General features: G+C 47.4%; 5 protein-coding genes across 8 annotated transcripts; 2 read left to right on the forward strand and 3 right to left on the reverse strand.

Moving 5' to 3' along the window:
- Positions 1-1,295: 1,295 nt before the first annotated feature.
- Positions 1,296-77,104, reverse strand: USP42 (ubiquitin specific peptidase 42). Of its 4 annotated transcripts, none has more exons than XM_040439801.1 (16): positions 76,974-77,104; positions 69,202-69,430; positions 60,896-61,105; positions 57,536-57,646; positions 54,755-54,857; positions 40,700-40,767; positions 40,510-40,580; positions 22,522-22,604; positions 21,785-21,896; positions 19,695-19,835; positions 19,015-19,115; positions 18,790-18,922; positions 17,102-17,653; positions 6,516-6,601; positions 5,612-6,421; positions 1,296-3,278 (listed from the first exon to the last, which is right to left on the reverse strand). In XM_040439801.1, the coding sequence occupies exons 2-16, from the start codon at positions 69,419-69,421 to the stop codon at positions 3,263-3,265; spliced, it is 2,817 nt and encodes a 938-aa protein (XP_040295735.1). In that variant the 5' UTR covers positions 69,422-69,430; positions 76,974-77,104; the 3' UTR covers positions 1,296-3,262. The 4 variants fall into 4 exon arrangements, with proteins under 4 accessions (XP_040295735.1, XP_040295737.1, XP_040295739.1 ...); XM_040439803.1 differs by lacking the exons at positions 69,202-69,430; positions 76,974-77,104 and adding exons at positions 59,314-59,466; positions 59,850-60,113 and having other exon boundaries at positions 60,896-61,029; XM_040439805.1 differs by lacking the exons at positions 69,202-69,430; positions 76,974-77,104 and adding an exon at positions 59,314-59,466 and having other exon boundaries at positions 60,896-61,029.
- Positions 77,105-82,958: 5,854 nt separating this feature from the next.
- PMS2 (PMS1 homolog 2, mismatch repair system component) lies at positions 82,959-139,065 on the reverse strand. The gene is made up of 15 exons (XM_040440047.1): positions 138,927-139,065; positions 136,373-136,512; positions 135,574-135,660; positions 126,796-126,898; positions 116,314-116,497; positions 115,471-115,641; positions 113,726-113,823; positions 110,357-110,456; positions 103,069-103,153; positions 101,385-101,537; positions 98,661-99,456; positions 95,801-95,968; positions 88,936-89,036; positions 84,951-85,120; positions 82,959-83,238 (listed from the first exon to the last, which is right to left on the reverse strand). Exons 1-15 carry the CDS (start codon positions 138,938-138,940, stop codon positions 83,098-83,100), a joined length of 2,511 nt encoding a protein of 836 aa, XP_040295981.1. The 5' UTR covers positions 138,941-139,065; the 3' UTR covers positions 82,959-83,097.
- Positions 139,066-139,234: 169 nt separating this feature from the next.
- AIMP2 (aminoacyl tRNA synthetase complex interacting multifunctional protein 2) lies at positions 139,235-146,802 on the forward strand. The gene is made up of 4 exons (XM_040440048.1): positions 139,235-139,465; positions 144,185-144,391; positions 144,586-144,817; positions 146,242-146,802. Exons 1-4 carry the CDS (start codon positions 139,352-139,354, stop codon positions 146,625-146,627), a joined length of 939 nt encoding a protein of 312 aa, XP_040295982.1. The 5' UTR covers positions 139,235-139,351; the 3' UTR covers positions 146,628-146,802.
- A 7,736-nt stretch (positions 146,803-154,538) lies between these two features.
- EIF2AK1 (eukaryotic translation initiation factor 2 alpha kinase 1) lies at positions 154,539-194,953 on the reverse strand. The gene is made up of 15 exons (XM_040440673.1): positions 194,739-194,953; positions 182,609-182,773; positions 173,411-173,547; positions 173,211-173,248; positions 173,032-173,131; positions 172,832-172,912; positions 171,332-171,431; positions 170,164-170,221; positions 164,618-164,933; positions 164,225-164,333; positions 163,733-163,839; positions 161,702-161,819; positions 158,307-158,386; positions 156,584-156,817; positions 154,539-154,700 (listed from the first exon to the last, which is right to left on the reverse strand). Exons 1-15 carry the CDS (start codon positions 194,842-194,844, stop codon positions 154,581-154,583), a joined length of 1,869 nt encoding a protein of 622 aa, XP_040296607.1. The 5' UTR covers positions 194,845-194,953; the 3' UTR covers positions 154,539-154,580.
- Positions 194,954-195,188: 235 nt separating this feature from the next.
- On the forward strand, positions 195,189-238,822 carry RSPH10B (radial spoke head 10 homolog B). Its single transcript, XM_040440241.1, has 19 exons — positions 195,189-195,335; positions 199,765-200,008; positions 201,241-201,316; positions 201,403-201,471; positions 202,931-203,104; positions 203,183-203,268; positions 205,398-205,518; positions 207,668-207,844; positions 211,847-211,988; positions 213,852-213,967; positions 214,718-214,907; positions 223,189-223,297; positions 228,422-228,501; positions 228,581-228,729; positions 230,106-230,213; positions 231,797-231,964; positions 232,080-232,173; positions 238,318-238,498; positions 238,589-238,822. The coding sequence occupies exons 2-19, from the start codon at positions 199,776-199,778 to the stop codon at positions 238,800-238,802; spliced, it is 2,487 nt and encodes an 828-aa protein (XP_040296175.1). The 5' UTR covers positions 195,189-195,335; positions 199,765-199,775; the 3' UTR covers positions 238,803-238,822.
- The last annotated feature ends 35,699 nt before the right edge of the window (positions 238,823-274,521 follow it).

Below are 274,521 nucleotides of genomic sequence, written 5' to 3' on the forward strand. Positions count from 1 at the left end.
TAATAAGGGGTTAATAAGTGACGGGGGAGGGGGGGGGGGTGTAGTGTAGTGTAGTGGTGCTTGGTGCTACTTTACTGAGCTACCTGTGTCCTCTGGTGGTCGATCCAAACAAAGGGGACCACCAGAGGACCGGGTAGCAGGTATATTAGACGCTGTTATCAAAACAGCGTCTAATATACCTGTTAGGGGTTAAAAAAAACACATCTCCAGCCTGCCAGCGAACGATCGCCGCTGGCAGGCTGGAGATCAACTCTCTTACCTTCCGTTCCTGTGAGCGTTCACAGGAAATCTCGCGTCTCGCGAGAGGACGCGCCGGCGTCAAACCCTTCCTCCCTGCACCAGCTTCTGAGCCGCTTAAAGGTGTTGTCTCACCTCAGACATTGGAGTCATAGCTCTAGCACCGAAAATTGCTGAGCGGTGTTTTCAGCTATTTCAGCAGTCCCATTGAAATGAATAGGAAGCTCACTGAGCAAGCGATGCCACCGCTGCATTCAGTTCTATGGGGCTCGGCTATTATCAGTGCTCCCATAGAAATGAATAAAGGGCAGCCCTTCACTTTGTGGGCTCCATTCTAAAGATAGGTGGGACCCGCCCCTAATAGACATTGGGAGCATATCCTAGCGATATGACTCCAATGTCTGAGGTGAGACAACCCTTTTAACTCCCCAAGCTCCCACCGTCTTTCTAGTGACACTGCTAGTATTTCTGAAAACACTACCTTGGAAGTCCTGGACTTGAAGTTCTCCTAGTTCCCTTAAAATCATTTTAAGGACCTTCTATTACCACCCGTCTTTGGTACCAATGGGTACCATGACAGTCAGGTCTTCCCCAGCAGCACCTAGCAATCTGTCTATGCGATCCGCAATATGCCAAACCCGAGCACCCAGAAGGCAACTCTGTTTGCCATTCACGGTTTCTGCGACAGATGACCCTGCCTGTCCGCCTAATAGCAGATTCCCCTACCACTAGCACCTGCCTGACCAGTATGTGCTGCTGCAGCCAATGACTGGTCTCAGTGGTGATGTGTCCCCAAGCAAAATATGACCCAGCATTAATGTGGTGTTTGGAGACACTTCACCACTGTAGCCAGTCGATGGCTTCAGTAGCACACATGACCCCACCCGTGCAGGAGCTTGAAGGACGGCGAGTGGAAGGTCAGTGAAGACAGCATGGGACCAAGAGGCACAGGAGACGCTTGCTAGGGGTAATTAAAGGGGTGATCCAGAGATGGGAGAAAAAAATTATAATAGTTAGGAGCCCAAAACAGACATTGTAGAACCACATTGTGGGAGCGTCCCATCACATTGTTTATAGTGGGAAAATGATGCAAGTGTATACAAATTATAAAGTATTTAAATAGATCATAGATTGAGCATTTCACAGCAAGGATACAAATAACGATACTCCTGATAATGTATGGGCAAGAGGATAAATACCTAGTATACTGATCTGTAAATGGCCATATAGTCTACGTGAACGAATGCCATTAATTTACTGGTCACTTTTTGATCAGTCACCTTCCCCTTCCTAAGGGTTCCGCTTTCCAATTCGTGCCAAGATTGATATGAATGAACACACTGTAGCTCTGAGTTCCTCAGGTCCATGGGAATAAATAATAAAAAGTTTCTATAGTAGAACATACATAAACATGGAGGATGATTTATACAATTAGTATCTAAAATACAGTACGTGATTATCATACATACAAGAGCATCTCAAGTGAGACAAAATGCAAGGTCTTTTGCTGTAGATTTTCTTTTTCTTTTAATCATATATTTACATGAAAGACTCCTTAATTCCTCAAGCTTCGGTCTCGGTGTCACATGTGGGAAATAAACATGCTGAGAAAAACACATAATCCTGAGTCTTTAAGAAAAGCAGCATTTGAGAGCACATGTTCCAGGGCATTTCCCGTTTCCGCTTGAGATCAGACGCCGCGTAATGATCAGCAGTTGAAAAGTTCAGTAGGATGAAACGTGTATAAAAACAAAAACAAAAACAAAAATTAAAAACCATTGAAAAATACTTGTGTGGTAAAGTTCTGTACAGTATTGTCAAACAGCACCAACTCTGTTCGGTTTTTACACAACAGGTAGAACGGGCGAGTGAACTGGTCTTTATCGATTCGGCCAGGAGAGTCTGGTAGCGCATGGACAGAAGACAAAAAGCATGGACTCCAATAGCGAATGCTGCATCTAAACTAGTGCCAATGATAAAAAGGGCAATTCAAATTAAAATAAGGAAGATGTACATGGCTCATAACCAGCATGAATACCATCAGCAGACTTGGGTTCACTAAACCATCAGCATGTCCTAATACAGATGGGATACATCCTGTCAGGATGTTCTTGTACAATTGATCTATTACTATCTAAAGTTGAGCAAAAATTATTTTCTACAACAGTTTGTGTGTCATCTGCTCCCATGGCTGAGCTGCCTAACAGGAACGGAGAACAGGATGAATTCCTCCTCCCCATTACTGTCAGGCTGCTCAGCCCACAGCATATCGCATTGCAGCCTACTGCAGAGCAGAGTTCTTACAGTAGATAGTAAAGGAGCAATCGTACATTAGATATGCTGTCAGGCTGCTCAGCCTACAGCATATCGCATTGCAGCCTACTGCAGAGCAGAGTTCTTACAGTAGATAGTAAAGGAGCAATCGTACATTAGATATGCTGTCAGGCTGCTCAGCCTACAGCATATCGCATTGCAGCCTACTGCAGAGCAGAGTTCTTACAGTAGATAGTAAAGGAGCAATCGTACATTAGATATGCTGTCAAGCTGCTCAGCCTACAGCATATTGCATTGCAGCCTACTGCAGAGCAGAGTTCTTACAGTAGAAAGTAAAGGAGCAATCGTACATTAGATATGCTGTCAAGCTGCTTAGCGGTGTGAAGTGAATGCAGCGCAGGCGTGCAGTCTAACAAGGATCCCACACTCCCCCCCTAAGCAGCTGTATAAGTGGAGGCAACCTGTTTTAGTCACATTATAGGATGGGATGCTGGACATGTTTATACAGTTCCCAAAAATAACTATAAGCACACTATGGTCTTCCAGATATGGTTATGTAACTCTGATTAGAAGTGAAAGATTTGGAGAACTTGTCCAAAACAAAACAAATTTGCAGAAAATTCCTTAAAAACAAAAACTAAGAAAAACCCTGGTAGTCAAAAATGTGAAATAAAAAAAAGGAGGATGTCTGCGGTAGTTTAAATGCAGCATTTCAAGGTGTTTCAGTGGAGTCTATTCCATGCAGGAGATGCTACGTCTTTACAGTTCTAAAGAGAGAAAAAAAAAAGGAAAAATTATGTTACAAAGAAAGTAAAATAACGGTCATTCACATTATATACATGGTGTACAAAGTTATCGGCGAGGCAAAGAGGGCACCTGGGGTTCAGGAACAAAAACAAAATGTGGCATGGCTAGGCAGCTGTATTACTACCACAGAATCCAGTTATGTCTCACAGTAAAACAGGCCGGGACTTTTCCAAGACCTCCTCCAGCAAACAAATGAAATGATTGCAAGTAAGGGCTCTTTCACACTTGCGTTCTTGTCTTCCGGCATAGAGTTCCGTCGTCGGGACTCTATGCCGGAAGAATACTGATCAGGATTATCCTAATGCATTCTGAATGGAGAGTAATCCGTTCAGGATGCATCAGGATGTCTTCAGTTCCGGTACGGAACGTTTTTTGGCCGGAGAAAATACCGCAGCATGCTGCGCTTTTTGCTCCGGCCAAAAATCCTGAAGACTTGCCGCAAGGCCGGATCCGGGATCAATGCCCATTGAAAGGCATTGATCCGGATCCGGCCTTAAGCTAAACGTCGTTTCGGCGCATTGCCGGACCCGACGTTTAGCTTTTTCTGAATAGTTACCATGGCTACCGGGACGCTAAAGTCCTGACAGCCATGGTAAGTGTAGCGGGGAGCAGGGGAGCAGCATACTTACCGTCCGTGCGGCTCCCCGGGCGCTCCAGAGTGACGTCAGGGCGCCCCAAGCGCATGGATCACGTCATCCATGCGCATGGGGCGCTCTGACGTCATTCTGGAGCGCCCGGGGAGCCGCACGGACTGTAAGTATACCGCTCCCCCGCTCCTACTATGGCAACCAGGACTTTAATAGCGTCCTGGGTGCCATAGTAACACTGAAAGCATTTGGAAGACGGTTCCGTCTTCAAATGCTTTCAGTACACTTGCGTTGTTACGGATCCGGCAGGCACCTCCGGCAACGGAAGTGCATGCCGGATCCCAACAACGCAAGTGTGAAAGAGGCCTAAGAGTGTAAGAAGAAACAGGGACTAGTCCCCAAGTACAGAAACGGAGGACCAGGATTATTTTATGCCGGTTTAGGAAATCTCCGTTCTGCGTGATGTGGACAAACTATGGAGTAAGACAATGCCTGCAGTCACACCATTATTGTGACAAGGACATCATTACTTAATTTCTTTTAAATAGGGTGTAAACAGCACATGTAAAGATGCCACATGCAATGGCCCAGAACTTCCTTTGGGCTTCACATGCAGTCCATACAAAAGGCAAGTTCTCCAGCAGCCAAAAAACAATGTATCCTATATGAACAGAGATAAATCATGCCTCAGCCCATAATGGGGCCTTTTTTTTTTTTTATGCGCTTGAAACAGACCCTTCTGTGGGTCAGTATGGGGTGTGCAACATGCATCAGTGTCAGCTTAGGATACATAGTTTTTTTAAGTGGGAAAACCTTCCATTTGTATGACCATCATTATTTTACTTCTTCACATTATCCGGGTCAAGTTGTCATAAATTGATAATAAACATCTACCTACCATAAAATTGATGCTGGGGGTCCGACCGTCAGTCACAAGAACAGAGGTCTTAGAGTCCCCCATGTGTTTAAAGCAGTGGTGCACATGCACAACACCACTCCATAGACTTCTATGAAACTGCAAAGTACTGCACTCAGCTGTATCAGTCAGTCCAAATGCACTGGTGAACTTGCTACCACTCAAGATATACAGGTTCATGCGAGTGGTGGGGGTACCAGTGGTCATACCCCTAGTGATCGTAAATTTGTCACCTATGGCTATTGACCACCGTGAGAACAAATTTAGAGAACTTTGCAATAGTTCGCACTGAAAACTTCTTAACAGTTTTTTCCTACAACTCTAATACAGGCCTGTCTCCATGGTAACAGACAACAAACAAATCCTGTGTAGTCTGATCCTGCAGTCACGTTCTCTTCCTTTTGGCTTTTACTTTATGCTAGTGTACGTTTGGAATGGACACGGAAGAAAACAGCAATGACTACAGGACAGGACTGTGCAGGGATCAGCAATCTTTGGCACTCCAGCTGCTGTGAAACTACAACTCCCAGCATGCAAACATCTAATTCCCACAGAAGTGAACGGAGCACTCTGGGAGTTGTAGTTTCAGAACAGCTGGAGTGCTGGCGGTTGCTGATCCCTGGCATAGGAGCTTTATACACAAAACGATAGGAAATATTTAATGAATGGCAAAGTTGTTGAATTTTTCTTATTTTAGAGGCACTGAGACAGAAAAAAATATATATATATTCAAAGGTAGATACATAACCATTAAATATTCAGACAGCAGATCTGACCGGGTGAAACTTACACTTTCCTTTCTTCCATAGAGTTCACTCTTTTCTTGCAGTCAGGCTCGTAATAATCCTCCCCCGTGCTGCTACTGTACTCTGGTTTTCGTTTCTTACTGTTATCATAATGTTGGTGGTTAAACTTTCCATGGTGATGATGAGAGTCAGAGTGCCTTGAGAAAGAAGAGTAGTGAGAGTGCTTGCTGCTGTAGCCATGATCACGCCTGTCTCTAGAGTGATAGTACCAGTCATTCCTATGGTACTTGGAATCCCTGTAGTGATCGTCTCGGTTCTCGTATGAGACTCTGTCCCGATCATCTCTATAAGAGGAATGAAAATGATCCCATCGCTGATGTCTGCTGTAATGGTTCCTCTCGCGGCTGTGTGAACGATCCCGTCTGGACAGATAACGATACGGATCGTCCATTCTCCCCCTGCTCTTTGACCGATGTCTCCCATGGCTCCTGTGACTTTCACTTTCTCGAGAGAAATTATTCCTGTGTCTGTATTCATCACTGTGATAGTATTTATGGCGATCATACTTGCAGCTGTCTCTGCTCCGCGAATACAGTTCTCTCTTCCGGGAGTCTCTCTCGTGCACAGATCGAGATCTCTCGCTGCGGACATGTTTCCTGTCACTATGTCCATTGTGGCATGTATAATCATTTCCATTCTTCACATCTTGAGGTGTAGTGCTAGCTTCCCTTTGGTGCTCCACAGGTACAGAAGATGGTGACGATCCATTCTGATGCTCCTCATAGTCACCTGCGTTGTGTTCTGGAAGACCTCCTGGATCAACGGCCAGGTTTAGGTTTTCTGTATTCTGCAAACTAACAAAGGAAAAAAAAAAAAAATGACAATTATACTACTTATAAAGGGAAAGCTTTACGTGTAGTAAAATTCCTCTTGATGCAATCTACTTACAGTTCTTCTACTTCTGATCTTTCACTCTCCGGATGATAAGATATGGCTGCTGCTGTTTCTTCCTTTGTCACAGTTTGGAGGTCAACCTAAAAACAGAAATATAATAAAACTACAGCAAATCCTTATTATATAAAATAAATGCTATACCACATAAAGCAAGTCAGCTAAAAAGGCCGCTGCGCATTAGTGCCCTACAAACAGCTAATCAGTGGCGTTATAGGAGTCAGACCCCACCAATCAGATATTGTCATCATGAGGATAGGTCTTCAATATCATGACATGGCTCCTTCAAAGGGTTCTGTCAACTAACAACACAGAATAGATGATAAATGTATGATTGCTGGGGGAACTGTGGGGACCAGGGGTGTGTGAATGGACAGGTTCACATATCAATTTCCAACATTGATGGTTTATAAGGCAAATTTTAAAATGTGCTGTACAGTTACAAAAAAATTATAATAATACATTGGGGGAGTCAAGAAATCATCAAAGCTGTAATGTGTAAAAGCTGACCATACAGCTTAGGGCTCTTTCACACTTGCGTTGTCCGGATCCGTCGTGCACTCCATTTGCCGGAGGTGCCCGCCGGATCCGGAAAAACGTAAGTGAAATGAAAGCATTTGAAGACGGATCCGTCTTCAAAATGCGTTCAGTGTTACTATGGCACCCATAGTAGTAGTGGGGAGCGGGGGAGCAGTATACTTACCGTCCGTGCGGCTCCCCGGGCGCTCCAGAATGACGTCAGAGCGCCCCATGCACATGGATGACGTGATCCATGTGATCACGTCACCCATGCGCGTGGGGCGCCCTGACGTCACTCTGGAGCGCCCGGGGAGCCGCACGGACGGTAAGTATACTGCTCCCCCACTCCCCTTTACCATGGCTGCCAGGACTTTAGTGTCCTTGCAGCCATGGTAACCATTCAGAAAAAGCTAAACGTCGGATCCGGCAATGCGCCGAAACAACGTTTAGCTTAAGGCCGGATCCGGATTAATGCCTTTCAATGGGCGGCAAGTGTTCAGGATTTTTGGCCGGAGCAAAAAGCGCAGCATGCTGCGGTATTTTCTCCGGCCAAAAAACGTTCCGGTCCGGAACTGAAGACATCCTGATGCATCCTGAACGGATTTCACTCCATTCAGAATGCATTAGGAAAAAACTGATCAGGATTCTTCCGGCATAAAGCCCCGACGACGGAACTCTATGCCGGAAGAAAAGAACGCAGGTGTGAAAGAGCCCTAAGATAGCAGCAGTGGTGGCAATAATGCCTGGACAAGTAGATGCCCATGCAGTCAATTTTACTCCCTGAGAAAAAGCAGCATCTTGGCTGTTAGGAGAGGACTCCCTGTCACCATTGGCCTCCTATGAACACAATTGTAGGGTGCCATGGTAGCTGGGGCCTAACAAAGGCCCCCAGACCTGACACAGGTATACATCTATTAGACTGTGCCACAGACACAGCCTGACACAGATACAGAGACCTAGGCGTGCGCACAGGGTGTCCCTGGGCACACCCTAATCAAGCCTGCTGGTCGGCGAATACTAATGAGCGCTTCCATTTTGGAAGTGCTCATTAGTACCGGAGGACCAGGAAGCGGTGAACGCTATGTACTTACCGCTTCCTGGTCCTCGGCTGTGCAGGGCTGCGCACAGTGTGAGGCACTTTGTGACGTCACGCTGTGCGTGACAGTAGGAGGAAGAGGATCGCGGGCGGCGTCCAGGAGCAAAGAGGTAAGTGGTTTTTTATTTTATAAAAAATGAGTTTGCTGGGGGCTGATAATGGGGACTAATGGCATAAAGGCTATATATATATACAGTACAGACCAAAAGTTTGGACACACCTTCTCATTCAAAGAGTTTTCTTTATTTTCATGACTATGAAAATTGTAGATTCCCACTGAAGGCATCAAAACTATGAATTAACACATGTGGAATTATATACATAACAAACAAGTGTGAAACAACTGAAAATATGTCATATTCTAGGTTCTTCAAAGTAGCCACCTTTTGCTTTGATTACTGCTTTGCACACTCTTGGCATTCTCTTGATGAGCTTCAAGAGGTAGTCCCCTGAAATGGTTTTCACTTCACAGGTGTGCCCTGTCAGGTTTAATAAGTGGGATTTCTTGCCTTATAAATGGGGTTGGGACCATCAGTTGCGTTGAGGAGAAGTCAGGTGGATACACAGCTGATAGTCCTACTGAATAGACTGTTAGAATTTGTATTATGGCAAGAAAAAAGCAGCTAAGTAAAGAAAAACGAGTGGCCATCATTACTTTAAGAAATGAAGGTCAGCCAGTCAGCCGAAAAATTGGGAAAACTTTGAAAGTAAGGGCTATTTGACCATGAAGAAGAGTGATGGGGTGCTACGCCAGATGACCTGGCCTCCACAGTCACCGGACCTGAACCCAATCGAGATGGTTTGGGGTGAGCTGGACCGCAGAGTGAAGGCAAAAGGGCCAACAAGTGCTAAGCATCTCTGGGAACTCTTTCAAGACTGTTGGAAGACCATTTCAGGGGACTACCTCTTGAAGCTCATCAAGAGAATGCCAAGAGTGTGCAAAGCAGTAATCAAAGCAAAAGGTGGCTCCTTTGAAGAACCTAGAATATGACATATTTTCAGTTGTTTCACACTTGTTTGTTATGTATATAATTCCACATGTGTTAATTCCTAGTTTTGATGCCTTCATAGTCATGAAAATAAAGAAAACTCTTTGAATGAGAAGGTGTGTCCAAACTTTTGGTCTGTACTGTGTATATATATATATATATATGTGTTTGTTCTTTAGGGTGCACACCCTAAAATAGGCTGCGCATGCCTATGTACAGAGATAGGCTATAATGTATTTATATAAAAGGTATACCAGTACATTATAGTGAGAGTAAAAAAAAGAAAAGTTAATAAATATTTAAAGTTAATAAAGTTTGTTTAAAAAACGTTATCACACCCAGCTTGCCGCAACGTGTATATCAAAACATGTTAATTATACCGCCCCATGAACAATATAAAAAAGCAAAAAGTACAAAATTGTGTTTTCCTATTGAAACCACCCCAAAAAAAGGAGACTTTTGTATTACTTACCAGTAAAGTCTCTTTCTCGCTCTTCCTTGGGGGACACAGGAAACCATGGGTATAGCTCTGCTCCCTAGGAGGCGTGACACTAAGTGAAAGCTGTAAGCCCCTCCTCCATCAGCTATACCCTTCAGCCTGGAGAGAGAGGCTACCAGTTGCGTGTCCAAGTAGTGAAAGATAACCACCAACCGGAAAAAAAGGAACTGTCAAGCCCCAACAGGGGCAACCAAGCCGGAACCACAACTGTAAACCCAAATGAAGGGTGGGTGCTGTGTCCCCCAAGGAAGAGCGAGAAAGAGACTTTACTGGTAAGTAATACAAAAGTCTTCTTTTCTCGCCCATATTCCTTGGGGGGCACAGGAAACCATGGGACGTTCCAGAGCAGTCCCAGAAGGGAGGGACCAGAACAACTAGACCAACACCAGAGGCATCAATCAACTGCCGCCTGCAACACCAGACGGCCTAAAGCAGCGTCAGCCGACGCATGAGTATGCACCCTGTAGAACTTGGTGAAAGTGTGCAAGGAGGACCACGTGGCCGCCTTGCAAATCTGCTCCGTAGAAGCCCGATTCCTCTGAGCCCAGGAAGCTCCGATCGCTCTAGTGGAGTGAGCGGTAACACCAAGGGGCGGAACCTTGCCCTGTTACTGAGGCGAGATAAGCCTCAGTAACAGCCATCTTGACCAAACGGGCGATAGAAACTTTGGACGCCGCCATCCCTCTGTGCGACCCCTCCGGAACCACAAAGAGCGAGTCAGTACGCCTGAAAGAGCTGGTCACCTCCAGGTAAACCTTGAGCGCCCTGACAACGTCCAGGCGATGAAGCTCCCTCTCCCGGGGGTGGGAAGGGGAAGGACACAAAGAGGGGAGAACGATGTCCTCGTTCAGATGAAAGGCGGAGACCACCTTAGGAAGGAAGGAAGGGACCGGACGAAGGACCACCTTGTCCTGGTGGAACACTAGGAAAGGTTCCAGACAGGAGAGTGCAGCCAATTCGGACACCCTCCGAAAAGAGGTGACGGCCACAAGGTTAAATAACCTTGCAGGACAGAAGTCGCAAGGAAACCGTCCGCAGAGGCTCGAAAGGAGAAGCCTGGAGCGCTGAGAGAACCAGGTTCAGGTCCCAGGGCGGTACCGGAGGGCGGTACGGGGGAACCGCGTGAGCCACGCCCTGAAGGAAGGTCTTGACAGGACCAAGGGGGGCCAGTGGGCGCTGAAACAAAATGGACAGCGCAGACACCTGACCCTTCAAAGAACTAAGACCCAGACCTTGGGCGAGTCCGCTCTGCAGGAAGGACAAAACAGTGGGGAGAAAAAAGCGGAGCGGAGGAATCCCCAGATCGGCACAGAACCCCAAATAGGTCCTCCAGGTCCTATAATAGATCCTAGAAGAGGACGGCTTGCGGGCACGGATCATGGTGCGGACGACGTCCGCAGAAAAACCCCTACGTGTCAAGACGGTGGTCTCAACAACCACGCCGTCAAACGTAGGGACCTTAAACGCGGGTGGAAGATCGGTCCCTGAGAGAGAAGATCTTCCCTGGCGGGCAGCGGCCAGGGCGCGTCTGCCAGGAGCAGCATGAGGTCGGCATACCAAGACCGGCGGGGCCAGTCCGGAGCGACCAGAATCACCGAGACGCCCTCCGCCGCGATCTTCCGAAGGACTTTGGGCAGGAGTGGGATGGGAGGGAATATGTACGGACGCGCGAAGCCTCGCCAAGGACGAACGAGGGCGTCGGCTCCGCAAGCTCCCGGATCCCTGGCCCTGGACAGATAGGCGGGGACCTTGTGATTGAACTTGGAGGCCATGAGGTCCACGTCCGGCATGCCCCAACGAAGGCAAATGGCCTCGAATACCTCCGGGTGAAGAGACCACTCGCCGGGGTCGACAGTGGTGCGACTGAGGAAGTCCGCCGCCCAATTGTCCACCCCTGGAATAAAAATTGCCGATAGAGCCGGGACGTGGGCTTCCGCCCAACGGAGAATGCTGGTGACCTCCCGCATCGCTGCAGCGCTGCGAGTGCCCCCCTGGTGGTTTATGTATGCCACGGCCGTGGCGTTGTCCGATTGCACACGAACTGGATGACCCTTCAGCAGATGAGTCCAGTGTCGCAGAGACAGAAGGGCCGCTCTCAGCTCCAGGACATTGATCGAGAGTTTGGACTCCGATGGAGACCAAATGCCCTGGACGGATCGGGGAGGAAACACGCCTCCCCAGCCCAAGAGACTGGCATCGGTTGTAACCACCAACCAGTTGAGCGGCAGAAAGGACCTGCCCAGAAGAGGGGACTGTAACCACCAGCGGAGAGATGACCGCACCGGAGGCGATAGATGGAAGGGATGATCCAGAGACTGCGGCGATTTGTCCCAGGAGGAGAGGATCGCCCGTTGGAGAGGGCGGGAGTGAAACTGCGCAAATGGGATCGCCTCGAAGCAGGCAACCATCTGCCCCAAGACCCGCATGCAGAAGCGGAAGGACGGTCGACGGTGGAGAAGGAGACCCCGAATCGCCCGGCGGAGGGTCAATCGTTTTTCCGAGGGAAGACGTACTTCCGCCGCTCCCGTGTCTAAAAGCATTCCCAGGAAGACCAGTTGTCTGGAGGGGGGAAGGGAGGACTTGGGGAAGTTGATGACCCAACCGAACCTCGCCAGAGTCTCTAGAGTGAGATCCACGCTGGCAACCGCTTGAGAAAGGGACGGAGCCTTGATGAGGATATCGTCCAAGTACGGTAGCAGAAAAACACCCCTGGAACGGAGTAAGGCCAAAACCGGGGCCAGGACCTTGGTGAACACCCGGGGGGCTGTTGCCAGCCCAAAGGGAAGGGCGACAAATTGGAAGTGGAGGTCCCCCACGGCGAATCGGAGGAAGCGATGGTGACACCGGGCTACCGGAACATGGAGGTAGGCATCCTGTATATCGATGGAAGACATGAAGTCTCCCCGCTCCAGGGAAGCCACCGCGGAACGGAGGGACTCCATCCGAAACCGTCGAAGGAGGAGAAAACGGTTGAGCTTTTTGAGGTCCAAAATGGGCCGCACCGAACCTCCCTTCTTGGGAACTACAAAGAGGTTCGAATAGAACCCTTGGAACCTTTCCTCTAGAGGAACGGGGGTAAACACCCCTCTGTCCAGTAAGGCTTGAACAGCCGCGGAGAACGCAGCCGCGCTTTTCGGGTCCCGCGGCGGGCGGGAGCGAAAGAACCGATCTGGAGGGAAGGACGCGAATTCGATTTTGTATCCGGAGGACACAATTTCGAGAGCCCAGGCGTCGGAGACGTGAGCCATCCAGACCTCCCTGAAAAGGAGGAGCCGGCCCCCCACCCGGGTGGGTGGGGGCGCGCCTTCAGGCAGAGGACTGCTTTGCTGCGGGTGTGCGGGCAGCCTGCGGCCTGCGCCCGAAAAAACGGCTTCCTACGCTTATCCTGGGGAGGGGCCGAAGCGGCAGCTGCGGGGGGAGCCCCAGAGTTCCTGCGGGAGGACCGAAAACGAGACGCACCGGGGCGTCCGCGGGGGGCGCCCCTGGCTTGGGGTTGAGGAAGATGGGTGCTTTTACCACCCGTGGCCTCCGAAATAAGCTCGTCTAGGCGGACCCCGAAAAGGCGGGAACCCGCAAACGGTAGCCCCGCCAAGGAACGTTTGGAGGCAGCGTCCGCTTTCCAAACCTTCAGCCAGAGCTCCCTCCTGACGGAAACCGCCAGGGCGGAGGAGCGTGCAATAAGGGCTCCCGCATCAAGGGAGGCCTCACAAACAAAATTCCCGGCCCGAATAATAAGCTGGGCCAAGGAACGTAGGTCCTGGATGGGGACGTCCGAGTCCAACTCCTGCTCCAGCTGCGCACCCCAAGCAGAAATTGCTTTACCTGCCCAAGCAGAGGCAAAAACCGGTCTGAGGGCAGAACCGGAGGCAGCAAAAATGCCCTTGGAAAGGGTCTCCATGCGACGGTCCTCCGCTGACTGAAGAGAGGACCCGTCGGGAACAGGGATGGCCGTGTTCTTTGACAAACGGGCCACAGGGGGGTCCACCTTGGGTGGGGACGACCAGGTGGCCACGACATCGGCCGGAAAAGGATAGCAAATGTCCAGCTTCTTGGGGTTGACAAAACGGGCGGCCGGGCGAGCCCAAGCCTTAGACACCACGGAGGAGAAATCAGAGTGGATTGGAAAAACTTTTGAGGCCTGCCTGGGTCTGATAAAGGAGACGCTAGCTGCGTCAGAGCTAGGGGGGTCATCTTGCACCTTAAAGGTGTCACGAATATCAGAGATGAGTTGACCCATCGCTGAGGCTAGCTTGGACGGCAGGGCCGAGTCCATTTCCAAATCTGAAACCGCCAATTCACCTTCAGAGAGCGAATCCTTTGGAGAGGAGAGGCCCGTCTGAGTGCGCACACGTGGCGGGGAGAGGGAGGCATCCGAGGAGGAGGCTCGCTCTACTCTAAAACGCTTCTGAGAGTGCCTAGCTCGGGAAGGGTCACTAAGAGAGGGTGAACCCGCCGCAGCGGCAGAAGCGATGGACCCGGAGGGCGCGACAGTAAGAGTGGCGTCCTGCGGGGTAGGCGGCCTGTCTATTAGGCGGCCCACGACATGAGTGAGGCTTTCCACGGCCTGGGACAGGGATCTAGCCCAGTCAGGCGGGTCAGAGGAAGCAGGGAGCGACACAGCGGGCGACTGAGGCTGCGGTGGAGCTCGGCATGCAGGACAGTGCGGATCAGACTGCCCCCGGGGAAAGGCTTCCCTACAAGCGGTACAGGCATGGTACCAAGGCTTGGCAGCTGCAGAAGGGTCTGACATGGTGGAAAAAAAGTTGCACTTAAAGTGGGAGACCCGAGGTGAAAAAAACGGGGATCACACCCAAGTAACAGTACTGGTGGCACGGAGGGGGTTAACAGTCCTACCAGACCCAGATGATGCAAGCGGCAGACAGCAAGGGCAGCAGACTGAAGGGAGGCTGTGGAGGAGAGGCGGCAGGCACGGAGGTGAATAGCTTCAGGATCGGACGGCAGAGAGAGTTCCACGCAGCACCTGAGATGTGGAGCCCGACGAACCAGGAAGTAGCGGAGCGCATGTAGGAAGCTCCCCCCCCCCCCCTTGCCGCGCTGAAGGAGAAGCAGAGCCGCGCGCGCGCGGCAAAATGATTTAACCCCCTAGGTAGATGAAGTGCCGGCCATGAAAAAGGTGCCGTTCGCGCCAAGCAAGCGGCCCCCCGCCTGAATGTGACGACTCCTCATACAGCCGTCCCCCTGACTGCCCTGCCGTTGAAGTGGTAGTCACCCCCCTAAGAACCACCTTGTCCTGGGTCTGCAACACCAGAACGAAGTCCCCCCCAAATGATGGCCGGTAAAGTTGCCGGCCCCGATATGCCCATGGGGGGGGGGGGGGGGGGGGGGGGTTGATGGACACCACGGAGAGATGTAGCAGCGGTGGGAGGGAGGGAAGGGGAGGCTGGAGCAGCCACTCTCACCATACGCTGTCTTCGCCCTCAATCCATCCAGCAGGGTCGCCCCTTCAGCCACTGGCACCGCAGTGGCAGGAAGCCGGGGGAGGGACTTGGCGTGCGGGCGACCCTTGAGCTGGTGGGACGCAGGGGAGCGAGGCTGCCCTGGTCCACCTTGTCTTCTGTGGGGGAGGCGGCAGTGCGGTATTACCGGCACTGGCGCGACTCAACCCCGGGAGAAAACAGAGGGGTCTAGTGCGCCTCTGTTGTCCCTGTAAGTAGAAAAAAACCGAATTAAAAACAACAAATAACGCAAAAATAAAAAATTATAGGAAAACAACCCTGCCTAAGCAGGGAGTGTCTTGCCTCCTTGGACACTAAGCAAAAACTGGTAGTCTCTCTCTCCAGGCTGAAGGGTATAGCTGATGGAGGAGGGGCTTACAGCTTTCACTTAGTGTCACGCCTCCTAGGGAGCAGAGCTATACCCATGGTTTCCTGTGTCCCCCAAGGAATATGGGCGAGAAATAAATGTTAGTAAGTCCCACGTACCCCCAAAAAAATTGTACCAATGAAAGATACAACAATCAACTACTTTATGTGTCTACCCCAATTCCTAATAGATTGTAAGCTCTTGCGAGCAGGGCCCTGACTCCTAGTGTTTCAGTTGCATATTATCCAGTTATTTTTGTTTTGTATATGAACCCTATGAACTGGTAAAGCACTGCGAAATATTGTGGCGCTATATAAATACATTTTATTATTTATTATTATAAGATACATCTCGACCTACAAAAAAAAAAAAAGCCCTCTACAACAGAGTAAAAAAGAATGAGTTCTGGCTCTTGGAATGCAGGGATGTAACGTGATGAACTGTTAGAATCCAAAAAGTTGTTAAAAAACAAAACAAAAAAACCCATAAATTGATGCATATTTGGTATCATGGTAATTGTACTGACCCATAGAATAACAGTAACACGCTAGTTATACCACACAGTGAGCACCGTAAATATAAAGTGCAAAAAGCAATGGTGGAACTGCTCTCCCCCACAATTATCACCCCCAAAAAAGTTTATAAAAGTTAATAAGGTATACATACCCCAAAATGGTGTCACTGAAAATACAATATGCCCCACAAAGAACAAGACCGAAAATGGAAATATTGTCAGAAAAATAATAAAAGTCTAGAATTTTATTTCATACTACACTTGGTTTAAAATACTGCTCAAAAATACTAAGAGTATTTTTAGTCTTCCGGGGGAGAGAAAAAAAAAACCAAAAAGGAGTGCGACCTTGGATAGCAGTTAGCCAAACTATCCCTTCTGACCCTCCCATACACGTGCAGTTTGGTTGAGTATACATGTCTCAATAGGAAATGAGGAATAAACAGATGCCAGACCCCCTCCTGTGAGAACAAAAGATCGGTAGAAATCCAACACGCCCAATCCTAGTTGGGATACCCCTTCATGGTCAGTACATGACAAAAGAAAGACCTTACAAAATGTGTGAAAATCTGCTCAAATGGATGTTTTCCTTAACATTTCACCCTAATTCAGCCCTGAATCTGATTACTCACATAGGTAGGTCTAAACTGCAATTCGGTCTCATGTGAAGGCGCACTATTTTAGGGCAGGTAAAAATCCAGGGGGTCATTTATCAAACTGGTTGCTATGGGCAACTAAGCCAGTTCTACTTTACACCAATCAGATTCCACCTTTCATTTTCCAAAAGAGCTGTCCAAAATGAAAGGTGGAATCTGATTGGTTGCTATGGGCAACTAAGCCAGTTCTACTTTACACCAGTTTGATAGATGACACCCCCCCCTCCCCCCCACACGCCATTTATTACTAAGGTTTACATGGAAATATCCCCCAGGAACACAACATACATCTATTCATGGAATTCTCCCCCATAAAAACGTTGGGCAGTCAAATACCAGATGTAGGTTAGGCAAGGCTGAAATATCAGGCTTTTTCATCTTTCAGAAAACTGGAGCAATAGAAAAGTGGAATAGTTGCCCATGGCATCAGATTGCAGCTCTCACTTTCCAAAGCTTCTGTATAGAAAGAGGAGTAACACACAAAACTTACTTCCACAGAGCCGTTGTGTTTAACGGGACCGGCAGCGTCGGTGGACTCATGCACTTCTTGGTCAGTTTGATTAGATTTAGACGCCGGCTCTTCTTCTGTCAGAACAGAGTTACCATTCAAGTCAATGGTAGCATGTCCATTAGTGATGACAGATGTGTTCACCAAGTCAGCACTAAATCTTCCTTTCCGTACGCCTTTACTCTCCTCTTCAGATTCCTCCTCAGATTCTGCCCCATAAGGAACCAGCACGGTGGAAGATACTGCAGGACTGGCACTGGCCAGAGGTCCACGTTTCAACTTATATGGGAGATCACTGGTGGATGGGGGTGCAGAGGTAGACTGGGATGGGCCGTTCTGTTTAGCGTCAGAGGAGATTTCTTGGGCAGGAAGGGGTTTATTAATGTTAACTATGATTTTTTGTTTTTTGCCGTTCACAGTCATTTGTCTGTTCATGGGCAAAGGGCCGATGCATCTTTTAAGAATGTTGCCATTTATTCCGTTACCATTTAGAGAGGTTTTTGGTGATCTATTACCATTCATGTTCTTTGCGTTCTACAAAAAAATAAAAAAATATTGTAGTTGTAACTGACACACTGTTCTGTTCATATAATCTACACGTTTTATGCTTTCAATAAGGAGAAGAGAATTGCCTCTCTGGGCAACAAAGGATTGGGGATGTTGAAATCCAGCCAGCTGGATGACACCACTGCCATTGGGGGGGTGACAGTCAGCAGGCCCCCAAACGCATGAACCGGTCCCAGATCCCACAGATAGTGGCACGTCTGACCTACATTTCTCCTATGTGTATGATCAGCTTAATAGTAAGATTGAGCTAATATTTCTAACTTTACAGAAAAAAGTAGAAGGGCAGTTTACCATTGATTTTAAAGGGTTGGCCGATTTCCTATATTGATGACCTACATCAGATCGTCAGGGGTCTGACTCCCGGCTCACACCACCGCGATCAGCTGTTCGAAGAGAACAAGCGCTGAATTCTCTTCAACGTTTACCCACTCGCTGTCGAGGGGTAATTGCAGCTCCTCCGTCCCATTCACTTCAATGGGAAAGAGCAGACTGAGTGTAACTGTAGCTGTGGTCTCTTCAAGCAGCTGATGACCGGGGCCGCCGGCAGTTGGACCCGTCAATCTGATACTGATGACCTTTCCTGTGCAGAGGTCATCAATATAAGAAACCTGACAACCCCTTTAAAGGACTTGTCCAGGATTAGAAGAACATTCCTGCTGTCTTCCTAAAACAGCATCATACTTGTCCATGGGTTGTGTCTACTTTTGCAGTTCAGCCTGAGATGGGAGTGTAATGCTGTTTTTGGAAGAAAGCAGACATGACTTTCCTAATCCTGGAGAAAGCCTTCAACATGCCCATTGACTTGAATGAGTTTGTCCAGGCATACATTCCCACCCGATCTAAAATTGGGTTAGGGAAGATGCATGCGTCCCATTTTAATTAACGGGACCTGTGCATAATACTCGCTGGGCATCAGATAGTTCCATCACCAACAGTCTATCTAGCGCGTAGTTGGGTCTCTCCACACCTGATGTTAGATTAGGAGAGTATATGTGCATACCCTCTTTAAATGTTATTTATCGGACCATAAACAACAAGTCGCCCTCTCAGAAAACACAAGAAAACAAAATACTGTTCAAATATAGGACACAGTGCAGTCTTACTTTGATCATCTGCTGGGGTCCTATGAAATCGGACTTTGTGCCTCCAACTTGATGGCTGCTGCTGGGCTGAGGAGAGTTGGGGCTGGCAGACTGATGGGAGTAAGGCGAGTCTCCACACTGTACATTCTGCGATCTTGGGGAAAGAAAGAGAAATTAAACCTCTGAAGAAAATACAAGAGAGCTTTTTTGTTTTAAGATGAGCAAAGCCAAGTGTGAAATATATACCGGATATAAAACAGAAGGTATGCCTGCTGGTTGAGCACAGTCCGAATATCTGCACTGGACACGATTGAGTCGTTCATCAAGTACCATTGGTCATTACTGGCCTGAAATAGATCAGAATTTACAGTAATGATTACTGAACAAGAAGTTATAGTAAACAGTATGAATTTGTACCGATTGCTGGTTGTACTTCTTATGCTATTGGCATGATCTGAACTTGACACCCGAAAGGTTATCACTGCTCACACGTGATAAGGCTACTTTCACACTCGCGTTTGGTGGGGATCCATCACGGATCTGCACAGACGGATCCGTTCAGATAATACAAACGTCTGCATCCGTTCAGAACGGATCCGTTTGTATTACCTTTAACATAGCCAAGACGGATCCGTCTTGAACACCATTGAAAGTCAATGGAGGACGGATCCGTTTTCTATTGTGCCAGATTGTGTCATAGAAAACGGATCCGTCCCCATTGATTTACATTAAGTGTCAGAACGGATCTCCCAAACAGAAAGCCAAAATGCTAGTGTGAAAGTAGCCTAACTTTTAATGGAAACAACGTTAAGGACTATTATTGAGTAGCTCTGGAGACAACCTTGTTTTTATAGGACGAGAAACCAGAGGACTCTGCTTACTGGACTTTGTAGTAATATATAATACGTTTCCTAGAATTCGCTCACCTTTACATAGCAGAAGTAGTGCCCGGTGTGACAACTTAGGCCTGTATGCACAAGAACAGCATATAAAGAGTACATGATTGGTTCTCCATGGGGGTTGGATGTGAATGGACGGATGTTAAGGTATTCTGGGTACTTTATTTCCTGAATACAACAAGGGAGGAATGAGAAACAAAAAAAAAGAAAAGATAAGATTAAGGAGCCCATAAGAACACCTGTCTGTCAATCTTACATAACTGAGCTGAGATTTACAAAGTATAAAACTGCTGGTGGTGCTTGGTCAATGATCATACAACTTTTTATTTTGGGTTCTGCAGCAGGGTATGTTGGGACAGGGTCACATTAATACTGGGTGGCATCTCCCCCTTGCTGTGATACAGCCTGCCACTCTGGCATGGTAGCGGTCATACAGATGCTGGATAGCCTCCTGTGGTAGGGTTGAGCTGTAAACCGGTGTCAAGATATACCGCGATATTAAGAAACAGCGATATGGCGATATTGCTGTTTCCAAATAACCGCTGTATGTTGTGGCGTCATTGGAGCGATCATATGTGCGCTGACCGCTCCTAAATCTGTGTCAGCCCGCCCCTACATACCATATTAGTTACTGCAGCGGCCGCCTCAGTCTCTTCCTCGCTCCCTTATTCACTGGCCGAGCACAGGAGCGAGACGCGCAAAGTCAGTCAGCAGTCCGTGTCCAAGCCAAGGTGGGGGAAGAGGAGTGAGAGACCCTAACGGCCCGGGTGTCAGAAATAAAGGTTGTACTGTCTATGTCTCCTGCGGCCCTGGCCCTGCCTGCAAGCTGCACTGCACATGGTGGTGGCACTTGATCTCTCATAGCAGGCATTAGGGAATAATATACAGGTCATCATGAGTCCCATCAGTATAATAGCCCCATACAGTATAATGTCTCCTTGTGGCCCCCATACAGTATAATGTCTCCTTGTGGCCCCCATACAGTATAATGTCTCCTTGTGGCCCCCATACAGTATTATGTCTCCTTGTGGCCCCCATACAGTATAATGTCTCCTTGTGGCCCCCATACAGTATAATGTCTCCTTGTGGCCCCCATACAGTATAATGTCTCCTTGTGGCCCCCATACAGTATAATGTCTCCTTGTGGCCCCCATACAGTATAATGTCTCCTTGTGGCCCCCATACAGTATAATGTCTCCTTGTGGCCCCCATACAGTATAATGTCTCCTTGTGGCCCCCATACAGTATAATGTCTCCTTGTGGCCCCCATACAGTATAATGTCTCCTTGTGGCCCCCATACAGTATAATGTCTCCTTGTGGCCCCCATACAGTATAATGTCTCCTTGTGGCCCCCATACAGTATAATCTCTCCTTGTGGCCCCCATACAGTATAATGTCTCCTTGTGGCCCCCATACAGTATAATGTCTCCTTGTGGCCCCCATACAGTATAATCTCTCCTTGTGGCCCCAAGTTTTTTCTAAATGGGTATTTATCGCGATATATATATCGTTATCACGATAAATTTCTTAATATAGTGGGAATATTTTTGATATCGCCCAACCCTATCCTGTGGTACATAATTCCAAGCTCTTTTAACTTTGACCCATAGTTCAGCAAAGGTGGGTGCTGGGAGCTCTGTCACCCTATCCAGGGCCAGACTTTCTTGATGGAGGAGAGATCTGGTGATGGACCTGGCCAGGGGATACCCTGATTAGCACTTTGTGTAAAGCAAGCAATGCGTGGGCAAGCGTCATCTTGCTGGAACATCACATTTAACCAAGTTTAAAATACAAAAAAAAAAAGCAGTAGCACTGGTTCCATGATGTCCTGGACACAGCAAAGGCTGGTCCATGTTCCCTCCACAAATACCAGATGGGAATCGCCAAACTATGCATCTCTGAAGCAAACCTGGTGGTTAAACCACAATCAGAGAACCCCCACTTGGTCGTCAAACCATCAGTTTTAAGACGATCGGCAGTAATAGGACGGGTAAGGACTCTTTGCAATGAGTGAAATAAAGAGCAGTCGACATGCAGGGAGATTGATGGATTTCAAGTCACAACATCACATGTGCCAGAACAGAAAAGTGACAAAGGGATAAAGAAGAAGATTTACCTTTGAAAGTTTCCCACCACTGAAGCTTGCAAACCTCTTCAAGGACAAAGTCAGCACATTGGATATTCGATGTACTGTGAATCTTTTTGTTGCGGTAACCAATTGTTTACACCTAATAAAACATCAGAAGGGAGATATGGGCAAATTAATGTCAGAAGGGGCGGCACTTTATGCTAACTTTTACAAATGTTGTAGGCTGTAATGATAGCATGATCTGCATTGCCACCCCCTGCTGTGCAGCAACAGCCCATTGTGCCGACAGCCAGCTCTCATTTATACATAAATCCTCACACTAATTCCATAGTAATTCTGCTACATGTAAAATGGCCCTATTCAAAGGGCCATTTTACAGACATATTAATAGGAGATTCAATTAAATTAAAACTAGAGACCTGAAAGTCACAGCAGATTTCAGCCCGTTTCAACTACAGACCTCTATGTCATAGACTAGAACTTAGAAAAGGATAACACCGTGTTCAGCGTGTAACTACAAGCTGTGAAATTACAGGAACCCTGTAAGAAAATTCAGACTATAAATATATTAATACATTGACAACTGGGCGTTACCGTTCACCTTGCACTGACAGCACTCAAAGTGGACAGTCCCAGGCAGGCAAGTAGAATACTGACACCCAGTTGTGTTTGGAAGTAAACTAATTTAAGTAGGGTGCCAACATGCAGAATGCCATCAAATTCACACACACACCTAAAAAATAATAATATGTAGTCTTACTCACTTGCTGCAATTATATGCGTTATCCCCATCAAGCTGTTCTGCTTTCACAAACTGTTCCAAGGCTTTAGTTACACTATGGGAAGTCTAATCAAAAAAAATTAAAGGATTTTCATTACCAAAGAGAAACCTATTGATCAATGCAAATAATTTACACATTTACTATGAAATCTGTGCCGATTCAAGAAATGAAACTTAGGATGTTCTGCAATGTCACACATTTATGACGTGTCATAGCGACACATCAGAAGTGTGAATGAGGGGTCTAGGTGATCAGATTGCTGAAGAGAAAGGCAGTAGAGCGGAGTCTCTTACGCTGTAGCAGGCTTTGGGATTGAACGTGTACAAGTTGGGCTCAAATATATGAAGGAAACTTACCATGCCCCCTAAAAAAATAAAAAATAAAAGGACCAATTTCTGCAAAAGCATTTCGGCCATGTGAATTTTTTAATTTTTTAATTTTAAACATGAGATGAGCAGTAGAAAAAAAAAAAAATAGCACAAAATAAGCCGGGCTCAGCTAAAGAGAAGTGGGCCCTCGGTATTTTGACAGAATTTTCACCAGAAAACTGGTTCATAGCTCAGTTTCTGACACAAAGACAGCCCCAAGATGCCCCAAATTTACGAAGAAAGGCTACATCACTTTATAAATTTGTCATATCTTAATCCAGCTGATTTTTTCCCCCTCAATAGGTGAATAAAGACATCATGTTTTTCAAGTCTTGGAGTGCTGTCCCATTTCATGCGCATATTAAGGGTGAGAAGCTTATTCCCTTGGACGTTGCACCTGAGACAGTTTACTGGTGCCGTCGAATTATATATATATATATATTTATATATATTTATTTATATTACAATGTTATATTTCATATGTTTGTATACCATTTGATAAACAGAACATTTATATCAGTTTCTTCGTATTGTCTTCATTTGTTAAACAGAGCGATTGAATTATACAATGTTAGTGAGTGTAAAAAATTGTTAATCATTGTGACAGTTTTTAAGTTATGGATAGAATATATATATATAATAAAAAAAACAACTCGTGTATATGTGTACTTATACACACATACATCTGTGAATGTCTCACTTATATATCTGTATATTAACAATCACAAATTATCACTCACTCATGTGATATTAAAGTTAATAAAAGAAATAGGTGTAGGTTGGACATGTTGATATGAGTTAATAAGTAGTTAATACTATAGACTTTAAATATAGATCTAAACATCTGCACAGGCATTAAATAATGTATCTAAATAATAATAAACATTTTGAATATTTGCGTTAGTGTGTAGAAACGTAAGACTACAATTGTACACAGGCATCCACACATTTTCATTTATCTATACTATATATCTATATATATATATATATATATATATATATATATATATATATCTATATATATATATATCCATATTTTATCTATATCTATATATATCTATATCTATATATATCTATATCTCTATCTATCTATCTATATATAGAAGAATAAACACACCGCAGCACATCCGTCTGGTGAAAAAATGGTGGGATCCTTTATTCACCCAAGCAGCGACGTTTTGGTCCGCTTGCTGGGACCATTATCTACTATATATGTATGTACCCATGTTACACATACACAATTTCTCAACATATTTATTAGGGTTGTCCCGATACCACTTTTTTAGGACCGAGTACAAGTACCGATACTTTTTTTCAAGTAGTCACCGATACCGAATACCGATACTTTTTTTAAATGTCATGTGACCGTTTTGGGGGATCTGTGGATGACGCACTGTCATGTGGGGGATCTGTGGATGGCACTGTTATGGGGGACCTGTGGATGGCACTGTTATGGGGGATCTGTGGATGGCACTGTTATGGGGGATCTGTGGATGGCACTGTTATGGGGGATCTGTGGATGGCGCTGTTATGGGGATCTGTGGATGGTGCTGTTATGGGGGATCTGTGGATGGCACTGTTATGGGGATCTGTGGATGGCACTGTTATGGGGATCTGTGGATGGCACTGTTATGGGGGATCTGTGGATGGCACTGTTATGGGGGATCTGTGGATGGCACTGTTATGGGGGATCTGTGGATGGCACTGTTATGGGGGATCTGTGGATGGCACTGTTATGGGGATCTGTGGATGGCACTGTTATGGGGATCTGTGGATGGCACTGTTATGGGGATCTGTGGATGGCACTGTTATGGGGGATCTGTGGATGGCACTGTTATGGGGGATCTGTGGATGGTGCTGTTATGGGGGATCTGTGGATGGCACTGTTATGGGGATCTGTGGATGGCACTGTTATGGGGGATCTGTGGATGGCACTGTTATGGGGGATCTGTGGATGGCACTGTTATGGGGGATCTGTGGATGGCACTGTTATGGGGGATCTGTGGATGGCACTGTTATGGGGATCTGTGGATGGTACTGCTATGGGGTGGGATATCTGTGGATGGCATTGTTATGGGGTGGGGGGATCTGAGGATGGCATTGTTATTTGGTGGGGGATCTGTGGATGGTGCTGTTATAGGGGATCTGTGGATGGAACTGTTATGGGGGGGGATCTGTGGATGACACTGCTATATGTCATCCACAGATCCCCCTCATAACAGTGTCCCCCAATACACCGGGCCCCGCCGCTCACCGAAGTATTTATAAACGTGAATCCTTATCCTGTTGTTAAGTTGAACTAACGCTGCGCTCTCCCATGTTCCCCTGTATCCCCACAGCACTTACGATTCACACGCTTCCATAGCAGGCAGAGCGGACGGCACCAGTAACGTCACTCACTGACGTCGCGCGTCTGCTCCGCCTGCTTCACTCATAAAGTGGGCGGAGCAGGCGCTCTACGTCAGTGAGTGACGTTACTGCTGCCGTCTGCTCTGCCTGCTATGGAAGCTTAAGTAAGTGCTGTGGAGATACAGGGGGATACAGGGGAACATGGGAGAGGGCAGCGTTAGTTCAACTTAACAACAGGATAAGGATTCACGTTTATAAATACTTCGGTGAGCGGCGGGGCCCGGTGTAAGAGTACAGTGACTGCACCGGGCCCCGCCCATAGTTACGCCCATAGTATTCTATTTATGTATCGGGGCGGGGTATCGGCGGCTGAGTACCGCCGAGAAAACTCGGAATCGGTCCCGATACCGATACTAGTATCGGTATCGGGACAACCCTAATATTTATGCATATATGATACGCATAATATATTTGTAAGGACAGTAGTGTACATATATACAATATATACACACATATATGCATTTATCTTAAAGGGAACCTGTCACCTGGATTTTGTGTATAGAGCTGAGGACATGGGTTGCTAGATGGCCGCTAGCACATCCGCAATACCCAGTCCCCATAGCTCTGTGTGCTTTTATTGTGTAAAGAAAACGATTTGATACATATGCAAATTAACCTGAGATGAGTCAGAGCTTGAAAATATGACTCTTCTCTGGTCACACAAATAAGATATGACTCTTACGTTAATTCGCATAAAAGACGGGAAGTACAAAAATGCATAATGCTTACTGAATTCGTCTGCAAATGAAATTAAAAGTGTAATTTATATGTTTAGGGTAACACAATGAACATTTAGAAACGCTCAGTGAGGGTAGCATAGTAGAGGTGACAGGTTCCCTTTAACCTCTTCACGACCGCAATCTGTATATATACGTGATAGCTGCACATACCCCGTGCAGCTATCACGTGTATAGACGTCAAGCCAGCTCTTTAATCCAAGCGCTGCAAAGCGCTTGGATTAAAGCTTCTGCCCGAGCCCTGCTGCTGTCACGGACAGCATACAGTCTAGTAATGCCAGCAAGGGGCCAATCAGAGTGGCCCCTTGCCGGCAATCGATCCGATTGGTTAGTCTGTGCAGACTAACCAATCGGATCGCGGCAGTGTTAAAATGCCGGTTTCAGGCTCTGATCTGCGCTCTGCAGATCACAGCCTGAAATCGGTAATGTGTCCTGAAGCCCCCGATCTGTGCCCCCTTCTTGTCCTTCTTCTTACCCTGCCCCCGATGCGGTCCGCCCCCTCCTGCCCCGATCTGTAATAAATAAAATGCTGCGCCCTGCCCCCGATGCGTCCGCCCCCTCCTGCCGCCATCTGTAATAAGTAAAATGCTGCCCCCTGCCCCCGATGCGTCCGCCCCCTCCTGCCCCGATCTGTTATAAGTAAAATGCTGCCCCCGATGCGGTCCCCCTTCTGTGAGTGATGGCGGCGTCTCCATTCCTGAGCCGCCGCCATCAGCAGCGTGTGTCAGCTCTATGCTGACACTGCTGTAACCGCATAGATGCCGCAGTAGCGGCATCCATGGGGTTAATAGAGGGAGGGGGCTCCCTCTCTCTCAACCATCAGGGCTGCTGCGATCGCAGCGCCCGGTGGTTGCCATGGCAACCGGACGCTTTGCAAAGGCGTCCGGTTGCCATGGCATAGGCGTCCGATGCTGCCACCTACAGGCATCTGATTGTATTATACTTTGCAATGCAAAAGCATTGCAAAGTATAGTACAACCATCAGCCCCACTGGATCTTCAAGATCCAAGAGGGAACTGATAAAAAAAAAGTGAAAATAATAAAAGTAAAAATAAATAAATATGTAAAAAAAAAAATCCTTTTCCTATAAAAAAAAAACAAAAAAACTAACAAAAACCACACATATTAGGTGTCACCGCGTCCGTAGCGACCATCTCTATAAATATATCACATCATCAACCCCGTCCAATAAACACCATAAAAAATAAAAAACGGTGTAAAAAAATAAGCCATTTTTGTCACCTTACATCACAAAAAGTGCAACAGCAAGCGATCAAAAAAGGCGTATATACCCCAAAATAGTACCAATCAAACCGTTACCTCATCCCGCAAAAAAAGCCCATATTTAAGACAATCGCCCAAAAAATAAAAAAGCTATGGCTCTCAGACTATAGAGACACTAAAACATCATTTTTTTGGTTTCAGAAATGCTATTATTGTGTAAAACTTAAATAAATAAGAAAAAGTATACATATTAGGTATTGCCACGTCCGTAACGATCTGCTCTATAAAACTGTCACATGACCTAACCCCTCAGATGAAGGCTGTAAAAAAAAAAAAAAAAAAAAAAAGGTTCCAAAACAGCCAATTTTTTGGCCACCTTGTCCCATAAAGTGTAATAATGAATGATCAAAAAATCCTATGTACCCAAAAATGGTACCAATAAAAACCTCAACTCTTTCTTCAAAAAATGAGCCCCTGCACAAGACGATCGGTAGAAAAATAAAAAACATATGGCGTTCAGAAAACCAATCCAGCAAAATCTGCCTTCCAAAAACCATACTGTGTTCCTTTTCTTCTGCGCCCTGCCGTGTGCCCTTACATCAGTTTACGACCACATGTTGGGTGTTTCTGTAAACCGCAGAATCAGAGTAATAAATATTGAGTTTTGTTTGGCTGTTAATTCTTAATGTGTTAAAGAAAAAAAATGTAATAAAATAGAAAATCTGCTAAAAAAAGTGAAATTTAGAAATTTCCTCTCCATTTTCCTTTAATTCTTGTGGAACACCTAAAGGGTTAATAACGTTTGTAAAATTGGTTTTAAGTAACTTGAGGAGTCTAGTTTCTACAATGGGGTCATTTATGGGGGTATCTACTATATAGGCCCCACAAAGTGACTTCAGACCTGAACTAGTCCTTAAAAAGTGGGTTTTGGAAATTTTCTTAAAAATTTTAAGAATTGCTTCTAAACTTCTAAGCCTTGTAACGTCCTAAAAAAATAAAATAACATTTCCAAAATGATGCCAACATAAAGTAGACATATGGGGAATGTTATGTAATAAATATTTTATGAGGTATCACTTTCTGTTTTAGAAGCAGAGAAATTGAAATTTAGAAAATTGCTAATTTTTATTTATTTTTGGTAAATTTGGGATTTTTTCATAAATAAAGGTGATATATATTGACTCAAATTTATGACTGTCATGAAGTACAATGTGTCACGAGAAAACAATCTCAGAATGGCGTGGATAAGTAAAAGTGTTCCAAAGCTATTACCACTTAAAGTGACGCATGTCAGATTTGTAAATTTTGACCTGGACACTGGGGCATCAATGACCTTTGGTCATGAAAGGGTTAAGTATTAATGAATTGGTTATTATATATTTTTATAAAATAAATAGGACAGGTAAATAATATCAACGTCAGTCTAGAAAATCATCTATAGTTAAGGGAAAATCAGTTTGGTATGGCGTTTAGGTAGTTCGGGTTCCATAGAGTCCAGTATTATTATTTTTTTTCCCTAAAGATAGATAGTGAATAAGATGCATATTTAATTTCCATACTGTGTGCGTATGAGACCGATGTCCAAATTTCTGTGATGGTAGGGATTTCTGGGCTTTTCCATTTTTGAGGCTTCCTGCGGCTCGTATTATATGGCATCCCACTGTTTTGGTATGTTGTGGAATAAGTTGATTTTGTAGGAAAAATAAGGCAAAGTCTGGAGATGGTTGGATATTTATATGGAGCATCTTGTTTAGTTTTTCGACTACAGTTTTCCAAAAAATTTGAATTTTTAGACATGTCCACCATAGATGTAGATAGGTTCCTTGGGCTCCACAATTTTTCCAGCATAGATCAGAGTAGTTGGGATCCATATGGTTTATTTTTACCGATGTTAGGTGCCATCTCAGAAGTATTTTTCGAGAGAGTTCACAGTGGTGCATTCCTTTGGATATTTCATTAGTCCAGTTGAACGCAGATCTCCAATTTTCGGGAGAATAGGTTGTTCCTAGGTCTCTTTCCCATTGTAGTATATATTTTTTTTTACTTATCTTCACTATTGTTAATATCAGCATAGAAGTTAGAAATACCTTTCGTTATAAGATTTTGAGTACAAAAACGAGATTTTTGTGAACTCGCCTGTAAAATCTCTCTCTCACTTTATCCATTGGGGGACACAGGACCATGGGTATAGCTTGCTGCTGCCACTAGGAGGAGACACTAAGCTGAAATCTGTTAGCTCCTCCCCTGCAGGCTATACCCCCTCCAGCCTGGAGAAAGCATATCAGTTTGTGCTCCAGCAGTAGGAGAAGCAGAATTAAACTAAAAACTGGTCCCAACTGAAAAAACTTGAACCCCACTTGCCGTAGAAAGAACATTGGGCGGGTGCTGTGTCCCCCAATGAATAAAGTGAGAAAGATTTTACAGGTGAGTTCACAAAAATCTTGTTTTCTCGCTCATATCATTGGGGTACACAGGACCGTGGGACGTCCTAAAGCAGTCCCCGGGGCGGGAAAAACAACCCCCAGAAACTAACTCCCTCATGGAAGTCACTACACTGCGGCCTGCAAGACTCTGCAGCTGAGAGCAGCATCTGCTGAGGCTAAAGAATGCACTCGATAAAATTTTGTGAAGGTGTGTAAGGAGGACCAAGTCGCCGCCTTACACAATTGAGACGCAGAAGTTTGGTGGAGGTGCGCCCAAAAAGGCCCGACCACTCTGGTAGAGTAAGCCGTGATCCCAGGAGGAGGAGCCTTGTCCCTAGAGCAATAGGCCTCGGCAATGGCCGACCTAATCCACTGGGCAATAGTTACCTTGGAAGCCGCCAAACCTTTACGAGGACCTTTCGAGATTACGAACAGAGCGTCCGTGCGCCGAAAGACAGCCACGACGGACAGGTATATCTTCAAAGCCTGCACCAGACCGTCCAGACGATGGAGAGAAACCTCCTGTGGATGAGAAGGCTTAGGGCAAAACGAAGGCAGAACAATGTCCTCGTTAACGTGAAATGCAGATACAACCTTTGGTAGAAAAGACGACACTGGGCGGAGCAACACCTTATCTTGATGGAAAACCAAGAAGTGCTCCCTGCAGAAAAGAGCCGCCAGTTCCGAAACACTTCCAATAGATGTAATAGCCACCAAAAACGCCACTTTCCAGGAAAGAAAACAAAGGGAGACCTCTCTCAGAGGTTCGAAAAGAGCGGCCTGGAGCGAACCCAGAACTAGGTTCAGGTCCCAAGAGTGCAACGGCGGCTGATAGGGAGGCACGGTGTGAGCCACCCCTTGCATAAAGGTTTTGTCCGATAGTAAATCTTGGAAGAGGAGGGCTTCCTAGCCCTAATCATAGTCCGAATGACCGCATCAGAAAAAACCCTCTGTTTAAACAACCACGCCGTTAAACGTAGCGTATCTAAATTCTGATGGAAGACTTGGCCCTGGGAGAGCAGGTCAGCCCTGAGTGGAAGGGGCCACGGTGCATCCCCCAGAAGAAAAATGAGCTATGAGTACCAAGCTAGTCGAGGCCAGTCTGGGGCGATCAGGATTGTCTGGATGCCCTCCATCCTGATTCTGCGCAGGATCTGAGGTAGGAGTGGGAAGGGTGGGAACACGTAAAGGAACCAGAAGCTGTTCCATGGTGCCACGAGAGCGTCCACGTCGTACGCCACCAGGTCTCTTGCACGAGACAAGAAGCATGGGAGCTTGTGATTGAGCCTGGATGCCATAAAGTCCACTTCCGGACGTCCCCACCAGAGACCGAGAGTCTCGAACACCTCCTGATGGAGAGACCACTCCACCGTCGTCCGGCTGAGAAAGTCTGCCTTCCAATTGTCCACTCCCGGAATGTAGACTGCCGAAATCACAGGAACATAGGCTTCCGCCCACTGCAGAATCTTCGCAGACTCCTGCATCACCGCACAGCTGCGAGTCCCTCCTTGGTGGTTGATATGGCCTACCGCCGTGGCATTGTCCGACTGTACTCTGACCGGACGACCCTGCAAGAGGGTAGTCCAATGGCGAAGGGAGAGGTAGATGGCCCGGAGTTCCAGGATGTTGATGGGCAGTTTGGACTCCGATGGAGACCAAACGCCCTGGATCGTCCAGGTGGCGAAGACCCCGCCCAGGCCGTGGAGGCTGGCGTCTGTTGTAATGACAGTCAATGTCACTGGGAGAAAGGATTTCCCTGAAGACAGGTGCGCAGTCACGATCCACCAACTGAGTGCCGAGCGCACTTGCCGAGATCCAGAGAGTCCAGGGATTTGTCCCAGGATGACAAAATGGCCTGATGAAAGTACCTGGGGTGGAATTGGGCAAAGGGATTGCCTCGAAGGAGGCCACTATAAAGCCTAGCGCATTCGCATACAATTGCGGATAGACTGCGGCGGTGGAGTAGCAGACGCACTGACCTCTGAATGTCCAGTCTCTTGTCTAGTGGCAGGCGTAACACGGCTGAACCTGAATCTAACGTAATGCCCAGGAACCTGACCTGAGTGGCCGGAGACAGGAAGGACTTCCGCAAATTGACTAACCACCCGAAGCGGGATAGTGTGCTCAACGTGATCTGAAGACTTTCCTCGCATTGAGACGCTGTAGGAGCCTTGATCAAGATGCCGTCCAAATACGGGAGTAGAGTAATGCCCCTGGATCGCAGAAGGCCCATAAGAGGGGCGAGTACCTTTGTGAATATTTACAGAGCTGTCGCCAGGCCAAATAGTAGGGCGATAAATTGGTAATTGCACGAGTGAATGGCAAACCGAAGAAAACTTTGGTGAACGGTTGCAATGGGAACGTGTAGGTAGGCATCCTGGATGTCTATGGACCCATAAATTCCCCTTGTACCAATGAAGCAACCACGGAACGAAGGGACTCCATCCTGAATCGCTGGATACGGAGGAAGCGGTTCACCATCTTGAGGTCCAGTACTGGGCGGACATCACCCTCTTTTTTGGGAACCACGAACAGGTTAGAATAAAAACCCGTAAACCTTTCCTCTAAGGGCACCAGCGTTATCACCCCCCGTGAGAGAAGGGATTGAACTGTGTGAAAGAATGCCGAAGCTCGAACTGGATCCCTGGGAGGCTGAGAGAGGAAAAACGGTTGGGCAAGATAGACTTGAACTCTATCTTGTAACCCGAGGTGACAACCTCAAGTGCCCACGCGTCTGAAATATGGGTCTGCCAAATCTCTTAAAAAAGGAGACGCACCCCCACCCGTGAAAGCAGGGACACACCTTCATGTTGAAGGCCGTTTTCCGGGAGCGGAACGAGGTTGCTGAGCCTGCGGACACAAGGCCTGCTGGGGTTTAAAGGACGGACCCTTTTGTCGGTCCTGAGTGGACGGCGCAGCGGTTGAGGTGGCTGCTGGACGGGTGCCCAAGAACCGGCGAAAGGACTGGTAACAGGAGGAGGAAACTCTAGGACGAAAGGAACGGTTCGCCTTGGGTTGGGGCAGATGGGTGCTTTTCCCACCTGTTGCTTCCGAAATAATCTCGTCCAGCCGGGCACCAAAGAGTCGAGACCCGGCAAAGGGAAGTCTCAAAAGAGAGCGTTTAGAGGATGAATCTGCCGCCCAAACCTTGAGCCAAAACTCTCGGCGGATAGATATTGCAAGAGCCGAGGAACGGGCGACCATCGTCCCAGCGTCCAGAGCCGCTTTGCAGAGAAATTTTCCTGCCTGAGATATTTGGACTGCTAAGGACTGGAGCTCAGCAGGGGAAAATAATTGGCTGCTAGGTCTTTGTTTAACCCCTTAAGGACACAGCCTTTTTACACCTTAGGACCAGGCCATTTTTTTAAAATCTGACCAGAGTCCCTTTAAGTGCTGATAACTTTAAAACGGTTTGACTTATCCAGGCCGTTCTGAGATTGTTTTTTCGTCACATATTGTACTTCATGACACTGGTAAAATGGAGTCAAAAAAAAATATTTTTTTTGCACCAAAAAATACCTAATTTAACAAAAATTTGAAAAAAATTTGCAAATTTCAAAGTTTCAGTTTCTCTACTTCTGTAATACATAGTAATACCCCCAAAAATTGTGATGACTTTACATTCCCCATATGTCTACTTCATGTTTGAATTGTTTTGGGAATGATATTTTATTTTTTGGGGATGTCATAAGGCTTAGAAGTTTAGAAGCAATCTTGAAATTTTTCCGAAATTTACAAAAACTCAATTTCTAGGGACCAGTTCAGGTCTCAAGTCACTTTGCGAGGCTTACATTATAGGAACCACCCAAAAATGACCCCATCTAAGAAACTACACCCCTCAAGGTATTCAAACTGATTTTGCATACGTTGTTAACCCTTTAGGTGTTGCACAAGAGTTATTGGCAAATAGGGAGGAAATTTGAGAATTTCATTTTTTTGTCTAATTTTTCATTTTAACCCATTTTTTCCACTAACAAACCAAGGGTTAACAGCCAAACAAGACTGTATCTTTATTGCCCTGACTCTGCCGTTTACAGAAACACCCAATATGTGGCCGTAAACTACTGTACGGCCACACAGCGGGGCGTAGAGTGAAAGGTGCGCCGTTTGGTTTTTGGAAGGCTGATTTTTATGGACTGGTTTATTTACACCATGTCCCATTTGAAGCCCCCTGATGCACCCCTAGAGGAGAAACTCCCTAAAAGTGACCCCATCTAAGAAACTACACCCCTCAAGGTATTCAAAACGGATTTTACATACGTCGTTAACCCTTTAGGTGTTGCACAAGAGTTATTGGCAAATGGCGATGAAATTTGAGAATTTAATTTTTTTGCCTAATTTTCCATTTTAACCCATTTTTTCCACTAACAAAGCAAGGGTTAACAGCCAAACAAGACTGTATCTTTATTGCCCTGACTCTGCTGTTTACAGAAACACCCCATATGTGGCCGTAAACTACTGTACGGGCACACAGCGGGGCGTAGAGTGAAAGGTGCGCCGTTTGGTTTTTGGAGGGCTGATTTTGCTGGACTGTTTTTTTGGCACCATGTCCCATTTGAAGCCCCCCTGATGCACCCCTAGATTATAAACTCCATAAAAGTGACCCCATCTAAGAAACTACACCCCTCAAGGTATTCAAAACTGATTTTACAAACTTTGTTAACCCTTTAGGTGTTGCACAAGATTTAATGGAAAATAGAGATACAATTTCAAAATTTCACTTTTTTGGCAGATTTTCCATTTTAATATTTTTTTTCCAGTTACAAAGCAAGGGTTAACAGCCAAACAAAACTCATTATTTATGGCCCTAATTCTGTAGTTTACAGAAACACCCCATATGTGGTCGTAAACAGCTGTACGGGCACACGGCAGGGCGCAAAAGGAAAGGAACACCATATGGTTTTTGGAAGGCATATTTTGCTGGACTGGTTTTTTTGACACCATGTCCCATTTAAAGCCCCCCTGATGCACCCCTAGAGTAGAAACTCCAAAAAAGTGACCCCATTTTAGAAACTACGGGATAGGGTGGCAGTTTTGTTGGTACTAGTTTAGGGTACATATGATTTTTGGTTGCTCTATATTACACTTTTTGTGCGGCAAGGTAACAAGAAATAGCTTTTTTGGCACCGTTTTTTTTTTTGTTATTTACAACATTCATCTGACAGGTTAGATCATGTGGTAATTTTATAGAGCAGGTTGTCACGGACGCGGAGATACCTAATTTGTATACAATTTTTTTTTATTTATGTAAGTTTTACACAATGATTTCATTTTTAAAACCAAAAAAATGTTTTAGTGTCTCCATAGTCTAAGAGCCATAGTTTTTTCAGTTTTTGGGCGATTATCTTAAGTAGGGTCTCATTTTTTGCGGGATGAGATGACGTTTGATTGGCATCTATTTTGGGGTGCATATGACTTTTTGATTGCTTGCTATTACACTTTTTGTGACGTAAGATGACAAAAAATGGCTTTTTTTTTACACCGTTTTTATTTTTTTACGGTGGTCATCTGAGGGGTTAGATCATGTGATATTTTTATAGAGCCGGGCGATACGGACGCGGCGATACCTAATATGTATACTTTTTTTTTTATTTATGTAAGTTTTACACAATGATTTCATTTTTGAAACAAAAAAAATCATGTTTTAGTGTTTCCATAGTCTAAGAGCCATAGTTTTTTCAGTTTTTGGGCGATTATCTTGGGTAGGGTATGATTTTTGCGGGATGAGATGACGGTTTGATTGTTACAATTTTGGCGTACATGCGACTTTTTTGATCACTTTTATTACCTTTTTTGGGAAGTAAGGTGGGCAAAATTTCAATTTCATCATAGTTTTTTATTTTTTATTTTTATGGTGTTCACCGTTCGGGTAAAGTAACATGACCGTTTTATAGATCAGGTTGTTACGGACGCAGCGGTACCAAACATGTGTAGGGAATTTTATTTTTTTCATTTTTTATCAGTGATAAATGTGTTTTTTGATTTTTACTTTTTTTTCACTTTTATTCACTTTTTTTTGACCCAGACCCACTTGGTTCTTGAAGATCCAGTGGGTCTGATGTCTGTATAATACAGTACAGTACAATATATATTGTTCTGTACTGTATTTTACTTACACTGAACAGATCTATGCCTTTCAGCACAGATCTGTTCAGCACCATGGACAGCAGGACGCCTGAGAGGCGTCCTGTTGCCATGGGAACCTTCCCCGTCTGCTCAGTACTGCTCAGAACTTCGCAGATAGGGAAGGGTAAGGAGGGGATCTCTCGGGGGGCTCTCTCCCTCCCCATCGGGGGGCTGCAAAGGCACAGCAGCCCCCCGATGGGAGAGGGAGGGAGCTCCCTGCGCTGTTAACCGTACGGACCGCTGTATGGAAAGGGTTAAACGGCTGACATCGCATCGCAGATGTCAGCCGTTTATACCAGGGTGCCAGCAATGTGCTGGCACCCTGGTATCCCCACTAGACACCAACAATTATACAAGGGGAGGCGGGCGGGGGATCGCGATCCCGCCTGCCGCACCGCCCGCCTCCCGAACCGCCCGCAACCCTCCCCCTGCACCTCCCGCCACCATAAAAATCATTCGGGGGTGCAGGGGGGGTGAATAAAACTTTTTTTTTAGGCATATAAAGTTTCTGATCCCCGACCAGAAACTTCAGCAATCGCAGCAAACCGCAGGTTGCCGCGATCGCTTTTAGCCTAGGTGCCTGCTCAATGATTTGAGCAGGCACCGGGTTCCGATCACTGCCAGCCGCACGGCAGTGATCGAAAATACACAGGGCGTACATGTACGCCCTGTGTCCTTAAGTACCAGGGCACAAGGGCGTACCTGTACGCCCTATGTCCTTAAGAGGTTAAACGGCGGAGGGCCCACTCCGAGACCACCTTGGCTACCCATGCCGAGGCAAAAATTGGTCGTAAGGCCAAACCACTAGCTGCAAAGATGGACTAGGAGAGCGACTCTATGCGACAGTCTACAGGGTCCTGGAGAGAGGAGCCATCTGCCCCTGGGATAGTCGTGTTCTTAGCAAGGCGAGTGACTGGTGGGTCCACCCTTGGAGGAGAAGCTAATTTTTCCACGCAATCACCTGGAAAAAAATATTGTAGGTCCAATCGCTTAGGAACAATGAAGCGTAGACCTGGCTGGTCCAAAGCTTTTACGACAACTACAAAAAAGTCATTGTGTAATGGGAAAGACTTAGGGGTCTGCCTTGAACGCAGACATGACACCCCCTGGTGGCTGGTGGAGGGGAGTTCCTCCTGAACCTGGAAGGTGCCACGTATAGCAGATATCAGGCTATCCACCATGGATGCAATCTGAGAAGAGTGCTCCGGGTCCATTTCCTTATCCGAATCAACAATCTCACCCTCCGACAGCGCGTCACCTAAGAGGGAGGACACCTGTGATCGGGAGCCAGGAGGGGGAGGGGATGTTGACTAGTCAGAGGAGGAACAGTGGCCTGCTCTGGGACACTTACTAGGAAGTCTGGATTGTACGCCTTACGACGGTGTGGATTGCACCGGTGGTGATTTCTCAACCAAACAAACCAGCAAAGAAAGGGTGGAATGGGAGATTTTAGAGAGGTCGTCCACTGCCCGAGACAGGGACCTTGCCTAGTCAGGTTCCCCACAGCCAGGATGGTGGGCTGCTGTAGAATGGAGGGAAGGCTCTGTGCAGGCGCATGGCATGCAGAGCATAGTGAAAATGACCACGAGGGAACTTTACCGTGCCCGAAATGCAGGCATAGTAGGTGGCCCATCAGGGTGCCTGAGGGGAGGTATTGGCCGGATGAGACATTGTGATGCTCTATGTTGGAGGGGGTAGCGATCTCCTACCAGAAAATCCTGCAGCCGACAGGAAGGAGGAAGAAGCATTGCCGCAGCGGGAGAATAAGCTACGCCCCCTCCAACTCCGAGAGGGACGGAAGAGTCGGCCGATGTAGAGCAAGCCACGCCCCCGCTCCTGCGTTCTCACTGTGCGGCGCATGGGGCCGCCATTAGCCGGGAATGTAGGTAAAATTAATGGCGGCCGAATGTGGGAAGTAGCCGCTGAAAGAGTGCCGCCTGCTGCTATATGAGCCCTGAGGCTATATGAGCCAGTACTAAAAGAGTGCCGCATGCGGTGATATAAGTCGCGTCCCATGGAACCTGAGGGGATGAGGGTGGTGCGCTTGTTAGCAAGAGATGCCGGCGGCGGCATTAACCCCTACCGTACCGAATGTGGAGAGGCCAAGATGGGTCACAGGTGGATGGGATACATCGCTACCCCCTACAGCCAGGGATGGGAGACAGGAAAACCTGTCTTCATCTGTGGTCTTCGCCCTTTAATCTTGTACCAGCAGGGCCACCACCACGACCGCTGGCACAAGGCTGCAGGGGTCCAGGCAGAGCAGAGCTGGAGAGTAGGTGGCCCTCTTACGGGTGGGACGCAGGGGAGAGAGGCTGTCCTGGTCCGCTTTGTCTTCTTGGGAGAGGCAGGGTGGTGAAACAAGCGACACCAGCCAGCCTCCCAGGGTGACAGACGCCATGCGAATCTGTGCCCCATCCAGGAACCTATAAAAATATATATTTTTAAAAAAAAATCAAAAAGAGCCAAAAGGGAGGTCTGACACTAAGCTAAAAACTGATATGCTCTCTCCAGGCTGGAGGGGGTATAGCCTGCACCGGAGGAGCTAACAGATTTCAGCCTAGTGTCTCCTGCTAGTGGCAGCAGCAAGCTATACCCACGGTCCTGTGTCCCCCAATGGTATGAGCGAGAAAGAATGTAAATGCAGATTTAGGAAAAATTGGGTCGTTGATCTGGATTTGGGAAAAGGAGTGTCTGATTCTTAAATATTTGTAGAAGTCTGTTTTAGGTAACTGATATTGGGAAGCTAAATGGGTGAATGAGTTGATTAAGTCTTTAATTCTTTTTATTCCGTTTTTTTCCCCAGTTAGAAAGGTTGATATCTGGACAAATTGTTTTGATATATTTAATTGGTAATTGTTGTAATGTTAATTTTATTAGATATGGGGTATTTTTTTTATATAATTTTCCCAAGTAGTTTGTGTGGCCTTTATACTTAAAGTGGATTTGTGTTGTTCTTTTCTTTGGGGTATAATTGTTTTGAGTATAATAACAGGGTCTGATTTTAAAAATTTTCTTCTATTTGAACCCAATGTCTTTTTTCAGTTTCAGTGTTTGTCCACCAGTGTTTTGTTTGGTCTAGTAGCGTTGCTTTAGTAGTTCTTTATATTCGGTAGTCCCATGCCTCCCATTTTCCAATGTTGTGTCATAGTTTCTAAGTTAAAGGGGTTGTCCGGGCTCAGAGCTGAACCCGGACATACCTTCATTTTCACCCCGGCAGCCCCCCTGACTTGAGCATCGGAGCAGTTCATGCTCCGATGCTCTCATTTGCCCTGCGCCAAATCACGCAGGGCAAAGGCATTTTTTCTGAGATCCGGTAACATACCGGTGCTCTCCATGGGGCTGCCAGGAACCCCGGTGAAGTCACCAGCACTGATGGGCGGGATTTAGCGCTGCCCTAGCCAGTAAAATGGCTAGGGCAGCGCTAAAGCCCGCCCATCAGAGCCAGTGACGTCACCGAACACACTGCCGGGCGGAAGTTTCCGTCCGGCAGTGTGCTACTGAAAACAAGAGACCTTGCCCTGCGCAATTTAGCGCAGGGCAAGGGAGCGCATCGGAGCAGGAGATGCTCCAATGCTAGCCTCAGGGGGGCTGTCTGGGTGAAAATAAGGGTATGAAGCTGAACCCGGACAACCCCTTTAATTCTGGGGTTTTTATTTGTCCAGATAAACTACAAAATGAAATTTCCAAATTTAATAAAAAAGGAATTTTTGATTGGAATGGCAATTGTGCGGAATGTATATAGAATAGGAGGAAGGATGAACATTTTGACTAAGGCTATTCTGCCAGCCCAAGATAGTGGTATTTTTGTATATGAGAGTAATTTTTGAAGTATAGAAGATAGTAAGGGTTTATAATTTTCTTTATATAGATTTTGACTGGTGGATGTTATATATATTCCTAAATATTAAATTTTTTTGTTGTTCCATTGATATAGGAATGATGCGGTTAATTCTAATTGTATTTTTGTGGAGCTTTTGTCACTGTGACAAACTCAGCAATATGACGCGGTGCCCGCTCGTTCCTCTTCCCCTTTGACATCGCAGGAGACCCGGAGTCGCCAAGTATAATAAAATACTTGTTTTATGTCTATCTGTTTTTTTTTTCCATTTTGTGCCGTTGTAGTGGTGCTGATCCACGGAGCTGACGGGTCAAGCGGCCAAGTTCCGCCACCAATCCAGCTGAATTTTATTAAGACTGGTGTATGAAACGCCCATCTTAGTAGTAGTAGTAGTAGTAGGGGATATGATAGAAACTTTTAAATACATAAAGGGAATCAACTCGGTAAAGGAAGAGAGCATATTTAAAAGAAGAAAAACTACCACAAGAGGACACAGTTTTAAATTAGAGGGGCAAAGGTTTAAAAGTAATATAAGGAAGTATTACTTTACTGAGAGAGTAGTGGATGCATGGAATAGCCTTCCTGCAGAAGTGGTAGCTGCAAATACAGTGAAGGGGTTTAAGCATGCATGGGATAGGCATAAGGCCATCCTTCATATAAGATAGGGCCGGGGGCTATCCATAGTATTCAGTATATTGGGCAGACTAGATGGGCCAAATGGTTCTTATCTGCCGACACATTCTATGTTTCTATGTTTCTAGTAGTAATAATATATATATATATATATATATATATATATATATATATATATATATATATATATATTTTTTTTTTTTTCTTACCTTTATCTCCAGAGGGATATCGAGATATTCATCGTAGGTGTCAGAAACGGATTTACAATTTAGACATTTCACTGTAACAAACAAATATAAAAATAAAGAATGTGATTTCAGTTATAGTTTTCTTTTTATACAAGTAGGAGGAAGGACTCTGAACTCCATGCATATAAATGTTCTGAACACCACATCTTACCTCGAGAACGTAGACAACCACCAAATATCTGATGTACAAAAGTTGTTGTTTGTGTGTGCCTGTCCAAACTGAAAGAGAAAGAAATGCAGCGACTGAGCATCCGAGAATAAAATCTGCATTAATGTGTACAGTGAAACTAAATAACACAGTCCCATCTTAGCATACAGGCAGCGAGTGAAATATAGCCAGTAGGTAACTGCGTGCTGAGAATTCCCCTCTCATAACTCATTGTACTCCATTTTCAGGAGGAATACCAGGCATGTAAAGTATAACAAGTTCTAAATGAAAAATCCTATACTCCAGTAATTGCTACAATCTTTAAAGGGCCAGCAAATAAAAAACAATTATCCACAGGTTATATGAAAAAAATATAGCACTGCTGGGACCCTACCGGTGACAAACACAGTGCCCCCGAGCCTCTATTTGACTGGAGTGGTAGATGCATGCACACTTCAGACTATGAGACTGACAGAGATAGCTGAGCACTGTACTTGGCTATCTCTGTCAATGCAAAGAACCACTGCTTCATGCAAATGGGGAACATTGGATTCTCGTTCTTGTAATTGGTGGGGGTACCAGCAGTTGGACCCCCAGCAACCATAAATTATCATCTGTCCTGTGGATAGGTGAGAAATGCTAATGTGCTGTGGAGCTCAGGAAGAGAAAGAAGCAGGCGAACTACTGTACACTGCAAAGTTACAGCTCACTGTACTGGAAGCTCATGTATCATATGATGCTTCTCATATAACTGCCAGTTACACAAAACTGCGGAAAGGATGAGGACTCATTCATACGGTCGTGTGAATGAGCCTTTATAGTCAAGCAGGCAGCAGTGCTGTTGAATGAAACTGCCTTTCCCAACAAAAATGGCATGGAAATATGCAGCTATTTCACTGAAAGTATAGTGTTAATAAAGTTTTATTGTATGTCCGTCCAAAGCACTTAAACAAGATTAGCCGGTTTGCTAGAGCAATTTAATTCAATCACTGCCCATAGTAATAGGGAAATGGCTATAAAAAATAATAAATATATACACTGAGTTAATTAAATATTCTTCTGAAATACTTTGTTCTTTACATAGTTGAATGTGCCGACAACAAAATCACACAAAAATTAAAAAATGAGCAGTGGGGGCCAGAGGGGGCCACGGACCCCCCTACATCATGCTGTGCCCCCCCAACTAAAATGCCCGTGCCCCCCCAAGTTAGCCGCCGCAGTCGGGCACAGCCAGGGAGATGAGCGCTTCCATTGCGCTCATCTCCATATTCATCTGCCGGCCTGTGTGCTGAGGCAGGGGAGGGAGAGGCGTGTCCCTTCCCCTTTCTCTGATAGGCTGCAGGCACTAGGCCGGCAGCCTATCAGAGGCCGCAGGCGGAGCCATACAGCGCGGGACACAGGCCGGAAGAAGAGGCCTGCATCGCATCGCTGACATAGAGGTAAGTATGATTTTTTTTTTTTTTTTTTTTACAACAGTGTTATTGGCACATTGGGGGGGGGGGGGGGGGGGGGGGGGGGGGGGGGCAGCTTATTCTTGGCACATTGGGGGGGGGCAGCTTATTCTTGGCACATTGGGGGGGCAGCTTATTCTTGGCACATTGGGGGGGGCGCAGCTTATTCTTGGCACATTGGGGGGGGGCAGCTTATTCTTGGCACATTGGGGGGGGGGCAGCTTATTCTTGGCACATTGGGGGGGGGGGGCGCAGCTTATTCTTGGCACATTGGGGGGGGGGGGGGCGCAGCTTATTCTTGGCACATTGGGGGGGGGCGCAGCTTATTCTTGGCACATTGGGGGGCAGCTTATTCTTGGCACATTGGGGGGGGCAGCGTATTCTTGGCACATTGGGGCGGCAGCGTATTCTTGGCACATTGGGGCGGCAGCGTATTCTTGGCACATTGGGGGCGGCAGCTTATTACTGGCACATTGGGGGGGCAGCTTATTACTGGCACATTGGGGGGGCAGCTTATTACTGGCACATTGGGGGGGCAGCTTATTACTGGCACATCACATTAGGGGGGCAGCTTATTCTTGGCACATTGGGAGGGGCAGCTTATTCTTGGCACATTGGGGGGGCGCAGCTTATTCTTGGCACATGGGGGGGGGGCGCAGCTTATTCTTGGCACATGGGGGGGGGCAGCTTATTCTTGGCACATGGGGGGGCAGCTTATTCTTGGCACATGGGGGGGCAGCTTATTCTTGGCACATGGGGGGGCAGCTTATTCTTGGCACATAGGGGGGGGGCAGCATGCTTGGCACATGGGGGGGCAGCTTATGCTTGGCACATGGGGGGGGCAGCTTATGCTTGGCACATGGGGGGGGCAGCTTATGCTTGGCACATGGGGGGGGCAGCTTATGCTTGGCACATTGGGGGGGGCAGCTTATTACTGGCACATTGGGGGGGGCAGCTTATTACTGGCAAATTGGGGGGGGGGGGCAGCTTATTACTGGCACATTGGGGGGGGCAGCTTATTACTGGCACATCACATTGGGGGGGGCAGCTTATTACTGGCACATTGGGGGGGCAGCTTATTACTGGCACATTGGGGGGGGGGCAGCTTATTACTGGCACATTGGGGGGGGGGCAGCTTATTACTGGCACGTGATGGAGGGGTCTTGTTACTGGCACGTGATGGAGGGGTCTTGTTATTGGCACGTGATGGGGGCACTCGTTACTGGCACGTTATTGGTGGGCACTATAGGGGCATCTACTGAGGCCACAAAGAAGGGGTATTTTATATGGGGGGCTCTGTACAGTAGCATTTTATACTGGGACAAATTATGGTGGGTACTATGGGGAAGGGGGGAGAGGAGTACTATGGAGTCATCTACGGGGGCACTAAGAAGGGGTATTTTATACTTGCAAATTATGGGGGACACTGAGGGCATCTACTGGGGCACTATATATGGGGCATTTTATACTGGTACATTATGGGGGGCACTAGGAGGGAAGGGGGAGAGGAGCACTATGGGGGCATTTACTGGGGGCACTATATAGGGGTATTTTACACTGGCCCATTATGGGGACATTAGCTCAACTTGGGGCATTACAAGGGGGTATTTTTTGCACTGTCACATTATAAGGAGAATTATTTCTACTGGGGGGGCATTATGGTGGGCTTTATTATTCCCCCACGGTATGAACCCCTAGTAGCAGCACCAGCCTCTCCCTGCTCTGCTATCCCTCTGCCCCTTCTCCAAATCCTTATTATGAAATCTTTCTCATTAGGATGAAACAGAACATCAGCTCCGCCGAGCCCCCGGTCAATGTGGTGAAGTGGCGTCCGGGATCCCCAAGGGCCAAGCCAAGTAATTGTAAGTTTTCATGTGAAATATGTTTGTTATACACATATAGCCTACACTATGCCCCACAATGTACAGTATACCGCTACACTGTGCCACACAATATACAGTATACCTCTACACTGTGGAGTCTGTTCTATAAGCACCCTTGTTCTGTGGCGGTGGACAGAAAATAATCTGGAAGTGCTGCTCCCGAGACCAGGCTCTGGATCCGCCACTGGACCGCTCACAGGAGTGTACATTTCTTCTAAACTGTAATCCGTATCCTCTGACCTGCAGAAATCAGCACTCGCTCGGTAACAACTAACAGGCAGTACCTGAAGGCTGTAGCCTGGCCCTGTTACCGAAGCTAGCCGAGTGGTGTAAGGTTAAGGTACTAGTAGAGATGAGCGGCCCTTGAATCCGGATTTAAAGTTAGTTACTGCAGGATATGGATTACAGTTTAGAAATGTCAAATGTACACTCCTGTGAGCGGCGGGGAGGGAGATCTGTGGATGACACTGTTATAGAGAGGGGGATCTGTGGATGACACTGTTATATAGAGGGAAATGGGGATGACCCTGTCATGGGGTGGATCTGTGGATGACACATATAGCATAAGATGCTATATACGGTATGTGTCATCCACAGATCCCCCCCCCCCCCCCCATAGCAGTGTCATCCACAGATCCCCCTCCCTATAAAAGTGTCATCCACAGGCAGCTAGGACATGTTGAAATCTGAGTGATTTTTTTATTTTTTTTTTAACCACAGACAGCAGGACTTTTCTTCCCTGTTGCGGTTTTAGGTATTGGGTAAAGTATCGCAGCATTTCTAAGCGTACTTGTGTAAATGTATCGTTATAGCTGCCCCCCCTACTTTTGTCCTGGCCCCCAGTGTGCCCCCCCAAAATTTGAAAGCTAGAGACGCCACTGCTAAGCCTTAATCCCCCACAACAGACATTGGACTTGAGACAGTGGGTGTACTGTGCTCTGTACAGCCAGGAGACTGTGGGAAAGTCGCATCGGATCACAGGGTGTGAACTGTACCTAATAGGCGAGTCAGGGACGTTATGTATTAGTTAGAGCCTGGACGGTCGAGTGTTTATTGTTTTGTTGGTTTTGCTTGTGTGCCACAATAAATGCACTGTTTGGACCTTAAAGGGAACCTGTGACCGGGATTTTGTGTATAGAGCTGAGGACATGGGTTGCTAGATGGCTGCTAGCACATCTGCAATATCCAGACCCCATAGCTCTGTGTGCTATTATTGTGTAAAAAAAACGATTTGATACATATTCAAATTAACCTGAGACACCTTGGGGACTGCTTCTAAAATATCTTCCCACATATCCTTAGACATATCCCCCACGTCAGCCTCCCACTTTTTCATTCTTGAAAGCGGATATCCCTCTAAGAATTTTTCCATTAGAAGAGCGTACACCTGTGATATTAACCCTCTTTTTCCCCCTCCCGACGGAAGAACAAGCTTATGGACCACCTCCATTTGAGCTATCACACATCCCTTCCGCATCGTGACCCCAAGGGCATGTCTTATTTGAAGATATTTATAAAACCACTCCTTGGGGATATTAAATTCCTGCTGCAGGCTTTGAAATGACTTACATGTCTTGTCCTTAATTAATTGTCCAATTCTCGTCACTCCATAAGTTTCCCAGTTCCTAAGTCCTGGTATGGCCAATAGTTCTGGCAACAAGTGGTTCTTTCCAATAGGTGAAAGTTCACTAATACCTCCCACTCCTCTTAGCAGCTTCACTTTTGCCCAAACTTTTTTCATGAGTTCAATCAGGGGAAGTTTTTCCCTCCTGCATGCATTCCTAAACCTTCCAGAATGCCCATGAGGTCACGACTGCCCAGCCAATGCTGCAATATCTGCCCAGTCATATCCGGTGCTTGTAGATCAATCCATCCCTTAAAATGCTGACATTGGGAAGCCAAAAAATAAATCCATGCGTTAGGGACAGCTAAGCCCCTTCCGACTTAGAATACTGCAATGTCTCCAGTTTGATCCTAGCCTGTCCATACTTCCAAGTAAGATCTCTAAATATAGAGTGAATTTTCTTAAATCTATCCAGAGGGATCCAAACTGGAGCATTATTCAGTATATATAACAGTTGGGGCATCATAACCATTTTTTAAAAGGTTAACTCTACCTACCACCGAAAGAAAGAGCCTACACCATGACCTCACTTTAAGCCTAAAAGTAGCTAGCAAAGGGGATAGATTTAGTTCTTCAAAATCCGCTAGTCTCGGTGTTATATGTAATCCCAGATATTTAAATTTATCCACCCAGGGCACCAAACTATCTACTTGTCTGCCTACCAGGGCCTGCCCGTCAATTGGCATCAAAGAGGATTTCTGCCAGTTTATCCGTAGTCCGGAAAAGCTACCAAATCTGTCAATCAATGCCATGGCCGCATCCAGGGACGCACCAGTATCGCCAAGAAAAGTAGGGTATCATCAGCGTACATAGCCACTTTATTATGCAGTTCACCATATCTAAACCCCTCTATACTTGTAGATAAGCGAATATGCGCCGCCAACGGCTCTATTGCAAGAGCAAACAATAAGGGCGACAGTGGGCATCCTGTCTGGAAACCCCTGGCGAGGGGAAAACAGTCTGATAATCCTCCATTAGCTCTAATTCTCGCCTTAGGGCTAGAATACAGAACCTGTACCCACTGAATGAACCGTTCACCAAAGCCCATAATTTCTCAGGACCCCCACAAATACCTCCATTCCACACTATCAAACGCCTTAGCGGCGTCAAGCGCAAGCAAGGCCCTGTCACCACCATTATCCGCCGGAATATTTAAGCTAGTGTACAGCCTACGAAGGTTAATAGCCGTTGATTTTCCTGGCATAAATCCCGTCTGATCCGGATGTACTATGGTCAGAATTACCTTGGACAGCCTGTTCGCCAACACAGCAATGTTGTTAATGGATATGGAAACTCACAATAACGAGATTTTTGTATAACTTACCAGTAAAATCTCTTTCTCGCTCTTTCCTTGGGGGACACAGAAGACCTTGGGTATAGCTCATCTCCATAGGAGGCGTGACACTAAGTGAAAGCTGTTAAGCCCCTCCTCCAGCAGCTATACCCTCAGCCTGGAGAGAGAGACTGCCAGTTGCGTGTCCAAGCAGTGAGAAAAGGCAAAGTCCAACAAGGAACCAACAAGCCAACTACCCAACGGGTAACACAAACTCGGAAACCGTGTAGAGAAAAACAATGAATGGGTGGGTGCTGTGTCCCCCAAGGAAAGAGCGAGAAAGAGATTTTACTGGTAAGTTATACAAAAATCTCGTTTTCTCGCCCAGTTTCCTTGGGGGACACAGAAGACCTTGGGACGTTCAAAAGCAGTCCAAAAGGGGAGGGACCACAGCTCCAAGGCGAAGCACCCGAAGGCATCAAGGAACCGCCGCCTGCAGACCCAGGCGGACCAAGGCAGCATACGCCGAAGCCAGAGTATGCACCCTGTAGAACTCTGTAAAGCGTGCAAGGAAGACCTGTGGCCGCCTTGCTCAAATGCATGGCCGAAGCCCAATGCCTCCGGCCCAGGAGGCACCGACCGCTCTGGTGAAATGAACGGTGACAGCAAAGGCAGAAACCTGCCCTCGGTGCGGTAACCTCAGTAATAGCCAATCTGATAAAGCAGAGGAAAACCACCCTGGAGTCCGTCAACTCTAAGCGCGGACCTCCAGGAAACCCAAGAGACCGAATGTCGACAAGAGTCGGAGATCTCCAAGTAAAACCAGCAAGGCCCAAACAACGTCCAAATCGGTGAAGTGTTGAAGCGAAAGGCAACACCACCTTCAGAAGGAAGGAACGGGATGTAGAAACAGCCCTGTCCTGGGAAAAGACAGAAGGCTCAGAACAAAAAGGGGCCATTCAGGCACCCGTCAGAGACACGACTGATACGGAAACACAACCGTACAGGACAGGCGGGGTAGAGAGAACTTCTGTAACGGCTCCAAGGAAAAGATTGGAGCGCCGAGAGCTCAGTATGTAGTTCCCAGGGCGGTACCGAAGGACAGTACAGAGGAACCAAAGAGCCATTTCGAGTAAGAAGGTCTTGACAGGCCCAGAGGGCCGGGGAACGCTGGAAGAGGAAGAACAGCGCTGACACTTGACACCTCAAGTAAAGGAATCCCAGTCCCAGGCCGGACTGGAAAAAAGACAGAACCATGGGGAGAGAAAAAGTCAGAGTGGGGAATGCACAGCTTCCCACAGAACCCCAGACAAAAAAACCATAAGTCTTACGACAGATCCTGGACGAAATACAGCCAGGAGCGGACAGTAGCGAACCCGCTGGAGTCGCCTGGCAAGCGGGCGAAAACCCAATGTGATCAGGCGCAGACCAGTAACACGGGCAGAAGTCGACAAAACTGGTCCCGTCGGCCCCCGAGCAACGTTGTCCCGTATCCACCCGAGTGGGGGAGCAGAAGGACAGACGGAACGGAACCAAAGGGTCCGCCCAGTATCCGCCAGATGCCAGGACAAGACAGGCTAAAGTCCATGCTGATGTAGCCATGTTCTACAGTCCCGGTGTGGGAGATCAAAGGACAATCTGGACCGAAAGGTAGTCCCCCCAAGTTACCGAGAAGGTAAGTCTACAGCAGGACCATTGTCTTAGAATGGACCACGCAATCTGCACTCAGCGGGAGGACAGAACGCGGTAGACTCGGTAAATAGGCACAGCTAATACAGCCAGTGTGAACAAGGGAGACAGTACGAGGCCAAAAGGAACACCGGAACCATCCACATGAACAACCATGCTCTCCCCAGAGGGGAGGACAGTGAAGGAACAGCCTCTGAAGTCTGGCGGGACAGAAGCCACATCGGAGTGATCTGTACCGAGCGGGAGCCAAACAGAGCCGGCGAGATAAGGTAGTCGAGACAGAGGCCGGCATAACCCCCTCCAACCGAACGGAGGAGCGGGCAACAGGGAAGCCATAGGACAGCTCAAAAGCAGAACCCTGCTACACTGTGAGATGCCCAGTTCACCGCCTCGCAGAAGGCGAATACCCTGAAGAACCCAAGGTGGAGGTCCTCCGACCTGGGTAATCGAGCACCCAAGCGAATTTGGGTGACCTTCCCGAGAAAAGCGGCCCGCACCTGGTAGCAGATCAGACTGAAGCGTAGAGGCGCCAAGAGGAAGGACTCATACCACACTACATCCGAAGAGGAGGAAATTGCAGCAGGCAAGGGAACCGCAGTCCTGCCAGAGCCAACGAAGAATTCGAGGGGCGCTCCAGACAACAGCACTCTCGACCATGTGACCACTAGCGCAGGGAAGCAATACCGCGGAAGGACGAATGGGCACGCATCTAGGAACCACGAACACTCCCTGGGATGAAGGGCCAACTAAATGAATGAGTACCACCCAGCTCCGTGCAGCAGGGAGCAAGTAGAGCCCGTCCGGGTCAGGTGGACAGAATGAACTCCTTAGAGACGAGTGCAAGGCTTGCGGCAAGCATCGTATCCCAAGAAAACAAAAGTATGCCGCAGGAAGCAGATGAGGCATACGTACGAGCAGCCCGTAAGCAGTGAGAAGGCCAACCCACCTACAGGAGGAGAAGGCATACACGGCCCAAACAACGCACAAGAACGTCCGCTCACTGCAAAAAGGTTAATTCAGCGAAAAAGGGGGCTCGCCACAGAGTGCCACAGCATGTACGTAATTGCAAAGTGCAACCTGCAAGGGAGTTATGCACAAGCCTAGTATAGCATGCGATGGAACGCAAGCAGTCCGCCCCGAAAGGGGGGAAATTGTATCTGGCAAACTGCAGTCGGCAAGAGTGCAAAGGCCGGTCCCAAAAGGGAGTGATGCCTAAGGCCGTACCTACTTCAGAGAAGCAGGACATACCCTATAATCCAGCAGGAACGCAGGAGGTCCACCTAGTGAAAGGGGAACATGCACAGGGTTATCCTAGCATTAAGTGAGTGTGCAATAATACACCCAACACTGACTTAGCGAGAGTGCAACTACTCTGCCAATGAAGGGGGACATGTACAAGTCCAGCACAGCCATACAAGGACAGCCGTGAATCTCATGAGCATGCCAAATTCTGCCCATGGAATGAGGGGTGGTCACGCACAAGGCCAGCACCGTATCCAATGGGAGTGCAAGCGTTCCACCCATGTTAGAGGGCCATGCTCATGGCCAGCAAGGTATCCGGTGAGAGTGTAGCATTTCGCCCAGAAAAAAAGGGGGGGTAATGCACATGGCCAGCATCTCATCCAGGGAGAGTGCGTGCACCCGCCATGTATGGGAGTCATACACATGGCCAGCAACGTACTGGTGAGAGACAAACACAGTCAGTGAGAATGTGTGTATGTCACCTGAGGAAGGAAGGCATGCCCATGGCAGGCAGCGAATCCAGCGAGAGTGCGTACACCGCCCACGGAAGAGGGGTCATGCATATGGCCGACAGCGGATCCAGCGAGAGTGCAAGCACCCCGCCATGTATGGGGTACATGCACATGGCCAGTAACGTACCTGCGAGAAAACAACCACAGACAGAGGGATGAATGTATGCTGCCTGAGTCATGCCTATGGCCGGCAGCGAAACCAGTGAGAGTGCAGCATAGTAACATAGTACATAACATAGTACATAAGTACATCATAGCCCATCAGAGAGAGTGCAGCGTTCCGCCTATGGAGGGGGGTCGTGCACATAGCCAGTACCGTATCCGGTGAGAGTGCAGTATTCCGCCTAAAAAGGGGGGTCATGCACATGATCGGCAACTAATCCAGTGAGAGCGCTGCGTTCCGCCCATGGAAGGGGGTCACGCACATGGCCGGCAGTGAATCCAGTGAGAGTGCAGCGTTCCGCCTAGAGAAGGGGGTCGTGCACATGGCCGGCAGCAAATCCATAGAGAGTGCAGCATTCCGCCTATGGAAGGGGGTCGTGCACATGGCCGACAGCGAATCCAGTGAGAACGCTGCGTTCCGCCCATGGAAGGGGGTCACGCACATGGCCGGCAGCAAATCCATAGAGAGTGCAGCATTCCGCCTAGGAGGGGGGGATGCACATGGCAGGCACCATAACTGGAGAGATGATGAATGCTGCCTACGGAAGGGCCGCATGCACTTGGCCAGCGCCGTATCCTGGAAGAGGGCAGGAAAACCGCCTAAAAGGGGAAATGCCCTAGCAGCGACGCAGGTTGGGAGCGCAACACTATGCCGCCTGTGGAAAGAGGGCATGCAGACATGCAGCACTACTGATGAGGCTGCAGCGTCCTGCGCAGTCCAAAAGAAATCTATTTTAAATTATATATATATATATATATATATATATATATATATATATATATTATTTCTTTTTTTTTTTTTTTAAACACAGCCTCTCTGAGGCTAAAGGGGGCCATCATATAGGGGCACAGTAGTCAGGAAAAAGGGGGGCCAGCCATACAGGCCCATTGGGATCCGGCCTGTACCCAAAGGGTTAACATGGATCCGGCCTGGAGGGCGGCGCTGCGATCCCCTGGTGGCGGAGGAACCTCCCGGCGGGACGAATTCGCGCCTGGAGAAGTTCCCGCCGCCTCCACCAGAGGCCGGAATTTTGCAGCCTAGTAGGCCGTGAAGCCGGGGTCTGAATTTTGCGGCGCCCGGTATGTACCGCCGGGACCTGAGGCGGAGCGGTGCATCAAACCAGCCGTGGGTGCCCACCCCGCGAGGCGGTCGGAATTGCGGCCCAGCAGGCCGCGAAGCCTGGGCCAAAATTTGCGGAGCCCCACCGACCGGCACCGACGGTCGGCCGGGGCCTGCTGGGCCTAGAAGTCAAGCCCAAAGCCGGCCGCGGGAGCCCACACCGCCGGAAGAGTCAGGGGCCCAGAATGGCGGCTTGCTGGCCGCGGGAGCCCACCCCGCCGGCCGGAAGAGTCAGGGGCCCAGAATGGCGGCTTGCCGGCCGCGGGAGCCCACCCCGCCGGCCGGAAGAGTCAGGGGCTCGGAATAGCGGCTTGCCGGCCGCGGGAGCCCACCCCGCCGGCCGGAAAAGTCAGGGACCCGGAATGGCGGCCTAGCAGGCCGCGGAGCCTGGGCTAAGATTTTTGAGGCGCCCGGCCGCACCGGAATACCAATGTCGGCCGGAGGCGAGGCCTTACTCCACAGCCGTCAGGAGCCTCAGGCCTGGAGCAACACTCCGGTAGGAGATGTAGGGGGGGACCCAGAGACCGGGTGCCTGTGCTGATAGAGAAATAAACTATGTTGCCGCTTCTGTAGCTGGCTGTGGAGACAGCCACTGGCTGCATGTCTATGGGAGCCAGGCAGGGGGGGCAGAAGGAGATTGCCGCTCTGCGGCACCCCAGGGGCCAGCATAGATCCAGCAGGGGACTAGAGGCCCAGTATGGGGGTCAGGCACGCAGGAGACCAGGGTGGGGGGGTGGGGGACGTAGGGCTGGAGAAGCCTCTCTCTTACCACAGCCGTCTTCACCCTCGGTCCATTCCAGCAGGGTCGCCCCTTCAGCTACTGGCACCGTAGTGGCAGGACGCTGGAAGAGGGACTTGGCGTGCGGGCGACCCTTGCGCTGGCGGGATGTAGGGGAGCTGGGCTGCCCTGATCCACCTTGTCTTCTGTGGGGGAGGCAGCAGTGCGGGTGACCGGCACTGGCGCAGCTCAACCCCGGGAGAACAGAGAGGTCTAGTGCGTCTCTGTTATCCCTGATGATCTGGAACAAAAAGAAAAGAGTAAAAATCTAAAATTTAAACAAGGAGAAACCAGCCCTGCAGAGCAGGGAGTGTCTTGCCTCCTTGGACACTAAGCAAAAAACTGGCAGTCTCTCTCTCCAGGCTGAGGGTATAGCTGTGGAGGAGGGGCTTAACAGCTTTCACTTAGTGTCACGCCTCCTATGGAGATGAGCTATGAGGTCTTCTGTGTCCCCCAAGGAAACTGGGCGAGAAATCACATTTGCCGTGGACCCTAAGCCTAAGGCCTCATGCACACAAACTTATTTTGTTTCTGTGTCCGTTCCGTTTATTTTGCGAATAGGATGCGGACCCATTCATTTTAATTGGTCCGCAAAAAAATGCGGACAGCACACCATGTGCTATCCGCATCCGTATGTCCGTTCCTTGGCCCCGCAAAAAAAATAGAACATGACCTATTCTTGTCCGTTTTAGGCATAGTTACAATGGATCAGCAAAAAAAAAAAAAAATCGAGTGGCATACGGATGTCATCCGCTTTTGTTTTGCGGACTGCAAAACACATACGGTCGTGTGCATGTAGCCTAAGGATGAAACATTTAATAATATATTAGTCTGGACTAGGGTTGTCCCGATACCGATACTAGTATCGGTATCGGGACCGATTCCGAGTTTTCTCGGCGGTACTCAGCCGCCGATACCCCGCCCCGATACATAAATAGAATACTATGGGCGTAACTATGGGCGGGGCCCGGTGCAGTCACTGTACTCTTACACCGGGCCCCGCCGCTCACCGAAGTATTTATAAACGTGAATCCTTATCCTGTTGTTAAGTTGAACTAACGCTGCCCTCTCCCATGTCCCCCCTGTATCCCCACAGCACTTACTTAAGCTTCCATAGCAGGCAGAGCAGACGGCAGCAGTAACGTCACTCACTGACGTAGAGCGCCTGCTCCGCCCACTTTATGAGTGAAGCAGGCGGAGCAGGCGCGCGACGTCAGTGAGTGACGTTACTGGTGCCGTCCGCTCTGCCTGCTATGGAAGCTTAAGTAAGTGCTGTGGAGATACAGGGGGATACAGGGGAACATGGGAGAGGGCAGCGTTAGTTCAACTTAACAACAGGATAAGGATTCACGTTTATAAATACTTCGGTGAGCGGCGGGGCCCGGTGTATTGGGGGACACTGTTATGAGGGGGATCTGTGGATGACATATAGCAGTGTCATCCACAGATCCCCCCCCATAACAGTTCCATCCACAGATCCCCTATAACAGCACCATCCACAGATCCCCCCACCCCATAACAATGCCATCCACAGATATCCCACCCCATAGCAGTACCATCCACAGATCCCCATAACAGTGCCATCCACAGATCCCCCATAACAGTGTAATCCACAGATCCCCCATAACAGTGCCATCCACAGATCCCCATAACAGTGCCATCCACAGATCCCCCATAACAGCACCATCCACAGATCCCCATAACAGTGCCATCCACAGATCCCCCATAACAGTGCCATCCACAGATCCCCCATAACAGTGCCATCCACAGATCCCCATAACAGTGCCATCCACAGATCCCCATAACAGTGCCATCCACAGATCCCCATAACAGTGCCATCCACAGATCCCCCATAACAGCACCATCCACAGATCCCCATAACAGCGCCATCCACAGATCCCCCATAACAGCGCCATCCACAGATCCCCCATAACAGTGCCATCCACAGATCCCCCATAACAGTGCCATCCACAGATCCCCCATAACAGTGCCATCCACAGATCCCCCATAACAGTGCCATCCACAGATCCCCCATAACAGTGCCATCCACAGATCCCCATAACAGTGCCATCCACAGATCCCCCATAACAGTGCCATCCACAGGTCCCCCATAACAGTGCCATCCACAGATCCCCCACATGACAGTGCGTCATCCACAGATCCCCCAAAACGGTCACATGACATTTAAAAAAAGTATCGGTATTCGGTATCGGTGACTACTTGAAAAAAAGTATCGGTACTTGTACTCTGTCCTAAAAAAGTGGTATCGGGACAACCCTAGTCTGGACCATAGAACTGTACTGGCACTGGTAAATCTCACTTACTTAGAGCAACCTTTAAGACAGGATTTCTGCATTTCCTCTACCGTATATCTAAGAAACTCATGAGCATCCTCCTGGCTTCCGTAACGAAAGTGCTTTGCAATACCTAAAACAGAAGGATAAATAAGTGATAATTAACGGACTACTGAGCAGCTAAGATTGTAACAAGCACTGGACTGCTATACAACAGAGGAGATATCATACAAAATAGAAATCAGAAGCCTTTTGCAAAGCATGTCAGTTCTTAATTATTACAAAGTGTTTTTGAGCATTGATTTTCAGTACTGGACATGGCTGAGATGTATTCGTGAACCTCCGTTCCCATGGGAAAAATGACTTCTGCTTTTGAAAGCTTCACTGCACCAAAGACATTGAAGCCACAAAAAACCTGAGGTGCACCAAGGGGCTCGACCTCGCTACTCCGTGCACTGAAGCCCTCATTTGCATAAATATATGATATTTTCTTCTCAGGAACACCACAACCAATTTTCACAAGAAATGCATAATTTTTGCATTTTTTCGCCATCATCATCCCCTACCAGGCAGGTTGATCCTGGGACCCATACCTATATCGAGAACGGGCCCCGCAAGTGAAGGAGGGCGCACTTCGCAGCCGCCCTCCATTCATTTCTAGGGGGCCGCCGAAAACAGCCGACCACTGGCTCAGCTTTTTCTGTCGGCCCCATAGAAATAAATGGGAGCCTGGGCCGTGCATGCGCGGCACGCTCCCATTCAATTCAATGGGAGCAGCGTTTGGTGGTGGACAGACCCCGGGAAATCTGTGGTCCTCCAGCCAAGGCTCTCCCAGCTCAGTTCTCGTTATAGGCGCGGGTCCCAAGCAGTGGGAACCGCATCTATCAGAAAATGAGGGCATATCCTAGTGATATGCCCCCATTGTCTGAGATGGGAATAACCCTTTAAGTTGTGCAGCAGCAAAAGGCATATAAAAAAATATACCCTCAGCGGGAGCACTTTATATCCCTACATAATCTATAATATAGCAATCAGAAATCCAGCCTCTTGTTAACAGGCACAACTAGGGGTGGGCGATATGGCCTAAAATCTATATTGCGATATAATTTTAAGCATGTGCGATATGCGATATATATATTGCGATATATTGTTTTCTATATTTGGGGGGGCGTGTTTAAACTTTTTTTTACTTTTTATTTAATAACTATTAGTCTCCTTAAGGGCTAGAACTTAGAACCCTTGTCATATTCACCCTAATAGAGCTCTATTAGGGTGAATAGGACTTTACACTCTCCCTGCTGCCCTGTGCTTTGTGCACACAGCAGCAGGGAGCTGATCCCCCTCGCCTAAATGGTGCCATCCACAGATTTCCCCCCCCTCCCCTAAACGGTGCCATCCACAGATCCCCCCCCCAAACGGTGCCATCCACAGATCCCCCCCCCTCCCCTAAACGGTGCCATCCACAGATCCCCCCCTCCCCTAAACGGTGCCATCCACAGATCCCCCCCTCCCCTAAACGGTGCCATCCACAGATCCCCCCCCTCCCCTAAACGGTGCCATCCACAGATCCCCCCCTCCCCTAAACGGTGCCATCCACAGATCCCCCCCTCCCCTAAACGGTGCCATCCACAGATCCCCCCCCCACTCCCCTAAACGGTGCCATCCACAGATCCCCCCTCCACTCCCCTAAACGGTGCCATCCACAGATCCCCCCTCCCCTAAACGGTGCCATCCACAGATCCCCCCCCCCCCCCCCCTCCCCCCGACGCTCACAGGAATACATTTAAAAACTAATCAGTAACTTTAACTTTACTAATTGATGATCTCTTTACTGTATACCTTACTAGGTCTTAGCTCCGATAACAGCAGGCAGTGCGGGGGGCGGCGCTCACTCACTGACGTCACGCGCCTGCGCCGCCTAGTGGGAGGAGCAGGCGCGTGACGTCAGTGAGTGAGCGCCGCCCGCCCGCACTGCCTGCTGTTACCGGAGCTAAGACCTAGTAAGGTATACAGTAAAGAGATCACCAATTAATAAAGTTAAAGTTACTGATTAGTTTTTAAATGTTCTACTGTCAGCGGCGTGGCCCTGTATATTCTAACCCCCAGGCAAGCGTCCCTGTCACCATGGGAACGCCTGGGGGTTAGAATATTCCGTCGGATTTGAGTTTTCACGCGCTCACTGAGATCGTGAAAACTCAATGATTTACTGCCAGTCCCTCCCCTCCTCCTCTTTTGTCACTGGTGGTCAGCGGCAGCCGCGCACAGTGGGGAGGGAGGGACTCTCCTTCTCCACTGTGCCGGCTCAGGAGAAGATAGACGAAGATAGACGATATGCAATATAAATTTGTGCCACGATATGGATTTTGAGCATATTGCCTATATCGCCGGACCGCGATATGCTCAAAATCCATATCGTGGCACAAATTTATATCGCATATCGCCTATATCGCCCACCCCTAGGCACAACTATACTACTCTTCTGCACTGTCCTACGTTTACAGAGTTTTTTTTAATTTTTTTTTAGCAAAAGCCAAAAGTGGATTAAACTAAAGAAAGTTATATATAAAGGAAGAACTTCTCCACTTTTTGCTTTGGCTCAAAAACTGCAGTTGACTTTCTCCAGAAAATGACACCAGCCTTCCATTTTCTTCTTCTCTAGCTTGCCCGGGTAAGCGCATGTCAGGGGTGTCAAACTTCTAAGATGTGCATATTAGACAGTAGGAGGCCTATGATGCTTTATGTTCAGTTCAGACTGCCTAACTGGACAGCAAGATTTAGTTTTTATAGGTAATGATTTCGATGGAAACTTACGTCTAAGATCATTGATAACACTGGTAGGCTTGATGACTCCTCCGGAGTTACAAAGGGCCTGAGTCACGTGAGCTTGCATCACACACATCATACAGAAGTCTTGTTCACGACCTGAAAGCAAAGGGACGGAGGAAGAGACGTTAACAGGCGGAAAGAAAAGATTGCCAACTATAAAGCCATTTCTGTATTTTACTGTGTGGACGTTATTAGTCACGTTGGGGAAAGTCAGAGTCAGATACTCAGGCTGCCAGGCTTCTTGGGCTGGTAGTTTTACATCAGTTAAGACGCCTTAAGCCTTCTCACCCAGGTAATACTTTGTGGCAAACAATGCCAACGTGGAATCGTCTACTTTCAGTATTCAAAGGTGGACCCAGTCTTGTTTCAAGAGGACGGCTTCTCTCTGCTGACATCCCTATTTTAGTAATCTAATGTTGAAGCTCTAGGGTGTATCAATTCATTGATACAATTCCGGGAGGAATTACAGAGGAACAACACAAGGCAGCATTGATATTTCAACAGTAATTACTAAAACAGACATGCCATAAGAGCTGACAGCTCCTCTAAGCGGGAACACTTTGCAGAGAATACCTTCGGATGTTACAAGCCTGCTGCGATACAATCTGGTTTTGCAAGATGTGCTGTGCAGTTAATCTACACCCATACCAGCTCAACTCTACATGTTAGTGCATTTTAACTATTCTCTGCTCTCCCTTCCTCGGCTGCATATTATATTGGACTGGTTAAAGGGTTTTTCCAGGATTACGATATTGATGGCCTATCGTTAGGAGAGGTCATCAATATAAGATTAGTGGGGGTCCGACTCCAGCACCTATGCTGATTAGTTGCTTGATTCAGCTGCGATCTGTGGGGGGCGAGAGCTGTGGCCTCCACACACCTGCACGTCATACAATTAGTCACCGCAGTGCTGAGTATTGCAGCTTTGTCTCATTCAAGTGAATTGGACAAAACTGCAACGAAAAGTGGGCATGGGTAAGGAATGAAAAGGCCGGACCTCCAGCCTGAGCACTGCGGGCCCATCAAAAAGCTGATCAGCAGAGGTGGCGACTAGTGTTAACCTGAATGCCGAACTTGCAAGTTCGCTCATCTAAGAATTCAATAAGGGATTCCGTTTCCACGAACCATAACGGAATTCTATGACTGAATTCATAAGAGGCATTCCGTATTGCATTCTGCATGCTGGCCATAGACTTCTATTATGACGGAATGCAATACGAAATGCCTGTCATAGGCTTCCGTGATGCATGCCTTAATAGAATTCTGTTCTGGGAGAAGGATGAGACCTGCACACCCTTAGCAGTGGGTGCTCGTAGAGGCCACAGATCCCTTGATAAAGGTAGTCACCCGACCGAAACATTGGGGTTTCTTTATTTTATGGCCTGTTATATTGGCACTTTCTCTGGATGGAACAAAATGATGTAAATCTAAACGTTAGGTATCAAAAGCATTATTTGAAAAAGAACTTTTGGTGTGACGTGGATTTCTCCTTAGAATTCCGTTATGGTCCGTGGTAGCGGAATCCATAACGTGATTCTTAGATAACCCGAACTTGCAAATCAGAAGTATGCTCAAGACTAGTGGCTAGTGTTGGACCACTACTCATCTAAGCCATCAATATTGCAATCATGAAAAATCCCTTTAAGAAGTGCTTTATCTATAATGATCACCATTGCATAGGTCACAGCAAAAAAAATGTAAAAAAAGGAAACACAGAGAGGGGCACGCTTAAAATTTACTATAGTAATATCTATAAACTGCACCTTAAAAGGCAAGAATCAGGTCCGCTGAACGGCATAAAGGGTTCACCGGAAGAGCTGCTGTGTTATCAATGGCTATAAACAACTCATGGAGGTATACAGGTATGGGGTCTCTTAGCCGAGGATAGCTATACAGACGGCTCAGAAAAGCAAAGGCTGAAAAAAAAATAAAAAAATAAAGTGCAAGGAGGGCACCATCAGGGAAACGTATTAAACATAGGAGGAGTGCCTCACAGTAAAGAAAAAAACAAGCATTCATAATCGATCCCATACCTGTATTTCATCTCAGGATTTGGGCTGTATTGGGAATTACATGTGCACAATTTACTAGACTCCAGTAACTAAGCCCAGTATACAGAAGGAGGACATTTATCCTATATTTAGAGAGTATAGGCGGGCACTGGGGGGCATACAGGATTAGAGGGGGGGACTGGGGGCTTGACTTAATTTGAACTATTCCACCATATCGAAACAAACCTATATAGAGGATTCAAATTGAGGTGGATGTCGTTGGACATTGATGTGCAGAAAATATATACCTGCCCAAAATGGTGGCTGTATCATCCAAATCCTGGGCTGCTCCTTGAGTCCAGGGCCAAAAAACTCCAAAAGAGCTTGCAGTTGTTGAAGAGCAAGATAACGTGAGCATTTGCTCTCCTGAGCCTTTGCTCTAGGAAGGACTTAAGTGTCACAGCACAGCGGGGCAAAGTTTGCGGACACTGGCAAGGATTATAGTGGACAAGTTTAGCAATAGGTTGCAATCTTGCTTGAAGCCAGTGCTGCTTAGCATCAAGAACTTACAGCTGGAAACATTAAAGGAAACGGGAGATCAGAGTAGAAATTGAATTGGAAAAAAAAGCAACCCACTTTCCTCCAATTTCCCTCGCTGCAGGTTTTCCGCTTCCCACTGGGGTACATTTAGACTGGATGTATACAGGACTAGTTTCGTCAGGAGATGGGCCTGTAGGACGCCATACCCCATACTATTATTTCCTACACAGGTGCAACCATCTGATCACTGGCTGTTACTGCACTACAACACCCAGCATGCTATCGCTCAAGGTGCTATGAATAACATGCCACGAGTAGTCTTGCAGCAATAAAAGCTGAATAGGAGGTTGCCCTTTAAAGGGGTATTCTGGTTGTTTGAAGTTATCCCCTATCCACAGGACAGGGGATAACTATTAGATCGGTGGGGGTACTAGTGCTGGAACCCCCACCGGTCACGAGAACGGTCACCACATACCAACTGCTGCCCGTCTGAAATGAAGAGAGCGGATGGTCGCACATGCGTGGTCGTTTCATTCATTTCTATGGGAGTTCTGGGAGATATCCGAGTACATCGCTTGGCTATCTTCAGAATTCCCATAGAAGTGAATGGAACGGCTGCACGCATACCCGACAGGCCGCTATGCTCATTTCAGGGGAGGGCTGCGGGGAGTACAGGGCGCCCGTCCTCGTGATCGTGGGGGCCGATCTAATAGTTATCCCCTATCCACAGGAACTTCAAACAACTGGAATACCCCTTTAAGGACCTCACTAACCAACTGAGCAAGCTCAAAAGTATAAGAAAAATCGTACTCACAGGTCTTGGAGTGCTCGCGAGTGAGCATGTAGTTCGCAAGAGGTGCTGTGTATGTTAAACACTGCAGAACAGAGTTCACAAAGCAAGTATTGCCAAGGTTTTGGAGACCAGCGCCAACCTTTTGCATACGTTGCCATTTCAGTCTCAGTTTTTCGGCCGGGAAAAGGATCTTTTGTGGTGGATTGATGCCATCTCCAGGAACGGCCAGTGCTGAAAAATACAAAGATGGTAATATTCATGAGGCTCGTTCCAAAGGAAAATCTCATGTAAAATAAATTACCTATCCGTTGTGTCCAAAAGGTTATGTAAAAGGGACACAAACAGATAAAGTACAACAGCAAGTGCATCATACAAAGCAGGGCAACACTTTACATTAGTACCTTAAAGGGGGTGTCCACAAATGAACACCTCCTCACTGCAATGCATCCATGACCACTCTTCAAGGACCAGTTCAGGAGCTGCTGGTTCTCACAATTACTGTGTGTCCCATCTGAAGAGTCCTCAAATATTTGGACTTTTGTTACGTCGCTATAAAGCTTCATGTATGGAAAAGTATTGAAAAATAAAATTCACTCACAGCCATATCTGATGGGCCTCCAGACTTGTAAGCAAAATGTATACAGTATTGGGATAACGTGGCATCTTAAAAAAAGCACGTTTTTAAGAATACTAATTTGACGGCCACCCCGAAACTCCGCTGGTGGTGGATCCACGTTTCTGCCCTCCATACACCTCAAAGTCTGTGCCACAATTAACTGTAAAACCTGCCATGTGAACGTCCCCTCAGAAATCCAACAGAGAACATGGGGGTTAAGGTCCTGCTGGTCCTCTTACATTTTTGTCTGGGACTGGGGGTGCATCTTAATCTTTTCCTCCTACTGCACACAGTAGGCAGCAAAGACAGCAACTAGATGGCTCGGGAGTGACTCAGTAAGGTCCTGGAAGGTTGCCACAGGTATCTGAAGCCATGCTGACTGCAGGGCATCCCACAGCTGGGGACGATCCATGGAGTGAACACAATGATCGAGGTGGTCCCACAGATGATCAATTGTGTTCAAGTCTGGGGAATTAGTGGACCAGGGTAGTACTTGGAAGTCTTGGTCATGCTCTTCCAACCAATGTGGGACATTTCTGGCTGTCGCCAGTGTCTTGTTGGAAGTTCCCAAACGCCCCAGGAAAGACAATGAGCATGTATGGGTGTACGTGATCTGTAAGGATGGATTCATACCCAAATTGGTTGAGAGTGCCTTCCACTTGGATGAGTGGGCCCAGAGAATGCCACGAGAACATCCTTCACTCACCACCAGCTTGTGTTCTTCCGGCAATGGTTGCAGGGTGTTTGTTCTTGGATGTTTCTCGCCTGACACGCCAACGTCCATCTGTCTGATGGGGCAGAAAACAGGATTCATCGGAGAAGGCAGCCCTTTGCCTATCAGCAGAGGCCCAGTTCCGATACTTCCAGTTTTGAAACCTTTTCTGTCAATGCAATTTTGTTAGCAAAGGTGCAGTGACCATCAGTCTGCTCCGGAGCCCAACACACAGTAGGGTTCGCTGAACGGTTGTATTAGACATACATACGTCTGGTAGCCTCCTGGTTCATTTTGGTGGAGAGCTGCTCCCGTTTGGTGTCGGTCCGCCCTTGAGCGCCTTCATCGCCGCCATTCACCTCTCGCATCAATGGCACGTGGTGCTCCACAGCTTCCACATCGCTTATTCACAATGGTGTGCATTTGTCCACTCACAATAAACTCGCCACAGCAGCACGAGAACAGTTCACACTCCGCAGTTTCAGAAATACTTCCACCCTTAGCCTGAAAGCCAATAATCATTCCTTTCTGCATCTCTGATAAAACACCCCTTTTACCCATGACAGCCACGAGGTCTATGTGTGCAGACAGCCTATCGCACACCTTATATACCCACCATGCCAGGACACCACACGCGACTTTCTTCATGAGCTACACACTGCCGATGACGAAAGCGGTCATAATAATGTGACTTAACTGTGTATTTCTCAATTTTAAATGGGAATCAAGTCAAAATGCTGGGATATTATTAAAAAAAAATTTAAACTTTCTGTTAAGGGGCTGTTCACACAGCGGATTTTGCCCCTGGAATTTGGGCGCGGACATCACACCAAAACTCTGGCGGCGGCTGCGTGTTTTCTGTCTCCCATTTTTTTCAATGAGAGGCAGCACTAAAGTTCCTGGTGGTTAAAGCAGAGACCGCACCCTTCTTGCCATAGTGTGCAGCAATGGACGGCGAGCATGTAGGCGGTGGTTTCTGCTGCGGTATACGCAGGGAATTTTGACAGTAGCAAAATCTGCCGTGTGAAGGCCCCATAGTGTTCTCTTGAATCCTGTACTGGTGTCCCTCTCAGAAATCCCTGCTGTCGCATGGAACTGGGAGGACCAAATATGAAAAACAGCAGTAGAGGACTCTAGAGCAGGGCTCAGCAACCTCAGGCACTCCAGCTGTTGGGAAACTACAACTCCTAGCATGCTCCATTCACTTATATAGGAGTACTGAGAACAGATGAGCAAATGTGCTTGCTGGGAGTTGTAGTTTTACAACAGCTGGAGTGCCGGAGGTTGCTGACCCCTGCTCTAGAGTTTGCCAAGTAGACTCATCACCCTCTTTAGGTACACTAGGCACGTGCTCCTTATCTCAACTCCTATACAGGTAGTAATATACTGTAGTGAGGAGATAATATGGCTGTAATGTAAAGACATCCTTGGGGTCAGCTTAAGTATCTGGGGAGCCATATACAACAGGGCCCAAGAGCCGTGTGAGTTCGGTATCCCGATTATACCCAAACCCTCTGTAACAAGCAGCACTTTGCACTGAGAATTCACATTATGCTCTTGAACATAGATTTGTCATCAGAATAGGGTTGTTTTGGGTATCAAAAATTCGATACTTTTACACCAGTATCGATTCAGTACAGTGATGTTCATTTTTTCAATACTTGACTGCGCAGCCTAGTATCTCCTCTTACAAGAGAACATGGCGTGTGCCGTGCTCGGCGCGCATGTTCTCTCTGGCCAGACAGTGGAGAAGGAGGAAGGGAGGGAATCCCTCCCAATTCCCTCCCTCCTATGACACAGCCGCCGCTGAGCCCAATGAATGGGCAGGTAATTAATGCAGGAGGGGGGACGTGGGCTTTAACTATGCAGTGAGCTGCCTGCCCTGCTGCACTATCATTACCATACACAGTGTATGATGAGGACAGCCCTGACCTGCACTGTGTGCTACAGTCTGTAATACATATCGCAGGCTGCTGACCCCGCTGCGCCATCATTATCATAACAAGAGCACAGCAGGGCTGTCATTACCATACACCGTGTATGATAAGGACAGCGCAGCACTGCAGGGCCGATAGTTCTAGTAGCTTAACTGTGCAAAACAGGTTACTAGAAGCTCCTGTGTTGCAGTGAAAGAGTTAACAGGGACAGCTCTGATCTGGAAAGGAAAGGGTTACCCAGGCGCTTCCACTCGCTGTATTTCTGTGATTCAGGGCAGCAGGAATGAAGGACGAGCAGCTCAGCCAATACCAGAGAGAAGGCGAGTCAGGTCAGCCAATCAGATGATAGACCCTCCCTGTCTGCAGTTTATACCGGAGAGAAAAGACACTTTCTGCCTGGGCTCTTAGGTTTCCTGAGAAGAGGAAGGTGGGGGGACAGTGCATTGTGTGTGTGGGGGGATGGGGAGTGGTGACTACATAGTATATAGTGTGTATATGTGAGCGGTGACTGCATAGTGTATAGTGTGTATATGTGAGCGGTGACTGCATAGTGTATAGTGTGTATATGTGAGCGGTGACTGCATAGTGTATAGTGTGTATATGTGAGCGGTGACTGCATAGTGTATAGTGTGTATATGTGAGCAGTGACTGCTTAGTGTGTATATGTGAGCGGTGACTGCATAGTGTATAGTGTGTATATGTGAGCGGTGACTGCATAGTGTATAGTGTGTATATGTGAGCAGTGACTGCTTAGTGTGTATATGTGAGCAGTGACTGCATAGTGTATAGTGTGTATATGTGAGCGGTGACTGCATAGTGTATAGTGTGTATATGTGAGCGGTGACTGCATAGTGTATAGTGTGTATATGTGAGCAGTGACTGCTTAGTGTGTATATGTGAGCAGTGACACCATCACCCTCTTTGGGTGGGCAGTGACACCATCACCCTCTTTGGGTGGGCAGTGACACCATCACCCTCTTTGGGTGGGCAGTGACACCATCACCCTCTTTGGGTGGGCAGTGACACCATCACCCTCTTTGGGTGGGCAGTGACACCATCACCCTCTTTGGGTGGGCAGTGACACCATCACCCTCTTAGTGTGTATATGTGAGCAGTGACTACATAGTGTATAGTGTGTATATGTGAGCGGTGACTGCATAGTGTGTATATGTGAGCAGTGACTGCATAGTGTATAGTGTGTATATGTGAGCAGTGACTACATAGTGTATATTGTGTATATGTGAGCAGTGACTGCATAGTGTATAGTGTGTATATGTGAGCGGTGACTGCATAGTGTATAGTGTGTATATGTGAGCGGTGACTGCATAGTGTGTATATGTGAGCAGTGACTGCATAGTGTATAGTGTGTATATGTGAGCGGTGACTGCATAGTGTATATATGTGAGCAGTGACTGCATAGTGTGTGTGTGTGTGTGTGTGTGTGTATATGAGCAGTGAAAGAGTATTAGGCTAGGGCTACACCGCGACTTTTTGTAGCGCGACGTATTGATTTTAACTATTGAATGACAGCAGCAGTCCATAAGATTGCATTCAACTGAACGCTGTCATTTGGATGGCTGCTGTCATTCAATAGTTAAAATCAATCAGTCGCACTACAAAAAGTCGCAGTGTAGCCCTAGCCTAAGCCTGTCTCAAAATAAAGGCAGGCAAAAAACATGTATCAGGCATTCAGCAAGATTTGGGGTTAATGTGACTCATTAACCCCAATCTTCCCACTACTATGTTTTAAACATGATGGGGGTCACTTATTATTTACGTTTAAATAATCAAAAGTTTTTTTTGTGTTTTTTTTTTGTATCGAAGATCGCAAAACTTTATGGTTTCGAAACCGAATCAAAATTTTGGTATTGAAACAACCCTACATCAGAATATGCAGCCATCATAAAGGGCAGCATACTATTGGGATAGGCACAAATATATTGTGTGTATATGGCTGTCAGGCCCGTGTTGCGGACCGCAAATCGTGGTCTGCAAAACATGGGCACTGGCCGTGTGAACTCCACATCGCGGACCCACTGACTTGAATGGGTCTGCGATCCGTAAGATATGTCAAAAGATAAGACATGTCCTATATTATGCGGTGGGGAGGCGCGGATTGTAAGCCCACGGAAACACTCAGATGCCCTTCCATGGGCTTTTGGGTCCATGCCTCCGCACTGCAAAAGATAGAACATGTCCTATCTTTTGCTGTATCTTGTGGATCGTGGACCTATTCAAGTCAACGGGAATGAACCGCAGCACAGAGTTCACTGTTTGCAGTCCGTAACACTGGCATGGCGATCATATGGTCATGTGAATGAGCGCTTCGTTGGATGGGGCATAAAAAAAAATAGAGCAGACTATTAGTAATTTGTTTCAGTGCATTCATGAGTAGAGTGCTCGTCCTGCCTGTCCCTGTCCATATGGCAATGATTGAATGGATGCTGTGCATCTGCATGTACATCCATACAAACAGACCACCAATCACTGCTGACTGTCCCTGGGGACGCAATCCTTTCATAAATGCAGTGAGCTCATAACGTAGTGCGTTGCATTGTTGATTGCTCCTAATAACCAAACGGCACAACTCATCTTTATGCCATTTTGGCCAATTAGAGAATAGAGCTGTCACCATACTATACAGAGCTTAAAGGGGTTGTCGCACTTCAGCAAATGGCATTTATCATGTAGAGAAAGTTAATACAAGGCACTTCCTAATGTATTGTGGATTGTCCATATTGATTGCTTTGCTGGATCCATTAATTTCAACATCACATTATACACTGATCGTTTCCAGGGGTTACGACCACCCTGCAATCCAGCAGCGGTGGTCGATCTTGCACATTATAGGAAAAAGTGCTAGCCTGTCTGGGGGCCATGACCATGGGAGCGTGTATAGGCACACATGCGCAGCAGCTCCCGTCCTGACCACCTCGTATCTGCGCTGCAGCAATGGTCCTAACACCTGGAAACGAGCAGTGTATAATGTGATGGAAAATGAATCCAACCAGCAAAGGAGGCAATATGGACAATCACAATACATTAGTAAGTGCCTTGTATTAACTCTCTACATGATAAATGCCATTTGATGAAGTGAGACAGCCCTTTAAAGGGGTTGTCCAGAATTAGAAACACCTGGCTGCCTAATTTCAAAAACAGCGCCATACCCGTCTATAAGCTGCATCTGGTATTGCAGCTCAGCTCCACTGATGTAAATGGAACTACAGCACCACACACAACCTGGGGACAGGCGAGGCACTTTTTCCCCTCAATTAATCAGCCATGTTTCTCTAGTACTGGACAATCCCTTCAAACAGGGCAGCATAGTCCGATGACAGATCTCGGTTATGGATTAAAGTGAGAAAGCGATCATAGTCACAGATACAAATGCATACACCTTATTTAGCATTTGCTGGCCTGTAAAGGAATAGTAATACCCAAAATGTGCCATCAGTTGCCACTCATGCTTACATAGCTCCAGGGGCGTTGCTAGGGTTTTTAGAAGATCTGGGGCCCAAGCCCCAATGCATATGGCCCAATTCTCGGAGTCCCCCCCCGGAAAACACTAGCACTGAACACATTTTGCTGTACTTGTTATACAGCCGCACATACAGTACCTTTCACATCCAGGGCCTCCCAGGTGACGTCTCCTCTGATGTAGATCTGCTCTATCATCATCTTCTCCATTCGGTCCGCACAACTTCTCTCAGCTGCCTCGTCTCTGCAGAGTGTGACACATAGACATCTTAGCTTCTTCAAATTTCTATCATCATCTGAGATCTCCCAACCTGGAGTCCCCACTGTGTTATCTTGCTGCTCGCTGTACCCCTTCCCCCCCCCCCCCAATACTCCCAAATACTATCCTGAAGGAAAAGGAGTGCCCCCATAGTAATAGTGCTCCCCAAGAGTGCCTACATTAGTAGAAAAGCCCTCCAGTATTAATACCCTCCCAGAGCCCCCAGTAGAAATATGGCCCCCTATTGTTCCCCCAGTGGTAATAAAGATCTCTACAGACCCCTCAGTAGTAATAAGGCCCCCACAGCGCTTAATAGAAATAATGTGGATCTATAAGTCCCTCCTATAGAGCCCCCAGTAGTAATAAGAACGCCTAATGTGCCCAGTATTTATAATGCCCCCTACTGTTATAATGCCCTCACAGTGCCCCCAGTATTTATATCGCCCCCCTACTGTTATAATGCTCACCCTGAAGGGCCCCCAGTATTTATAATGCCCCCTGCAGGTCTATTCCTCCTTTACTGTCCTCAGAAATTATCATTCCTCAGCCCCTCCACTATACAGTTCCATGTAAATACCATCACACCATCTCTCCAGCCCCCTCCAATATACAGTCCCAATTAAACATCACCCACTCCCCAGCCACCTCCAACATGCAGTCCCATGTAAATAGCATTACCCCTGAACTTTCAGTCCCATGTAAATAACATCACTCCACCCACTGTCCTACATAAACAAACTTCCCTCCGTTCAGCCCTAACATACAGTCCCAGTTAAATAACTACAACTCCCAACATTGCTCTGCCTCTCACACTGAGGCATCTACCCCTTCACTTACCTCTCCTCATGTACAGACCTCACCACAGCTTCTTCCCAGGACTTCTCTTCACTGCTGAGCCGTCCTCTCCTGCACTGGTCGCATGATGGCGACATCATCCCAGGTCCTCTTCAGCTACTGCATTAAAAACTGATCACATGACCTGTGATGTCACCACAGGTCCTTCTGCTCTTGCAGGGCATTAGATTCAATTGTATTGCCGTCCTGAGGACAGCAATACAGTTGTATCTATCTGGCAGGCAGGACATTCGGGCCTGGGACAAAACCTCAAGGGCCCAGGCCTCGAATGTTTTAACTTAGCAACGCCCCTGCATAGCTCCCTATACTTCTGCTATAAAGCATTGCATAATTATGGTTTTCTTCTATCACCATAGACATTGGATGTGGAAGTGGGCAGGAATCTATATGGTACTAAGCAGCTTTACAGCACGGCTACAAGGTTTGAAGAAAAACGTATGAAAAGAAATCTGGACGTGAGCCAGGTCTTACGTGGATCATTCTGCTCTGAAGCCACAGTCTTTTCAGGAACATATGAGCTGGAATAGACGGCAGCACCAGGTACTGGTCCAAGAGAGGTTTTAGCTGGAGAGGATACCATGCTCCAAATTGGGGAACCTGTGTCTTTGTCTCCAGTTGACGGTGCCATTGGCTTGTAAAGCTGGTTCCGGCATGCTGCAGTCACTGAAGACACTTTATCGATTATGGTCATGGTTCGACACTGGGAAAAAAGAAATAGGATGAAAAGAAGAGATTAGCAAGAAAACAAATGATGGCAAATTTCATTTACACTGCATCATCATGTGAGCACAGTACAATGGACCCATGGCCAGATAGGAACTCACTGCATCATAAATCACCTTCTCTGCTCTGGTTACCCGCTTGCTGCAGCAATTGCAGTGGTAAGTATGTCGGCCCATTCACTTCTATGGGACGGCTCTGTCTGTTCAAGTGAATACTACAGAGCCGTCGCATAGAAGGGAATGGGGACCCATACTTCTAATTACACTGCTCACCATTGCAAATGCTGCATTGAGCAGGTACACAGAGCAGAGAAGGCAGCACTTATACGAGCGCTGCCTTCTCTTCAAACAGCTGATTGGCGAGGGTGCCAGGAGTCGGACCCCCACCGATCTGATATTGATGACCTATCCCAAGTATAGCTCATCAATGCTAAAAAGCGGACAACCCCTTAAGGACCCTCGCCGTACATGTACGGCGCTGGTGGACGTGACTTAAGGACCAACGCTGTACATGTATGGCGGTCTGATCGGGCGGGTGCAGGAGCTGCGGCCATCTAATCAGCGGCACGGACCCGGCAGTCACTGACAGCCGAGCCCCTGCTGCATACGCTGGCATCTGTGAAAACACAGATGCCGGCGTGTTAACCCATTGTATGCCGCGGTCAAAGCTGACAGCAGCATGCAGAGGGTACAGGTGCCCTCTGCTTCCCCATCAGGTCCCCGCGCTGCAGTGGCGGGGACCCGATGGCAGAGAAGGCAAGCCCAATGCCTTCCATAGGCACCGGTGCTTGCCTTCTGCGGAAGCCTGTGAGATCCAGCCCTTATGCTGGGTCTCACAGGCAGTCTGTCAGCAGAAAAGCTGACAGCCAATGCATTACAATACAGGTTGTATTGTAATGCATTGCAGAGGGGATCAGACCCCAGAAGTGGAAGTCCCAGAGAGGGACAAAAATAAAAAAGTAAAAAAAAGTGTTTTTCATAATAATAAAAAAAAAAAATACAGTTTCAAGTAAAAAAAAAAAATAATATAAAAATTTCCCAAAATATAAACACAAAAAAAAACAAAAACAGACATATCGGGTATTGCCGCGTCCGTAACGACTAGCTTTACAAAAATATCACATGATCTACCCCCTCACCTGAACGCCATAGAAAAAATAAAATCAAAACTGCTAAAATCATTTTTTTGTCACCTTACATCACAAAACGTACAAGACCAAGCAATCAAAAAGGCGTTTGCCCCTCAAAATAGTACCAATCAAACCGTCACCTCATCCCACAAAAAATGAGCCCCTACATAAAACAATCGGGCAAAAAATTAAAAAACTATGGCTCTCAGAATATGGAGAAACTAAAACATGATTTTTTTTTGTTTCAAAAATGCTTTTATTGTGTTAAGTGTTTTTTTATTTATTTAAAAGTAGACATTTTAGGCATCGCTGTGTCCGTAACAACCAGGTCTATTAAAATATCACATGACTTAAACCCTCAGGTGAACACCGTAAAAATAAATTATAAATAAAAACTGTGCCAAAAAAGCCATTTTTTGTCACCTTACATCACAAAAAGTGTAAGGCTCAGTTCTCACCTGAGCGTTTTACAGCGCGTTCCTACGCGCTGTAAAACGCTCAACAAGGAGAAACCAATGCTTCCCTATGGGAATGGTTCTCACCTGGGCGTTTTACAGCGCGTACGATCGCGCTGTAAAACGCCCGACGCTCACACAAGTACAGGAGCGTTTTTTTGGGCGCTTGTCGCGCGTTCCCGTACATAGACTTTCGGGAACGCGCGACACTGTGTGCACACTTGTCTCTGTATGCGCGATTGTAAACGCCCGTACAATCGCGCATACAGAGCGCTCCTTTCAGAACGCTCAGGTGTGAACTGAGCCTAATAGCAAGCTATCAAAAAGTCATACCACTCCAAAATCATACAAAAAAAAAAAAAAACATCTCATCATCCCGCAAAAAATTATACCCTACCTAAGACAATCTCCCAAAAAATAAAAATAAAGTATGGCTCTCAGAATATGAAGACACTAAATCATGATTTTTTTTGTTTAAAAAATTCTGTTATTGTGCAAAACTTAAATTAAAAAAAAGTAGACATATTCGGTATTGCCGTGTCCGTAAGAACCTGCTGTATAAAAATACCACATGACCTAACCCCTCAGGTGAACACCGTAAAATAAAAACAGCCATTTTTTATCACCTTACATCACAAAGAGTGTCATACCAAGAGATCAAAGTCATATGCACCCTAAAATAGTACCAATCAAACCATCATCTCATTCCGCAAAAAATGAGCCCCTACATAAGACAGTACCCCAAAAAATAAAAAATAAACTATGACTTTCAGAATATGCAGACACTAAAAAATCTTATTTTTTTCAAAAATGCTTTATTATGTAAAACTGAAAAACAACCAAAAGAAGTAGTCATATTTGGTATGGTCACGTCCGTAACAACCTGCTCTCTAAAAATACCACATGATCTAACCTGTCAGATGAACATTCTAAATAACAAAAAATAAAAACAGTGCCAAAAATCATATGTACCCTAAAATAGTACCAACAAAACTGCCACCTTATCCTGGAGTTTCCAAAATGGGGTCATTTTTTGGAGTTTCTACTCTAGGGGTGCATCAGTGTCTTCAAATGTGACATGGCAACTTAAAATTATCCCAGTGAAATCTGCCTGCCAAAAACCATATCGTGCTCCTTTCCTTCTGCGCCCTGCCGTGTGCCCATACAGCAGTTTACGACCACATGTGGGCCGTTTCTGGAAACTGCAGAATCAGGGCAATAAACATTGAGTTTTGTTTGGCTGTTAACCCTCGCTTTGTTACTGGAAAAAATGGAAAATCTGCCAAAAAAAGTGAAATTCTGAAAGGTTATCTACATTTTCCTTTAATTCTTGTGGAACACCTAAAGGGTTAACAAAGCTTGTAAAATCAGTTTTGAATACCTTGAGGGGTGTAGTTTCTAAAATGGGGCCATTTTGGGGTGGTTTCTATTATGTAAGCCTCACAAAGTGACTTCAGAACTGAACTGGTCCTTACAAAGTGGGTTTTGGAAATTTTCTTAAAAATTTTAAGATCTGCTTCTAAACTTCTAAGCCTTCTAACGTCCCCCCAAAAAAAGAAAATGTAATCTACAAAATGATCCAAACATGAAGTAGACATATGGGAAAAGTAAAGTAATAACTATTTTAGGAGTCATCACTATCTGTTTTAAAAGCAAATTGCAAAAAAATGCTAATTTTTCCAAATTTTTGGTAAATTTGGTATTTTTTTTTATAAATAAAAATGAAATATTTTGACTCAAATTGACCACGAAGTCATGAAGTACAATATGTGACAAGAAAACAATCTCAGAATGGCCTGGATAAGTAAAAGCGTTTCTAAAGTTATCACCACATAGTGACATGTCAGATTTGCAAAAAATGGCCTGGTCCTTAAAGAGGACCTTTCATTGGTCCGAAAATTGTGAACTATCATGCCATATACAGCGGCACCCAGGGATCTCACTGCACTTACTATTATCCCTGGGCGCCGCTCCATTCTCCCGGTATAGCCTCCGGTATGTCCTGGGACTTGGTTATAGTAGGCGGAGACTTAGGGGACTTGGTTATAGTAGGCGGAGACTTAGGGGACTTGGTTATAGTAGGCAGAGTCTGCCCTTGTTCTCCTGGGCGTCTCCTTCTACTATAACCAAGTCCCCGAACGTACCAGAGGGAATAACGGGAGAACGGAGCGGCGCCCAGGGATAATAGTAAGTGCAGTGAGATCCCTGGGCGCCGCTGTATGTGTCATGATACTTCGTTCACAATGTTTGGACCGATGAAAGATCCTCTTTAAGGTGAAAAACGGCAGGGTCCTGAAGGTTCCAATGGTCAGAATCCATCTTTCATAATCTCCTGATTAATAGATTTGCACATTTATGCTGTAAATCACATGCAGCCCCTCAGTTCATATCGCCGGACTGCAGCCACAATTACATTAGCCTTGCTACAAGCAGAAGTGCCCTTCAGGTAAAGCCCAATTCCCGCACAATGATACATACGGCTGTATGCTGGCACACCTGTCCTGTTGTATATAATCTGCCACAAGTACGAAGCTATGCCCCCTGGAGGCAATGTGGTTCTGTAGAGCAGCAGGGACAGAAGAGGACACTAGAATGCCAAAGTGTCCTCAATTATTCATATTAGTCATCACAATCCAGTGCTTTATATGGAATGCCATCTCTGGACTTCTGCTATGTTAAATGCCACACATGAGAAAAGTGGTACTATATATAGTGGCCTACATAAGATGCCAAAGGACAAGTCCACGCAGTACATTGCTGCACAGTTCTGGTACAACTCCACAGTATGGCTAGCTGCATATGGCCGAGCCACACTTACCCACGGCGGCCAATGGCCACAAAATTGTGTGAGCCGAGTTTATCACAAGCGTGTACTAGGCCTGCACAATATATCGCCAAAGCAATCGCAATAAATCGCCATATCGCAATCGCCAATTGGCCGACCAAAAAATGCTGCAATTGTATTACCATATTTTCCGCTTTATAAGACAAACTTTTTTCCCCCCAAAAGTGGGGGGGAAATGGCAGTGCGTCTTATAAAGCGATGGTTGACTTTTTCCGTGGCTGACACGGATGTATCGCCGGCCGGCGATACATCAGTTACAGTGCGGGAAGGGGCTGGAGGCAAGTCGTTATTTTAATGAGCAAATGTTCTTCTATTTGTTCTGTTTATCTGTTCTGTGCAGTGCTATTAAGAAAATGGCAAGTTTAGTATTTTGGACTTTTGCAGTAATGCAAATATGTTATTTAATTTAGTAAAAGATGTTTTATTTGGAAAAACACTGTGCTTTTCAGTTCTTGAGTTAAGCATAACTACATTTCAGCATTATCAGTAATTTCTGTGTGCTTTTGCCTTGAAAATCCAAGCAAATAGACCTCTAGCACAATTCCCTTAAAATATTGCATCGCGTATCGTTATCGCAATTTTTCGGGCCCTAATCGCAATCGCACAGAATTCCCATATCGTGCAGCCCTAGCGTGTACCAACCAGCGCTGGAAGACCCTACTGACGGGGTATACATTTTCTTTTTCACAAAATAGGCCAAAACACATTCAAACCATATTCATCTTCCAGATCTGCTGGCGCTCCAGTCCTCTCTTCTCATCACTTCCTGGTCCAGAGTCATCACACAAAAATGCAAGGAAAGACCCGCTCAGCCGATCACTGGCGATACGCCTTAGCCACTGAGCAGACCTTTCCTGCCATTTATGGTGAGCTGAGCTGCGTCAGGATGGAAGTGGATCAGGGACTGTGAATATAAATCTATTTCAGCAAGTGAGTTCAGTGCGAGATCCCATTCTGAACCTCTGCCAGGATCGCACAGCATTAGGGCTCATTCACATGACCGTTGGTGTGCCATGCAGTGCCCATGCTGTGGACCACAATGCACGGGCACCTTCCGTTGGGCAGGCGCACGGAACGGAACCCCAGAAAGCACTCTCTAGTGCTTCCGTATCTCCGGATTTGAGGACCCATTGAAGTGATGCGGAATGAATTATTAAACCGACCACAGTACCTTACAGTATCCCCCAGTGTGTTGTTAAGCATGTTTTTCTTTCCTCATACTCGTTAAAAACGCTGTTTTAATGTCGGTTGGCGCTGTCTCCGAGTCAGGCTTGAAGTCAAGGGGGCAGCGGCCTCCTTGCTTCAAGTAAAGCTAGGCCCGCCCCTTACCCCTCCTCTACAATTAGATGGACATGCTGCCGGGATCGCGCTCTACTAGCGCATGCGCGGTAAGCTGCTGGTTACAGCGTGACAGCCGGGCGATCGAGCTGTCCGGCGCATTCGCAGTCAGCAAAATGCAGGCGGGTGTGAGTGAGGATCGCGCTGTAACAGGCAGCGTACCGCGCATGTGCTAAAAGAGCGCGATCCCAGCTTCATGTCCATCTAATTGTAGCGAGGAGGGGTAAGGGGAGGGCTTAGCTTTACTTGAAGCAAGGAGGCCACTGCCCCCTTGACTTCAAGCATGACTCGGAGACAGCGCCAACCGACATTAAAACAGCGTTTTTAACAAATATGATGAAACACAGAGAGGAAAGAAAAAAAATGATTAGCAACACACTGGGGGATACTGTAAGGTACTGTGGTCGGTTTAATATGCGTTTTGCAGGTGACAGGTTCCCTTTAAAAAACACCATCCACACACTGCCAAAAAAACTGAGGCATAAAATGACCCGCGGTGCAGGTTTGACATCTGCAGCGTGCCAGTTTAAGCCTTGTTCACATTTCCAATTTTCTCGGACACGCGGTATGCGCATTTCAATGTGTCTGCTCACAGGATTAGTATTTTTTTTTTTAACTGTCCGTGGTTCCGTGAAAAAAAAAAAAAAGGACACGCACACTACTTATGTGGACAGAACATGGCCATTATAGTTTATGCATCAGTGAAAAAACACGGAGACAACGCTGATGGCATCCGTGTTAGGTCAGTGTTTCACGGACCATTGGTAGGAGATACTTTGGAAATTAATTTCCAGCCTAGCAGCGTCAGTGGAATACGGATAACACACCGAGGGCAAAAACGGACCAAACATTACACCTTTTTTGCAGACCGTACGTGGAACCAATCATTTCAAGGGGTCCGCAAAAGAATACAACATGTCCTATCGTTGTCCGCATTACGGACAAGGATAGGACTGTTCCATCATGGGCCAGCTGTTCCGCAAAATACATACGGTCGTGTGCGAGAGGCCTTATCCTGCGGATCTCTACTGTGGATTTCATCTTTCGCAACGACTCTTCCGCTGCATTTTCTGTCACGTGTGAATACGCCCTAACGTACATACTGTAGATTTCAAAATGGAGTTGGCGTTAAAATTTAAAGAAAAACATGCAGGGGGCACGCCGTGATGGAAAAACTCCACTAACTTGCGCTGCAGATCCGCAAGGTGTGAACATGACAATATACTGAGTGCACACACTGCAGATGACAGGGCACTGCGGTCATATAACCTGTACACATGGAGATTATATATATATATATATATCCACCTATATGGCCCAGTTCACACATCAGTTATTGTCAGCCGGAACCAGGAGTGAAGCCTTCAGACACTTGGTTTTGGCTTACAAGTACCTGAAGTGTGAACTAGGCCTTAGAAAGCCATAATAAAAAATAATCAAAATAAATAAATGGGGTAAAAACCGCACGCTCCCTCCGGTAGTCACTGACAGCCGCAGTAGCCGGAGCTGCCAGCAGCACTGTGGAGCGGACACATCGGCACATGCTTCCTGCTGCCCGCGCTCCTCAGACACAAGAGGCTGCTGACAGCTCCGCCGACCTGCAGCGAACAGCCGGCACAATAGGCAGAGCAGCAGGAGGAGGAGGGCCCACAGGCCTCACCATGGAGACCGCCTCAGCGCCGCGCTCCGGCCCCGCTTTTCTCCAGGTGCCGGCCCATCTCCGCCCCCTTTTCACGCTGTATCCACCTCTCACCTCGGTTGCTGTAACGGAATTAAATTCGCCGAACGTCCCCGGCCGCCTCCATGGCCTCCTCTCTCTCCGCCGGGGGATGTGCTCGAACAATGACGTACTTCTCACACCGCCTACATCCGGGTAACCACGGAAACGAGGAGTAACGCTCGATAGGGCGGGGCTAAGGCGGAACGTCAAAAGTCTGCCCAGAGGTCCAATCACAGCCGTTCACTTCCTATTCGCCTGTGTGGGAAAACAAAGGCAGCGCGGACAGCCTATCCTGGAAGGGAACATTGGTGACGTCACAGTCACGTGACCAGGCCTCTCCCTTTTTTTTTATTCTTCCCCCTCAGCGAACCACGTGATTTCCCGTCGGCTAGCATTGTGAGAATAGGCGGGAGAATGCAGCCGTGTGTGACATAGTGTGGTGTCACGTGTGCTGCAGTCTACTATTACAGAAATGATATTCTATTATGCACGTCAATAAATACAGATTAACAAATATATGAGGGGAGGGAGAGCGCCCCCTTCTGGAAATTATGAGATTTCCAGTAGTCACAGACCATATAAAAGAACAAACGCCCCAAATTATTACAATATACTATATTACACTGCTCATACAGATGACTGTGATCGGCCCCGGAATCACTGTCCGTGTGTCCGCTGCGGCTCCCCTACCCCAGACTGACCATCATGGTCATTTATAATACAGTCTCTATCTGATCGCGGGGCTATTGCAGTGTATTCGCATCATGTATACCAGTGATCAGCAACTCCCAGAATCCTTCTATAGGAGTTACAAGAACAGCCGCCTAAGTGTGCATGCTGGGAGTTGTGGTTTTACAGCAGCTGGAGTGCCGAAGGTTGCTGATCCCTGATGTATACAATAGTCCTGTGATCAGATACAAAGTGCCTGAAATTATAAATCACCGTCAGGTATGAGATGCAGCCGAAACACGGACCATGTATCTCATGTACAAGGGGTCCTCCAGAGGTTCAAAGAGGACCTGTAATACATTCCCCATGTAATAACAATTCTGGAGCATCTATTCTTATGGCTCTAGGTTGTGCCGTTCCCTCATTCCTGCTAGAAGTAATGAATGAATTGCTAGCAGCCTTCAATGAAGGTCCAGATGGGCGTTACCAGTTGGGGGAGGGGGGGGGGGTCCGATGCCCTACACAGTCTGACACTATCCAATCAGTGCTACCCATTGTCAGACTGTGCAGGGACACCACCCCCCAGCTGGTAACACCCATCAGTAAACCTCTAGCAGGAATAATACAGGAATGGCACAACATAGAGCCATAAGAATAGATGCCCCAGAATTGGTAGTACACGGGGAATGTAAGTAGTTACTAAAACAGAACTAAATTCTATGTTCTGGAAAGAAGGGAGCTTAGTCAGTACTTACCAACCCGTCATGCTGCCAATCCGCAGTCTCATGAACTGGCTGTGGGGTCTTCATGTGAACCGGATGTACTGTTGTTTCTTCCTGTACATCAAACAGCAGCAGCTCATCTGGTCAAGACCTCAGCGGGAGAACTGACAGCCCGACGGAGAACCCCTTTAAAGAGGACCTGTCTTCTCTCCTGATGTGTCAGTTTTGGTAACTACTTGCATTCCCCTTGTAATAACAATCCTGGAGCATCTACTCTTATGACTCTATGTTGTGCCATTCCTCTATTATTCCTCCTAGTAATTATGAATTAATTACTAACAGTCGAGCTGGGTGTTACCAGTTTGGGGTGGTGTCCCTGCCCAGTTTGACACTGGCAGCACTGATTGGATAATACAGTCCTGATCAAAAGTTTAAAGGGAACCTGTCACCGGGATTTTGTGTATAGAGCTGAGGACATGGGTTGCTAGATGGCCGCTAGCACATCCGCAATACCCAGTCCCCATAGCTCTGTGTGCTTTTATTGTGTAAAAAAAACGATTTGATACATATGCAAATTAACCTGAGACGTGTCCTGTATGTGAGATGAGTCAGGGACAGGACTCATCTCAGGTTAATTTGCATATGTATCAAATAGTTTTTTTTACACAATAAAAGCACACAGAGCTATGGGGACTGGGTATTGCGGATGTGCTAGCGGCCATCTAGCAACCCATGTCCTCAGCTCTATACACAAAATCCCGGTGACAGGTTCCCTTTAAGACCACTTGAAAAATGGCAAAAAATCATATTTTACATTATTGGATCTTAACAAGGTTCCAAGTAGAGCTTCAACATGCAACAAGAAGAAATGAGAGTGAGACAAAACATTTTTTGAGCATTCAATTAATTGAAAACAACGAATAAACTGAAACAGGCTGTTTTTCAGCTGATCACAATTTTAGGACCACATGCCTTTAAAAGGCCAAATCTGTGCAAATATGTGGATTCATTGTCATTTTCTGTCAGGTAGTCACACGTTGTGATGGCAAAGGCAAAAAAACTCTCCCTTTTTGAACGTGGTCGGGTTGTTGAACTGCATAAGCAGGGTCTCTCACAGCGCGCCATCGCTGCTGAGGTGGGACGCAGTAAGACAGTCATTTGGAATTTCTTAAATGATCCTGAGGGTTATGGAACAAAAAAGTCAAGTGGAAGACCCCAAAAAAATGTCATCAGCACTGAGCCGAAGGATCCAATTGGCTGTCCGTCAAGACACTGGACGATCCTCGACCCAAATTGAGGCCCTTACTGGTGCTGACTGCAGCCCCATAACCATCAGACGGCCTCTGAGACTAAAGGGCTTCAAAAACAAAAAACGTCTTCAAAGACCTCGTCTCCTTGAACGCCACAGAACTGCTCGTTTGGACTTTGCAAGAGAGCACCAAACATGGGACATTCAAAGGTGGAAGAAAGTTTTATTTAACCTTGATGGTCCTGATGGTTTCCAACGTTACTGGCATGACAAGCAGATCCCACCTGAGATGTTTTCTACGCGCCACAGTGGAGGGGGTGCCATAATGGTCTGGGGTGCTTTTTCCTTCAGTGGAACAATGGAGCTTCAGGAAGTGCAGGGGCGTCAAACGGCCGCTGGCTATGTCCAGATGTTGCAGAGAGCATTCCTCATGACTGAGGGCCCTCGTCTGTATGGTAACGACTGGGTTTTTCAGCAGGACAACGCTACAGTACACAATGCCCGCAGGACAAGGGACTTCTTCCGGGAGAATAGCATCACTCTTTTGGCCCATCCTATGTGTTCTCCTGATCTAAATCCAATTGAGAACCTTTGGGGAAGGATGGCAAGGGAAGTTTACAAAAATGGACAACAGTTCCAGACAGTAGATGGCCTTCGTGCGGCCGTCTTCACCACTTGGAGAAATGTTCCCACTCACCTCATGGAAACGCTTACATCAAGCATGCCGAAGCAATAACGACGGAGCTACTCATTACTGAGTTCATGTTTGGAAGTTGGATTTCTGTTTTGGGGGGGTTTAGTTCTTTTTTGGAGGTGTGGTCCTAAACTTTTGATCAGCTGAAAAACAGCCTGTTTCAGTTTATTCGTTGTTTTCATTAAATTGAATGCTCAAAAAATGTTTTGTCTCACTCCCATTTTTTCTTGTTGCATGTTGAAGCTCTACTTGGAACCTTGTTAAGATCCAGCCATGCTAAATATGATTTTTTGCCATTTTTCAAGTGGTCTTAAACTTTTGATCAGGACTGTATCATACTGTGCAAAGCCTCCCCCTCTCTTAGGCTAGGTCTACACAACAAAATGTGTCACGCAAAAGATAGGGCACAACTACACTGCAACATTTCGTCGCGCGACAATTTTTATAATGATAGTCTATGGTGTCGCACTGCGACTGCAACGTGACAGTCGCAGAAAAATCCATCTCGAATGGATTTTTTTGCGACTGTCGCGTCACAGCGGGACACCATAGACTATCATTATAAAAGTTGTCGCGCAACATTGGTGCGACAAATGTCGTTGTGTAGACCTAGCCTTAATCCAGTTTGGCATCAACAACCCCCTCACCATGGGTCTAGCTCCTAAAACACCTGCAGACTCAACCAGCTATACATTTCCCTTGCTGGAACAACCCCTTTAATAGCTTACAGCATAGAGAAGTCTGTGGAAAAATACAAATATTCAGTATTGCTTCAGAATACCCTATTGGCTTGCAGCAAATATCTGTCCTCGGCTTTTGGTGCCACAAAAAAAAAGTAAATAAATACTGCAAAAAAAAAAAAAAGTTAAAAAACAATGTTTTACATCTAAAAATATGTTTAAAAAAACAAAAACGCACAGAGGCAGATTTATCACTGGTTTTAAAGAGGACCTTTCATCAGTTTTGCAAAAGTCTAATTAGGGTGTTACCTTATAGGGCGGCCCCCACTGATGCCATGGTTGTTTTTTTTTTCTTCAAAAGTTTGTCCGCTGTGGCCCGCCGTTGATTTTGGCGCCTTGTATTATAATGAGGAGTATCGGAACGATGAGGAGGAGACCGAGTCTTTCTCTGTGGGCGTCTCCTTCTCCCTGGCTGTAGCGCTGTCCAATCGCAGAGGAGAGCGTCACAGCCATGGAGGTTTTTTCTGCGCTGCGATTGGACCGAGCTACAGCCAGGGAGAAGGAGACGCCCATTAAAAAACCCTGGTGTCTCCTCCTCCCTGTTCCGATGCTAGTAATTAGCATACTGAGTGGGGAAAATACCGGAGGGCACAGCGGGCAAACGGAGGGGCGCCCAGTAAGCACTATAGGATCCCTGCTTTATGCCCTACCTAACGTTCTACTTATATTATAAAGTCTGGACCCATGAAAGGTCCTCTTTAAGCCACAAAATGTAGCAAATTATGGTGCGCATATGTATTTGCGTTATCATTTTTGCCTGCAATTTCAAAAATGGGCAGAGCTCCGATCACTGGGGCCCCCACCCATCACGAGAACGGTGGCCCAGTCTCCCCCATTTGAATTGAGTGGCAGTCATACATGCCGGCCGTCGCTTTATTCTGCTCTCTGGGGATGCCATAGATAGCGGAGCGCTTGTACTCATCTATCTTTGCTCAGGAATGGTGTCTGCGGCATTATTCAAATGGGGGGAGCATGGGCCCCCATTCTCGTGATCGGCGGAGGCTCCAGGGGTCAGACCCCTGCTGATCAGACATTTATACCCCAGCCTGCGGTACTGTATTAGTGGGACAAACCCTAACAGCTGTAAACTGTAGTCCAAATCTACTCCAGCTCAGGTGGACTGCTAGAAAATGTGCCAAATGCATTAAATCTAGGACACTGATGGCTTATCGCTAGGGTAGGCCATTAATGTCAGATAGGTGTGGGTCCCACATCAGGGACCTCTTCCTATCTCCACAACAGGACCAGCCTCCCTTCACTGCTATGGGAGTTCCGAAACTAGCAGAGCTCTGGCTTGGTTATGAGTGGTGAATGGAGAGGTGGCCGTGCTTACACGGTGCCTCCTGTATTCTCCGGTATGAGACTTCCAAGGTTTTGGAAAACCCATGGCGAAGAATGGAGAGCATGCCCGCTGTGCTTACCTTCACTTCAGGAGCCCCTTTCTCTAGATAGAAGCAGATCCCAGAGGTGGGACACACACCTATCTGACATTGATGCCATAGCCTAGGGATAAGCCATCAATGTCCCAGAAGGGCCAACCCCTTTAAGAAGCCAGTCACAATATGAAACGCCAGCCTACAGCTCGGTGGAGCAGGGAAGACCAGATTTGTGCCTCCTCTGCTTTTCCCCATGTGACGATTACAGGTGGCAGTGACCTAATGGCAGCTGGGTAGAAGCAGAAATCTGTATGTAATACAGGGGAGGCACATCATTTGTCGCTCTTGCACCCTCCTGCTCCACTGACGCAATCAAATCCTTCACTGTTACAACTTGGACAGCTGCCGACATTTCCCCGTCGGTCCCCTGACACCAAGCTCGGACCCATGCGATGGCGGCAGGCACAAATACATATTCCACTATACACCAGAGATGCAAAGCCAATACACAAAACACAAGAAAGACACGTAACAGATGAAAACCTAGACAGATGTGTATAAAAAGAAAAGATTTATTCCTAGATACAAAATAGAACCTGAACCTCGAACTGCGTAAAATGCTGTCGTGAGATAAAACAAATGGTGTGGCGGTAATGTAAAACCATAAAAGCCACTAACAGAATTATTTCCTATTGTGCCCACACCACTCAGAAGTCAATCATATCCAGGCTGGCGAGGTGCCTCATGGTCGGCCTCCCATGGGGACAGTGCCACGGCTGCTCGATTTCTCCCATGTGTGCCACCAGTTTCCTCATTTCATGACTGTTTAAGGCTGTTCCAATCATCACCTGGCAGTAAAAAGAGACCATGAAATCTTAGCAACAAAGCGACTGGTCGTCAGCTCTAACGCAGCAGCAGCAGGGGAGAAAAAGAATACTTTTAATCCATATGCAAATGAGCAGTTAAGTGCACCGAGGGCGGGAACAAGCCACTCTGTGCACCATTGCTCTTCCCGCTTCCTCTCCCAGATCCTCCATCTCCTTCTTGATTGACAGGACCAGGTTTCTGCAGAATCCTCTCACCTGGCTCTGTCAATCAAGGAGAAAACGAGGCTGGCAGAGGAAGCAAGGATGTCCAGAGCGGCTTAGGCCCGCCCTCAGTGCACTTAACTGCTCATTTGCATATGGATGAAAAGTACTTTTTCTCCAGAATGAAGCAACAGATCACAAAGTGAAAGGTATCATTAAATTCAGCTGAGCTAGTCCTGGCTTAACAATAAATTTCCTGAGGATGAACTCCCTTTAAAGCAGGCATGCTCAACCTGCGGCCCTCCAGCTGTTGCAAAACTACAACTCCCAGCATGCCCGAACAGCCTACAGCTATCAGCCTACAGCAGGGCATTGTGGGAGTTGTAGTTTTACAACAGCTGGAGGGCCGCAGGTTTAGCATGCCTGCTTTAAAGGGAATCTATCATCTCAATCTACGACTATTATTTGCAGTAATACACGAGTCCAAATCACAATTATTATTTTCCTACTGCCAGCACTCAAAACTGCACTGAAATACATCGTCAGGACTGCTGTGCATGCGCACATGACTCCTCTTCATTATGTTAGACAGCACAGCAGTCCTGACAGTGCATTTCAGTGCAGTTTTGAGTGCTGACAGTGCGGTAATGGGGGGGGGGGGCAGTAGGGAAATAAAAAAATAGAGATCTGGACTCCCCTAAAAGTAAGGCTACTTTTACACTCTTGTGTCAGAAGATGTCTATACCGGAAAAAAAACGGTTCCGTTTAGTCCTCATGCATTCTGAATGGAAAGAGATCTGTTCAGGATGCATCAGGATGTCTTTGGTTCTGGCATCATTCCATTTTGTGTCCGGTCATAAAAACGGAAAAAAAAAAAACAGATCCGTCACTGAAAACAAAGTAATGGTGACGGATTTTTTTAAGAGCCTAAAAAACCGGATCCGTCACCCACTGGCTTTCAATGTATTTAGTTACGGATTCGTTTGTTTTTTTTCCCTGTTTTGATTTCACACAACGGCATCCTAACAGAGCTAGTGCATCCTGATGTGCAAAATCAAAACGGATCTGTTTAATTCCGGTATTGAGATCCTCTGCCGGATCTGAATACCAGAATTTACAATGCAAGTGGTAAAGTAGGCTACGGCTAGGTCTACACGACGACATTTGTCGCGCGACAGATAGGGCACAGCTACACTGCAACATTTGTCCCGCGACATTTTGTTGCACCAATGTCGCACGACAATTTTTATAATGGTAGTCTACGGTGTCGCAATGCGGCGACTGCGACGCGACAGTTGCAGAAAAATCCATCTCGAATTGATTTTTTGCGACTGTCGCGTCGCAGTATGACACCATAGACTATAATTATAAAAATTGTTGCGCGACATTGGTGCGACCAAATGTCGCGTGTAGACCTAGCCTAATACTGCACGTAACAGTCCAAGATCCGGGTGATAGAGTCCCTTTAAGAAACGTGCAGGTCATCTCTTGCTGTTTGCACGGCAAAGTAACTGGATACCTGCTTCACTTACAGATTTTCTGCATGCTCTTGAGGCAAACATCTGCCTTACTCGAGACGGTCTGCACATAACTCCTGGAGAGTCACTAAGCATAAAGATTAATTCCTCGATGTCCTGCTGGCCAAAGGTCCAGTTTTTGCTAGTTGGTAAAGAAACTAACTTCACTCTTTCCATGACGGGCGCTGTTATTAAAAAACAAAAAAAATGCTATTAGTGACAATGCTTAGGATAATGACAATGCTTTCTTCACATTTGTTTGCAGTTTATTTTTAGTGCCACATTTTAAACAAGTGTTTTTCTAATATTTTCTCAGCTCCTATGGTGATGGGAAAAAACAGAAAAAATGCGTTGCCTGTAGGGCATTTAAAATAACACCTGGAACAACCTCTTAATAATTTTGGCACATCCTCGGGAGTTCTTTAAGCCAGAAAATTAAACCTATGCCAGCAAGGATCTGGCATAGATTTTAGGTGTAAAATGGATGCACCCGAAATCTGGTGCTATATTTATAAACGTGGATCCTCCCCTCCCTAAATAAAGATATTTGATAAACCAGTTTCACCTTGTTAAAATGGTGAATAGGGTTGTTTCGATGCCAAAATTGTGATTCGGTTTCGATACCATAAAAAAGTATTGTGATACTCGATACCATGGGAAAAAAATAAACCACCAAAAAAGCAGCGTGCATTCCGCATTTTATGGAACGTCCGGCCCACAATCGAACAGTCCGATTCTATTTTTTGGGGGGACAAGGTGACTTAAAAAAATGGCGAATCGCGCATTTTTAATTTTTTCTGTTGCTGCTTTTACCGCATAGGAGCTATTTTTTTTATATTTTAATAGTTCGCACTTTTTTGGGCGTGGCGATATGTAATGTTTATTTATTTATTGTTTATATATTTTATATCTAAAATTGGGAAAGGCGGTGAGTTAAACTTAATATTTTGGTGTTTGTTTTTTTTAAACATTTTTTTGTTACTTTTTATTTAATAACTATTAGCCCCCTCAGGGGCTAGAACCTGGGATCTTTTCATCCCTTGTCCTATTCACCATAATAGAGATATATTAGGGTGACTAGGACTTCACACTGTCCCCGCTGCCCTGTGCTCACAGCAGCAGGGAGATTACCATGGCAGCCATGGATGGCTTCAGTAGCGTCCTGGCTGCCATGGTAACCGATCTGAGCCCCAGCAGTCACTGCCACCAATGAAGAGGAGGGGAGGGGACCCTGTGGCCACTGCCACCTATGATAGTAATACTGGGGGGGGGGGGGCGCACTGCGCCACCAATGAAGATAAGTAACCTTTTAATACAAATACAGAAGGCGGGTGCCGGCTGCAGAATCACATAGCCGACACCCGACCTCTATGACAGGGCACTGCGATCCACGGCGGTTAACCCCTCAGGTGCCGCACCTATGTGATTCTGCCGCCGGCACCTGCCGCCTATATTTGTATTAATGGGCGAGTTATCATCATTGGTGGTGCAGTGGCCACAGCCCCTCCCCTCCTCCGCCCCTCTCTCTTCTTATTGGCGGCAGCAGCGGCACAGGGGGGAGGGAGGGAGTGTTGTGCTTTTTCATAAGTGTAAACAGTTATATCTACTTATTTTAATTAAAATGGATATTCATTGCCTTTAAGAGCAATGTTGATTTATATTCACTATTTTGTATGGATTTTCATGTAGGCCGAAGTAAGTCCATAGGAAGATTACTGCGTCGTTCAAAGAGCTAGTGTTATTGTAACAATATATTATACATTTAGACGATACACGGCACCTGCAGATTTAGAGTCTTCATTGTATTTGTTATCTGGACATGAATTCCACAGTGTGAGAATTGTCTAGATGTTCCTCAAAGTATACATTCATGTATCAAAGTTTGTCCCTTGGCTCTAAGACAAGGCCTCCAGATGTCAGAGGTGTGTAGTATTAAAAATATCAGGCATGTATGAGTTAACCCTTAATGGTACGATGCTTATTGCTTATACAACAGTGCCACCTAGATATGAGCAGTTAATACTACACCAGTAGCAAAAGTGCATTCTGGGTAGTATTATGACGTCACATTCCTTATCAATGGACACGCCCATCCAACAATGATTGGAAAATTCCAAATTAGGAAGGTGTGTTCATCTGATAAGTTTTGGGTTAAGAAACCAGATACCAAAAAAAAAAAGAAAAGAAAGAAAAAAGACGGAAAGAAAAAACAAAGAAAGAAAGGGATATCTCTGGAGAAAGATCTGGATTATCAGAAAAACTCTTGAGAGCTGACTGCACCAAGACTCTGCACATCACTTGACCCTTGGGTAATGTATACTTTTGTTTTATGTAGTATTGATCTAAATTAATTGGCTTGATACTTAGCCAGATACCCGCTCATTTGCGGACGTGTAACGTTAGTTGCTACATCAATATTGTCGCTTGATTTCAGTTACGATGCATATAACTGAATAAAGGGGATAGTATTGGAGAAACTCTCTGTTAGGAATCTTTATATTCCCTAGTTTGATATCAAGCCAATAATTTATAAGTTTTGTTGCAATACTACCCCATATCTGAGATTGGTCATCATTTTGGGCAGAGCAAGGGCTCGTATCTGTCATTTTCTTGATTGAGTTTTTGCGCATAATCCATTGATTTTATATCTCTCACCATTTTAAAGCCGGATTGCATAATATTTTTGTGTTGGTTGAGTAGTGTTTTGTTGGCACCATATAGTGGTGAATTCTGGGTACTGCATATCATTATATATTATTGAAATTTACGTTGATAAATTTTTTATTGTATTTTAAACTATTGTATAATAAACCATTAATATTTTTGCATAGACGCTTGTACCCTGTTTTGCTGATTGCACAAAATAATCAGGTTCTCGATTGAACTCTTTTTGAGATGTTTATGTCCATCTCACGGATCAATATCATTTGAATAATTTTTCTTTTGATCCATTAATTTATTTTTTATTTTTTATAAAGCATTTGCTTTATATACCCAACAGGAGGGAGAGACTCCTTCTAACCTGTGCTGCTGAGGGAACAAGGTGCACGCTGAGAGCAGCGTGCGCCATGTTCTCTGATACTAGGCTGCGCAGTATCAGTAAATGTCAAATCCCGGTATCGAATCAATACCGGTACAAAAGTATTGATTGGGTATCGATAATTCGATACCTGCTCCAACCGTAGTGGGAAAACCGGCAAAAAGTTGCAAATTTTGGAGCACTACAGGACATCAGAAAGCTGGCATAGACATTTGAACTCGACATATCTGAGGCTTCTAAATGGCATTAATTAGTATTAAAGGGATTGTCCAGGCTTTTACTATTGATCAGCTATCCTCAGGACAGGTCATCAATATCAGATCGGCGGGGGTCCAACACTCGGCACCCCCACTGATCAACTGTATGAGGAGATGGCGTGCAGTGCACACGTGCCGTCACCTTTCTCTCTTCCGGTTCACCTCTGCGGTCTATGGCAAAGACCATAGACCGAATACAGCTGAGGATAGGTCATCGATAGTAAAAGTTCAGAGAACCCCTTTAAGTACATGCCTAGATAACATACTAATGCACAAACGTAAATAAAAATCTAAGGAGAATTAGATCCATTTACCATACGCGTAGGGGAAAACTCCGGGTGCATATGTCCAATATACTCATTAGCCCATGGAGGCAAAAAGTGTCCTTTTGGCCCCTATCGGGCTGGTATAGTTCAGCAGACTTTTTTTTTATTTATTTTTTAAACTAGATGAAAGTGCACAGCCTACTGTCTTATTCTATAAAGAGACAGCCCACAAAATGGTATACAGTGCAACTTTTTAACATTGGAGCCTATGGACATTGTATGCAACTGTATTGCTATAAAGTGGTATACGCTAGGAATTCTCTACTGATACATTTTTTTGGCATACACTGCAAATGCACTGAGTAGCCCCCGAGGCATCAAAGAAACCCTGTAAGATGACTCAAGGGACATAGAGAAGAAACGTTTCTGGCACATACCGTCTTCATCAAAGATGAAATCAAAACCATTTTTCTTGAATATTTCTATATTGTCCATCAGAACCGATTCATTCACAGACGTTAAATTTAGTTTCTGTGGCCTGAAAAGAAAGATATAATAATATATAAAAAATATATCATAAGTGATATTATATATAAAATATATAATAAGTGAGAGATGATGTGCTATTGACATTTCACGAGCTGTAAGCATAATGGCTAAACAAAATTCTGCGATTTTACAATAATTGGAGTGCAATTACCGTAATTCTCTGGTGGTTTCTGGTATTGCAGCTCAGTCCCATCCACTTGAAAGGGTCTGAGCTGCAATACTTAGCCACAGTCCATGGACAAGAATGGCGGTTTCTGACTTCTCTAAAGTCAGACAACCCCTTTAGTGTGATTAGCACGTATACACTCATTAACACCCTACAACTAGCTCTTACCCCAATCACTTCCCTCCCCTGTCCAGACTTGGCTGCCAATCATTACAACCAGACCCTCAAAACCACCCTAGATGAAGTTGCTCCAATATCAATCCGTCCCTCTCGACACAGAACACGGTCGACACAGAACACGGTCGCTCCTTTAGTGTATCATTCTCTGGCTCTTCTTCTTCTCCTCTTCCTCTTGATGTTGAAGTTCCTCAGGGCTCAGTACTAGGTCCTCTACTCTTCTTCCTCTATACTGCCCCCATCGGACAGACTATCAGTAGATTTGGCTTTCGATACCATCTCTATGCTGACGACACCCAACTATACACTTCGTCCCCTGACATCACCCCTGCTTTACTCCAAAACACCAGTAATTGTCTGGCAGGTGACTCTAACATCATGTCCTCTCTGTACAGTGCTCCAGATGGCGACCAAAATGGTCACCAATGCGACTTAGAATTTACAAATGGCGACAAGACTTTTTAGTCTTGTTGCCATTTGCGACTAGACCAGCCGCCGCAGCTCTGCAGTTGAATACAGCGGTGGGGCACAGGAGCTGATAGTTCTCTGCCCCGCCGCCGATGTTCTTCTCAGCAGCGCAGTGGAGAATGAGTCTCTCCCTCCCCCTGTGCTGTTGCCGCCGCCGCCAATAAGAAGACAGACTGTAGGAGGAGGGGAGGGGCTGTGGCCACTGCGCCACCAATGAAGATAACTGACCTGTTAATACAAATACAGGAGGCGGGTGCCGGAATCAAATAGCCGGCACCCGACCTCTATGACAGGGAGCTGCGATCAGCGGCAGTTAACCCCTCAGGTGTAGAGGATCACAGCTCCCTGTCACAGAGGTCGGGTGCCGGCTATTTGATTCCACCTCCTGTATTTGTATTAACAGGTCAGTTATCTTCATTGGTGGTGCAGTGGCCACAGCCCCTCCAACACCCCAGTATAATAAACATTAGTGGCGCAGTGCACCCCCCCAACCCCTTAGTATTAAAGTCAATGGTGGCAGTGGCCACAGGGTCCCCTCCACCTCTTCATTGGTGGTTCAGTGGTAGTTCCAATCGGAGCCCCAGCAGTGTAATCCCGGGGCTCCGATCGGTTACCATGGCAGCCAGGACGCTACTGAAGCCATGGCTGCCATGGTAAGCTCCCTGCTGCTGTGTGCACAAAGCACAGGGCAGCAGGGAGAGTGTGAAGTCCTATCCACCCTAATAGAGCTTTATCAGGGTGAATAGGACAAGGGTTTCAGCCCCTAAGGGGGCTAATAGTAAGTTGAAAAAAATTTACATATAAAATACACTGCTCAAAAAAATAAAGGGAACACAAAAATAACTCATCCTAGATCTGAATTAATTAAATATTCTTCTGAAATACTTTGTTCTTTACATAGTTGAATGTGCTGACAACAAAATCACACAAAAATAAAAAAATGGAAATCAAATTTTTAACCCATGGAGGTCTGGATTTGGAGTCACACTCAAAATTAAAGTGGAAAAACACACTACAGGCTGATCCAACTTTGATGTAATGTCCTTAAAACAAGTCAAAATGAGACTCAGTAGTGTGTGTGTGTGTGTGTGTGGCCTCCACGTGCCTGTATGACCTCCCTGTATGATGAGGTGGCGGACGGTCTCCTGAGGGATCTCCTCCCAGACCTGGACTAAAGCATCTGCCAACTCCTGGACAGTCTGTGGTGCAACGTGACGTTGGTGGATAGAGCGAGACATGATGTCCCAGAAGTGCTCAATTGGATTCAGGTCTGGGGAACGGGCGGGCCAGTCCATAGCATCAATGCCTTCGTCTTGCAGGAACTGCTGACACACTCCAGCCACATGAGGTCTAGCATTGTCTTGCATTAGGAGGAACCCAGGGCCAACCGCACCAGCATATGGTCTCACAAGGGGTCTGAGGATCTCATCTCGGTACCTAATGGCAGTCAGGCTACCTCTGGCGAGCACATGAAGGGCTGTGCGGCCCTCCAAAGAAATGCCACCCCACACCATTACTGACCCAATGCCAAACCGGTCATGCTGGAGGATGTTGCAGGCAGCAGAACGTTCTCCAGGGCGTCTCCAGACTATGTCACATCTGTTACATGTGCTCAGTGTGAACCTGCTTTCATCTGTGAAGAGCACAGGGCGCCAGTGGCGAATTTGCCAATCTTGGTGTTCTCTGGCAAATGCCAAACGTCCTGCACGGTGTTGGGCTGTAAGCACAACCCCCACCTGTGGATGTCGGGCCATCATATCACCCTCATGGAGTCTGTTTCTGACCGTTTGAGCAGACACATGCACATTTGTGGCTTGCTGGAGGTCATTTTGCAGGGCTCTGGCAGTGCTCCTCCTGTTCCTCCTTGCACAAAGGCGGAGGTAGCGGTCCTGCTGCTGGGTTGTTGCCCTCCTACGGCCTCCTCCACGTCTCCTGATGTACTGGCCTGTCTTCTGGTAGCGCCTCCATGCTCTGGACACTACGCTGACAGACACAGCAAACCTTTTTGCCACAGCTCGCATTGATGTGCCATCCTGGATAAGCTGCACTACCTGAGCCACTTGTGTGGGTTGTAGACTCCGTCTCATGCTACCACTAGAGTGAAAGCACCGCCAACATTCAAAAGTGACCAAAACATCAGCCAGGAAGCATAGGAACTGAGAAGTGGTCTGTGATCACCACCTGCAGAACCACTCCTTTATTGGGGGTGTCTTGCTAATTGGCTATAATTTCCACCTGTTGTCTATCCCATTTGCACAACAGCATGTGAAATTGATTGTCACTCAGTGTTGCTTCCTAAGTGGACAGTTTGATTTCACAGAAGTGTGATTGACTTGGAGTTACATTGTGTTGTTTAAGTGTTCCCTTTATTTTTTTGAGCAGTGTATATAAACAATAAATAAACATATTACATAGCGCTGTGTCCGAAAAGTCCAAACTATTAAATTATTAAAAAAATATCACCTATGTGGTGAACGCCGTAACAGAAATAAATAAATAAAAACCATGCGATTCGCTATTTTTTAGTCACCTTGTCACCCCAAAAAATAGGATAGGACTGTTCTATTATGGGCCGAACGTTTCATAAAATGCGGAATGCACATGGCTTTTTTTGGTGTTTTTTTTTTTTCCGTGTGGTATTGAGTATCGCAATACTTTTTTAAGGTGTTGAAACCGAATCCAAATTTTGGTATCGAAACAACCCTGCGCCGATCTGATCGACGTAGCGTTGTCACGATGCCAAAATTTTGATTCGGTTTTGATTTGGCGACTAAAAATGTAATTTGGCTCCTAAATTTTTCAGTTCAGGAGCCAATGGCTACTAGGTATTTTTTTTAGTCTGGAGCACTGCTGTATCTAAAATTGAGCCTCTCAAAAACTGAACTTCTTGTCTTTCCCCCATCTACTAACTCACCTAACCTTGATATTTCAATTTCGGTCTGCAGCACTATTATAACTCCTGTGCAACATGCACCGCTGTCTTGGGGCCTCATTTGACTCTGATCTTTCCTTTGTGTCCCCATATTCAATCACTTACACGCTCTTGTCGTCTGCACCTCAAGAATATCGCCAGAATCTGCCCTTTTCTTACGGTGGAAACGGCAAAAACTCTTGTTGTTGCCTTGATTCCTTCTCGTCTTGACTACTGCAACGCATTACTAATCGGTCTCCCTCTCACTAAACTCTCCCTCTTCAGTCTGTCCTAAATGCTGCACCCAGGCTCATCTATCCATCCAACCACTACACTGATGCTACTAGTCTGTGCCAGTCACTTCACTGGTTGCCCGTCCACCACAGAATACAGTTCAAACTTCTCACCCACAAATCTCTCCACAGTGCTGCACCGCCATACATCTCCTCCCTCATCTCCATCTACCACCCTACTCCTGCTCTCCACAGTGCTGCACCGCCATACATCTCCTCCCTCATCTCCATCTACCACCCTACTCGTGCTCTCCGTTCTGTTAGCGACCTAAGATTAATAACCTCCATAATTCGTACCTCTCACTCCCGTTTTCAAGACTTTCCTCGAGCTGCACCTAATCTCTGGAATACTCTGCCCCGGAATACTAGGTCAATCCACAACTTCTCCACCTTCAAACGTGCCTTAAAAACACATCTTTTCAGGCAGGCTTATCAAGCTACCTAAACTGACTATTCCCCGAATAAACCTCCCCCCACCAACATCTCTGGCCTAAACTCGATCCTCTAGTAGTCCCAAACCTGAAGCAGATCGGCCGGCACCACTCCTGTCAGTTCAATAATGGCTCAAATCCTACTTATCACAATCAACTACCTTATGTGTCACCCCCAATTCCTCATAGATTGTAAGCTCTTGCGAGCAGGGCCCAGGCTCCTAGTGTTTCAGTTGCATATTAGCCAGTTATTTTAGTTTGTACAAAATGAACCCTATGAATTTGTAAAGCGCTGCGGAATATGGTGGCGCTATATAAATATATTTTATTATTATACACAAAAACATCACCTCAAGTCTGGTTAAAGCAAAAATGAATTCTGTGTGTTGCCTTATGAAGACAACCACTTTCCAGGTGCCTATGAAGGTCCCCATAGACACTAGTGTATGGTCAGCAGAACGCACCAAGAACAGCGGGTTCGGCTCACAGTCTAAGGCCGAATGCACACGGCCGAGAGCGGTCCGTGGTATCCCGGCCTGGATTCCTGCTGACAGCAGGAGCGCACGGCGTCATTGGTTGCTATGACGCCGTGCGCTTCATGCCGCCGCCGCACTACAGTAATACACTTATATGATCGATACGAGTGTATTACTGTAGTGCAGTGACGGCATGAAGCGCACGGCGTCATAGCAACCAATGACGCCGTGCGCTCCTGCTGTCAGCAGGAATCCAGGCCGGGATACCACGGCCGCATGCATTCAGCCTAAGGCCCCATTTACACGTCCGCAATTTCATTCTGCATTTTGCGGAACGGAATTGCGGACCCAATCATTTCTATGGGGCCGCACATCGTGCGGCCCGGCTCCGGAAATGCGGACCCGCACTTCTGGATCCACATTTCCGTTCCCGAAAAAAATAGAACATGTCCTATTCTTGTCCGCAATTACGGACAAGAACAGGCATATTCTATTAGTGCCGGCGATGTGCGGTCCGCAAAATACGGAACGCACATTGCCGTGTCCGTGTTTTGCGGATCCGCAAAACACGTTACAGACCTGTGAATGGACCCTAATATGAACAGAGGAGTGCTCAGGCGGTCCCCTGGGCATAAGCCCACCGGGGCATTTCCCTGTAGGGACTATGGCCAGTCCGCCCCTGCCTGACCTGAAATGACTGTATTATATGTATCTGGACAGCGGCCACGAGAAAAACTCAGACGGCCTCTCCTGCCAGCAGCTTTCCTTTCTCTTCCTAATGAAAATGGATACACGCATGTATGGGGGAGTTGGGAGAGGAGATATAGCGTTTGATGACACCTATTGAATGTGTAGGCCAGCCTTAGAGCCAGGGCTAGAGAGCAGCTTTTGCTCTGGTAGATCCACTACATCTTGCATGGTCGGCCATTCATTTGAGTACTGATTGGTGGGCTACACCTTCCCTTTGGAATTAAAGGGATTCTCCAGGAATAAAAAAAAATAAATGAAAATACTTAAACATTATTTTATAATAAATATATTCACAAATACCTTTCATTACTTAGAATGGCTTGTTTTTTCTAGGGAGCAATCATTAGGAGAAATAAAATGGCCGCCGTCCTATCAGTACACACAAAACCTGTCCTAATCACACAGGAGGACAAGTTACTTCGCCACAATGAGCCATAGTGCTGCCTCATCCTCCCCTCTTCTCTGCTTGTCAGGAATCATGATCCTGAATACAGGTGAATCTCTGTGGGAATGGAGAAGATGAGGAGACATGAGAGGAGGGTGAGGTGAAGCTAATGAGCAGCAGCACTTGTATGCAGTCACCATTACCACAGCAACACGTTACCACAGCCTGTCCGTCCTCTCTGTACTTCATGTCTCCTCATGAAATAAATTCCCCAGAGATTCAGCTAAAGTTCTTATCACCTGTATTCAGGATCATAATCCCTGACAAGCAGAGCCGAGAGGAGGATGAGGCAGCTCTTTACCTCAGTGCTCTGAAGTAACTTGTCCTCCTATGTGATCAGGACAGGGTTTGTGTGAACTGATGGGACAGCGGCCATTTTTTTTCCCCTGATGATTGCTCCACCGACAAAACCAACCATTATGAATAATGGAAGCTATTTCAGAATATATTTATAATAAAGTAATATTTAAGTATTTTCATTTTCTAAATTCCCAGAGAAGCCCTTTAACAGCTGAATCCTTAGGGTTTCTAAAGCCGTACAGCAGGGGATGAGCTGACTACCAGGCATGCTAGCTTGACGAGACCACCCCTTTAAACTGTCTATTGTCCTATGGCAATGAGTGATCCCATACGTACATGATAAGTCTCTGCCCTTGCAGGACAGTGTTCTGCTGTAACATCTCAAAGTTATACTTCTCATCAGTTGCGTGTTGGTCGATGATGAAGAGGTCGGCGTCTAGTTTGGCGATTATGAATCCCAGATTAAACTGCCCAATGATGTCCATCTTGGAAAACATTTCTTTGCTGTAAATCAAGAACATGATGGCATTGCTTACATTAACGGGCATTCCCATAGAGCGCTATTAATACAATCATTACACATGCCTACATCACAAGGATCCCCTAAACACTTAGAAAGGCACATAGAGGGTCTCCTAGTGATAACTCCGATGCCGGATCTTTATACCTCTGGGGTACGATTCATTTGGCGGGACATTAGCCGTCACCAGTGCAGATGCATTAACGATCAGAATTGAACAGGCTGTCTAATGAAGACAACCCCTATCATTGTAGAGGGGAGGCCCCGGTCGACTCTAGCAGTCCTTGTAATACATGGATGGTCATTGGCCACCATGTAATACTACATTTGCCCTGCAGTGGCCACTGTAGAGGAAAGACCTGACGGGCTGCAGCTTCCCTTGACAAAATCAGATTTTTTCTAAGGGTGCCGAGAGCCACCCTCTCTGATAACCCCTATAATATGCACAGGGATTTGATAAGGAGAAAAAATGAATGAGGCACACGAAATCCATTTGTGCCACCCTCCCATATACCCGAGAACCCATGGGGCACAGATAGGCATCCTCCAGCACTCCAGCTGTGCTGAAACTACTCCTTTCAATTCTATGGGAGTTAACAAGAGCAGCCAAACAAGAGTGCATACTGGGAGTTGTAGTCTTATAGCAGCTGGAGTGCCGAAGGTTGCCGATCGCTGTATTGCTGCTATCTCTATCTAGGTCAGTGATCTCCAACCTGGGGCTTTCCAGGTGTCACGGCTGTTATTGCATGTTGGGAGTTGTAGTTTTGCAACAGCCACAGTTTGGATCCCAGTGCTCTATGCCTTTATAAACTAGCTTGGAAAATAGTTTGCAATATTTTATTCAAACTGGTTCTAGGTGTTGTCTGATGAGTAATCATGTGCGGGCTAACAGGGCCAATAGTTCCATACTGTGAGCCGCCTGCAGCCTTAGTCACTTAATCAGTAAAACATTAACCTTGCGTTTCATCATCATCAGGAAATGGTCCGTCTCCGTCTGTACAAATTATTCTGTACATAACGTTCAGAGAATAAAATAAACCAAAGTGCAATACGGAGAAATGGCAGAAGTACGTTCTTAATGCAAAGTTGCACATTCTTTTCCGGTCCTGGGATACACTGGACCACTCGTAAGGGCCCCAATAAAACTCAAAGGGGTATTCCAGTACTTGGATACTAAAGGCCTAACTTCAGGATAGGTCATCAACATCAGGTCGGTGGGGGGCGGACACCCTGCACCCTTACGGATCAGCTGTTTCAAGCAGCCGCCGTCATAGGAAATGATAAAGTGGACGGAACCTTGTGCACCGACTCCGTCCACTGTATAGTTTCTGAGACAGCTGATCGGTGGTGGTGCGGGGGGCCGGATACCCACCGATCTGATATTGGTGAGTATAAGCCATCAAAATCTACAGTAAGTAACTGAAAAACCCTTTAAAGGTGTATTCTCATCTGAGACATCTATGGCATATTGACAGTATATACCATAAATCATGGGGGCACAACCTGCGTCCCGGGGGCCACATGCGGCCCTCCTTACCATTCTGTGCGGCCCCCAACCATCTGGTGACAGGCATGTATGTCTATGTCTTGTGGCTGCTCTCATGTATCTTTTATGTATTCCCCCAGGGAGTCCTGGAAGTGCAACTAGACATTTATGATATATACTGTACGTTCAATATGCCATACATATAGTATTTCAGTTGGTAATACTGCTTTAAGTTTTATTATTGGCCCTTGGAATTGGTTCAGGCTGACAATGTGGCCCCCAACCAGAAAAGTATGTGCACCCCTGCCATAAATGTTCTATAAGTGGGGATTCTACATCTAGAACTACTAGGAAACAAAGGTCCCCTGCTCCTCCATCACGCTCAAGAGAAGATGCGCAGGCCACACATTCACGCAGCGATCTCTAATATACATCATGGGATAAAAATAAAAAAAAAGCTAGGATCCCCACCGAGCCTCTTCACAGCTTTTCCTTAGGGTAGACCATCAGTATAAAAATCCTGGAACACCCCTTTAAGAGTGTATGGCTTACAGGTATCTCACGTCTATGGCTAGCCTTAGTGAGCAATAATATATATATATATATATATATATATATATATGCACATGCCTTATACTGTACATTCCTATCACTATTCTGCAAGAAGGGCGTGAGATTTGCAGATATGAACATACATGTCATCATGGGCGGACTGGGAACCTAAAGCAGCCCTGGTAAAAAAACCAAAAACTGAAAGTGGCCCATATTGTACGCGGGTCCAATTTGACAGAAGGGGGGGTGCAACAGAAGTAGGCAAGGCCAACAGATGTAGGCAGGGCCTGGAATACTGTAGTGCAGCACAAAATACTGCCCTAGCAGAACCAGATACTACAGAGCAGCACAAAATACTGCCGCCTTCACCACAGTGTTCAACTGTATCACAGTCCTGAGGAGAGTAATACAGTTGAATTCAGGAGGGCACTTGCGGCCGTTGGCCAGGTGAATAAGTACCTGATGCTCCTAGCATCAATTAATGCCTACAGAATCAGATTGGAAAGTACCCGCAGGCGGCAGTGTGGAGGACTCAGGCAGCCCCACGGGCATTGACCCACCGGGAAATTTCCCTGTAGGGTCTATGGCCAGTCCGCCCCTGCAGGTCATTGAGCCACCAATGAAGACACTTCATATACCTGATCTCTTTCCTGAGCTCGGCTTCTGCGGTCTGATTTTCCCCAGGACTGATCTTGGCTCTGAATCTCCGGAACATTTCTAATTCCTCCTTTTGCTGCCTTTGCCTTTTTAGTTTTTCCATCTGGTTGATCAGACGGTGCATTGAGAAATGTAAAGGCACAGTCTTCTTCCTAATGCTAACTGGTGCATCCACCGAATCAGGTTCAACATTTTTAACCAATATCTCCATTTTCAAACGCTTGCAATTTGGAGCAGAAACATCGTCTTCTTCGTCTCTGCTGGGATGCTGGCATAAGATCTCGGCTTCCACATGAGGAGGATCACTTGTGGATGGAGATTCCGCCTCTCTTTTCACAAGGGTATCCGGTGAGTTTGTCAAGCTGTCACTGTTAGTGCGGCAGGGCACGTCAGAGGTGCCGAGACCTAACTCACTGTCAGAAGTGCTGGTGGCACCTTTGCCCGAGTCGCAGTCACTTTCACTCTGAGTAACGTCACTAAATGTTTGCGTGGTTCCTTGAGGCTCCTTGACATCACTCGCCTCAGATGCTGGTATAGAGATCCTGGTCTCAACTTTTGGTGAAAGGTTAAAAAATGACTGCAGTTTTCTTTGTGCAGGAGAGGTGCTCTGCGCCTGCATCGTCCCAGTCTTCGTGCTAGCTGGACCGCCCATGAATCTCTGGCTGAGCGAGAAGGCCTCCCTCAGTTTAGAGACAGCGAATGCTCCTCTCTCGGATAAATTAGACTGTTCTACTTTGAGACAATCAGATTCTTCTGCATTTACTCTTCTCAAATTGCCTGCAAGAAAAAGTTTATGGTTCACACGTTAAAACATCAAACCCACATTTCTCCGCTGTACAGAGAAGTGCACTCAGCGATTCCCTCGTACTCTGACTACTTATATAAAGGATATCGAAATTCCTATTTACAAATGGACTGCTCACGGTCGTCCATTTGGCTAAGTCATAAAATGCTCCGATGCTATTAAACTTTATTTAAGCCACATCAGTAAGATAGGACTTGAGCTATAATTCGTGTTTAGGAGGTCAGAGATAAGGAGCCATCAGCTGAGCTGCCTGAAGGTAAACAGTAAAAATACAGAGCCTGCTACTACAGAATCTCAAGGCTGTACACAGAAAGGGGCTCAATATTTTTAATAAAGACCAATTGAAAAAAAATAATTTTTAGCTCAAAAATGAGTACAATGCAATAACAAAAAAATATTGCCCCCAAAGGTGTCCAAAGCCTTTAAGCGAAGGAAAACGCATGGATCGCACATCCACAAGCTGTGCATTGATCTTTTCCTTCTTAGCAGAATTAATACACCATACACAAGACATTTAGTATACTTTTTGATCAAAATGCATACTGTATGCCCAGTCACGTGTAACGATGGCCTCTTTCGAGTGGGTCCATACACTTTTGCCTAGAAGCAAAAGATCGATGCATATCTTGTGGATGTGCGATTTATGCATTTTCTTTAGTTTTAAATATAAATTAACACCTTATCGGCACTCCTCCTATTCAATACCGTTCCTGGTCTCTGTCTAGTTTCTGACACATTGAAAGGCAAGCTTTTTATTAGATCTGTTCACATGGTGCAGTGCTGCATGGCGGCTGTTGTTCCTGTGCCTGTGGGTAGGTGTAGCCCAGTGCCTGACAGCTGGGGTGTTGTTGGGCTGTGCCGCCTGCACCAGTGCGATGCTGCAAAGGTGGTGGTTGCCATGTGGTGCTGCTCTAACTTATTGTAGGGACCCACTCATAAGAGGCCACTGTGACGTGGCGAGTGGGCTTATGCATTTTGATCAAAAAATGTGGATGTGCGATCCAGCTTTACCACATCTGCCAAGTGCTCCTTTGGCTGACGGTTATTCCTCCAAACCCCACCCCATCATACACATGCACACTGGGCTCAGCTGAGCAATGGGGAGAGGGAGTTTGACAGTAGCTTCTGTGAGAACAAAGGATCAGGCATGTTGAAACGCACCATAGTCGATCCCACCTTCTCCCAGGTGAAGTTCATCTAAGGCCCCATGCACATGACCGTATTTTCGGTCCACATGTTTTGCGGATCAGATGCAGAACTATTTATTGCAATGTGCTCTCCGCATTTGTCTGTCCATTCTGTGACCCTGCAAAAAACAAAGAACATGTCCTATTCTTGTCCGTTTTGCAGACAAGGATAGGACACTCAGGGTGGGGTGTCCTTTCTGCTGCAGCTCTCTCTCTCTCTCTCTGTAACTGTCACAGCTTCTAACAAAAGAAACGGCTGGTGGCAGCTGAAGAGTGGAACTGAGCGTGTGTGACCACCTCTGCAAGGTGGACAGAGAAATGAGGAAAAGTACAAACAGAATGTGGCGTTATACAGATACATTTTATTGAATAACTCAGTGGCTATGCAATTTTTTTTTTAATTACATGCATTTATGAAGGTGTGAAAACTGTAGAATATGTTTCATCGGACAACCTCTTTAATATCTAAAAACTATGCCAAACAGTTTTAAAGGGGTTGTCCACTCCTGTTGTAAGGGCCCCCATAACAGTATGTGGACCACAGGACATCCTTCTGCTGCAACCTCCATCAATCACCTGTAATCTGGGGGGAATCCAACAGCAAACCTTCACGTATCTTGCAGGACCCCCACAAGGGAATGTAGCGATACATAGTTCTCAATGGCTGCCCTTGTATGATGTGAATGCTATATTGTAGGCCACCAGTGACTTACCTGAGACATCCATCAGCTGCTGGTTCACATTTAGTTTATTCACACTGCTGCTGAACATGGCGGTGAGAGAAGTCTTTAGAATAGCCAGTAAAAGTTTCTCCTCCTGGAGTAAAATTTGCCTCTTGTCCGGCGTGACGTTGATATCTACACATTCTGTATGAGAAGACACAAGCATTTCCAGATCTCCATAGTTTTCTCATGGGCTACAGCCAAGTCATGGTGTCTGTGTGCAACTTCACAATTATACACAAGAAGCAACCAGTCAGATTTCAGGTCTCATTTCTCAGAGGCCTGTTGGAAAATAAAAGCAGCCACCTAATTGGCTGTTATAGGCATCTGCTCCGTATTTTCCTAGTACGAGGTTTGATTAATCCCCTCATAGTGTTCTCCAAAACGCCGCGCTTATGATTAATTTATTTTAGGTTTTTTTCGGTTTAAGTCACTGTTACACCAGATACAGCGCCTTGCAGGGCTAACTCAGCTGAATGTAATGATACCTTTCACTTAGCGATCCTGCGCTTTATTCTAAAGAAAAAAGTACTTTTAATCCATGTGCAAATAAGCAGTTAAGTGCACTGAGGGCGGGTCCAAGTCACTCTGTGCACCCTTCCTCCTACTGCTTCCTCTGTCTTCTTGATTGACAGGACCAGGTACCTACATCGATATCTTGCCTGGGCCTGTCAATCAAGGAGAGGGAGGGGCCGGCAGAGGAAGCCAGAGTGCACTTAAAGGGGTATTCTAGTTAAAGGGAACCTGTCACCAGTTTTATGGTGTCCTAACTAAGGGCAACATAAATAAGTTATTGATTTTCTTAGCACAATGCTGGGTCACTTTCTTTAGTTGACCCAGTCAATCTGCCAACATCTTGTATTGAAAAGCTCCAGCTCATAATGATGAGTCCTGAATATTCATGAGCTCCTGACTCTCCCCGCCCACCTGCTGCTGATTGACAGTTATTTTCCATATGAATCAGCAGCAGGTGGGCAGGGGAGTGGCTATAGCTGTTAATTAAATAAACGCTGGACTCAATGACATCACGCTGGACTCAAATCAGCTCATTAGCATGCGGCATGTGGCATCTTTGTGTGTATATTATGAGGTGACCATCTGTCACACCAGTAAGTGAATACATCTAAGGTACTTTTTAGTAGTTAATGATTGTATATAATTAGTTAGATTATAATCAAATATCCACATGACAGGTTCCCTTTAAATAACGTTATCCTGTATCCACTGGTCCCAGCGTTAGGACCCCCACCGATTACGAGAATGGCAGCCCTGTACCCCGTGGAGCCCCTCTGAAACAAACAGAGCGTCTGGTCGGGCACGTGCGTGCCTGCTCCATTTATTTCTATGGGAGTTCCGGCGTTACCAGCTGCTCCATTCACTTAGGTGCCCCTGTTCTCGTGATCGGTGAGGGTCCGTTTTGCGGACAAGAATAGGCATTTCTATTATGGGCGGCCCGTTCCGTTCCACAAACTGCAGAACGCACACGGACGGGATCTGCAAAATACGTCACGGTCGTGTGCATGTAGCTTTGCTTGTACGTGTCATGACCCCGTCCCCACCCATCAAAGATGCTGCGAGTTCAGGTCAGCTAAAACCACCATCAGGCTGTGACACACACACGAGTAATACAGAAGTATAATAGTGTCACAAGTGGAGGTTATGTAATAAAACTCACCTGAATGGACACAGACATTGAGGACAACGAATGGATACTGATGTCTGTTGAATGAATGATACACTTCATTCACAATCTTAATGACCTGAGCAACAGAAAAAAATGTGATTAATAATTTACTGAAAATACAAAAAACTTATAAAAAACGAGATTTTTGTATAACTTACCAGTAAAATCTCTTTCTCGCTCTTTCCTTGGGGGACACAGAAGACCTTGGGTATAGCTCATCTCCATAGGAGGCGTGACACTAAGTGAAAGCTGTTAAGCCCCTCCTCCAGCAGCTATACCCTCAGCCTGGAGAGAGAGACTGCCAGTTGCGTGTCCAAGCAGTGAGAAAAGGCAAAGTCCAACAAGGAACCAACAAGCCAACTACCCAACGGGTAACACAAACTCGGAAACCGTGTAGAGAAAAACAACGAATGGGTGGGTGCTGTGTCCCCCAAGGAAAGAGCGAGAAAGAGATTTTACTGGTAAGTTATACAAAAATCTCGTTTTCTCGCCCAGTTTCCTTGGGGGACACAGAAGACCTTGGGACGTTCAAAAGCAGTCCAAAAGGGGAGGGACCACAGCTCCAAGGCGAAGCACCCGAAGGCATCAAGGAACCACCGCCTGCAGACCCAGGCGGACCAAGGCAGCATACGCCGAAGCCAGAGTATGCACACTGTAGAACTCTGTAAAGCGTGTAAGGAAGACCTGTGGCCGCCTTGCTCAAATGCATGGCCGAAGCCCAATGCCTCCGGCCCAGAAGGCACCGACCGCTCTGGTGAAATGAACGGTGACAGCAAAGGCAGAATCCTGCCCTCGGTGCGGTAACTTCAGCAATAGCCAATCTGATAAAGCGGAGAAAAACCACCCTGGAGTCCGTAACTCTAAACGCGGACCTCCAGGAAACCCAAGAGACCGAACGTCGACAAGAGTCGGAGATCTCCAAGTAAAAACTGCAAGGCCCAAACAACGTCCAAATCGGTGAAGTGTTGAAGCGAAAGGCAAACACCACCTTCAGAAGGAAGGAACGGGATGTAGAACAGCCCTGTCCTGGGAAAAGACAGAAGGCTCAGAACAAAAAGGGGCCATTCAGGCACCCGTCAGAGACACGACTGATACGGAAACACAACCGTACAGGACAGGCGGGGTAGAGAGAACTTCTGTAACGGCTCCAAGGACAAGATTGGAGCGCCGAGAACTCAGTATGTAGTTCCCAGGGCGGTACCGAAGGACAGTACAGAGGAACCAAAGAGCCATTTCGAGTAAGAAGGTCTTGACAGGCCCAGAGGGCCGGGGAATGCTGGAAGAGGAAGAACAGCGCTGACACTTGATACCTCAAGTAAAGGAATCCCAGTCCCAGGTCCAGGCCGGACTGGAAAAAAGACAGAACCATGGGGAGAGAAAGGTCAGAGTGGGGAATGCACAGCTTCCCACAGAACCCCAGATAAAAAAAAAATCATAAGTCTTACGACAGATCCTGGACGAAATACAGCCAGGAGCGGACAGTAGCGAACCCGCTGGAGCCGCCTGGCAAGCGGGCGAAAAACCAAATGTGATCAGGCGCAGACCAGTAACACGGGCAGAAGTCGACAAAACTGGTCCCGTCGGCCCCCGAGCAACGTTGTCCCGTATCCACCCGAGTGGGGGAGCAGAAAGACAGACGGAAAGGAACCAAAGGGTCCGCCCAGCATCCGCCAGATGCCAGGACAAGACAGGCTAAAGTTCATGCTGATGTAGCCATGTTCTACAGTCCCGGTGTAGGAGATCAAAGGACAATCTGGACCGAAAGGTAGTCCCCCCCAAGTTACCGAGAAGGTAAGTCTACAGCAGGACCATTGTCTTAGAATGGACCACGCAATCTGCACTCAGCGGGAGGACAGAATTCGGTAGACTCGGTAAATAGGCACAGCTAATACAGCCAGTGTGAACCAGGGAGACAGTACTAGGCCAAAAGGAACACCGGAACTATCCACATGAACAACCATGCTCTCCCCAGAGGGGAGGACAGTGAAGGAACAACCTCTGAAGTCTGTCGGGACAGAAGCCACATCGGAGTGATCTGTACCGAGCGGGAGCCAAACAGAGCCGGCGAGATAAGGTAGTCGAGACAGAGGCCTGGCATAACACCCTCCAACCGAACGGAGGAGTGGCAACAGGGAAGCCATAGGACAGTTCAAAAGCAGAACCCTGCTACACTGTGAGATGCCCGGTTCACCGCCTCGCAGAAGGCGAATACCCTGAAGAACCCAAGGCGGAGGTCCTCCGGACCTGGGTAATCGAGCACCCAAGAGAATTTGGGTGACCTTCCCGAGAAAGCGGCCCGCACCTGGTAGCAGATCATACTGAAGCGTAGAGGCGCCAAGAGGAAGGACTCATACCACACTACATCCGAAGAGGAGGAAATTGCAGCAGGCAATGGAACCGCAGTCCTGCCAGAGCCAACGAAGAATTCGAGGGGCGCTCCAGACAACCGCACTCTCGACCATGTGACCACTAGCGCAGGAAGGACGAATGGGCACGCATCTAGGACCCATGAACACTCCCTGGGATGAAGGGCCAACTAAATGAATGAGTACCACCCAGCTCCGTGCAGCAGAGAGCAAGTAGAGCCCGTCCGGGTCAGGTGGACAGAATGAACTCCTTAGAGACGAGTGCAAGGTTTGCGGCAAGCATCGTATCCCAAGAAAACAAAAGTATGCCGCAGAAAGTAGATGAGGCATACGTACGAGCAGCCCGTAAGCAGTGAGAAGGCCAACCCACCTACAGGAGGAGAAGGCATACACGGCCCAAACAACGCACAAGAACGTCCGCTCACTGCAAAAAGGTTAATTCAGCGAAAAAGGGGGCTCGCCACAGAGTGCCACAGCATTTACGGAATTGCAAAGTGCAACCTGAAAGGGAGTTATGCACAAGCCTAGTATAGCATGCGATGGAACGCAAGCAGTCCGCCCCGAAAGGGGGGAAATTGTATCAGGCAAACTGCAGTCGGCAAGAGTGCAAAGGCCGGTCCCAAAAGGGAGTGATGCCTAAAGCCGTACCTACTTCGGAGAAGCAGGACATACCCTATAATCCAGCAGGAACGCAGGAGGTCCACCTAGTGAAAGGGGAACATGCACAGGGTTATCCTAGCATTAAGTGAGTGTGCAATAATACACCCAACACTGAACTCAGCGAGAGTGCAACTACTCTGCCAATGAAGGGGGACATGTACAAGTCCAGCACAGCCATAAAAGGACAGCTGTGAATCTCATGAGCGTGCCAAATTCTGCCCATGGAATGAGGGGTGGCCACGCATAAGGCCAGCACCGTATCCAATGGGAGTGCAAGCGTTCCACCCATGTTAGAGGGCAATGCTCATGGCCAGCAAGGTATCCGGTGAGAGTGTAACATGCCGCCCAGAAAAAAAGGGGGGTAATGCACATGGCCAGCATCTCATCCAGGGAGAGTGCGTGCACCCGCCATGTATGGGAGTCATACACATGGCCAGCATCGTACTGGTGAGAGACAAACAGTCAGTGAAAATGTGTGTATGTCGCCTGAGGAAGGAAGGCATGCCCCTGGCTGGCAGCGAATCCAGCGAGAGTGCATACACCGCCCACGGAAGAGGGGTCATGCATATGGCAGACAGCGGATTCAGCGAGAGTGCAAGCACTCCGCCATGTATGGGGTACATGCACATAGCCAGCAACGTACCTGCGAGAAAACAACCACAGACGGAGGGATGTATGTATGCTGCCTGAGTCATGCCTATGGCCGGCAGCGAAAAGTGAGAGTGCAGCATAGTAACATAGTACATAAGTACATCATAGCACATCAGAGAGAGTGCAGCGTTCCGCCTATGGAAGGGGGTCGTGCACATAGCCAGTACCGAATCCGGTGAGAGTGCAGTATTCCGCCTAAAAAGGGGGGTCATGCACATGATCGGCAACAGATCCAGTGAGAGTGTAGCGTTCCGCCTAAGAAGGGGGTCACGCACATGGCCGACAGCGAATCCAGTGAGAGCGCTGCGTTCCGCCCATGGAAGGGGGTCACGCACATGGCCGGCAGTGAAACCAGTGAGAGTGCAGCGTTCCGCCTAGAGAAGGGGGTCACGCACATGGCCGACAGCGAATCCAGTGAGAACGCTGCATTCCGCCCATGGAAGGGGGTCACGCACATGGCCGGCAGTGAATCCAGTGAGAGTGCAGTGTTCCGCCTAGAGAAAGGGGGTCACGCACATGGCCGGCAGCAAATCTATAGAGAGTGCAGCATTCCGCCTATGGAAGGGGGTCATGCACATGGCCAGCACCGTATCCGGTGAAGGTGCAGTATTCCGCCTAAAAGGGGGTCATGCACATGGCCAGCCGGCAGCCAGGGAGAGTGCAGTATCCCGCCTAGGAGAGGGGGGATGCACATGGCAGGCACAATAACTGGAGAGATGATGAATGCTGCCTACAGAAGGGCCGCATGCACTTGGCCAGCGCCGTATCCTGGAAGAGGGCAGGAAAACCGCCTAAAAAGGGAAATGCCCTAGCACCGACGCAGGTTGGGAGCGCAACACTATGCCACCTGTGGAAAGAGGGCATGCAGACATGCAGCACTACTGATGAGGCTGCAGCGTCCTGCGCAGTTCATAGAAATCTGTTATTATTATTATTATTATTATTTATTTTTTTTATTAAAAACACAGCTTCTCTGAGGCTAAAGGGGGGCCACCTATAGGGGCACAGATAGTCAGGAAAAGGGGGGGCCAGCCATACAGGCCCATTGGGAGCCGGCCTGTACCCAAAGGGTTAACATGGATCCGGCCTGGAGGGCGGCGCTGCGATCCCCTGGGGGCGGAGGAACCTCCCGGCGGGAAGAATTCGCGCCTGGAGAAGTTCCCGCCCCCACTACCAGAGGCCGGAATTTTGCGGCCTAGTGGGCCGTGAAGCCGGGGTCTAAATTTGCGGCGCCCGGTATGTACCACCGGGACCTGAGAGGAGTGACGCATCAAAACCGGCCGCGGGTGCCCACCCTGCGGGCCGGTCGGAATTGTGGCCCAGCACGCCGCGAAGCCTGGGCCAAAATTTGCGGAGCCCCACCGACCGGCACCAACGGTCGGCCGGGGCCTGCTGCATAGAAATCAAGCCCAAAGCCGGCCGCGGGAGCCCACCCCGCCGGCCGGAAGAGTCAGGGGCTCGAATGGCGGCTTGCCGGCCGCGGGAGCCCACCCCGCCGGCCGGAAGAGTCAGGGGCTCGAATGGCGGCTTGCCGGCCGCGGGAGTCCACCCCGCCGGCCGGAAGAGTCAGGGACCCGGAATGGCGGCCTAGCAGGCCGCGGAGCCTGGGCTAAGATTTTTGCGGCGACCGGCCGCACCGAATCCAATGTCGGCCGGAGGCGAGGCCTTACTCTACAGCCGTCAGGAGCCTCAGGCCTTGAGCTGTAGCTGGCTGTGGAGACAGCCACTGGCTGCATGTCTATGGGAGCCAGGCAGGGGGGGGGGGGGAGGCAGAAGGAGATTGCCCAGGGGCCAGCATAGATCCAGCAAGGGACTAGAGGCCCAGTATGGGGGTCAGGCACGCAGGAGACCAGGGTGGGGGAGTGGGGGACGTAGGGCTGGAGAAGCCTCTCTCTTACCACAGCCGTCTTCACCCTCGGTCCATTCCAGCAGGGTCGCCCCTTCAGCTACTGGCACCGTAGTGGCAGGACGCTGGAAGAGGGACTTGGCGTGCGGGCGACCCTTGCGCTGGCGGGATGCAGGGGAGCTAGGCTGCCCTGGTCCACCTTGCCTTCTGTGGGGGAGGCAGCAGTGCGGTTGCCGGCACTGGCGCAGCTCAACCCCGGGAGAACAGAGAGGTCTAGTGCGACTCTGTTATCCCTGATGATCTGGAACAAAAAGAAAAAAGTAAAAATCTAAAATTGAAACAAGGAGAAACCAGCCCTGCAGAGCAGGGAGTGTCTTGCCTCCTTGGACACTAAGCAAAAACTGGCAGTCTCTCTCTCCAGGCTGAGGGTATAGCTGTGGAGGAGGGGCTTAACAGTCTTCACTTAGTGTCACGCCTCCTATGGAGATGAGCTATACCCAAGGTCTTCTGTGTCCCCCAAGGAAACTGGGCGAGAAATCACAGATTCTTCTGGTAACCTAAGGGATAATAGCTTTGAACCAGTTCTAAAATTTGCTACTTTTTTCCCTTATTGGCCCTTGTGAAAAGTGACAATAAAAGTAGGTGGCGTTAAGCTGGTCAATTCTAACTAAACACACTGGCGCAATATGCAGCTCAAGGCAAGCATATGCTTCATTTTCTGTCTTTAGGACTGCTTAAAGGGGTTGTACACCTTTGGGGATGTTTTTCGCAAAGTCCTGCTTCCCAGCTCATTCTCTCCCCGGCCTTAGCTGCTGCACTGAGCTCCCAGGATGTACCATTCTGCCTTGTAGCCGCTGCAGCCAATCGCTGGCTGCAGATGATGTTATCCCCTTACGTCTTGTCAAATGGTCACATGACACAAAGGGAGCAGGTCTCGGCGTCAAAGCGGAAGTTTTCGTCCTGGGAGTAAAGCGGAGAAAAGGAGCGCTGAGCCAGAGCCATGAAGCAGGTAAGTATGCATCCCTTCGCAGGTCTACTCATTAGGGGCGTTTGCCAAAAATCTCCCCAAAAGTGCACCTCTTAATAAATTTGGTGCAGTTTCCAAAAACGAACTTATTAGACGCCGGTCTTCATCAATCTTCCCCTACAGGTTTTAAACACCTGGTTCTGTCCTACACTGCCGCAGTGAATGGACGGCATCCGGATCCACGTAATATCTATATGTACTATATGTATATGAAAACTCACAGTATTAGGGCTCAGCGGGTCCGCAATACAAGGGCACCGGCCGTGTGCAGCCCACATCATGGATGCGGACCCATTCACTTGAATGGGTCTGCAATCCGGAAGGTCCAGTGCGGAACGGAGGCACAGAACTTCACGGAAATACTACAGAGTGCATCGGTGGGGTTTCTCAGGACCCATTCAAGTTGAATGGGTTTGGATCAGTCTGCAGAATCCGCGCAGATGTTGCCCATGCATTGGGGACCGAAAATTGCGGTCCCCAATGCACGGAACGGCCTAGCAACAGCCGTGTGCATGAGCCCTTAGAAAAACGTCTGCCTTCCTCCAGAATCAGCACTAGCTCAGCAAAGTTCCACTGTAATGATTGGTGTTCAGCTGCAATACCGCAGACAACCTGCGAACAGGTGTGGTGCTGTTTTTGGAAATAAAATAGACATGTTTTTTTTCCCAAGACTGGACAACCCCTCAAATGTAATCCTCATTTTCAGGACCTAACTGAAACCATTTTTACCTTAGCAGGGTCACAAGGCCGCTGGTTGATAAAATAGAACTGCCTGTCCGTGGCACTTCGTCCTACACCATGGTCACATCGAGATATGTATCCTGAAATACTGATAGCAAGATTATACGTAGGAATGTTTGTGCGTCAACAGTTCTCTCATTCCTAATTAACAATATAATAAAAGCACAATAATAATGAGAACAATCTCTGAGTTAAAGTTATCAGGTCGATGTCTAAATCTGCCGTTAGTATGCAAAAAACTCCAGACACTGTAGTGTCGCCTCTCCCCTCAATCTGCCCCTTCTCCCATGTCTGTAGGTTACCAAAAAGAGAGTAAAGACAGAGGAGTAAGACTGTACGATCAGACTACACAGGGTTTATTTGTAGTCTGTAACCATGGAGACACATTGTTCCTCATAGGAGCTTTACACACAATAAAGGCAGGAAATGTTAAATCAATATTATTCAGAGTTGCTTTTTTATTTTAAATGCAATGAAGCAAAAAAATAGTTTCAGGGGTGGACATTGAGGGGCTCCCCACGAGAACATTCATTGCATAACTACCAGGACATCACCGCTTGATCGTTACCCCTGTACTGTGAAGTCACTCAGCACATTACCCTTGTACTGTGGCATTGCTGTCTGCATTATTCATGTACTGTGACATCACCGTGTGCGACAGGGAGACCAACATAATCATAAACGCTTTCAGAACATGCTTCCAAAGCAGGTATTGCAGCATGGGGCCCCAAGGTTTGCTATGGGACCTCATAGTATGCACAGCCATATTTTAAATGTATATATAAATAGCCAGCAAACGGGGACCCATCCCATTAGAAGGGACTCATAAAAAATAAAAGATACACAGTTCACACAAACTGTCCATTCACATGTCCGCAAAATGAGTCCGTATCCATTCCACAATTTTAAGAAACAGGTGCGGACCCATTCATTTTCAATGGTGCCGGAATGTGCTGTCTGCATCCGCATTTGCGGATCCGCACTTCCGGGTCCGCAAAAAAATAGAACATGTCCTATTCTTGTCCGCAATTGCGGACATGAAAAGGCATTCTCTATGAGAGTGCCGGCGATGTGCGGTCCGCAAAATGCTGAACACATATTGCCGGTGTCCGTGTTCGGCGGATCTGCAAAACACATACGGACGTGTGAATGGACCCTTAATACGGGGTTGTGAATCCAGCCTCATGAACTGCTGCACATAGGCCAATTACAACCATACATTTCAGGTTCCCCCTGTGACTACTCAATGCCATAAAAGGAGAAGCAAAAAGCATTAACTTGTTCGCTACCAGCGCTGTACGGCGATGGTGTGGCCTTTAAACATGGCACCCGCTCGAGTGTGCAGCATAGCTGCGTGGGTCTTTGCTGTTTCAAACAGCAGAGGCCCACAGCTAATGTCCGTGACTGGCAATAAGGCCGGGGATGCCGGTAATTCATTCTAATGGGCTGGGTCTCTCTGAAGAGTCCCAGCCTCTTAGAGCTGGCAGGCCAACATAGGAAATCGTCAATCCACATATTACTATACTCCTTTTTAGAGTATAGTAATATTCTATAAAAAACAAAGTAGTGGACATTGTAGCCTCCTAAAGGGACTACAAAAAAAAGTAAAATATAAATAAAAATCTAAATATTGAAAGAGGGGGGGGGGTCCTTTCCTTAGAATAAAAAAATAAATACATAAATAATAAAAAATATAAACATCATGGGCATCACATCCAAAAAATGCCTATACTATTAAAATCTAAAAAACATACAGTACAGACCAAAAGTTTGGACACACCTTCTCATTCAAAGAGTTTTCTTTATTTTCATGACTATGAAGGCATCAAAACTATGAATTAACACATGTGGAATTATATACATAACAAACAAGTGTGAAACAACTGAAAATATGTCATATTCTAGGTTCTTCAAAGTAGCCACCTTTTGCTTTGATTACTGCTTTGCACACTCTTGGCATTCTCTTGATGAGCTTTAAGAGGTAGTCCCCTGAAATGGTCTTCCAACAGTCTTGAAGGAGTTCCCAGAGATCCTTAGCACTTGTTGGCCCTTTTGCCTTCACTCTGCTGCTCACTCCAAACCATCTTGATTGGGTTCAGGTCCGGTGACTGTGGAGGCCAGGTCATCTGGCGCAGCACCCCATCACTCTCCTTCACGGTCAAATAGCCCTTACTTTCAAAGTTTTCCCAATTTTTCGGCTGACTGACTGACCTTCATTTCGTAAAGTAATGATGGCCACTAGTTTTTCTTTACTTAGCTGCTTTTTTCTTGCCATAATACAAATTCTAACAGTCTATTCAGTAGGACTATCAGCTGTGTATCCACCTGACTTCTCCTCAACGCAACTGATGGTCCCAACCCCATTTATAAGGCAAGAAATCCCACTTATTAAACCCGACAGGGCACACCTGTGAAGTGAAAACCATTTCAGGGGACTACCTCTTGAAGCTCATCAAGAGAATGCCAAGAGTGTGCAAAGCAGTAATCAAAGCAAAAGGTGGCTACTTTGAAGAACCTAGAATATGACATATTTTCAGTTGTTTCACACTTGTTTGTTATGTATATAATTCCACATGTGTTAATTCATAGTTTTGATGCCTTCATAGTCATGAAAATAAAGAAAACTCTTTAAATGAGAAGATGTGTCCAAACTTTTGGTCTGTACTGTATTTCCAATACGGCGAATGGTGTAACGGAAGAAAGTAGTAAATGGCCTATTTACCATTTTTTCATCGCTTCTCTTACCGCGAAAAAAAAAAAATTGAATAAAATGTGATATAAAAGACACACAAACTCCAAAATGGTATCAAGAATAAAAACTACAGGTTATCCCGCAAAAAATTAGCCCCCCCACAGCTCAGTGGATATAACTATAAAAAAAAAGTTAAGGGGGTCAGAATATGGTGATATAAAAAAAAAATCATAAGGAATGCCATAGAGACAAAACCCGTAAAACTGGAGGAATTGCGTTTTTTTATTTTCCAATCCCACCCAATTTGAAATTTTTTCCCCCGCTTTCCACTACATGGTATGCCATATTAAATGGTGGTGCTAGAAAGTACAACTTATCCGGCAAAAAAAACAAGCGAAAAAGTAAAAAAAGAACGAAAAAGTAAAAAAAGTTATGGCTCCAGGAACACAGGAAAGAAAAATGAAAACGAAAAAATGAAAAAAAAAAAAAAAAACATCCAGTATCCTAAGGGTTAACCAGCCAAATCTTTCTCATACAGCATCACCTGGCTTCCTTTATTTTACAGAGTTTATTTGCATGGTAGAGGCAGGTCTGTAGACGCGCATGTGGATAGTGGTGGTATACCATGGTGGTATACATCATGTGCCATCTTCATCGTTACTTACCTATAGAAACCACCTAGGACATCTGCATGGTTCAGCCCATACTCCTCACACACACTTTCACTTGGAGGCAGCTGCTCAAAAGGAATCAGGTTCTGCAACTGACAGGGAGAGAAGAGACAGAATCCAGAATGATTACCTCCTCGCCCAAGCTGCTGGATTATCTGCTGCGTCTGAACTTACCTGTAGGCCAAATCTTCCATCAACATGATGCAGGCACAGGTCTGACCACCCGAACTAACAGCATCATAAAACCCTCCGATGCTGTTAGTCTGCGTGATGAGACCCATGATGGAGTTGGAATTTGTGGCCCTAATACAGGCAAAGAAATTTGCCCAAATTGCACTTGTGAAATTGGCCTTATAGGAGTACCATATATGGATTTTTTAATAACCCATATGGACATTTCTGGCCTATCCACAAGATACACCATAAATGTTTGGCAGGTGTGGGTCTCACCTATGGGACGCGCTCCTATTGTGTGTACGGGGGCCCCATCTTGCGCTGCTGTGAACGGAGGGGTGGCTCTCTCTCTGTTTACTTCTATAGTCGTTCCAAAAATGAGCTAAGTAAGCACGCTCGGCTATTTTTCTGTGGTCCCATTTTCAGATCCGAAGGGGTCCTAGAGGTGAGACCTGCACCTGTAGATATGCCAGAAATGTGCAGATGAGAATACCCCTTTAACCCCGTATGTCACGGTGGTTTAGGTAATGTATGGGGTGGGCTGCTGCAGTGAGCACGCTTAATACACAGCAGGTGCCGGCTGTATCACACAGCAGGCACCCGGCCGGAATGTCGAGAAAAGGTGGTCCCCGCTGAACCACGGCATTTAACCCCTCAGGTGCCGCGATTAACGCTGATTGTGGCACCTGTGAGACAAGGCAGGGAGATGCTGCTCCCTCTGCCTTCCGATCGGAGCCTCTACAGTGAAATTGCGGGGCTCCGATCGGTTACCATGGCAGCCTGGATGCTTGTGAAGCCTTCAAGGCAACCATGGTAAGCTCCCTGCTGCGCTGTGCACAAAGCACAGCGCAGCAGTGACAGTGTAAAAATCCTATTCACCCTAATTGATCTCTATTAGGATGAATAGGACAAGGGATCAAAAGATCCCAGGTTCTAGCCCCTAAGGAGGCTAATAGTTCTTAAATAAATAAAAAATTTAAGGTAAAAAAAAAAACATTAAATCACACCTTTCCCTATTTTACATATAAAAATATATTGACAATAAAAAAATAAAAAAAACATATCATGTATCGCCGCGTCTGGGAATGTCTGAACTATTATAAAAATAAAAATAAACTCCTGTGCAGTGAACGTCGTAACGGAAAAATCAAAAACGATTCGCCATTTTTCTGACACCTTTCCCACCCTATCAAAAATAAATAACAGTGATCAAAAAGTCGTACCACAAAAAGGGTACCAATAAAAACTACAGTTCGTCCCGAAAAAAAAAAGAAAAAAACCACGCCCTCATAAAGCTCTGTGGGCGGAAATATTAATCAGTTATGTCAGAATATGGCAATGCACAAAAAATTTAGATTTTTTTTCAAGGTTTTTATTTCTAAAGTAGTAAAAAACAAAAAACAAAAAAAAACGTATACAAGTTTGGTATCTATGTATTCTTATTGAGCCGCAGAATAAGGACGTCATGTCAGAAAAATCCTTCCTCTTTAAGCATACTTATGACCCGAATGAATGGGGCCCCTTGTCTTGTTCCACCTCCCTTCTATGTTTAATGTGGATTTTACCTGTTTCTGGCCAAACACAGCTCCTATGTTTTCTTTCACACTACTTGAAGTACCACTTGAGCAGACGACGGGGGTTCTCTTCCCTTGGCCCACTTGGTTGGTGCAATTTATACGCACGTCCGTCGAAATGATACAATAAGCTTGTAGAACCTGAACCATTTTTGCAAATTCCTTTAAAGAGAAAAAAAAGGAAATACTTAAAGTGTAACTGTCATGTTTTCATAAAAAAATAAAATCAATTTTAGCATATGTTACTGCTGCGGCCGAATTATGCATAAAGAAATCTTTAGTTTCTTCACATACCACTGTTTTCCTTGAGTTTTTCCCTTAGTTACGGCTGTTAAAAATGTACAATATGAGGACCTTCTCAAGATGGCTCCTCTGCCAGTTCTCTGAGGCCAAAACTGCTTTCCTTCACTTCACTAACACACTTGCTGTAGCCAGCAGCTCCCTGCCAGCCAATCAGATTGGATTACTGAGAGACACGCCTCCTCACTCTGAAGCCTAATGCAGACATGCAGTGTGAAGGATCGCCCCTCCGTCTTCTTAGCTGGTGACAGATGAGCCATAGCAACTGTCTTTTAAGGGAGCAGTGGAAAGGGACAGAGGACATTAATGAAAGCTGTTATTATAAGGTAATTACAGATATTTTGATAATCATTGACAGACAATAAAAAATAAAAATGACAGTTACCCTTTAAAATGTGGCAAGGGAGGAGGGGGGGGGGGGGGTGCTGACTGTGTATATGCCGTTCCAAGCCTACTTAATCAAATACTGTATCAGAAGTTCACAGGATGAACACTACACATCCATATCCATGTATCACACTACTAGTCGCACACCTTTTTAATGTTCCTCAGAAATTCCTTGTGCCGCACCGGCAAGGTGTAGAAGAGCTGCTGAATGCTGACTGTTGTTCCTTGCTGTCGGGGGAGGGGAGATCTTTGATTGATTTTTCCATTTTGATCCAAAACCAAGCGAGTGCCCACTTTAGCGGATTTATGACAGGTGAAAATTGACAGATCACTGTAGGAAAAAAAAACACATAGATAACAGTGAGTAACTTCTTATATAACTAGACATGTCTGTTTTAGTAACTACTTGCATCCCCCATGTAATAACTATTCTGGAGCATCTGTTCGTATAACTCTGTGCCATTCCTTTAATATTCCTGCTATAAGGTCAAGATGGGTGTTACCAGTTGGGGAGGGGGGCTGCACAATCTGAGACAAGCCAATCAGTACTGACAGTGTCAGACTGTGCACATCTGAACCCTTCATCTGGTAACATCCATCTGGACCCTTCATCTGGTAACATCCATCTGGACCCTTCATCTCAAACTGTTGACACTAGATGTTTCAGAATAATTACGTGGGGAATGCAAGTAGTTACTAAAACAGACATTAGATTTACAAATGAAAATGTGCCACAATTCTTAAGTGTTTTAGAGAATTTTTCTGCCATGCTTGAGTAGGAGGCATGACTTCATGGGGAAGATAACATATTGTGCAGCACCAAAATTGGGCCATAGCTGTGGCACAAAGTAAGCCAACTAATAGGTGGTATGAATTTAGGCAAGACAGTCTAAGGCCACCGGCACACGATAAACATGCAGAAAAAAAATGCACGAGTTTCTGTATATGTTTCCTTACCAAATCCACCTGTTAGTTACAGTTTTGGTGCGGATTTGATGTGGTTAGCCACGGATCTCGCCCTTTCATTGAAAAAGGGCGAAATCTGCCCCAAAAATTGCAAACATAATTGACACGCTGCGGATGTCTAAATCCTCACAGCAGGTCAATTTCCACACGTAAGAAAGAAGCAAAGTGTACGTGAGACTTGTGTAATCTCATACATTTTGCTGGTCCTGTATTACGCTGTGGTCTTTCCGCACCAGAATCTGCGCAGAAAAACCACATGTGCAGGAAGCCTAAAGGAGCGCCGGATATTTCATTCAGCATCAGTCACTGTGGCACATTTTTAGACTATCTAGCTGTGTGGCTCGCCATGGGAGTCCAGAGTTATGACCATAAGTACCGGCAATTTACATTATTGCAGACCTATCCTAGATTTACCACCAAACAGCGCCAATTCAGATGGTATAATACCAGTGTTCAATTTCACACCGAAATATAAAATCACCAAATGTTTGCAATTTCACGTTTCTCCACATTCAAAATGTCTCATCTATATACTGTATCTGAATTGCCTGTTGCTCCCGATCATCACTGAAATGTGGCTCAGAACATACAAAAAGTTGGGGACCTCAGGTCTAGTCTAAGGTTACAGGCTCTTAGACAGCATTAGTAGTTTTACCACACTCGCTAACATTGGAACCATCAATATTTTAATGTTTATATTGGCATAATTAATTTATTATTATTATTTTAATATATACCGTATTTTTTGCCCCATAACACGCACTCCCCCCCCCCAAAGTGGGGGGAAAATGTCACTGCGTCTTATGGGGCAAATACTTATGAGCGCTTTTATTATGGAAGCGCTCATTAGAACCAGAGGACCGGAAAGCGGTGAATGCACTCCCCGGGCTCTGTACTCACCGATTCCTGCTAAGAAGACAGAGCGCTGTATTGAGGAGCGGCGGCATCCAGAGCAGGAGAGGTAAGTGGATTTTTTATTTTATGTGATCTAAGGAATGGAGGCTGATTAAATGAGGCTGGGGGCTGATTAAATGAGGCTGGGGGCTGATATGAGGCATGGGGGTCTAATCTCAGGTCTGAATGGAGCTCTTTATATTGGGGCTGTTATCTGAGGTCTGATTGGGGGGTCATTCACATTGGGGTCTGATCTGAGGTCTTATTGGGGTCTGATTAACCTTGGGGGTCTGATCAGATATCTAATAAGAAAATATTTTTTTCTCATTGTCCTCCTCTAAAACCTAGGTGCGTCTTATGTGGCGATGCGTCTTATAGGGCAAAAAGACCAGAAGCAGAACACTAAAGTTAGAAAGGACGTTTATATACTTTTCTACGACCGTTCAGCACGCATCACTTCACATGGTTCGCAGTTCTGTGTCCTTTTGACAACTGTAAAAAGAAAAAACAGTCTGTGTTTCATCGGTGAAGGATCCGTGTTTGGTCTGTTTGTCCGTTTTTAGCCACCTTGTGTTATTTCACAGACATGGCTCAGCTGAAAATTAATTTCAAAAGCATCAGTGGTCAGAGAAAAATGGACCCAACACTGACCAAACACAGATGCCATTTACAGGGCCGGCCTTTGGGGTGTGCGAGCTCTGTGCCGACAGCTAGGAGGCTCCTTGGCCGGTGTAGCGACTGCCACAAAGACCACACACTGTAACGACATAGTCATCTGTATTGCCGTCCTCAGGAGAGATGTGTCTGCTGGGATTTGAACCCACGACCTTCTGTATCTGTCATGGTCTTACCTTCTTGCTGTTCTCCTTCGTTTGACATGTGCTGGCGGCCATCTTGGTTTCTGGGTTTCTTGTAGCCTTCCACCCTGCGGCTCCTCCTTCCCACTGGGAGGAGCTGGATGCCTAGCTCATATATATAGGAGGTCTGTGGCTTCAGTTCCTTGCTTGGTCCTCCTGTGTTCACATGCTTCTAAGACTGCTGCTGCTTCTGGTTCCTGATCCTGGCTTCGTCTGACTACCCTGCTGGTTCCTGATCCTGGCTTCGTCTGACTACCCTGCTGGTTCCTGATCCTGGCTTCGTCTGACTACCCTGCTGGTTCCTGATCCTGGCTTCGTCTGACTACCCTGCTGGTTCCTGACCTCTGGCCTCTCAAAGACTCTGCTTCGGTTTCACCATCCGTTTGGACTTTTGCTTTACAGCTTTATTTTCAATAAAGCCTTCTTATTTTCACTTATCTCTTGTTGTACGTCTGGTTCATGGTTCCGTGACATTAGGACCAAGCCATGAGTTCTGACGGTACAGGGCCATCCTCGCTACCCATGCTGGTTGCCAGACTTGATCAGCAGGATCACCTGTTGGGTCGGTTCGCTGTGGCGTTGCAAACCCTGCTTGAACGCACGGCTCATTTCGCTCCCGTTGCCGATGGGTCGGTTGTCGCTCCTACTGCCGCTCCGGTTGTTGCGCCAGAGTCTACCCCGACACCTGTTGTTGCGCCTGCGGTGTTTCGGGGTATGACCGGTTCTGCCCCTCTTCCACAGCGCTTTGGGGGAGAGCCAACTCAGTGCCGAGGTTTCCTTAACCAGGTGGGCATTTATTTCGAGTTGCTGCCACATGCCTTTCCTACTGAGAGATCAAAGGTGGGCTTCTTGATCTCGCTGCTCTCGGACAAGGCCTTGGCCTGGGCCAGCCCTTTATGGGAGAACAACAATCCGGTGGTTGCCGAGTTTTCCGGTTTTGTTGCTTCTCTTCGGAAGGTATTCGATGTGCCGGCTCGTGCTGCCTCTGCTGCGAAGCTCCTTATGTCCATCAGACAGGGTTCACGATCCGTAGCTGAATACGCCATTGAGTTTCGTACCCTGGCAGCAGAGGTGGGCTGGAATAATGAGGCTCTGGTCGCTGCTTTCTCTCATGGTCTCTCGGATGCCTTGAAGGATGAGGTTGCAGCTAAGGACCTACCAGTGGAGCTCGAGTCTCTTATTTCTTTCCTGATTTTGATTGACACCAGACTCAGGGAGAGACCTTCCTTTAAGGAGAGCCTGCGGAGGTCTTCTAACAGATTGGCGCCTACGTTTGCTGTCCCACCCGTGCCTCCCTCTCCTCCCACGCCTCCTGGGGATGACTTGTCTGGGGGTGAACCCATGCAGCTGGGGTTTGCTCGCCTGTCCGAGGGGGAGAGGGTACTCCGGAGACGCGAGGGCCGATGCATGTACTGTGGTCTCGGTGGGCATTTTCGGTTGGCATGTCCGAACCGTCCGGGAAACGCTCGTACCTGAGATCCTGTCGGGGGCAGATCTTGGGTGGAGTCTCCTCGTCCCCGGTTTCCCGTGTTGACAAACCACTGATCACTGTTGTCCTCTCCTGGGTCGGGGGCTCGGTGACGACCCAGGCGTTGGTGGACTCTGGTGCTGGTGGTTTGTTCATTGATAGTGTGTTCGCTGCCGCCAATTCCATTCCTCTGCAGGCTCGAGGTTCCCCACTGGCTCTTGAGGCGATAGACGGCAGACCCCTTCTGTCGTCACACGTGACTCATGAGACCCTTCCAGTGGGGATAGCCATTGGTGCCGTTCACAGAGAGTCGGTCTGCCTCCAGGTTATTTCGTCTCCACACTACTCGGTGGTCTTGGGGTACCCCTGGCTCCAGAAGCATAATCCGACTTTCGATTGGAGATCGGCCGAGATCCTCTCGTGGTCACCGCAGTGTGGGGCTAGTTGCATCCATGGGTCTGTCAAGTTGCTGTGTACTTCCTCGGACTCTCTGTTGCCTCCTGAATACGAGGAGTACCGGGATGTATTCGACAAGGTGCGCGCGGTTGCCCTACCTCCGCACCGCCCATACGATTGTGCCATAGAGTTACAACCTGGTGCCGTTCCTCCTCGTGGCAAAGTCTATCCACTGTCGGTAGCGGAGAATGAGGCCATGGAGGAGTACGTGAGGGAGGCGCTTTCACGCGGACACATTCGCAAATCCTCGTCCCCGGCAGGGGCTGGATTTTTCTTTGTGAAAAAGAAGGGCGGTGAGTTGAGGCCTTGCATCGATTACAGGGGTCTCAATCGCATCACGATCAAGAACGCTTACCCGATACCCTTGATTTCCGAGCTGTTCGATCGCCTTAAAGGGGCCACGGTCTTTACCAAACTCGACCTGAGGGCGGCATATAACCTGGTAAGGATCAAGGCGGGCGATGAGTGGAAGACCGCGTTTAACACCAGGACCGGTCATTATGAATCCTTGGTTATGCCCTTTGGGTTGTGCAATGCGCCCGCAGTCTTTCAGGAATTCATCAACGATGTTTTCCGTGACCTGTTGCAGCAGTGTGTGGTGGTCTATTTGGATGACATCTTGGTATATTCTGAATCCATGGAGGCCCACATTCTGGATGTCAGACGAGTGTTGCAACGGTTACGAGAGAACAAGCTGTTCGGTAAGCTTGAGAAATGCGAATTTCACCGATCCCAGGTAACCTTCTTAGGTTACATCATTTCCGCTGAGGGGTTCTCCATGGATCCTGAGAAGGTTTCGGCTGTCTTACAGTGGCCCCAGCCCAGTGGTCTTCGTTCCCTGCAGCGCTTTTTGGGCTTCGCCAATTATTATCGGAAGTTCATCAGGGACTTTTCCATGCTGGCCAAGCCTCTCACGGATCTGACCAGGAAGGGCAGTAATTCCCAGGTCTGGCCGCTCGAGGCCATCCGAGCTTTTGTGGCCCTAAAGTCCGCTTTTGTGTCGGCTCCGATTCTGTCCCATCCCAACCCTGGGTTGCCCTTTGTCCTCGAGGTGGACGCGTCTGAGACGGGAGTAGGCGCCCTTCTGTCTCAGCGTAGAACACCAGAGGGTCCTCTGCTTCCTTGTGGGTTTTACTCCCGGAAACTGTCTTCCGCGGAGTGCAACTATCAGATTGGGGACAGGGAGTTATTGGCCATCGTGCAGGCCCTTAAAGAATGGAGGCACTTGCTCGAGGGTTCGGTGGTTCCGGTTCTCATCCTGACGGACCATAAGAATCTGACCTACCTTTCTGAGGCCAAGAGATTGACACCACGTCAGGCCAGATGGGCTCTGTTCTTGTCACGTTTTAATTACGTGGTCTCCTACCTACCCGGTTCCAAGAACATCAGGGCGGATGCCCTATCACGGCAGTACTCCGAGCTGTCCAGGGAGGAGTCGATTCCGACTTCGGTCATACCTCCGAATCAGATCCTGGCCGCCATTCGCACCAGCCTGACCTCTCCCCTGGGTGAGCAGATTTTGGCGGCTCAATCTGGTGCTCCCTCTGGGAGACCCAATGGCAGATGTTTTGTGCCTGAGGAGTTGCACACTCGGTTGTTGCGAACCTACCATAACTCCAAGACCGCGGGGCATCCTGGAAAGAATCAGCTGTCCTGGGCTGTTTCACGTCTGTTCTGGTGGCCTTCCCTACGTTCCGACATCGCCGCATATGTAGCGGCATGCTCCGTTTGTGCCCAGAGTAAGTCCCCTCGGCACCTTCCGTTGGGCCTTCTGCAACCCATAGCCACCGGGGGGCGCCCATGGTCACACCTGGGGATGGATTTCATTGTGGACCTCCCTGCATCCCGAGGCCATACGGTCATTCTCATGATTGTGGATCGGTTTTCCAAAATGTGCCACTGTGTTCCTCTCAAGAAGTTACCCTCTGCACAAGAGTTGGCCACGATTTTTGCCAGGGAGGTCTTCCGGTTGCACGGTTTGCCCAAGGAGATTGTGTCAGATCGGGGGAGTCAGTTTGTGTCCAGGTTCTGGCGCGCCTTTTGCTCCCAGTTGGGGATTCATCTCTCCTTCTCCTCGGCCTACCACCCTCAGTCCAATGGGGCCGCAGAACGATCCAATCAGGCCTTGGAGCAATTCCTTCGTTGCTATGTCTTCGATCACCAAGACAATTGGGTTGACCTCCTGCCTTGGGCTGAGTTTGCCAGGAACACGGCGGTGAACTCTTCCTCTGGGACGTCTCCCTTCATGGCCAATTATGGGTTCCAACCTGCCGTGTTACCGGAGGTATTCTCTCCCCAGGATATTCCGGCTGTGGAGGATCACCTTTCCATCCTACGTGCTTCTTGGGTACAGATCCAGAAGTCCCTTGAGGCCTCTGCGCAGCGCCAGAGACTCCAGGCTGATCGCAGACGAGCGCCTGCTCCTTCCTACCAGGTCGGAGACCGTGTATGGTTGTCCACCCGCAACCTCAACCTTCGAGTGCCCACTCCCAAGCTGGCGCCTCGCTTTGTTGGTCCCTTCCGAGTGCTTCGCAGGGTAAACCCGGTAGCCTATGCCCTTGCGCTTCCTCCTGGCATGCGGATCTCTAACGTGTTTCATGTCTCCCTGTTGAAGCCACTGGTGTGTAATCGTTTCACTTCCTCGGTTCCTCGGCCTCGTCCGGTCCGAGTGGGCAATCATGAGGAGTATGAGGTGAGCAATATCCTGGACTCACGCCTGGTCCGCGGTCGGGTGCAGTTTTTGGTCCATTGGCGTGGTTATGGTCCAGAGGAGCGTTCCTGGGTTCCCTCCGCAGATGTCCATGCTCCTGCCTTGCTCCGAGCCTTCCACGCACGCTTCCCTCAGAAACCGTTTTTTGCTCCGCGGAGGAGGGGCCCTTGAGGGGGAGGTACTGTCATGGTCTTACCTTCTTGCTGTTCTCCTTCGTTTGACATGTGCTGGCGGCCATCTTGGTTTCTGGGTTTCTTGTAGCCTTCCACCCTGCGGCTCCTCCTTCCCACTGGGAGGAGCTGGATGCCTAGCTCATATATATAGGAGGTCTGTGGCTTCAGTTCCTTGCTTGGTCCTCCTGTGTTCACATGCTTCTAAGACTGCTGCTGCTTCTGGTTCCTGATCCTGGCTTCGTCTGACTACCCTGCTGGTTCCTGATCCTGGCTTCGTCTGACTACCCTGCTGGTTCCTGATCCTGGCTTCGTCTGACTACCCTGCTGGTTCCTGATCCTGGCTTCGTCTGACTACCCTTCTGGTTCCTGACCTCTGGCCTCTCAAAGACTCTGCTTCGGTTTCACCATCCGTTTGGACTTTTGCTTTACAGCTTTATTTTCAATAAAGCCTTCTTATTTTCACTTATCTCTTGTTGTACGTCTGGTTCATGGTTCCGTGACAGTATCAGAGGCAAAGCACTTACCCACACAGATATAAGAGCTGCATAGCCACTGACTGAAAAAATATGAGACTTCTAATTGTAGACTCTGTTATAGCTGTTATAGCCAGTGTACATCTATACACATGACAGCTGCCCCAACACACCCAGCACTGCTATATCTCTATGACAGCTGCCCCAGCACACTCAGCACTGCTATATCTCTATATATGATAGCTGCCCCAGCACACCCAGCTCTGCTACATCTAATACACATGACAGCTGCCCCAGCACACTCAGCACTACTATATCTCTATATGACAGCTGCCCCAGCACACCCAGCTGTGCTATATCTATACACATGACAGCTGCCCCTGCACACTCAGCTCTGCTATATCTATATATCTCTAAGTATTACTATACAGTAGATAGATCTATAGAGATATAGCAGAGCTGAGTGTCTTGGGGCAGCTGTCATGTGTATAGATGTAGCAGAGCTGGGTGTGCTGGGGCAGCTATCATATATAGAGATATAGCAGAGATGAGTGCGCTGGGGCAGCTGTCATGTGTATGGATGTACACTAGCTATCAAAGCTTTAAACGAGTCTACAGTAGAAGTCTCATATTTTTTCAGTCAGTGGCTATGCAGCTCTTATAGCTGTGTGATTAGGTGCCTTGCCTCTGATACAGAAGATCGTGGGTTCGAGTCTCAGCAGAAACTTTTCTGAAATACACAAGCACTGACTCCATATATGGACATACAGCGCGGGACACAGGCCAGAAGAGGCTGCATCGCATCGCTGACATGGAGGTAAGTATAAGTGTTTTTTTGTTTTTTTTAAATGCCCGACTGTTACTGCCACATGGGGGGAGCGGGAGGCGCTTGATACTGGCACATGGGGAGGGGGGTTGGCACTATGATACTGGCACATGGGGGGGGGGGAAGGAGAGAGGCACTTGATACTGGCTCATTGGGAGGGGGGGGAGATGGCACTATGGGGGGGTGGGAAGGAGAGAGGCACTTAATACTGGCACATTGGGGGGGAGATGGCACTATGATACTGGCACATGGGGGGAAGGAGAGAGGCACTTGATACTGGCACTTTTGGGGGGGGGAGATGGCACTATGATACTGGGACATGGGGGTGAGAGGTACTTGATACTGGCACTTTTGGGGGGGGGGGGGGGAGATGGCACTATTATACTGGGGCATGGGGGGGGGAGGCACTTGATACTGGCACATGGGGGTGTTTGGCACTTGATACTGGCACATGGGGGGGTTGGCACTATGATACTGGCACATAGGGGGTGGGAAGGAGAGAGACACTTGATACTGGCACTTTTGGGGGGGCGAGATGGCACTATGATACTGGGACATGGGGGGGTTTGGCACTATGATACTGGCACATGGGGGGTGGGAAGGAGAGAGGCACTTGATACTGGCACATTGGGGGGGAGATGGCACGATGATACTGGCACATTGGGGGGAGAGATGGCACTATGATACTGGCACTTTGGGGGGGGGGGGGGCGAGATGGCACTATGATACTGGGACATGTGGGGTGGAGGAGAGAGGCGCTTGATACTGGTACATGATGGGGGCATCTATGGGGACACTTACTGGCACATTATTGAGGGGCATTATGGGGGTCCCTTTTTACTGGCACATTATAAGGCCCTTAAATCATACCCAGTGTCACCCAGAGCCAGTCCCCTGCCCCCCATACTCATACCCTGTCACCTTTACCCAGTCCCCTGCCCTTCTTAATCATACCCAGTGTCACCCTTACCCAGTCCCCTGCCCCCCTTAATCATACCCAGTGTCACCCATAGCCAGTCCCCTGCCCCCCTTAATCATACCTTCACCTTTAGCCAGTCCCCTGACCCTTAATCATACCCAGTGTCACCCTTATCCAGTCCCCTGCCCCCTTAATCATACCCAGTGTCTGTCACCCTTAATTTAAGGGGGGCAGGGTCTAATTGAGGGGGCAGGGGACTGGGTAAGGGTGACACTGGGTATGATTAAGAAGGGCAGGGAACTGGCTCTGGGTGACACTGATACCCAGTGTCACCCAGAGCCAGTTCCCTGCCCTTCTTAATCATACCCAGTGTACTTGTTTGCACTTGCATTTAAATTATCTGTAATTAAAAAAAACTGTTTGTTACAAAGATTGTTTTCCTCTTTGTGTATGTTCAGGTGAACCAGGGGGGCCACAAGATTAGCTCGCACAGGGCGCCTGAACACCTAAGGCCAGCCCTAGTTGTGTCTGTGATTTTCACAGACCCATAGACTTCAATGGGCATGTTTGAAGTTTATGGATGTGTGAACAAACGTGGAAATGTGAACGAGGTCTTATGGATTTAGGCTTTTTTTTTTTAAGTGAAAGAAAAGAGTGTATCCAAAAAGAAGGAAAAGTATGAGTGACTTCTGTTTTATGGCAAAAAAATAAAAAATAAACTGCATCAAAAACTTCACGTATGATTCCAGTTTTTTTGCGCCAAAGTCCATAAGTCCATAATGATGCCACAGCCAGGATCCACGTCTGGCTGTGGCATCAAATATTGCATGTCTGATTCCAGCCTAAAGGGAGATTTCTGTACATTCGTACAATCTGTTCTACTTTACCTTAAAGCACACAATGAACTTAAAGCTTCTCCTCGAAAACCAAAAGTCTCCACCGTCACCAGGTCAGAGAAATCCTGCAGTTTGGACGTGTGATGTTTCAAAGCTAAGGGATTAAAACATAGTCAGTAAGATAAAGCAACACAACACGGCAAATACTGCAGAATATAAAGAAATCTCAAATTGCATTGTAACAATGCCTATTCTTGTCTGAAAAACGGACAAGAATAGGACGCTTAACTTTTTTTGCGGGGCTACGGAACAGACATATGGATGCGGATAGCACACGGTGTGCTGTCCGCATTTTTTGCGGACCCATTGAAATAAATGGGGCCTCATCTAATCCGCCAAAAAAAACTAAACGGACACTGAAACAAACTACCGTACGTTCGTGTGAATGTACCCTTAATGGAAGGGAATCCTCATCTCTTGTCCAGTATTACATAGACAAACCACTGATCTGAATGGGCACTTTGTAATCCTCACGATAGGTCATCAATATCAGATCGGCGGGGGTCCGACACCCCCGCCTATCAGCTAGTTGAAGAGAAGGCAGCACTTTGTGCCAGCGCAGCCTTCCCTTCATTGTTTACCTGCTCGCCGTCGACATCGCAGTGGTGAGCAGGTGTAATTAAATTCTATGGGACGGCTCTGTAGTATTTAAGTGTATAAGAACGAGCCGTCCCATAGAAGTGAATGGGGCAGCTTCTTGTAATTCCACCTGCTCACCGCTGTGATGTCGACGGCAAGCAGGTAAACAATGAAGGGAAGGCTGCGCTGGCATGCTGATCCTGAGGATAGGTCATCAGTACTAAAATCCCCACAGGTCAGAGCTGGCTAACAGGGGGTCTTAGAAGGCGAAGGGGGGCACTATGTGATGATCTTATTGTCAAGGGACCCTTCTTAACAAGTAGAAGTTCTCCAATGCAGAGAACCCATTTCAAGGTGTTTTTCTGATCAGAAATAGTATCTTAAGCCTGTAGAAAAATTTGATTTTTTTGTCCTCACCGTAAAATCCTTTTCTCGTAGTAGGCATTGGGGGACACAGCACCATGGGTATATGTCCAACTACCACTAGGAGGCGACACTAGACATAAAAAGTGTTGGCTCCTCCCAGGTGGGCTATACCCTCTCCACAGGCACTAAGCAGATCAGTTTGTACCAAAAGCAGTAGGAGAGAGAAGAAAAAGGCAAGGAACCAACAACTCCCGTACCGGGAAAGATCAAGAGACCAGCCCGGAGAAGCGGAAGTAAAAAAAAATAGGGTGGGATCTGTGTCCCCCAATGCCTACTACGAGAAAAGGATTTTACAGTGAGTACAAAAAATCTAATTTTCTCGTGCATGGCATTGGGGGGACACAGCACAATGGGACGTCCCAAAGCAGTCCCCGAGGGTGGGAAAAGAACAGCCATGCCACCTGTTGGGCATACAGGTGCAGGAGAATCATGTGACCCAACAGGAGAAAACACGGAATATGCAAGAAGCCTCATAATGTTGTGCCTTTTCATAGGTAATATACCCAATTATTTTCATAGGTAATATATCCAATTATTCTAGTCAAGATGAATGTTCATTGCCTTTAAGAGCCATGCTTGACTATATTTACAATTTTGTATGTCTTGAGTAGGCCAAAGTAAGGTCGCACAAAGGTTTCTGTGTAAAAAGGTTTCTACTCTTCAGTGTTATTCTTCTCATTAATGTACCAGTCTGAGAAGAATCCTCCTTGTCTACTTATAAATTTATGACGGGAGATAAAGATAAGCTCTATGCAGCTGGTGATAATTACCTATACAATTAGGTATTTTTTAATGAAGCAAAATATATAATATGTATGTATTTATTTAATGAGCCTTAGTTAGTCCTTAGCATAAGACGATTAGTAGGACATAAAGATATATATATATATATATATATATATATATATATATATATTACTTTATATTATATTGTTATGAAGACATGTATCCAGTATATTATATATATTTCTCATTAGGAGAATATTTGTCTCTAAAAGAGTGTCTGTGAAGATGTGTGTTTTGTAACAATTATTCACATCTTTGGTATGACAGGAGGTACTGATATCTCTGTGAGAAAACAAGGCCATTCATACTATTATGATCCATAAATCAACAGTGTGAGAAACATTTAGAGAGACGCCTAGAGGTCTGTCTCTAATTGCTACAAGTGTCAGAATTAATCCCTATAGCTTTAAATTAAAGCTTCTAAGGTAAAATGTATAAAATATGTTTTATTCAGACTTACATAAGTTAACCCTTTATACTATGATGCAAATAGCTTACACAGCAGTGCCACCTAGGTATCAGTAGGTGAGATTACAACAGTAGCAAAAGTGCATTCTGGGAAAGGTTATGATGTCACATTTTTTATCAATGGTCACACCCATCCGACAATGATTGGAAAGTTAGAGGGGTCTATCAAGATGAAAGCCATGGTGAGATGCGCTATGATGGACCACCCAGCTTTCCTAGGAGCAGAAGTGAGATTACTACTAGGACTTGGTAAGAGACACAGAAAATTATATTTCATTTTATTAAGACTAATTTGATAGTGTGGGTGAAATTATACCATCTAGATTGACGAATAAATAAATAAATTGATCATCTCCATATTGAGATGTAGTCTTAGGATATTGTGAGACTTCATTCTACCTGCAGAAGAATCTACACTCATAATCTAGCAAAGAATTAAATAAATGCTTGTATATATATATATATATATATATATATATATATATATGTGTAAAAATAGTTCAGGATGGGGCGGAAGGATACAGTTATCTCTGCTAAGTTATATCCTTGGATGGAAGTGCCCAATGAAGTATCCCAATGTAGTATCAGGGAGATGCAGGCCCAGGAAATCTCAGCAGGAACACACTGGACTGAGAGACATGGGAGGAGAAGGAGAGTACTCCCAACAGTCTAAGGAGGAAGGTTCTACAAACAGGAGGAAGTCCCTCCCGAAGGAGACCATAAGGTGGAAATGCAAACCGTAGCACTAAACCACTCAATACCAGGTACTTGACGTGGGAGGATGGGAAGATAGACACGAATCCCAAGAGGTCCACAAGGCTATTGGAACCCACAAGTGGAACAATCAACCCAGGCCCCTCCCAAACAACGAATATCATACAGAATCTGTGTGGTCAAATGAACGGGGACAAGGAATCCAGAAAGGAGTACCCGGTATGGGCTCACAAGGAACCAGGAACTGAACCACCAGAGGACAACAAAAACCAGAATATCCAAGAAAAAAATGAAAAGAACCACCATAGGGGAAGGAATTGACCATGGACAACTAGCCATTCTAAGAATAGTGGCTAGCAATCTGCATACATTGTCCCGGGGAGGGCAAATACAGCGGCTTGGGTTGTACCACTAAAACAACACACCCATATGCATAAGGAATGGCGAAGTCGCTATGAAAGAAACGAGGTGTGACTACACGAAATTTAGAAACCAGCTGCGACCAACATACAGAAGACTCCCAGGGGGAGAAAGTACCTGACAGGTGCAGACAATAGCAAGGTCCAAGGGGACTGCCCTCTGTCATATAGTACAACTAAGCAGAGAATATAAGGTAACACTCGGACCCAGAAGGAACTACGGAACCCTGTCCGATGCCAGAGCAAATCAGCAGAAAATCACCTACCAGGCAGGTGTGTGGCGCTCAGTGGTTCTGTCCCTGACTCATCAGGAAGGACGTCCAGCGAGGATAATGTCGCTGACCCCAGAAGGATTCCGTGTGGCGGAGGACATCCAGTGATGGCCGAAAACTGCTGCATCGGCCGGTGCTCACCAAGCTACGTACCCCAACAAGGAGAAGATCCAGTGGAGATCACTGTACTCCACCATGAATGGTCCGCCCTGTAATAGAAAACAACGCGGGTACTCCTTTATAATATGGGGTAACGCAGAGCGCAGCATACCGTAGTACCTTATAGAGATGGCAAGAGCAACCCTAGCACAAAGGCCAACAACCACCTGGCCATGGTGTAGGGAGCGTGGTTGTATGTGGACCACCCACCAGATCAGAACAGATCAGCCATATACTGGGTACACCAGAAGTAGCACTAGACCGACAAGGTGGAGGTGGGGGTTGGGCTGGCCCACCCCTTCCAGACATAGTTACCATGTACATGCTGAACCAGGATGGCCTGTTGTAGACAGTGCCTTGAGAAAGTACAAGGAGACCATAGAGCACGACAGTAACGGAGTGGCAGATGTATGGAAGAACCAAAAAGGGAAGTAACCAACATCCGCAGCACAGATTAGAGCCCGGGGAAGGAAGCACCCAGTAATACAGAAACTGTATGGGCCACAGATTGCACCATAGGGCCCAGCACGTGGGATACTAAAAATACACACCTAAAACCGAGGTAAAGTGGCTGCATGTTGCACACTAAGGAGAGTGGAAACAAAGCCACAGCATCCGGGAATGCGACCGCATTTGGAGGGTACAGGTACTCAACCTGTAAAGTAGAAATACGGCTGTGTAGTGCAGAGATACGACCAGACAGGTGCAATGGGTACAGCATCTGGAGATGGTAGAGGTACTAGATTTAAGATTAGAGCGATGTGGCCGCATGGTGCACCCTAGGACCAGAGAAGTGCAACAGCTACCGCGTTAGCAATGGTACCTATATTCCGCTCGGGAAGGGGAAAATAGGGCCGCACAGTACCACAAAGAACGACAGGTTCACACCACAATTAAGTAAGTGCAATGGCAACTGAAGGAGGCCCTCTATTTCACCTGAAAAGAAACAGGGCCGCATCAACAGTATCTGGAGATGGTGCAGGAACTTCAGCTATGAAGGAAGTAAGATGGCTGTTTGGTGCACACTATGATGAGGTAGGTACAATGGCCACGGCAATACAAGGTGGCCTCAATATCTCGTCCGGTAAGGGAGAAATAGTGCCGCAAGGTACACCATAAGGCCAGATAGGAGCAACGGCTACAGCCTCTGGAGATAGTGAAGGTACTCTACCTATGAAGGGAGCAAGGTGGCAGCCTGGTGCCCACTAGAACCAAACAGAGGCAATTGCTACAGCAATTGAGAGTGGCCTCTATATCTCGCCCGGAAGGGAGAAATAGTGCTGCACGGAACACAATAGAGCCTGCCAGGGATATTGGATACAGCATCAGGAGATGGTGTAGGTACTCTACCTATGAAGGGAGCAAGGTGGCTGGAAACAGACAGGTGTAATTGCTACGGCAATTGAAGGCGGTCTGTATATCTCGCCCGGTAGGGGGAAATAGTGCTGCATGGAACACCATAGAGCCAGCCAGGAGTAATGGCTACAGAATCTGGAGTAGGTGTAGGTACTCTACCTATGAAAGTAACAAGGCGGCTGGAAACAGACAGATGTAATCGCCACGGCATAGAAGCCGGCCTGTATTCTCTGGTACAGGCACTACAAAAGAACCTTTAGAGGCCGAGAAGGGTTACCAACCCTACAAGAGGCGTTTGCCTGAATTATCAGCTTGCCTAGAACATAGCACCTGGATAGGGGAACCAGGAAGGTCTGTCGTGTACAGCCTACGAGGGTGTACGTACCAGAGACACCGTGTAGGTGTCCCAGTTGCTAAGCACGGTGACGGCTGCCTTACCTGTGCGATAATTACCTGTGCAGGCGGGTGAGCGCCATCTGAAAGTCCACTAGAGGGGCACCAAACCTGGGTAGGAGAGGTTCCTCCGTGCACGTTTGTCTTGACCTCACAGAGGGATTCTGCATGGTGGAAGACCGCCTGATGCTCTGTTCCGAGGGAATCGGTGCAGAGGTGTCCCCAGAGGCAACTGACAGAGAGGGCTTCGTCACCAGCCTCAGGCCTGTCCTGGGGCGACCTGAGGATGCCGAGGAGGGGTGGAAGCTAGTTGAGACCACCCGAGGTTGGTCCGTGGGCTACTCCTTGTGTGACCCTGTATCTGAGCGTGAGCGTGGCCCATCTGCAGGGAGGACCCTGGGGGGGAGAGGAGACCGCAATTTGGGGAGGTAGCGGTCCAGCGACTCCGCCAGGGATTGGGAGAGTCAGGCAAGGTTCCCATGGTTCGACAGGGAGGGAGCCCATTCAGGGGGGACCTACACAAAAGGGTGGGAGGGGGGACAAGCCGACCACATGGAAACCTCCGTAGACAACAGACGCACGTGAAATACGTGGCGATCCGATAGGGAGGCTGGGAGAAGAGGCCCTCATAGAGCAGCAGGGCTGTCCTATCTGTCCCCAGATGCGACGTTCCCAAGAGGTGCTGCAGCAGCTATAGATCAGGTGGCAGGGCTGCAGGAGAATGAGGCAATTGAGAGGTGGGGGGGCGGAAGGAGCCTGCAGAAGCAAATCAGCCAGAGGCTGCCTACCAGGCCCCAGGAGCTGTATCCCAGCGCGCCCCATGCAGGAAAGCAGCAAGATGGCGACCCGGTGAGAGAAGGAGTCGTCAGCAAGAGGAAGAACCGCCCCTCTGAGACAGAGCAGGGAACCTGGAGCTGGATTGGGCAGGCAGGAGAGGCCCCCCCCACGAAGGGGAGGTGACAGAGCAAGCCTGGGAAGCTCAGAAGTGGGTGGGGAGTTGCGGCCTAGTAGGCCCGAAAAGCCGGGGCCTCAATTGGTGGAGGGCGGCTGGGGATGAGCGGCCGCGATCGCGGAAGTGCTCCGGAGCTGCAGTGACGAGCGGGGCCCAGGTGGGGGAGAGAACTGGAGAAGCTCCCCCCAGAGAGGGAAAAACGGAAGGCCAGGGGGCTTCTGGGGCCAGGATACAGGCTAAGAGATGCAGGTATCCGGAAAGGGAGGAGAGGGGGGAACGCGCCCGGGGAGGAGACCCTAAGCTAAGGGAACATACTCTCCCTCAGATGTCTTCAGGCGCAGCAATAACCGCCCCCATGGCGGACTCAACACGAGAACCGTGGGGCTGCCGGATTTGGCGACTGGGTGGCTGCCAGGTACCTGAGTACGCGCCCGCAGGGGGGGCAACTAAAGTGGAACACGATGGAGCCAACCCTACAGCAGGCCGAACCTGCAGAGAAGAGAAAGAAAAAATGATTGAAGAAAAAATAAAATAAAAAAGTAGCAGGATGACCTGCACAAAAAGGGCAGGTCAGGTCTGCCTCCTACGGACACTAGAACAAGACTGATTAGCCTAGTGCCTGTGGAGAGGGTATAGCCCAACGGGGAGGAACCAACACTTTTTATGTCTAGTGTCGCCTCCTAGTGGTAGTTGGACATATACCCATGGTGCTGTGTCCCCCAATGCCATGCACGAGAAACGATTGTAAGGCTCAGTTCTCAACACTTATACTTTGTGAGCCAGACTAGGTCAGGATTCCTGTATGCAAGCTGGAATGCTTTTATTTATTGACAGCAAGCCAAGATCCTAAAAATGGATTAAAAAAAGAAAGAAAACTGGCTTAGGCATCTTGCACACGAACGTTGTGCATCCGTTCCGTGCGGCGTCTGGACCCATTCAACTTGAACAAGTTCTACTTTTTTTGCGGTGAGGAGAAACACCACGGAAGCACTTCCGTTCCACATCTCCGTGATTGCGGACCCATTCAAGTGAATGGGTCGGCATCTGTGATGTGGAGTGCAAACGGGCCAGCGCCCATGTTTTGCGGACCCGCCGTATGCGGGCCGCTATACGGCCACGGGCACACAACGTTCATGTGCAAGAGGCCTTACTGTTGTCCACAGCAACCAATCAGATTCCACCTTTTATTTTTCTGAGCTTCTTTGGAAAACGAAAGGTGGAAGCTGTCCTCTACTTATATAAAACAAATAACTATATTAAAAGAGTTGTCTGGCGGGATGAGATTTTTATATATGGGGCAGATCGGGTTAATAAAAAAAAAAAGAGAAGGCCGATCCCCCGCCCCCGCCTTGCCGATGCTTACCAAGTCCTCACTTCCTCACCCCGAGTCAACGCATGGGAAATTGCAGCAAATGCCTACTTAGCCAATCACTGGTGGAGGAGGGTCACTGCTGTGGAAAGTGATTGGCTGAGCAGTCATCTTCTGCCATTTCCTGTGTCGAGCCATCACCAGGAAGTGGATGGCAGTGAAGTGGCATCGGCGGGGAATCGGTGAGGATGGGGAGGAAGAAGGTTTTGTTTTAACCCATTCTGCCCCATATATAAAAAATGTAATCCCGCCAGACACCCCTTGAAGGGTTGACTCATGATAATATTTTTTATCTATATGTCGCTAACATATTCTGCAGCACTGTACAATGGATATTGTAGGCAACACCTTTAAAGGGGTTCCCCGGGCTTTTCATATTGATGCCCTATCCTCAGGATAGGTTATCAATATCAGATCGTCGGGGGTCCAACACCCGCCAGCCCCACCGATCAGCTGCATGTGCAGTCTCCTTGTCTCTCTTCTTGATGCTGCTGTCCTATAGACATACATTGGAGTGCACTCAACACGCAGTCGCCTCATACAGCTGATCAGCGGGGGTCCCGGGAGTTGGATCCCGGACGATCTGATATTGATGACCTATCCTGAGGAAAAGCCCGGAGAACCCCTTTAACATGGGAGTCGTTGCGATAATCAGGGGATACGTAGTACTTTATACAATTGATGGAAGGCCACCAGGTGGTGCTACTTGTTAGAGGTTCACTGGTCGTGGTCATAGTGGGGGGGTGCCTGAGCAGCGTAGTCCCCAATGGAACAATGGAAGTCCATATATCCAAAAACAGATTTTTATGAATGCACAATGTGCCCCTACAGTGTACCACTGGGTCTCTGATTCCTAGCAAGAAAACCTTCACATACTTAAGCCTTCAAAGTTATGTTCTTCTACCCCGCAGCCATTGTCAGAGACTTCAATGAGTTCTGCTCCATACTCCTTCAGCCTTATGTCTAGGAGATAAGAAGAACATTACAAATGCAATTAATTTACATGAGTGTAAATGAGGATGAAATGTACGGCTGCGGCATCAGTGGGCGGCGAAGACGAAGAGGACGGAATTCCGAGAACAGATTGTGGAGGACAAAGGGTGAACTAATCCGGCATCATGAGTATTGGATGTATATTCCTCCCCACGGCAGCCATCTGTTCTATGAGCAAACCAACGTCAACGCACCTCAAAAATAGTCACATACTAGGAGTAGTACTCCGAAATGGAGCAGCAAAAGACTACTTCAACATTGAATATTTCTCTAGGGGTAAAAAAGTTGCATTAAGACAATAAGTCGTGCGACAGATAGGGCACAACTACACTGCGACATTTTGTCACACCAATGTCGCGTGACAATTTTTATAATGATAGTCTATGGTGTCGCACTAAGACACGACAGTCGCAGAAAAATCTATTTCGAATGTATTTTTGCGACTGTCGCGTCGCAGCATGTCGCAACATTGAAAATTAAAATTCGACATTGGTGCGACAAAATGTTGCGCGACAATGTGTAGACCTAGCCTTAATCTTGCAACCACTGGAGAACTTGTCTAAAAAATGTTTTACATCACAGTAATCTGAATCAATGTGTGACAGACGTCCTCACAAAGGGGTCTTCTTAGAAGGACCATCAGGACCTGGCAGAGAGTGGATACTCCCTTTGAACGCCTTACCAATACTTGTAGCTCCAGCATCTATGCTGTTCTCCAGAAGCTCTTTAACGGCGGTGGCAAGGCTCAGTACAACTTGGCCGGAGCAGATTTGATGGACGGACTTGCGATCGATCGGCTTAATTGCTTTAGCGGGTTCAGTGCTAAAATTCAGGAAAAAATTTAAATTAAATCGAAATATTCCTGGTGATAAAATAAATACGTATATACCTATATTTCTGATAACCCACAGAGATGTGTCAGGTGATCTTCTTGAAGGTTTGCAGAACTTTGCCCTTTTAGTTCCTGCCGGCCTCAACTGATTGACAGTTCCGGATGAGCCTAGGGGTACCTGCACACGGTACAGATTTATTTGCAGAAAATCCGCACCAAAACCCCACTATTTATTGCGGTTTTGGTGAATTTTTTTAAACTTTTTTATTGCAGATTCTTTCCTTTGAAGTCTATGGGGAACACCGCTCTACAGAAGGTGAACAATCACACAAACAATTTTAGCAAAAATCCGCACAGCAGGTCAATTTCCGCACCTAAGGAAAAAAGCTAAGTGTACATGGCATTTGTCAAATCTCATTCACTTTGCTGGTACTGTATTACGCTACAGTTTTTCTGCACGAAAATTTGAATGGAAAAACACCCAGGCTCTCAGACGAGAGAGTTCCACGCATCGGACTCGCAGCAGCTCTCGTCCTGACCTCCCTAGTACTGACGGTGTCGCATAACATTATATTGATTTGTGATGCTATGTAACCCTTAGGCCTTTTTCACATGGGCGTTGCGGGAACATGCGCGATTTTTCCGCGCGAGTGCAAAACATTGTAATGCGTTTTGCACTCGCGTGAGAGAAATCGTGCATGTTTGGTACCCAAACATTGGGATCGGTGTTCTGTAGATTGTATTATTTCCCCTTATAACATGGTTATAAGGGGAAATAATAGCATTCTGAATACAGAATGCATAGTACAATAGGGCTGGAGGGGTTAAAAAAAAATTAAACTCACCTTAATCCACTTGATCGCGGAGCCGGCATCTCTTCTGTCTCCTTCTTTGCTGTGTGCAGGAACAGGACCTGTGGTGACGTCATTACGGTCATCACATGGTCCATCACCATGGTAAAAGATCATGTGATGACCGGAGTGACGTCACCACAGGTCCTTTTCCTGCAATCAGCAAAGAAGGAGACAGAAGAGAAGCCGGGCTGCGCGAGCAAGTGGATTAAGGTGAGTTAAAAAAAAATTTAACCCCTCCAGCCCTATTGTACTATGCATTCTGTATTCAGAATGCTATTATTTTCCCTTATAACCATGTTATAAGGGAAAATAATAATGATCGGGTCCCCATCCCGATCGTCTCCTAGCAACCGTGCGTGGAAATTGCACCGCATAAGCACTTGATTGCGATTTTCACGCAACCCCATTCATTTCTATGGGGCCTGCGTTACGTGAAAAACGCACAAAGAGGAGCATGCTGCGATTTTCACCCAACGCACAAGTGATGCGTGAAAATCACCGCTCGTGTGCACAGCCCCATAGAAATGAATGGGTCGGGATTCAGTGCGGGTGCAATGCGTTCAACTCACGCATCGCATCCGCGCGGAATACTCGCCCGTGTGAAAGGGGCCTTAGAGGTCTGGAATGTATTGGATAACAGTGACATAATGTTGCCAGTGTAAAGGTTACACTGCATCATAAATCAATATAATGCTATGTCACCCTGTCCATGCTGGGAGGTCAGGACGGGAGCTGCCGCATATTCATGCCGCGAGTCCGATGCGTGGAACTCTCTCGTCTGAAAGGGGCCTTAGTCTGCATCATGTGCAGGTAGCTAAACTATGAAGATGAAGACTCTGCTCATTTGGACTCCATTGGGTCTGATAAAATTATGTGACGTGTATAAATTGAAGACTTGTTTGACATGTTTGTGTGAGACCTTGTCTATTTTTGCCCGATAGAATGAACAAAGAAACTTGTCTGAAATATAGGAACAAGGTATTATCCCACTTACTGAGAAGAGTGGCACCCGCAACTTTCGGACATTAATGGCATTTCCTATGTGCCATATGGGACTACCCCTTTAAGGAAACCGTACACGTATTTGTCTTCTCTAAGGGCTCGTGCACACAAACGTATTTTTTTCCGTGTCCGCTTACGATTTTTGCATTCATTTCAATGGGTCCACAGAAAACGGAAGTTACTCCTTGTGCATTCCGTTTCGCAAAAAAATAGAACATGTCCCATTATTGTCCACATTACGGACAAGGATAGTACCGTTCTATAAGGGGCCGGCTGTCCCGTGAAATACAGAATGCACACAGACGTCATCCGTATTTTTCGTGGATCCGTTTTTTTACGGACCACAAAATACATACGGTCGTGTGCATGAGCCCTTAACCGAATAGAACATGAAACAAACCCACAGCGGGGAGAAGTTTTAGGACTGCGCAGATTATCAGCTCTTGGATGTAAACATGAATGCTGCCATTCACTGACAGCAAGCAGAGATCTTGCCATGGTGAGGAAGTGAAGCACAAAGTGGCTGCAAAGGCGCACGAGTGACTTACCAAGCTTGCTCCATTCCTATCAGGCAGACTGAGCTGCACTGAAGGGAAATCTCAAGACCAGTGAAATGTTAGTACATCCCGCAGCAGGTCGGCTGAGCCCAGTCCTCCCGCCTCCTGACAGCCGGGCCGCTCTTTCCACCGCTCACTGCTTCGTCCAATCACGTTGCCAGAATCGCCCCAGCTCACATTCCATTGGCTGATAAAAGGAATGACGAATCATATTAACTAGAGCAAGAAGCGAATCCGCCATCTTTGATGTGGGCAACGGGGATGCGCGTATTAGTATTTCCTACCCAAGCCTTGCCCTTAGTTAAGATGCAGTTCTTGTAGATGGTCGCAGCGAGGTTTGCTGGGAAGTGAGTGACGTCATCAGTTCTCCAGGACCGGGGGATTGAGCAGCGTGGTGCCGGGCGGGTGCTGCAGTCATGCCCATGTATAAAGTACAGCAGTACAACAGCGGGGACGTCAAGGTGGATCTGCCCAGCTGCATGTACACCCTGCCCAACCTGCACCAGGCTCCCTGCGGACACCATGAGCAGGTAATTGCATCATGCCGGCCATCGCCGAGGCCTTGTCCTCCTGTCTGCTGTGTACAGCACTGACCATAGGACCCACTGTTATTATGGTGCCTGCAAGCTTAGATCCATTGACATGTCATTAACATTTGCAATTGACCAAAGTGATGCAGTGAATAGTGTAGTCCTGCCACCCACCCCACCCCAGACAGGTACTACCTGGCATGATGCCACCCCATGCAGCGCCGTTCCTGCTGTCATGCCATGGAAACCTGACAGACTCTGTTATAAGTTAGTGGGCGTATTCACTGATCGAGTGCCCCTTTAAGCCGTGGGCATGGTGGGTCGTAAGGTTTCCCTCTGCAAACCCCCTGATACAGCATATGGCTGTCTGGATGTCTTGTCTTGATGTCTTGGGGGGGTGTTGTTGATACTCAGGCCCCTACACACCAAATCCCGGTGACAGGTTTCCTTTAAAACCCTGTTCACATGCAATGCAACATTTCCCCTTCTGATGCTGCACAAAGAATGAATGGGCAGACGCGGCTTCCCGTGTAGATAGCTGCCCGCCTGGCAACCTTTAGCACTCTAGTGTCATTGACACTACAACTCCCAGCATGCACACTTACTTTGCTGTTCTTAAAACTCCCGTAGAAGTGAAAGAAGGATTCTGGGAGTTGTAGTTTCAGAACAGCTGGTGTGCCGGAGGTTGCTGATCCCTGGCCTGGAGGCACCGAAACTGGACCTGTCGGCTGATCGCCAGGCTTTTAGAAGGGGTTATTCTGAAATGACTGCTTTAAAGGGTTTCTCCCAGAATGAATAAAATGACTGAAAATACCTAAATATTACTTTATTATAAAATTATAGATATATTCCAAAATATCTTTCATTAGTTATAATGGCTCGTTTTGTCTGTGGAGCAATCATTACGAGAAATAAAATGGCCGCCGTCCTATTAGTTCACACAGAACCTGTCCTAATCACACAGCAGGAGAAGTTACTTCAGGACACTGAGGTAAAGAGCTGCCTCATCCTCCTCTGCTCTGCTTGTCAGGGATTATGATCCGGAATACAGCTGATAAGATCTTCAGCTGAATCTCTGTAGGAATGGAGTTCATGAGGAGACATGAAGTACAGAGAGGAGGTGGGGGTAATGAGCAGCAGCACTTGTATGCAGTCTCCATTACCACAGTCTGTCCTGCCCGTCCTCTCTGTACTTCGTCTCCTCATGAATCCCATTCCTACGGAGATTTGGCTGAAGATCCTATCAGCTGTAGTTCAGTTTGGAGATGGCCTCAGCTATACATAAACCTATGTCATACTTGTCAACTCTCCCAGGACTTAGGCTCCTGTAAAAATGGTGGACCTGCAGAACTCCAGGAAGAGTTGGCAGATCTCATGCACAGCTGCCGTAAAGCTGCCAACTGTATGTGGCACCCACATGTGCTCTGAAAGGGTGTCTCACATCACTGAGCCCACGCCGCTGCCATTCTGACGCTGCTCTCCACTTCCTGGTCCAGGAAAAGTCTTGCACGTCCTCCTCAGCCAGTCCAAGCCATTGTGTCGAGCCCGAATCCACTAAGTGGAGAACGGTGAATCAGTGAGTTATGATAAAAAATAAAAACCTATTCCTCCAGAAACCCCTTTATTAGCACAGAGTAAGGGCTCATGCACACGAACGTGTGCCGGCCGGGCCCGTGCTGGTCCGCAATGACTGTAGGGCTGCCGCATGCGGTTTGCGCACCCATTCACTTGAATGGGGTCCACGATACGCATCCGACAGTCCGCACCACAGAAGAGTAGTGCATGCTCTATTTTTTTTTTTTTTTTTGCGGTTCGGAAACACGGATGTATTCTGGGCCTCTGTTTCCGCACCGACTAGGGATCGACCGATTATCGGAGTTGCCGATATTCATGATTTTCAAAGTTATCGGCATCTAACCTTGCCGATAATGTGTCCAGCTCGCTATCACAGTACAGGAGCGCGCTGCTGTCAGCGCGCTCATGTTCCCTCAGCAGCACAGGGGAGAAGTCACTCTCCTCCCCCCCCCCCCCCCCCCCCGTGCCACGCTGCCAATGAGGAGAGACAGGAGGAGGAGGGGCGGGCGCACTGCGCCACCAATAAAAGTTAACGTCTAATACAAATACAGGAGCCGGGGCCCAGCCTATGTGACAGGAAGCTGCGATCAGCGGCAGTTAACCCCCTCAGGTGCCGGCTATGTGATTCTGCGCCGGCACACCCGCCTCCTGTATTAAACGTTAATTATCATTGGTGGCGCAGTGTGCCCTCCCCAGTATTAAAATCAGGGTCTCCTCCCCTTCATTGTTGGCAGTGGCAGCTTCTGATCGGAGCCCCAGCAGTGTAATCCTGGGGCTCCGATCGGTTACCATGGCAGCCAGGACGCTACTGAAGCCCTGGCTGCCATGGTAACCTCCCTGCCGCTGTGTGCACAAAGCACAGGGCAGCAGGGAGAGTGTGAAGTCCTATTCACCCTAATAGAGCTCTATTATGGTGAAAAGGACAAGGGATTAAAAGATCCCAGGTTCTAGCCCCTAAGGGGGGAAATAGTTATTAAATAAAAAGTTAAAAAAACACACCAAAATATTAAGTATAAATCACACCCTTTCCCAATTTTACATATGAAATATATAAACAATAAATAAACATATCACATATTGCCACGTCCGAACTATTAAAATATAAAAAAGAAAAATCTATGTGGTGAATGCCGTAACAGAAACATTTTTTATAAAAAAAAAAAATGAAAATGCACAGAATATTGGTATAAGCTATCGGCCTGAAAGTACACAGGTTATCGGTATCGGTCGATCCCTAGCACCAACCTTCCAGATTGCGGACCCATTCAAGTGAATGCAATACGGGCATGGCTGGCACAGGTTGATGTGCATGAGTAATAGTGCCAGTACTGTGGTGGATAGGGCGCAGTACCATTCGCAGAGTGCTGACAGGGTTTATGGGTGAGCAATGTGGAATAGCAGGACCAGGCGGCGGCTCGCCTCATGCCTCGGAGGAGTGTCTGCAGCAATGCCACATATTTCACCTATTCTCATGAAATCTAAGAGACACATTTGTGTCTTAGGCCTCATTCAGACGGCCGTAGTGTTTTGCGGATCCACAAAACACGGATACTGGCCGTGTGCGTTACGCTACTTTTGACCACCGCTTGTGTTCTGAGCAGTTGCCTTAGTGAAATCTCGCGCAAGCGCAGAGACTTCCCTGTGTGGGCATCGGACTCGTGTCACGGGGCTCAGTGCATGCGCGCTACCTACAGTGTCTCCAAACCCACTGCAGGGAGGTCATGGCGCGGGCAGTCTCCTGCACTTCACTTACGTGAGATTTCACCGAGGCCAGCGACGCAGGCGGAGTTCTAAAGAAGTATGTGACGTCGCAGAGGAGGGGGCGGACTGGAAGGAGCAAGTGTAGGTACTGGGAAGGGGCAGGTTTGGGCTCCTTGAACCGTTGGTGACACCCGCTCTGCACTTTGGACCGTATTTGCATATCAAAGATAATTTTCTGCGTTCTGAAAGATTGATAACCCAGACAAGGGAGTAGTATTGTTCATACAGAGCAGTGCCATCGGGTACATACAGTAGAAATAGGCGACAGATTCCACCGAGGTGTCCATTGGTTTTCAGTTCTCCTTTTCTCCTGTCGGGGATGATGGCATCTGCACCTGAGGCTCCGTGTGAAGGCTCTGGTGCCAATGTGAACAGAGCCCAAATCCATGCGATTTAGGGGGGCATTGAGCCACATTGTATTGTCATCTGCCTCTGTTTTCATATATAGGTTCTTTACTGTTTGGGTTTCATACAAATCTGACAAAGTGGCGTAGTCCATCAGATGACGGAGCTATTCACTGTGCTGCTAGGGCAGAATAATGACACATGGCACCCAGGAGCCTCCATATAAGGGTCCATTCACACGTCCGCAATTTCGTTCCGCAATTTGCAGAACGGAATTGCGGACCCATTCATTTCTATGGGGAAGCACGATGTGCTGCCCGGATTCGCACTTCCGTTCCGGGTCTGCAATTCCATTCCCGGAAAAAATAGAACATATTGCGGACAAGATTAGGCATTTTCTATTAAGTGTCGGCGCTGTGCGGTCCGCAAAATGCGTAACTCACATCGCCGATGTCCGTGTTTTGTGGATCTGCAAAACACACACTGACGTGTGAATGGACCCTTAACCCGCGTGGCACTGTAAAGCCTCCTGCATGCAGCTGTCACAGGGTTTTTTTCGGGTCAGGCTGCAGAAAGAAGCCACAGCATTTCATTGATAACGTAGAGGTTTGACCTCAAACTTGATTTTCAAGCAGATTCCTAGACCTGATTGTGACATTTGTCCAGGCCACACATACAGGTGAAACTCAAATTTTTTTTAATGCAAAATTTGAATATTGTGAAAAGGTTCAATATTCTAGACTCAAAGTGTCACCCTCTAGTCAGCTCATTAATCCATGCCCTCTGAGCAAAGGGGACCAAATCGTCCAATTATATTATGCCTTTTGGAGCATTCTGTTCAGTTTTGTCCCCATTGACAATGAATGGGGACAAAACTGAAGCATGTTTTTTCCCGGTATTGAGATCCGTAACTAAAACGCTTGTGTGAAAGTAGCCTTAATGGTTGGCTGAAAGATCTGTATCATTGTAAAAAAAAAAAAAAAAAAACTTTTGAGAGGTGAACCACATGACGGTATCAGTTTTGCGTGTACTCTTCAGGGGGTATCTGAGCCAGCGCTTCAGGCTCTGGAGTCCAGACAAGAAGACATCCTTAAGAGGTTGTATGAACTGAAGGCGGCGGTTGACGGCCTCTCGAAAATGATCCAGACCCCCGATGCAGATCTCGATGTGACGGACATGATTCAGGCAGATGAGTGTGCAGCTTCAGCCTCCTGCAAAGCCGACCTGGACTCCATACTTGGAAAGGTACGTGATGAGGGATGGTGGGGGTAGACTGAATTGGCAGATCGTTGTGTTTTTTTTTTTTTTTTTATAGATCTGCTCCAAAAAAATATATACAAAATCCAGTATAATAGTCATCAGGCACAGAAATCTTAACAGGCGCTGGGCGGCCATAGGTTCAGACTTGCTTTAACAGAGGGTTTGTTTCTCACTTTCAGGACTACGGCGCGCTAAGAGATATTGTCATCAATGCCAATCCCTCCGTGCCTCCACTTTCCTTGCTGATCCTGCACGGTCTGCTGTGTGAGCGGTACCAGGTTCTGTCGGCAGTGCACACTCACTCGTCGGTCACAGCCATCCCAGAGCCTCTGCTCAAGTGCTTCGGAGACCAGGTCAACAAGAAGTCGCGGCAGGACTATCAGCTTGGCTTCACCCTCATCTGGAAAGATGGTAGGCATTGGCAGAGCAGGGGTTTCTATTGTGGCACCCGCCAGCCTGTAAAATGAGCTCATTCTGATCTGCCACTGATATTTCGGCTCCATTTTGCCGCGTGACTATATAATAACTGCTGCTTTGCCTGCGGGGACCAAGTCGGTGCCACAACCCAGTCTTGGAAATCAGTAACTTTGATTAAAACCAAAAATTGTTGGTTTGGCAATGGTGCATGGGTTGTCCCCGTAGATGCACCTGGATTTATGCTGCTCTACCACATGGAGTAATCCATATGGCTATATGAATCTGGCAAAACCCATGCTGCCCATACAATGCCAGTCGCCAAGATGGCTGCCGATGGAGTAGTAGTGTGTGTGGGTGTCCAGACATCTTAGTGCAGCTGTCACTGCCTAAGGCCTCATGCACACAACTGTTGTGTGTTTTGTGGTCCGCAAATCGTGGATCCACAAAACATGGATGGCGTCCACGTGCGTTCCGCAATTTGCGGAACGGCACGGACAGCCTTTAATATAATTGCCTATTCTTGTCCGCAAAGCGCGGACAAGAATAGGACAGGTTTATACATTTTTTATTTATTTTTTTGCGGACCACGGAACAACCGATGTGGACAGCACACTGAGTGCTGTCTGCATCTTTTGTGGCCCCATTGAAGTGAATGGGTCTGCATCCGAGCCGCCAAAACTGCGCCTCGGATGCGGACCAAAAACAATGGCTGTGTGCATGAGGCCCAAGGCTGCTTGCACACCTGCAGTAAGGTATCCGGCAGACTGTTCTATCGGAATTGACTGTATTCAGCATAGCCAGATAGGGATGTCCGCCGCTCAAGCCCATTATAATGGGATCCGTCCGGTTTCCGGCTTCAGCACTGGGTTTTGGCTGGACAAAAACTGGTGCACGCAGTGGGATGTGGTGGCGAACGCAGCTGTATCCGGCAAGGCCAGATCTGCTAAACTCCATCAAGCTGTGAAACTAGCCCAATGTAGGCCTTATGCACACATCCGTGAAAATCTCCTTGAACAATCCGTGTTTGTCCCATGACACTACATAGCTGAAAATTTAATTTTCAGAGCCTCTCGTATAAATGGTCCATGAAACACGGGTCCACAACCTTCGGCACTCGAGCTGTTGTGTAACTACAATTCCCAGCATGCTCCTTTCATGTCTGAGTGTTCTTAGAAGAGCAGAGCCAGTATGCATGCTGGATCCATAAACACGGACGTGTGAATACACACATTAACATGTGCTGTCCGTGGAGAATACGGACAGCACACGTCTGTAAATCATTGACATTGTGTGAATGCTGTAGGTGGACAGACGACAGACCTGGAGTGCAGCCATTGTGAAAGTCACTTCATTAGCTGTACTAATACCGCCAGCCTAGATTAATACAATTTTTATCTATTTTTTTTTTTAAATCTTAGTGCCCAAACCACAGATGAAATTCAGCATACAAAACATGTGTCCGATCGAAGGAGAAGGCAACATCGCCCGGTTTCTGTTCTCTTTGCTGGGTGACACATTCAGCGCGGTTACCGCCACGCTGATTGACAGCTGGGTCGATACGGCCATTTTTCAGATGAGAGAAGGGAGCAGCAAGGAGAAAGCTGCCGTACTGAGGGCGATGAACTCTGCGCTGGGCAAGACTCCCTGGCTTGTAGGAAATGAACTGACCATTGCAGATATTGTGAGCTGGTGCGCCATTCAGCAGTCCGGAAATATCACTGCTGTCCCAGCAAACGTGCTGAAATGGATGAAATCGTGTGAAAATCTCCCCTCCTTTAATACAGTGCTTAAATTATTAAAGTAAAACAAAATGTGGGCTCTGAGGTTTGGCACTGCTAGGGTAGACCCCTAAAGGCATAACAACCACTGAGGTGTACTTTCCGATCTTCAGTATCTATCCAGCTTTCTTTCCTTTAAGAAGGAGTGGCTTTTTTTGTATTGGTACACCATGAATATAATAAAAGTTTTACAACTCTCTGTACTGTGACTGTTACCTGAGCCAAACGGCACGATTCTTAAAATATTACGTGGGGGTTCTCCACCCACATGCAGGGAGTTAGGTGAAATTCTGGGAGCTGTAACATTACGTCTATTGATCTGGTATTTTATATAATCAAGGGGTTATGAAGGTGCTGGATTACAGGGGTTGCCAGACTATCAGCACTGATGTCCAGTCATTTAATAAGAGTAAGTCATGTTTACAGATCGCCTTGACGCTAGCAGACGGGCACAAATTTTGTACAAACGTTTTTGCCAAGAATCTCACATTTACAACATAGCATTAGTATTTTATATAGTGAGTGTGGCATTATTATATGTACTTATTTTATTGTTTGTGTTTGCAGAGTGCTGTTGCATTTTGTGTATTCTTTACTTTTTGTATTTTCAGCCATGGCGATCAACACCTGACCCCACCCAGTTTTGTTTTTCTTACAGCCAGGTCCCCTAACCTGCATGCTGGCAACATGGCTGCTAATGGAGGGTTTCATCTGTCAGCAGCCACTATTCACTTACACTGGAGACAGACAGGGAAACTAGCGTATGCGCAGTCCATCATCCGTGCGAGTGGAGGCCACTGATGGTCTAGATCAGGCATGCCTAACCTGCAGCCCTCCAAATGTTGCAAAACTACAGCATGCCCAGACAGCCTACTGCTATCCACCTACAGCAGGGCATGGTGGGAGTTGTAGTTTTTACAACAGCTGGAGGGCCACAGATTGAGCATCCCTGGTCTAGATCCTCCATCAGAGGCAGCATCAATTATTCTTATTAAATGACTGGACATCATTACTGATAGATTAATAATGATTACTTGCTGTGCGCATGTGGCCAATCCACTGCTAATCGGGCACGCTAGGCCAGCCAGGATTGCAGAGTAGCAGTGATCACGTAGAAATGAATGGGATAGTAGCATAAGTTGCCAAAAATCCAATACTGCTGCAATCCTGTCCCCAACCAATGTAGCCTTCACAGTGGATTCCTGATTGGTGCACAACTCTGGAGCTGGTAATCTAAGTGGACTACTTTGTAAGTTTCTGATTATTAGTCCTGTGTTTTTTTTTTTGTTTTTTTTTTACATCATAGTATGAAGTTAATTGAAAATGGTTAGCCTATCGCTTCCAAAAAGTGCAGTGAATGGCTTTGTTGTTTAGTGTTAGGCGCCAACAAGACAACCTATTTTCTGTGGCACAATCTTCATGTATGGTGGGAAATTTCCATAAGTGCATAAAAGCAATAAAGTAAAATACCTTCACACTGGCTGTGATGCCTCAGGGTTTGACACCACCCCTATCACGAATGGGCTGATAGTTTAAATATGGTGTGGTTGGGGAGGGGTTAAAGAACAGGCTGATGAACTAGTCCCTTTGGCTGCACCCCATTATTTTACAGTATGTAGCGTGTTTGATGGCCCAGCACGCAGTGCCATCAGCACGATCAGGCTGTCACAGAGCTCATACTATATTCCTGCATTTATTAGGGAACCTGGTGCCATCAGTAATGTTGCCACAGGGATTCCCTGTGCTGAGGGGAGCTGAGAAGCAAAGAAATGATCCATATCTTCTCCTAGTATTTATACACAGGGATGGATCTAGTGATCTGGGGACTGTTACCATAAGGCCCCTTTCAGACGAGAGTTCAATGCTCCGGACTCACAGCATGAGTATGCAGCAGCACCTGTCTTGACCTCCCAGCACCCCGTTGGGTGTCGCATAGCATTATATTGATTTATGATGCTATGTAACCATTAGAGTTCTGGAATGTATTGGATAACACTGACATTCATTTCAATGGGTCTGTCTGTTCCGTAGCCCTGCAAAAAAGAACGTCCTATTCTTGCCCATTTTGCAGATAAGGATGGGCATTGTTACAATGGATCTGCCCAAAAAAAAAATATGCAACACTGTTACTGCAAAATACATAGTCATGTGAATCCATCCTTAGATGACTTAGAGTACTTTCTCACTAGCATTAGAAGAATCTAGCAGGCAGTTCTGTTGCCGGATCCAGAAATCCATATGCAAACTGATATCTTTTTTTCTCGCCCATTTCCTTGGGGGGAACACAGGAGACCTTGGGTATAGCTCAGCTCCCTAGAAGGCGTGACACTAAGTGAAAACTGTTAAGCCCCTCCTCCAGCAGCTCTACCCTCGGCCTGGAGAGAGAGACTGCCAGTTTTTTGCTTGGTGTCCAAGGAGGCAAGACACTCTCTGCACTGCAGGGCTGTATTTTCGTTTTAATTTTTTATATATATTTTTTTCATATTCACAGAGACGCCTGGACCTCTGTTTCTCCCGGGGTTGAGCTGCGCCAGTGCCGGCATCTGCACTGCTGCCTCCCCCACAGAAGACAAGGAGGACCAGGGCAGCCCTGCATCCCACCAGCGTAAGGGTCGCCCACACGTCAAGCCCCTCTCCAGCTTCCTGCCACTGCGGTGCCAGTAGCTGAAGGGGCGACCCTGCTGGAATGGACAGAGGGTGAGCGTGGCTGTTCCAGCCCCTCCCCTCCCAAACTTCGCTTTGGCCACCTGTGTTTACCTCTCCAGGGCCGCCTCCACCTTCTCAGACCACCCCTCCAGGAGGGCATCCAGGCTGGGATCCTGGGACTTCACAGGCGCCCTAGGAGAGAGCGGCTCTTACTACAGGCAAGAGCCTTTACTTCAGGAGGGCAACCAGGTGCCTGCCGCAGCAGCAAGCGCACCTCTTAACTGCCGGCATCGACGCTCTGCGCGCAGGGAGATCGCAGCGGTCGCTCTATTCTCTGTCTTAGGAGAGAGCGGCTCTCCCTTACTCTGCGGCCCTCGGGCATATTCATTGTGCGCTATAGGTGTCGCGGCCTTTTATTTACATTCCTCCCGCCTTCCAAGCCACCGCAAGAGCCTGTTGCCTCTTCTCCCTGTGGCTTGACGTGCTGGATCTGGACGTCCCTCCTGCCACTGTTGCTGCACTGCTGCCGTTACCTTCCTCACTCCCTGAGGTCTCTGGGTCTGGTAGGACTGTTAACCCCTTCCTAGCACCAGCAGCCACCTCTTCCGTGTGCGGACTCAGTCGGGTCACTCCTACTCACAGGACATGCCCTCTGAGGGAGAATTGGTGGATTCAGATTGGGACATGGACTCGGCGTTGCTGTCCAAGCTAGCCTCTGCTGTGGGTCATCTCATCACTAATATTCGTGACACCTTTAAAATTCACGACGACCCTCCCAGCACTGACAAGGCCGGCATGTCCTTTATCCGCCCCAAACAGGCGTTCACGATTTTCCCTCTCCACGCCGACTTCTCTTTGGTGGTCTCTAAGGCTTGGGCTCGCCCTGATGCCCGTTTTACCCCTCCCAAGAAGTTGGATATCTGTTATCCCTTCCCAGCGGATTGCATCTCCACTTGGTCGTCTCCACCTAACGTCGACCCTCCCGTGGCCCGCCTGTCTAAAAGCACGGCCATTCCTGTGGAGGACGGCTCCTCTCTTCAGTCCACTGAAGACCGTCGCATGGAATCCTTTACGAAAGCCATATTTGCCATCTCCGGATCAGCCCTCAGACTGGGTTTTGCTTCCGCCTGGGCCGGGAAGGCGGTTTTGGAACGGGCTCCCCAACTTGACCAGGAACTTGATTCAGGCATCTCTCTTCAGGACCTCCATTCTTTAGCCCAGCTCATTGTTCAGGCAGGGAAATTCATTTGTGAGGCCTCCCTTGATGTGGGTGCCCTCATAGCCCGTTCCTCTGTTTTGGCTGTCTCAATCAGGAGAGAACTTTGGCTGAAAGGTTTGGACGGCGGATGCCGCTTCCAAACGGTCTCTTGCTGGACTCCCCTTTGCAGGTTCCCGTTTATTCGGGACCCGCTTGGACAAGATCATTTCTGAAGCCACAGGTGGAAAGAGCACCCATCTTCCCCAGTCCAGGACCAAGGCCGTCCTGGGTTCCTCCCAGAATAGGCGTAAGAAGCCTTTTTTTCGGACTCAGCCCTCCTGGTGTAAGTCCGAACCTGCTCGCCCTTCCACGTCCAAGCAGACCTCCGCCTGAAGGTGCACCCCCACCCACCCGGCCGGCCTTCTCCGCCTCCTCCTTTTCAGGGACATCTGGCAGGCACACGTCTCAGACGCCTGGGCACTCGAGATTGTGTCATCCGGATACAAAATAGAGTTGGCATCCCTCCCCCCGGATCGTTTCTTTCGGTCCCGTTCTCTGCGGGACCCCGAGTGTGCAGCCGCCTTCTCCGAAAGGACAGATTCAAGGGGTTCTACTCAAACCTCTTTGTGGTTCCCAAAAAAGAAGGCTCGGTGAGACCGATTTTGTACCTCAAACTGTTAAACCGTTTTCGCCGGTTCAGGATGGAGTCCCTCCGATCCGTGGTAGCTTCTCTGGACAAAGGGGAGTTTGTCGTCAATCGACATCCAGGAAGCTTACCTCCACGTCCCGATCGCTCGGTGTCACCAGAGTATCCTTCGCTTTGCAGTGGGGAACGCTATCAATTTGTCGGCCTGGCGACAGTGTTCACCAGGATCCTAGCCCCTGTCCTGGCTTTGCTCCGCTCCGGGGGTGTTTTTTCTGCTTCCTTACTTGGATGACCTCATCAAGGCACCCTCCCTTTCCCAGACGTCCGCCAGCGTGGACCTCGCACTGCAGACCCTGGAGCGGTTCGGTTGGATTATCAACCTTCCCAAGTCTTCCCTTACCCCCTCTAGACAACTCGTCTTCCTGGGGATGCTGCTGGATACAGAAGCGGCGGAGGTTCATCTCCCACCGGAAAAGCATCTGACCCTTCACTGTTCGGACCCTTCTCCACCGTCGTCCGTCCTTCCGGTCCAGCATGCGGGTATTGGGACAGATGGTGTCCTGCTTCAAAGGGATTCCTTTGGCACAATATCACTCCCGCATCCTCCAGACGGCGATCCTGTCTGCCTGGGACAAGTCCCCCGGAGAGTCTGGAGCAGCCCTTCCTCTACCTCCCCATGTTCGGACCTCCCTCCTCTCGTGGTTACGGACCCCTCTCCAAGGAAAATCCTTTCTGCCGATGACCTGGTTGGTGGTCACCACCGACGCCAGTCTGCAGGGTTGGGGAGGGGCGTTTCCTCCTCGGGCCGTCCAGGGCACTTGGTCTCCATCGGAGTCCAAGTTGCCGATAAACATCCTGGAGTTGAGGGAGATCCTCCTATCGCTCCGGCACTAGACTCCCCTGCTTCGGAGCCATCCTGTCTGTGTCCAATCGGACAACGCCACGGCCGTGGCGTACGTAAATCACCAGGGGTGCACTCGCAGTGCAGCTGCTATGCGGGAAGTGTCCCACATCCTCCTCTGGGCGGAAGCTCATGTTCCGGCCCGGTCAGCGATTTACATCCCAAGGGTGGAGAACTGGGCGGCGGACTTCCTCAGCCGGGCCACAATGGACCCGGGCGAGTGGTCTCTACACCCCGACGTGTTCGAGTCCATTTGCCTCCGTTGGGGTCGTCCGGATGTGGATCTCATGGCCTCCAGATTCAACCACAAGCTCCCCACCTTCCTGTCCAGGTCCAAGGACCCGGGGGCATACGGCGCCGACTCTCTCATTCTTCCGTGGACAGAATTTTCCCCTATTGTATGTGTTTTTCCACCCCTTCTGCCTCACGTTCTCCGGAAGATCGCAACAGAAGGCGTTCCTACGATACTGATAGCTCCAGATTGGCCTCGCCGGCCTTGGTACGCCGACCTGATGTTGCTCCTGGGAGACGCACCTTGGCCACTGCCTCTAAGAGAAGACCTTCTCTCTCAAGGGCCGACTTCCACCAGCATTTAAAGGTCGCTACGTTTAACGGTGTGGCCGTTGCGTCAAAACTGCGGTCTCAACAGGGTTTTTGTGGCGGATGTGGTTCGCACCATGATCCGTGCACGGAAGCCGGCCTCGTCCAGGATTTATCGGACTTGGCGGTCTTACCTAGAATTCTTTGAGAATCTGGATATTCATCCTCTTCAGTTTTCCCTCCCCACGGTCCTGTCCTTTTTACAGTCTGACCTGGACCTGAGTTCCTTAAAGGGTCAGGTCTCGGCGCTGTCCATCCTCTTCCAGCGTCCACTGGCTCCTCTCGGGCCTGTCAAAACCTTCATCCAGGGAGTTGTTCACTCGGTTCCTCCGTACGCTCTCCCATTCCGCCCTGGGACCTTAATGTTGTGCTCTCAGTGCTCCAAGCCTCCCCCTTCGAGCCGTTACGAAAGGTCTCTGTTCGCCTTTTGTCATGCAAGGTCTTGTTCCTTGTGGCCATCACGTCTCTCCGACGGGTGTCTGAAATGGCGGCGCTTTCTTGTGCTGAGCCTTCTGGTCTTCCACCAACATAAGGCTGTTCTCCGTCCGGTCCCGTCCTTCTTCCCGAAGGTGGTCTCCGCCTTTCATCTCAACGAGGACATTGTCCTCCCTTCCCTTTGTCAGTCTCCTTCTCACCCTCGAGAACGGAAGCTGCACCACCTGGATGTCGTTAGGGCCCTGGAGATCATCGGCCCCTTTCGGCGCACAGACTCTTTTTGTGGTTCCGGAAGGTCCGCGCAAGGGGTTGGCGGCGTCCAGGGTGTCTATTGCCCGCTTCATCAAGATGGCTATTGCCGAGGCTTACCGCGCCAAGGGCAAGGAGCTGCCTTTTGGTGTTACCGCTTATTCTACCAGAGCGGTCGGTGCCTCTTGGGCCCAGAGGCATCGGGCTTCGACTGAACAGCTGTGCAACGCGGCCACCTGGTCTTCCTTGCACACCTTCACCAAGTTCTACAGGGTGAACACCTATGCATCGGCGGATGCTGCTTTAGGCCGCCTGGTCTTGCAGGCGGCAGTTTCTTGATACCTCCGGTGGTTTCGCCTTGAGCTGTGGTCCCTCCCCTCTTGGACTGCTCTCGAACGTCCCATGGTTTCCTGTGTCCCCCAAGGAAATGGGCGAGAAAATGAGATTTTTGTATAACTTACCAGTAAAATCTTTCTCGCTCTTCCTTGGGGGACACAGCACCCACCCATTGTTCTTGTTCTACAGGTTACGGTTTAGTTGCCCCTGTCGGGTAGTTGACTTGTTGGTTCCACATAGTTGGTCATTGCCTTTTTTCACTACTTGGACACGTAACTGGTAGTCTCTCTCTCCAGGCTGAGGGTATAGCTGCTGGTGGAGGGGCTTAATAGTTTTCACTTAGTGTCACGCCTCCTAGGGAGTTGAGCTATTTCCTGTGTCACCCAAGGAAGAGCAAGAAAGAGATTTTACTGGTAAGTTATACAAAAATCTTTTTTTTTTTCCTGGATCTGGTAGACTTATGCATTGAAATACCGGATCCGTCTTTACGGAATAACGAATCCGGTATTAAATAAATATTTTCAAAGCTAGAAAGAACTGCTTATGCGCAGACCTGAAACCCGGCTCCGGCAAACTTGGTACCGGATCTGGCATTAATACATTTCAATGGAAATTAACGCTGGATCCAGCAAGTGCAGTAGTGTTCCGGTATTTTGTCCGATCTAATACCGTACAAGGGACGACATCCTGATGCATACTGAACAGATTGCTTTCCATTCAGAATGTATTGAGACCCTATACCGGATTTTAATACCGGAAAAGAATAACGCTAGTGTGAAAGTGCCCTTATCGGGGATAGGTATGTGGGGACAGCAAGGAACACACAGAAAAGAGATACAGCATTCCAAAAGTTAAAGGGTTAATGCAGGCCTGCCGACCGATACATTGCATAATGATGACTGTACAACTCCATATATAAATAACATTTAATTTACAATAAAAATGTAATGAACAGACAGCAACATGATCTAAAGCTGGAGGTCAGCGTCTCTGCTCGATATCTGTCCCTGTAATAACTCCAGGCTCCTCTTCAGTCTCTCATTCTCCTCCTCTAAGAAAATAACTTTCTGCTGAAGATCCTGAACCAGCTGCCGAAAGAATAGAAGACAAAGCAGAATTGTCAACACGGCATAATTATTGGATCTGCTGATGAAAAGTTATGATTGGCCAACAGGTTTATATTCCATAGGATATGGATAGACTTTTACCAATGACCCTGTGTGCGCGCCAAAGAGATGTCCATGGGGCTCCTTGCTTGGCCACAACAGCCGGACAGCTCTACTCTTAGGGCTCATTCACACGGCCGTTCAGTGCATTGGGGGCTGCAATTTGCGGTCCCCAACGCACTGAACCATCCGTGCGGCTGCAGCAACAGATTCAGAGCCATTCAACTTGAATGGGTGTGTGATCTGTTCGCACCGCAATTTTTTTTGCGGAGGCACACAGAACTTCGTAGTGATTTTGTGCCTCAGTTCCTCACCAACCTTCCGGATTGCAGACCAATTCAAGTGAATGGGTCCGCATCTGTGATGCAGGGGTGTACATGGCCGGTGCCTGCATATTGCCGTGTGAATGAGCCCCTATCCTGTAAAGCAGGAGCGAAAGTCAGGTTCCCCCACTATCAAAGACCACCAGGGAACCTGGAGAAAAGAGATGCTCATTGGGGGATATTTATCAAACTGGCTTAGTAGCCCCTAGCCACCAATCAAATTCCACCTTTAATTTTTTAGAGCTCCTTTGGAAAATGAAAAGTGGAATCTGATTGGTTGCTAGGGGCAACTAAGCCAGTTTTCCTTTACACCAGTTACTCCAATGAGGTCTGTGTATAGAACAGATGCAGTGTCACTGCTGCTTCTGCGTGTCCCGGTGGTCATGTGACTGGTCACATGATCGCTGGGATTATGGTTCTAGGAGGTTGCTGCTGGGTCTACAGTTTCCCAATGGTCCTTTGGCGGGACAAGGGACTTTATCAGACTATAAGACCAAAAATGAAAAAAATACCATAAACTTGCAATTCAACGTGCATTACTTCTGAAACAATGCTGCAAAAATAAAAGATTAAAGCTGTTAAACTGACCAGTGTGAAAACTGCTACACTTTGCCTGGTCCTGAAGACTAGCATTGCCCTAGTTGTGACCCAGCTAAGGGGTCAGCCACCTTTGGCACTCCAGCTGTTGTGAAACTACAATTTCCAGCATATTCCATTCATTTCTAAGGGAGTTCTAAGAAGAGCAGAGCAAGTATGCCTGCTGGGAGTTGTAGTTTCATGACAGCCGCAGGGTCGGAGGTTGCCTAACCCTAATCTAGAGGTTTAGGGTCGTACCTGCTGTGTTGATGGACACTCCCTGGTGTTACTGCTTGGGCTGAGCCCAATCAGATGTCTCCTCAATACTCGGTGAGCTTCTACTAAATGTCCAGCATGCAGGGGCACAGAGCAATGGGGCCATTGAATAGGTCGCTGCCCCTTTAAACATCTGATCGGCAGGGTTGCTGAAAGTTGGACCCCCACCATTCTGATACTAATGACTAGGCATGAGCGAACTTGGTTTTTGGGTTCTGTGGCAATTCCGTTATGGATTCTGTTACAACGGGCCATAATGAAATGCCCCACGGAAGCCTTTAAGAGGCATTCCGTCATAATAGAAGTCTATGGGCAGCATAACGGATCCGTCTGGTTTCCGCTATACACGAGTTCTGTCCTGCATAACGGAAACCAGACGGAGTCGTTAGGCAGCCCATAGACTTCTATTATGACGGAATGCCTCTTAAAGGCTTCCGTGGGGCATTTCATTATGGCCCGTTGTAACAGAATTATGAATACCTCTTAAAGGCTTCCGTGGGGCATTCAGTCACAGAATTCCGTGATAACGGAATTGCGACCCAAAAACATCAAGTTCGCGCATCCCTACTGATGACCTATTCTAAGGATAGGCCGTCAATCTTGTAATCCCATTTTATACAGCATACTTACATTTTCCCTCTCAAGGAACAGCTCGCCTCTCAGCATTTCGTCAGCAGATGGACGTAGTGAACAGTCAGCGCTGGTCAGTAACTTAACGTATTTACTTTGCACCGGCCAACGAGACACAAATGATTCCGGGATGATCCCGGTGCTGAGAGCCGATAAAACGTTGTTCCTTTCCATCTCCGTCCAGAATGGATGGAAGAGCTCCAGTAATATAACGCCAACACTGTACATATCAGACTGCAAAACACAAGGACAATGGCTTACATTTACTGACCCTTCTCTTGCTCTCTGTCCAGCTGCTGACTAAGGGACAGATCAAGCTTCCCATTTAGCTGGACTGGCTGCGCCACCTCCTTGTCTGGGCTTTGGGTATTCTAGTGTTTGCTAGCCTAGTGAAGGTTTGCTTTTTCTGTGTCAGCCCATGTACGAACCCTGCCTGTTTCTCGACTCTGATTCTTTACCGCTTTCTCGAATACCTATGTACGCCGCCTGCTCTAACCTTGGATTGCTTTCTTGAATACACTTGTATGCTGCCTGCCCTGACCTCGGCATGTCTCCTGACTACTCATATTGCCCGACTCCTTGCACCGATGTTTCTGATCCGACACTACTCCAGGAGGTAGCAGTCTGGTTGGTTCCCTGCTCCAAAGTCCAGATCCAGATATATATAGTACAGAGCAGCCATTTATTTCTAACCCTGGACAATCCCTTTAAAATGGTTGCCCCAGTTTTTTTTTTAAAGAACAAATTAATGTTATACTTACCATGCAAACCCCCCTCCACCACCTTTTCCAGAACTGCTGATCCTATCCTTCCCACACCTGCAGCGATGACATGCTCATGTAGCACAAGTGACTGCTGCAGCCAATCACTGGCCTCAGCGGTATATGGCACACCACCACTGAGACCAGATTGACTGCAGCAGTTACATGCAGTATAGGGGCATAGTCAGGAAAACCAAAGCCCAACAAGGGAATACAGAACAGTGGTGCTGGAATGGAGCAGGTATGGAAAGGATAAGTTTAATATATTTTTTAATTACAACCCACTTAAAATGCAACCTGCCATGTTGTTCATCGAAAGTAATAGTAAAAAAAATGATCTCAGCATGCACCATGAATGCCGCAGGAGACAGTAGAAGTGGACAGTTCAGTCATGTCAGGCTCCTTATGAATCCACATAGTATGAATATGCTGCCCCTTCCCATTACTTTCTATCACCCCAGTAATAGGCTCGTCCCTGTCCCTGCCTGCCTTTGGGGGCTCCAGGAGCGGTGCAGGGAGTGGGGCAAGTATATTACCTGTGAGGATGCCCGGCACATGGGGGGAGGGGCCGTTTGACAACTTGGATAACCCCTTTAGGACAACTTATGCCCTATCCACAGGCTGAGGCCACCACCAATCAGGAGAACAGGGACCCATGCTCCAAATCTGAACGGAGTGCTCCATTCAACTGTATAGAACTGCTGGAGAGTGCCAAGTACAAGCCTTCAGCCATCTCCAGCAGCCCCAAAGAGTTGGGACCAGCAGCGTGCATGCTTGACCACTGCTCCATTTAAACAGGGGAGCTCAGGCCCACATTCACCCGACGACCGCTGAGGCCCCAAACCATCCTGTCGACAGGAGATGAGGGGTTTTAATGGGAAACATCTTTAAATAATGCACAATTATTGCAGGTTTAGTCACAGAAGATGTTGGCACTATATAAATAGAATAAGTCTCCATACCTTAAAATCATAGCGTGAGCCTTTTAACTGTTCCTGTGCGGCATACATACAGGTGCCCACTCCTGACGTGTGTGTTGAATCTGCATTAAGTAGGAGCAGAGAATGCATCATTTATTATATCATCTGATAACGTGCAGGACGTTTATATCAGACCCATCAGCTCTCCTCACGGTCTGCTCTCAAATTCTGGGATTCACAATTCACTAAAACTTTTCTTATAAGGGCTCATTCAGATGGCCGTAGTGTTTTGCGCCTGCAAAACACTGATACCGGCTGTGTGCGTTCCGCATTTTGTGGAGATATGGCCGGCACTATAATAGAAATGTCTATTCTTGCTTATTCTTGTCCGCGGACAAGACTACGCATGTGGACAGCACACAGTGTACTGTCCGCATCTTTTGAAGCCCCTTTGAATGGTCCTACCCCAGATTTCTGGAAAAAAAAAAAAAAAAAAAAAAAAAGTCACAAACTGCTTAGATGCTTTTACACCCACCATCGCTACTTTCCAAAAAGTGGGCATGGTGTGGGCAGGACCATTGGCCCTGGCATATTTACAATCATTTACTGGTGTAAAAGAGAACTGAAATGTACACCAGCTACAAGCTCGAGTACATTTTAAATCTAATAATGAATAAAAAGGGATATGACGCACAAGAGTGACTAGGGACCAACGTGAGGCGCACCCACTAACAGATGGCACCCAATCTGAAAGAGGAGAATAATATAGTAGTGAATAACAATGGGGCACTCTCTATAGCAATGAGCGTATACATTTATTAATATATGACTAAAATATATTGTTCACAGCCAATTAAATAGTAGCAGCATAGGTGATGGTATTGGGCATATTAAAACAGCAATATGGATAAAAAGAGAATAAAGATAAAATGATAGTCTGTCAATAGGATCAAAGTTGGGCTGAAATCTGGCACCAAAAAATATATCTAAAGAGCTCTAGGTATATGCAGTTAGTTTCCAGTTATAGATTGTATCAACTGGGCTCCAATTAAGGTGCAAGTCTGTGCTGATTATATGCAGAGCGGCGTCCCGCTCCTTGTCTGCAATAGTAAGCGATCGCTTTTCGAAAATATACAACGGGACGCCGCTGTCTCAGGTTTAAGCGGGACGCCGCTCTGCATATAAACAGCACAGACTTGCACCCTAAAGGGAACCTGTCACCGGGATTTTGTGTATAGAGCCGAGGACATGGGTTGCTAGATGGCCGCTAGCACATCCGCAATACCCAGTCCCCATAGCTCTGTGTGCTTTTATTGTGTGGAAAAAAAGATTTGATACATATGCAAATTAACCTGAGATGAGTCCTGTATGTGAGAGGAGTCCAGGGACAGGACTAATCTCAGGTTAATTTGCATATGTATCAAATAGGTTTTTTTACACAATAAAAGCACACAGAGCTATGGGGACTGGGTATTGCGGATGTGCTAGCGGCCATCTAGCAGCCCATGTCCTCAGCTCTATACACAAAATCCTGGTGACAGGTTCCCTTTAATTGGAGCCCAGTTGATACAATTTATAACTGGAAACTAACTGCATATACCTAGAGCTCTTAATATATATTTTTTGGTGCCAGATTTCAGCCCAACTTTGATTCTATTGATGGACTACTATTTTATCTTTAGGCTGCATTCACACGTCAGTATTTTTCTATATTCCGAATTTCGGTCCGTTTTTTGCGGATCCGTTGTTCCTGAAAATGTTTCCGTATGTCATCCGTTTTTTGCGGATCCATTGACTTTGTATTGTACCAGGATCCGATTTTTGCGGAAAAGAATAGGACAAGTTTTATATTTAATCGGACATGCGGAACGGAACAACGGAAACGGACAGCACACATTGTGTTGTCAGATTTTTTTCCAGGACCCATTGAAAATTAATGGGTCCAGAACTGGTCCTGATCTGTTCCGCAAAAAACGGAACAGATCAGGAAAGAATAAACGGACGTGTGAATGGACCCTTATTCTCATTTTATCAATATTGCTGTTTTAATATGCCCAATACTATCACCTATGCTGCTACTATTTAATTGCCTGTGAACAATATATTTTAGTCATATATTAATAAATGTATACGTTTTATCATCCACTGTTCTCATTGCTATAGAGAGTGCCCCATTGTTATTCACTACTACATTTTAAATCTAGGCGCAGAGACTGGCGTAGGATGAGCTTAACTTATGACGAGGTCTGTGCAAGGTAATAGAAATGCCGGTCTTGATAAATGACTCCAGTGTTTATTCTCACATATATTCTGTATTTCTGTTGTTTTTTTTCTATTTTGTAAGAAAGTGGCCATCTTGCCAGAGCTGCCGTTAACAGCAATTTAAGATATGTTTCACCGCAGCTACATTGCCAACGTCTATGGGAGAGAGTTTTAGGCATGCTCTGTGACTTGTGTAGAGGTCACTGTGCAGGGAGGGGGAGGTGGTGAGCTGTGTCCAACCTCTATGTCAATTGTAGGCAAAGTACCGGACCAACTTTACCGACGCTCCACCCCCGAGAGCCACTTTAGTGTGCCCGCAAAATTAAATAGTCCCAATCACAGAGTGTCATATATTGTAGTGGTACGCTATCATCAAATAATATCACATAAAATATATAGCTACCTATTAAAAAATAACTTTTAATTAATGATAATAAAAGAGCATCATTCCAAATATTTCTATGATACTGATTTGTAGGCCAGACTAGAATGCAAGCAGACCTACCCTGGACATTAGGGTAAAGGATGTTTTATTGATATAATAGAAAGCAGAGACCCAACACTTACGTTTAGATGATGTTTGATGAATTTGTACGTGTGGAGGGTTCAATATCCTTTATAGATATACGATAGCTAACCCTTTACTTACCCCTCTACGCGTATCATCAGCCTCTGTTACCGCCAGAACGTGTAGCCACCATCCTTCGGCTATGGAATATTAACACAAAGTCCCCTGACGAACCAAGCTTTTGTACTTGGGGAAACGCGTCGGGACATTTCTTTTGGGACATTTCCATCATCGGAATTCACCATCTATAGGACAATCCATCTTGTCCTCTATACAAGCAGCCTACTTGAGAATGCATTAGGGTCATGTAGGGGTAAGTAAAGGGTTAGCTATCGTATATCTATAAAGGATATTGAACCCTCCACACGTACAAATTCATCAAACAACATCTAAACGTAAGTGTTGGGTCTCTGCTTTCTATTATATCAATAAAACATCCTTTACCCTAATGTCCAGGGTAGGTCTGCTTGCATTCTAGTCTGGCCTACAAATCAGTATCATAGAAATATTTGGAATGATGCTCTTTTATTATCATTAATTAAAAGTTACCGCAAAATTAAATAGTCCACTTTTATGTAGACTATAACATTACATGCAGTCCACTCACTATTGGTCCCATCTTTCTTTAGCCAAGAATCCGAGTGCTGTATAATATCTCTGCAAGCGAGACCAAAGTCACCAATACGAACATGAAGATCTGCTCCTTGTAAGAAAATATTTCTCGGCTATGCAAAACAGAGGCACAAGTCAGTTCATGGGTGTGTGGAATGAATAGCGTATATCAGTGGTCAGCAACCTTCTGCACTCCAGATGTGGCGAAACTACAACTCCCAGCATTATCCATTCACTTCTATGGGAGTTCTGAAAACGGCTAAGCAAGTGTGCATGCTGGGAGTTGTAGTTTCACCACAGCTGCCGAAGGTTGCTGATCCATGGTATATTATAATTAGCGACTACAGACAAGCTGCTTTCACATGGTCGTAATATGGGCAGATTGTAGCATACGTAATATACAGTCAATATACCCAGCGCTCCCTTGGTTCTCCAGAATTCAGACTGTCAGAATTGTGGGAGGTCCGGATGTTGTGGACGTCATACAGATGCCAATACATGCCCGTACGACAGTTATGTGAAAGTGGCCTTCTCTCAGCTCACCAAGCACATCACAATACATTGTATAGCGGCTGTGCTTGGTATCACAGCTCAGCCCCTTTCACTTGAATAGGGCTGAGCTGCTCCGAGGCCATGTGACTGATGAACATGACATCACAGGGCCTAGACAAAGCTGCGAGACAGCCAGGAGCGCCGATGCCTTCTCAAACAGCTGATCAGTGGGGGGTCTGACACCCCGAACCCCCACTGATCAGCTGTTTGACCTATCTGGAATATAGGTCATCAGATAAATCCAGGGAAACCCCTTTAACCCCTTAGTGACCGCCTTAAAAAAACGTATCGGTCACTAAGGGGCCTTAGACTGGGCCGCCGCGCAGAAGGCAGCGAGGACCCGACACTCACATGAGAGCCGTGGTCCTGATCTAACAGCCTGGACCGGCAAGAGAGACGATCCGTGCTGTTTAACACTTCACATGCCGCAGGCAATGGCGTTTGCCGCATGTAAAGCGGTGACAGAGGGATCGGACTCCCTCTGTCTCCCATCGGCACCCTGCAAATGCGATCGCGGGGTGGCGCTGTGTGTGAAGGCTGGCTGGGGTCCGATGTAGGCTCCAGACCAGCCTTGAGTAGTTTCTAGCAGGCTGTGCCTCTCTGGAGCAGCCTGCTGGTCAATGTTAGAATAGCATTGCCATTAAAATGCAATGCACTATAGGGATAGTGCATTGCATTTTAAAAGCAATCAAAATACTGTCTGTTATATTCCCCTTGTGGGACTATTAAGTGGTAAAAAAAAACGAAAAAAATAAAATAAAACATTATTAAAATCAAAAAAAATTCTATACATTTTTATTCTATTTTTTTAAATCCATTGAAAAATTGCAAAATAAAAAATCTTCCCCATGTTTGGTATTGCCGCGTCCGTAATGACCCGGACTACATAAATATCACGTAAGTTATACCGTAAGAATTGATAATTTATTCTTAGTTGCCATGAAAAAAAAAAAAAAAAAAACGTAACAAGTGATAAAAAAGCGTCATTTACTCCAAAACTAAACCAATTTGGTATCACTGTAATCATACTGACTTAGAGAATAAAGATATTATGCTATCTATACCGAAAAATGAACACCGTAAAATTTATAACGTAAAAACGCAGTGGCAAGTATTGCTGTTTTTCCCATATCCCTCCCAGAAAAAGTTAATAAAAGTTAATCAGACAGTTATGTGTACCACAAAATGGCGCCATTAAAAAAAAAAAATAATTTTGCCGCAAAAAAACAAGCCCTCATACAGCTATACAGACGGAAAAATAAAAAAAAGTTATAGCTCTTGGAACGCGACAATGAAAAAAGGAAGGAAAAGGGGTTAAACACAGTGGGAATTCTGCTCCGCTGATACATTTTTTAGGTATGCACAGTCAATGCTAAACCCCGCAATCGGCTCACTGTTAGAAAAGCTACCAAGTCACCCTTGTATGCGCATATACAGAAACCAGTATGTGAAATGATTGGCTATTATACAATACCTTCAAGTCTCGATGGAGAACGCCCATGGAATGGATGTATCGTACGCCTTCCAAGAGCTGGCAGAAAATTCTCAGAGCACTCTGGACATCCACAAAGTCAAAGCATCCTGAGGACAGACCGGTTACAAAAAAAATTTAAATAATTTTTTTTCAAAATCAAGCATTCTCACAGGCATTTACCATATAGCACATGTGCTTGTCCACTTATCTCTTTAGACGGCACCAACGTATTCCACAGCGCTGACAATTACTGAGGCAATTAGACGCACTAGGGCTAGACGGAGACACCCTTCGCAGCCAGGATCGCTGAGTAGCGGTGATCCCATAGAAATGAATTGGATTGCCGCGGCAGTCACAAGAAATCCAACACGGCTCAATTTCTTGCGACTGCTGCAGCGATTCCATTAATTTTGATGGGATCACCGCTACTCCTGGCCGCGACCAGTGTCGCCGTGTAGCCCTAGCCTAATACTGGAGTTACATGAAACTTACTAGCGGAATCTCTCCCGTTCCTGTAGTGCTCGTTTCTGTCTTCAATCCAATCCCACAAGGACCTTTCGCAGAGATTCATCTGTATGTGCAACATCAAATGATACTGAATCTGTGAAAACACAAAACCTTTAAGTCTCGACTTGAACTGAATGGACCGCAGACCGCATGCAGGGAGAACAAGGTTGATCGCTGTATCATTGCTTTACTGGCATCCAGTAGTCTAAACCATTTCCCATAAAACTGCCACCTTTTTGCTTCAACCAACAAGGGGTTTTTGGCTTAAGATGCGCCAAAATTCAGACGCGAGATTTTGAAAACGGAGTAAGCCACCTGTACTACAGTAATGATAAAAAGGAACAACACGATATCATGTACACCATAATGTACGCATACCTCAAAGTGTCTGTGCAAGCAGAGCTCTTTTTGGGGGCATTCTTCATCACACGAGGAATCACTCTCGTCATCCATGTCATCTTCAGAATTGAACGGGCATCTGTCCCTTGGGCACAGTTCTGGTGAGGACCGGACGTTGGCATTGGAGTCTTTAAATGCAGATGGGTTCATGTCAGAAATACTGAGGTTCTTGATCTTGCTTTCATACTTGTCTTTACCCACGGAAGCCATGTTCACGGACTGGTTTTCATCAGTTGAGTCAGCAAAGACAATAGATCCCCCGCTGCTCTCTACACTTTGTATTCCCTTATTATTCCTGCAAGGATGATTATAATAATGAGTTCATTCATCATTATGCATACTCCAGGGTAGCAAAGCTAGGATATGACACCAATGTCAGAAAGGTGTGGGTCTCACCTCTGGGACCTGCAACCATCTCTAGAACGAGGCCCCAAAAAGCACCTGCAAGCGTGCTCTCCATTCACTTCTATGGGAGTTCCAAAAGTAGCCGAACAATCACGCTTGGATATTTTTGGAAGTCCCACAGAAATGAATGGAGAGCACACTGCACAAGCTCGAATCATGTCTGTGGGACTGCTGAAAAAAAGCAGAACTGGCGCTCAGCTATTTTCAAAACTCCCACAGAAATAAATGGAGAGCGGCAGTGCATGGGCAGTTGTTCTCCGTTCATTTTGGAGACCCTTTTCTGGAGATAGGAGTGGGTCGCAGAGGTGGGACCTGCACCTGACATTGGTGGCATATCCTAGCCATATGCCACCAATGTCTGAGATGAGAGTACCCCTTTAAATCATACAATTCTGACTGCCTGCAGCCACCACTAGAGGGAGCATAAGAGGTAAAATGAAAAAAAAACTTTTCCAGAGTCCATGACAGCACCAGGAGAGAGAATCCTCCGCCCAGGACAGGAAACTCAGATATTTAATAAGGAGGGGCCTCTCCATTCTTTAGTGGTCTTCAGAGACAAAGAGAGCATCCCCGATAATTATCCTTTTAAATCCATAGCGTTTTTCTCTCTCTTTTTGCTATGCACCCTGTGCACCATAACCATGGCACATAACAGGTAGAATTTAGTGTTAGGAACCAGTCTTACAGAGAACGCCTTGACGTGCGGCAGATGGGCTCAAATAATTTTGTACAAAATGATTTGCCAAGCATCTCTAATTTATAAGTATAGCACTAGCAATCATTATGCATTTTTGTACTTTATTTGGTTTGCAGAGAGCTGTTGCATTGCATGTTTTGTTTTACAGGAAAGGAACACTATGCCGACACTGCGCATGCGCTAACTCGCGCATCACGAGATTACGGCGCTCTAGCTTTGTGACGTCGGAGAACAAGGAGGAGATTTGGAGGCTGCGGGGCGGTGCTGGGCTCCTTCACGCTGGACTCATCTCAGGTTAATTTGCATATCTATCGGGGGGTTTTTTACACAATAAAAGCACACAGAGCTATGGGGACTGGATATTGCGCATGTGCTAGCGGCAATCTAGCAGCCCATGTCCTCAGCTCTATTCACAAAATCCAGGTGACAGGTTTCCTTTAAATTTCTGATGGTTCTGAATTCTCCATTGTTTTTTTGTTTTTACCAGAAAAAGGTTGGAGTAGAACCCCATACCGTCTTCTGATGGAGGACAAGAGAAAAGCGCCCCTTTTAAAATAAGTTTCTCTACCTCTTTCTAGAGCCTCCTGAGCCCTTGGGCCTACCTCTGTTACCAAAAAATTTTCTGGGGGAAGACTCTTGAATTCCAGTCTGAATCCCTCCCGCAAGGACTGAAGAACAACAGCCTCCCTCCCACCCTGGCGTCATTGGGGGTTGTCTTTTTTGGCAGTGATGGAATTACGGCCTCTGAAAAAGAACCCTTTGGATTTGGAAGAAGAGAACTTCCACTTGGAATCTCTCTTATTCGGGCTCTTCTCTGTACCTGAGAATCTTCTATTCTGGCGAAAGGAGGGATTCTGCTTACAAAGGGAAGGGGGAAACCCTTTCTTTCCATCTCCTGCTTTTTCAAGAATATCGTCTAAGGCAGACCCGAACAAGTATTTTCCTTCACATGGAATATTACATAGTCTATTCTTAGACGCCACGTCCCCTGACCAATTCTTAAGCCAAAGGGCTCTGCGAGCCGAATTAGCCAGGGAAGATGAACGAGCAGACAATCTAACCGCATGGGCGGAAGCATCCGCCAGAAAGTCAGCTGCTTTGGCAATAACCTGGATAGATTCTAATAGCTGGTCCCTAGGAGTCTTATCCTTCATCTGGTCCCCTAACTGCTTAACCTATAAGATAAGGGCCCTAGCAGTACAAGTGGCCGCTATGTTTGGTTTAAGGGAAGCCCCTGCTGACTCCCACGTTCGCCTTAGAAAGCTATCTGCTCTCCTGTCCATGGCGTCTTTAAGCTGCCCTAGGTCATCAAAAGGCAAAGATGATCTGTGTGACACTTTAGCAATTGGTATGTCAATTTTCGGTGCGCAGTCCCAGAGTACTGAATTCGCGGCGTCAAAGGGGTAATCGCGTTTAACAACGAGGGAATAAAATTAAGTTTGTCTGGATTTTTCCACTCGTTCGTGATCATGGCTGCCACGTTTTCATGAATAAAAACTCTTTTTTTTCTTCCTTCCAACCCTTCAAACATTATGTCCTGGACTGATCTTCCTTTCTTAGGGTCCTCAATATTCATTGTAGCTCTAACTGCTTTCAGAAGTTGATCAACATCCTGAATGGGAAAGAGGGTCTAGGTCTACCACCTCTATCCTCATCCGAGGATGATTCGGATGAAACCTCCCGACTTTCCACTAACGTATTTTCATCCGAACTAGAGACGTCCGAAAAGCTTTGCCCAGAAGGGGACCTGTCTTTGCTTTTATGGGCTACTTTTTTAGATTATGGGGCGTTACCGACTTCTTCTCTAATCAGTCTTTTCATACCTTTGAACATTGAGGGGGATTCTTCCGTGTTTTCTATGCAGGAGCGACAGAGTAGCTTAACATAGGAAGGGGGCAATTTGGTCTTACAAATTCCGCATTCCTTATGCTTTGTCTTAGCCGACACTTTCCAGGGTTTATTCTAAAAGACAATATGCCATAATAAACCCAATGTAAAGGAAACCCAAAGAAGGGGGATAGAACCCCCCCTGCTGTACATACCCTCCAGCCATACCTAAGGTGCAGGGGTAGACTAGTCCTTCTGGGCCTCTAGCGTCCTCCATGCTGACAGAGGTCCAACACACGCCTTGGATCAGGTCCTTCACGGCAAGGATCCACATGCCGCTCTAGCTGGGCTGAATGCGCTGGAAATTCAAAATCTCCCGCACTTCAGCGCACCAGATACTACGGACGGGAAGTGCTACGTTCGCAATCCCTGCACTCCTGTCTCCTGCTGATGGAGCCCGTACCACAGACAGGGAAGTGCTATGTCTAGGCAGAAAGGAGGGACCTCTGGACTGGAGTTTACTGGTATGCCGCCACAGTCTTCAGGGAGCACGTAGCGGGGAACTCACCCGGCACGCTCCCCAGCCCAGCCGGCAAGGTTAACTTGGAGAGAAAGTACTCCCCAGCAGACGCTTGTAGGAATCCTCTCCTAGGACAGGAAAACCACTGAGGAATGGAGAGGTCCCTCCTTCTTAAATATCTGTGGGTTTCCTGTCCTGGGCAGCGGACCCTCTCTCCTGGTGCCGTCATAGGACGAAGGGAAAAAAAAAAATCTATGTTTACTGGAGGGCTCTGTGCACACAGCGATTCATACATTTGCCTCTGAACCCATTCTAAGAGATGAGGGAAGGCTTTTCTGATCATGTCCTTAGATCTTAATATACATTGATCTCTTAAGTTATAATACTCAGGATAGGTCATCAATATCAGATTGGTGGTCAGACACCCGACAGCCCTCCCTTCCTTGTTTACCTGCTCACAGCCGACAATGCAGCGGCGAGCAGGTGTAATTACAGGTATTAGTTCCATTAATTTCAATGGGATGGCTCTGTAGAATACACTTGTATAGGAAGGAACCATCCCATAGAAGTGAATGGGACGGCTTGTAGTTACACCTGATCACCGCTGCGATGTTGATGGCGAGCAGGTAAACAAGGAAGGGAAGGCAGCACTCGCATGGAGCGCAGCCTTCTGTTCAACCAGCTGATTGGCAGGAAAAACACTTTAATGACACCTCTTTATAGTCTGTATTCGAAGGGTCTTTTCAGCTCCCAATTATTCATGGCAGTTGGCTCAGAGTGGCGTAGGAACATGAAAGAGTCGTTACTCACCTGACCGATCCCCTGCCACTCTTTCTGCTCCCTCACAACACACAGAAAATGCCTATTCGGCCAATCAATGGCTGAGGCGGGTCATTTCTGTGGCCAGTGATTGGCAAAGTGCATCTCCAAGCAATTCTGCTGTGCTAGGATGGTTGCAGGAAGCAGAAGGCACAAGGCAGGGAGTTGTTAAAGGGGTTGTCCAGGTTCAGAGCTGAACCCGGGCACATCTCCTCCTTCCACCACTCAGCTTCTCTGACATGAGCATCCGAGAATTTAATGCTCTGATGCTCCCCCTTGCTCTGCTCTGAATTGCGCAGGGCAAGGGATTTTTCTGGAGATCCGGTGACATACTGGGCTCTCTTTGGGTAAGCTAGGCGGCTAGCAGTGAGCCTGATTATGTCACTAGCACTAATGGGCAGGCTTTAGGCATTTTACAGGCTAGGGCTGCGCTAAAGCCCGACCATCAGTGCTGGTGATGTCACCAGGCTCACTGCTAGGTGGAAGCTTCTGCCTAGCAGTGTAAAAATATAAACGAACAGCCTTTGCCCTGCGCAGGGCAAGAGAGCATCAGAGCATGAAATGCTCCCATGCTCATTTCAGAGGGGCTAAGTAGAATATATGTCCAGGTTCAGCTTTGAACACTGAAAACCCCTTTAAAGAGGACCTTTCACCTTGAAAAACATTGTGAACTAAGTATGCTGCCATGGAGAGCGGCGCCCGGGGATCTCACTGCACTTACTATTACCCCTGGGCGCCGCTCCGTTCTCCCGTTATGCCCTCCGGTATCTTCACTCACTAAGTTATAGTAGGCGGAGTCTGCCCTTGTTCTGTGGACGTCTCCTTCTCCTAGGCTGTAGCGCTGGCCAATCGCAGCGCACAGCTCACAGCCTGTGATTGGCCAGCGCTACAGCCTAGGAGAAGGAGACGCCCACAGAACAAGGGCAGACTCCGCCTACTATAACTTAAGGAGCAAAAGGTACCGGAGGGCATAACGGGAGAACGGAGCGGCGCCCGGGGATAATAGTAAGTGCAGTCAGATCCCCGGGCGCCGCTCTCCATGGCAGCATACTTAGTTCACAATGTTTTTCAAGGTGAAAGGTCCTCTTTAAGAGGCTTTCTTTTTTAATGTTTTTAAACCACTCTGCCAACAATTTTTCAAAGGTTGGAAAATCCCTTAAAAAAAAAAAAAAAGAAAGAAAGAAGGATGCTTATAAAAGGGAGAACAACCCTATAATAGAAAATGTGCATTAGACAAACATCTGGGGCAATACTTACTCCTCAGAGTTGTGGTTGGAAGAACCTTTAATAGCTTGTAATGGATGGATCGGCTTACCTAAAATCATGGCACACACAAAAAAAAATAATCTTTAAGAATATGCAAGTATTGCAGAATTTAACATTTTATTGATCTATGTTCCATCAGGGCTTCATTGCTTCTCATAGACTGCCTACCGCCCTTTAGTACAAGCTTTAACATATTTTAAAGGGATTTTCCCATGAAAAGCCGACAAAGTAAAATTTGTAAAATGCAATAAACTACTGCGCTTTATGCTAAAAACCTGAATCCCACCGCTTTATATCAAGGCTGCCCGCTGGCCATGTCAACACTGGATGCCTGCTCTGTTTCGGCCTTCAGTCCCCATCTCTCCTGAACATTTTTCTAAGCCATTTTTCATTTGATCATAAATTGGCTTAGAAATTTGTTCAGATAGGGAGAGTGAGGGGCTGAAGGCTGAGAAATCAGACAGCTAGTCTGACGGACTGATCACAGAACAATCTTCTGCAGCTGCTATGCACTGTGAAACATAGAAGCTACAGAAGCCAGATGATGCAACACTTAAAGGGAACCTGTCAACTGGATTTTGGGTATAGAGCTGAGGACATGGGTTGCTAGATCGCCGCTAGCACATCCGTAATATCCAGTCCCCATAGCTCTGTGTGCTTTTATTGTGTAAAAAAAACAACAATTTGATACATATGCAAATTAACCTGAGATGAGTCCAGCGTGAAGGAGCCCAGCACCGCCCCGCATCCTCAGAGTCTCCTCCTTGATCCCCGACGTCAGAAAGCTAGCGCATGCGCAGTTCGTTCCCTGAGGCTAATGCCAGCACAGGGAAAGAACACTGAGAACACTGCGCATGCGCTAGCTCGTGCATCGCGAGATTACGGCGCTCTGGCTGTCTGACGTATCAAATTGTTTTTTTTACACAATAAAAGCACACAGAGCTATGGGGACTGGGTATTGCAGATGTGCTAGCGGCCATCTAGCAACCCATGGCCTCAGCTCTATACACAAAATACTGGTAATAGGTTCCCTTTAATTAAAAAATTTAAAAAACTATGGAAAAAAATGCATCTAAATCAACAAAATAGAAAACGGTCTCCTGATGTTGTCCATAGCTAACTTTTTGTGAGAAAGTGTGCATACGGCAAGGGGACATACATTTTGAATTCGGTGGCTGCACATGTTCCATCCAAGCTGTATTGTACCCAACAATATTAGGATGATGTAATCCGGCCAATACCTTAACTTCACGAAGTACCTGTGAATGAGCAAAGCAACATTTACATAAAACCATATATTTCCTATAGAACATTTAATGCACGTTAAAATGTAATAAGTGGACAGAAAGCATAAAAAAGTCAAGGTTTCCTGTTGTATTATGCCATGCACTATATGCTTACAGCTTGTACATGTCTACCCAGAGCTGCCCCATCCGACAACCATTTCTATACATATTAGAAACTACTGTAGAAGCTGTCAAAAATTCCAAGGTGGGTTTCCGAGTTGCAGTTACTTATATGACAATGTGATGGTGAAGGTCAGATCCATATGATATTCTCACTATGTAAAGGTGGCCATACACCTTAGATAGTCACTCATTCAGGCGACACTTATTACCCTCGACCCCCTGATCATACACATGCACATTTGACTGAGCATGCATGTCTTCTCAATGCGGAGAGAAAGACAAGCCACTGGCAGAGGCACATCTCCTGTGAGAACAAAGCATGAGGCATATCGAAATCCAACATGCTCTGTTCTTCTTTGACTGACGGCAGATGTGAAGAGGAAGCTGAGACACCCTCATACACGTAATGTCATTATTAAGGGCACCTTAGGTCCCTTTCACACGGGCGAGTATTCCGCGCGGATGCGATGCGTGAGTTGAACGTATTGCACCCGCACTGAATCCCGACCCATTCATTTCCATGGGGCTGTTCACATGAGCGGTGATTTTCACGCATCAGACCCCCCTCAGATTCCGAGGACAGGTCATCAGTATTAAAATCTTGGAAAACCCTTTTAAAAAGAGCCTCTGTCAGAAGATTCGTACCTATAAAACTGTCTGACCTGTCGTGTGCACTTGGCAGCTGAAGGCGTCTGTGTTGGTCCCATGTTCATATGTGCCCGCGTTGCTGAGAAAAATGATGTTTTAGTATATGCAAATGAGGCTCTATGGAGCAACGGGGGCGTTACCGTTACACCTAGAGGTTCTGCATTCTCTGCAACTGCCGCACCCTCTGCACTTCAACTGACAAGGATAAGCAGTGCAAACGTCCTCATGTCTGGCCCTGTCAGTCAATTTGGAGAGGGCGCGACAGTTGCAGAGAGAGCAGAACCTCTAGGTGTAATGCCAACGCCCCCGTTGCTCCTAGAGGTTCATTTGCATATATTGAAACTTCATTGTTCTCAGCAATGCGGGCACATAGGAACATGGGACCAACAGATGCCTTCAGCTGCCAAGCACACATGTAACAGGTCAGCCAGTGTCATAGGGACAAGTCTGCTGACAGATGCCCTTTAAATTGTACCTACTGCCTGACCTGCACATAAGGCTCCAAATCTGATCATACATAGTGCACAACAGCTACAACCGCACTGACGTCTTGGAAAGACCAGGTGCACCACAGTATAGTGAGGACGTTTTAGACAACTTACCCTCTTACAGTCTCTCCTGGATACTTTTTTTATGAGGATTTTTTTAATGGCGTAGAACTGACCATCTAATTTGTTTCTCACCTACAAAATATGACACACAGAACAATATTACCGTACGACTGCATGGTAATAAAAACACAGGCAAAAACTCCCCCCCCCCCCCCCCCCCCCTTAAATGATATAGAGACCCGGAATTATACCTTATACACCTTCCCGTAGCCTCCTTTTCCAAGCTGAGCAATTTCTTCAAACTCATTCAGGTATCGGGATACCTGGGCATCGGCGAGCACATCCTTCGCTCTGAGAAGACATTTGCGTTATTAGACCGACAGATGATCATAGGTCCGTGTAAATGACATACCTTTTTGCTGGCACTAACCTGTTCAGATGGACGCTCAGGTCACCGCTGGTTATTTCCTGTGTATATGACAATAAGACAGGAGCTTAACAACCAATAATCAGATTTATAGAACTGCGTCATTTCCCAGCATGCATTGCTCCTAATAGAAAGGTATGAAGCATCAGTGCTTCACAGGACGAGAGCGTGACCCTGTATCTACCGTATGGACGTTCACCTACCTCCTTGTACATGTGTCGTTTAGCGGCCCTCAGCAGCTCGGTGATGGCGGTGCTGTGCTGCAGTCTGACTGTGCTCAACTCATCGCTGAAGGCAAACGGGGTGAGAAGGCCCGTTCTGGCGAAGGTCTGGCAGAGCACTGCGAGGAGAGACGACATATTGACCACAGGGCTGGAGGCAAAGGGATTATCCCATTTCATAAAGTGATGGCACATCCATAGAATACTCCATCTCATGCACTGGCTTAGCGTCTTCTTTTTTTTCCTGCAGAGCAGCGCTCCTGGCTACGCAGCGGTGCCGGGAACTGCAGTGCAGTCTCATTTATTTGAATACACCAGTACTATTATGGCACAGTGATGAAGCGGGCTCATGAGCTGTGCCCATGACATCATTTGCTGGTGCCAGCTGTGTTACATTTGGCACTCTAGATGCCACAGCCAGTGGTGACTGCGGCATGTAAGTGATTAGTGAATGGGCTCACTCCCGCACCACCCCACCAACAATGCAACTGCTGGGTGCCAAGTGACTGCCATAGTAGCCCGGGGGGGGGGGCCTAACAATGATCCCTGGGCCTGCCACGTACGGATGTCTATTAGGGCCTTACCTACATAGTCCAACAGCAGAAAGACGCATCCTGTTGATAAGGGACTGGTAACATGGAATGCATTCATACATTTCCAGGAGGATTAACAGAGGGATAGCACAGAGGAATACGCATATTTATGAAAGCAGACAGTGGACCAGTCTATTCATGACAAAGATTTGAACACCTTGACATCTGTTTGTATCAAAGGGGGTTTTCTGACTTTGTTTTTTATACTGATGATGACCTATCATCAGGATAGATCAGAAGTATGTAAAGGGCAGGGGTCCGACACCCAATCAGCTGTTATAGGAGACAGAGGTGTTTCAATGAGAGCCGCTGCCTTCTCACAACTTGCCACGCACAGCGCCGTACATTGTATAGTGGTTGTTCTTGGTACTGCAGCTCGGTCCCCATTCACTTGGATGGGACTGAGCCAGACCTTGATCATGTGACGTCACTGGTCTGCAAGAAGGCTGTGGCACTCAGAGGCTGATTGCAGGGGGTCCTGCGTGTCGGAGGTCAGTATTAAAAGTCAGTTGAGAGGTTTGGTTTTGCATCATGGTGTAGTCCCTCTCTACCTAAAAGTCAGACAGATGTTTAAGGATTCTTGGCCACGGATGCCTCGCCAGGGCCTGCACAAGGTGATGATGTAACTATATGAAATAGCTGTAAGGATGTTACTCATAAAATGTAAATTATTTTCTGTGTGGAAGTTGAGAAATTCATCTTTACGTCACAGCAGCCGACACTGTAAAGACGACTGGACTTTAACCCTGTGATCTGAAATGCAGCCAGATGGAGTCTTCCCCACATGTCTGCAGGTCGTAGGGGCCGATCATGCCCTCACAACAATGGTGGAGGTACACCAACCGTCAGGTGTAATCGCACTCTTCTACTGGAAACATACCTGCCCCCCCCCCCCGGATGCTTCCTCCTCTGATCTAAAGCCGACCATACACATTAGATACCAGTCAGCCAAAACTGCTGATTCGGCAGGACCGGCCAACCATCTACGGCAGGCATGGCCAACCTGCGGCTCTCCAGCTGTTGTAAAACTACAACTCCCACCATGCCCTGCTGTAGGCTGATACCTGTAGGCAGTCTGGGAATGCTGGGAGTTGTAGTTTTGCAACAGCTGGAGAGCCTCAGGTTGGCCATCACCCGACAGCAGATGTTTGGGGGACGGATGAGACTGTTCATGTCCGTTCCTTTTGTTCTCAGGGAGATAAGCGGTGACCAGAGGCTTTCTCCACTGATAGAGTAATAAGTAAAGAAAGGATTAACCACCTCAGCCCCCAGTGCTTAAACCCCCTTAATGACCAGACCACTTTTTACACTTCTGACCTACACTACTTTCACGGTTTATTGCTCGGTCATGCAACTTACCACCCAAATGAATTTTACCTCCTTTTCTTCTCACTAATAGAGCTTTCATTTGGTGGTATTTCATTGCTGCTGACATTTTTACTTTTTTTGTTATTAATCTAAATTTTTGCAAAAAAGAAGACATTTTTCACTTTCAGTTGTAAATTTTTTTTCAAAAAAATACATTTCTATATAAATTTTTCTCTACATTTATTGTTCTACATGTCTTTGATAAAAATAAAAAAAATGGTTTGGGTAAAAGTTATAGCGTTTACAAACTATGGTACAAAAATTTCTGCATTTTGAAGCAGCTCTGACTTTCTGAGCACCTGTCATGTTTCCTGAGGTTCTACAATGCCCAGACAGTACAAACACTTCACAAATGACCCCATTTCGGAAAGTAGACACCCTAAGGTATTCGCTGATGGGCATAGTGAGTTCATAGAAGTTTTTATTTTTTGTCACAAGTTAGCGGAAAATTAGGATTTTTTTTTTCCTTACAAAGTCTCATATTCCACTAACTTGTGACAAAAAATTAAATTTTACATGAACTCGCCATGCCCCTCACAAAATACCTTTGCGGATCCGATCCATGGATCCGTGGATCCGCAAAACACATAAGGTTCCATTCAGAGGTCCGTATAGGGGGGTGATCAGGGAGTCTATATGGGGTGATCACCTCCCTGTAAGGCTCCATTCAGGTCCGTATGTGTTTTGCGGATCCACGGATCGGATCCGCAAAATACATACGGACGTCTGAATGGAGCCTTACAGGGGGGTGATCAATGACAGGGGGGTGATCAGGGAATCTAATATGGGGTATTCAGGGGTTAATAAGTGACAGGGGGGGGGTGTAGTGTAGTGGTGTTTGGTGCTACTTATTACTGAGCTGCCTGTGTCCTCTGGTGGTCGATCCAAGCAAAAGGGACCACCAGAGGACCAGGTATATTAGACGCTGTTATCAAAACAGCGTCTAATATACCTTTTAGGGGTTAAAAAAAAAAAAAAAAAAAAAAAAAAAAAATCGCATCTACAGCCTGCCAGCGAACGATCGCCGCTGGCAGGCTGTAGATCAGCTCGTTTACCTCCGGTTCCTGTGTGCGTGCGTTCACAGGAAATCTCGCATCTCGCGAGAGGACGAGCCGGCGCGTCCACCCAGAATAACAGGGCCGCCGCAAAGACGCAATCCTGCGTACGGCGGTCCTGTAGTGGTTAAAGGAAAGCGTCATCAGAAAATGAACTATTATTTAAATTCCATTTTTACGTTTTTCACATTTTTAGAATTTATGTTATTTTGAATTTTCCATGTCAATATCTATATTTAAACTAAAAACTAAAAAAATCCAGCAGTTTTTACAATGGCCACTAAGGCCTCTTTCACACTTGCGTTGTCCGGATCCGGCGTGTACTCCACTTGCCGGAATTACACGCCGGATCCGGAAAAACGCAAGTGTACTGAAAGCATTTGAAGACGGAACCGTCTTCCAAATGCGTTCAGTGTTACTATGGCACCCAGGACGCTATTAAAGTCCTGGCTGCCATAGTAGGAGCGGGGAGCGGGGGAGCGGTATACTTACAGTCCGTGCGGCTCCCCGGGCGCTCCAGAATGACGTCAGAGCGCCCCATGCGCATGGATGACGTGATCCATGAGATCACATGATCCATGCGCTTGGGGCGCCCTGACGTCACTCTGAAGCGCCCGGGGAGCCGCACGGACTGTAAGTACACTGCTCCCCGCTCCCCGCTACACTTTACCATGGCTGCCAGGACTTTAGCGTCCCGGCAGCCATGGTAACCACTCTGAAAAAGCTAAATGTCGGCTCCGGCAATGCGCCGAAACGACGTTTAGCTTAAGGCCGGATCCGGATCAATGCCTTTCAATGGGCATTAATTCCGGATCCGGCCTTGCGGCAAGTGTTCCGGATTTTTGGCCGGAGCAAAAAGCGCAGCATGCTGCGGTATTTTCTCCGGCCAAAAAACGTTCCGTTCCGGAACTGAAGACATCCTGATGCATCCTGAACGGATTTCTCTCCATTCAGAATGCATTAGGATAATCCTGATCAGGATTCTTCCGGCATAGAGCCCCGACGACGGAACTCTATGCCGGAAGACAAGAACGCAGGTGTGAAAGAGCCCTAAGCCTAATAATAAGCGCCACTTCCTGGTCTGTCACTTTACTGCAGTTATCTTCTTATCTGTCATTCTAATCCTGCCTCTATTGATAATATCACCTCTGTGTATAGATAAGACAGGATCCACCATTCCCAATAGGTGGTTGTCAGAGCTTATCTATTCTTTCCTTGTACAATGTCCTCTGCACAGGTCACAGAACATGCCTAGAAAACTCTCCCATAGAAGTCAATGTGGCTCTCTCCCGACCCATGGGGCTGCCGTAAAGCAATTTTCTTAATGCTTTCTAAATGCTGTTAAAAACAGCTCAGTCAAAATTGCCGCCCCATAATTATGTTCAGGAAATAGAATTTAAAAAAATCTGTAATTAGAAAATAAAAACAGATTTTAGAAAAAAGGAGATGTGTTAATATCTGGTTTTAACTGGTAGATAAAAATGTTGGCGACACATTTCCTTTAAACATAATTTCAAGTATCTTCCTTAAAATCTGCAGAAAGCACGAGTGCCGATGGAGAAGAGCACATCCATCATTGCTCATTTGCACGGCCTGATTACACACGCCGATGCAAGCTGAATGCGAGAGGCATGATTCGTTCCTCCCTTATTCTGTTCTATTCATTATCGGCAGCACATTCCTGACTACACAGGGAGATGTGGTGCCGATAATCGGGCATCTTTCATCCCGGGGAAAGATGTCATCAATGAATGAGCGTTTGTTCGTTCATCAGCTGATAGACTGCTCGATTATACGTGCCAATTCCCGGGAATGAGTGTTACTATGAACACTTGCTCCCAATAATTTGCCTAAGGACTTAAAGGTTATGCACACCGTTGCAGGCAATTTTTTTTATTTTTTATTAGAGGTGGGACGAATCCAATTTTTTTCAAATCCGAATCGGTTCTCGAATATCTCGAATCCTGTACATAATTGTGTGAACGTACGGTGTAAGAAACAAAGTCAGACTGCGTCAGTTTGTCTGAACCTCCACCTCCCAGTCACGGTCGCACCCTCTATGACCGCGATCGTTACGCCCCTGCTCCTATCACTACAGAACATACAGGGTAATACAGCACCACATACCTATTACATCCAGTGACGTCTCCTTTGATGTAGATGTTCTCTTTCCTCATCTTCTCCTTTCAGACCTTCAGACCAGACACCATTTTTCAGCCATTTTTCGTCTCTGCAGTTTGACAACAAAAAATCTTAGTTTACTACTTTTCCATCATCCTTGCATTTTCTGGACAAATCATCCTACCACCCCCAATACTGTGCCGCTATGCTCCCCAATACTATACTGCAGAAACAGATAATACCCCTGATAATACTAGTACCACACAGAGCCCCCATATAAAATACCCCTTCTTTGTGGCCTCAGTAGATGCCCCCATAGTGCCCCCCAATAATGTGCCAATAAGAAGTGGCCCCACAGTGCCACCCAGTAATGTGCCAGTAAAAAGGATCCCCATAGATGCCCCCCTAATCATGTGCCAGTATCAAATGCCTCTCTCCTCCCCCCATGTGCCAGTATCAAGTGCGGAGTGCCTCTCTCCTCCCCCCCCATGTGCCGGTATCATAGTGCCATCTCCCCCCCAATGTGCCAGTATCATAGTGCCATCTCCCCCCCCCCAATGTGCCAGTATTATAGTGCCACCTCCCCCCATAATGTGCCATTATCATAGTGCCATCTCCCCCCCAATGTGCCAGTATTATAGTGCCATCTCCCCCCCCAATGTGCCAGTATTATAGTGCCATCTCCCCCCATAATGTGCCAGTATCATAGTGCCATCTCCCACCCCAATGTGCCAGTATCATAGTGCCATCTCCCCCCCCCCCAATGTGCCAGTATCATAGTGCCATCTCCCCACCCAATGTGCCAGTATCATAGTGCCATCTCCCCACCAATGTGCCAGTATTATAGTGCCATCTCCCCCCATAATGTGCCAGTATCATAGTGCCATCTCCCCCCATAATGTGCCAGTATCATAGTGCCTCCCCTCCTCCCAATGTGCCAGTAGTATCATAGTGCCTCTCACCTCTCCCCCTCGCCAATGTGCCAGTAACAGATTAAAAAAAAAAAAAAAAAAAAAAAACACTTACCTCCGCTGCGATGCAGGCCTCTTCTGGCCTGTGTCCCGCGCTGTACGGCTCAGGCGGCGCGATGACGTCATCGGGCCGCCTGCACTGGCCTCTGATAGGCTGCCGGCACAAGGCCCGCAGCCTATCAGAGGAACAGGGAAAGGAAACGCCTCTCCCTCCCCTGTCGCAGCAGCGAAGCGCTCATCTTCTAGAGTGCCCTGCCGCCGCCACCACCAGTCTGGGCACCACCGGGATTCGTCGGATTCGTATCCGGTAAATTACGTCGGGATTCGTGTCCACGAATCCCACAAGATTCGAGGGATTCGTGGATTCGACGAATCCCCCGTCCCATCTCAATTTTTTATTATTGCATTGTACTCATTTTGAGCTAAAATAATTTTTTCTTCAATTGGTCTTTATTAAAAATTGTTGAACCCCTGTCTCTGTGCAGCCTTGAGTTTCTCTAGTAACAGGACCTGGATTTTCACTCTGTTCTGTCAGACAGCTCAGCTGACGGCTCCTTATCTCTGACCTCCTAAACATTCATTATTGCTCTGTTCCTATATACGGTAAGTGTTTATGACCTTATAGTAATTTAGAGATTAATAAGGGTTATTAGATGACCGGCCCAAAGTGAAAGTACCATTCATACAGCTAGACGAACAGTACCATTTATACAGCTAGACAAAATGAGTAAAATGCAATCATGGAAAAAAAAAAAAAAAAAAAAAAACATTGCCCCCAAAAGGTGTACATAGCCTTTAAAAGGGGTTTTCCAGGAGTTTTGTGGGCGGTGGGGGTCTGATACCCAGACCCCTGCCGACAAGCTGTTTGAGAAAGCAGCACCACCCGTAGTAGTGCCGCGGCCTTCTTTCAGCTTTTCATAGGCCGAATGACGTCACGTTCACATGGCCTAGGAGTAACTCAAACCTTATTCAAGTGAATAGGTCTAAGCTGCGATACCAAGCACAGCCGGTATACAATGTACGGCTCCGTGCTTGGTCAGCTGCGAGACGGCAGTGGCGCTCACAGGAGGGCCACTGCCTTCTCAAAAAAGCTGATCAGCGGGGGTCCCGGGTGTCAGACCCCCACCGATCAGACACTGATTACCTATCCAGAGGACAGGTAGTCAGTAAAAAATCCTGGAAAACCCTTTTAAGACACAGTTTGCTTGGTGAATTATTATCATATATTCTATGAGCATTTTTTGACATGATCTCCCCAGTCACTGCTGTGCAGGGTTGTACGTGTTACATCAGTTCATTGATGACCGAGGTACAGGAAACAAAGGCTGCTCAACTTGTAATTTGTACAAAAGAGCAGCGTGCAGAGATTCGTTTTTTGTGGTCTGAGGGTGTTTCTGGTGTCGACATTTATCGAAGACTTTGTGCACAATATGGAGGATATGTTTTGTCGCAAAGAACTCTGTATGAATGGATAGAGGGGTCATACAAGTGTCAGCCATGAAGAAGGAGATGGACTCCCGTCAACATTGAGCGTGGACCGATTCTGTTGGATAGATGAGCGATAGTAGATTAGGTGTCCCTACGAGGACAAAGAGTGACGTTGGATGAAGAGATGAAGACAGCGGCTCACAGCTCAGCACTAAAACATTTTTTAATGAGTTAATATGAAAGCTTGCTGACAGATGGACAAAGTGGATTGAAAAGGAGGGAGATTATGTCGAAAAATTATGTATTTGTCTTTTCTAAAAGTTGATTAAAATAAATTCTCTTCTTCATAGATTGTAAGGGCCAAGCCCTTCTTATAGGATAAAGACCTTCTGGAAGTTGGTCAGGAGATTGCTCACCAATCACCATGCATGCCGTGTCTGTCTTACTAAGGCCCCTTGTACACGACCGTATGCCCTCCGAGACACACGGTCCGTGATCGGGCCATATGTCCCGAAGCGGGATTGATCGTGCGCACGGGAACACACAGCATCATAGATTACAATGATGCTGTGCACGTGTCCGCAGGACTATTGTCCCGCACTCATATGATCTCATGAGTGTGGGACAATAGTCCCGCGGGCGGCCCGACGTGCACTGCATCATTGTAATCTATGATGCTGTGTGTTCCCGTGCGCACGATCAATGCCACTCCGGGACATATGGCCCGCTCACGGACCGTATGCCTTGAAGGGCATACGGTCGTGTGCAAGGGGCCTAAGGCTGTCATTATCCCTAGGAGGAATTGAGATCAGAACACACGCACACTTGGCTGAGCCAAGCCTGCATGTGTAAGAAGGGATTGGGAGAGACAGCTGTCAGCAAGGCCGGACTGGCATTAAAAAAAAAAAAAAAAACAACTGCCAAGCCAAAAAAACCATACCAGCCTACAATATTGCTTCTATATGTTGCAAAAAACAGCAAATTTTGCTTTACTTGACCACCATTCCTTTAAAGGGGTTGTGCATTTTCCGATATTGATGACCTAACCTCAGGATACGTCGTCAATATTAGATCGGCGGGGGTCTCACTCAAGGCACGCCTGCTGATCATCTGTTTGAAGAGGCTGCAGCACTCCTCTGATCCAGATGCTGGACGCTTACCATCACCCACCAGAACTTCATCCAGCCTCATGTACTTTGTGTGGGACAGATTATCAGTCCAGGCCTGCCCGTCAGCTATCTAATGTCTATGCTCAGCCTAAAAGCCCATTCACACGACCATCGGCCATTTGTGCCCGTATTGCTTACCGCAACCGGCGGTTCCACAATATATGGGCACCGGCTGTGTGAATCCCGTATCACGGATGTGGGACCATTGATTTGAAGGGGTCCCCAATCCTCAAGATACAGCGCGGTGCGGAGTGGATATATGGATCGGAAGCTCTTCAGTGGGCTTTTTGGTCCGTGAATAATGGGACATATCCTATCTTTTGCTGTATATTGCGGATCTATGCTGAAATACGGGATTCACGTGACCGATGCCTGCGCATTGTAGACTGCATTTTGTGGCCCGCAGCACAGGCACCGATGGCCTACGGTCGTGTGAATGGGCCCTAAGAGGCAAGTAGGATAAAATGACACTTACATTTGAACAGATGCTTGGAGCGGTGCGGGTTCTGCTCATGGACATAGCATAGATGTTCCACCAAAGACACAAGTAGCAGCTGGTTGGGGACTTTGGTCACATAGAACAAACTTGGGACTCGACCTCTGTCTTTAACCATTTGGCAGTAAGACGGTGAATCGGACTCTGCAACAAAAAGATAAAAATATATATAATGAATATATTACAACTTATTATTTATTTGAAAGTGCCATTAATTCCATAATATAAATAATATAAATAATATAAAATACAATAAGCAAGAACCAGACTAGTACAGAGGGGGAGAGGACCCTGCCCGCAAGAGCTTACAATCTACAGGAACACATCAATCACCAGTCCTTGTCCCTCAATGGGGCTCACTATCTCAGACAGTAGGACCAATTAACGGACCAATGACTGTTTCTCCCCCTTCCCGCAAGAAACAGCACCACTCTTCTCCACTGGTTGTGTCTGTTATAGCTCCACAGAGCTCCACTCCATTATTGGTTAGTGGAGCCATGACATACTGATGTATTGATGCGACTACGCCATACGGGAAAGCAGATACCGCTAACATATGACGACGCGTTCTTAATGCAGGAAGTTGGGAGAAGCACTCGCATTACCTGCGCACCGAGTGCGGATGTCACAGCTGGGTAAACTGGTTATGATCTTTCACGTGGATGCCCTTAGCCAAACATACGGAACAGGTTCTTCAAATACAGTCCATTAGAGAGAATCCAGCTCACAACCCACAGCCCTGCGCACGCAACGAGCCAAGCAAATCACTCTCGTAGAGAATAGAAAAAATTGTTCCAGCACTTGCATATAACTCACATGGACAAAAACCTTCACCCCAGCAGGGTTGACACGTTTCGAACACCGGTGTGTTCTTAGTCGTAACCTAATGAGACTATCCTTCCTTGGCTCTGAATACACTTCACACCGCCACTCAAGTCAGGGGTGGGGATATACAAATAGAATCCACATATATATATATAGACGGTATTCGCCATGATGGAGGGAGAGAGGAAGAAGCGCGGGCGCGGTTAGGGCAGAGGACAACCCGCCGCTGACAAGCTACCGCTGCAGAGTAGATCTACATCCTCCCCACAACTTACACAAGGAAGCGGTGCAGTCCTCAGTGGTGAGAGAGGTGCGGGCAGAGAGGTCTGTACACGTGGCAGCCATCTTGCAGGGGCACAGAGTGGTGTGTTCGAGAGCCGCCTAAGATTATACATAAGCGGAGGTGGAGAAGTGGTAGTCCTCTTGATTAAAAATCTAAAGGCCAAAGTTATCCGGCGACTGGGAGCCCCTGATTAAGGAGAGCCTGAAGACCTAATATATATATATCTACATTGCGCTGAGCCTGGAATATAGAGATTGCGACATAGAAGGTACTGACCCTGAGGATTTCACTGAGAATCTGATTAAGGCCTCATGCACACGACCGTGTTTTATTTCCGTGTCCGTTCCGTTTTTTTTGCGGATATGATGCGGACCCATTCATTTCAATGGGTCCGCAAAAAATGCGGACGGCACATTGTGTGCTGTCCGCATCAGTATGTCCGTTCCATTGCTCCGCAAAAAAAAAAATAGTGCATGTCCTATTTTTTTCTAGTTTGCGGACAAGGATAGGCATTATTACAATGGATCCGCAAAAAAAACGCATGCCATACGGAACTTCATCCGTTTTTTTTTGCGGACCGCAAAACACAAAGTCGTGTGCATGTAGCCTAAGGCCTCATGCACATGACCATTGTGTGCATCAGTGTCCGTTCCGTCATTTTTCACAGTTTAGCGGAGGTCCCATTCATTTCTATGGAGCTGTGAAAAAAAAAAAAAAAAAACGATAGTCCTCCGTTTTTTCTCCGCGTCCGTGATCCCAGTCCGTCAAAAAAATATAACCTGTCCTATTCTTGTCAGTGGAAAACAGAGGACGGACCCATTCAAGTCAATGGGTCAGTCAGAAAAAACGGATGCACAACTGGTATGTCATCCGTGTCAGTTTTTTTCTTCAAGACCTTGGTGCAATAAAATTACACTTTTCATTAACCTTCCTTTTTTTCCCCCTGACAAAAAAAAAGGAAGACACAAGGAAACACAACTGAAGCAAAATCGGACACGGACCACGGACAGGTTATATTTTTTTGACGGACTGGAATCACGGATCACGGACCCGGAGAAAAAAAACGGAGGACTATCAGTTTTTTTTCACAGCTCCATAGAAATTAATGGGACCTCCGCAAAACTGTGAAAAATGACAGAACGGACGCACACAACGGTCGTGTGCATGAGGCCTTAGTCTCAGATAGTTGAGGTTTCCCTTTTTGAAAGCAGGAGGTAGGACGTTTGAGACAAGTGGCAGGCGAATCCTTCCTGGACGGCACTTCACGTTCATAATTAGAGGGAGCGGTTAGGGGCTAGGGGAGCTGGGTATCCTCCTCTCAGTCAGTGACAGATATGGGCTGGTGACCTAGCCTTAGTTTTGAGTGCCAGGTTAGCATTTAAATTGGGATCAGAGGCCCAGACAGGTCGGGGATGTGTGGGGGCCGAGAGGGGACAGGGGAAGTTATCGCTTAGGCCTAGATTGGTATGAATGGACGTGTGAATGTCGCTGCCGGTTTCTTCATTAAGAGGCATACATTTTTATTTTCATCATGGCAACGCTTAAGATAATCTCATGGAATGTGAGGTCAAAAGAGCATTAGAGTTTAAATATTTAAAATCTCCCAACCCTGATGTGGTTATTTAACAGGAGACGCATCTGAGGGACCGCAAGGTCTTATCTCTGAGACGCCCCTGGGTGGGGCGGACCCATCTCGCGACATATACGAACACAGCGCGGGGAGGATCTGTCCTCGTCAGTAAGAGAACTCCATTCGATGGATCCTCCTGGTAGATTTGTGATCCTACGTAGTAGGGTACGGGGCAGTCCTAGGATAATAGTGGGAATATATGGACCCCCTTCTCTAGATCTGTACCAGATGAGATCATGATAAAGGTTTCACATTTACCCCCAATCCCCCTTTATTATAGTAGGAGACTTTCATGCAGTCATGGATAATCGACTTGATAGACTCAAGCCTCTCCATATAATTCGGCTATAGCACATCATTTAGAAGAGTTGTGGAGATGGAGAAACCCCAGCGGCAGGCGGCTCTCGTGTTATTCGGCCTCTAGCAATACTACGTCACGTATAGACCTGGCGTTTGGTAGCCCTGACTCTCTAACCCATAGTGAGAGAAGTTGGCTATTTACCAAGGGGTATAGCAGATCATGCCCCACTACAGGCGATACTGGACAAACCTTTGGAGGGTCCTGCCAAGGTATGAAGACTTAACGTCATGTGGCTAAGGGTCCATTCACGCGTCCGCAATTGCGGACCCATTTATTTCTATGGGGCAGCACGATGTGCTGCCCGGACACAGAATTGCGGACCCGCACTTCCGGGTCCGCAATTCCGTTCCCGAAAAAAATAGAACATGTCTTATTCTTGTCCGCAATTGCGGACAAGAATAGGCATATTCTATTAGTGCCGGCAATGTACGATCCGCAAAATGCGGAACACACATAACCGCTGTCCGTGTTTTGCGGATGTGTGAATGGACCCTTAAGGTGATCCCGGTGGAAGCTACCTGTAGGAAGGAATTGGAGGAATACTGGTAAGCTAATAAGGGGTCTTCAAATCCTATAACGGAATGGGAAGCGTGTAAGGCGGTGATGAGAGGCGTGACCATTGCAGCCATTGCCACTCACAGGGCGGACTGGCGGACCCCGAGAGGTCGGTTGGAAGCTAGTCTTGCGGAAGCATATATTAGTGATCCTAGTGAGGAGTTGCAGGAGAAAGGGGGATCTATTCAGAGAGATTATAAGCTACATCTTAGGCTACTTTCACACTCGCGTTTGGTACAACGGTCTGCATCCGTTCAGAACGGATGTTTGTATTATCTTCAACATAGCCAAGACGGATCCGTCATGAACTCCACTGAAAGTCAATGGAGGACGGATCCGTTTTCTATTGTAACATATTGTGTCACATTGACTTACATTGTGTGCCAGGACGGATCCGTTTGGCTCAGTTTCGTCAGACGGACACCATAATGCTGCAGACAACGTTTTGGTGTCCGCCTCCAGAGCGGAATGGAGACTGATCGGAGGCAAACTGATGCATTCTGAGTGGATCCTTTTCCATTCAGAATGCATTAGGGCAAAGCTGATCCATTTTGGACCGTTTGTGAGAGCCCTGAACGGATCTCACAAACGGAAAGCCAAAACGCCAGTGTGAAAGTAGCCTGAATTGGAAGCCCCCAAAGGTTCCCTTAGTTCAGCAATGGGTGCAGCTTATTGATGAGGCTTTGCCAATGTACAAACTGACTTATGTTGCAAGGGGAAACCCAGAGAGATTTGAGAAGATCTGGGGCCCGTGGCTGTCTGACGGGACGGAGATGCTCTAAATCAGGATGGGGGGCCTGCAGCGCTGTGGTGTCGAGTGTGAGTGAGCGAATGGTATTCAAAGATATTCTGCAGTTAATATAGCTGCAGCGGCGATTTTATAGGCTTAGGCTCCATTCACACGTCCGCATAACGGGTCCTCATCCGTTCGGATGGGTGCGGACCCATTCATTCTCTATGGGGACAGAATGGATGTGGAGAGCACACTATGTGCTCTCTGCCTCCGCATTTCCGGAGCGCGGCCCCGATCTTCGGCTCCAGAAAAAAACAGAACATGTCCTGTGCCAGTCAATTGCGGACAAGAATAGGCAGTTCTATGGGGGTGCCAGCCGGGTGTACTGTGGATCTGCAATACACTACGGACGTGTGAATGGACCTTACCCAGAGATATACTGTTGGTACACGTGTTGTGTGTGCTGTGCACTATTTTTACATGTTGTTTTCCATTTAAAAACAAGAAATAAAGACCATTAAAAAAAAAAAAATTATAATAATAATAATAATAATAATAATAATAATACAGACAGTATAATACGTGAAGCACCCTCAAAGGCGACTGTTCATGGCGAGAAATGTCATCACAGATAAACCAAAAAAGTCCTGCATGTATCAGTCACCGGTAGGTCATGCGTACACGAGATTCCAGCGGGAGCATGGCCGTAACATGACGCAACTGCTGGGGACCCCCTCACCGAATTTTTTTCTTAAAATATGTTTTTATTGTGTGAAAGTATCAAAACAATACAGATCTGATATCACCGCATTCATACTAAACCTGAAGGACAAGGGTCCACAAAGCGGCCAAGAATAGACCTGTTCTATTTTTTTGGTGGGACAGATATGCGAAGAACGGACACAGAGTCATTTCCATTTTTTCCAAGCCCCAGTGAAGTGAATGGTTCCGATACAGACCTGTAAAAAGACGGAACGAAAAAAAATAAAAGAAATACGCTCATGTGCATGAGCACTACTTGTTTGCGGTGCGGAGGCATGGACAGAAAACCCACGGAAGCACTCCGTAGTGCTTCCGATCCATGTCTCCATTCTGCACCGCATCTCCTGGATTGCAGACCCATTCAAGTGAATGGATCCACATCCGTGTTGTAGGGGGCACACGGCCGATGCCCGTGTATTGGTAACTGGTAGAACTGCTTCTTCCCCCCACTACCATTCCTCCTTTCCAAAAATGAATACAAGTTAATCAACAAATCATATGCAACCCAAAATGATGGCAAAAACAATAACACGGCCTGCAAAAAAAAAGTTTATCTTTTCTGGAGATGGGGGGGGGGGGGAAGAGACAAAACTAGTGACGAGTAAAATAACTAATGAAGCTCCCATTGTGCATTCCAGGATCAGACATCCTGATGGTCAGGGGGTCCGACACCCTGCCCCCCGACGATCAGCTGTTCTGCAGTAGCTCTGTCCACTGTAGTGGATGGAGCTGGTTACGGCAGTGCTGCTACCACTGAAGTGAATGGAAACAGCATTGCAGCACACAATGGATGGAGTTGTGTCATTCTGGCGCTGGACATACTCCGGAACAGCTGATCAGTGGGGGTGCGGGGTGTCGGACACCTGCCGATCAGATATTGATGGCCTATTCTGGAGGACATGCCATAACATTTAAATTCCTGGAATACCTAAGGGGAGTCCATCATCTCTAAATCATATCCTGTATGCAAAACTGAACCCAAATGGTCAAGAGGCCAACATGCCCGATCTTTTTCTTCTCAGGGAAGATAAACCACTATATGGGCTCATGCACATGGTCCATACCGTTTTTCTGGTCTGCAAATTGCAGGTCCGCAAAACGCGGATACCGGCCGTGTGCACTCCGCATTTTGCAGAACTGAAGGGGCGGCCCCTAATAGAACTGCCTATCCATGTCGGTAATACGGACAAGAATAGGATATGTTCTATTTTTTGGGGGGCGGAACTGGCCGTGTGGACATACGGACACGGAATTCACACATTCATTTTTGTTTTTTCAGCCCCACTCAAGTGAATGGTTCCACATACAGGCCGCAAAAACTCAAGACAGGTCATCAATATCAGATCTGTGGTGGTCCGACGCCGGTGGATCGCTCGTGGACCCATTCATCTCCATGGGACCAGAAGAAATACAGTCAGCAAAGGGATGTCGTTCATGTGGCTGTTTGGCAAATTATAGAACATGTCCTATTCTTGTCTGTTTTGCGGACAATAGGCATTTCTACTATGGACCTGCGAAAAATGCTGCATGCTCACGGCCAGAATTCGTATTTTGCATGTGCACATAGCCGTAAACTCTTAAAGTGGACCTGTCGCCGCTCCTGACATGCCTGTTTAATAGCTTCATGCATTCTCTATGTAATTCTGGAGCATCTATTCTTATGTCTCTAGGTTGTGTCGTTCCTTTATTATTTCTCCTAGAAGTTATGAATGAATTGCTAGCAGTCTGCAGTAAGGGTACAGAGGGGCGGTAACCAGTTGGGGGGGTGTACCTGCACAAACTCTATCCAATCAGTGCTGCCATTGTCAGACTGTACAGGTACACCCCCCCTAACTGGTTACCTCCCCTCTGTACCCTTACTGCAGACTGCTAGCAATTCATTCATAACTTCTAGCAGGAATAATAAAGGAACGGCACAACATAGAGACATAAGAATAGATGCTCCAGAATTGTTATTACATGGGGAATGCATGAAGCTATTATAACAGACATGTCAGGAGCGGTGAAAGGTCTTCTTTAAAACTGGTGGAATAGTACGGTCATAACGTTCGGTTTGGTGCGGTAACTATCCACGTCCCTGCCCTCGCAGTTTTTAGCTGCTTTTACTATGCAAATAACATGTCAGCAATGTTTTATACAACCGGGTGTTTTATTGACTTTACGCGCCTTGGCAAGCATATCCTAGACCTAAGGCTACCTTCACATCTGCGTTTTCTATTCCGGCAGAGGGTCTCAAAACTGGAATTAAACTGTTCAGTTTTGTCCCTATTCATGTCAATGGGGACAAACCTAATCAGGATGCGCAAGTATGCATCCGTTCCATTTGGTGCCAGACAAACAAACAAAAAAGCCGCAAGCTGTGGTTTTGTGTCCGGTTTGCAAAACGGAACAAAGCGGCATTAAAATCAATTTAAGTCAATGGTGCCGGATCCATTTTTTTTATTTTGCTAGTGGAAAAAACAGGATCCGGCGCCAATTGGCTTACAATGATTGTTCAGTTTGTTCCGTTTATGATTAAACACAACCGGATTCGGCCGAAACAGATGCACCCGGATGTATCAAATGGCTCGGATCCGTTTAATTCCGGTTTTCAGATCCTCTGCTGGATCTCAAAACCAGAATTAACAATGCAGATGTGAAAGTAGCCTTGGGGTAGGTTAACATCGAGGTTTTTTTTGGAGGAAGAGGTTTTGAGGCAGATTTGAAAAGGAACTGGAAATATAAAGGAAGGGCTACTACTTCTCCTTCCTGCGGGATCCACAGGAAAATCTGCCTCAAAACCTTCTGAGAAATTTTTTATTTTATTTTTCATGTATTTCATATTTTCCTCAGGCTACTTTCACACTTGCGGCAGAGGAATCCGGCAAAACGTATGCCAACTGATTGCATTTTAAGACTGACAGGATCCTTGTCTTACAAATGCATTGCAAGAACGGATCCGTCTGTCCGTTTGTCATACGGACAAACGGATCCATTTTGATTTTTTTTTTTTCACATTTTTACGGATCCGGCACTAATACATTCCTATGGAAAAAAATGGTAATAGGTAAGTCTTCAGTTTTTTTGGCCGGAGATAAAACCGTAGCATGCTGCGGTATTATCTCCGTCCTGAAAAGTAAAAAAGACTGAACTGAAGACGTCCTGATGCATCCTGAACGGATTGCTCTCCTTCGGAATGCATGGGGATAAAACTGATCAGTTATTTTCCGGTATTGAGCCCCTAGGACGGAACTCTAGGCCGGAAAAGAATAACGCTAGTGAGAAAGTAGCCTAAATCTGCCATTTTCCACTGTACTGTAAGATACTGCTCCTGTGCTATATCTATATCCACCAGCACAAGACTGACAATAACAGCATAAAACTGCACAACTGTCACTTGAGGTTATCTATCCGTGGAGGCCTCATGTTCACTTTTTCACCAGATCTCGGGCTACGTGCCAAAGGGCCAGTCAATGCAATGCAGGGCAATCTGTGGGCTATGCCCTGGAGACTGAACTTATCTGCTCGCTGCATGCCTGCGAGGGAAGGGAGGCCGACCCCGTACAGCAGACGGCCCATCTCACATCACTGCTCCTCTAGATTACCCACCACGTGACTGGATATCTGCTCATTACATCAGCCGGGATGTTCCCAAATTGTGCGCCAGCTTCATATTACCCGATGTTACAAGCAGCAGGCATAAGTGTATATAGAGCTGGGGGGCACATGTATACGGATCCTGACAGACAGCCCCCCTGTAAACCAAGCGTGCCCCCAGCAGGTAGAGGGGCCTCGACCAAGCACGAGAACAAAGGAGCCCCCTGATCCTCCCAAGATTACAGCCCCCCTTTGGCTCATAGTTCAGAGATCTCTGCACCTCCGAGCTATGGTGATTGGAGCGCCCATGAGTTCAAAGCGGCCGTATAGAGTATGCAGGACCTCCTGCTCACTGATACACCGATGACATCCAGTGCAGCTCCGATAAAGGGCTTTACCTAAGTTCTGGTAGTAGATGTTGGGTTAATGGTGTTATCCTATCAGAAACAGGGTTGTCCCGGTCAATGGGTCGTGTCTGGAATTGGTTCTTAGCTGCACTGCAATGAATAGATAGAAGCTGCAATACCACACACAACCTGAGAGCAAGAGTGGCGCTGTTCTTAGGAGAGAGCAGACATGTTTTTCTAAACCTGTAGAACCCTTTTTTGTAAACTCAAGAGAACTTGCCATGTTATAGAGCAGGAGGAGCTGAGCGGATTGATTAGTTTTATAGGAAAACATACTGTATAACTTGTCATTTATTCATTTAAATTGCTGCTCATTCTGGGCTTTGATCCGTCCCTAAAAGGCTGCATACAGAGATGGCTGTCAGTCACTGATAGGACCGCCTCCTCAGAGGGAAGGCTGTCACTCACTGATAGGACCGCCTCCTCAGAGGGAAGGCTGTCACTCACTGATAGGACCGCCTCCTCAGAGGGAAGGCTGTCACTCACTGATAGGACCTCCTCCTCATAGAGGGAAGGCTGTCAATCACTGATAGGACCTCCTCCTCATAGAGGGAAGGCTGTCAATCACTGATAGGACCTCCTCCTCATAGAGGGAAGGCTGTCAGTCACTGATAGGACCGCCTCCTCATAGAGGGAAGGCTGTCAATCACTGATAGGACCTCCTCCTTATAGAGGGAAGGCTGTCAGTCACTGATAGGACCGCCTCCTCATAGAGGGAAGGCTGTCAGTCACTGATAGGACCTCCTCCTCATAGAGGGAAGGCTGTCAGTCACTGATACGACCGCCTCCTCAGAGAGGTAAGGCTGTCAGTCACTGATGGGACCGCCTCCTCATAGAGGGAAGGCTGTCAGTCACTGATGGGACCGCCTCCTCATAGAGGGAAGGCTGTCAGTCACTGATGGGACCGCCTCCTCATAGAGGGAAGGCTGTCAGTCACTGATAGGACCTCCTCCTCATAGAGGGAAGGCTGTCAGTCACTGATAGGACCTCCTCCTCATAGAGGGAAGGCTGTCAGTCACTGATAGGACCGCCTCCTCATAGAGGGAAGGCTGTCAGTCACTGATAGGACCGCCTCCTCATAGAGGGAAGGCTGTCAGTCACTGATAGGACCTCCTCCTCATAGAGAGAAGGCTGTCAGTCACTGATAGGACCTCCTCCTCATAGAGGGAAGGCTGTCAGTCACTGATAGGACCTCCTCCTCATAGAGGGAAGGCTGTCAGTCACTGATAGAACCGCCTCCTCATAGAGGTAAGGCTGCCAGTCACTGATAGGACCTCCTCCTCATAGAGGGAAGGCTGTCAGTCACTGATAGGACCTCCTCCTCATAGAGGGAAGGCTGTCAGTCACTGATAGAACCGCCTCCTCATACAGGGAAGACTGTCAGTCACTGATAGGACCTCCTCCTCATAGAGGGAAGGCTGTCAGTCACTGATAGAACCGCCTCCTCATACAGGGAAGACTGTCAGTCACTGATAAGACCTAGCACAAGGATGGCCATCCTGCGGCTCTCCAGCTGTTGTAAAACTAGAATTTCCACCATGCCCTGCTGTAGGGAGTCTGGGCATGCTGGGAGTTGTAGTTTTGCAACAGATGGAGAGCCACAAGTTGGCAATCCCTGACCTAACACATGAGCACAGAGTATGGAGTTTGTATGTTCTCCCCATGTTTGCAGGGTTTCCTCCCCACACTCCCAAGACATACCGACATGAAAATTAGATTATGAGCCCCACTGGGCACAGTGCGATGCTAATGTCTGTAAAGTGCTGTGGAATATATCAGCGCTATATAAGTGAGTAAAATAAGTCAACCTATCCCGTACTACTGTTGCAAGATTACAGGAATTTCCCTATGTTACTGGCCAAGCCCTGATGAGTTCTGTTGTGACAGGACAGACCAGTCATCACACTGCTCGTCTTAAGCCTCATTCACACATCCATGACAATATGGTCAGTGGTTCATCCATGAAGAAACTGTGTCAGTTTTTTGCCTCTTCTGTATTTCACAGTCACAGCTAAGCTGAAAATTAGTTTCTAGAGCACCTCCTAGCAACAATCTGTGAAAACCAAAGACCAGACACGGATGATCGTTAGTGTCTTAGTTTTCACAGATCCATCGAGATGAGCGAACTTTTCAAGAGTCGTTTCAGGTTGGCTGAATTTGAATTTTCTGAAAAATTTGGTTTGTGCATGAATCAATTTGTCTCGAACGAACGATGGAGAGCCTAGTATGCTAATCTGTTTCTTGACAATACGTTTTTTTATTATTTATTTTTTAAGCTTATGTAGCAAAGCTAAGAAAATAGCTAAGCCAGCCTCACATCTGCAACTAACTCTTCCAGGACAAAAGCCCTTTATCAGAGCAAAGAACATAGGTACAGCTTTTCTAGTAGCAAGGCCTTGGGGGGGGGGGGGCGGGGGGGGGGGGGAGGACCCCTTGGTGGATACTATTTCTATTATGGAGACCAGTTGATCTACATCAGGGATGCCCAACCTGCCGCCCTCCAGCTGTTGTAAAACTACAACTCCCACAATGCCTTACTGTAGGCTGACCAGGCATGCTGGGAGTTGTAGTTTTGCACCAGCTGGAGGGCCGCAGGTCGGGTATTCTTGACCTACATGAGGACTATTGTAGACTAGACAACGCTCCTCTTGATTTCTGGGGAAAATATATGCAAACTATACTTAGGAAAGTCAATTTGTATATCTTTCCCAGAAACCCTGAGGGGCATTGCCTGACAATACTGCGCACACACATGACACATACTAGGCGCTCTCTCAACGAATCACAAAAAAATTGGCTTTGTGTAAATCCTACTTTTTGAGAAATTCGCTAGGAATCCCGAATCGGTAGAATTCCTTCCCAGGACTATGTAAAGCCATGACATATGGAGGCAGTAGCAGCTGTCATGTATTCCATAAGGGGCGACTATACCCAGCTGCTCACATACATGGCCACAAACAGCACCATGGAAACTCACCGTCCAGCATCAGGTCAGCTTCATCCGGGTAATCAAACACTGGGTCCCCGCCGCCCTTCTTCATGACCACCTGACCAGTGACCGGGTGTCCCGAGCTCTCACCCATAGCAGCTGTCTCCGCAGACACCGCTACTCCCACCTGCACACCCCAGTCATCCAGCAACTTCCAAAGGTCACCATAGACAACTCAAGCGGCGGGCTAGACCGGCCCCAGATACCGGAAGTAGGCGCTCTTCAAACCGGAAGTGAAATGTTCATAATAAACAGCGCGTGGCCACTTTGCGCTTGATCCTTCCAATGTCACATGATACCAGAAGGGCCATGGAGTTTAGGCACTTACGATTCTCTTGGGTTCAAACTTTTGACGTGACTTATGTGACCCACTCGTCCAGTTCATTCTAGAACCACACCGACTTCCGTGTGCCAATCACAACATGGCGCGGTGGAACGCTATAGGTTGGAACGCAGCACGCGGTAACCCGTTGCCTAGGAGACCCTTGCGTTTCCGGGACGCTTAGTCTGCTGCTGTCTTCCAGCTATTTGTGGAGGATCTCTCCTGGCTTTACTGTACCCGGGGGGGAGACTTGCTGCGCTGAGGTAGGTCTTGGTGTAAAGATCTGCAGATGGTGTAATATAGGGGCAAATCCCCAGCGTTATACAGTACCGGCATAGTGGATGAGTGGATTTAAGGGCACGTTCACACAGGCAATACATATTATTGTTCCACAGACGTCCTGCTGGTGTGTTTATACAGTATAAATACACGTGGGGAAAATGATACGTGTATTTGCCACGGAATCCATGGGAGAAATGGCAGGCTCGGATTTCTGTGGCGGGTTTGTAGTTTGAATTCAATAGGGCTAATCCTCCTACCGTCACTCATCGCGTTTTGTATGCAGTTTACAGGCTAAGAAAGGAATATGTTATCTCAGTCTTGACTCTTTTTTTTACATCTGCAGGGCAGATTTCCATTGGAAACAGTGGAAGGTGCACAAACACCCCCTAACTTATTTTTCTTAGGACGTTATGTTAAAGGAGTCCTGTCGACTGATTTCCTGGGCGCTCAGGGAGTCTGTCACCTACTGTTAACACTGTCCTGTATGTGACAGAAACAGTTAACAGATCGTAGCTTTCTATGTGATTTCTGTATCTTTGATGTTGAATAAACAAAGTTTGAAGATATATGCAGATGAGCTTCAAGTGCGCAGGGGCGTTCCCCTCCGACTGCGAGTGCCCCTGTCCTCCGGAGAACGCCGTTATCACTCCTCCCATGTTTCAATGTAAGCCAGCCCAGTGCCCTGAAATCATGGACTCTCTAAAATCCCGCAACGGCTCGCGTCAGTGCCAGGCCTGGGCATGTGCTGTATACTGCCCACTGTGGGCAGCTGCATCAGTAAACTGACTGCGCATGCCTGGGCCCCTCACTGACGGAAACTGCCACGGGATTTCAGGTTCCTCTGTTATCCTGCAAGTTGATCCAGAGGAAGGCAAAAAACCTCTGTGAGGTAGAAGCCAATTTTCCCCACTTAAAGGGACACTGACAGGCCGTTAGAGCATATAAAGTGACATATATTCTTCTATTGGTCTTAATATGATAAATTAAACTATACCATTATCACCCCTCACTGCCTTTCCGTTACTTATAAAAAGTGTTTTTATCAAAATGCAAATTACCTTACTTTGCGCCCAAGGGGCTGTCCCTCATTCAGTGCTGTGCCCAGCCGTGCCCCAACTGCCGTCTCCTAGTGCCGCCCAGCTCATTAGTATTCACTGCACTGGGCGGCTTTTTTTTCTCCCGACGCGGTGAAATCCTGCTCATGCCCAGTACTATCTTCTACTGGAGCTAGAGGGTGCCGGGGACCTTATCCGGCGCAGGCACGGAGCGACAAGATGAGGCTGATGCCAGGAAGATAGTACTGGGCATGCGCAGGATTTCGCCGCGTCGGGAGAAAAAAAAGCTGCCCAGTGCAGTGAATACTAATGAGCTGGGCGGCACTAGGAGACGGCAGTTGGGGCACGGCTGGGCACAGCACTGAATGAGGGACAGCCCCTTGGGCGCAAAGTAAGGTAATTTGCATTTTGATAAAAACACTTTTTATAAGTAACGGAAAGGCAGTGAGGGGTGATAATGGTATAGTTTAATTTATCATATTAAGACCAATAGAAGAATATATGTCACTTTATATGCTCTAACGGCCTGTCAGTGTCCCTTTAAGGGCTCATTCACACGACCGTATGCCCTCCAAAACATACGGTCTGTGAGTGGGCCATATGTCCCGGAGCGGCATACATCGTGCGCACAGCATCATAGGTTACTATGATGCTGTGTGCATCGGGCCGCCCACACTCATATGATATTATCAGTGCAGGACAATAGCCCCACGGGCGGCCCAATGCGCACAGCATCATAGTAACCTATGATGCTGTGCGCACGATGTATGCCGCTCCGAGACATATGGCCCGCTCACAGACCGTATGTTTTGGAGGGCATACGGTCGTGTGAATGAGCCCTAAGGGGAAACTAATTCCTTCCCGACTCCAATCAGGCAATCAGAATAACTCCGTGGATCAACGACCCCTCTCTAGTAGCTATAGCCTGTAATATTATTACGCTCCAGAAATACATCCAGGCCCCTCTTGAATTCCTTTTTTGTACTCACCATCACCACCTCCTCAGGCAGAGAGTTCCATAGTCTCACTACTCTTACCGTAAAGAATCCTCTTCTATGTTTGTGTACAAACCTTCTTTCCTCCAGACGCAGAGGATGTCCCCTCGTCACAGTCATAGTCCTGGGGATAAATAGATGATGGGAGAGATCTCTGTACTGAATAGTACTTTCTTTTCTTCCTTCCTTTCCTGATTCAGATATGTCCTTCTTTTCTTCCTTCCTTTCCTGATTCAGATATGTCCTTCTTTTCTTCCTTCCTTTCCTGATTCAGATATGTCCTTCTTTTCTTCCTTCCTTTCCTGATTCAGATATGTCCTTCTTTTCTTCCTTCCTTTCCTGATTCAGATATGTCCTTCTTTTCTTCCTTCCTTTCCTGATTCAGATATGTCTGTCCTTCCTTCCTTCCTTCCTTCCTTCCCCCATATTAACAGACTCCCTTCCTTTCTTCCTTCCCTCCTTCATATTAACAGACTCCCTTCTTTCTTTCCCCCATATTAACTGACTCTCTTCCTTTCTTCCTTCCTTCCTTCCTTCCTTCCTTCCCTCCTTCATATTAACAGACTCCCTTCCGTCTTCCATATTAACAGACTTTCTTCCTTCCCTCATATTAACAGACTCCCTTTCTTTCTTCCTTCCCTCCTTCCTTCCCTCCTTCATATTACCAGACTCTCTTCCTTCCCTCATATTAACAGACTCCCTTCCTTTCTTCCTTCCTTCCCCCATATTAACAGACTCCCTTCCTTTCTTCCTTCCCTCCTTCATATTAACAGACTCCCTTCTTTCTTTCCCCCATATTAACAGACTCTCTTCCTTTCTTCCTTCCTTTCTTCCTTCCTTCCTTCCCCCCTTCATATTAACAGACTCCCTTCCGTCTTCCATATTAACAGACTTTCTTCCTTCCCTCATATTAACAGACTCCCTTTCTTTCTTCCTTCCTTCCCTCCTTCCTTCCCTCCTTCATATTAACAGACTCCCTTCCGTCTTCCATATTACCAGACTCTCTTCCTTCCCTCATATTAACAGACTCCCTTCCTTTCTTCCTTCCTTCCTTCCCTCCTTCATATTAACAGACTCCCTTCCGTCTTCCATATTAACAGACTTTCTTCCTTCCCTCATATTAACAGACTCCCTTCCTTTCTTCCTTCCTTCCTTCCTTCCCTCCTTCATATTAACAGACTCCCTTCCGTCTTCCATATTAACAGACTTTCTTCCTTCCCTCATATTAACAGACTCCCTTTCTTTCTTCCTTCCTTCCCTCCTTCCTTCCCTCCTTCATATTACTAGACTCTCTTCCTTCCCTCATATTAACAGACTCCCTTCCTTTCTTCCTTCCTTCCCCCATATTAACAGACTCCCTTCCTTTCTTCCTTCCCTCCTTCATATTAACAGACTCCCTTCTTTCTTTCCCCCATATTAACAGACTCTCTTCCTTTCTTCCTTCCTTCCTTTCTTCCTTCCTTCCTTCCTTCCCTCCTTCATATTACCAGACTCTCTTCCTTCCCTCATATTAACAGACTCCCTTCCTTTCTTCCTTCCTTCCTTCCTTCCTTCCCTCCTTCATATTAACAGACTCCCTTCCGTCTTCCATATTAACAGACTTTCTTCCTTCCCTCATATTAACAGACTCCCTTTCTTTCTTTCTTCCTTCCTTCCTTCCTTCCTTCCCTCCTTCATATTAACAGACTCCCTTCCATCTTCAATATTAACAGACTTTCTTCCTTCCCTCATATTAACAGACTCCCTTTCTTTCTTCCTTCCTTCCCTCCTTCCTTCCCTCCTTCATATTACCAGACTCTCTTCCTTCCCTCATATTAACAGACTCCCTTCCTTTCTTCCTTCCTTCCTTCCTTCCTTCCTTCCTTCCTTCCTTCCTTCCTTCCTTCCTTCCTTCCCTCCTTCATATTAACAGACTCCCTTCCGTCTTCCATATTACCAGACTCTCTTCCTTCCCTCATATTAACAGACTCCCTTCCTTTCTTCCTTCCTTCACCCATATTAACAGACTCTCTTCCTTCACCCATATATTAACAGACTCTCTTCCTTCCCTCATATTAACAGACTCCCTGCCTCCCTCACAACAGATCCCAAGGAATCTTAATGGATACCATTATAGCAAAAAATAGAGCTGCAGACTAGGCGATTCTTACCATCAGAAAATGCCTGAACTGGTCATGCACAGCGAATAACACCAGTGTGAACAGAGCCTAAGTAAAGCAAATTGACTTTTGTTTAGAATATTATGTCAGATCCGACAAAGAGGATTATGTTCTCTGTAGAGCCTGTCGTTGTGGAGACAATAGGCTTCTGAAGGCACTGCGTGGACAACCCTTTTGAAAACTTTAACTTTTCTATTATAGTGATACCAATTATGGGAAAAATAAAGAAAAAAGATGGTAAGAAGTCAGAGAGGTTAACAGTGGAAGCTGCTGAAGATGTCAGTTCCAAGATCTCTTCAGTGTCTGTCACACCTTCTGAAGACCATGCTCCCCCATCCTTCAAGTACAGCGATGACGAGCCTGTTCCCCAGGAGGAGGCTCCTGCCCCGATGCCCACGTCCGAGGCCTACGAGGAACCAGTTCTAGCTCAGCTGATTGTCGAAAGGTAAGTTCGTTCTTTTCAGTTTTTATTGCATCTAATGAAAGAAAGAAATCCAAGATTCATTGGTGTCCGAGTACCTGCCAGCGTCTTTTGCACCTTATTCAGGGAATGGGGTCCCACAAGTAGGACCCTGAATGTTCTGGTCTCGCTGACAACTTCTGCATTCAGTTTGTTGATTTTTGCACAACAGACATTGGGGGAGATTTTTCAAAACTGGTGCAAAGGAAAACTGGCTTGGTTGTCCATAGCAACTAACCAGATTCCACCTTTCATATTTCACAGCTCCTTTGGAAAATGAAAGGTGGAATCTGATTGGTTGCTTTGCCCCAGTTTTGATTAATCTCCCCCATTTTGTTGCATTTTCACAGGACTGCATAGGCATTTACCTGTCAGCCAGGAATGAGGGGCCGAGCTCCCCTATTTGAGGCACTAGTGGACCCCACACTCATCAGACCCCTAATTTATATTCTGTTGATAGCAAGTGGTTTTTTTGGCAGTATTTTTAATTCAGACCTGTCACACATGCGTCTTTTTTTATTTTACTGGCGTTTTTTTCCCCTGTAGAGAAGCCTATGGAAAAACACCTGAAAAATGCCTCACCTTGAGCATACTGTATTCTGAAAAAAAATACCATGAACCTAAAAAAACGCTTCAAAAATGCCTCAAACAATGCTCTTAATGTAGTGCGTTTAATATTTGCCTGCGGACTTACAGCTGACATCTGGCTGTATCATTTAAAAATTTTTTTTTTCGAAATACACTGAAAGGGGTTGTCTGTTTTGCAGAATTCCTTTTTGCTAGAAGGGAGCCTTAAAAATAAGCTGATCTTCGGGTGTCCCTCTAGTGACCCCCCCCCCCCACACACACAGACACACACACAGACACACACACACACACACACACACACACACACACACTGATCAGCGGTAATCTGCAGCAAGTGCTCAATTCCCCCTGCAGCGCCACCACAGGACAAATGGGGCATTACACAGTTCACATTGAAATCAGTGGGCTGTTCATGTAGTGTACAGAGGTGAAGTGCCCACCAGATGACAGATGCGATTTGTAGCTACTCACCACTCCACCTAGATCCAATTAGGGTCTGAACAATTTAAAGGGTTTGTCTCAGAACGGCAACCCCGCTCTATTTGCCCCTTTAGACAAAGGGCAAACCGTCAGTTTCTGGATGTGTACCCTGTAGTGCCCAGTTTATAGCCTTGTGCCTTATCTTACAGGTATGAAGGAGAACTGGTGAATGGCTTGTATGAAGGGGAAGGCGTTGCTTACTATAAAGATGGCAATGTGTACAGGGTGAGTACCTCCCCATCCACCTCCCTGCCTGGAAAAGCTTCGATCTTTTCTTTTATTTTAGTATTTCTCTTATTCTTTATTTCTAGGGGATGTTTTCCGAGGGTCTTATGCACGGCAAAGGACTCTACACTTGGACAGACGGGCTGAAATATGAGGTAATGTAGTATTAATGATCTAGAATTGGGTTTACCTAGTGATGGTAAACCTTCACTAGGAAGACATTGGGGGAGAGTTATCAAACCTGGCGTAAAGAAAACTGGTTTAGTTGCTCATAGCAACTAGACATGAGCGAAGCGAGCTTCGGATACTACACCGAAAGTCGCATGGCTCAAAAACTTCGGATCAATGCTGTACGGAGATCCATTTCCGTACAGCATTAAAATGTTACGGGCTCCAATGAAGTCGCACAATAACTTCAGTAATTGATTTTTGGAAAAGTGGGAAAACCGCCTTAAAACTTGGAACCGAACTCGGCTTTGGTTCCAAGGTAGCAGTCAGAACCGAAGCCGAGTTTGGTTCCAAGTCTTAAAGTTGTTTTCCACTTTAAAAATCAATTACCGAAGTTATTCAACGAAGTCTCGCGTGACTTTGCGAATAACTGATTTCGGCTCATCGGATGCCCATGCATTACAATGCTTTACAGAGACGGATCTCTGTACAGCATTAATCCAAAGTTTTGCGCGACGTGGCTTCGATGTAGCATCCGACCGAAGCTTGCTTTGCTCATCACTAATAGCAACCAATCAGATTCCACCTTTAAAGAGGTTGGCCACTATAGAAGTACTTTCCACTATATAGTGGGAGGTAGGGTAAAAAAGAGTTTCCTAATATACGTTATAAAAAAAAATCAGAATGGTTGTGTTTTTATAATGAGCCCCGCTCTGCGTGCAGCCAGTTCGTCCATGGCTTTATTCTAACTGCACATGCGCTGCTTTTCCTAATAAGAGCAGCGCATGTCCAGTCTGCCCCTGCCCCTGGCGCGCTCCCTGCTCCGACTCCGGTTTATTCCTGTCAGAGTTCGGAGCGGGAAGAAAAGTAAGAGCACGTCGGGGATCAGACTACTGTGCGGATTTCCATTGAAGTCAATGTTGTCGCATTTGTGGGCGGATTTCAAACGTCTTTCGGTCAGGAATACCTTCAGTGTATCTGACATCAAGCTTGCTGGCAGTTTCCCGTGTCGGTCAACAAAATTATAAGGGTACGGCCACCATGAATTTTCCACAACAGAAAATCTTTTCCAAATACTGCTGAATACATTTACCCTTTGTGGCCGTACCCTAAGTGTAGCTTAATACTGATGCCGTCCGCATTTTATTTGTGGACCTATTGTTCTCAGCGGATCCGTAGTCCGCATTTTGCAGACATAGTTTATCTTTTTTGTGGAATGGACAAACAGATGCAGAAGCACGTGGATGATCCGTTTGCTTTCTGCATCCGTATGTCCATTCTGCAAACAGATAGAACATATCCTATACCTGTCTGCAAAACAACCGCAAAACGGATACTTTACAGTCATGTGAATGAGGCCTTAGTCATCGTTAATGTAGATTAGACCAATATGTAAACTGGTGTTGTACGACGCACCTGAAATGTTGCACTTGTGTTCTCTTTTAGGGAGAGTTTCTCATGAACTTTCCAATGGGACATGGCGTCTATACGTGGCCCAATGGCAGCCGCTATGAAGGACAGGTATACAAGGCCATCAGGCACGGATCTGGTGTCCACGTTTCAAGTGACGGACAGGTTTCATACGCAGGACAATGGCACATGGGCAGGCGTCATGGAAAGGTAAATTGTAAATGAGTGCTGTGTTATATATTAATATGAATGAGGTGACGTATTATAGCGCATGTTCTATCCTTGTAGGGCGCTATTTATTACAATGCTGAAGGAACGTCCTGGTATGAAGGGGATTGGATACACAACAGGAAGGAGGGATGGGGAATGCAGCGGTATGTACTCCGTCTTTTACTAGTAGCTGTATCAGGGTGTACGGGGTCACTAATAAAGCTGCCAACCCCGGATGGAGCTCTCTAACAACTGATGTGACTAAATATAACATAACGCATGACAAATTGACCAACTTTTACGCCTGCGCATGCCTTGTCATGACTTAGCCCAATCCTCAGGCAGCGCAAAGGGGAAACAAAGACCAGCGTAAAACACCAGTCTTTGGAAATGACCCCCAGTGACTTTTATAAACAGATGAATTTTCTGTATGGGGCAACCTTACTTTTTTTTTAGCTATATACAGGCGAAACTCGAAAAATTAGAATATCGTGCAAAGTTCATTTATTTCAGTAATGCAACTTAAAAGGTGAAACTAACATATGAGAGAGACTCATTACAGGCAAAGCGAGATATTTCAAGCCTTTATTTGTTATAATTTGGATGATTATGGCTTACAGCTTATGAGAACCCCAAAGTCACAATCTCAGGTCCCCTTTGCTCAGGTGGTATGGATTAATTAGCGGACTGGAGGGTGACACTTTGAGCCTAGAATATTGAACCTTTTCACAAAATTCTAATTTTAAGCTGCATTAATGCAATTCCTTTTAATTTGCATTAGGCCTCATGCACACGACCGTTCCGTTTTTTGCGGTCCGCAAAAAAACGGAAGCTGCCCCGTGGGCCTTCCGCAATTTGCGGAACGGAATGGGTGGCCCATTGTAGAAATGCCTATTCTTATCCGCAAAACGGACAGGAATAGGACATGCTATATTTTTTTTGCGGGGCCACGGAACAGAGCAACGGATGCGGACAGCACACGGAGGGCTGTCCACATCTTTTGCTGCCCCATTGAAGTGAATGGGTCCGCACCCGAGCCGCAAAGAATGCGGCTCGGATGCGGACCACAACGACGGTCGTTTGCATGAGGCCTTACTGAAATAAATAGACTTTTGCACAATATTGTAATTTTACGAGTTTCACCTGTATTCTGTGTCTATTCATTTTTTATTCCATATTTTATGGCATTTGGAATTTCTTTTACATCTACATTGCACCAAATCTGAATAGACATATAGGAGCACATTTATTAAGACCAGTGTTTTAGACGCTGGTCTTAAAGGGATTCTGTCAGCCAGATTTTCGATACAGAGCTGTTCATATCATCATATCAGTCTCCTTTATCTAACTAAAAATATACTAGTTGTACCCCCACCTGTCCTTTCCAGGAGAAGACGATTGATGACGTATCCTCAGGACAGGACATCAATATCTGATTGGCTGGGATCCGACATCTGGCATTGCCACCAATGAGCTGTCTGAAGAGGCTGCAGCCTTCTCGCGGCATATCAAGCACAGCGCCGCACATTGTATAGTGGCTGTGCTTGGTATTGCAGTCCAGGCCCATTTAATGGGACTGAACTGCACTTAGGCCATGTGACTAATGAATGTGACGTCACTTGCCTTGGAGAGCCATGCCCTCTTCAAACAGCTGACTGTCAGACCCCCACCGGTCAGATATTGATGTCTTATCCTGAGGATAGGTTATCAGTATTCTACTCTTGTAATACCCCTTTAAGGATCCATTCACACGTCCGCAATTTCATTCCGCATTTTGCAGAACGGAATTGCGGACCCATTAATTTCTATGGGTCCGCAATTCCGTTCCCAAAAAAAAAATAGAACATGTCCTATTTTTGCGGAACGCACATCGCCGATGTCCATGTTTTGCGGATCCGCGGAATCCGCAAAACACACACGGACGTGTGAATGGACCCTTAATGGTTTTTTCATAATCAACACTTGTTACAGGACAGATGACAGTGTCTGATCACAGTGTGACCCCCTTATGGATCACAAGAACACAGGGGTCCTTTGACCCCATTTGACTGGAGCAGTGATTACGCATGCGCATTAGTGCTCTATTCCTAGTTTATGGAGGATAGTCCATCAACATCCTGATTCCAGAAAAACTATTTTAAAAACTGCATTGTGCGAACAAGGTCTAACGGAGGCTGATTAGAGTTCAGCGGTTGGACATTTAAATATGGCTGACTGCCTGAACTCTGGTCACCACTGAATATGGTTTCTTAAACCCTTGCTATAACAGTTTTTTACGTGTCTGTTTCATCAGGTTTCCGTCTGGCAACATTTATGAAGGACAGTGGAAAAATAATAAGTTCCATGGAGAGGGCAGGATGAGGTGGTTGTCTTCCAGTGAAGAATTCATGGGTCAGTGGGAGGATGGCATCCAGGTACCATCTTTAATTTACCCATGTCTCCATACCTTTGAAACACATCCAATGCCTTTATACCCTTGTGAGAAAAATAAAAACTTTTAGGGTGTCCATACACAGTGCAGCTGACCGTGGGGTCCACATGCAGATGACTGTTAATTGCCAGCCTGCCCTTGTACTTCAAGCAGAAAGTACAGTTGTGGGACAGCAATTATTGGTAACCCGAATGCGGATCCCGCGGCCAGACTAAACCGTGTACGGGCACCGTAAGGCTACCTACACGCGCTGGGGATTACTCACAATTTTTTCCCCACGTATTCCGCAGCATAATACAGTACCAGCAAAGTGTTTGAGATTAGACAAATCTCGTGTACACTTTGCTTGAAAATGACCTGGCATGCGGATTTTGATGTCAATTCTATGTGCAGTTTTTTTTGTGCGGATTTCAACCATTTCAGTGCGAGGGTGATAATTGCTGGCCAGCAATTATTGGTAACCCATCTGTGGACCCCCAGCCAGACTACATCGTGAATGGGGCACCCTTAGGGTACCTGCACACATTGTGGAATATGGGTGAAATCCGCACCAAAAATCAACTGACATTCCCTGGGTATTAAAAAAAATCTGCCCGGCAGGTCAATTTCTACTCGGAAGTAAAAAGCAAAGTGCACATTAGATCTGTGAAATCTCATTCACTTTGCCGTTAATGTTTATATAACGCTGTGGTTTTTCTGCACAAAAATTTGCGAGGAAAAACCGCACATAATTTGCAACGTGTGCAGGTAGCCTTAGGCCCCTTTCACACGAGCGAGAATTCCGCGCGGATGCGATGCGGGAGGTGAACGCATTGCACCCGCACTGAATACCGACCCATTCATTTCTATGGGGCTGTTCACATGAGCGGTGATTTTCACGCATCACTTGTGCGTTGCGTGAAAATCTCAGCATGCTCTATATTCTGCGTTTTTCACGTAACGCAGGCCCCATAGAAATGAGAGGGGTTGCGTGAAAATCGAAAGCATCCGCAAGCAAGTGCGGATGCGGTGCGATTTTCACGCACGGTTGCTAGGAGACGATCGGGATGGAGACCCGATCATTATTATTTTCCCTTATAACATGGTTATAAGGGAAAATAATAGCATTCTGAATACAGAATGCATAGTAAAATAGCGCTGGAGGGGTTAAAAAAAAATAATACAATTTTAACTCACCTTAGTCCACTTGATCGCGGCCCGGCATCTCCTTCTGTCTCCTTTGCTGAACAGGACCTGTGCTGAGCATTAATTACAGGACCTTTGATGACGTCACTCCGGTCATCACATGATCTTTTACCATGGTGATGGATCATGTGATGACCGGAATGACGTCACCAAAGGTCCTGTTGCTGCACAGAGATCAGATGAAGACAGAAGGAGATGCCGGGCATCGCGATCAAGTGGACTAAGGTGAGTTAAATATTTTTTTAAACCCCTCCAGCGCTGTTTTACTATGCATTCTGTATTCAGAATGCTATTATTTTCCCTTATAACCATGTTATAAGGGAAAATAATACAATCTACAGAACACCGATCCCAAGCCCGAACTTCTGTGAAGATGTTTGGGTACCAAACACGCGCGATTTTTCTCACGCGAGTGCAAAACGCATTACAATGTTTTGCACTCGTGCGGAAAAATCGCGGGTGTTCCCGCAACGCCCGTGTGAAAGAGGCCTTATAGTCCAGGAAATTGCTATGTTGATACCTTGTTGGTGTTTCACATGATGGTTTTACTCCTGCTCCTCAGCCAGCTCTATGGACCACCAGAAAAGGTTTTGGTTGGCATTATTATTATTTTAACTATATAACGCCAACATATTCCGCAGCACTTTACAGACATTCTCATCACTTTGTGTCCCTCTGTGTCCAGAATTACCAAATAGTAAGTTTTTGGAATGTGGGAGGAAACCTCACAAACACAAGGAGAACATACAAACTCCATAATAATGATGATGTTTGAATACTACGTTCAGCTTTCCCAAGTAATGTTTCCTTAGAGCCTGGCGTATGCCGACAGATTGTCCTTTTTAGCATATGTCACTGTGTCTTTTTTATTAACTGTATGGAATAGGATAGTACTTACGGTAGATAAGGCAGTACCACATGTCCTTTTACACCTGCCCTTTTTGCAGAATGGACTCGGGACTCACACCTGGTTCCTAAAAAGAGTGGCTGGTTCACAGTACTCCTTAAGAAATGAATACATTGGGAACTTTGTCAATGGTGAACGCCATGGTCAAGGCCAGTTTTACTATGCCAATGGAGCGATGTACGACGGCCAGTGGAAACACAACAAAAAGCATGGAATGGTAAGTGGGGTCATCACATTAGCTTTTTATTGGATTTTCGGCAATTGTGGGATTAGTATATTAGTAGTAGTGGTAGAGTTCTTGTAACTACTGTATGAATTAGGCCAGAAATATACTGGGGAAGCAAGACAGTGAGATGGTCATAGATGGGGCAAACACAGACAATTTAATGGCAGTCTATATGGCGATATATCCATTTAAATGGGTTATCTAATTATCCAGTTAATACTTACCGTATCTGATCATTGGGGGTCTGAACGCAAGGACCCTCAGCAATCACGAGTGCCCTATGAGAATGGTGCGGTGGTGTGAATGTGTTACCACGGCTCCACTGACTTCTAAGGGACTGCTGCGAGCACTATACTCAGCAGTCCGATAGAAGTGAACAGATTGGTGGCCCACTACTTCATCGTCATGGGGCACTTCAGGATCTGAATTGATATACCATCTTCAGTGACTTAGGCCCATTTTTCCTATAGTTGTTCAGGATAAAAGGGCATCTGCCAGCAGATTTGTCCCTATGACACTGGCTGACCTGTTTCTTGTGCGCTAGGCAGCTGAAGGCATCTGTGTTGGTCCCATGTTCATATGTGCCGGCATTGCTGAGAAAAATGATGTTTTAATATATGGAAATGAGCCTTTAGGAGCAACGGGGGCGTTGTCATTACACCTAGAGGCTCTGCTCTCTCTGCAACTGCCGCGCCCTCTCCACTTTGACAGGGTCAGGCAGTATAAACGTGATCACACCTGGCCCTGTCAATCAAAATGCAGAGGGAGTGGCAGTTGCAGAGAGAGAGCTGAGCCTCTAGGTGTAACAGGAACGCCCCTGTTGCTCCTAGATGCTCATTTGCATATATTAAAACATCATTTTTCTCAGCCATGTGGGCACATATAAAGATGGGACCAACACAGGTGCCTTCAGCTGCCAAGCGCACATGTAACAGGTCAGCCAGTGTCATAGGTACAAATCTAGATACAGATGCCCTTTAAAGAGGTTGTCCCACAAAAATTATTCTACAAACCAGCACCTGGATGTGAATACTTTTGTAATTGCATATAATTAAAAATGTTGTATAGTCATAGTTATTCAGTAAAATCTATCTGTATAGCACCACCTGCTGTTTGTTCTTTTTCTTATTTCTTTGCCCTGCTCACTGAGATGGCCGCTCATGCTCAGTTTCATCCTTTAACTGCCTCCTGAGCTGTGATAGGGAGAGCATGGGCACGCCTCCTGGGCTGTGATAGGGAGAGCATGGACATGCCTCCTGGGCTGTGATAGGGAGAGCATGGACATGCCTCCTGGGCTGTGAGAGGGAGAGCATGGACACGCCTCCTGGGCTGTGATAGGGAGAGCATGGACACGCCTCCTGGGCTGTGATAGGGAGAGCATGGGCACGTCCCCTGAGCTGTGATAGGGAGAGCATGGGCACGTCCCCTGAGCTGTGATAGGGAGAGCATGGACACGCCTCCTGGGCTGTGATAGGGAGAGCATGGACACGCCTCCTGGGCTGTGATAGGGAGAGCATGGACACGCCTCCTGGGCTGTGATAGGGAGAGCATGGGCACGTCCCCTGAGCTGTGATAGGGAGAGCATGGGCACGCCTCCTGGGCTGTGATAGGGAGAGCATGGACACGCCTCCTGGGCTGTGATAGGGAGAGCATGGACACGCCTCCTGGGCTGTGATAGGGAGAGCATGGACACGCCTCCTGGGCTGTGATAGGGAGAGCATGGACACGCCTCCTGGGCTGTGATAGGGAGAGCATGGACACGCCTCCTGGGCTGTGATAGGGAGAGCATGGGCACGCCTCCTGGGCTGTGATAGGGAGAGCATGGACATGCCTCCTGGGCTGTGATAGGGAGAGCATGGACACGCCTCCTGGGCTGTGAGAGGGAGAGCATGGACACGCCTCCTGGGCTGTGATAGGGAGAGCATGGACACGCCTCCTGGGCTGTGATAGGGAGAGCATGGGCACGTCCCCTGAGCTGTGATAGGGAGAGCATGGGCACGTCCCCTGAGCTGTGATAGGGAGAGCATGGACACGCCTCCTGGGCTGTGATAGGGAGAGCATGGACACGCCTCCTGGGCTGTGATAGGGAGAGCATGGACACGCCTCCTGGGCTGTGATAGGGAGAGCATGGGCACGTCCCCTGAGCTGTGATAGGGAGAGCATGGGCACGCCTCCTGGGCTGTGATAGGGAGAGCATGGACACGCCTCCTGGGCTGTGATAGGGAGAGCATGGACACGCCTCCTGGGCTGTGATAGGGAGAGCATGGACACGCCCCCTGAGCTGATAGGGAGATCATGGACACGCCCCCTGATCTGTGATAAGGAGAGCATGGACACGCCTCCTGGGCTGTGATAGGGAGAGCATGGACACGCCTCCTGGGCTGTGATAGGGAGAGCATGGACACGCCTCCTGGGCTGTGATAGGGAGAGCATGGACACGCCTCCTGGGCTGTGATAGGGAGAGCATGGACACGCCTCCTGGGCTGTGATAGGGAGAGCATGGACACGCCTCCTGGGCTGTGATAGGGAGAGCATGGACACGCCCCCTGAGCTGTGATAGGGAGAGCATGGACACGCCCCCTGATCTGTGATAAGGAGAGCATGGAAACGCCCCCTGAGCTGTGATAAGGAGAGCATGGACACGCCCCCTGAGCTGCAGCAGAAAAGACCCTCCTCTTGAGCTGTGATAGGGAGAGCATGGGCACGCCTCCTGGGCTGTGATAGGGAGAGCATGGGCACGCCTCCTGGGCTGTGATAGGGAGAGCATGGGCACGCCTCCTGGGCTGTGATAGGGAGAGCATGGACACGCCTCCTGGGCTGTGATAGGGAGAGCATGGACACGCCTCCTGGGCTGTGATAGGGAGAGCATGGACACGCCTCCTGGGCTGTGATAGGGAGAGCATGGACACGCCTCCTGGGCTGTGATAGGGAGAGCATGGACACGCCTCCTGGGCTGTGATAGGGAGAGCATGGACACGCCTCCTGGGCTGTGATAGGGAGAGCATGGACACGCCTCCTGGGCTGTGATAGGGAGAGCATGGACACGCCCCCTGATCTGTGATAAGGAGAGCATGGACACGCCTCCTGGGCTGTGATAGGGAGAGCATGGACACGCCTCCTGGGCTGTGATAGGGAGAGCATGGACACGCCTCCTGGGCTGTGATAGGGAGAGCATGGACACGCCTCCTGGGCTGTGATAGGGAGAGCATGGACACGCCTCCTGGGCTGTGATAGGGAGAGAATGGACACGCCTCCTGGGCTGTGATAGGGAGAGCATGGACACGCCCCCTGAGCTGTGATAGGGAGAGCATGGACACGCCCCCTGATCTGTGATAGGGAGAGCATGGACACGCCCCCTGATCTGTGATAAGGAGAGCATGGACACGCCCCCTGATCTGTGATAAGGAGAGCATGGACACGCCCCCTGAGCTGCAGCAGAAAAGACCCTCCTCTTGAGCTGTGATAGGGAGAGCATGGGCACGCCCCCTGAGCTGTGATAGGGAGAGCATGGACACGCCCCCTGAGCTGTGATAGGGAGAGCATGGACACACCCCCTGAGCTGTGATAGGGAGAGTATGGACACTCCCCCTGAGCTGTGATAGGGAGAGCATGGACACTCCCCCTGAGCTGTGATAGGGAGAGCATGGACACGCCCCCTGAGCTGCAGCAGAAAAGACACGCCCCCTGAGCTGCCGGCTTGATATAAATGGAGCAGAGCAATGAATGTGGAGATCACTGGATCCATGTGAGGTACAGGGCTGGTTCTAGCTTTGTTGGAAAGGTATTGTCATGTACTATATGATGTCTGATTTTCATTTTTTACATTAATAACGAGATAACCCCAGTAAAGTTTTTATTTTATTTTTTGAATGGTGACCTATCCTTCTTCTTAGACTCCACAATATACACACAAAACACTGTACATACTACACAATAATGCCATGTACTAGTTTACAGTATTCTTCATATTTTGTATTCACTTTGTTTTGCTAGGGCAAATTTATTTTTAAAAATGGAAAGATTTATATTGGGGAATTTGTGGAAGATCAGATTGCCGAATACCCAAATTTTAAGTATGACAGAGTGAATACTCCAGATCTGAGTGGTATTCGTACCCAGAGTCCTATTTGTGGAGGTAAGCAAATGGATCGGGGGAGTGTGATACCTAAAAAAAATGACTACTACCAAAAAAACAAGTCCTGTATGGTATTTTAAATGAGACACAGAAAACTAATAAAAAGCAATTGTCACTAATCATACAAAAAGTCTAAAAAAGTGTTAAAAGCACTATAGGGGCCATTTATTAAGACTGGCGTTTTAGATGCCGGTCTTAATAAGCCTCTGTGCTGGCGGTGGATCCGCCAAAGTTATGTAGAGGCGCCCACTTTAATGGGTCCGCTATCTGCCCGTTCCGCAAAAAGATAAGACATGTTCTATCTTTTTGCGGAACGGAAGTACAGGACGAAACCTCACGGAAGCACTCCGTAGTGCTTCCGTGGGGTTCTGTTCTGTGCTTCCGTTCCACACCATTCCGCATCTCCGGATTTGCAGACCCATTGAAGTGAATGGGTCCGCATCCATGATGCGGAATGCACACGGAACAGTGCCCGTGTATTGCGGATCCGCAAAAGCGGTCTGCAATACAGCCACTGAGCGCACACGTTCGTGTGCAAGGGGCCTTACATTTAAATAATTTTCTACGCCTAAAACAGGCGTGGAAAGTGATGAATGAGACGGGCCCGCCAGTCCACCCCCTTCCCACGCCACACCCCCTTTTTTTAGACCTGGTGTGAGTAGGGCAAAGTTGCAGATTCCAGCGCAAAGGTTATTATAGGCATATTTCTGATCTTAAATGACCCTCTATATGTTAGGCCTTATGAACACAACCATGTGTTTTGCGGTCCGCACACTGCGAATCCGCAAAACTTGGCTACTAACCGTGTGTTTCCCGCACTTTCCCATTCCGCCCTTTTGTAGAAATACCTATTTTTGTCCACAAAACGGGCAGGAATAGGATATGCTTTTTTGCAGGATGAACATACGGTTGCATGGATGAGGACAGCACAAAATGACATCCGTGTGCTGTGTGCATGTTTACAGCCCCATAGAAATGAATGGGTCCACATGCAATCCGCAAAAACGTAAAACATAAAAGGGAATATATCACCCCCCCCAGCCACTTTTCTGGCGTAATAAAGATGCAAACCCCAGTTTTCTGGATTACATGAAGACAGAAATCTACAGCAGTTTAGGTGTACAGCCTGCGCCCCTCATAAGTTAAGGTTGCTTTTAGAGATGAGCGAAGCGACTTTGGATGCTACATCGGAACTTGCTTCGCTAAAAAAAATTGTTATAATACTGTATGGAGATCCGTCTCCATACAGTATTAGAATGTATGGGCTCCGATGAGCCAAAGTTAGTTATTTGCGAAGTCGTGCGAGACTTCGTCGAATAACTAAGGCAATTGATTATTACAGTGAAAAACCTTGGAATCGAAACCGAGTTCAGTTCCAAGTTCTGAAGTGGTTTTTCACTGTAATAATTACCGAAATTATTCAACGAAGTCTCGCACGACTTCGCAAATAACTTGCTTCTGCTCATCAGAGCCCATACATTCTAATGCTGTACGGAGACAGATCTCCGTACAGTATTATAACAAATTTTTTAGCAAATCTCTAGTTCCTTTTACATGGGACAATCTCCTCTCCATAGTATAGGGAAGAGTGATCGCTAATTGTTCGTCCCCATCCAGACTTGTTGTTTGCCAGCAGCAGAGGCTGTTTATTTCGGTGTCCGCTTGAAAGGTGCGATGTCCAGATGATCAAGCGTTTCGCTCGTTCATCGGGTAATTGGTGGCACCTTTACACCACCAGATGATGTTCTCTAACATAGTACCCGCATACTAAAATATATTCATTTGCACAAACAAAATAAATAGGATTGGAATTATAGTAAATCTCGGATGTCTAAGTATCTCATACATGTGTTCATTTGGCAGAAAGCTCCATGTTGAATTCAGGTATTCCCACTTTATCAGGATCTTATATTGAACTTGATATTGCTTCCCTGCTGAACACCTTACCAGAGGATGAACGCTATGAAGAACAGAAACAGGTATGTGTTATATGAGTATATTCACATGCAGTAGAGTCATTGCAGAAACTTCTGTGAGTGAAAAATCCATTACAGTCGTTTCTGCAACATGCGCAGGTATTTCTGCAAACCCAGTCTCTGGAGCGGTCATCAGCATCTGATCGGTTGGGGTCTGACACCCGGGACCCTCGCTGATCAGGCCCCAGCGCTCCTCTGACCACTGCGGCCATCTACCTGCTTACCCCTGCCAGTGACGTCATGACCATCAGTTGCACTTTTTTGGTGCACTCTCTGGCACGCAGGCTGTTCCGGCAAAGAATGCCAGGAATCAGCCGGACAAAACCGTTGATTGCAGCGATTTTTGTATGACCGATTTCCAGCATACTTGCAGGGTGTAGCGGTCTGATCTCTGCTGGATCCCATTATAGTGAATGGGGTCTGGCGGGCAGTATGCAGCAATGCCTGATCCAGAAGCTCCAGCAGGCTGTTTTTGGTGTGAAACCAGCCTTTGTATTTTACAGTACATATACTGTTGGCATTTATGTGGCCGATCAGTCGTCTGTGGGATCATTCGTATGAATGATCCTTCTAACAGTATGACAAAACAGGCCTACCAGGGAGCCAGTTGCCTTGTCCAAAGTGGCAAATGACTGCCTACATTTTGCTAATCAGGGTATTTTCAGCTGATCACTGCGGAAATTTTCCAACCTGACAGACCGGTGTAGTGTAGACATATAAGTGACCTGTGATTATTCATTTTGCGATATTTAGGTGGAATATGGCATCCTCCGAAATCTCACAATGCTGCGGAAGACATACAGGTTCTACAGCAGCCTGGGCAATGAGAACTGCTGTGATAACGCCTTCCTTATGACGAAATTACAGTTCTGGAGATTTTTGAAAGACTGCAAGTTCCATCACTGCGACCTAACACTTTGTGAAATGGATCGGATTTTGGCAGGTGAAATTAATACAAATCTTTCTAATAATGATGATTTCTGACAAGTCTTGCAGGGGTGTTGACCCGAGCAGCGGATCTGTTGCCTTGTCCCCCAGAACCCTTGGCACCAGTTGTCACCATTTCCAACTAGATCTGCGTCCTACCCCTCTACTAGTGTCCCATCGTGCCCCAAGTCTATCAAGATCCCTCTATTCTTGCCTGTTTAGCACAAATGATGTAGGGCTTAACCATTGATGTTCATGCCATCAGTATACAGAATATAACTAATGCACAATACAGGAGAACTGGAAACGTGTAATGGTGGCTATAGAAAAGTATTTTTTTTTCTGATAAAACAACAGAAACCCGACAGACCTCGTTAAAGTCCGACAGGGCACCTCTGGTGACAGTTATGTGACGGGTCCGGCTTTTGTTATTGTTGTTTTTCTGTTAGTGTAATGAAACAGGCCACATTCACATCTGCACTATTTCTGCTATTATAAGTTTAGAAAATTAAAGGGGCTATCCTTGGACCCCCGCCGATCAGCTGACCAGAGCTACAATAAGCACCGCGGCCTCTTCACAGTTCACCAAGCACAGCATTGTCCATTGTATAGTGACTGGGCTTGGTATCATGGCTCAGCTCCATTCACCTGAATGTTACTGTCAGCTGCGCGTATGCCACATGACCGATGTACGGTGACGTCACTGGCCTAGGAAAAAGCCTAAGCACTCACCGACGACTGTGGCCTCTTCATACATCTGATCTGTCATAGTGCCAAGAGTCGGACCCCCTCCGATCTGATATTGATGGCCTATCCGGAAGATAAGTCCTCAATATCAAATTCCGGAAATAACTCTTTGAACTCTTTCCCGACATGTGACGTACTATTACATCAAATGTCAGGCCTTTAAAGATGACGCCCGCTCCGCTCAGTGTTTCGTACAGCAGGCACCGACGGCTATTGTTCGCGACTGGTGGTAATGCTGATCGCGGACATATAACCTCTCAGATGCCATGGTCAATCTTGACGACTGCATCTAAGCACTCGCTTCCGGTAATCCTCCGGCTCCCCCGTGCGGTGATCGGAGGAGTGAGGGCTTGTGTGCGGCAGCCTCTGTCATAGTGAATGACAGGAGGCTGCTGCACAGTGTTTCCTATGGAGCCCTTGTCTGTAGCGGGGCTCTATAGGAAACTCGTAAAACATCATAGACTCCAATGCTAGTGCATAGGAGTCTATGACAATAGCAATCTAATGCTTTACTATCAAAACATAAAACTATTAATCCCATACGGAAAAAATTGAAGCAAAAATAGGGTAAAAATGGCCGATTTGCCATTTTTTGGTCGTTTCTCCTCTAACAAAAAAATTAAATAAAAAGTGATCAAAAAGTTGTACACTCAGAATGGTATCAATGAAAAGTACAGGTCGCCCCGCAAAAAATGAGCCCTCATACAGCCCTCAAAAATTATAGGGGTCAGAAATTGACAGAAATTTTTTTTTTATTTCTTTTTGTATCAAAATGCAAGAAAAACTATAAATACGTAGTATCGCCAGATTCGTACTGACCTGGGGAATGTAGATCACAAGTCAGTTTTACTGCATAATAAACGCCGTAAAAATGAAACAAAACGCCTTTGGAATTTTTTCCCCGCTTTCCACTACATTCTATGCAATATTAAATGGTGACGTTGGAAAGTACAACTTGTCCTGCGAAAAAACATACGGTTATGTGAACAGAAAAATAAAAAAGTTATGGCTCTGGAAGGCCAGGAGCACAAAATGAAAACGCAACATCAAAAAAACCTCCGGGGTAGAAGGGGGTTAAAGCATAGCGCTGCCATGGGTGCATCAACCACGTCTTTGGCACCAAGGTTCTCAAGAAACCTTCTTTTAGTTCTCAGAGTTTTCAAGCCCGCTCTACAAATTAGATATGTTGACAGGATCCACAACAATTTAAAGAGGACCTTTCACCATTCCTGACATGCCTGTTTTAATAGATTAATTCATTCCCCATGTAATAACAATTCTGGAGCATCTATTCTTAGGGCTCTAGGTTGTGCTATTCCTTTATTATTTCTACTAGAAGGTATGAATGAATTGCTAGCAGTCTGTAGTAAGGGTACAGAGGGGTGGTAACCAGTTGGGGGAGTGTACCTGTCACGGAACCATGAACCAGACGTACAACAAGAGATAAGTGAAAATAAGAAGGCTTTATTGAAAATAAAGCTGTAAAGCAAAAGTCCAAACGGATGGCGAAACCGAAGCAGAGTCTTTGCGAAGCCAGAGGTCAGGAACCAGAAGGGTAGTCAGACGAAGCCAGGATCAGGAACCAGCAGGGTAGTCGGACGAAACCAGGATCAGGAACCAGCAGGGTAGTCGGACGAAACCAGGATCAGGAACCAGAAGCAGCAGCAGTCTAGAAGCATGTGAACACAGGAGGACCAAGCAAGGAACTGAAGCCACAGACCTCCTATATATATGAGCTAGGCATCCAGCTCCTCCCAGTGGGAAGGAGGAGCCGCAGGGTGGGAGGCTACAAGGAACCCAGAAACCAAGATGGCCGCCAGCACATGTCAAACGAAGGAGAACAGCAAGAAGGTAAGACCATGACAGTACCTCCCCCTCAAGGGCCCCTCCTCCGCGGAGTAAAGAACGGTTTCTGAGGGAAGCGTGCGTGGAAGGCTCGGAGCAAGGCAGGAGCATGGACATCTGTGGAGGGAACCCAGGATTGCTCCTCTGGACCATAACCACGCCAATGGACCAAAAACTGCACCCGACCGCGGACCAGGCGTGAGTCCAGGATATTGCTCACCTCATACTCCTCACGATTACCCACTTGGACCGGACGAGGCCGAGGAACCGAGGAAGTGAAACGATTACACACCAGTGGCTTCAACAGGGAGACATGAAACACGTTGGAGATCCGCATGCCAGGAGGAAGCGCAAGGGCATAGGCTACCGGGTTTACCCTGCGAAGCACTCGGAAGGGACCAACAAAGCGAGGCGCCAGCTTGGGAGTGGGCACTCGAAGGTTAAGGTTGCGTGTGGACAACCATACACGGTCTCCGACCTGGTAGGAAGGAGCAGGCGCTCGTCTGCGATCAGCCTGGAGTCTCTGGCGCTGCGCAGAGACCTCAAGGGACTTCTGGATCAGTACCCAAGAAGCACGTAGGACGGAAAGGTGATCCTCCACAGCCGGAATATCCTGGGGAGAGAATACCTCCGGTAACACGGCAGGTTGGAACCCATAATTGGCCATGAAGGGAGACGTCCCAGAGGAAGAGTTCACCGCCGTGTTCCTGGCAAACTCAGCCCAAGGCAGGAGGTCAACCCAATTGTCTTGGTGATCGGAGACATAGCAACGAAGGAATTGCTCCAAGGCCTGATTGGATCGTTCTGCGGCCCCATTGGACTGAGGGTGGTAGGCCGAGGAGAAGGAGAGATGAATCCCCAACTGGGAGCAAAAGGCGCGCCAGAACCTGGACACAAACTGACTCCCCTGATCCGACACAATCTCCTTGGGCAAACCGTGCAACCGGAAGACCTCCCTGGCAAAAATCGTGGCTAACTCTTGTGCAGAGGGTAACTTCTTGAGAGGAACACAGTGGCACATTTTGGAAAACCGATCCACAATCATGAGAATGACCCTATGGCCTCGGGATGCAGGGAGGTCCACAATGAAATCCATCCCCAGGTGTGACCATGGGCGCTCCCCGGTGGCTATGGGTTGCAGAAGGCCCAGCGGAAGGTGCCGAGGGGACTTACTCTGGGCACAAACGGAGCATGCCGCTACATATGCGGCGATGTCGGAACGTAGGGAAGGCCACCAGAACAGACGTGAAACAGCCCAGGACAGCTGATTCTTTCCAGGATGCCCCGCGGTCTTGGAGTTATGGTAGGTTCGCAACAACCGAGTGCGCAACTCCTCAGGCACAAAACATCTGCCGTTGGGTCTCCCAGAGGGAGCACCAGATTGAGCCGCCAAAATCTGCTCACCCAGGGGAGAGGTCAGGCTGGTGCGAATGGCGGCCAAGATCTGATTCGGAGGTATGACCGAAGTCGGAATCGACTCCTCCCTGGACAGCTCGGAGTACTGCCGTGATAAGGCATCCGCCCTGATGTTCTTGGAACCGGGTAGGTAGGAGACCACGTAATTAAAACGTGACAAGAACAGAGCCCATCTGGCCTGACGTGGTGTCAATCTCTTGGCCTCAGAAAGGTAGGTCAGATTCTTGTGGTCCGTCAGGATGAGGACCGGAACCACCGAACCCTCGAGCAAGTGCCTCCATTCTTTAAGGGCCTGCACGATGGCCAATAACTCCCTGTCACCAATCTGATAGTTGCACTCCGCGGAAGACAGTTTCCGGGAGTAAAACCCACAAGGAAGCAGAGGACCCTCTGGTGTTCTACGCTGAGACAGAAGGGCGCCTACTCCCGTCTCAGACGCGTCCACCTCGAGGACAAAGGGCAACCCAGGGTTGGGATGCGACAGAATCGGAGCCGACACAAAGGCGGACTTTAGAGCCTCAAAAGCTCGGATGGCCTCGAGCGGCCAGACCTGGGAATTACTGCCCTTCCTGGTCAGATCCGTGAGAGGCTTGGCTAGCATGGAAAAGTCCCTGATGAACTTCCGATAATAATTGGCGAAGCCCAAAAAGCGCTGCAGGGAACGAAGACCACTGGGCTGGGGCCACTGTAAGACAGCTGAAACCTTCTCAGGATCCATGGAGAACCCCTCAGCGGAAATGATGTAACCTAAGAAGGTTACCTGGGATCGGTGAAATTCGCATTTCTCAAGCTTACCGAACAGCTTGTTCTCTCGTAACCGTTGCAACACTCGTCTGACATCCAGAATGTGGGCCTCCATGGATTCAGAATATACCAAGATGTCATCCAAATAGACCACCACACACTGCTGCAACAGGTCACGGAAAACATCGTTGATGAATTCCTGAAAGACTGCGGGCGCATTGCACAACCCAAAGGGCATAACCAAGGATTCATAATGACCGGTCCTGGTGTTAAACGCGGTCTTCCACTCATCGCCCGCCTTGATCCTTACCAGGTTATATGCCGCCCTCAGGTCGAGTTTGGTAAAGACCGTGGCCCCTTTAAGGCGATCGAACAGCTCGGAAATCAAGGGTATCGGGTAAGCGTTCTTGATTGTGATGCGATTGAGACCCCTGTAATCGATGCAAGGCCTCAACTCACCGCCCCTCTTTTTCACAAAGAAAAATCCAGCCCCTGCCGGGGACGAGGATTTGCGAATGTGTCCGCGTGAAAGCGCCTCCCTCACGTACTCCTCCATGGCCTCATTCTCCGCTACCGACAGTGGATAGACTTTGCCACGAGGAGGAACGGCACCAGATTGTAACTCTATGGCACAATCGTATGGGCGGTGCGGAGGTAGGGCAACCGCGCGCACCTTATCGAATACATCCCGGTACTCCTCGTATTCAGGAGGCAACAGAGAGTCCGAGGAAGTACACAGCAACTTGACAGACCCATGGATGCAACTAGCCCCACACTGCGGTGACCACGAGAGGATCTCGGCCGATCTCCAATCGAAAGTCGGATTATGCTTCCGGAGCCAGGGGTACCCCAAGACCACCGAGTAGTGTGGAGACGAAATAACCTGGAGGCAGACCGACTCTCTGTGAACGGCACCAATGGCTATCCCCACTGGAAGGGTCTCATGAGTCACGTGTGGCGGCAGAAGGGGTCTGCCGTCTATCGCCTCAAGAGCCAGTGGGGAACCTCGAGCCTGCAGAGGAATGGAATTGGCGGCAGCGAACACATTATCAATGAACAAACCACCAGCACCAGAGTCCACCAACGCCTGGGTCGTCACCGAGCCCCCGACCCAGGAGAGGACAACAGTGATCAGTGGTTTGTCAACACGGGAAACCGGGGACGAGGAGACTCCACCCAAGATCTGCCCCCGACAGGATCTCAGGTGCGAGCGTTTCCCGGACGGTTCGGACATGCCAACCGAAAATGCCCACCGAGACCACAGTACATGCATCGGCCCTCGCGTCTCCGGAGTACCCTCTCCCCCTCGGACAGGCGAGCAAACCCCAGCTGCATGGGTTCACCCCCAGACAAGTCATCCCCAGGAGGCGTGGGAGGAGAGGGAGGCACGGGTGGGACAGCAAACGTGGGCGCCAATCTGTTAGAAAACCTCCGCAGGCTCTCCTTAAAGGAAGGTCTCTCCCTGAGTCTGGTGTCAATCAAAATCAGGAAAGAAATAAGAGACTCGAGCTCCACTGGTAGGTCCTTAGCTGCAACCTCATCCTTCAAGGCATCCGAGAGACCATGAGAGAAAGCAGCGACCAGAGCCTCATTATTCCAGCCCACCTCTGCTGCCAGGGTACGAAACTCAATGGCGTATTCAGCTACGGATCGTGAACCCTGTCTGATGGACATAAGGAGCTTCGCAGCAGAGGCAGCACGAGCCGGCACATCGAATACCTTCCGAAGAGAAGCAACAAAACCGGAAAACTCGGCAACCACCGGATTGTTGTTCTCCCATAAAGGGCTGGCCCAGGCCAAGGCCTTGTCCGAGAGCAGCGAGATCAAGAAGCCCACCTTTGATCTCTCAGTAGGAAAGGCATGTGGCAGCAACTCGAAATAAATGCCCACCTGGTTAAGGAAACCTCGGCACTGAGTTGGCTCTCCCCCAAAGCGCTGTGGAAGAGGGGCAGAACCGGTCATACCCCGAAACACCGCAGGTGCAACAACAGGTGTCGGGGTAGACTCTGGCGCAACAACCGGAGCGGCAGTAGGAGCGGGCCCAGGAGCGACAACCGACCCATCGGCAACGGGAGCGAAATGAGCCGTGCGTTCAAGCAGGGTTTGCAACGCCACAGCGAACCGACCCAACAGGTGATCCTGCTGATCAAGTCTGGCAACCAGCGTGGGTAGCGAGGATGGCCCTGTACCGTCAGAATTCATGGCTTGGTCCTAATGTCACGGAAACATGAACCAGACGTACAACAAGAGATAAGTGAAAATAAGAAGGCTTTATTGAAAATAAAGCTGTAAAGCAAAAGTCCAAACGGATGGCGAAACCGAAGCAGAGTCTTTGCGAAGCCAGAGGTCAGGAACCAGAAGGGTAGTCAGACGAAGCCAGGATCAGGAACCAGCAGGGTAGTCGGACGAAACCAGGATCAGGAACCAGCAGGGTAGTCGGACGAAACCAGGATCAGGAACCAGAAGCAGCAGCAGTCTAGAAGCATGTGAACACAGGAGGACCAAGCAAGGAACTGAAGCCACAGACCTCCTATATATATGAGCTAGGCATCCAGCTCCTCCCAGTGGGAAGGAGGAGCCGCAGGGTGGGAGGCTACAAGGAACCCAGAAACCAAGATGGCCGCCAGCACATGTCAAACGAAGGAGAACAGCAAGAAGGTAAGACCATGACAGTACCTGCACAAACTCTATCCAATCAGTGCGGCCATTGTCAGACTATGCTGGTACACACCCCCCCAACTGGTTACCTCCCCTCTGTACCCTTACTGCAGACTGCTAGCAATTCATTCATAACTTCTAGCAGGAATAATAAAGGAACGGCACAACATAGAGGCATAAGAATAGATGTTCCAGAATTGTTATTACATGGAGAACGCATGACGCTATTAAAACAGGCATGTCAGGAGCGGTGACAGTTCCACTCTAATGTCTTTAGGGGATGAGAGACCTTACCCTGTTGCCTGCTGTTGGGAGAACGGGCCAAACTGGTTGGATTTTCTCTGTATGGGTTTTTCTACCATGCTAAGCAAAAAGTGCATCCTTTTGACCTCCGTTGGGTCAGTGTGCATCATTATGCCTTTTTATTGAGGTTTCAAAAATAGCATAGTCGACTACGTTATTCCATAAAATAGCTTTGAGTGAAAAGGCATATTTGCACTGTATACATTATTATTTATTTTTTTTGACCATGAGAACCTATGGATGGCGTCTGTCAAAGTTAATCTTCAGTAGCTTTTCCAATCGTATGAAAACATGATGTGAACAGCCCCTTACCTACCTTAAGAGGTGCAAAATACATCTTAGGGGTGATGGCAGAGTAGTGTTGGAGAGGTAGTATTGTGAACATCTGCTCCCAAGGTCCCAGTTCACTTGCCGGTTCATTCTTGCGTTCATGAATGTCTTATTTTGGCACTTGCTGAAAAACAGAAAACACACTAAAAATGAATCTTCCAAAACTGTTGTCTACCATAGTTTTGCATTGTACAGGTTATCATTACTCACTGCTACTAATGTACTTTTTATGGCAAACTTTGTGCATCCAACAGACAACTCAGAGCCTGAAGAAGTTCACTCTCCCTATGCTACAATGCTGCTTCGAGCATTCCTGACCAATATTATCTACTTGGCTCATCACATCGCTCGTGCTGATAGTCCGTGAGTCCTTTCCTTTTTCATTAGCATGAAGTGGCAACATTACTTACTGATTATAAACAACTTTCCATAAATCAAAAGTACAAATGAAGATATTAAACTTTGTAATATGTTTTATTTTAGAAAAATGCCTCTTTCTACACTTATCAGACTCCTCTCCCCCTTTCTGCCCACTGCACTGTTCACTCTGAATATATATATTAAATCCATACACAAGAGGTAGAGCTGAAAGCTGCTCATCAGCTCAATGAGCGATCAAGTTATAGCTGCTGCCCATTGAAGTCTACAGAGAGGGGAGGGAGGAGAAAGAGGGGGCAGCTGCAGAGAAAGAAATATAGAGGGTAATGACAGATGCAGCTGTTTCATCTAGTGTCTTTAATGCTTTACCCAATTTCCTAGATTTAGGGCTCATGCACACCATATGTATTTTGCGGTCTGCAAAAAACGGATCCGCAAAAAATACGGATGACGTCCGTGTGCATTCCGTATTTTGCGGAACGGAACAGCTGGCCCTTAATAGAACAGTATTATTCTTGTCCATACTGCGGACAATAATAGGGCACGTTCTATTTTTTTGTGGAACGGACCCATTGAAATGAATGGTTCCGCATATGGTCCACAAAAACTACGGAACAGACACGGAAAGAAAATACGTTCATGTGCATGAGCCCTTAGGGTAATGTCCTCTGTGCCTGTGAGACTGTGGGTTTGTCTGTTTTTCTCTCTGCAGCTGCTCCCTTCTTATCCTCCCCTCCACATAGACTTCTGTGGGCAGCAGCTGTAACCAGATCTCTCAGTGGAGCTGAAAATATGTCTTCTTTGCCTTTATGGATGAATGTTCGGAGGCTGAAGGGAGGAAAATAAGTGTCTGAAAGGTGAAGAAAGAGGCATTTTTGTCTAATAAGATATATGATAAAGTTTATTGTCTTTGTTTCCATTATTGATTTATGAAAGGTTATTTAAAACTGAGGGTACATGAATGTAAATGAATTTGGACCATAATAGACAATATGCACACATGAACTTCCTCTGAGACATGCACCTGAAAGAGGGTCTTTCACCAGAATAAACTCTTTTAAGACCCTTTTAGAGAAACTGACCTTACTGACTATAGACCCAGTATGGAGAATAGAGACCTCTGTTGACACTGATAGGCCTGGAACCGACCAATCGGCCACACCGATAGCACCACCAAGTCATGATGTGGTCATATGGACCTCTCTAGGCCAGTGAGAAGTCTAATTATTCAATCATGGGTCACAAATATGGACTGTTCCTCCAGTCTAATCACCACTAGTTGACTGGAACCAGTTCTATTACACCTATATTGCAGTACATTAAGTGAGGTCTCCTTATTTCACTGCTCATCTACTACACATTGTAGGATCACTGAATTCATATTGTAATATACTTGACATTAAAATGTGAGTAATATGCTATACGAGTTTTCTGGGATTAGGGTATTGGTGGGCTTTCCTTAGGATGGACCATCAATAGCTGATCAGTAGGAGTCCTACTATAAACACCCAAATAGCTGATCGGTGGGATGCCAGGTGTCAGACCCGTACTAAGCTGATATTGATGGTCTATACTGAGGAATAACCATCAGGATCCTGAAGAAGGAACAGAACTGAAGTAGGGGCTTGGAAATAATTAACCATGCCAATGTAAACTAAGGTAGTAGATATACATAAAGTCCAAAGTACACGAGAGAACGTAAATGGCATCAGATCTTACAGATTTAGCCAGAAAGCTATTTACAAAGGTGTCCGTGCCATTAACCAGTTAGATACTGAACCTACTGCTCATAGCAATCAGAGATGCAGAAGTAGCATATTAAATACAATGGGGTATTCATGTAGTATTCATAACTACAGGGTAGATTCACCTTCATGTTTTTTTTTAAATAGATGCCAGTCCTGCAGTAGTGACATCACGTACTGTACATCATCCATGTGACTGCTGCAGCCAATCATTGGCTGCAGTGGCCATGTGAATTTTCAAATACCCTATAAGAGAATTCTTGTTTAATAGAGGAAAGTCTTATTTACAGTATTAGCCAAACTGGGGAAATTGGTATGTCCAGCAAAAAAATACTGGATGCCATTAGCAAGGATGTCACTCATCGCCCACCTGGTATGTCCAGCAAAAAAATACTGGACGCCATCAGCAAGTTTGTCACTTAGCAACCACTTGGTATGTCCAGCAGAAAAATACTGGATGCCATTGTAACACCCCAGAGTGGTGTTACCACTCCTGCACCCTGTTACTGTCTTTAATGGGCTAACAAAACGTCATCTTATGCATTTTATTCCAGGTCCTCCACACTGTGCATTCCTAATCTGTTTGCAACTGTTATGTTCAACTGTAATGTGCCTGTTCACCAGTAGGTGGCAGCAAATATGGCAGAGCTTTCCTAGATAGAGTGGAATCTTCCATTCCATTCTAACCCCCCTCTGTGGAGAGGAGGGCTAGTCCCACTTCCTGCAGGAAGGGTGGGGACCAGTTTCTAGTTAGTCTAGCTTACCCCCCCCCCCCCCTTCCCGATAGGGGAAGGACGTGCCCATGCCAGCCAGAGCACCCTAAGCTCTGCTGTCTATGGAGGCCAAAGTTTAAAGGATAACTGTCATATTTTCATCAAAAAAACAATTTTAGCATATGTTACTGCTGCAGCAGCATTATGCATAAAGCAATCTTTAGTTCTTCACTTACCACTGTTTTCCTTGAGTTTTCCCCTTAGTTACGGCTGTTTTGAATCCTACATTTTGAGGATCTTCTCAAGATGGCGCCTCTGCCAGTTCTCTGAGGCCAAAACTGCATTCCCTCAGGTCACATACAAACTTGCTGTAGCCAGCAGCTTCCTGCCAGCCAATCAAATGTATTTACTGAGAGACACGCCTCCTCATTCTGAAGCCTAATGCAGGCATGCAGTGTGAAGGACCGCCCCTCCGTCTTCTTAGCCAGAGACAGACAAGCCATAGCAACAGTCTTTTAAGTGAGCAGTGGAAAGGGACAGAGGACATTAATGAAAGCTGTTGTTATAAAGGTAATTACAGATCTTTTGGCAATCAATGACAGACTAACTCAGGTATACATGCCTAGCTCTAATAAACTAGCAAATAAAAAAAAATATCAGTTATCCTTTAAAGCCTCAGGAGCCAGGAGGAAAGTTCCCTGGCATAACTTAGATTCAGACTACAGAGAGAGAGTGCAGCATACAGCCAGCCTGTCAGTACAGCAGAGTCAGAGAGAAACAGATACAGTTGAGTTTGGCTGCCAGTTTCATGCTAAAGCCTGCTGGAACCAAGACAAAGCCTGTAAACTGTTTGAAGAAACATTTATTCAAAGTAAAGCAGCCATTAAACTTCATCTCAAGGACTGGACTCCAGTTATTCTTTTATCCCTCAATTATTCCCCCTATTTATTGCTTCGGAGCCAAAGCCTGGGGTCCGGCCGTATCCAGGTAGGAGCACCGTGACACACATAAAGAGACATTTTAGGCCGCACTATACTACTCGGCAATTCCTACACCTGGGTCGCGTTATATAGAGGGCCCTGGGCGGAGGCGCCCATTGCATCATCAGCAAGGATGTCCCTCATTCACACCTGGCATGTCCAGCAGAAAAAAAACTGGACGCCATCAGCAAGGATGTCACTCATCCCTCACTTGGTATTTGTATGTATGACTATAATACTGGGACAGTCACGGTCAGGGATGGACTGGGACAATAAAGTGGCCCTGGACTTCAGCCAGACCGGCCCACTTTATTTTTCCCAAACACACTCAAAAAAGGGGTTATGTCTCTTCAGCAAGTGGCATTTATCTTGTAGAGAAAGTTAATACAAGGCACTTACTAATGTATTGTGATTGTCCATATTGCTTCCTTTGCTGGCGGGAGTCATTTTTCCATCACATTATGCACTGCTCGTTTCCATGGTTTTGACCACCCTGTAATCCAGCAGCGGTGGTCATGCTTGCACACTATAGGAGTAGCCGGGATTGTGGGAGTGCACATAGTTTGGTGCTTTTTTCGACCACCAATGCTGGATTACAGGGAGGTCGTAACCATGATGACGAGCCATGTATAATGTGCTGGGAGACATTTTGTCTCTATGGCACTATCTGCCCTAATAGTGATACAGTGCCCACATAGAGCACGATAGTGCCCTCCTATTCACAGAAAAATAGCGCATTTGTACCCATATAGTACCTACCTAGGTGCATAGAAAGTGCCATACTTTGGCTCTATGTCGGCACTGTATGACTGTGGCCAAAGTACTGTAGGTTTTCACTTTAGGTAGGTACTGTATGGCACCATAAGCAAGAAATACACCATTTATCTGTGCATAACATGGCGCTATCTGAGCACTGTATGACCGTGGGAAGACCTGGGCATACTATGCTCAGATAAGTTGTGTATTTAGTGTCTACAGTGCCCACAAAGTGCCATATCATACCTACCTAGAGCTAAAACGTGGGCAGAAAGTGCCATACTTTGCCTATAATTATACTCTGTCTACACAAGTATGGCGCTTTCCGAGTATGGGTTCTATATGGCACTATGTGGGCACGACAGGCACTAAATGCGCCATTTATCAGTGACAAAGTGCCCTTTCTGTGCACAGTCTGGCTCCAGGTAAATATTCTACTACACGTGGGGGCACAGCGCTCATCTCTTTAGTAAAGAGTCTTTACTACCTTACATTCAGCTCCCGCCTCCAGCCTCCAGTAACAAGTGCGGGCGGCAGCGCTCACTCACTGACGTCACGCGCCTGCGCCGCCTAGTGGGAGGAGCAGGCGTGTGACGTCAGTGAGTGAGCGCCGCCCCCACACTGCCTGCTGTTACTGGAGCTTTACCCCCCTGATGGCGGCCCTGGCCGGCCCATAATTCGATCGGCCCACCGGGATTCTCCCGGTACTCCCGATGGCCAGTCCATCGCTGGTCACGGTGTGCAGGAACCTCTAATGCCTCACCATCACTACCAGTGCCCGCAAACAGAATAATTTAAAAAAATTATTTTTTTAAAAATACCAACTCAAGCACTTTGAGTCATTCATATGTGACTTGTAATTGTATTGGTATTTGATATACTGTATATGGTGCATTTCTGTTTTTCCTATGGCAGAGATAAGAAGCTTTCCCTGGTTGACTGCTTTTCCCGAATCATGACACAAAATATCTCGCCCCATGCTACTACCACCAGAGGTCAGTCCGTGCATCTTGTCTTACAGACTTTAATTTTAGGAACTGAACACATCTGATTCCATCTTCTCCATTTCTCTAGGTTACTTATTCAGTGATGCGCACAAGACAGAACATGCAATGTCCTGCATCGATAAGTGCTGGGACATCTACAGGACCTACTGCAAGAAGAACACGTCCGCTCCATTTGAGCCTACCATGACCATGAGACATTTTATCTGGATGATGAGAGTAATTGTACTTCTTTACTTCCCATTGTGGACAGGGGATTTGCAGGGATCAGCAACCTTTGGCACTCCAGCTGCTGTGAAACTACAACTCCCAGCATGCACACTTACTTGGCTGTTCTTGTAACTCCTATAGAAGTGAAAGGAGGATCCTGGGAGTTGTAGTTTCAGAACAGCTGGAGCGCCGGAGGTTGCTAATCCCTGGTATACACTTTCTTAAAGGGAGTCTGTCATAAAAGTTTCACCTTTTTAACCCTTCCCATAGCTTTCTAGCAGCCTTACAGTTAATAAAAACGTTAACTTTATGAGCAATCCTGGACTTATAAAACCGGCAAAAAACATCTTAGTAGCATATGCAAATGAGGGCTCGCAAGTGCCCAGGGGCGGCGTTACCCTCGTAGGTGCCCAGCTAGCTCAGCCTTATCGTCGCTTCCCCCCGCCCGCCCATCCTTTCCCTCTGACCGCCCATCTACTTACTTCTTGTTTCGCCGAGATCCCGCGCCTGCGCACTCAGTCCGTCGGCCGGCGCATGCGCACTGCGATGCCCATTCCTTGTACGGCATCACAGTAATTAATGCGCATGCAACGATGGACCGGCTCCTTAGTGGTGGCGGCGCATGCGCATTAATTACTGTGATGCCGTACAAGGAATGGGCATCGTAGTTCACATGCATCGGCGCGGGATCTCGGTGAAACAAGAAGTAAGTAGATGGGCGGGCAGAGGGAAAGAATGGGCGGGGGGAAGCGACGATAAGGCTGAGCTAGCTGGGCACCTACGAGGGTAACGCTGCCCCTGGGCACTTGTGAGCCCTCATTTGCATATGCTACTAAGATGTTTTATAAGTCCAGGATTTCTCAGAAAGGTAACGTTTTTATTAACTGTAAGGCTGCTAGAAAGCTATGGGAAGGGTTAAAAAGGTGAAACTTTGATGACGGACTCCCTTTAAGGTGCCCATACACATAAGAGTAAAGTCGGTCGAACCTGCCAGTTTCTGAAGGACTGCCCGACTGTCTTATGTGTATGAGGGTGTGCTGACAGGTGATATAGAGAGAAAGAAAGGTAAGGCCTGTTAAAGAGCATCTGTCAGCAGTTTTGTACCTATGACACTGGCTGACCTGTTACATGTGCGCTTGGCAGCTGAAGGCATCTGTGTCGGTCCCATGTTCATATGTGCCCGCATTGCTGAGAAAAATGATGTTTTAGAATATGCAAAATGAGGCGTCATTCACCTGACAACTTGTCTTGCCCCTAATTCATATGGAAGCTGTTTTCACCCGTTGTCACAATCTGTTCTTACCCATTGGGTCAAGGAGTTTAGTTTCTCTAGGAACAGCACAAAAGCTAGAAATCTCACTGACACGTTTTTGTTTCACGTATAGGATTTACGAGTCTTAAGTAATAAACTCAGTGTCACGAAGATCGTGGACATTTTAGCTGAGGATGATCCAAGTGTGCGAGATGGAAATGAGATCAACCTAGAGCTGGAGGTAAGTCATTCCAAGTCCACTCAATGACTGAAAAATAACACACCCATATAGAAATGTCGGATTGCTGCAAAACTCGGCACGTTTGTTATATCTCATGTAAATCACTACAAGTGTGGTCCGATTAGACACTGGGTCTTGCCACAAGAGAGAATAAAAGTGCTTCCCCTGCAGCCCTTTAAAAAGGCTCTCAGAGCCTACTTTTGGGTAGTGTACCTCTTGGTGAGAAATTGTTGACTGCTAGAACGATACGCTCGAAGACAATTAGTCCTACCTGATAAACTCTGAGAGGGGAGCGCATTATTGGACTGAGGGAAGCATTATGGTCTTGTAGACGAATTGCCTGCCATCTAGGCTTTTCTCACCTCGCTGTTAGGAGGTGTTGGGAGCAGTGGTTACGTGAGGGCACGCACACACAAGCCCAGACAGACCACCAGTAGAGGGGATCGTTTGATCCGCTGACAAACACGAGCAGCTACCACAGTTTCGTTGTCCGCCTTCCAGACCCGGGTGGCATCTTCATTACACACCCTGTCTCTGCCCGGACCATTTCCAGGCACTTAGCAGAAGGACATTTGGTGTCAAGGCGCCCATCACATGTCATACCATTGACATCCAGCCCCTGTCACCTTCGTTTGCAGTGGTGTTATGGACGAGAAACCTGGACTGTGACAGACTGGAACCGTATTGTATTTAGCGATGAATCCAGGTTCTGTTTGGGTCTCCTGATGGTCGGGTTTGAATATAGAACCCTTGTGGTGAGCGCTTGACCTGCCCGATCACCGGATTTTTCACCAATCAAGCATTTGTAGGACCAGCCAGCTTTGGCAGCCTATGAGTATGCAGAATCTGTGGGCAGATGTGCTGCAGGATACCATACAGAACCTGTATGCCTCCATGTCCAGCTGTATCTCGTCTTGTATCCAGGCTAAAGGAGGCCCAACAGGGTCCTAGAGCCTCCTTTCAGTTTCCCCAATAAATGCCTCCTTGCGCATCTTTACATTCACACATAGAAAGGGTCATTCCAGCAGCTCCTTCTTGGCGCGGTATTTTTTTTGGTCACTGAGTGTATTATAATAGATTTAGGGGTATTCCAAATTTTAATGGGGCCACAAAACATGTGGACAGCACACCGTGTGCTGTCCGCATCCGTACTTCCTTTCCCTGGCCCCACAGAAAAGATAGAACATGTCCTATTCTTGTCCGCAATTGCGGACAAGAATAGGCATTTCTATTGTAGGACTGGCAAAATGGGGAACGCCCACTGGATGGTATCCGTGTTTTGCGGATCCGCAATTTGCAGACCTGCAAAACCCATACGGCCGTTTGAATGGGCCCTAATGGTAATTACGTGTGTACACACATTGACGTGGATGGCATCATTCTTCTGACATTCTTGATAAATGTGCTCCTATCTCAGGGTTATGGCAGCAGCTCCCTTATGATGTATGACCTACAGCAGCCAGTAGGTGGCGCTGTGTACTATGTCCCATTGGGCGATTGTACAGAATCATGATTGCCAACCACATATTTGGAAATGTCTCCTTTCCTTTTGCTGAATGTAAAGTAAATCTATTTTATTGCAGCTTACATTTCTGGAATTTTTGGAGGCGCTGATTGGCTGTGCCATTACATATGTCACAGATGAGCCACCAAACCATGAACTTCATCAGGAACCGCAAGGGGCAGACACAGTATCAGATGGCAGTGCCAGCGCAGATGTTACCAACCACCACCCGGGTCTTTCAACTCCAGTAAGAACTGTTCACAATGCATTATCCAGTACAGGCCATGTAACGATACTCTCCTCCATGTTCCTGTGAATTCGTGTTACAATATGGACGTTCCTATTCTTTCTTTTATCTGTAGAGGAAATCGGACTGTTGGACGGAAGAGAAGGAGCTGATTATTGCCATGAAGGTGAATGAAAGACGCAGCCCACGTTCGCCGTTCCATTCTCCAAGTGAGTAAAATGCGAACATTACAAGTGTCCTATTTTTTTGATGCTCAGGAACTGATTGGTTCCAGATAAAAATGAAAGTGTCGCCGTAATTCTGTCCTCCATCCCAATCGGACGTTGTGCTTCTCTATGCATCTCTACGGGTGGGGCGGGTTGGGTGATACAGTTGTTGAGGAAATCATGCTTTGTGTGAAGAATCTTGTTCATAGCTCTTAGGCCTCATGCACACGACCGTTGTGTGTTTTGCGGTCCGCAAAACACGGATGGCGTCCGTGTGCGTTCCGCGATTTGCAGAACGGCACGGACAGCCATTGATATAACTGCCTATTCTTGTCCGCAAGACGGACAAGAATAGGGGAGGTTATATTTTTTTTTGCAGACCACAGATGCGGAGTGCTGTCCCCATCTTTTGGCGGCCCCATTGAAGTGAATGAGTCCGCATCCAAGAGGCAAAAAAAACCTGCTGATCGGATGTGGATCAAAACAACGGTCGTGGGCATGAGGCTTTAGGCAGCATTCACACAAGCATGTCATGGCTGCAAACTCTGGATCCACAAAACACGGGCACCGGCAGTGTGCACCCTGCATATCGCAGTGTGGACCCATTGACTTCAACGGGTCTGCGATCCACAAGATGCAGCCAACCATAAGACATGTCCTATCTTTTGTGGCACGGAGACATGGAAGGGCTTCCTTGTGCTTCCGGGTCCATGCCTCCGCGCTGAAAAAGATAGGACATGTCCTTTCTTTGGCCACATCTTGCGAATGGCAGACCCATCGAAGTCAATGGGTCTGCACCACGATGCCTGTGTTTTGCAGATCCACAGTTTGCGGACGTGGCCACGTGAGTCCACCCTTATTAAATGGGTTCTCCGCTATGGACAATCCCCACCTGTTAGAAGGGTCCCTTGACAATAAATAAATAGCAAATTGTCCCCAGCTCTCACTTGTGGAGGAAACCTGGCAGTAAGTGTTCAGTTTCCCCGCAGCGCCACCACAGGGGAAACTAAGCATTACACATTGCCCATTCATATCAGTGAGTTTTCTGTGTAATGCTGGACAGGACTGGTCCAACAGGGCAACAGACAAACTTTGTTGCTGCTTTTTACACAGGTCAAGAAATGCACCTTCTGAACCGAGACCCCCTCCTCCCCTTTCTCGTAATAACACACAATTCCCTAATAGAGTGTATAAAATGTGGCTAAAGGCATAGTCCATTTGTCATAGCGCTCAGTGAGGAACATTCTGAATTTTGGTATGGGAGCTATATGATTTGTGTGTAAATTCTTTTATAGTTCATAGGTTTTTCTGATTTTTTTTTTTTTTTTTTTTTTACTGATGACCTATCCTATGGATAGGTTATCAGTATCTGATCAATGGAGGTCCGACACCCGGGACCCCTGCTGATCAACCGTTTGAGAAGGCATTGTCGTTCGCAGTAGCGCCACAGGCTTCTCATAGCTTTTCTTAGGCCATGTGACTTCAATGTTCATCGGTCACATGGCCTAGGCACAGCTCAGCCCCATTGGAGTGAATGGGCCTGAGCTGCAATATCAAGGACAGCCACTATACAATGTACGGCGCTGTGCTTAGTGAGCTGATAGAAGGCCACGGCACTACTGCAAGCGTCGCTACCTTCTCATACAGCTGATCTGTGAGGGTCCTGGGTGTCAGACCCCCACCGATCAGATACTAGGTCATCATTAAAAAAAATCTCAGAAAACTCGTTTAATATCCATCCTTTTTTTCCATCTCTCACTCCTATAAAATGAGAAAGTAAGAAAGTAATCAGCACTGGATTTTGGTCCAAAAAACCTCAAGATAAAAGTTTTAACTGAAAAGGGGGGGTATGTCAGGTTTTTAATACTGATGGCCTATCCTCAGGACAGGCCAGCTCTATATGATCCGGCGTGGGTCCGACACCCCGGACTCCTGCCGATTAGCTGTTACAGAGTAACTCCGGTGCTAGAAGTCGGGGACAAAACTGCACAGCTCTGTTCATGGTGTAGTAGAGCGTTCCTCAACTCCAGTCCTCAGGGACCACCTGTCAGTCACGTTTCCAGGATTTCCTTAGGCCTCTTTCACACGGGCGTTGCGGGAAAAGGTGCGGGTGCGTTGCGGGAACATGCGTGATTTTTCCGCGCGAGTGCAAAACATTGTCATGCGTTTTGCACTCGCGTGAGAAAAATCGCGCGTGTTTGGTACCCAAACCCGAACTTCTTCACAGAAGTTCAGGCTTGGGATTGGTGTTCTGTAAATAGTATTATTTTCCCTTATAACATGGTTATAAGGGAAAATAATAGCATTCTGAATACAGAATGCATAGTAAAACAGCGCTGGAGGGGTTAAAAAAAATAAATAAAATGTTTTAACTCACCTTAGTCCACTTGTTCGCGGCCCGGCATCTCCTTCTGGCTTCATCTGATCTCTGTGCAGCAACAGGACCTGTGGTGACGTCATTCCGGTCATCACATGATCCATCACCATGGTAAAAGATCATGTGACGTACCATGTGATGACCGGAGTGACGTCATCAAAGGTCCTTGATCCTATAATTAATGCTCACCACAGGTCCTATTCAGTAAAGGGGACAGAAGGAGATGCCGACATCGCGATCAAGTGGATTAAGGTGAGTTAAATGATTATTATTATTTTTTTAACCCCTCCAGCGCTGTTTTACTTTGCATTCTGTATTCAGAATGCTATTATTTTCCCTTATATCCATGTTATAAGGGAAAATAATACAGTGAATAGACTGTCACCTAGCAACCATGCGTGAAAATCGCACCGCATCCGCACTTGCTTGCGGATGCTTGCGATTTTCACGCAACCCCATTCACTTCTATGGGGCCTGCGTTGCGTGAAAAACGCAGAATATAGAGCATGCTGCGATTTTCACGCAACGCATAAGTGATGCGTGAAAATCACCGCTCATCTGAACAGCCCCATAGAAATGAATGGGTCAGTATTCAGTGCGGGTGCAATGCGTTCAACTCACGCATCGCATCCGCGCGGAATACTCGCCCGTGTGAAAGGGGCCTTAGTATTGAGCAGGTGCTATAATTAGTGTCCATGCATCAGGACCTACCACAGGTATTCATTCTGTGGGATATTCTCAAATCATGACCGGCAGGTGGGTCTTGAGGACTGGTGTAGTGGACGGAGCTAGTAACCGCAGCGGTGCTCCCATGGAGGTGAATAGGAGCAGTGCTCCATTTACAAGCATCACCCACTGCACAGTGGACGGAGCTGTGTAGTTCTGTCGCCAGAGCTACGCTGAAACAGCTAATCAACGGGGTGAAGAACGCCTGCCAATCAGATATAGATGGCCTATTCTGAGGATAGACCATTAGTATTAAAATCCTGGACATCCTCTTTAAAGGGGTTGTCCGGGCTCTTACTATCGCACCCCCGCCGATCAGCTGTATGCAGAGACGGCGTGCGCAGTGTCCACGTGCTGTCTCCTGTCTCTCTTCCTGCTCGCTGCTGTATGTTTATGGCAAAGCAACAGTGAACAGGAAGACAGAAGGGAGACTGCACGTGTGCACTGTGCGCGCGCCTTCTCCTCATACAGCTGGTCGGCAGGGGGGCCGGGTGTGGGACCCCCACCAATCTGATATTGATGGCCTATCCTGAAGACAGGTCATCAATAGTAAAAGCCTGGAAAACCCCTTTAAAGGGGTTCTGCACTTTCATTTAACTGATGATCTATCCTCTGGATAGATCATCAGCTTCTGATCGGCGGGGGTCTGACACCCGGGACCCCCGCCGATCAGCTGTTTGAGAAGGCAGCGGCGCTCCAGCAGCGCCGCGGCCTTCTCACTGTTTACCGCCGGCCCACTGACGTCACGACTAGTATCAACTAGCGTGGGTGGGGCTAAGCTCTGTTCACTTGAATGGAGCTTAACCCCGCCCACGAGGTTGATACTAGTCGTGACGTCAGTGGGCCGGCGGTAAACAGTGAGAAGGCTGAAGCGCCGCTGCCTTCTCAAACAGCTGATCGTCAGGGGTCCCGGGTGTCAGACCCCCGCCGATCAGAAGCTGATGATCTATTAAATGAAAGTGCAGAACCCCTTTAAGGTTTATCTGCTGTTTAAAACATATAGCCTGAAGTGCTTTACTATTTCGTTCTATGGATCTGTACGGTCCCTTATAATTATTTTACATTACAATAAAAGGTCTAGAAAATAAAATACCCGTGGCATGCTATTATTTTAGATTCATTATAATATATAATATCACTGTTCATGGGTCTGACATTGACGACCAGTGTAGCTACCTATAGAGGGCACTGACGACACCATTTTCTTCCTGCTGGAAGAGAGCTCATTTGAATACCGTTTTCCCTTGGAGCATTGCCTGCAAGACTCCATAGACCAGCGCCTCAAGGAGAACCACTACCACCCCAAGCACCAAAGATGTCCCAGAAGAGCCATGCAGTAATTGTGTTTTTTCACTTGGTGGCAGTATAGCCTCACTAGTAGATTTATATGACTGTCCCTGCATGCAATCACTTCTTGCCAAGTTAGATAGGATTTTTGCATTGTGTCTGTTCGATCTGTCTTTCTCGTCCCTGGCAAATATGAAAGGGTCACATCCACACAGGACCCAAAAAGCAGCAGAAAACTAGACCATGAATCTTTTCATAGATCAACAGGAAAATCCGCAACAAGTCCTCGGCAAAATCCACTTGAATTGCATGCAGATTTTGGGCATGGATTTTACTGCGGATGTGCCACGCATTTCACCCTATGTATTGCAAGGGGTGAAATCTGTGGTCGAAACCCAGAGCATAAATTGACATGCTGCAGATTTACAATACGCACTGCATGACGGGTTTCGCATACAGTTCTTTATGCAGTGCGCGGATGAGATTTCTACTGTCATCCTCTTTGCTGTTAACGGAAAATACTGCAGATTTTCCATCCACAGTTCCACAGCGGAAAGTCTGCAGTGTATATGCTCCATGTGGATGTCCCCTAAAGGGTCCCTGCATATTTTTGCGGATTACGCGCGTTTTTTCCGAGTGGATTCTCATGCAAAAAAATCAAATAAAAAAACGCAGCATAATACAGTACCAGCAAAGTGCATGAGATAAGACAAACCTCATGAAAACTTAGCTTTTTTTTCTTCTGTGTGGAAATTGACCTGAGGGGAGGATTTTGAAATCCGAGGCGTCAATTGTTTTTTTGTGGGATTTCACCCTTTTCAGTGCAAGGGTGAGATCTGCGGGAAAACCGCATCAAATCTGCACCAAAAAATTCTAGTAACACATGGGTTTTGGTGCGGATTCGGCGTGGAATAGGGGATTTTCTTTTTGTAAACCTGCAACCATGTGCAGGTAGCCTAAGGCCTCTTTCGCATGAACAATACGGATTGGCTCCGGATGCGTTCAGTGAAACTCGCACCCTTTTGCAAGCAAGTTCAGTCAGTTTTGTCTGCAATACGTTTTTCACTGAAGCCCCATTCACTTCTAGGGGGGCCGGGGCTGCGTGAAAAACGCAGAATATAGAACATGCTTGATTCTCACGCAACGCAGAACTGATGCGTAAAAAAAAAACGCTCATGTACACGGACACATTAAATTGAATGGGTCAGGATTCAGTGCGGGTGCTGTGCGTCCAATTCATGCATCGCACCCGCGTGGGAAAGGGGCCTAAGGGTACCTGCACACGGCTGCAGTCTAGGCTGAGTTCACATCACCATTTATTTTTCCGTTCTTTGGATCCTGAGCATCGCAGCCGTTTCATTTCCATCACAAAGTACTTTTTCTCCCGTTAAAAATAACTAATCTCTGATGGAAGTGACGCAAACTGATCATAACTGATGCTTAAAAAAAAGACAGATCCGTTATTTTTAGCGCCAACTCCTGCTAACTGAGCAGAACTGATGCTCAAAATAATTGATCCCTTTTTTTTATTTTTCTGGTTTTCTTACGGATCAGAAGAATGGAAAGGGAATGTGAACTCAGCCTTAGGGCCCATTCACACGAACGTAAGGGTTCTGCACCCGTAGACGCTGTGTGCATGCTGCGGATGCGGACCCGTTGACTTGAATGGGTCTGCGATTCGCAAAAGATAGGACATGTTCAAGGTCGCAATCCACGTTATATTATGAAGAGGATTTCACTTATTGTTTTGTTTGCAGGGAAGGCCCAAAAGAAAATCATGACGGATAAATGGTTCTATCAGGTCGATGTGTTTTTCCAGAAAGTATTTTTTCCAGCCTATGAGAAAGCAGAACAACTGAAGGCAGAAATCCCAAAAAACAGAGCCCAGCAGGCGGCGCAGGCCCGATTACAGCAGATCCGGGAGGAGGAGGAAGCACGGTAAACATGATGGCTGACTTATGGCTCTGGCCGTTTTGTATATAATATATATACCTTATTAACATACTGTTACTTGCTTTATATGTTAAGACTAAAAGCACTAAAAGAAGCAGAGGAGGCCAAGAGGATGGAACAGATGGAGTTAGAGAAGATCGCTGCCATGTTGGAGGCTGTACAGGTATCCGATGACCAGGTCGACGAAAGCGGCCAGTGTCCTGTCCCAGTCAAGGAAGATGCTCCCCTCCCCTCGACTACTGCCAGTACGAAGGCGACACCAGCAACAGGCAGAAAGAAGAAGAAATAATTATAGAAATTGGGAATAAACTCAGTAGTAGTTGTGGAGCAGATTACGATCTAATATGATGCATAAAAATGTGGCTCTCCCAGAATCCTGAACGGCAGAGTTTTTTTCGTTAGGGTATGTTCACACCATCAGGATTTGATTCTACACCTAAATCATGTTCAGATCCTCTGACTTTCCACAAGCTGCGCAAGTGAATGGGCTATGTTTTTTTTTTTTTTTTTTTATAATTAATGTGCTGTGGATTTTAAAATATGCCGATTCGGCCTCATACTCACGGCTGTTGTTTTGGTCCGCATCCGAGCCACAGTTTTGGATACGGACCCATTCAGTTCAATGGGGCCGCAAAAGATGCAGACAGCACTCCATGTTGCTGTCCGCATCCGTTGCTCCGTTCCGTGGCCCCGCAAAAAAAAAATATATATAACCTGTCCTATTCTTGTCCGTTTTGCGGACAAGAATAGGCATTTCTACAATGGGCCGCCCGTTCCGTTTCGGAAGGTACACGGGCGGCTTCCGTTTTTTTGCGGATCTGCGGTTTGAGGACCGCAAAAAAACGGAACGGTCGTGTGCATGTAGCCTTCTACAGGGAAAAACCACAGTTTAGCAAAGGGGATGACAGTAGAAATCTCATCCGCACACTGCATTAAAAAAATCTATACAAAATCCGTCATGCAGTGCGGTTTGTAAAACTACAACACGTCAATTTATGCTCTGGGTTTCGACCACAGATTTCACCCCTTGCAATACATAGGGTGAAATGCGTGGCACCTCCGCAGTAAAATCCATGCCAAAATCTGCATGCAATTCAAGTGGATTTTGCCGAGGAGTTGTTGCGGATTTTCCTGTTGATCTATAAAAAGATTCACGGTCTAGTTTCCTGCTGCTTTTTGTGTCCTGTGTGGATGTAACCCTTTCATATTTGCCAGGGACGAGAAAGACAGATCGAACAGACACAATGCATAAATCCTATCTAACATGGCAAGAACCATGCAAACGACTATCTCTTTTGCGGTCCACAAATCATGGATCCACAAAATACGGATGCGGCCCGGGTGAGATCCGCAGATGGCACACAGACGGGTGTTCGCATTTTGTGGACATTGTCTGTCTTTTTACAGAATGGAAATACGGATACAGAAAGCAAAGCACACAGATGATGTGCTTTCCACATCCGTATGTCCATTGTGCAAAGGGATAGAACATGTCCGATACTTGGCCGCAAAATGTAGACGGCTGACCCATTGAAGTCAGTGGGTCATCAAAAAGTGTGGATGCAACATGGATGGTGTCCGTATGTTTGTGGATTGCAAAACATGGTCTTGTGGATGAGGCCTTATAGACATTTTTAAAGCGTGGATTGTTTCAGTCCTGGAAGAAAAAAAAAGTCACATTCTATCTATAGTATTAGGATTAATTAATAATAACTCATTACATATGTACATATCATTCAAATAACTGAAGTATAACACCCAGAGATTATAGGGCAGTGGTGGCGAACCTATGGCACGGGTGCCAGAGGCGACACTCGGAGCCCTCTCTGTGGGCACCCGCACCCTGGAAAAAGTCTATGGTGTACCAATAAGTCCTAGACTTTTCCTGCCATTCATCAGCGCAGGGCGCACTATGAACAGCACAGGCAGGCTATTACAGCTACATGATAAAGTACATGGAAGATATACTATATTGTTGTGTTGGCACTTTGTGATAAATAAGTGGGTTTTGGGTTGCAGTTTGGGCACTCGGCCTCTAAAAGGTTTGCCACTACTGTTATAGGGGAATCATTATTATAGAAGGAGGTCCCTCCATTCAAGACCCCCCTATCATAACCAAAATAGAGCATCTCTAGTGCTGGAGGTCTTTGCATTATATTACACTGCAACTTTTGGCCATGTGAAATTAAGATCGCAAATACTGTGCTTCTTTCTAGTCGCAGCTAGTGATCGTGAGCGCAGTCACACAGAATTCCAGCAGGGTTGGATTTCTGCTGACTGACTGGTCATGTCACCTTGCGGGTCGGAATGAAACCACATTCACTGGGGCACATTTACTAAGACCAGCTTTTTACGCCGGTCTTAGTTTCCCCCTCTGCGCTGCCGCTAGATTCGTCTAATTTATGGCGAGGCCTGCACCTCGTCATAAATTAGGAGCATCTGTGGCAGTCCATGCGCCTGGAGTGAAAACTAGTTTTTAGCTAATATTTGCGCCTATTTCCAGGCGCTAATGGAAGTAAATTTGCCACGTGCAAGGTGTTTCCAAGTTATATGGTCTTTATTGCATGAAGAAGTACAGTATATATATTATTAGGATGCGTTTCGGCCCATTCAGCCTTCGTTACACTGTGCCTTAATAGTGTTGCAAGTCCATTAGTAAATGTGCCCCCCTAACTTTAGCCTTAGTGTACAACTACACGGTGATTGTCAATGGTGTCACAATGCAACATGCTGCAACTCCGACATGACAATTGAAGAAAAAACCCATACATGTTGACTTTGTGTCGTAGGTCACATGTCACGCGAAACTTCTACTCTATTGACTTTAATGGAAATCACATGCACAGCTCGGCTGTGAAGCAAGTTGTAGACAAGTTGCACATATTTTTTTGCAACGTGTCGCTATGTAGCCATACCCCTACATGGGATCTGTGTAAGGCTACTTTCGCACTAGCGTTAATATTTTCCGGTATTGAGATCCGTCATAGGGTCTCAATACCAGGTAAAAACGCTTCAGTTTTGTCCCCAAATGCTTCCGTTTTGTCCTCATTGTCAGTGGGGACAAAACGTAACTGAACAGAACGGAATGCTCCAAAATGCATTCCGTTCTGTGTGGTTAGCTTCTCATACCGGAGAGCAAACCGCAGCAATCGTCATGGGATGCGGATCAAGACTGATCAGTCGTGACCCACAATACAAGTCAATGGGGACTGATCCGTTTTCTCTGACACAATAGAAAACGTATCCGTCCCCCATTGACTTTCAATGGTGTTCAAGACGGATCCGTCTTGGCAATGTTAAAGATAATACAACCGGATCCGTTCATAACGGATGCAGATGGTTGTATTATCAGTAACAGAAGCGTTTTTGCTGAACACTGCCGGATCCAGCAAAAACTCTAGTGTGAAAGTAGCCTAATGCTTCATACCTTGGAACCAAACCCGAGTTCGGGAAATGTTTTTTTTTTACAGTAGAAATTGATTTCTGAAGTTATTATGCGAAGTCTCGCGACATTTCTCGAAGTAATAACTTCGGCTCATAGGAGCCAATACATTCTAATACTGTTCGGATTCATCCGAAGTCGATTCGCTCATCCCAAGTCTCAGCAGCAGGACACCCTGCGGGCAGCTAGCTTTTTGATGGGGGACCCCATGATCAGGTCAGAACCTCATGTTGATTTCTGGGTGCAGTCATTTTTGGTCAGTGAGAAAACAAGATAATTATGAAGACAGAGACCCTGTAAGAATGGGAGAGGTAGGGAAAATTATTGCCGGGATTTTACTTTCCTTGAGTCCGAAGGCAGCACAGAATGGGTTAACCTTGCCGTCAACTTTTCCCAGGACCACCCACCTAGAACATATTAATCAATTATTAATCAATTCACTCCCCTATAAGGTCCACTCTCCTATAATGCCTCCTTGTGTTTAAAAAATAGACTCCGACAAATAGTAGATGCCAAAAAAAAGAATTTATTAGGGAGGGTATACTTGTGCTGCCTTCGGACTCAAGGAAAGTAAAATCCCGGTAAGAATTTTCCCTTTCGTCCTACGGCAGCACAGAATGGGATTTTATAGATCTCAAAGGGGGGGGGGGGGGATTTTCAGAAAGAGCTGCCGACAATACTCCAGTGCCAAAGGCTGAGCTTCTAGCATTGATGTCCAGACGGTAGTGTTTCACGAAGGTGAGAGATGAAGACCAAGATGCTGCATTGCAAATTTCTTCTATCGGAACTTGTGCCATCTCTGCCCAGGAAGTAGCTGTGGCTCTGGTGGAGTGTGCTCTGACAGGAAATGGAGGAGGTACAGCCTCTAGTGAATAAGCTTCCAGGATTGTGGATTTTATCCATCTTGCGAGGGTATCTTTCAAAGGCGAGAGTCCTTTTCTTGGACCAGAGAAAAGGACAAATAGGTTCTCACTGCTTCTAAATTCCCTTGTTCTTTGGAGATAAATCTGTAACGCTCTTTTCACATCCAAGGTATGACAGAGATTCTGTTGTTCATTAAGCGGCTCAGGACAAAATACTGGAAGAAACGCTTCTCTATTTTTGTTTACTGAAGACGGGACTTTGGGCAGGAAGAATGGCATGGTGCGAAGCAATATTCCATTCGGCAGGAAACGTAAGTATGGAAACTTGGATGATAAAGCTTGAAGTTCCCCCAGCCTTTTTGCAGAAGTGATAGCTGTGAGAAAAAGTGCCTTATAAGAAAGCCACTTGAGGTCAGCATCTTCCAATGGTTCAAATAGAGAGAGAGTCAGTCTTTTCAGAACCAAGGAAAGATCCCAAACCGGAAAAGGATCTCTTTGTATAGGGTTAAGTCTTCTGACTGCCTTAAAAAATCTGAGAACTAACGGATGATGGAGGTATTTATTCTCAGTCATGGAATTAATAGCGGTCATATGCGATCTTAGGGTATTGGGCTTCAGCCCCTTCTGGAACCCATCTTGAAGAAACTGAAGGATGGAGGAAATATTAATATTTTCATGGCCAGTCTCCAACATCCAGGACATAAATCTTCTCCAAACTTTAGCATATTTTCTGTTAGTAGAATCTTTTCTTGAAGAAAGCAGAGTATTGACAACCGATTGTGAGAGGCCTTTTACTTCTAATCTAATTCTTTCAGCCTCCAAGCAGTAAGGTGTAGACGGTCTAGATTCTGGTGATACAGCCCGTTCTGAATCAGAAGATCCGGACGTAGAGGAAGTTTCCAGAAGTTCCCTTTGGACAGCTGGAGTAGGAGAGGGAACCACAACCTCCTTGGCCAAAAGGGAGTTACTATTATGGCTTGAGGTTTCTCCTCTACTATTTTCCTCAGGACCCTCGGGATAAGAGGAACTGGAGGGAAGATGTAGACCGACAGGTGTTTCCAATTCATAGAAAATGCGTCCACTACAGTGGGATTGTCGGAACTGTTTAGAGAACAGAACCTGTCCAGCTTCTTGTTTTTCGCTGACGCCATCAGATCCCAGGTCGGTGTCCCCGGTGTCTGATGAAAGATGATCTGGTTGAGCTCCCAATCGGCTTGATTGATTGTCTTCCTGCTCAGATGGTCCGCTCGAGTATTGAAGCAAGCTCTGATATGCGTCGCTTTTAATTCCAACAGATGTAATTCTGCCCACTTGAAGTCGAGAGCTTCTTGTTCCACCTTGTTTGTTCAAGTAAAACACAGTCGATAGGTTGTCTGACCGGATCAGCACAGGCTTCCCTAATACATAGGTTTTGAACCGGTAGAGGGCTAACAGGACTGCTTTCATCTCTTTGTAGTTCGAGGACTGCTTCCTCTCCCTGGGAGACCAAAGGCCCTGCACCCATTTGTCCTGGAGGTGAGCACCCCATCCTCGACCGGAAGCATTCGTGGTGATGATCACTGGGGTAAGAAACTGGAAACTCTTCCCTATAGTTAGATGTCTTGTGCATAACCACCATCTGAGGCTCTGGATAGTAGAGGGTCTCTGTCATGGTCTTACCTGCTTGCTGCTCTCCTTCGTTTGACATGTGCTGGCGGCCATCTTGGGTTCTGGGTTTCTTGTAGCCTTCCACCCTGCGGCTCCTCCTTCCCCTGGGAGGAGCTGGATGCCTAGCTCATATATATAGGAGGTCTGTGGCTTCAGTTCCTTGCTTGGTCCTCCTGTGTTCACATGCTTCTAGACTGCTGCTGCTTCTGGTTCCTGATCCTGGCTTCGTCTGACTACCCTGCTGGTTCCTGATCCTGGCTTCGTCTGACTACCCTGCTGGTTCCTGATCCTGGCTTCGTCTGACTACCCTGCTGGTTCCTGATCCTGGCTTTGTCTGACTACCCTTCTGGTTCCTGACCTCTGGCTTCGCAAAGACTCTGCTCGGTTTCACCATCCGTTTGGACTTTTGCTTTACAGCTTTATTTTCAATAAAGCCTTCTTATTTTCACTTATCTCTTGTTGTACGTCTGGTTCATGGTTCCGTGACATTAGGACCAAGCCATGAATTCTGACGGTACAGGGCCATCCTCGCTACCCACGCTGGTTGCCAGACTTGATCAGCAGGATCACCTGTTGGGTCGGTTCGCTGTGGCGTTGCAAACCCTGCTTGAACGCACGGCTCATTTCGCTCCCGTTGCCGATGGGTCGGTTGTCGCTCCTGGGCTCGCTCCTACTGCCGCTCCGGTTGTTGCGCCAGAGTCTACCCCGACACCTGTTGTTGCGCCTGCGGTGTTTCGGGGTATGACCGGTTCTGCCCCTCTTCCACAGCGCTTTGGGGGAGAGCCAACTCAGTGCCGAGGTTTCCTTAACCAGGTGGGCATTTATTTCGAGTTGCTGCCACATGCCTTTCCTACTGAGAGATCAAAGGTGGGCTTCTTGATCTCGCTGCTCTCGGACAAGGCCTTGGCCTGGGCCAGCCCTTTATGGGAGAACAACAATCCGGTGGTTGCCGAGTTTTCCGGTTTTGTTGCTTCTCTTCGGAAGGTATTCGATGTGCCGGCTCGTGCTGCCTCTGCTGCGAAGCTCCTTATGTCCATCAGACAGGGTTCACGATCCGTAGCTGAATACGCCATTGAGTTTCGTACCCTGGCAGCAGAGGTGGGCTGGAATAATGAGGCTCTGGTCGCTGCTTTCTCTCATGGTCTCTCGGATGCCTTGAAGGATGAGGTTGCAGCTAAGGACCTACCAGTTGAGCTTGAGTCTCTTATTTCTTTCCTGATTTTGATTGACACCAGACTCAGGGAGAGACCTTCCTTTAAGGAGAACCTGCGGAGGTCTTCTAACAGATTGGTGCCTACGTTTGCTGTCCCACCCGTGCCTCCCTCTCCTCCCACGCCTCCTGGGGATGACTTGTCTGGGGGTGAACCCATGCAGCTGGGGTTTGCTCGCCTGTCCGAGGGGGAGAGGGCACTCCGGAGACGCGAGGGCCGATGCATGTACTGTGGTCTCGGTGGGCATTTTCGGTTGGCATGTCCGAACCGTCCGGGAAACGCTCGTACCCTGAGATCCTGTCGGGGGCAGATCTTGGGTGGAGTCTCCTCGTCCCCGGTTTCCCGTGTTGACAAACCACTGATCACTGTTGTCCTCTCCTGGGTCGGGGGCTCGGTGACGACCCAGGCGTTGGTGGACTCTGGTGCTGGTGGTTTGTTCATTGATAGTGTGTTCGCTGCCGCCAATTCCATTCCTCTGCAGGCTCGAGGTTCCCCACTGGCTCTTGAGGCGATAGACGGCAGACCCCTTCTGCCGCCACACGTGACTCATGAGACCCTTCCAGTGGGGATAGCCATTGGTGCCGTTCACAGAGAGTCGGTCTGCCTCCAGGTTATTTCGTCTCCACACTACTCGGTGGTCTTGGGGTACCCCTGGCTCCAGAAGCATAATCCGACTTTCGATTGGAGATCGGTCGAGATCCTCTCGTGGTCACCGCAGTGTGGGGCTAGTTGCATCCATGGGTCTGTCAAGTTGCTGTGTACTTCCTCGGACTCTCTGTTGCCTCCTGAATACGAGGAGTACCGGGATGTATTCGATAAGGTGCGCGCGGTTGCCCTACCTCCGCACCGCCCATACGATTGTGCCATAGAGTTACAATCTGGTGCCGTTCCTCCTCGTGGCAAAGTCTATCCACTGTCGGTAGCGGAGAATGAGGCCATGGAGGAGTACGTGAGGGAGGCGCTTTCACGCGGACACATTCGCAAGTCTTCGTCCCCGGCAGGGGCTGGATTTTTCTTTGTGAAAAAGAAGGGCGGTGAGTTGAGGCCTTGCATCGATTACAGGGGTCTCAATCGCATCACGATCAAGAACGCTTACCCGATACCCTTGATTTCCGAGCTGTTCGATCTCCTTAAAGGGGCCACGGTCTTTACCAAACTCGACCTGAGGGCGGCATATAACCTGGTAAGGATCAAGGCGGGCGATGAGTGGAAGACCGCGTTTAACACCAGGACCGGTCATTACGAATCCTTGGTTATGCCCTTTGGGTTGTGCAATGCGCCCGCAGTCTTTCAGGAATTCATCAACGATGTTTTCCGTGACCTGTTGCAGCAGTGTGTGGTAGTCTATTTGGATGACATCTTGGTATATTCTGAATCCATGGAGGCCCACATTCTGGATGTCAGACGAGTGTTGCAACGGTTACGAGAGAACAAGCTGTTCGGTAAGCTTGAGAAATGCGAATTTCACCGATCCCAGGTAACCTTCTTAGGTTACATCATTTCCGCTGAGGGGTTCTCCATGGATCCTGAGAAGGTTTCGGCTGTCTTACAGTGGCCCCAGCCCAGTGGTCTTCGTTCCCTGCAGCGCTTTTTGGGCTTCGCCAATTATTATCGGAAGTTCATCAGGGACTTTTCCATGCTGGCCAAGCCTCTCACGGATCTGACCAGGAAGGGCAGTAATTCCCAGGTCTGGCCGCTCGAGGCCATCCGAGCTTTTGAGGCCCTAAAGTCTGCCTTTGTGTCGGCTCCGATTCTGTCGCATCCCAACCCTGGGTTGCCCTTTGTCCTCGAGGTGGACGCATCTGAGACGGGAGTAGGCGCCCTTCTGTCTCAGCGTAGAACACCAGAGGGTCCTCTGCTTCCTTGTGGGTTTTACTCCCGGAAACTGTCTTCCGCGGAGTGCAACTATCAGATTGGTGACAGGGAGTTATTGGCCATCGTGCAGGCCCTTAAAGAATGGAGGCACTTGCTCGAGGGTTCGGTGGTTCCGGTTCTCATCCTGACGGACCACAAGAATCTGACCTACCTTTCTGAGGCCAAGAGATTGACACCACGTCAGGCCAGATGGGCTCTGTTCTTGTCACGTTTTAATTACGTGGTCTCCTACCTACCCGGTTCCAAGAACATCAGGGCGGATGCCTTATCACGGCAGTACTCCGAGCTGTCCAGGGAGGAGTCGATTCCGACTTCGGTCATACCTCCGAATCAGATCCTGGCCGCCATTCGCACCAGCCTGACCTCTCCCCTGGGTGAGCAGATTTTGGCGGCTCAATCTGGTGCTCCCTCTGGGAGACCCAACGGCAGATGTTTTGTGCCTGAGGAGTTGCGCACTCGGTTGTTGCGAACCTACCATAACTCCAAGACCGCGGGGCATCCTGGAAAGAATCAGCTGTCCTGGGCTGTTTCACGTCTGTTCTGGTGGCCTTCCCTACGTTCCGACATCGCCGCATATGTAGCGGCATGCTCCGTTTGTGCCCAGAGTAAGTACCCTCGGCACCTTCCGTTGGGCCTTCTGCAACCCATAGCCACCGGGGAGCGCCCATGGTCACACCTGGGGATGGATTTCATTGTGGACCTCCCTGCATCCCGAGGCCATACGGTCATTCTCATGATTGTGGATCGGTTTTCCAAAATGTGCCACTGTGTTCCTCTCAAGAAGTTACCCTCTGCACAAGAGTTGGCCACGATTTTTGCCAGGGAGGTCTTCCGGTTGCACGGTTTGCCTAAGGAGATTGTGTCGGATCGGGGGAGTCAGTTTGTGTCCAGGTTCTGGCGCGCCTTTTGCTCCCAGTTGGGGATTCATCTCTCCTTCTCCTCGGCCTACCACCCTCAGTCCAATGGGGCCGCAGAACGATCTAATCAGGCCTTGGAGCAATTCCTTCGTTGCTATGTCTCCGATCACCAAGACAATTGGGTTGACCTCCTGCCTTGGGCTGAGTTTGCCAGGAACACGGCGGTGAACTCTTCCTCTGGGACGTCTCCCTTCATGGCCAATTATGGGTTCCAACCTGCCGTGTTACCGGAGGTATTCTCTCCCCAGGATATTCCGGCTGTGGAGGATCACCTTTCCGTCCTACGTGCTTCTTGGGTACAGATCCAGAAGTCCCTTGAGGTCTCTGCGCAGCGCCAGAGACTCCAGGCTGATCGCAGACGAGCGCCTGCTCCTTCCTACCAGGTCGGAGACCGTGTATGGTTGTCCACCCGCAACCTCAACCTTCGAGTGCCCACTCCCAAGCTGGCGCCTCGCTTTGTTGGTCCCTTCCGAGTGCTTCGCAGAGTAAACCCGGTAGCCTATGCCCTTGCGCTTCCTCCTGGCATGCGGATCTCCAACGTGTTTCATGTCTCCCTGTTGAAGCCACTGGTGTGTAATCGTTTCACTTCCTCGGTTCCTCGGCCTCGTCCGGTCCAAGTGGGCAATCGTGAGGAATATGAGGTGAGCAATATCCTGGACTCACGCCTGGTCCGCGGTCGGTTGCAGTTTTTCGTCCATTGGCGTGGTTATGGTCCAGAGGAGCGTTCCTGGGTTCCCTCCGCAGATGTCCATGCTCCTGCCTTGCTCCGAGCCTTCCACGCACGCTTCCCTCAGAAACCGTTTTGTGCTCCGCGGAGGAGGGGCCCTTGAGGGGGAGGTACTGTCATGGTCTTACCTGCTTGCTGCTCTCCTTCGTTTGACATGTGCTGGCGGCCATCTTGGGTTCTGGGTTTCTTGTAGCCTTCCACCCTGCGGCTCCTCCTTCCCCTGGGAGGAGCTGGATGCCTAGCTCATATATATAGGAGGTCTGTGGCTTCAGTTCCTTGCTTGGTCCTCCTGTGTTCACATGCTTCTAGACTGCTGCTGCTTCTGGTTCCTGATCCTGGCTTCGTCTGACTACCCTGCTGGTTCCTGATCCTGGCTTCGTCTGACTACCCTGCTGGTTCCTGATCCTGGCTTCGTCTGACTACCCTGCTGGTTCCTGATCCTGGCTTTGTCTGACTACCCTGCTGGTTCCTGACCTCTGGCTTCGCAAAGACTCTGCTCGGTTTCACCATCCGTTTGGACTTTTGCTTTACAGCTTTATTTTCAATAAAGCCTTCTTATTTTCACTTATCTCTTGTTGTACGTCTGGTTCATGGTTCCGTGACAGTCTCATCCTCATTCTTGCATCTAACTTGAATTTGCTGTGACGCCAGGCTTGAAGCATATCTTGTTGCAGATTTCTGCTGTGAATATTTGCCCAGGGAACAGCATCCGAGACCGATGGGAGATGTCCGAGCGTCTTCATCACTCTGCGGATCGACGGGAAATGAAGAGACATTAATATTTTTATTTCTTTCTTTAGTGCCTTTATTTTCCCAGGAGCGAGATAGAGCTTCATGGCCGTTGTGTCTATTGTGAGGCCCAAGAAGGTCTTGGAGGTAGCAGGGATGACATCTGACTTCTCCCAGTTTACCAGGAATCCCACTGCTTGCAGCAGTTCTACAGTTTTCCTTAAATGTAGCTGTAGTAGGGCTTCTGAATCGGCTACAATTAGCCAGTCGTCCAGGTAGGGGAAGATCTGGATCCCTTGGAGGCGAAGTGTTACTGCAATCACGACCGCTTTCTTTGTAAAGACTCTTGGGGCTGAACATAGTCCAAACAGAAGAGCTTTGAACTGATAGTGAAGTATCTCCCCATCTCTCTTGGCAAATCTTACGAATTTCCTCGATTCCTGACTTATTGGGACATGAAGGTATGCGTCTTTTAGGTCCAAAGACGCCATAAACACATTCTTCCTGAGAACGGCCGAGATGGATCTTAGAAACATAGAAACATAGAATGTGTCGGCAGATAAGAACCATTTGGCCCATGTAGTCTGCCCAATATACTGAGTACTATGGATAGCCCCCGGCCCTATCTTATATGAAGGATGGCCTTATGCCTATCCCATGCATGCTTAAACCCCTTCACTGTATTTGCAGCTACCACTTCTGCAGGAAGGCTATTCCATGCATCCACTACTCTCTCAGTAAAGTAATACTTCCTTATATTACTTTTAAACCTTTGCCCCTCTAATTTAAAACTGTGTCCTCTTGTGGTAGTTTTTCTTCTTTTAAATATGCTCTCTTCCTCTCCATTTTGAAGTGAATTTTCTTCATATAATGGTTCAGGTAGCGGAGGTCTATAATCAACCGACTTTTGCCATCTCTTTTTGGAATACAGAAAATCCTGGAATATACGCCCAAATTTTTTTGATAATTCGGAACCCTCTCCAGAGCTCCTTTTTTCTAGAAACTCGTTTAATAGTAGAAATATTTGTGGATCTTCCCCTTTGCTGAGAACGAATCTGTCTCTTGGCAAGTAATCGAGTTCTAGTCGATAACCTCTTCGTATGATCTCTAGGACCCAGATGTCTGAAGTGATGCGGCACCAATTTTCATAGGAGAGCGTTAAACGACCTCCTACCTTCTGCCTTCTGGCGTCAGAACTCTGATTTTGGAGGTCTGTTATCCTCCCCTTTTTTTTTAGATTTCTCTGAGGAGGCCCAGGTTTTGCGATCAGATCTTCCTCGTCCAGAACGTCCTCTGAAGCTTGATCTTCTTGAGTCTTGTCCTCTATAGGGACGAAAAAATCTGGTTTTGTCCCTACGCCTGGGTTGCGGAAAGTTCAGTGCTTTATCTTCCGTGTTAGCCTCCAGCAGTTTATCTAAGTGCGATCCAAATAACTTCCCAGGCTCAAAAGGAAGGGCACACAGATTATTTTTTGAAGAAGAGTCGCCAGACCAAATCTTCAGCCAGAGAGATCTACGGATCGAGTTAGCCAATGCCATGTTCTTGGCACACAGTCTTATGGTATCAACCAGGAAATCACAGAGAAATTCTGCTGCCAATTTGAGGGTAGGCAACTGCTTGAGAAGTTCTTCTCTTGATACCCCATCCTCAATGTCCCTGCCCAGATGGCTGAGCCACACTCTAAGCGCTCGAGCTACAGGAACAGTCGCCATAGCAGCCTTATTGAGAGAGCCGAGGTAAGTATGCTGTCTTTTGAGGAGACCATCAGCCTTCTTCTCCATAGGATCCTTCAGAAGCGATGAATCGTCAGAGGGAAAGAACGATCTTTTGGCCAATCTAGCTACAGCCGGATCGACTTTAGCAGTGGTTCCCCAGGATGATGATTCCGCAGGATCCGTTTTATATACACTCCTGAACCTGGAACCCAAATTTATTCTTCCAACCGGATGTTCCCATTCCTTAGTCATTACGGCATCCAGAACTGGGTGTCCGGGAAACACTGACGCCTTCTTTTTAGGAAAATAAAAAAGATCCTCTTCATTATGTTTGCTGGATTTTTCCTTATTGGCCTCCATAATATTCTTGACTTCTTTAATCAGATGATTCGTGTCCCCTTTATCAAATAAAAAATTGTCCTCAATGATAGGAGAATCCGAAAATGAGGAGATCTCTCCTTCAGAGCATGACGATTTCTCAGAAGTGGATGGGGAACGAGGTCTCCTTTTAGTACCCTTCTTTTTAGACTTGGATTTTCTGAGGAAGGATTTAAAGAGGGATACCATCTTACTCGTCTCGTCGTCCGATGAAACATCAGGGTGAGAACATTGCTCACAAATATTAGTAGAGTGACTATCCGATAGGGGTTGAAGGCAGGAGATACAGAGGGGAGAGCTAGACCTCCGTTTTTTTCCTTAGCGGGGAAGGTTCCTGAGTATCCCGATGGCACCTTATGCAGAGATCCTGAAGGAAATCATCTGGGAGTGGCTGTTCACATGACTGGCACATCCTGTGCCTGCTCTTGCGGTAACTCTTTTCTCCTCTGCTGGATACACTGGACATTTTGAAAACGCTAGAGCTCGGCTGCCAGGCACAACAGGCACCGGAGCTCAGCAAACACCTCTCTTTAAATTTGAATTTGGCGCCAGATCGGGAGTGAGACGTCAGACGCACTGCGCCTGCGTTCCACTGTGCGTTCCAGCATGCCGGAAGTACAGGCATCGCGGCTTCCTGAGTAAGTAACTTGCGGCTCCATATAGAACTCGCCTCCTGACAACTTCAGCCCCCGATCGGTAGATGTGGCATTAGCGGGTCAGACATGGAGCCAGGGACAATACATGGCTATCCCCATTCTGAGGCCTATGAAACCTTAACACAACAAGGTATGACGGCCGCGCGACATAGGTGGGCTTCATCCTCAGATGAGGACAAAAAAAAACACAAGGAGGCATTATGGGAGAGTGGACCTTATAGGGGAGTGAATTGATTAATTATTGATTAATATGTTCTAGGTGGGCGGTCCTGGGAAAAGATGACAGCAAGGTTAACCCATTCTGTGCTGCCGTAGGACAAAAGGGGAAAGGGGGGCTCCGAACATAGAAACACTTTCCCTAATAATACTTGGAACATCACTCCGGGAACAGCTGCCAAATGAAGAGCTTCAGCTGTCCTGGGATGAAGCTGACAAGCACAAACTTACACAAAACGCAGCGCCCAGCTATTTTACACATTATCACCATTTGCCGAGGCAGGGGGCTCATATTTGAACTATGTGGCACAAGCACGATAAATACTGTTGTCCCCTGGTGTAATAGACATGTCAGCTTTATTTCTGACCAGCTGTAAATGCACAAGTGTGAAGATCCGGTTACCACCTGTACGAACTCCATGTCCATGATTCAGCGCGTATACTCTGATCTGCAAAAGTCTTCACACCGCACTTATACGGTCATAAGGGACTATCAGATACACTTTATTAAAGTGAGCACGAAATGTAATTCAGCCTCGGGGACCCTGGCGACTGCCTATGTAGTCAGGTCTTTGAGGATTAATAAATAACTAAAATAATGCTCATCTGTTTTTTTAGAGTGCGATTAGACCGGCGTAGTGGATTATCCTGTCGCTATTTTGCATAGTTTTTATAAAGAGTCGCCCAGCAGGTGATGAATAAGGCGATGCGTCTTTGTGTTCGTCAGGGCGCAGGCGGATCGTGTGCAATTAGACCACTCGTTGGACGGCTCACAAACTAGGTGCAAGATTGCAGCTAGAAAGTCGCATATTAGGTAAAAAAGTCTCATTTTAGATAATAAAAAGTCACAGCCAAATACACGTTTTATATTTCTGAAAAGGCGCGCACGTCTACCAGAAGATTTAAATGCATTTTTTTATAAAATTAACGCACGGCTCAACACAAAGCTAACAAAAAAAAACTAAGCCACCCCTGGAGTGGAGTAAAAATGAGAAAGTTTTTGCACCTAATTCATGCGTTAAAAAGGTGCACCTACATAAAGAGGCCAAAAAAAGGCATAAAAATAAACGCCGCCAGCATCAGTCTTAGGCCCCCTGCACACAAACGTGTGCTTCCCATTGCTGTATTGCAGACCGCATTTGCGGATCCGCAATACACGGGTGCCATTCCGTGGGTATTCCGCATCACGGATGCAGACCCATTCACTTGAATGGGTCCGCAAATCCGGAGGTGCGAAACGGAACCCTACGAAAGCACTACGGAGTGCTTCCGTGGGGGGTTTCGTCCTGTATTTCCGTTCCACAAAAAGATAGAACATGTCCTAACTTTTTGTGGAACGTCCGGATCGTGGACCCATTAAAGTGAATGGGTCCGCAATCCGCTGCGGCTGCCCCACGGACTGTGTTCGTGTATTGCGGCCCGCATTTTGCGGGCCACAGCACGACCACGGGGTGCACACGTTCGTGTGCAGGGGGCCTTAGGCTACATGCACACGACCGTATGTGTTTTGCAGTCCGCAAAAAAAACTGATGACGTTCCGTATGGCATCAGTTTTTTTTGCGGATCCGTTTTTTTTCGCGGATCCATTGTAATAATGCCTATTCTAGTCTGCAAACTAGAAAAAAATAGGACATGCACAATTTTTTTGCGGGGCAACGGAACGGACATACTAATGCAGACAGCACACGGTGAAATGAATGGGTCCGCATCCTATCCGCAAAAAAAACGGAACGGAAACAAACAACGTTCGTGTGCATGTAGCCTTAAAGGGGTTCTGCAGTTTGACCCCCACCGATCAGCTGTTTGAGAAGGCAGCGGCGCTCCAGCAGCGCCGCGGCCTTCTCACTGTTTACCGCAAGCCCAGTGACGTCACGACTAGTATCAACTTGCCTGGGCGGGGCTAAGCTCTGTTAACTTGAACAGAGCTTAGCCGCGCCCAGGCAAGTTGATACTATTCGTGACAGTGAGAAGGCCGCGGCTCTGCTGGAGCGCCGCTACCTTCTCAAACAGCTGATGGGCGGGGGTCCCGGGTGTCGGACCCCCGCCGATCAGATGCTGATGATCTATCCAGAGGATAGATCATCAGTTTAAGCAAACTGCAGAACCCCTTTAAATTGGAAATTGTCAAAAGGGCACATGCTTCCAAAACAGGCGCCTAAAAAAAAAAAAAAAGGAAAAATTTTACTAAAAAAGGCGCTAATAAATGACCCCATATCTCATAATATTTTTGGCAGATCTCGCGAAGTCTGTGCCCTAGAAACTGAAATTTACACCAGCTAGGAACGAGCGTAATTTGTTTTTTCCTTGCGTAATTAATGTTAAAGGGGTTTGTCCGTTTTTTAGGTTATTGATAACCTATCCTCAAGATGGGTCATCAGTATCAGACCAGTGGGAGTCCTACTCCTGGCACCCCCGCCGATCAGCTGTTTGAAGAGGCAACGGCGTTCTTGCAAGTGCCGCAATGTTTATCTGCATGCCGTCTGCGTTGAAGCGGCGGTGCAGTGTAATTACAACCGCCACTCATTGGGACGAGCAGTTGTAATTACACTGTACTAACACTACAATGCAGATGGCATGCAGATAAACATTGGAAGAGTATGCAGCGCTCGCACGAGCATGGCGGCCCCTTCTAACAGTTGATCCGCAAAACCATATGGTTGTGTGCTAGAGGCCTAAGGCCTTGTTCACATTTACATTTGACGTACGTAAAAAAATTATTTATGCGTTGTAAAGGGGGAATATTAATCACCAATATTTATGCAAATATCAATAATTAATATTCATAAATAGGAGGAGCCGTCTATCGATGACCCCGCCTATTTATACCTTTATATAACAATACAATACTTTCACTTTGCTTTACGCTGATCACTAAGCTAGCTGCATGCGCCTTACTAAACTAACTATCGCTAATAACCACACATTACACAGATGGTTACAAATAAGACATAGTATTTATTAATACCAACAATACACTACGCACGCAATACACTAACAATACAGTACTATAAATACAGCACTAAACTACACTACACGGTTCCCAAATTCCACCCACAAACTAACTATACAATACACACACACACATGTAGCCCACCCCACCTGACTAATTCTATCCCTAAGAGAATGACAAAGGTTTAATGGTGGCACTGCAGGGGTGAATGCAGGCCACAGACATTGGGTAGGGATCCAGCAATGCAAGGGTTAATACCTTGCAAGTGTCTCTGGTAGGATTAGGATAAGGGGAACTGAAGGGTAGGGATCCAGCAATGCAAGGGTTAATACCTTGCAAGTGAATGCTGGGGTACAGGGGAATGGTGGGGGTGGATAACAGGGAGAGGGATAGTGGTGAGGATGCGTTGGTGGGACAGGGTAGGTAAGGGTTAATCAGGGGGAAATCGTTGGTGGGATAGTGGTAGGGGATCAGGGAAATCGTTGGTGGGATAGTGGTAGGGGATCAGGGAAATCGTTGGTGGGATAGTGGTAGGGGATCAGGGGTATAAGGGTTAATGAGGGGGGAAATCGTTGGTGGGGTAGCGGTAATAAGGGGGGATACTCAGAGTTGCTCGTTCGTCTAGGGGGATCCTCTTCAGGGGGGCGACTCGGCTCCCGTTCTTCTTTGAGCGTCGGCTACGCTCTCCTTCAGGGGGGGGGGGGGCCGGTAGGGCCCTCTCTCCAGTGCAGGGCTGCTGGACTTTATATCCCGCAGCCCGCACTCCCGGACCGCGGCGCATGCAAAGACACGTGGGCCGGCGCGGTGATATGACGTCACCGCGCCAGCCCGCGCGTCCCTGCACGCGCACAGCAGGGCCGCGCCGCTTGCAGACAGGCGGGAGAAGCCTTTGATCTCCCGCCTGCAGCACCTCGCATTCCGGACAGCGCGATAGTAATAGCGCTGCCGGAATGTGCATAATAGAAGAAGGGGAGGTTTCTCCCTCCCTTCTATCATGCATAATTATCTCCAGCAGCGCTGGAGATAATTTAGAACAAAGGACTCAGATTCTGTTGAATCTGAGTTCTTTGTATCCTTAAGGATGACCGGACCCTTGTTGCTTGGGGCACATTCACACCGATGCACCTGGTTTCAGGTGTCTATGGAGGGGGATATATGTATAATATACATGTGTATGGATGCTTGGGGCACATCCATGCACATGTATACACTGATACTGGGGTATATAGGGGACATATACACTCACCTAAAGAATTATTAGGAACACCATACTAATACGGTGTTGGACCCCCTTTTGCCTTCAGAACTGCCTGAATTCTACGTGGCATTGATTCAACAAGGTGCTGATAGCATTCTTTAGAAATGTTGGCCCATATTGATAGGATAGCATCTTGCAGTTGATGGAGATTTGAGGGATGCACATCCAGGGCACGAAGCTCCCGTTCCACCACATCCCAAAGATGCTCTATTGGGTTGAGATCTGGTGACTGTGGGGGCCATTTTAGTACAGTGAACTCATTGTCATGTTCAAGAAACCAATTTGAAATGATTCGAGCTTTGTGACATGGTGCATTATCCTGCTGGAAGTAGCCATCAGAGGATGGATACATGTTCTCATTCTGTTTACGCCAAATTCGGACTCTACCATTTGAATGTCTCAACAGAAATCGAGACTCATCAGACCAGGCAACATTTTTCCAGTCTTCAACAGTCCAATTTTGGTGAGCTCGTGCAAATTGTAGCCTCTTTTTCCTATTTGTAGTGGAGATGAGTGGTACCCGGTGGGGTCTTCTGCTGTTGTAGCCCATCCGCCTCAAGGTTGTGCGTGTTGTGGCTTCACAAATGCTTTGCTGCATACCTTGGTTGTAACGAGTGGTTATTTCAGTCAACGTTGCTCTTCTATCAGCTTGAATCAGTCGGCCCATTCTCCTCTGACCTCCAGCATCCACAAGGCATTTTCGCCCACAGGACTGCCGCATACTGGATGTTTTTCCCTTTTCACACCATTCTTTGTAAACCCTAGAAATGGTTGTGCGTGAAAATCCCAGTAACTGAGCAGATTGTGAAATACTCAGACCGGCCCGTCTGGCACCAACAACCATGCCACGCTCAAAATTGCTTAAATCACCTTTCTTTCCCATTCGGACATTCAGTTTGGAGTTCAGGAGATTGTCTTGACCAGGACCACCCCCCTAAATGCATTGAAGCAACTGCCATGTGATTGGTTGACTAGATAATTGCATTAATGAGAAATAGAACATTAGTATGGTGTTCCTAATAATTCTTTAGGTGAGTGTATATATGCATGCGTCTCAACCCTTCCTCAACATGCGTGAAAGTACCTTGTGTCGTTCGTATTCCATGGACACTGCTCAGCTGAAAAATAATTTCTAGAGCTAATTACTCCTAAGGACTCATGCTCACGACAGTGTGCCGGCCTGGCCCGTCTTGCGGCCCGCAAAATATGGGACCCAGCAGTTCACTTGAATGGGTCCGCAATCTGGAAGGTCGGTGCGGAACGGAGGCACTGAACCAAACGGAAGGACTACGGAGTGTTTCCATGGGGTTTCTGTCCATGCCTCCGCACCGCAAAAAAGTAGTGCATGAACTACTTTTTTGCGGTGCGGATCGCGGACCCTATTTAAGTGAATGGGTCCGCGATCCGCATGTGGCGGCCCCACAGTCGGTGCCCGTGCATTGCAGACCGTAATTTGTGGTCTGCAGCACACGATAGTGGGCATAAGCCCTATTATTGAAAAATGTACCAAACACAGATGCCATCCGTACAGGAGTTTGAGAAAAAGAGAGATAGGCGGCACTGCCAGACATCACGTATGTGGTGATTACCCGGTCCCCAGCACCTGTCACTTAAACACTGTCGGTGGTGCACAACCTCAATAGTATAAGTATACAAATGCGGAAGATGATAGAACAGGCGGCACTCACCAGCGTTGATAGACGGTTCTTTATTCTTATAAAAGTTAAAAGAAAGGCACTTCGGGCTGGAGTGTATGGTGCAGTAAGACACCACTGAAGTCAGCAGCAACAGCCGTTTCGCGCTAACTTGCGCATCATCAGGCCACTGCGTCTAGTCGTCATAGCAACCACGACGCTTAGACTTCTTTGCTACCGCCTATACGGTCGAGCCCAGCTGAATACCATTAACACATTCACAGCGGTAAGACTGGAGATTTAAATGAACACACTCAGGTCATTCCTGTCATTAAGTCCTAAGGGACCCACGGCGTCGGCTCTTATAATCCACGCGGATTCTCTCTGCAGGAGTGCCCGGTGTCTAATTGGCACCTGCTCTATCCCCGCAAAAGAGAGGCACTGTGGATTGCCTCCATGTTCATTACATACATGCTCAATGAGCCTGGTGCAACCTTTTCCTGTTTTTAGAGAATTTAGGTGTTCCCTAAATCTCTCAAATAGGGATGAATAGTTTTGCCTATATAGAAGGCTTCGCATTGGCAAGTGACCAAGTAGACCACATAATTACTCCTGAAAGTAATAAATTGAGTGACGGGGTGCGAAACCCCCCCAAAAGACAGATACTTTTTTTTGACTGTTGTAATTGCAGAAGGAGCAATTCCCACACTTGAAATTGCCCTTGGGTCTCCTTGATGACAGCCAATTACTGGTTGCCTTATTCTTGAACCTACGCCTTACAACAATCTGGTCTTTTATTGTGTGACATTTTTTGAAGGCTATGAGTGGCCTATTATTTGCCACTATCTCCAGACCCTCCTCATTTTTCAAAATGTCCCAATTGTTGCAGATGGCCCGTTTTATGAGATTTGCTGCGGGGCTATATTTGAAAGTAAAGACGAATCTCTCCATCTCTTTATGGGTGTGTTTCTTTTTGTTACCTAATAGCTCTTGTTGGGTATGGGAGCCTGCTTTTTTTCTGGCTATCTCTACATCTCTTTCCTTGTATCCCCTGTCTAGTAATCTACCTCTTAGTTCTTCTGACTGTCTGCTATATACCTCCTCAGTGTTTATTCTTTTCAGCCGCATGAACTGACCATAGGATATAGATTTTTTAACGTTAGTCGGGTGAAAACTCCTGTGATGCAAGAGGGAATTCGTGGCAGTAGGCTTGCGATAGCCGCTGGTGTGGATGCCGTCCTCTCCGGCCTCTATGAGCACATCCAAGAATTCAGGTGAATGGCCCCCAAAATTTAGGGTAAACCTCATATTCATATTGTTGCTATTATTTAGATAGGACACGAATTCCCTGCATTGCATCTCAGTGCCTGACCATATCATGAATACGTCATCGATGTATCTTAAAAATGACTGTATAAATTGCAGATATGGATTCGCCGTGGTGAAGACATATCTGTCCTCAAACACGGCTAAAAATAGATTAGCATAGGTACATGATACGGGCGTACCCATGGCAGTTCCTACCCTCTGTCTGTACCATTGGTCATCAAACATAAATACATTATTAGAGAGGATGAAGCTGAGCGCCTCCGCTGTGAACTGGCAGTATATCAATGTTTTCTCAGTTTTTCCCAAGACCTGGTTGATAGCCTGGATCCCCACGTCATGCGGTATCCTAGTGTAAAAGCTCTCCACGTCCAGTGACACCAAAGCGAGCCCATCGCACCAATCAAACAAGTTGATGGCCCGAAGAAAATCGCCCGTGTCACTAAGATACGTGGGGGCCCTTGACAAAAGGGGTCTGAGCAACCAGTCCACGTACATTTTGGGGCCAAAATACCAGGCCGGCTTGCAGGGGTATTGTGGTATCAATTTCTCAAACATGCTAGAAGGAAAAAAAATCAGCAGCTATATATTTAGAGACTAATTCCTTTAGCTGAGACAACAGGCCTATTAAGGGGTCCTTCCCTAATTTCTCATAGGTGACTGTGTCGTCAAGCTGTCTATGTGCCTCACTCATGTAATACTGCTTAGTTAGTAAAACCACGTTGCCCCCCGTTGTCGGCTGGCTTGACTACGACATCCTCCAAACTGCCCAGCCACTTCAAAGCGGCTTTTTCCTGGGGAGTGATATTTTCATATGTAGCGGGATAGATGAGAGCCTTTACATCCCTCATCACACGCTTCTTGGAAGATGTCGATGCCACAGCCAGCTGGCATGGGAGGAATAAAAGTGGACCCAATGCCTCCTGTGAATACGTCTTTATCGACAGCCCTATCCTCTGTCTCCTGTAGGTTAATGCTGGTAAGTAGTTCTAGACAGCTAACTTCCTCTGCATTAAAGGGATCGGTGACATCAAACCCTAAATGGTCAGTGTGGGCTGGGATCTCTCCCTGTTTAGGGGGGCCGCTGATGGAGTGGTGGATCTTTGAACATTTTCTTTAGATGGAGTTTCCGCACTGCCTTATGCAGGTCCACCTCAAAGCTCACCGGATCAAATTGTTCTACCAGACTGTATCCTAGCCCCAGATTAAGGGCTGAGATACAGTCCGGGGACAACTATACAGTCCGGGGACAACTCGTAATCCGTGAGGTTGACAACAAGGTTCTGTTTTGGTCGTGTGTCCTTGTTATTAGTAGATAGCTGGGTCAGCGTTTCCAAGAGACTTGTCTCCTCCTTCTGGTCGATTTCTTTTGTTCTTTTATTTCTCCTTCTTGCCCCTCTTCCGATTTTCTTCCTAAAGGGTCTGCTCCAGAGTTGTTATTTACTGGACCCCCTTCTGAGGCACTGGAGTCGGTAGTCCAGAAGTCGCTCTTAGTTCTGCGTATAGGGCGTCTCTTGCGCTGCCTCTGTTTGTTCCATTCGAATACCCTTCCATTGTCATAGTCCCATTTGTCTCTCAGAAACTTGTCCTTCTTTCTCTCTTTTATCTCTACTTGTGTTAGAATTAGTTAGTTTTCTTTTAAACTCGTTTTATTAGGAGTAAACAGCACAAGTACGGTTTAGATAAGGCATGATGTTTGCCCACGCAGGAGCCGTAAAGAATGTCACAAATACATGGAATGTAATACATATTGAGCATCAATAATGTAACAGATCAATTAAGGTAAGGTTGCAATAAGATTGCAGAGGAAAAAGGGGCAGTACATCAGGCACACTACTATGATCAGAAAGAGCTGACTAAAGATTATTTGGGTTGTCAGGCCTAATCATCGGCCGCTGAGTACATATTTGTTGCGCGCAGAGTTAACGGGGATGAGCACCACTCACCTCATACCTTTTGAAACTTCTGTGGCGCCTATCCCCCATCCATCGTATAGCTATGGCCTTCCTGGCGAGAAGCAAAGCCTCCCCCAGAAAGATTCTATGGTAATGCGACCAGGACTCATCGTCCAATACACCCAGGATACACAATTTGGGACATAAGGGTACTGTTACGGGGACCATGGTAGAGAGAACCTCTAACACCGCTGTCCAGAATTGACGAATTATCTCACATTCCCAGATCATGTGCCAGAAATCAGCACTTTCATTCTCGCACCTGTGACACCTGTTATGGGTGAGACGTCCCATTTTGTGTAGCCTGGAGGGAGTGAGGGAGTGAGGTAGCTGCGGTGCAGTATGAATAGTTGCACCAGTTTATTATTACTGGAAGGCGATACCTTCGTTGGGGCTGACAGAGCCTCGCACTAGTCTTCAGAAGATAAAGAAGGAATAGACAACCTCCACCTATTCTCAACCGTCAATGGGGACACAGTCATGCGATAGTTGAGCAGGTACGTGTACAGCGCAGAAATAATGCCCTTCGGCCCTAGAGACCTTAACACTCCAATGATGGGATAATTAGATATACCTAGGCTCTCCCCGCCCCCTGGAACTGAGCCTGCAGTGCATGTCTTAATTGAAGATACCTATAGAATAGCGTGCGAGGCACCTCAAATTTCTCTTGGATTTGTGTAAAGGGGCGCAGCTGACCCCCCCTCATACAAGTCTCCCAAGGTCAGAACTCGGTGGCGTCTCCAGTCAGCAACCCCCTCCAACAATGCCAAGTGGGGAAACATATGGGGACTGCGTCAGGCAGATCTGTATATGTATTCAGCTTAGAGGCCTTTCAGACTTGATGTGCCAGTCTGTGTAGTGGCAGAAGGCGTGTACGCGAAGAGCTGGAACCCTCCAAAACAGGCCACAGAGTGGTCATTCGTAAATGATCATGCAAGTAAAACTCAGCATAAGGGTCCATTCACACGTCCGTTGTTTCTTTCCTGATCTGTTCCGTTTTTTGCTGAACAGATCTGGACCCATTCATTTTCAATGGGTCCTGGAAAAAAACGGACAGCTCAATGTCTGATTTTTTTCAGGACCCATTGAAAATGAATGGGTCCAGATCTGTTCAGCAAAAAACGGAACAGATCAGGAAAGAAACAACGGACGTGTGAATGGACCCTTAGGCAGTGGAGCATTTGCAATCCAGTGATTCAAGAACCGCAGTTGGCTAGCTATAAAATAGAGGAAGAAGTCCGGGAGGGAGGCTCGTCCCTGCAGCTTCGATCTCTGTAGCACCGAGAGTGAGAGTTTCCTTCTAGCCTTGCCCCAAACAAAGGAGGCGATCAGGGCATGAATGCAATTAAAAAAGCCCCGGGGTACCGGAGTGCAAGCATGTGACAGAAGGTATAGACCTTTGGGTAATAACACCATTTTCACTAAATTCAGTCTTCCCATGATGGACAGTGGGAGGGCTCCCCAGGTTTTTATGTTATCCTGAAATATGGATTCTAGGGACTCAATATTCAGTGTGTAAGACAAATGCGGTTCTTTCGTAATTATTACCCCTAGGTATTTGAAACGGTCAACCACCAGCAGGTTATGGCGATGCGAAGGCCAATCATGAGACCAGAGAGGCATAATGGCTGCCAGTTTATGTGTAGCCCAGAGTATTGACTGACCCGTTTAACCCCTTAAGGACTCAGCCCTATTTCACCTTAAAGGGCTTCTGTCACCCCCAAAACCCTTTATTTTTTTTTGGGCTTGTTAAAATCCTTATTTAACTACTATTCCCTATATAGGGATCTTACCTTTGTCTGTGTCTTCTTTTCCTTAAAAAACTATCTTTTAAAATATGCAAATCGCTTCACTACCAGCAAGTAGGGCATCTACTTGCTGGTAGTCGCCGCAAAAGTCCGCCCCCTCCTCCTGTTGATTGACAGGGCCAGCGAGCGCTCTCCTCCTCCGGCTGGCCCTGTCATCATTTCAAATCCCGCGCCTGTCTTCATTCGGCGCAGGCGCTCTAAGAGAAGGAGGCTCGCCTCCTCAGCACTCCCTCAGTGCGCCTACGCCGATGACGTCTTCTCTTTCGGTGACATCATCGGCGCAAAATTTCACTTTTTTGGTAGATTTTCCATTTTGATAATTTTTTTCCAGTTACAAAGCAAGGGTTAAGAGCCAAACAAAACTCAATATTTATGGCCCTGATTCTGTAGTTTACAGAAACACCCCATATGTGGTCGTAAACAGCTGTACGGGCACACGGCAGGGCGCAAAAGGAAAGGAATGCCATATGGTTTTTGGAAGGCAGATTTTGCTGGACTGTTTTTTTTGACACCATGTCCCATTTGAAGCCCCTCTGATGCAACCCTAGAGTAGAAACTCCATAAAAGTGACCCCATCTAAGAAACTACACCCCTCAAGGTATTCAAAACAGATTTTACAAACGTCGTTTACCCTTTAGGTGTTCCACAAGAGTTATTGGCAAATGGAGATGAAATTTCAGAATTTCCATTTTTTGGCAAATTTTCCATTTGAATCAATTTTTCCCAGTAACAAAGCAAGGGTTAAGAGCCAAACAGAACTCAATATTTATGGCCCTGATTCTGTAGTTTACAGAAACACCCTATATGTGGTCGTAAACAGCTGTACGGGCATACGCAGGGCGCAGAAGGAAAGGAATACCATACGGTTTTTGGAAGGCAGATTTTGCTGGACTGTTTTTTTTTGACACCATGTCCATTTGAAGCCCCCTTGATGCACCCCTAGAGTAGAAACTCCAAACAAATTGCCCCATTTAGAAACTACGGGATAGGGTGGCAGTATTGTTGGTACTAGTTTAGGGTACATATGATTTTTGGTTGCTCTATATTACACTTTTTGTGAGGCAAGATAACAAGAAATAGCTGTTTTGGCACAGTTTTTATTTTTTGTTATTTACAACATTCATCTGACAGGTTAGATCATGTGATATTTTTATAGACCAGGTTGTCACGGATGCGGAGATACCTAATATGTATACTTTTTTTATTTATGTAAGTTTTACACAATGATTTCTTTTTGAAGCAAAAAAAAAAACATGTTTTAGTGTTTCCATAGTCTGAGAGACATATTTGTTTTCAGTTTTTGGGCGATTACCTTGGGTAGGGTATGATTTTTTGCGGGATGAGATGACGGTTTGATTGGCACTATTTTGGGGTGCATATGACTTTTTGATCGCTTGCTATTACACTTTTTGTGATGTAAGGTGACAAAAAATGGTTTATTTAGCACAGTTTTTATTTTTTACGGTGTTCATCTGAGGGGTTAGGTCATGTGATATGTTTATAGAGCCGGTTGATACGGACGCGGCGATACTTAATATGTATACTTTTACACAATAACAGCTTTTTTAAAACAAAAAGATGATGTTTTAGTGTCTCCATATTCTGAGACATAGTTTTTTTTTATTTTTTGGGCGATTGTCTCAGGTAGGGGCTAATTTTTTGCGGGATGAGGTGACAATTAGATTGGTACTATTTTGGTGGGCAAACGCCTTTTTGATCGCTTGCTGTTGTACTTTTTGTGATGTAAGGTGACAAAAAAATGGTTTATTTAGCACAGTTTTTATTTTTTATTTTTACGGTGTTCATCTCAGGGGTTAGGTCATGTTTATAGAGCCGGTTGATACGGACGCGGCGATACTTAATATGTATACTTTTTTTCCCCCTATTTTTTACCAATTTTTTTTTACTTATTATTTGGGGGAAATGACGTTTTTGTTATTTTTACTTGAAACTTTTACATTTTTGGGGGAAAACTTTTTTTTTTCCACTTTTTTTTTTCCACTTTTTTTTTGTCCCACTTTGGGACTTGAGCTTTTGGGGGTCTAATCCTTTCCTATGCATTCCAATACTTCTGTATTGGAATGCATTGGCTGTATGAGTAATACTGTGTGTATTACTCATACAGCTTCCGGCGGCGGTGATCGGAACAACACATGACGTACCGGTACGTCATGGGTCCTTAAGGACTCGGGAAACATGCCGTACCGGTACGTCATGCGTCCCTAAGGGGTTAATAATCGATATCGCTCTAGGCAGAGTCACCTCCGGGTCAGACATAAAGAGGATAAGATCATCCGCATATAATCCTATTCTGTCCTCCCTGCCTCTCATATTGATAGAGAGAGATCCAAAAAGGAAAACAAAGGATATGTACAACTGCGTATATATTCCTCTGAAAAGCGCCACGCCCCAGATAAAAGTACTGAGTGTATAAATAAAATTCAAATAAAATAGTTATTTTAAAAGAAAGAATTTCTCATAGTGTTTGGATACAAACAATCATCTGTTATGACAGAATATAGCTGTGAGGAGTGGGTAGAAATAATCATATGGTGTTACGGTCTGCAACAACAATTAAAATAAATAGATTTCCACTCACTTCACTGGGGGGGTTGTCCACAGGTTAAACCCAAGACGCCCGTGACAATACCCCCCGGCCAGAATCACTTAGTAGGTCTCAGAGATTGCAGTCAGCAGAACATACCAGGGCTTCAGTTCAATCTCTTTTAAAGGGGTTATCCCATCTTAGACAATGGGGGCATATCGCTAGGATATGCCCCCATTGTCTGATAGGTGCGGGTCCCACCACTGGGACCCGCACCTACAAGGAGAACGGAGCGGAGAAAGTGGAGGAGGGCGCACTGCGCATGCGCAGCCGCCCTCCATTCATTTCTATGGAGCCGCCGAAAATAGCCGAGCGCCTCGGGGGGTTTTTACACCTTCTTACATAAAGAATCTGTTTAACCCCTTTTTCTCCTCCTTTTTTTCTTTGTATCTCTGGTCACTCCCATATTGATACCCACATATACCTGGTCCTGGCTAAGTCTAAGGGCTAGATGTTTTATCGCTACCGCAAATAGTAAAGGCGACAGAGGGCAACCCTGCCTTGTGCCTCTGTGGAGGGGGAACGTGTCAGAGTAGTTACCATTGAGTTGAATATTGGCTGTGGGGCTCTTGTACAATATCTCTATCCATTTAATGAACCTGGGACCAAAGCCAAAGCTCCTAAGCACAGTCAATAAGAACGGCCATTCTAATGAGTCGAAGGCCTTGGCAGTGTCTAAAGAGGCCATAGCCCACCGTGCCTTCTCAGACACTGTATATTATCGGAGGTGGATCTGCCTGGGATGAAGCCGGATTGATCTGTGTGGACTACTGACGTGATCACTTTATTTAAGCGGTTAGCCAAAACTCTGGTCAGGATTTTATAATCCAAGTTAAGAAGAGAAATTGGACGATAAGATCCGCAATCCAGCGGGTTCTTGTCAGGCTTCAGAATCACCACTATTGTGGCATCATACAAAGAGTCCAGCAAGGATCCGCGAGAACGCGCGGCATTGTACAAGTTCAACAGCTGTGGCCCCAGAACATCTACATATTTAAAATAGACCTCAATCGGGATGCCATCCGGGCCTGGGGCTTTCCCTACCGGGAGGTCACTGATCGCTCGTGTAATCTCCTCCAGCGTGACATCCTCCTCCATTAGACCTTTGTCTAGGTCTCCTAGCCGAGGATGAGACACCTCTCGGAGATATGCCTCCAGATCTTGCTCAGTATATGTTGCAGCAGACCTATATAAATCCTGGTAAAAGTTACGGAAACCCGTCAGTATGCCATCTACCGCAATATGTGCAAGCAACTTGCCAGCCTGATTACCCGTCTCAAACGCCTGTTGTTTAAGGAAGAAGAGTTTGCGTTTACTCTTCTCTTCCAAATGCATCATATACAATCTCCCCCTAGAGAGCCATCCTAACCTATTCTCCTCGGAGGGATCCTCTATAAAAGCCTTTTTGGCTTCCTTGCATCTAGCATATAGGTCATTTTCTTTACGCTGCGAGTCCTTCTTAACATAAGAGATGGACGATTTAAGACATCCTCTAAGGTAGGCCTTCATAGTTTTTCAGAGCAACAGGGCGTCTGTCGAATCGTCCTAAACCTCCAAGAACATCCTCAGCTGATCTGGGACCCTATCATTCAGGCCGAAGAGGGACAACCAGAAAGGATGAATACGCATCCTGCATCCCGAACCGGCAGGATCAGGTAGAGCGAGCACCACAAGCAGCGGGGCATGATCCGATAGTCCCTGAGGTCCAAAACTTATCTCCACCAGATCAGTATATACCGGGGCATTCCCAAACATAGTCTATTCTAGACAGGGCACCTCTAGCCGGGGTGAAGCAAGAGTACTCCCGCGCTTGCGGGTTTCTGGCACTCCACATGTCAATCCTCCATCTCCAGGGAGACCCTAGAAGAACAGTGCCATCGGGACTAGACCTATTCCCCGCTACCCCCTGTGCGAAACCTATCCATATCCTCGTTCATGACCTGGTTAAAGTCCCCCATGCAGGGTAGGCGAGCAGTGGGATGCTGAGCTACAAAGCCTGTCACCGCCTGTAGGAGGGAAAGGGAGGCAGGAGGAGGATTATACACATTAATGATTACAAATGGGGCGCAATTGATGTACACATGCAGGAAGATATATTGTCCCTCTGGATCCACAACAGAGTGACAGACCTCCAACCTAGACTTCTGTGGACCATCAGGCGACCCCCCTGGAGTGAGAGCTACCGTAAGCATTGATAAGGTGTTGAACCCAGGGTTTTCTGAGCTTGTTACCCGTTTCTGGAGTCAGATGGGTTTCCTGGAGGCCTATAATGTGTGGATTAAGGGAGCGTATATGAGAGAACACAGTGATTCTTTTCTTAGCGTCACCTAGGCCCCGCACATTCCAAGACAGGACCCTCATGGAGGCCATGTGTGCACTAACAGAAATTCAGCAGAAAGAGCGCTCAGCCAGGGTGCATATATTGAGCACCCGGAGCCGCAATCCCTACTCTCCAGCGCCCCCCATGCAATCAGTGTGAAGTGGTGTAACCATACTTGAGTTAAGTAAACTTGAGCAGTTTCGAACATAATGCAAAGCAAAAACAATATGAACATAAAATCGTCGGCGCCAAAGCCGACTAACATAGTGGCTGGTAACTAGGGGACCTGCATAGCGTAATCAGGTGTAATAACTATGCAGGTAGTGCTCCTACCCTCTACAACAGTTAATGTTATACTGCCACGGTAATAGATAACTGTATATCTCACAGGCAAGTGAGCAACAAGTCTCAACAAAACTGATGTGACAATAGTGGCAAGCTCAAGAGGCCTGTCCCGACACGGCTCGATAAGAGATTTACTTGCAGGAGATGCTCAGTTGCCGCCTCAGCGCAGTCCGGGACGTCCTGGCTTCCTGGAAACCCAGTCCTCAGCCTCCCTAGGATCGGTGAAGAAGACTGTTCTGTCGCCGTCGACAACTCGGAGAGCCGCGCTGGGTACGCCATGGAGTATTGAAGGTTTAACTCATGGAGGCCGATGCTTGACCGATACGAATGTGGCTCTCCTCTCTGAAGGTCGGCAGGAAAGTCCGGGAAAATGAGACGCGTGTGTTGTCATGTCTGACTTTCCTGCTTGTTCCTGGCCAGGCTGAGGATGAGATCCTGTCCTTCCAGTTCAGCAGACGTGCCAGGAGAGGTCTAGGGGAGGTCAGGGGGGAACTCGATGCGCTCTCTCCACAGCATAGGCAGTAGAAAATGGTGCGTCGGGAAACTGTTCTTTGAACCATGATTCCAGGAAGGTGGCGGGACCTCTGCTTTTTCCGGGAGACCCAGGATTCTGACGTTGTTACGTCGGGCCCTGTTTTCCAAATCGTCACATTTTTGCTGCCACTGGACCAACGGAGCGCTCCAACTCCTGTACTTTAACCGCCATGGGTCTGGTCCTCCAGGGCAGACACTCGATCCTCCGTGTGTTTGACCCGGTCTCTCAACTGTTGGACGTCGTGTCTCAGCAGGCCCAGATCCACACGCACCTCCTCTATCTTCCAGTAAGTGAGGTCTGGCAAGAGGAGATAGCCGACAAGAGCTGCCAGTAGCAGCCTTCAGGGTGAATTCAGGTTCAGCGCATCCCCCCGGCTCCACTTATTGGGCAGCTTGGCCGCGGGTAATAGCAGCGCGGGACGGAGTAGCTGCCGCGGCGCCAAGTTGGGCCTCTGTACGGGCAAACTCCTTAAGCTTCTCAGCTGCAGCCTGCGCTTTGTTAGGACCCATGGTCGGCGTGCGGGGTCTTCTTACGCCTGCACACCGTCCACTCAGCTGTGGGGGTTCGGACAGTTTGTCAGGATAATGCAGGATAGACTAGGGATTATCGGAGCTGCACTCAAACGCGTGCTCTCATGCGGCTGCTGGCCATGCCCCCTAGTATTAGCTTTTTATTCATTTTTTTTCTCAAAGTTGAGATATTGTGTATCAGTTAATCTGCCTTTGAGTTCCTCTTTCATTTTAGTCAGATCTTCATTAACAGCCGCATACTCTGCTTCATCTTGTTGCAGCACCATCTGCAGTATTTTGCATGGAGAAATTCATGTGCATTTCTTTCCATTTGGCTACAAATGTTTCATCGCCCTCATATTGCAGGAGTTCCTTGTAGATTCTCAGTCCTCTAGGGACTCTCTGGCTCTCCTGATATGATGTAAGTGAATTTACGTCCAAAAAAGGCGTACTTCTTTATCTGCCAATTGTGTTATTCTGTATTCCAGAGACTTAACCTCTTCAGGACACATGACGTACCGGTACGTCATGTGTTGTTCCGATCACTGCCGCCCCGGCCGGCGGTGATCGGAACAAGGTTGCCTGCTCAAATCATTGAGTAGGCACCTCGCGCTAAATGCCCCCCCATGTCGGTGATCGCAACAAACCGCAGGTCAAATCAGACCTGCGGTTTGCTGCGCTTTCTGCAGTTTCTGATCCCCGCGGTCCCAGAAACTTTAATGCCTAAAATATAGTTTTAGGCATCAATGATTTATGCTGGCGGGAGGTGCAGGGGGGTTGCGGGCGCAGGCTGGATCGCGATCCCCCGTCCGCCTCCTTTTGAATAATCATTGGTGGCCAGTGGGTTATACCAGGGTGCCAGCACATTGCTGTCATGGTCTTACCTTCTTGCTGTTCTCTTCTGTAATGACATGTGCTGGCGGCCATCTTGGTTTCTGGGTTTCTTGTAGCCTCCCACCCTGCGGCTCCTCCTTCCCACTGGGAGGAGCTGGATGCCTAGCTCATATATATAGGAGGTCTGTGGCTTCAGTTCCTTGCTTGGTCCTCCTGTGTTCACATGCTTCTAAGACTGCTGCTGCTTCTGGTTCCTGATCCTGGTTTCGTCCGACTACCCTGCTGGTTCCTGATCCTGGTTTCGTCCGCTACCCTGCTGGTTCCTCGATCCTGGCTTCGTCTGACTACCCTGCTGGTTCCGATCCTGGCTTCGTCTGACTACCCTTCTGGTTCCTGACCTCTGGCTTCGCAAAGACTCTGCTCGGTTTCGCCATCCGTTTGGACTTTTGCTTTACAGCATATTTTCAATAAAGCTTTTTATTTTCACTTATCTCTTGTTGTACGTCTGGTTCATGGTTCCGTGACATTAGGACCAAGCCATGAATTCTGACGGTACAGGGCCATCCTCGCTACCCACGCTGGTTGCCAGTACTTGATCAGCAGGATCACCTGTTGGGTCGGTTCGCTTGTGGCGTTGCAAACCCTGCTTGAACGCACGGCTCATTTCGCTCCTGTTGCCGATGGGTCGGTTGTCGCTCCTGGGCCCGCTCCTACTGCCGCTCCGGTTGTTGCGCCAGAGTCTACCTCGACACCTGTTGTTGCGCCTGCGGTGTTTTCGGGGTCATGATCGGTTTCTGCCCCTCTTCCACAGCGCTTTGGGGGAGAGCCAACTCAGTGCCGAGGTTTCCTTAACCAGGTGGGCATTTATTTCGAGGTTGCTGCCACATGCCTTTCCTACTGAGAGATCAAAGGTGGCTTCTTGATCTCGCTGCTCTCGGACAAGGCTTGGGCCTGGGCCAGCCCTTTATGGGTGAACAACCAATCCGGTGGTTGCCGAGTTTTCCCGGTTTTGTTGCTTCTCTTCGGAAGGTATTCGATGTGCCGGCTCGTGCTGCCTCTGCTGCGAAGCTCCTTATGTCCATCAGACAGGGTTCACGATCCGTAGCTGAATACGCCATTGAGTTTCGTACCCTGGCAGCAGAGGTGGGCTGGAATAATGAGGCTCTGGTCGCTGCTTTCTCTCATGGTCTCTCGATGCCTTGAAGGATGAGGTTGCAGCTAAGGACCTACCAGTGGAGCTCGAGTCTCTTATTTCTTTCCTGATTTTGATTGACACCAGACTCAGGGAGAGACCTTCCTTTAAGGAGAGCCTGCGGAGGTTTTCCAACAGATTGGCGCCTACGTTTGCTGTCCCACCCGTGCCTCCCTCTCCTCCCACGCCTCCTGGGGATGACTTGTCTGGGGGTGAACCCATGCAGCTGGGGTTTGCTCGCCTGTCCGAGGGGGAGAGGGTACTCCGGAGACGCGAGGGCCGATGCATGTACTGTGGTCTCGGTCGGCATTTTCGGTTGGCATGTCCGAACCGTCCGGGAAACGCTCGCACCTGAGATCCTGTCGGGGGCAGATCTTGGGTGGAGTCTCCTCGTCCCCGGTTTCCCGTGTTGACAAACCACTGATCACTGTTGTCCTCTCCTGGGTCGGGGGCTCGGTGATGACCCAGGCGTTGGTGGACTCTGGTGCTGGTGGTTTGTTCATTGATAGTGTGTTCGCTGCCGCCAATTCCATTCCTCTGCAGGCTCGAGGTTCCCCACTGGCTCTTGAGGCGATAGACGGCAGACCCCTTGGTGGTCTTGGGGTACCCCTGGCTCCAGAAGCATAATCCGACTTTCGATTGGAGATCGGCCGAGATCCTCTCGTGGTCACCGCAGTGTGGGGCTAGTTGCATCCATGGGTCTGTCAAGTTGCTGTGTACTTCCTCGGACTCTCTGTTGCCTCCTGAATACGAGGAGTACCGGGATGTATTCGATAAGGTGCGCGCGGTTGCCCTACCTCCGCACCGCCCATACGATTGTGCCATAGAGTTACAATCTGGTGCCGTTCCTCCTCGTGGCAAAGTCTATCCACTGTCGGTAGCGGAGAATGAGGCCATGGAGAAGTACGTGAGGGAGGCGCTTTCACGCGGACACATTCGCAAATCCTCGTCCCCGGCAGGGGCTGGATTTTTCTTTGTGAAAAAGAAGGGCGGTGAGTTGAGGCCTTGCATCGATTACAGGGGTCTCAATCGCATCACGATCAAGAACGCTTACCCGATACCCTTGATTTCCGAGCTGTTCGATCGCCTTAAAGGGGCCACGGTCTTTACCAAACTCGACCTGAGGGCGGCATATAACCTGGTAAGGATCAAGGCGGGCGATGAGTGGAAGACCGCGTTTAACACCAGGACCGGTCATTATGAATCCTTGGTTATGCCCTTTGGGTTGTGCAATGCGCCCGCAGTCTTTCAGGAATTCATCAACGATGTTTTCCGTGACCTGTTGCAGCAGTGTGTGGTGGTCTATTTGGATGACATCTTGGTATATTCTGAATCCATGGAGGCCCACATTCTGGATGTCAGACGAGTGTTGCAACGGTTACGAGAGAACAAGCTGTTCGGTAAGCTTGAGAAGTGCGAATTTCACCGATCCCAGGTAACCTTCTTAGGTTACATCATTTCCGCTGAGGGGTTCTCCATGGATCCTGAGAAGGTTTCGGCTGTCTTACAGTGGCCCCAGCCCAGTGGTCTTCGTTCCCTGCAGCGCTTTTTGGGCTTCGCCAATTATTATCGGAAGTTCATCAGGGACTTTTCCATGCTAGCCAAGCCTCTCACGGATCTGACCAGAAAGGGCAGTAATTCCCAGGTCTGGCCGCTCGAGGCCATCCGAGCTTTTGAGGCTCTAAAGTCCGCCTTTGTGTCGGCTCCGATTCTGTCGCATCCCAACCCTGGGTTGCCCTTTGTCCTCGAGGTGGACGCGTCTGAGACGGGAGTAGGCGCCCTTCTGTCTCAGCGTAGAACACCAGAGGGTCCTCTGCTTCCTTGTGGGTTTTACTCCCGGAAACTGTCTTCCGCGGAGTGCAACTATCAGATTGGTGACAGGGAGTTATTCGCCATCGTGCAGGCCCTTAAAGAATGGAGGCACTTGCTCGAGGGTTCGGTGGTTCCGGTCCTCATCCTGACGGACCACAAGAATCTGACCTACCTTTCTGAGGCCAAGAGATTGACACCACGTCAGGCCAGATGGGCTCTGTTCTTGTCACGTTTTAATTACGTGGTCTCCTACCTACCCGGTTCCAAGAACATCAGGGCGGATGCCTTATCACGGCAGTACTCCGAGCTGTCCAGGGAGGAGTCGATTCCGACTTCGGTCATACCTCCGAATCAGATCCTGGCCGCCATTTGCACCAGCCTGACTTCTCCCCTGGGTGAGCAGATTTTGGCGGCTCAATCTGGTGCTCCCTCTGGGAGACCCAACGGCAGATGTTTTGTGCCTGAGGAGTTGCGCACTCGGTTGTTGCGAACCTACCATAACTCCAAGACCGCGGGGCATCCTGGAAAGAATCAGCTGTCCTGGGCTGT

This window comes from Bufo bufo, chromosome 7 (genome assembly GCF_905171765.1).
Source record: "Bufo bufo chromosome 7, aBufBuf1.1, whole genome shotgun sequence".
NCBI lineage: Eukaryota > Metazoa > Chordata > Amphibia > Anura > Bufonidae > Bufo > Bufo bufo.

Excerpts from the sequence above, each read along its gene's own strand:
- RSPH10B (XM_040440241.1), top strand. The coding sequence starts at position 199,776 with ATGGGAAAAATAAAGAAAAAAGATGGTAAGAAGTCAGAGAGGTTAACA. Across the intron at positions 211,989-213,851 it reads CCAGAGTCCTATTTGTGGAG|AAAGCTCCATGTTGAATTCA; the intron begins GTAAGCAAATGG and ends TTCATTTGGCAG. Across the intron at positions 213,968-214,717 it reads GCTATGAAGAACAGAAACAG|GTGGAATATGGCATCCTCCG; the intron begins GTATGTGTTATA and ends TGCGATATTTAG.
- AIMP2 (XM_040440048.1), top strand. The coding sequence starts at position 139,352 with ATGCCCATGTATAAAGTACAGCAGTACAACAGCGGGGACGTCAAGGTG. Across the intron at positions 144,392-144,585 it reads TGGACTCCATACTTGGAAAG|GACTACGGCGCGCTAAGAGA; the intron begins GTACGTGATGAG and ends TCTCACTTTCAG. Across the intron at positions 144,818-146,241 it reads CACCCTCATCTGGAAAGATG|TGCCCAAACCACAGATGAAA; the intron begins GTAGGCATTGGC and ends TTTAAATCTTAG.
- EIF2AK1 (XM_040440673.1), bottom strand. The coding sequence starts at position 194,844 with ATGGGTGAGAGCTCGGGACACCCGGTCACTGGTCAGGTGGTCATGAAG. Across the intron at positions 173,249-173,410 it reads AACGACACATGTACAAGGAG|GAAATAACCAGCGGTGACCT; the intron begins GTAGGTGAACGT and ends TCATATACACAG. Across the intron at positions 171,432-172,831 it reads CCAGGAGAGACTGTAAGAGG|GTACTTCGTGAAGTTAAGGT; the intron begins GTAAGTTGTCTA and ends GCTCATTCACAG.
- USP42 (XM_040439801.1), bottom strand. The coding sequence starts at position 69,421 with ATGACCATAATCGATAAAGTGTCTTCAGTGACTGCAGCATGCCGGAAC. Across the intron at positions 61,106-69,201 it reads TTCAGAGCAGAATGATCCAC|CACTGGCCGTTCCTGGAGAT; the intron begins GTAAGACCTGGC and ends TGTATTTTTCAG. Across the intron at positions 57,647-60,895 it reads TCGCGAGCACTCCAAGACCT|GTCGTGAACAAGACTTCTGT; the intron begins GTGAGTACGATT and ends CTTTGCTTTCAG.
- PMS2 (XM_040440047.1), bottom strand. Across the intron at positions 99,457-101,384 it reads GCAGCTGATGGATGTCTCAG|GCAATTTGAGAAGAGTAAAT; the intron begins GTAAGTCACTGG and ends TTTTTCTTGCAG. Across the intron at positions 95,969-98,660 it reads GAGCTCAGGAAAGAGATCAG|CAAAGAAATGTTTTCCAAGA; the intron begins GTATATGAAGTG and ends CTTGATTTACAG.